General features: G+C 43.2%; 2 protein-coding genes across 2 annotated transcripts; both read right to left on the bottom strand.

Annotated features, from left to right (window-relative positions):
• Positions 1–2411: 2411 nt before the first annotated feature.
• PSMD6 (proteasome 26S subunit, non-ATPase 6) lies at positions 2412–14804 on the bottom strand. Its single transcript, XM_063122058.1, has 8 exons — positions 14588–14804; positions 9942–10147; positions 8293–8438; positions 5802–6021; positions 5595–5703; positions 4884–5052; positions 3586–3663; positions 2412–2714 (listed from the first exon to the last, which is right to left on the bottom strand). The coding sequence occupies exons 1-8, from the start codon at positions 14730–14732 to the stop codon at positions 2618–2620; spliced, it is 1170 nt and encodes a 389-aa protein (XP_062978128.1). The 5' UTR covers positions 14733–14804; the 3' UTR covers positions 2412–2617.
• Positions 14805–100142: 85338 nt separating this feature from the next.
• PRICKLE2 (prickle planar cell polarity protein 2) lies at positions 100143–236451 on the bottom strand. Its single transcript, XM_063122057.1, has 8 exons — positions 236385–236451; positions 204463–204646; positions 177286–177399; positions 161839–161976; positions 159280–159483; positions 157745–157931; positions 138900–139763; positions 100143–102881 (listed from the first exon to the last, which is right to left on the bottom strand). Exons 2-8 carry the CDS (start codon positions 204592–204594, stop codon positions 102013–102015), a joined length of 2508 nt encoding a protein of 835 aa, XP_062978127.1. The 5' UTR covers positions 204595–204646; positions 236385–236451; the 3' UTR covers positions 100143–102012.
• Between the last annotated feature and the right edge of the window lie 255 nt (positions 236452–236706).

Below are 236706 nucleotides of genomic sequence, written 5' to 3'. Positions count from 1 at the left end.
TTTACTTTCTGTAAGCATGTAAATGCCATTCCTACATGATTCTGGGGTGTGTATATAAGGGAGTTCATGGCATTAAGAGGCATAGCACAGGGAATAAATGCCTCTGCCCTCTCCCTGAGTTCTAGAGGACATGGAGGAGCTGTTAAGCCTCTCTGTGCCAGGATGGGACATATCCAGCTGTGATGAAAACATCTCAACGCGTCTGGCTGCCCACAAAACCCATCACGATTATGCCATTCATACAGGTTCTTTGAACTCAAGAAAGGGCAGTCATTTACCTACATTGCTCCATATTTTTAAAGGCATGGGAAGGAAGGAAGAGAACTTTGTGACAGTTTGCCATGAAGTAAAAGATGCCTCACCTGATTTGCAAGTTTTGGAGAAATTGTGGATGACCACTCCTGTCAAGGTGCCAAAACCTTGGCACCCATTTCTTGTGAGGCTGGGTTTTCAAAATTTTGCATTGAGACTTGCTTTAATGAACGTCACATTAAGAGAAACAATCTTTATGTGGTTGCCTACAAAAGCATGCTAGCTATACTAGCTATTTTTTGAGAATCTATGTTAATTTTTATTAGGGATACTATGAAACAGTTTGTACAAAGATCACAGCAACAGGATAGTGATCACATAAGAGCTTAGACTTGAACATTTCCACATCTTTACATATCAGAGGTATGACTTTTTGGTCCCAACGGCTGCATCGGGTTTTTGCTGGGGGGCCACAACCCTACACAAGAGTGCTTCAGAGGTTTGGCTTCTGCTTTGATCATATAAAACCAGCACTGACTACTAATCTGTTTGCAAAACCATCCAGGAATCGTGGCCGCTAGGCCCTCCTCCTTCCTCTAGTCCACTCTTGTTGAAAGATCCTGACAGCCCACACTCTTGTTACATCGTACTTTTTCAGGGGAAAAAATATTCTAGTAACCAGCTCGGGTTTCTGAAGCCCTCTTTCTAGCAAACATCCTCGAAGGAGCAGTCAGCACTTTGAAGGAGTGTTCAACTACTCTGTTTCCTGGAAAGCTTTAATAACAAGGCTTTTATGGCATGAAACATCGAGCCTGTTCCTAGAGTCTTTTCCCGTTTTTCCCCTCGAGGTGGGGAACTCCTTTTGCACCCCTGTAATAATAAAGACAGTAAAGCTTTCTCAAGCTACTTGATGAAACCTGCAGGGATGGTATCATTCATCCTGCATTGTGCAGAGGATGGAATTTGATGACTTCCATGATCCTTCCAGCTCTGATTCGAAGTGACCCAGGAAGCAGTAGTCACAGGAACATCTTATCTATCTAGTCATCCCTTAAGGACTGAGGCAGGCTAAAACACCCGAAGACTGAGAGGACTCCAAACTTTTGGGACCCATGAGCAAATATGAAAATTTGAGAAACTGCTGTAGGCACCACCACAAAATTCCTACCCAGCAGGACATCGCTTTGGCTTATCTTAAGCTGCATCTTATTTTGTTTCGTGTGTATTGGAGGCCACAATGTCTCTTAACTAAAGGATGGACTAATTCAGCTAACTCCTGTCAGTGCAATACAGCTAATGCTCGCTTTAAACATATATCCAGTAGTTGTTTCTTTGGGGTGAGGGAGAGAAGATATTACAGATAAATTTTATACTGAAACAGTCTTTAATATTCACGGACATACATGTGCTTCTAAATTATAAACCTACTTCATAGAAATTAACAAATGGTTAATGTAAATGGATTCTGTGTGCCCTTCCGACAAAACACTCACCTGCAAAGGATTGAGGACCTTACAAGGATTTCAATATTTGAATGGATGGCATATACACACATCACCTTCAAGTGGCCACTTATTTGGATAGTTGGTCTGCTTTTTGCTGAAGCATATGGTAATTGCTAGAAAGTTGTATGCATTTCATATATATTCATTGCTACAGCTATATTCAAATCCACGTAAATAGATTTTTAAAAATAGGGGAAGTTTTATGAGTGCCTACAGAGACCCCTTCACAAGCAGCACATTGGGGACTCCTGCTCTAAGAGAAAGCGGACATTATATAAACAGACATGTGAAGTCAACACCAGGTTGGGAGTAGGACTGCAGGAGAACACCTACTACACTATTCTCTGGCCACCTCATGTTAGATTCTACTGTTTAACTGAGAACTGCATTACAATCACTTTCTCAGCTTCTTTTGAGTCACTCCTTTTGAGTCACTTCAGAATGCATCCATTAACATCATATATTCAGAAGTAAGCCCTATTGAGTTCAAGTTTTATTCCCATATACAATATGGCAGCTTTAGTCATCTTATATGCTCTTTCCAAAGGAACATGCCAGTAGAAGCTCAGTCTTTGGTGACAAATTGTAGCAGGAAGATTCAAATCCATTTTATTAACCAAATTAAACAACCCAAGAAATAAATAGGACAGACAATTGTACTACACATTTAATAAATGAAGTTGATGAGAAAACACGAACGGAAGATTTATATGCTTCTGTTTACAGAGTAGCCGTAAAAACCTTAACTACATGGTGGCTGTCATTTCCTTAACAACTTATACTGTAATTATCACAATGTAGTGATAATTACTTCCAAAATGGTTGTCAAAATTATGCATCCCCCACTTTTTAAATTGAAGTTACATATTAATTACTCTAGAAAGCTTCTGCACTCTGTTTAGCAGCAAGTCTCCTTTTTTAATGGTTTCTTGGTACTGCCAGTTCTTGCTGTCGGGCCTAAAGATGAGAGGGAGAGAAAAATTAGAGATTGAAAGTCATCAATGTGGAACAAATTGACGGGATTTGCATGATCACTGCAGCGTGTGCCGGGTGACTTTTGAATATTCAAGCTTCGACCACAACTTCACGTAGTTCAACCCTGGCAAAGGTGGTGATGGTGGTTAACAAACCACCCAGAAATCATGGGCTGTTTTAGGGTTGTGAATTGTTTGTTAACCACCCAACAATCCACCCTCACCAGGTTCAGACAAAATGTCAAGCTGCAGTCGGGGCTTGAATATTCAAAATGACCGCCCTCACATGCTGCAGCTGACCGCAGCTTGATAGTATGAAACAGCCTACTGTGTTCCCAGAAACTCTAGCATTCCTGAGACACTTAACAGAAATTCCACTATAAGCAAGGCAGTAATAGCAGCCAAGCTTCCTTGAAAGGCAGCTTGTTTACCACTACGAATCCTTCCCTGCAGGAGAACATGGGCATGTTTCAGGCCACACATTTAGTTCAAGTGAGGCCCGTTAACGGAGAGCCACCCTATGCCACCAAGTCTTCGGTGGCAGATGAGCTGATGGTGAATGGGTCACTTAAAGGCAGAAATGTACTATATAATAAAAGCAATTTTGGACCAATAGAAACAGTATTTCAAGTATGAGCTGAAAAACCAGGGCTCAGATCACCACTTAGCTGCATAGCTTCAGCCAAGCTAATGTCTCAGCATCTGCTCACCATCTGTAGAGCTACTCCAACTGGTTTGGTTAGATGGCAACTCAGAGGCAGCAAAGCACTACATGTGAAGTCTAAATAGCACCACTACCAATTTCTTAATATCACAAGCGCTACCCAAAATACAGTAAGGAAATTGACTGGTACCTGTTAGTTTCTACTATTTCATTGACTTTGTCTATTTTGCAGTGTAGTCTCCCGGCAGCAATAAATCTTGAAAGTTCCCTGTTTGAAAAAAATATATATACAAGACCCTTCTTACAATTGCACCTCTGATTCCAGGACTGTATCCATCTGTATTCTATTCCACTGCAGAGCACCTGAAACTCTATGGTGGAGGAATACGAATTTTTAGCACCATTTTAAGGCCTTGGCTCAGGAAGCCGGGGGAGGGGGGGAGAGAGAAAGTGTGCAACACTTGAGGAACAAGCCTGCTATGGTTCCCTTCTGCAGCCATATTAGCATGATGCAGGCAACATTCTCTTCTTGAAAGACATGTCAAAGTACCAGCAATTGCACAATTAAATGCTGTTCTGTAGCACTATCGAACTTAAGAACTGTCATTAGCAAACCACAATGGGATAGAGATTACTTCATGGCTTTTGTAATGCAGCTCACAACCCCTATTTAGCTGCTTAGGCTTGTGAAGGTGTAGTAGTTACCTCACTCTTATTTTTGGTCCACAATAGGCTTGGATCCAACATGCCATCGCAAACCCCCAACATCCCAAAAGCATTTCTAGACTCTACTGTTGGTAACTAAAGCCCAACTCACATTTCATTGTTGGTGTGAATATGTCTCCATCACTATAGCTATTGGCACAGTGAGTATCTTTTCTGATTGACCTCCACTTAGGAAGAGGTGGTGTTTCTTGGAACCTCTCAGACATGCACCCTGTGAGAATGCATGTAGCGGAACTGCTCATTATGTGAAGGCGATGGAGGACGCAACATTTGCCCTGGCTTCAGTGGATCAACAATGGAACAGGCCTGACTCTTCCCCATAACTGACACCAGCCACAGAAGACATTTGAATGCATCAGGAAGAGGGGAAGAGTCAAACCCCAACAGCTACACAACCTGACTAAATGCCAAGTGCATTTTTATAATGTATTGCATGAAAACAGTCATAGAATGTATAGGTGTGCCAGATGTTTTGGGTTACAGTTCCCATCAGCCCCAGCAAGCATGGTCAACACGGGGATTATGGGAATTATAGTCTAAAACATCTGGAGAGCACAAGGTTGCCTACCATCTTCCTTAAATATTTCTTGCCCTAGCCTATGTAAATCTTGTGATAAATGGTCCTCCCTCTTCTATTTCATATTAGTCCTACAAACATATATATATATATATTTTAAGTTAAGTCATTTGATTGCTATCTTCTTACGTGGTGTGGAATTACTGTACACTGTAGAAATTAGGGTGTTTTTTTAAAGTACTTACTGATCTATGAACTCTACACAGACTCCAAAAGCATCTGCCATGTAACCTAGCGTAAGTGATCTATAAGATTCTAGGAGCTGGCTGTAAGCATGGATTCTCATCTCCCGAACATAATAGCGATAATGAGGCGCAAACAACCAGTCTTTCTTCATCTCTTGTTCTACGGTGGCTGAAACAGAAATAAAACATGTAATGGTGAATCTGTCTCACAGAAATAATTTCTCCCAAAACACGCTTTAACATTAGCCCTAAGGATAGACCTAGCATGGTAGGTGAACCTCTCTCAGGAGACCTGGGTAAGCTGCCAGTATCAGCAAGAGCTCCTTCACATCTGGCACCTCAGTGAAAACGTAACGCTCATCACACGCATACATATCGCCTCTCTCATCCTGGCAACATTGGAGAAGGTATTTCCCAGTTGAAAATCAAAGAAGCAATCTACAGGTATTCATGGGTGTTTTACTCCTGTCCTCATGAAGCAGATTCTGCCTTCGTTCTCATTTGTTCTGTTTGCTGCCATGTGAGGCTAAGAGTGGCCACATCCTAAACCAGCTTAGGTTCATTTTACTTGCTGGTGGGAAATTTCAGGCATATCTCTCCCATCCTCCTGTTTGCCCACATTATTTGAAAAGATGGGCGGCAAGTACTGGAGGGCTGGGTTTGTCACCCGCAGATTGTGGGCTGCCCCCCTTCAAACTAGTAACTCCTTACCCAGCGACTGGAAGAACACGGAATACCGACATTCATAGAGTGAAAAAAGATACTGCCGCACTTTTGGTAAACTGTGCAACACTTCCAGAATCTCTGCGCCTTTGATAACCTAAAAGGAGATCAGACAAAAAGCAAAAAATCAAACATGAAAGGAATATGGAAACAACCTCTCTGCAGGTTCTTTCTGCAAGCAGCTGCTTTGCCTACCTTCTCTCTAAGGTCAGGCCTGTCTAACGCAATCATGCTGACATAGACTGTATATGTTACAAAGGTTTTATAATCCATAAGTTCATAAGATGTAAAAGTTGAAACTGTGTCCAGGAAAAGCTCTGCTGCCTGCTTGAAGTCTCGGATGGCCACACAGTAAAGACCCTGGTAGACTTTAAGCCGATTCCGCCGGTCCCAGTCTCCTCCTTCCTCTATTAAACTTTTCAAAAAAGAAAACAGAGAAACATATCGTTTTACCCAGCAAGCCTTAGCAATACACCAATGCTTCATTAAGATCTGAAGTGCTGAATGAAAAGCCAGTTGGGCAAACAAAGCAATATCCTAGTAGATACTCACCTTCCCGGGAGTCTCTAACCCTTTTTGTAAAGCCCCTTTCAGTTACGCAGCGCATATGCAGCTTCTGTGCTTTGAGGTGGTTTTGCCCTGAAGCTCCAGAACCTGGAAGCCTGGAGCGCAGACCTGTGTTGACGCCACAAACAGGCGCTCAGTTCCTCCTGCCTGAACCAGACCCCTCAGTTCAAAAGCACACGCCCATAGTAGCTGGTCACTCATACTTTAAGGCAACCTTCCTCAACCTGGGCCCTCACTGGCTGGCTGTGGATGCTGGGAATTGTAGTCCAACCTATCTAGAGGGCACCAGATTGGAGAAGGGTGCTCTAAGGCAAGCAAGGTAGAATGGAAGTTTCTGCCTACATGCCAAGCAACGGATAACACTTAAGACGTAGCAGCACTAATTGTTGCATGATCTAGCCACAGTTAAATATGCAACATATTGATTTTTTAAAATTTTCCCAGAATGAGAAAATTGGGAGAATTTGATGGGTGGGCGATCTTATTATATATGTTCTCCGTTAAAAGGGTAATACAAAGGGGTATTAATAATAATATTGCTAACCCCAATTCATACTGCTGGAAATCACTTCGATTCAGAATTCAAAGGGTAGGAGTATCAGTGATAACATTAATATTATAGCACTGAACTGGAAAAAGTCCTGATGTTGGAAAGGATGTTCAAATATTGCATCACGCAGAACAACTTCCGCAATTTGGTTCAAGAGTACCATCTGGAGTCTACCAGTCATATTCATCCTAAAACACAGAGTTATACCATGTTTTGCTCTGCTCTGCCTTGGACTCCGCTATGCTTCTTCCTGCCTCCAATGGCTCTGTTTTCTGCATTGAATAAATGAACTGATGGATGCTTGAATTCAACTGAGGCGTGAAAAAACTGAAATGAAACTTGAATATTCGGAATCAAAGCTGTGGTTCTTTCAGCCACTGATTCTTAGAGAAATAAACTTCAGCTATGCTAGTTTTTAAAAAGATGTATTATTTACTCCGATGCCATAAAAATTAACAATCATGAGTTCAGGATACTTAATGTTTTTGATAGATATGATACTTCCAGCACAATCCTAGAAGCAAGACCAACTAAGATAAATGGGGTTAACTCCCATATAAGTATGCACAGGTTTACAGCCTATGTATATGATGACACACTAGTGAAAACACCAACGTCATTATGAAATTTAACTGAATACTCTTAATTTATTGCTATTCCTTAATTACACTATAAGCATATTTATTTTCTCAGCATTCTCTCTGTCAATATGAGTTTCTAGATAACTGTGAGTTCTACATACTATTTTGAAGCCCAAATATAATCTTCCAGTTCAAAAAAATATTGATAGTTTGACTACTTTCGGTATTAATTTCGTTTCCTTCCCTGTTTTCCCAACTGACAAACACTATGGGTTGGATCCAGATTTAGACAAGTACATGGATGGAAGAGTCTACCCCACTCTCTCACAGGGTCAGGAGAGCCTGCTGAATTGGGTGAGCTGTGATGTGAGCAGATCCCTTAAAATTGGGCGAGGGGACGTGCCACAATCACAGCCCTTCCTCTCACAGGACAGAGATCCGGGATCCAACCCAATACTCTTCCATATCAGAGAGTGGAGAAATTTGCAGTTCAACTGAGTATATGTCATCATTTGAATAAAAATCATTTATTATTACAAGGTTCATAAGCAGAACATAAACATGTACTCTGCTGGTGTATAATACATTTCAGGCAAATTTAGGTTTGATAAATATTGCATATATTTCATTCCACATCCCCACCCCAAAATGTCTATATTATTTCTCTCTCTCTCTCCTTTTTAAATACTCCTGTTTTTTTCTCATCGTTTCAATATTTCTGAAATGTTTTCACTCCTTGCCATAGTTCAGCACTTTTGGTCTTCAATATGCAGTACACACTGCATGCTACATAAAGAAGTCATTCACTAGCAACCAGAATGCCCTACAACTAATCTTCAAAACTAATAAATAAATAAAACTCGTCTGACCTGTTAATCAAGAAGCAGCCACTAATCCTTTATATATCAAGCTAATTTGCTCCAGATTTCTTTTATTATTTTTTTGTAAAAGAGGTTCCTTCCTTCTGTTGCAAGAATAGAAAAGGTACCTTTTTGCTTTTTCAGTGTTCCGTGTGATGAGGTCATTGTCCATATAAAATAGGCCAATTCGGAGGAGATAGAACACAATATCCAACCGATGTCCCAGAGCCACGGTTTTGTCATACGTCTTCCGAAAGGCAGTCAAAGCGGCTTCCTAACAACACAGCATTCGCTAATGTTAGATTGCACAGATAAATGTGTGACTTGATAATAGCCATACCCCAGTTCCATGCATACCATCCAACAGCCAAGGGTCATTTATGTTTGCCCACTGAATGAAGTTAGTTGAGCGGCTATGAATAAACTCCTTACAACCTGTGGAAGTGAGAACCTCAGAGAAACTCATAACTCAGCATAAAGGTCTTAAACACACACTTGGTAGACACTGATCATCACCTTCCAGAAGTTTCAAAGCAATCAGAAGAAGATTGTGCTATTCTCTAACCTTGTTTTTTTGCTTGCTATTCTGACTGAAGGTCAGGTCTCCACAAATCCACTTGCTGAGGTTGTCCTTCACAAATTGCAGAAAACTCAGGGGAAGTCCTTTATGTCTAGCTGAGCTTTGGAGTACACAGAAGCTCCAGGCAGAGGAAGGAAGCAGACTAGTTCTCTATCCCACTCAGCTCTGGAACACGTACAAGACTTCTCTTTCAAAGCTCAGCACAACATGACAGAATGCCTGTTCCACCTGTCCTCTGGCATGCGCAGACGATGAAGGAAGCACAAATGATGGCTTCCAAGTCAAAATTTGTGGACTCGTGAAGGTTTCTGCATCAGGAGCTGGCAAACTAGCTAAGCCCTGGGAACTCCAGCACACCCTTCTCCTGCACCACTGGATATATTCTCTTTGAGCTGTAGTTTCCAATTTATAGGACAGAATGGTCTCTCTTCCTTAATTCACAGGAGCACTGTGGGGATTAGTTTGCTGATTATTTTAACTACTGCATGTCGAGGGAAGAGGAAAAGTGAAGCAGTCTACACATTCCTTCCACTTACTATATTTTATTTATTACTGCCTTTCTATCCCACTTTACAGCCAAAGTCCCTTCAGCAACTTACAACACTAAAGCTCAATACAACAATTAAATTAACACAAGATCAAGACAAATAGATGAAACACTAGTTAGCTAAAGTACAAGTACCAGACTATTGACCAGGTCCCTCCCCACAGTCTAGCAAACACTATCCAGAAAAAAAAGACTTTAACATAGGGGTGGGAAACCAGTGGCCCTCCAGACATTGTTGGATTCCCTACTTCCCATCAGCCCCCAGTAGGGATGATGGGAGCTGTAGTCAAGCAATGTCTGGAGGGCTGAAGATTCCTCATCCTTGGTACATCCTTGATTCCTCATCCAGGGACATGAAGACCAGGAGAGCCACCACTGGGGAAGTCACCAGCCTCACCTGCCAAACCACAGACAGCAGGAGCCTTCTAAGCAAGGCCTTCCAAGATAAGGCACATTAGTTATTGGGTGGATAAGAAATGTAATAATATAAATTCCTTGCCCACTTGATCATCCCTCCCAAATATAGAAACAGCATCTGCAGAGAACGTCTCAGTCAAGCTTGTTCTGTATGAATGCCACTAAGAGGAGCACTAGGGTTTAATCCAGTGTAATCGCTCAGCAGCACATAGAATCAAGAGTCTTTCACCGACCTTGTCCCCAATTCGGCAGAGGTACTCTGCTTTGGTCATCATGGCATCACGGATCTCACTTTCCCCCAAGTTCTTCTCTGCATCTTCCAACTGGTCATCAAGGCGTTTCAACTCCTCCTCGTTTGCTTTCTTCATCTTACTCAACAGCTCCGTGTCTACCTGCCAGTCAAGGGATTTGCAGAGGGATTCATAGTATGGGGCCATGTCTGAAAACGGAATTGACACAGGCTTGCTTAAATAGTTAGTACTGCAAGTTCTTAAGTTCAATGAGCACAACAGCAAAATGTTTAGAAGGAAATTAAATGAACCTCGTTTCTTTAACTTAGGCTGAAGTAGTGAACTGGTGTGGAGCGGAGATTAGAAGTGCTGGACTGAGACTAGGGACACCTGGGTTCAAATCCTCTCTCAAACCCCCAAGTTAACTGGATGATCTTGGCTCAGGCACTCTTGCTCTTTCCACCTAACGTATTTCACAGGGTTGTTGAGAGGATAACGGGGAGGAATTGAGGGGGGAGGAAGCAAGGCCTATTGTGACGCTCACCAGAACTGCAAACCTTCAAAGATCACCTCATCAATGAAGAACTGCCTCATAAGGTGTACAAACATCAAAGCAAAGGCACATACCAAATATTTGGTTTTTCACCCTAGATTGGAAAGATTATTATCTAGCATATTTTCATTTTAGCATTGCCCCAGTGCAATATCACAGCTACTTACTTACCTTACTTAAAGGAGCTGTATTGTCCCAAAACAAGAACCCTGCAAAAGCAAGTTGTTGATACAGAATGAAAGACACACTGGAGGCTAAATGCTCCTGGAATTATATTTTCAGTGGCCAGTAATGTTGGAGAGATTGTGAAATACTCTCCAAAGATGACATTGATACTATAAATACTGACATTTGGGTGACTCAATCTTTGTCATGCACACACCCAACCAACCCATTTATATGTTAATGCCAGTCCTCATACACTCAACTTATCACATCCACAAAAAAACAGGCACTAAGTTCCTATAACATGAAGAAAACAGACAGAGCAATAAAAGTGATACCATGGAAGGTTTAGCTCTTCTTAAGGTAGTGAAGAAGAGCATAAGGAAACTATCAAGAAAGAAGAATACATAGATTATTTATTTATCATATTTAAATCACACCTTTCCTCCAAGGAGCCTAAGGTGGTGTACATGATTCTCTTCCTCTCGATTTTATTCTTGCAATGCCCCTGTGAGGTAGGTTGGACTGAGAGACAGCGACTGCCCCAAAGTCACCCAGTGAGCTTCATGGCCGAGTGGGGACTAGTCCCCAGAGCCAGACCCTGCGAGAAATTGTATATGGCAGCTAGCAAATTGATCATGATCTTCTCTTAGATTCCCTTCATGACCTTGGATTTTGTGGCTCTGTCTATAACTGGTTTGCCTCCTATCTAGCGGGTCGCTCTTTCAGCGTGTTGACTAATGGCAGCTCGTCTTCCTCCTTTCCCCTTTCAGTAGGGGTTCTGCAAGGCTCGGTGCTTGGCCCGTTGTTGTTTTCCTTATACACGTTGCCCTTGGACAAGCTTATTCAATCTCATGGCCTCCAATATCATCTGTACGCCGATGATACACAACTATATCTGTCATCTCCGGAACTTTCTCCTGATGTTCACGATCGTATCTCGGCATGTCTTTCAGATATCTCAGCTTGGCTGCTTCATCGTCGCTTGAAGCTTAACATGGCAAAGACTGAATTGCTTGTTTTTCCTCCTAAACCTTCTCCTCATCTCTCATTCTCTCTTACTGTCAATGATGTTACGCTTACTCCGGTCAAGGAAGCTCGTAGCCTTGGCTTTATCTTCGACTCCTCGCTCTCCTTTATTCCTCATATTGAGGCAGTAGCTAAATCTTGTCGATTTTTCCTGTATAATATTGCCAGGATTCGATCATTTTTGTCTGTCTCTTCTGCCAAGACGCTTGTTCATGCACTGGTTATTTCACGGTTGGACTACTGCAACCTTCTTCTCTCTGGCCTTCCTTCTTCTCACATCAGTCCGTTGGTTTCTGTTCACCACTCTGCCGCAAAGATCATCTTCTTAGCTCGCCGCTCCGACCATGTTACTCCGCTTCTGAAATCTCTTCATTGGCTTCCAATTCACTTCAGAATCCAATATAAACTTCTCCTGTTAACCTTCAAAGCTTTTCACGGTCTAGCTCCTTCCTATCTCTCCTCTCTCATCTCACACTATTGCCCCGCTCGTGCTCTTCGCTTCTCTGATGCCATGTTTCTCGCCTGCCCAAGGGCCTCTACTTCCCTTGCTCGGCTTCGTCCATTTTCGTCTGCTGCCCCTTACGCCTGGAACACTCTTCCAGAACATTTGAGAACTACAAGTTCAACCACAGCTTTTAAAGCTCAACTAAAAACTTTTCTTTTTCCTAAAGCTTTTAAAACTTGATGTTGTGCAGACTTCTACTGTTACTTTCTACTGTTAGTTTTTCCCTACCCTGTGCCTGCTTATCCTACCCTGTACCTGTTTGCATTCTCTTCCCCTCCTTATTGTTTTACTATGATTTTATTAGATTGTAAGCCTATGCGGCAGGGTCTTGCTATTTACTGTTTTACTCTGTACAGCACCATGTACATTGATGGTGCTATATAAATAAATAAATAATAATAATAATAATAATAACAGTGCACAAAAATTGTGTGACTGAGTCAACAGTTCCCGCCTGAGTGTCATTTCCATGGTAGAAAAGCGAAGCACAAATCAAATAAATAAACATTTGTGCAGACAGCACTGCAGTTAGTCTAATGGAATTAGCCAAAAGCTAACCAGTGGTGAGATTGGTGCTTTACAGTTACAGCTAGGAAAAGTGAGGCAGGAGAGAAACTCTTCAGCAGTCTTAACCTCATCTTAATGATTCCTCTGCTGCCATGCAGTATCCGCCCCCACCACACCCACTCCATCCTGCCCTCTCTACAGCGCTCTTGCAGAATTCTGTGGAACAATGAACACTCCAAGGTAAGTGGCTAAAGGACTGCAGCTACAGTCACCTCTTTGACTATCTAATGCTTCCCCAGCCACTGCTTTGCCACATAGCATCCTTCACAAGCCCTGTGATCAGAGCTCATGTCATTTCCTACTCCCAGAGTTTCTGACCCCACATAAATACTAAAAAGTGTAGCAGGGCACAGAAGAGCAATCAAGTGCAAGACTATTCCTGGGGGAAGAATTAATGAGATGTGAAATCACTCATCCAAGGAGCAGGACAGGCATGGGGTTCAGATTGGGAGAAGAGACATAGAGCAAAAGGAGATCTTGCATCCAACTGCGCCAGGCTCAGCTGAGGGGACTTTCAGGTGGAGGGCTCCAAGTACTACCACTCAGAAGGCATTACGTGACTATTCCACCCTTTCCTCATTAACAGAATTTCTGTGGTATGGAAAATGATGGAAGGAGCACTGGGAAAACATGGAAGGAATACAAGTGGAAGACAATGGTCTGAAAATTCCATGAACGAGGCAGAGTTACGGCGAAATAAAATCACCCCCAGATTTTGCTTTCAACAATGAACAATTCTGGAAATATATGAACATAGAGCTGATGTAGAGTAGTAGCAGTAACCCTAAGGGAGGGTCCATAGCTCAGAGTGGCAGAGCACCTGCTTTGCATGCAGAAGGTTCCAGGTCCGATCCCTGGCTTCTCCAGGTAGAAGAAGGCACCACCGCTCCCCCCAAAAAACAAACAAAAAACTTTAAAACAGGCTAGAAAGTTTGCTTGATCCAATCAGTAAATTAAATTAAATTAAAAGTGCAATATAATATTCGGGGGAAACTAGAAATACCTTGCAATTCAAGGAAAGCTGGCATAGACAACATGTTTTGCACACAGAAGGTTCCTAGTTCAATTCTCAGGATCTCCAGGTAGGGCTAGGAAAGACCCCTGCACAAAAACCCAGAGCAGCCTTCCCCAACCTGGTGCCCTCCGGACGTTAAAGCAGGGGTCCCCAACCCTCGGGCCACGCAGGTGAGCTGCTTTCACCACCCCACCCCAGCGTACCTGGGCGCTGGGCACCATCTCGCCCACCCAGCAGAAGCGAAGCCAGGACACTGGAGTGGGGGGGGGGCTTCCCAAAACCATCCCCTCAACGCCCCCCCCCCGCCCCGGTGGAAAAATTGTCTTCCACGAAACTGGTCCCTGGTGCCAAAAAGGTTGGGTGTTAGAGGACAGCTCCCAGCGTTTATGACCATTGGCCATGCTGGCCATGGCTCAGCGGCAATTTAGCCCCAAACAACTGGAGGACACTTGGCTGGGGAAGGCTGCCCTGACGAGCTGCTGCCAGTGAGACAGGGCCAAGCTAGACAGGCCAACGATCCAGGTTTGCAATTGAACATAACTACAACAGATGCTATGTATGATGATTGATATAAAGTCCTATTTCTCTGAGCATATGCAGAGTGCCTTCCCTCTGAGCAAAACCTCCCAGAGGCGGTGCTCTCTAGATGTGTGGGGCCACAACAGCTGGCTGGGGGCGCTGCGGGGTTGCACCCCCCACACACACATCTGGAGGGCGCCCGGTTGTGGGGAGGAGCGTGGCCTCTGCCCGACGCCGGGAGGATTCCAGAGAAAGGCCGCAGCGGCCGGGCCGCCTTTCGCCTCGTGGGGGCTCACCGTGCTCGCGGATGGCGGCCATGAGCTCCTGGCGCACGGCGGGGTCCGGCCGCTGAGGCTGCAGGCTGAGGAGGAAGCGGAGCTGAGCGATGCGGAGGTCGGGGTTCTTGGGCAGCCCCTCCTCCTCCAGGTTCTCCAGCGGCATCGCGGCGGCGCAGGGAGGAAGAAGAAGAAGAAGGCAGGAGCGGCACGGAGGGAGAAGGCAGGAGCAGCGACGACGGGGCCAGGGAGTGACTCAGCCCGCCACCCGGAAGCGGAAGCCGCCGTGCAGTGACGCCAATTCCTGTGCCGGCTGCGCCGCCCGCTGTCAAAGGGCTACAGTCTCCCGTGGGGCTGCAGACGCACTTCCGGATCGTGGATGCCCGGTCTGTCGGCCTCCATATGCGTGGCTAGAGGGACGGGACTCGCTTCCGGGAATGCTCTGCACGCGAGAGTCCCAGGCTCCCTTTCGCTGCGCTGCTTTGCAATAGCCTTCTTACACGCACCCCCCCCAGCCCCGCTGCTTTCCCCCAACCTGGTGCCCTCCAGATGTGTTGCGCAGCTGCAACGCCCATCCTTCCCAGCCATGCTGAGTCCAGATTTTCTCAAATCCTTCTTATGTGTCACTTCTTTATCAAACAAATTGAGCCTGCCATCCCATGAACGTTTACTTGGGAGGAAATCCAACTGAACTCAATGGGGCTTACTTCTGAGTAGATATATAGAGAATTGCGCTATAAAATGACATGTTTTGTCTTCGTCCTTTCCTTACTCAAAAATAACTCAAGCTCCTTTTTCTTTTTTAAAAAAAAAGCTATCTGGGGATACTGGGAGTTGTAGTACTTTTTTTTGTTTGAATATGCATAGGATTGTACTCCAAGAAAGCTTCTTCTCAAGCTGTTTTACGCTAGCTTAGGGTGACCATCTGGAAAGGAGGACAGGACTCCTGTATCTTTAACAGTCGTATAGGAAAGGGATTTTCAGCAAGTGTTATTTGTAAGCTTGCAGCAATTTCACCAGGTGCTGCATGCATACAAAATACATACATACCTGTAAGATCTTAAGTTGTTAAGATCTTACAGGTCCAGGGAGAATTTCTTCAGAAGTGGTCCCACCATCACCTCTTTTGGACAGCCTGGGACCACTCCATCTCAAAAGAAGGCATTAATCACCTCCCTGGCCCAGCTGGCTGTCCCTTTCCTGCCATTTTTTATAAGCTAAAGGGGCAAGGATCTAGTATGGAAGTGGTTGCCTGAACCTGTCCAAGCTTTGATTTGTTAGTAGACAGCAGAAGGGCATTGAGATCTCTTTGTAGACAGCTGTACCCAATCTGGTCCTCTCTACATGTGTTGGAATACAATTCCCATCAGGAAAACACCAGGTTGAGGAAGGATGTGCTAGGAAATAAAAGTATGTTCTGCTTGTGGGCCTTCCAGCAGCATCTGGTTGGCTATTGTGGGAGGAGAATCCTGGACAGCCCTACTTTTTGGCACCATAGCTTATCACTTAAATGCAATATTTCTTTATTTTAATCCCAGATGCTGTCTCAAGCTGCCCTGGTACACTTATTATGAAGTGTATTTACAATCTAGACAATGTTAGCATCATGGGAAGATTTCTATTTCCCCCTCTCTTTGGGCTCCTTCAGTTGGGGGGTGGGGGAAATCACTTTTTTTTTTACCGTGGCTCTGCTTCTCTTCCACATTTGCAACAAGCTGAAATTACACGAGGAAGAGAGCGACCCCACGGCCCATACAGTTCAAGGGAACAGCACCCTCTAGTGGGCATTTTATAGCACAACTTTGTCTGCACACAGCAGGAAATCCCGACAAATCCCAACTTATTTCAGAAGTCAGGTTTTCTATGGCTTAATTTATAATGCTAAAACCAGGAATTGGAGCAGGTGATGCGCAGGAGGCTGACAAAATGACCTGCGAATATCTGTGAGTGGCCAGCCACGAGCGTGCTATAAAATGCTTGTTTAAAGAAGCTATTTGAATAAAATATCACAATATTCACTGTGGCTTCCTGCACTTCATTTAATCTTATCCAAAACCACCAGATGGCACTGTCGCAATAGTCACATTCTGGTAGGTAGAACGAGGATGAGTCCTGAGTGGCTGAATTTCAGGATATAGGAATGTGTTCCGGAGAAATGTGATGGCAAGGGCCACAAAGAGCCCATGCTCCAGATTAATTTCTTTTCTAACATAACTGGAGGAGTCTGTTGCTTATTTTACTTGTTCTTATGTTTGCTTTGCTGTAGAATTTTTACAGGCACACACTTGCTTCCTAATTCCAATCAAGAATCTAACATTAAGGGGCTGTCTGTGTGCCTTATTTACTCCATGTGGGTTGTACTGTGGCGTGGCATTGGTTATACAACTCAGCTGCCCACTCACAGCCACCATAGGGCTTTTCCTCAAAGCTGCACATTTAAAAAGTCAAGGACTTCGTGCTTTGCTGCGGGGTCACTACACTATTTCCTCATCTGTCGGTCATGACCTCACTTCATCTTCAGGCTTGGGGCCTTCTGGGTGGTGGTGGTGGATTGCAACCACTGATAGGTCACCGGAAGTGCAGGAAGGCCTGGCAGGGTGCGGGCTCAGTGAGCTAAATGGCTGCCAGAAAGCCCACTCTCCTTCCTGCCGTGGGGATGAACAGTTCCCACCACGCAGCTGCGATGCTGCAAGATTTTAAGGGCACACAGGACAGAAGTGGTGCTGTGAAGACAACCCCTAAGTAATACGTGTCAAATTGATTTGTACATATATATGCATATAAAGCCTAATACATATTCTGGGGTTGTTTTCAGTGTACTTTCTCACACACACACACACACACACACACACACACACGAGAATCCAATCTCTCTGGGACTCAGGGGAACAAGTTACAGTGACTTATTTCAGTGTTGATATGATTTTTCTGAGCACGCCTATTTGCCATTGCCACAACCATTGTTCTGTGTTTACTGTTTCTTACAAGTTTCTCTTAGAGGGCTGGGTTGTTGTTTTTATATACTTGTAGGTAAAGATGCTATAGAGCAGTTCAGATACTTCTACGGCCAGCCCCACCATGAAGCAGCCTGTTGCAGGTGCATCAGGCGTCGGAATGGAAAGAATGGGCCTTGGAATTATCCCCACCTCCCATGCAGGCATCAGCAGGACCAAGAAGTGGCTGCTTGCTTACTTGCCATTGCAGCATCTTGGATAGCTCCTTTAGAGTTCTGACTGAAACCTGGAGCAGATTCACCATCCCAGTGATATAGGAGTGACCAGCCTCCACTGGAACCCAACAGCTACACAAAGCAAGCTGACCAAGCAAGAAGAACAGGCACAAACGGCTGCAACCGCCTCTTCCTTCTCCACCATCCTGTCCTCTGCTTCCAACTTCTGAAGAGAGAGCGATGTGCTGGAACCTGGGTAGGGCAGCAGCTGACTTTTTTCATTTTAGATTGAAGCAGCAGCTGCACTTCAATTCAAGATGGGGGTGGGGAAGTGAGCTGCCGCTCTAATCAGCCCTGTTGGCCATGGAGTAGCTGTTTTGGACTAAAGCTGCTGCTGCTAGGTGCATGGCTGGGAGGCTTCCCATGTTCATGATCCACCACCCCTCCCAGCCAGCCACCAGAGCACTTTGCCTCAGTCTGCCTAATGGGCGATCCTGCCCTGCTTTTGAACCCAAATAAAGGTGGTGCTGGGGGGCAGCATGCCAGCCTCCCAGTTTAAAAGACTACTTTAATTTCAAACAACCTTAAGAAATAAAATGAAAATCAGGAAGTTTGGGGAGCCAGGTGGGCACCATGTTGGAGACCGTAGAGACAGTACTGGGCTAGAAGAATCAAATGGGCCAATGATCTGCCTCCAGGTAAGGTAGCTTCATATGGACATGTGGCGTGTGTGTGTGTGTGTGTGTGTGATGTTTGTTTTGGACTTCCTGGATCAGTTGTACCAGAGATGGTTTGAGCAATTCACCACATGTTTGGAATCCAATTTCACATGCAGTGAGAGAGTGCCTTTGCATTCATATCTTTCCCAGCCTTATTACCATGTAGTTCTCTCATCTAAGAGTCCTTGTTCTGTATCCTTACTGTTTTGTCACTTCATTAGTGCATAGCTAATGGTAATTTTCCCTCCCTCTCTCTCTCTCTCTCTCTCTCTCTCTCTCACTCACACACACACACACACACACATTAATTGGTAACTCAGTATCTTTGCAAGAGTTCCTTATTAAATGCATCTTAATCACTGAGCTTGTCCTCAATTTGCTTTCCTGTTTGGTGGCTAAAGTTGGCTCTCTGAGGAGCGGAAAGACTGAACTAAAGACATCAAAGGAGGAAAATTAGTTCATTGTTCAACGATGACCTGGAGCCAGCAGAATGGCTCAAGATATGCATCAGGACAGACTGCTGTAGGACAAATTTTTATCGGCTTTCTTTTGGAGAAGCACTCCAACTGCACATAGGGACAGAGATCAACCACATATAAAATGCATCAGTGAACAAATGTTATCAATTCAATCTCAACCCTCCCACTTCTAACTGTAGAGCTGAGAGTTACAACCAAGGTGAATATTTAAGCCTCCTTGTGTTCTGTTGAAACTCACCAGGCTCTTACCCAGAGTTTAATTTATTTTATATTTATACTGTGCCCAGGCCGGTTAATGAAAAATACAATAAAACAACACAGTCAATAAAAACAACAGCACAGAAGATAAAGCCCTCCGGATGTTTCTGGCCTTCAACCCCCATCAGCGCTAGCCAGCATAGCTACTGATGAAGGTTCATGGGAGTTGTAGGCCAAAACATATGGAGTGCCGCCTGTTGCCTACCCATGATCCAGGCTTTGGCAGAGGATGCTAACTGATGGAATTCATTGGATGCTTAGCGAATGGGCAATATGGCTTCCATCTTCCTTTGAATGTATTTTACATGCTCCCCAGTTCACAGAGGAGTGAGGAGAGACTACTGGAGACTTCGAGCATTTAAAAAATATTTTGCTAATTTGTAAATATACAACTAGGTGTTTATAAACTTGGTGCCTCCACATATTTGAGATGATATTTCCCAGAGGTCCTGACCAGTGGCCGTGCTGTCTGGGGCTGATGGGAGTTGAAATCCAGCAGAGGGCGGGCAGTTGGAGAAGAGCACTTTTAGTAGACAGAGCACTTTTAGTAGACAGTCAGCCTGTTGCCCTGCATTAGGTTCCCAGAGAGAGAGAGACCCAGCACTCAAAATGCACTCAGCACCCAGATGCACCCAACACTCAAGTTCAGTCTTCAACCAGGGTGGCACAAGCCAGATGCTGCCTTTGCTGCAGCAGGAAAACACCAGGCAGGGTTCTCTGGAGGGCCTGCCCATCTGGTGCCTCAGTCTGAGGGTCCTTAGGGTGATACACAGGATGGGTGGCTGCTCCAAAGGTCTGCACTGGCTGAGCCATTTGCCACAGTGGGACAGCATCTGATGGCACTCTCCAGAGTGGCAGCTAGGGGTGTGATTTGATGCCCCTCCTGCTCCACCTTTGATGGGGGATTCAGCCTGCCTCATGGGTGGGCTAGTTCTGGCCTTCAGCTCTCTCTCTTTCTCTCTCTCTCTCTCTCTCTCCCCCCTCCCCCCCCCCCAGGCCACACTTCTACTCCTGCTGCTGCTGTGCCACCAAATCCATCAGTGGTAGTAAAAAATTGGTGATCTGCCACTAGGCAAGCCTGAAGCAATAAGATGGAATGCAAGAAGGCAAGTGAATAGGAATTAAGTTTATTTATTTATTTATTTATTTATTTATTTATTTATTTATTACATTTTTATACCGCCCAATAGCCGAAGCTCTCTGGGCGGTTCACAAAAGTTAATGATTTCAGGCCAAGGTGGAGGCCTGGTGTGGGTGGAAATCTGAGGATACCTTTCTTGCCCTCAGCCCCAAATCCTGATACTTTAGCCAAGCGAGCCCAGAAAGGATTATGCGGTGGGTGGGTGGGTGTGGTGGTGGTGGTGGGAGTCCAATCCAAACCCAATTCTCAGCCTCTCCCTTTTCTTACCCTTTCTTGCTTAATTTGTTTAACAATTTAATACTTTTTTAGCTGTGTATATTCCTCATGTTTACATTGTTCTGATTTTATCTGTACACAGCCCTGAGATTCCAGTGATATAGGGCGGGATACGAATGTTTTAATAAATAAATGAAATAATTACCCCGTCTTCCTGCAATCCAACAGCTATTGTTGACACACACACTCACACTCACTCACACACCGCCTGTCTACTGATGTTATGTTTGCAGTCTCTAAAATAAAAGACAGCACTGTAATTCTGCTCCTATGGCCGAGAAGGCTACACCAGTAGATCATGGCCACAGGACCAGGAGTTAACGATAGAGGACAAAGCCAGATTTTAGATGTTCTCAAATTATTACAATTGTACAGGGGCTGCCAATTTGCCAGGATTGATATGCTAGACTGTAGAGTATTTGGATGAACAATAATCTCAGCTCCACTCATGTGCAATATAAACTATAAAGCAGCATTACGTTGTTTTATCTTGAAATGGCCACAAGATGACAGTGTTTCAGAGCAATCCTGTCCAATAATTATACCCTTTGGCTGTCTCTATAGACCTGCATGTTCTAAGGTGAAACAGTGTCATCGCTGCTAATGTATTATTAACTATAACACTCCCAAAATATTGCTAAGCAGCGCAAGTTGACGTATGCAAGCAGTTTGAAGGCATAATTGTGAAAGGTCTTACAAGCTGATTGCCTGAGATTTCTAGAGGAGTGGTGGTCCTAATGCCTGCCTTCCCAGCCCAGTCCTGTCATAAATTCACAGAGGTTTCTCAGAAAATATAACTTATGACTTGCTTCAAATTCAAGGGAAATCAGAATCAACATTGTTCAATGACATATGGGGGAGATTTGTTCAATATGCATCACATCCGAATGTACAGCAATGTATGCCTGCTTCAACTCTGAATATATGGACATTGTAAAAAAAAAAAACAAATGAGGGAATATAGCACATTTATGATTTGGGGTTTTCGTTCTTTTTTCTTCTCTTTTACTTTTTTCTGTCTCCTTTCTTCCTTTATATTTCTCTCTCTCTCTCTTTGATTAAGCTTCCTTCCCCTAGAAGTTGTATCAATCAACTTTTATTTCCCCCCCCCTTTTTATATATTATACATATTCATATAACTGTTGGCTTAATATTAATTGTTAGGGGATTGTTTGTATTCATTCCTTATTTTTGTATCACTTTAAATACAAAATAAATTTTAAAAAATCACAGAGGTTTCTTTCACCTCAGAGGGGCTCATCTATGCTACAGGTACTACCATTTGTATATCTTCAACCCCAATCCCAATTGCATGTCCCTAAATATCATAAAAATAAATGTTTACATGGAGTTACATGTTTATATGCATTTTATGCATAGGGGAATAAATCACATAGGAGGAACTGCAACAAAATGTTGCAGTATGGAGTGCTGTTCAGGATTCAAGCCACTACATTTCATCCCTCCCCTCCCCCCCCCACATTTTCTGTTTTCCTCCAGCTCCAAACAGTTGGTCAGCTACAGAGCGCTCTCTCTTCTTATTGGGCTGATTTGGGGTTTAAGCAATGAAGCAAAGCACCTTGGATATCTCCTGTAGAGTTCTGACTGAAACCAAGAGCAGATTCACTGCTGCACTGACACTGGAGCTGCCAGCCTCCACTGGGTTTAGGGTCCCCCCCCCAAAGTTTTTTTTTTGGGGTGAGTGGGGGGGAATACTTCTGCAAACCTTGGAATTCCCTAAAAACTACTGATACCTCCCTTTTGGGCCTGGATTCTGCCATGATGGTTACATAAGCAATGACATTCCAAGCCTGAATATCAGAAACAGAAGATAATTACCCATATGAAAGTAAATGTGATCCCTGTTCAAAATTAAACAAACCATCTAAATAATGTCATTTCTGAACTCCAGTATCAGAGGCGGTAAGCCTATATACATCAGTTGCAAGGGAACATGGGTGGGAGGGTGCTGTTGCACTCCTGTCTTGCTTGTGGGTTCCCAGTCGACAGATTGGAGATAACACAATAAGGAATGTTAATCCAGTATATCGGCTGTGCGTAATGACGGAGTTGTGCTATAACCACATCGCCATCTAGTGGCTGTAAAATGAAACATACAGAACTTGCGAGAACTTGCTGAGAAAGACAGCCCCTCCTTTAAAAAAAAAAACAGCATGTGTCAGCCCATGTATGGAGCCAATCTTAATCCCGCAAAGACTCTGGAAGCAGAAGTCCCATAAATTGTGGGATAAAAAGCCTGGTATGGTGAAGCCCTAAGAAAGAATAGCCGTTTTGGCCACCTGAATTTGGATAGAAAGAAAAAAGCAGTTCCGTGTTTTTGGAGATGGGGTTGCCAAAGTGAGCACCTCTTATGTGGCACCACTTTGGGCCTAGTATGGCCTGCCTATGTTCCTCCCCTGTTCAACCTGTACACTTGCAAATACTTTATTACTAGGGTTGCAATAAAGTCTCCAATGCTCTGCTCTCTCATCTACAAGCAAATCGACCCCGTAAAGCAGTCCTGGAACTTCCTATCACTGAGGAACATGGGAAGCATGAAACAATTGATACTTGAAACCCAGTTTTCCATCACTCTTTTCTTCTTTCATTCAGTGCTCTTAAAGATCTTGACAAATAATACTGATACGTCCTGATTTATGCTTCATGTCTAATAAACATATATCTCTGCATCTTTTTTTGTAAACCCAGAGGGTGTACTACATGCTGAGATTTTCTGAGAAAGACTTCTAGAAGATTATGGTCTGTTTAAATAACTAATTATTGTTGACATTTTACAATCCACGGAAGTATTCACATCCAAAAATAATACTCTTTAATTGTCATAAACTTAGCTATGCTGAGCAAAATGCTCTGTTGTGTTGTAACTCTGTTGACTTTGGTGGAGTTAAGCCAGAAGAGAGTTTAACTACATTCTCTTAAGTAGTTGAAAATATTAAATCTAATAATCTTCAAGAGGGAAAAAGTATTTCCTTTATGATAGTTTAATTTAGCAAGGGCTGGGCAGGTATGGAAGGAGGGGTGACTATTGCAAAGCTTTCTAGTGATCTGAATAAGCCTGTGTGCACCAGTTGCTGGGGAACATGGGTGGGAGGGTACTGTTGCACAATGTCCTGCTTGTTCATCCCTGGCCGATGGCTGGTTGGCCACTGTGTGAACAGAGTGCTGGACTTGATGGACCCTTGGTCTGATCCAGCATGGCTCTTCTTATGTTCTTATGAATAGCTGTTATTTTTCTGAGAGATCCCCGTAACATTAATTCAGTTGAGTCAACTAAAGGTTTATTTTATTGCATCTTTTCTGTTCAGGTTGTCTTTTCTTTTCATTTGGGTGAAGTTTTAAAATGTAATAATTTAAGTAATTTCAGTTCAACAGACCTCCTTCATTCAACAGGTCGACTTGATTACTTCAGATAGTGAGTGGTGAAACCAGGCAGGAACGCACAGATGCTCAGCCCTTGAAAAATATTTTCAGCCACATTCATGGTTCTGCTTGCTACTATGGATCATTTAGTGGGTAGAGGAGAAGTGCACACATAGCCAGAGATGTTTTGACTAAAACCAATCATTTGGCAGGATGGACAAATGATTGGTACTTGTCTGCTTGAAACCAGCTTTGCTGATCAGGTGAGGGACCAACAGTGATAGACACTGAAAGTGTCTTCATTTCTATGCATTCTTTTCCCCTGCCTACGATTGCAGACCAATGGCAGTTCCAGGTGGGCAGGGAGAAAGCCATACAATCTACCTTTATTGCGATATCTAGAATTAACTAGCAGTACTTGTTTTACCAGTTTGTGTGAATTTCTGCAGCAAGTTAACACAAACACACAGCTGCAATTACATCACCCTTCCCCATCTTGGTGTTAAGTTAGACAAATTTTATACTCCGCTGATGCCGGGAGGGGGCATTTACATTGGCACAATCTGGCAGACCATAGGCAATCCTGTACTCCATCATCGTGATGTGGGTGGAAGAGGGGCAGTGGGCTTTCAATGGCTTTTCACTCTACATTGAGTTGTATGGGGAAATTTTGGTTATGCCTGTCCTGTAAAATCACTGCAGAGTTGCAGTGTCGTCATGTGCACTGTCGTGTTCTGAATGGGCATAGGACTTGACATAAATCCTGTCCTCTCATCTCCTACTCACATCTCTGACCCATTTTTGGCCCTTCACAGGAGGAACTGCACCAGCGGAGTTGCATCGGTGTACCTCAAGTTCCACTGACACAACTTAGTTTGGCCAACGTAATGCGTTGTTTTATCCACATCATCCTAGGGCTACTCAGCCACTGTATCTTGAATACAGGATTGCATCCAAAGAGAAGAACCATTGAGCTGAAGGTGCATGCAAGCCAATATTTCAGCACCTGATAGAGCCATTCAGCACAGAATCGTATAGTCTGAGGGGAGTCAGAAACACCTCCATTTTCTAAGTGTGGTCTTATTGTCAGAGTTGTATGAAATCAAGATGGCCGTTTTGGCTCAGTAGCTAAAAATTGAGGCCTGGAAGCTGTGTGTTCAAAACAGCCCTGGATTCAAAGGTTGCTCTAGAAGTTACTGTTGCCTCCAATTCCCCATCTGCAATGAGTGGCTTCCTCCACAGACGTGTTGTGATAGGATATGGATGCCTTCGCTGGCTAAATGGATATGATAAGATCACTGTATTTTGCTCCTTCATGATGTGACAGTGAACAATGCTTTACTCCCAGGAAAGAGGACCGAATGAAAGAGACAATGCTAAGTGCCATCATATCTGTCTGATATGCTCCATCTCTTTGGCCTTGCCTCTTCATTTTTGTTTTGACACTTCTGAATGCTTGGATAGCCATGCTTTGTTTGGAAAGTCATTCTTTGATATCAATGACTCTTGTGGGTTTTTAAAAACTATCTTTTTTTCTTTCTGGTGAGCACTTTTGCTGATGACTGATTATAGTCACATCAGTGGCATCCACAGGTTAGTTAATTCCAATCCCTTCAGTGTATAATTAGCGAGAGCTGCGTTGCTACACTCACTTTTAATTGCACACTCTTCATCTTTTCCACATCGTTCCAAAGGCCTCCAGAAGCACCACTGATTGCCCTTGCCTTTCTCATGTCCAAAGCAGAGTGGTTATTTCCCCCCCCCATGCGTGATTGCACAAATTACATCTCCCCCCCCCCTTTGCAATAGCTCTGCTGTATCCTGGATATTGATTGCACTACAAGTAAGATGCTCTTTAAACACACACACACACACACACACACACTCTCCTACCAACGTTAAACGTGCACACACCAAGCAACCAAGGATTGAAACTATTCCATGAGGTGGTAGAAGAAATGATGCTGTTGGTATGGCAATTAGAGGCGTTGACAAGTTTGCTAATTTTGTATTGTTTTCCTAAACAAGTAATCCTACTTAGCTTCATTTACATAAGCTATTAGTTCAGATCCAGTTGATGGGACGAGAAATGTAAGTATACTGGATGTCCGCTTAGGGTGGTCAAATAAGTAGACTTTTCCTTGCGAGTATCTGATGGGGTGCTACAATTCCTAACCTGTGCACATTCTGCCAAAGAAACACTACTCTTTCCAAGTCAGGATCATGGACAGACATTGGTTTGCCACCATTTTTATAGGCAGAAACTTTGCATGGCGGATTTTCAATGTGTCTGAAAAAACTTCCCTTGTTGATTTCACTCTCTTTTGTATTTTATTATGTTTTTAGTCCCCCCAATAACAAAGAGTTATCTGGGCAGATTGCGCGATGCAGCACCTGTCTCCTTAAACCTCTTCTTTCTCTCTGGCCCAGGGACTTAGACTTACTATTCCATGGTTTCCTTCCTGTCAAGTATCGAGCATTACTCCAATACACAGGCTGGAGTGCCTTCCCTGGCTTCCATAGTGAGTTCTGTCTGACAGCCTGGAGGTAGAAATGGCTCCCATCTACAGTGCCAGCTCATGGTTTTTGAGGGCCCTTAGGCAAGATGCCCTCAATGCCCTACTCCCTCAGTGGGTCTACCTTCTCACCAGCATAGTCACCAGCTGCTATTGCTCCTGATCCTCTTTCTCATCACTGCAACAATCTTCTTGCTTGACAGCCAGGGAGCAAGTAGGCCATGGAATCTACTGCTCTTCCTTCTCACCACTACCGTTGTCTGGGCCAGAGTGAGCAGCAGGTAAACAAGCAGGTTGCAGAGGAGGAGTAACTCCAAGGGTGTCTTGTCCATGGGGTCCAGGCAGGGCATGGGCCCTCAGCAAGGGGCTGTGGATGCCTACCTTTGATGCTGGCCTTGCATCAACCTACCTAGCTGGGTTTTTGGCAAGTGTTAATGGTCCAATCTCTCCCAGGTGCCTCAAAAGTAACTGAGTGCTATCATGCTGATATTGCTGTACCTGATCCGAGGATTTTCTCCTTCTCCCTGATCCCAGGTATAAAATGAAGCCCCTTTTGCCTTGATTTTGTCAACAGATGGGCCATGGTGAACTGACTCTGAAGAAAAATGTCAGGGTAAGCCCCCAACTTTGTTTAAAGTGCAGGTTCGGGGAAAAGCCCCGCAGTGGCTGCAAATCAGTGGTTGCGTCATATAACCGATGCAGCGCCAGTTCACAGCCACTGTGGGGCTTTGAAGATGTATAGACAGTCCCCTGGTGCATGACTTCAGCATTTCCCCTCATCTATTGATGTCTTTGTTCATTCTTTTTTTCATAGCTCAGCTTAACGAGCTTAAGTGCCTTTATTCTTCTGATCATTTGCACCTGCCGAGTTTTGATTTTGCCCTTTGAGTAATTCATTTTACAGTGTACAACTTGTTCTTTGGAAGGAAGAGTACCATTTGCTACCATATTTCCAATTACCTGTCATCAGATTGCCTTCCAAATTAAAGGGCTCCGGAGGTTTTCTGATGTTCTTGTTCTCTCTTTCTACAAAGAGCGACTTAAAACTCCTCCTCACCTCATGCTAGGAAGACACAAACCCCTGCAGAGAAGTGTTACATAAATTCTATTTAGGTTTAGTCTTTTATCACATTATCCAAATGTGTGTGCTAATCTCTAGAGAAACAGCTGCAGTATACAATTCTGTGATAACAAATATAATACAGGCCTTTATATTCCACACAACTTGATATGTTGTATCAGAACTCTCCACTACAATAAACTAACTTTCCTGAAGCAATAATGAATTAGACAAATGGGAAAATGTACCTGTGATGATCCTGTTTGATAAGGCTGGGGTCAACTTACAAGGTAAATATATATATATCCATTTTGAGTGCTTGCAAATCACCCAGTCTTTTCTTTTGATTAATCCTGTCTCTCCTGGATTTCTCAATTTAAATATTAATAAGTCTTCTTTTACTTAGCAGAGTTATGCATGAGAAACTGGAGCTCACTCACGACTAACCCAGGTCTAACTGGCTCAGGGCACCAGAGGTGTGGAAACATTATCTTGTTGACAAGGGTTGTTTCCGGATGGACGGGCCGTGCTGCCAACCAGGAGGCTTTGTGGAGCAACTCCGTCTTTTCTTCCTTGATGGATTTTCTTTGATGTCATCTGGGGGCCCAAACATTTCCATGAATGGGGCAAGGCGATGGCATGATGAAAGGCTTGTGTGAAAGCACCCAAGGTTTGCATTCAAAAGAGAGATGAGCAATAGATCTTACCCTTGGTGCTGAATCCTACTTGATGCACATGGAAGGCATAAATGGCTTATTTGGCCATTCATGGGGCTGATGTAGAAACTATGCATCTAAATCTGAGCCCTACCTGGTCATTCCATCTTAGCCAAGCAGTTAGCAATGGCATCCATTAAAGTAAGCATATATTATGTAGTTTTTATTCTAGGTCTTATAACAAATATTTAATAAGAGTTCTCTGTCAGATTATCAATTTGCACACATACTCTGCATAAGGGAATGCTTAGATCAGGGGCGAGCAGAAGAAAGATTGGGATCTACTGGTAATTTGCAATAGATCAGCAAGGATTTCCAACTTTTGTTAGCGATAACACAATGACCGGGTTTGCACAATCAGTGCAGCCCACCGTGGGTTATTTAAGCCATGGTGGGTTGTGGCATGTGCTGGCTGCCCTTTTGAATGTTCAAGCCACAGCTGGCCATTGTCATGGCTTGTTGTGTTGTGCGAGCCAGGCAAGGGTGGCTTATACGAGAGTTAAGCATAACTGATGGATTGTTTTAGGGTTATGTGAAAGTTGTTTGACCCTCCTTTAAGCCATCCTCACTGGGTTTGCACAACACGATAAGCCACGGTGACTGCCCACCTTATCTTGAATATTAAAAAGGCTGGCCAGCACATACCCCACCCCACCATGGCTTAAATAAGCCATGGTGGGCTCTAATGATCATGCAAACCAGCCTAATTGCTTTTCCCAATTGATGAAGAAAGCTTGGGGTAAGCAGGGGAGGACATTTGTGTGAAAGGACTGTGAGCTCAAATTCCTAGTCGCAGAATGTGCTCAGAGACACATTTTTCTTTAATTCTAAGGGTATGTCTTCTGCACCCAGCTCTTGTAGGTGAATCTTGGGGTCCTAGTAAAAAAACCAAAGAGACTGGGCAAACCTGAAATCTGCCCACCCCTGTCTTAGTTATATGTTTATATGTTTCACAAGTCATCACATTTAGCATGGGGAACCCTAAACCTTGGCTGAGACTGATATTTATTTATTTATTACATTTTTATACCACCCAATAGCCGAAGCTCTCTGGGCAGTTCACAAAAATTAAAACCATGTAAAGCACAATTAAACAACCAACAGTCTAAAAACTCAAATACAAAATACAATATAAAAAGCACAACCAGGATAAAACCACACAGCAGAAATTGATATAGATTAAAATATGGAATTAAAACAGCAAAGTTTAAGTTAAATTAGGTGTTAAAATACTGAGAAAATAAAAAGGTCTTCAGTTGGCGACGAAAGCAGTACAGTGTAGGCGCCAGGCGGACCTCTCTGGGGAGCTCATTCCACAGCCGGGGAGCCACAGCAGAGAAAGCCCTCCTCCTAGTAGCCACCCGCCTCACTTCCTTTGGCAGGGGCTCACGGCCTAAAGCATTTTTGGGGGTCACCACTTGGTGATGATGGCTTTTGAGAAATAGCCCTGCCTATCAGACAAACTTGTATGGGCTGTTTGGACTGTCTGTTTTAATTCCATGGAACCACAATGTGTAGCTGTAAGGCAGTATTTAAAAATAGAAAAGGAGGGACAAAACCCTGTGGCAGTAAAGAATTACGAAGTGCATGTATAAATCGGCAAGAAAAAAAGGATGTGAACTGCCCAGAGAGCTTCAGCAATAGGGCAGTATAGAACTGCAATAAATAAATAAATAAATTTGGAATTAAATGCAGATCTCTTTCAAAATTCATAATTCCCCCACTTTTAAAAATAAATAAATAAATAAATAAATAAATACTTTTTTTAGACATGTGACAATGAAGATATAGGTCAACTTAACAGTCTATCAGCATGTAAGAAAGCTATAAAACGGATCTCTTCCAGCAGGTCTATCCAGTGTAATTTTAGGATGTTTTTAAAATGACTTTAGGATGTTTTTAAAATGATTTTAGGGTGTTTTAACAAGGTATATTATGTTTTAATTCAGTTTTATGTATTTTATATTTACTGTTGTTCCCTGCCTCGATCAGAATGGAGAGGCGGGTAAGAATTATTATTATTATTATTATTATTATTATTATTATCATCATTATTATTATTACCGTTTTCAGTTTATTTGGTTTAGGACATGCTTTTCATCTAGTAGGTGTTTCCATGAGATCATTTCTGCTGCCCTGTTTTGTCAATACAGTGGGCAGCAATGCAATTAGTCCCCACGGCCCATTTCAATTGATGATCAGTCCTTTTTGTAACTGTCCCTCATGTTTCCTGTTTGAATCAACGATTAGCTCGGTGCACTTAAGTTTTATCTTCCTCTTTGTCACGCATGGATGGGTTTCTATTGATTGAATGTCATTGATCATCTTATTTTTGCCTTGATAGTCACCTGAAGCTTGCATTGTACTGAATTACATTTTGGATATTTTTGGCTAGGTCTTTCAAGCATATGCATTTTAATTAAATGTCAATACCTGTTATTCTGGGAGAAATGGTTCACTGCTGGAAGCTGCTCTTTTATGCAAGTGTCCAATATGAATGGAGGATTGAGCCCCCAGTTCCACTCCCAGCAAGGAATGGGCTGCTGACATCAGTCACTCTTTTTTGTTACCTGGAAGGACAGCTCAGAGGTTTTCTGGGGAGATTAGAGGAATCCTTCACTACTTGTTGGTTCAGCAACCTGGATTTCCTTCTCACCTGACTTCCCAAAAGTCAGGCCCAAAAGGACCAAAGATGCTTGAAAACAGGGAGTTTGCTTAATCAATTAGCAACTGGGGAGTTTCAGTCCGATAACACCCCTTGTGGGCTGAAGTCAATCTTATTATTTTGTTACAATATATGTATGTTGCTTTCCAAAGAGATATCAAAGTGGTGAACCTAAAATGTAATACTTTCCAAACAATAATAACGTCTAGGTCGATCCCAGCGGAAGCTGGTTTTAGGCAGCCGGCTCGGGTCAACTCAGCCTTCCATCCTCCCAAGGTCGGTAAAATGAGTACCCAGCTAGCTGTGGGAAAGGTAATAATAATGTCTAAACTGAAGGTTTTTATGCTGGTATATAGTGTGTTTGTTTTGGTGAACCGCCCAGAGAGCTCCGGCTATTGGGCGGTATAGAAATGTAATAAATAAATAAATAGATTTTGGATGTTTTATTCTCTTGTAAGCTGCCTTGAAGAGTTTTGAAATAAGTTATAAATGTTCTATCCAAAAATAAGAAATAATCCACTAAATATATTCCCCACAACTTGACTACTTTAGTTAAGCAATAATTAATATCCTGCATATTGAATTAGGTACACTGCATAGAGCTTCAGGTAAGACTTTGTATCACTCTAAGTCCAGCTGCTCTTTTACATATTAGGATTCAAAATCCTGATGCAGGTATAGGTAGCATGTCGGTCAATTGAGTGGTACAATGTTATCAACCGATCACCTGTTATTTGACCAAAGTCAAATATTCCATACAGCCAAAAATGCCACTGTGTAGGTGATAGCTTATCTTTCCTTCTAAAAAAAATCATGATAATGATACTGGTTGGCAAAGGCAGGACTAATGGCAGCTTCCTTCCTAGCCCTGCAGCAGCCAGGGTCAAATCCAGCAGCATGGCAAAACATTTCCTACTGACCACCTGCTCTATCTGCAGGCATCTCCAAACAGGAACAAGAACATCAATGGTCCTCAGTGGCAAAGGTCATTGCTTAGAGCCACCCATGAGTCCATCCATGAGTCCATCTTGTTTGCTGTCAGAACCAGGGGCAGTGCACCATCCAAAATGATCTACGCTGTGGCTTTTGTGCCAAGTACTCTAAACTCGGAGGCCTTGCAGTACATTTTTACTGAATGTGAACCATCATGTTCACTAGCACACACTGGAATATTTGCACATCCTAATGTTTCCAGAGACCCCCGTTCTTATGAGGCATTGCAGATATCTGGGTTTGAAGTACATGCCCTGGCCTAAATCTGTCAGCCTGAAGACAGGGATATTGCTTTCCATGGATTTTGAGGATGTATTTAGTAGAGGCTGGTGGCTCTAATTTTGGTGGTGCTGTGAGTCCATTCTGGGTTTCAGTCAGAACCAGCCACAATTCTAAAGAAGCTATCCAAGGTGCTGAGACTTTTCACCAACGTAAGTACAGAACCTTGGATAGATCCTTTAGAGTACTGGCTGGTTCTGACTGCAATCCAGAATGGATTTACAGCTCCACTGAAATCGGAGCCTCCAGCTCCCGCTGGATATATGGCTATTATCATAGGAAGCTGTGTTATACCAGGTCAGGCTACTTGTCCACCTAACTCAATATTGTCCATTCTAACTTGCAGCATCTCTCCAGGATCTCAGGAAGAGCTTCCCCCCGTCACCTGCTACCTGATCCTTTAAACTGGAGATGGGACCTTCTGCATACAACGCAGGTGCTCTGCCACTGAGCCTACGGTCCCTCCTGGTTGAGAGACTTAGCTGATGTGACATCATGCCTGCCTTTGACCCTCCCAAGGCATCCAACTGGCCAGAATGGGGAGAGCTGGACTAGAGGGAATCTTGGCCTGATCCAGCAAAGCCATTCTTCCATCCTTACGCAGGACGTGCAACCGGAAACAAACCGTGGTTCTGTGACATGCACCTGTGGCCATTTGCCAGCCCTTTGGAATGCAGCCTAGACACACACCACCCACACCCGCTCCCTCCTGTCCACAGGGGAGATGGCACGATCGTAGAGCACAAATGTGTTTTGTAAGCCTGTTTGTCTGCTCCAGTCTTGCGCCTGCTGATTATGACAACCTCACTACCTCGAGAGCGGAAGAGTTGGACAGAAACCCAGCTCCAGCAGTTGACAGCCTCCCCCAGGGCCTCGGTGAGCTGCTGAGGTGCTTTTGGCTGTTTGTCTGCGCTCGGGAGTTTATTGTGCGCTGCTGAGCTGACAGGTGTATGCTGCCTACAGTTGTTTGACGTCCAATTTCGTATGGGAGGCAATCAGGGAGGCAAAAGCAGCCCACGTTAGCCCGTCTGACTAAGCGGGGGGCTTTGGCGGGGTGTTTTTTTAAGTGCCTGAATGTGTTTGGCACAGATTAGCAGTGGACTAAGCCCCTGAGTGTTCAACTCATGAACAGACGAGGCAAGGCTTTCCAGCACTAATTGCAGAGTTGCTCCATATTAGCCCAATTATCATGTATAGACATTGGGCAGCATTCAATGGAACAGTGTATCTAACATAAATTACATTATGACCTCTGGTGCAACACCAATAGTGTGTTGCCCACCTAGCTCAAGGTTTTGTGGAGGAAACTGCCCTGCCAGCAAATGCTATTGGCATTGGCATTAGCACAACGTAATTTGTGTTAGTTATAGTTAGGGATGCCCATCACCAGGAAATGCAACCCTTTTCGGGCTTGCCAGTGTTCTGTGGCATACCCGACTCAGCTTGCATTTGAGAGCCAAGCCATGGGATTTCCTGAAATCCAAGAACTTTTTCATTTCCCCCACAGTGGAAATAGTTTGCACAATTTGCACAAAATGTGACTGACATTGCAGAAATTATGTGAATCATGGTGGAAATGTGTGCAAATTGCAGCTGCACCTTGTGCAAATGTCTATTTCTGCAAATACTACTCCTACTAATAACAACAACAACAACAACACCTAATCTGTTAGGTAGCCTGACTCAGGCCAGCCCCTAGTCAGGCCAACTAGCAGAAGATAAGCCAAAGTCTGGGGTGGGGAGGACAAGCCAAAGCATGCTCGTTGAGGTCCACCACCCAGCAACTGGATTCCTCCAACATCTCTAGTTATAGTGTCTCATTGGATCCTGTCCATTGCCGTCATGAAATCAGCTCTGAGCAGCATTGTGCTTAGTGACAACTTTAATATCTTAGAATAATTTTGGTGCTGTCTGCATGTTCTTGAAGTGTTTGCCCATATTGCTAGATGGCCACTTCCTTGGCCTGGAAATTGACTAAGAAAGTCCTGGCATGCCAGAGCCTTACCCTTTTAGCCTGATGTCTTTCAGGAGTGCATCAGGGCTACCTTCTCCCGTAAACATGTAGGCAGATCTCATGATTCCTCCTTCTTGCCACTATTTGGGAGTCTAAACCCAAAGATGAAGACGCCAGTAGACATTCACCATCACAGTCCTTGCACTTCCTCTTTATCCAATTTTTCATTAGGGCCTTAGCTAGACCTACCTGTTAGCCCGTGACAGAGGAGGGAAGATCTCGCAATGTGTATATCATGAGATCCCTCCTCTGTTTACATGTGACACGCGACAACCTCAGAAAGAGAGGCGTTGTACCCACCATTTTTTTTAACTTAAAGGGGCAGCAGTGCACAAATGATAAGTATTTTTTAAAATTTAAATTACTTTCCCCATTCCCCCCCACCCTACCCCTGATGGGTGCAGCTCCCAGCTCCTCATGAGGAATCACGCGGAGCCGGGTCAACTCGCAGCACCGGGCCACACATTCTGCGGTCTCAGGCTCAGCCCAGGACCATGAAAAAACTGGGGCCAAAGTGGAGGGCAAGATCCTGGGGTAAGGGAGGGATCATCCCTCCCTGATCCCGGGATCCCCTGTGCATCATGTGGATGCACAGGGATGATCCCGGAGATCACCCTGGGATAAACCCCTGTCTAGCTATGGCCTAGGTTTAATTACCTTCATCTTTGTTGTTCTTAGAAACAGGGAAATGGATTTTGGCTTTCTGATCTCACCATCTTTTTATAGTCTTCTCACCCACTCGCACAATCCTTCCTCCAGTTGTTTTGAGCCCCAGACTGCAAAAGCAGAATGCCAAGGCTTTGATATATGATCCTTCTTCATTCTGCTCTATGGCATTCCAGTCTTTTAAATTTTACAAATCTTTCAGCTTCTGCACCCGATCACCCTTTTGAGGGGGAGGGATTCTTGCACCATTTCCCCATATGTAAGGTTTTTTTTCTCTCTCTCCTTAAAACTCCACTCCTTTCCTCTACAGCTTCCTCCTCTGAATCCTCTTATGTGTAATCAAAAACATACTGTATGTAAGTAGAGGCCCAAGGAAATATTTGCTCTGGCTCTTAAAACTGCCTAGTCGTGCCAATGAACTCCAAGAAAGTGGGATCTCAAGCTTGTAGTAAAGTGAACCTTTCCCGTAAACCTTCAAAACTGGAATCCTTTTTGCCAATTGACACTAGAAGCGATTGTCTACTTCAAATAATACATTTTCATGTAATTAAAAGGCAGGCATTCAGGACAGATTTTGAATTGGAGCCATGTTGAAACACAACAAATGTAAAAGGTTGGAATTATGAATGCACTTCTAAACGCAGTAGCTATTGAAGTAGGAGTTGCAAAGTAAACCATAGGACAGAAGTTAGTGCAACTCTAAAAGAGAATATAAATTACAAAACTGATTTTTTTACACTGTATCCAGTCAGAGTTGTGCAGGTTCGATTATGATGATGATCATGGCGGCAACATAGGTATTACTCTGCCATTTTATGTATATGCACTATCTGCAAAAAGGCATCTCCAAATATTTTCACTTTAGGAATATATGAAACTGCCTTACACTAGGGATGGACAAATCTGTCAATGTCACTTCCTCTCTGTTCCTCATTTTTCCAATATAAAATCTGGAAATAGGTCATTTTCAGCTAATAGGTCATTTCCTTACAGTCTCACCATGTGTTTCTTACTTTGGAGCTCTTCAGGTGACAAACCCTATGTATATAGCCAAATGTAAAGGGTGTGGTTGGCTATTTGCAAGGTGGGTGGGCGGGCAGGGAACATGCCAGTTAAATGCAGAGACACATTTAATATTAAGTCTAGTTTGGACCCGAGGTAATGATGATATCCATGCAATCTGGGAAGAGGGCTATTGTGGCTGACAACTTAAGAACGAGGAATAAATCCCACATAAATCTTACCTAGAGTAGACCCATTGAAATGAAAGGACTTAAATTAAGCTTTTACCCAAGGTGCCTGTGTTCTTCTTCTTCTTCTTCTTCTGATGATGATGATGAGTTACTAGTGTTCACAAAAACAAACGATTAATAAGACTAGTGCTGTGCTGAAAATTTTGACCATTCCATTTTCAGCATTTCATGGGGGGTGGAGAAAAAAAATGAAAACTTGGGTAAAAGAGGCTGGGAAAGGTGAGAATTTTGGAAAATTTTCTCCTTGGGGAGGGGGACAGGTTTTTCACATAGCTTTTTAAATGTAGCCAGTTGTTGAGCTTTCTTTCTTTCTTTCATTTTTTTAAAAAACACAAAACAAAACACCCACACATTTTCAGAAGCCCAGGAGTACTTATTGGATGGCTATTGGAGACAGTGAGGTCACATGATCTCCAAAAGGTATCACTAAGATCTCCTAGGCTCCTCCAAACGCTGGAGGAAGGGGATGTTGTTGTTTTATTGAAAAACTAAACAAATAAGGGCCCTCAGCAACCGGCTACACTTAAAAAAGGGATGTGGAAACCCTGTCCCCCTCCCCAAAGAGAAAGTTCTCCAATTTTTCCCCCTCCCTGTGAAAGAGGCAGAAAAAAAACAGTGCCTCTTTCGCAGGGATAGAGGAAGTTTCTGAAAATAGGGGACAGGTTTCGGCCCAGCACTAAATAAGACGACTGTAACCTGTACTCAAATGCTGTTTCACAACTGTTACACCAAGGAACGAAAACCATATGGAAAACAGGGACAGAACTGGATGTCAGCAATGTACTGATGGGACTGAATTTAGTGCGTCGGACCCGCAACAAAAAGTTGCAGTCTGGAGATCTCCTGTTCAGGGTTCTAGCCAACCACACCCTCTACATTTGGCTGTATACATAGGGTTTGTCACCTGAAGAGCTCCAATGTAAGAAACACATGGTGAGACTGTAAGGAAATGACCTATTACCTGTATCAGAACACTAACAGTACCTTTGTGGTATACCACCTTTGTGAAGAATTAAAGATCCATTTCACAGCTGCAGTGCATCTCACAAATAAATAAGGTTCATCAATAAGGATCCCTTCCTTCTAATAATTAACAGGTGGCAAACCCAGCAGGAAGCCTCCTCTGCAAATGGAAACCTTGAATACACAGAGGTTCGCGAGGGTCTTCTCTGGTTAAGGATTCAAAGTCATTCAGGCTGAAGACCGTTGACCCTTTGCTCAGAGAGTGGGAGGTGGTTTGAAAGAAAGCTTGCTGCACTTGGTGTGGTGGGCAACTCTTCTCAGATTCACCTTGAGTAGATGGATTTTGCAGGTTTGCCTGTGTATGAGCATAGTTGGCAGTGGCAGCATCAGTAGGTTTGGGTCCCCCTGGCAAAGGGCCACACTTCATCGGGGGCCCACCAACGTGCTTCTCCTAACCTGCTGGTTCAGTCACCTCTTGCTCAGGCTAAAAGGGGTGAGAGCAAACAAGCACGCTAATAGTGGAGGTGAGAAGGAGCTGCCGCTCACCTGCTCTCGGTTTGACAAGGAAGTGGTTGGTAGAAATGATGAAGAAGAGGAGCAGCAGCAGCTGGTGACAATGGTGATGACGGAGTAGGCTCACAGAGTCAGGGCGAGCTACTGAGGCTGTTTTGCCCCAGGCCCCCTGTGATGTCTGGCTATGTAATGTGAGTTATGGTGCAGGTTGGTATGTATATTTATGGTAATATTGTTTATGTCGTTTGTGTAGAGTTAATATGGTAAGTAGGCGGGAGGGGGATGAGAGAGTGAATGGAATGTTGGTGTGCTGGTGTATGATTGGTGGAGAGCATGGAGTGAGTGGGGTTTAAATAGGGGCGAGTCAGTCAACTAACACAGTTGGGAATTAGAGAGTGTAGGGAAAACCAGTTGTTGTTTTGGGATAGATATAGAGGGAGGAGTTAGATTAGGCTAGGAATAAATGAAATGTTAATTTCAGAGCTGTTGAAGAACACACAAATACATCTTCTTTACCATCTTATGTGTAATTAATAATTCTTAAGTTCTTTTGTTCACAGCATACAGTGTGGCATCTTTAATTACAGGTAGTCGCTCAGTGAGACCAAAGGTATTAAATAAAGGTTATCTGGTGGCAGCGGTATTAAGGGTGTGGTCAAGCCTAGGGGGGTAAGCAGTGCTCCACGAACTGGGTGTGAGGGTGGATAAAGGGAAGGGTTGAAGTGTGTGTGATGAGGTATAAGAAGAAACCCCTCTTTTTCACAGAACAAATGTACCCATAGCCTCAGGGAAGGGATCCCAAGAGGAGGGGTATGGCAGCCCCTCAAAAGATGGAGCTGACCCTTGGCAGTGGGACAAAGGAAGTGTTTGTGTGTCCTATGCGAAGTAGTGTTTCTCTCAAATCACTGCCGTTTATCTCTACCTTCAGACAGGTCCAAATATACGAAGGCTAAGACTGTCTGTGTGAAACAACACACACATCTCTGAGAATTGAGGAGGGAATGTTTCGTTTGGCATAGAGATCTTGCAGTGTGTGTGTGTGTGTGTGTGTGTTAATGCTTTCAGTGTTTGCTTTAAGAGGGGAAAATAAATCCTACTTTTTTGTTCCACTTGGAGGAGAGAAAAACATCCCCAAGATATGGATATGTGTTTTTTAAACTTCATAACTAATACATGCTGTGTAAGGCATTGAGCCAATCTTTTCCATAAAAAGCCAGCCAGGATTTTCAAGAGCAAAGCTGAGAGAAGAGGGCTGAAATAATAAATGCAAAAATATTTGCTGTGCCTGTAGAGTGTGTGTGTGTGTGTGTATCCTGTCTTGTCTGAAACCCAGCAACAGATAATGATCATTTGTACAAAGGGATGTCTTCAGCTGGGGCCAACAAGAGGGAGGAGAAAGCAATCTCACTGTCTCCATAGAGCCAAAAGAAATTGCAAAGATTTCTGTTTGTCTGCAGAACAGCTGCTGAGCCTTATAGATGAATCTAATTAGGTGTATTCCTTGCCACAAACAGTCCGTTTCTGTGATCGCGAATGTTTTCCCATAACGTATCCTGGAGAATACTGCTTTCATCCAGTATGCTCCTAAGCATGTGATTGGAAAGGACGCCCCAGCCCTGCCCCCTCGGCCTGTAACAAAATTAAATTCCAGCCTCCAAACTTAGCCTACTATTGACTGATGTCTCCACATTAGTGGAAAATGTTGTAATATTAGTGACTTCTCATATACCCTTACATTGACTGGCAAAAAGAGGCAACACTTCTATATCTGATGAATGCAACTAGGAGCAGTTAGTTTTGGAACTGAGAAGAGGGAAAGCCAATGTGGTGTACATGGGCATCCACTGGAATATTTTCCAGTAGGGGTGGCAAAGCTTCACAGCAGCTTGCGGTTGTAATTTGTGCATCCAGCACACACTGCTGCAACATACCTGTGCACTTTCCTGGTGTGTGCTTAGTGTCACTTTTCCTGACATTTAGAAGGCTACACAGAGTATTAAAAGGTCCTGGGAACTGAACAGCACTAATACAGAGGAGTGTTATATCCAAGAAGCATCATGAACTCCAACAAAACTTTATTTGGAGTGAGAGATTAAAACACACACACATAGGAACATGAGGGAATAAAAAATCCAGATGCACAAACACAGTACAGCTGTCTTAAGAATATCAAAATGTATATGTTATGGCTTTTTGATAACATCGACAACTTCACATGACTCATTCTAGATTGATTTCCTTTATCTTGGGAACATCAGCGAATACTCTCCAGAACAGTCTTCCCCAACTTGGAGCCCTCCAGATGTTTTGGGCTACAAAACCAGCTTTCTGGAGCAGGGGCCATGCTATCTGGGGCTAATTGGAGTCCAAGACATCTGAAGGGCTCTTGGTACAGAAAGGCAGCCCTAAAGAGTAGCAGTGGAGTTCTGGGGGAGTGTCTTTAGCAGTGGAAGGAGATTTAATTTGTTTGATCAGGTTTTAGGATTTTAGCCTGGTCTACTCACTTTATTCTAATTGTTATCTAACACTTTTTACATTAGATAACAATACAAATTTTACATGGAATTTTACATGGCTTGAATTTTGAACTACAGCAAAAATAATAATAATGGGGAGGCGTCTGTACATTTTTTGTGTGGTTATACATTTTTTAAAGCCCTAATAACATCAAAGAACAGGTCTACCATTTCTGGTAGATCTGGTGACTAAGCAGTGATAAGGCCTGAGCACCAGGGTCTCTACATGAGAACGGAATGAGAATTGCACATCTACATGAACGGTTTGTCCCGGGGTGGCTTTGCAGTAGTGGCACGTCATCTACATGACACAGCCGCCATTACGAAGCCATCCGGGGGCAAACCCTGGAAACTCTGCTCCAAAAAAGTTGGGCACTTACCCCAACCTTTTTGGCAGCGGACCCCATGGCACCCCCTGATTGGTCACCTTGGATATCCCGGCACATCTGGAAAGAAAACAAAAACGGGGGGAGCTGTTCGGCCACTGTGTAAACAGAGCGCTGGTCTAGATGGAGCCTTGGTCTGATCCAGCAGGGCTCTTCTTATGTTCATGTAAGCTGCCTTGGGCTCCTCAGAGGAGAAAAAGGTGGGATATAAATGTAATCAATCAATCAATCCTGGACTAGTTCTGAATGAAACCTTGGATCTGGTCTATGATGTACTATTGACCCTCTCAAGAACAATGACCAAAGTGTTATCAAATTCAATATATGTAAGTACATGGGTAATTACCAAGAAAATTCAACATGTTCATAGTTACTTCAATAGAGGAATCATCAAGTATATGTAGGACTTGTTAAAAGGAAGTGAGAGTTGGGAGGGCTATATTGCTATTTAACCACTGAAAAACAACACCAGTTATGCAGCAGATTAGGAAGTGTACCAGTAAGTCCAGGTTGATGCCAGCCTGGTTAATGAGCAGAGTCATAGAAGCTATAAAGGCCAGAAATCTTCCTATAAAATGGAAATTTACTCAAATGAAGAAAATAAAAAGGAATACAAATGCTGCCCCACCCAAAGTACTTTTTCAAGAAAGAAAGCAAAAAAAAAAAAGGAATTTGAAGAGTATATTGCTAAAACATTAAAACAAACAAGCACTTTTCCGTTTAATATAACGGAAATAGAAAATCTCCCAGGGAGGAAGTTGGGCCATCCAATGAAAAGTGGTGAAAGGATCCCTATTTGCATTAGTCTTCAATGTGGAAGATTTGAACAGATACACACTCTAAATCATTTTTTTCCCCAGGAAGGGCATTGAAAGAATTAACTCAAATAAATATGATGAGAAGAAGTTCTAGATCGAATTGCCAATTTACAAATTAACCATTCCCCAGGCTCAGATGATAGACATCTGAATGTTCTTAAGAAACTTAAATATGTTTTTACAAACATATGCAATATCACTAAAGATGTAATTCTTGCCAGAGGAGTGGAAGGGAGCCAAGAGGAATAGAAGAGAGCCAATGTAACACCATTTAAAAATAGTAGTAATCTGGAGAAAAGGAGAATCTAGTCACCTGTCAATCCCAAGTAAACTGATTATTAAGGGTAGAATTATTACGTTCTTTTCCAATTATCACGTAACTGGACAACAGACATCTAGCTTACCACATCATTGTGTTGCACACCATGGTCAAGTCCCCACTTCTTCAGTGGGTTATCTGTATTCCCCCAAGTTCACCAAGTTGCATGAATTCTCAAGCGCAGTTCATGTACTTCTCCATGTATGTGGATGATATCATGCAGCAAAGAAACACATGCTGCTAGGGTTGACTCCCACGCCGTGCTTCTACATGCAGGGGAGCCTCTTAAACACCCCCTGTTGCATTTATTTAAAGTTGCACCAATGGACTCTTAACACCAGAATGCTAAAACTCAGCATTGCTTAGAGTCTCTTTGCATTCCAGTCACCAAACCAGACTCTATATACTGCATTATTTAGTACTAGAATCCAGCTTAGAATTGCATTTTTAATACCTGCCTGCCGCTCTGCTCCGGAGCATTTGCAAGCGTGTATATGTCTGTCATATTGAGTAATGCCCTTGTGATAACATCATGGTTCCTGACAGTGATTGCAATCCACAGAGCTACATGTAAGGGAAACAAACCTACAGTAGTGTGGTTTGGCGTAGATTTGCAGTCTAGTGGCCCTCCCCCAAACTGCATTTTAAACAGTAAGAAGTCTGAAATAATAATAATAATAATAATAATAATAATAATAATAATAATAATAATTTCTTACCTGCCTCTCCATTTTGATCAAGGCAGGAAACAACAGTAAATATAAAATACATAAAATGTGGTTTACCTGTTCACTGTAGAGTGAACAAAACATCCAGCTGCCCTAATGTCTTCTAATAAGAAATGTGTTGGGTCTGAAGGACCTACGTTCTTGATTAAAAGTCATTAAAAGACTGCAAGCACAGAGTAAGAGTCTGGGAAGTCTGGTGGATCTGATTTTGGCAGTCCTGGCTTCAGGTAGAACTAGTCAGAACTTTAAAAGAACTATCCCAAGTGCTGAACCCTGCCCCCAAAATAGGTTCAGCATCTCAGATAGTTCCAGAATGGAGTCATAGCTGAAACGGCAGCCACTAGCCTCCACTGGAAAGATTGCACACGCACACGCATGCACACACACATTTTCTGCCTGGAAATGTATTGCAGAGAAGTGGGGAATTATTTTTGGCCAAAGGGTTTGAATGCCAACCAGGAAACATTCCAGCAACCGCATGCCAACGTCTGTGTTCCCACCGCTCTCTCTCTCTCTCTCTCTCTCTCTCTCTCTCTCTCTCTCTCTCTCTCTCACACACACACACACACACACACACACACACACCCCTACCTACATAATTTTTGGGAATATGGGGTAGGAGATGGTTTGAGAAATTCACCACATGTGAATTCACCACATTTCTCTGACTGACAGCCAGAGAAAAAATTAAGTGGAAATCCGAAGGACTTTATCGCCTTAGGGATTTCTTCCAAAATGGGCAATTGATTAAGTTAGAACAACTGATAAATAAACTAGGAAAGGAGAAAGAACAATGGATAAAAATTGCACAAGCACGGGCCCTCCTCTCTCAACCAGAATTACAAACTGCAGCTACTAGGAATTTAACAGCGTTTGAACGAGAGATGTTGGGATACAAAGGAGTTACAAAAAGTTTGAGCTCAAAGTTATATAAGTGGATATTAACTCAGGAAATTGGTATAAAGGATCCACTTAGGATGGTCTCGGAAACTGATCTAGGAATCCGAATTGAGGGGAAAGATTGGAATACCCTGTGGGATAGATGCCCATTTAATACAATATCATATAAAAACAGGGAATCAATGTTAAAACTGATACACAGATGGTATCTGACGGCAAGAAAAATATCCATGATGAGCCCAGGGACATCCCCAGAAGGTTGGAGAGGTTGTTCAGGAGTCAGGACATATATACATACGTGGTGGTCATGCCCAAAGGTGAATATTTTCTGGAACAAAATGTTCCAGGAGATTAGCTCAATAATTGGACAATGGACACCTAGCACTGTTAAATTTATATAAAGGACTGGACAATAAACTGTTAGACAGGGATTTAATAGGCCACTTTCTACTGGCGGCAAGATGGCAGATTGCCAGGCACTGGAAGGATGGCAAAGGGCTTCACATTGATAATTGGTATAAAAGGGTTTGGCAGACTGCCCTCCTAGAAAAACTGACAGAAAAAATGAGAAAAGTGCGAAGACAATTATGCAAAAATAAATTTGTGGGGGTCTGGAAGAAGTTTATTGACTTTGTGAATAAAGAAGAAGAGGAGAGAACACGCCCGTTATTATATACAGACATTTGGAGTGGATAGGGGGACGGTAATATTAGCGGGGGGGGGGGAATCCACTCAAGGCGGAAACTTGTAATTTGTATCTGAATTGATATGGAATGTATAGATATATGTGTATATACAAATGATGTAACATTTGACCTCTGAAACCAGAACTACTAAAAATAAAATATTAAAAACACACACATAAGAAGAGCCATGTTGGATCAGACCAAGGGTCCATCTTGTCCAGCACTCTGTTCACACAGTGGCCAACTGGCTGTCAACCAGGGAGGGAGAAAAAAGTCTCCCTGTCCACATTCTCCATACCATGCCTAATTTTGTACATCTCTATCATATCTCCCCTTAGCGTCTTTTTTTCCAAGCTAAACAATTCCAGTTGTTGTAACTTTCCCTCATAGGGGAGATGCTCCAGTCCCTTGATTATTTTAGGTGCCCCCTTTCTGCACTTTTTCTAGCTCCAGCACATATCTGATCTAAGAAGAGCCTGTTTGACAGGCACTGGAGAATGATAGCAAGAATTTTTTGCCCAGGATGGTCACAGAGGGAAACCTTAGTAAGTAGTGGGAAACATTCTCAACCTCCTCAGCCTCACAAACACAAAATCTTTCATGGACTGGAGTATTATCAAATCTTCCCTCCAGAAAGGCAGAAGGCATATATTGTAAACACAATGCTGTGAGTGATTTTCTTGGGTGGGTGGGTGGAACACAGTCAGAGTTTAAAAGTAGCTCTCCAGACCAAACGACATCTTATATAATGGGTACCAATAAGAATAAGACAACTTCGAGATCATAACCAGAAACAACCATTTAGAATAGAGATCATATTTTTTCTTTAAGCATCTGTTTGACTCTATCAGAAGCAAAGAAGGAAAACACTCAGTATCAATCCCATAAGCATACAGTATAGTTCTGGTCAAGTTTACCCAAGACTTTTGGGATAAGATCCAATGTTACTTGAAAGCATTTTTTGGAAGGCAGGTGTCACTCATATGAGCCAACTTGAACCAATATAAAGCAAGTGCAACAGGGATAGACATTTTAACAGAAGTCAGTCCTACTTCAGCCCTTAGAAGTAATGCAGGTGTACCCTGGGGTAGTTAAAATTCTGGACAACCTCAAAAATAAAGGCATTCATATAACTCCATACTTCTGCCCCATATGTCAGTTGTGGAACTATATTCTTCTGGAATACCTCAACTGCAGGGGCAACCAAACTTCCCCATTGTGATTTAAAAAACTGAAGCAGGGATTGAATAGACTAAGATGATTTCAACTTAGTTGTATCTAGATGTTGTCTTCATGAAAGTTGGGCATTGAAGCTAAGGCCCAGATGTCTAGAGTTGTGCAACAAATCTGCTCAACAGATTTATTGTCCAGCTTCCATGTGTGAGTTTTCGTCTTTCCCAAAGACTATAATTTTAGTCTTAGGATAGTTAACAGACAAATGCTCTCTTGTGCACTACAATTAATGCAGTGAAGTTTATTGCGATATTGTCCGCATATAAAAGAACTGAAAGTTTAACATCCTGAACAGAAACTGGAAAGTATTTCAGATCACACAGTTATACATTGCTGTTGATATAAAATTTAAATAGGAACAGAGCCAAAAGACATCCCTGGTGTACATCTTTATCAGTTGGTATGCTTTCTGATAACAATCTAATCACCCCAAGTCTTTTGGATTAACGTTTGTGGCAAATAACTTTTGCCATACAATTTCTATCTACAAGGTCAAAGACTGAACTAAAATCCACAAAAGTAACAAATAACTCTTTTCTGTCATGCTGAGAATATTTCTGTGTTAAATGATGAAGAATAAAACACTGATCTACTGTAGATTTCCCCTTTGCAACTCCTTCCTGTTCTTTAGCGAAAACTGAATTTTCAACTGCCCCTGACTTTAATTTACCCAAGAGATATTTGGTATACAATTTTGAGACAATGTTAAGCAGGGTGATCAGTCTAAAATTATTTGGGTTTACTTTAGAGCCTTGTTTGTGAATAGAAACAACAACCCTCACTTCCCAGCCCTGGGGGATTTTCCCATGATGGTTTATATAAGTAAACATTTTAGCAAAGACTGGGCACCACCAAATGCGATTAGATCTAAACAATTCACCTGGAAGCATATCCTCTCCAGGGGACTTTTTAGAAGGCAAGGAGGCAATCAAATCATTCACTTCATCCCAGGTTACAGGTTCCCAATCAGAAAAAAGCAGGAAGAACCCCTGCCTTTTTAGTACTTTAGTACTCTTAGGGTGCAGTCCCATCGAGGTAGTTGTAACCCTCCAAACACAGAGGCTACTGACTATCCCAGCTGCCCAGGGATCTCCTTCTGCCAGACAAAAGCCAATCTCCCCTTCTGCCTAGATTCACCTCTCCCCCAGATTCATTTCCTCGTACTCTCTCAGGCCTTGTAGAACAAAAAGGCTATCCGTTCAAGAATTACAGTGTGTGCAGTGGTGGTGGGAGATCCTCAATCTCTTTTACTCAGAGACACTGAGTTGTAAGGGATTCCTGGAGGTAATTTAGACTGACTCCAAACACACAACAGTATTGTGGCTGGATCTGCCTGCAATTCCCTTCTCTAGCCAGCAGGCTCGTTGCTGTAGAGAGTAGGCAGGAATTCGTGCCTGACAAGATACAGATTAGAGTCAAGGAGGGTGTTCTTCCTTGCAAAGTCTAGGCTGCTGCTCCTTTCACCACACTTAATAACAACGGAGCAATTGTACATACTCTTTTTAGCCAATCTCACTATTTGTACACATCTGAGTGACCTTAATGCCGTTTGGAATGCACAAGATTCTAGATGTTGATTCGGTCAAGGGTCATGGAGGAAGTTGGCTTTAACAACTGCATTTGAAACTTTGTGGTTTTGTGTGTGGAGGGGGTGGGGAGCGGTGAAGAAATGTGCTCTCCATCCAACACATGATTAGTCTTCCACCCAGTTGTTATTATCATATTGCTGTACATATTCAACACTTAGCAAACGAGGGAGGATCTTCTTCTCCTACGCAAGCTGGCAGAACACACCAAGATCCTCAAGGGGGCCTTCAAAGCAGGAAGGAGCAGCCTTCGCCGTGAAGAAACGTGAATGAGCTCAGAGAATTATGATGTTCTGAGTGACAAAATTATTTTCAAAGGCATGTGTGAAATATTATATCTGAGCCAGAAAGCCAAAATCCTTCAGAGTTTACACATGGATTATGATCACTGACCCTTGAAATAAAAATCATCAGGATGAAGCTTAACTTCTTTAGTTCAATAGATGTGTAGATTAAATCCATCAGAGCTGGATCTTTTCAGCACTCTAGGTCAGATTTCTGAAATGCATCTTTAATGAAGAGTCACCATTACATTTTGGAAATAAAGCCGACATTTTTTTTTTTTAAATGCTTTTTAGGATGAGCCAAAGTTTTGCGGGAAAGGGTCAAATTTAGGGATGGGTGAGAAATTAGCGCAGTCAAGGTTTCTTTATGGACTTACCCAGGGAGGTGGGAAAAGGAGGATGTCCATGTTTATGGACTTGACAGATCTGGGCATCTAATCTAAAATAATTTTTAAGACGCCTTTAAGGGTGGAACTAACCTTTGGCCTTTATTTTTATTATGTTGGAAAGTTTCTTAGCTTTTATTATTTTACCAAAAAAACAGCTTGTAAAATAATCCCCCCTCCCACACACACGTAAAAACCCCCAAAACTTCCTTTGTACATCACACTGAATTTAAGAGAAGAGCATTACTGAAAATGTTGCGAGTGTTTTGAAGGTGAGAGTGGTGAAAAAAATAGGTTACAGTTTTTAGATCCATTCACGCAATCCATTCACATGAGAATTACTTATAACAGTGGTTACCATGCTGGCTACAGAAGCACTGCTGCCTTGAGCAGCCCTGGATTCTTATATATTTGCCTATGAGAGTACAAAAGGTCTTGTACCATGAACACAGGGCCTCTGTTCTCAGGTACAAATGAAGTTTTATACGCTTCTGGCAGCACTGTCTTCCAGGGGCAAGAAAGCTTTTAAAACTTGATTTTGTTCTGACTTTATACTGTTAGTTTTACCCTACCCAGTGCCTGTTTACCCTACCCTGTGCCTGTTTGCATTCTCTTCCCCTCCTTATTGTTTTATTATGATTTTATTAGAATGTAACCCTATGCGGCAGGGTCTTGCTATTTACTGTTTTACTCTGTACAGCACCATGTACATTGATGGTGCTATATAAATAAATAAATAAATAAATAAATAATAATAATAATAATAATAATTTGGGTCCATTGTAGAAGTCTGTCGGCCATATTCAGAACTCAAGGAAGCTGTCAAACCTTCCTCCATTTCAGTACACAGTAATGTACTGCCTGATAGGTTGTATATCAGGTAGCAAATTTGTGTAAGGGCCGTACCTCCAGCAAGCTTTCAATTGTGGACATCCTGAATATGGCCAAGTGGCTTTGGGACTCTTTGACAATATAGAAGGAAAATTTCTCATCATACTTATGAGGCAGAAGAGAAAGTATTCTCTCCCTTTCTCTTTCAATACAGCTTACAACATGTGCATAAAACTGGAGGGAATGGTCATCACAAGAAAGACTTGTATGGCCTTTTATAGCTTTCTTATGAATTGTGTCTGTTCAGAGATGACCAAGAGAGAAATTCTACTGCATAAACGCCTTGTGGGCGTACTGTGAAAAAGTGTGCTTTTTTATGAGTGTTTTTAAGTGCTGCAGCTGTTCAGGTTGCTATGGTAATGACAAATCTCATTAACTACTTCAGTGCATTGAAATATACCTCATTGGGGTGCTCATCTACACCCAGAAATGCATTCTGTTCCTCACGTTACCTCTTGATGAGAAAATGAAGGTCAGAACGGATTCTTTCTGAAAGATGTTTTTCTGAAGGATGCTTTTGTCTGCAAAAAATAATAATAAAAAAGAAGTGTTCTGATTAACCCAGGCATTTCCTTCATAACCTGGAACTCTGAGCTGGAGCAACCTTTATAGGAGGCAGGTTCTTTGGGAGGCAAGAGCACCTTTTGGTATGTTAGTGTCATAAAATATATTTAGTCAAGGCTTTTAGGCTGGAAAACAAAATAAAGTCTGTATTGTTTATTCACAGCTGTGGAAGTTTAAAAAGCATTACAGTGGCACAGCAACAAGCCCACAAGCTGTTCTAGGTACACACTTCGGTCATCACCTTGGAATGCCCAAGATCAGGTTCTCCCTGGTAACTCTGTCAGTCAGCCAAATTACAAGATTCAAGTATTCTCCAGGTCGTCCTCTCATGTGTATTTTAGACTGAGGTCAAGTTGGTGATCCAGGTGGGGAATTTGACTCACATTCCAGAGTGAACATCAGCCTATTGCTGGTAACCAAGTCAGGCCAACATTAGGAAGGCTTTACATATTCGGGGAGGCAGGGAGAGAGGGCAGGGGCAGGGCTAATTGCAGCAATATATTTATCTCTAGAAATACAGCTTGGTCTGTTTTGTTCATGCTTTGACTGTGGTGCCGCCCAATGTTTTGTGGGTTTGCGCTCTATTATATTCAGTAGTGGCATGTCCCACAATTGTCTAAGGAGTCTGGCGAACCAAGAAAAGGAGTCTGAGAGATCTGATTTATTCCCTCATTAAATTCCCACCACCCCTTTTAGTGTAGCCCTGCAATTGTACTTTTCTTGTTTTGTTGTAGTTTTTGTGTTGTTGTTTTAAACATTGTAAGTCACACTGAGCATTCCTTATTATGGCTTGGGAAGGTAGGGCAAAACTATCCTGGAATGAAACAAAGGAACCAATAATTCAAAGTAAAACTGGGCCGTTTAGAACAGCCTTCCTCAATCTGGCACCTTCCAGTTGTGTCAGACTACACCACCAGTAGCATACTGGCTGGGGAAGATGGGAGTTTATTTATTTATGTATTTATTTCATTTCATTTCATTTCTATACTGCCCAATAGCTGAAGTTCTCTGGGTGGTTCACAAAAATTAAAACCACGAAGAGCATAATAAAACAACCAACAATTTAAAAACACAAATACAAAATACAATATAAAAATCACGACCAGGATAAAACCACACAGCAAAAATTGATATAGGTTAAAATATGAGATTAAAACAGCTGAGTTTAAATTTAAGTTAAATTAGGTGTTAAAATACTTGAGAAAATAAAAAGGTCTCTGGGGAGCTCATTCCACAGCCGGGGTGCCACAGCAGAGAAAGCCCTCCTCCTAGTAACCACTTGCCTCACTTCCTTCGGCAGGGGCTCATGGAGAAGGACCACTGTGGATGATCTTAAGGTCCGGGCAGGGTTAAAGTTGATTGAAATCCAACCTATCGGAAGGGCACCAAGATAGGGAAGTGTCCTGCTCTAAACCATGTCCTGGCTCTTTACTAAGCAAATACAGGAATGCATACGATAGATAAGTCAGGCAAATGGTGGTGAAGCACAGGTCTACAAGGCAAGGTGGATTTTTTTCCAGAGATAGGTCTAAGGCACAGCCGAGTTCAAAAGCCAGGAGATCAATCAAGTACAAACACAATCCAAAAAGTAGAGTCAAGCGTCAGTAGCAGGGAGGTCCAAAACATATGGAACAGCCAAGGAGATAACAGGATACAAAGACTTAGCACTAGAGACCAGTTATTGTTTCCAACAAAGACTAAACTGATATTAGCCCTGTTCAGGAGACACCTTAAACCACAGCTTTAAGGCTTTTTGCCTTATTCGCCATGGTTAAAGCCATGGTTTAAGGTGTTTTCTGAATAGGGCCATTGCAGGCTTATATTACCAGAATCTTCTATGCCTCACCCAGCACTCAGCTGCAGTTCATTACAGGGCTTGCTCCCAAGGAGTCCCTCTTGAGGAGTCTTCTTTTGTAACTGAGCACTTCTTCTTAAAGGACCCATACCAGCCAGCCTCTTGAAGCAACAACACTGGCGGAGTCTACACCAGCTGTTTATTGCAGGACTGTATCGCAGTCATCGCTAACAGGCCACATGACGTTCACCTGCTCCCGCAGTGATCTCAGCTCCACCTCTCAGTTATACTGGAATCTCTGTGTCTGGTTTTGTCACGTTTTTTCTGGCTGTCCATTCCAAGGAATGTTTGTAGTGTGCCCCCCCCCCTTTTTGCGAGGTTGCTGCTGTTTGCCAAGAATTCTGGGCTCAGCGAACAGCCAATCAGCTGTGAAGGGCGTGTGCATGGGTATCGGAGGTGTGCGTGAGTGGAACTGTCTGCCAATTTTTGCCACAATTTGGATGGGTATTGGCGTGTTTTACTGCTGAGTGTGCTTATTAATAATAATAATAATAATAATAATAATAATACAAACATATCTCTGCGCAGGAGTGCATATTCAACTAAGTTTATATCCCCCCATGTTTTGCTACACATTTGCGGTCGTGTTTTCCTTCACGACTCATTAAAAATACCTATGCTCTGTACCCATCTCCCTAGCCCCGCCCACTTCTACTGATATACGTGCTCCCGCAACGTGCTCCCGCAACAGCACTCCTGTAATTGTTGGAAAGATTAGTTGTGTGTGCCCTGTGAGTGGCGATCACGGAAGTGGGAAAATTCAGAAGCATCCTGCTTCCATGCTGAAATGCCTGCAGGTGTAAATTAGCCCACTCTCAGGGGTTAAGTGACCACTTGGCATCCCCCTCTGCCTCAGAAGCTGAGTTCTTTGCCTCTCAAGGAGGCAGATCTGAAGGCAGCAGCCCTGAAGAGCCAGAGCCATCTTGGGTAGTCCCAGGGTCTTCTGAGGCAACCTGTTTCCTGGGGACATCTGGCTCTGAAGGTTTAAGCTCTTCCTCTGGTGAAGGATTCACTAGGAAAGTCAGGACAGGAAGGCTGCTGCTATAGAACAATGCATTTATTAGCCGCAGGCACAGAACTGATGCATACCAGGGAATATCAAACTGCAAACTGAAGCTTAATGTATGGCATCCTTGAAGCTAAGGTGACCATATGACCGGATTTGCCCGGGTTTTTGATGACAAATCCGGGAGGGGGGAGGGAAAATCCAGATTTTTTTCCAAAGAGCAGCTCTAATGGGAATTAACAAAAATGTTTATAACTCCATCATTTTTTAAAGATAAAGACATGAAACTTGGCACAATGGTAGCTCTTAGAAAGGGCTTTAGTTATACCAAATTTGAAACAGATCCGTTCATCCATTGATTTTTTAGGAATTTTTTAAAAATTGAGGTTTTAAAATTATTATTTTTAAAACTGTCATTTTTAAAGATAAAGAGCTGAAAGTTGGCACCATGATAGCTTTTAGGTAGAGCTTTAGCCATACCAAATTTGAAACAGATCTGTTCATCCATTGATTTTTAGGTTTTTTTTAAAAAATTGAGGATTTATTTTTTAAAAAATGTTATTTTTAAAGATAAAGAGATGAAACTTGTCACCTTGATTGCATTTAACCAGGACTTTAGCTATGCCAAGTTTGAAACAGATCTGCCCATCCATTGAATTTTAGGATTTTTTTTAAAGTTTGAGGTTTTAAAATTATTTTTTTAAAATGACATTTTTAAAGATAAAGGGCTGAAAGTTGGCACCATGATAGCTCTTAAGGAGAGATTTAGCCATGCCAAGTTTGAATCAGATCTGTTCATCCACTTTTTTAAAGGATTTTTGTAAAAGTTCGAAGTTTTAAAATTATTGTGTTTTAAAACTGCTGGAGCCATATCCTTCAAACTCAGGTTGCCAAACCTCCAACACACAAGCCTTGAGAAGCTAATGTATATAAGTGAGAAGTGTGAATGGGCAAAGTAGTGTTCACTGCCACAACACTCACCCTAATGTTAGAGTAGAGAAACTTGTGACAATTATACACAAGCTTTTTAAAAAAATTGAAATTAAAAAAAGCCAGCCATCTGGCCGGCCAGTAGCAAACCCTGTTAACAACAACAGCAGCTTGCAATGAGTGAAGATACAGTCAGAAAAGGTATTTGAGGGAAGGGGAGAATGTAACACACAGAGTATAGCAAAAGCTTCAAAGTACAGCAAAACCTACAAAAGTAGGAGTGAGTGAAGTTAATTTCAGATACATTGAATCTCTCACTTATTCTTTATTTCAGTGATTTTAACATTAAGATGTTATGTAGAACAGATTTGTCTTAAATGTGTGCTGTAAAATCAGACATGTGACCAAGGCTATGTTCGGGTGGGCACGCCCCCTTGGGGGCCGACCATGTTGTCCTCCTTTTTGGTTTCCAAAATATGGTCACCCTACTGAAGCCTAATGTATGGCAAGCATTTTGGAACGCATTTCAGATGTGTTCCTCCTCCCGAGAAGTTCTGTGACTACTATTCAGTAGTTCCATTGGCAATGCTTAATCCGATTCATGTTTCATCCCTTCACTAGGTATTTTGGGGGCTGTTGCTGGGTGCTCCCTTTGCCTCTCTCCTTTGCTGTTGTATTTTCATTGTGTGGTTGGCATTTTATTATTGATGGCTTGGAGAGAGGGAAAAATGGCAGGGAGTTCATGTCTATTGCCTTGCAGCAGTATGACTGATATTCGTACATGCAGTGTAAGTCACGTGAAGTCAATGTAAGTCACGTGAAGCATTGCTAACAGCATGTAAAAATGGGGAGGCACATGTGAAGAGTGAAGATTGGGGAACATGAGGGGGGTCGTAAAAATGACACACAGAGATGAAGCTGGTGACCTGGAAGTGTCTGCCTTCTGGAATCTGATTCAGTCTGCTGAAAGGTTAGGATTGGCCAGTGCATTTAACCTACAAGGGTGCAAGGAAAGCGTAGAGAGAAATCTAGCCATGTTACCATTCTAATTGTGGGCATGAAAAGGTAAGAGCATAAGAAGAACCACGTTGGATAAGACCAAGGTCCCTCTAGTCCAGCATTCTGTTCATACAGAGGCCAACCAGCTGCCCCATTGGAAGGCCACAAGTAAGATATGAGTGCAATATTTATTATTTATTTATTTTATTTATTTATTTAGAATATTTATATACTGCTCCCCACTGAAAAATTTCGGCGCGGTGTACAAGATAAAATGAAAATAAAAACAGAATAAAACAGTTAAAATAAATTTTAAAAGAAGCAAATACAGAGATTCAAGGCTGCATATTAAGGAAAGGCTTCCTGTAATAAAGATGTTTTCAAGAGGCGCCGAAAGGAGTACAAGGTTGGAGCCTGCCTGACCTCCAGAGGCAGGGAATTCCACAGGAGGGGAGCCACCACGCTGAAGGCTCTTCCCCTGGTGGACTCCAATCGGAGGATGGATCTATGTGGAACCACCAGGAGCAGGCCCTCGGGTGACCTCAGTGACCAGGCAGGTTGGCAGGGGAGAAGGCATTCTCTCAAGTATCCTCAATAGCACCCTCCCAGTCATGTTCCCCAACAACTGATGTACATGGGCATACTGGAGGTAGCACATAGCCATCAGGACTAGTACACAACGATAGCCTTCTCCAGGAATTTTTCTAACCCCTTTAAAAGCCATCCAAGTTGGTAGTTATTACTATGTCTTGTGGTAGTGAATTCCATACCTACCTATGTGCTATGCAAAGAAGTACTTCCTTTTATCTGACCTGAATCTCCCAACAATCAGTTTCATCTCCAAAATTATTGGAGATGAAGAAAAATATCTATTTCTCCACTTTCTCCACACCATGCAAAATTTTGTACACCTCTATCATGTCTCCACTTACTAGCCATTTATCTAAGCAAAACAGATGTTGGAACCTTTCCTCATAAATGAGTTGCTCCCTTGATCATTTTAATTGCCCTTTTTTTGCCCTTTTCCCAATTCTGCAATATCCTTTTTAATGCGGTAACTGGAACCATATACAATATTCCAAGTAGGGTCACACCATAGATTTGCATAAGGGTAGAATGATAGGGTTTCCCCCCCATATTCCATTCCTAATTATGCCTAACATGGAAGGTAGTGGGAGAGGTTGTTAAGAAGCAATGACTCTGCATTAAATGAACTTCAGTACACACCACTTGGCCCACCAGGGGAGGCTCAAAGAGTTAGTGGGGGTTGTGTGTTCAGCAGTTCATTATGACTTCTGCATTGGTTCTGAAATACCCGTTCCTGGTTTGAAAGATGGGGCTTAGTGCTCCTTTATTATTCCAAAATGTTAAACATTTAATTCAGCAGCAGACTAAGAAAATGAGTTGAGAACATGTTTATTTTAGTGCCTGGCAAAGACTGCCTCTCGGGAGCAGCTGGCTTTCTCTATCTAACAGACTTCCCCACACAACTTCATGAAATGAAGGGATAGAAAGCCGACCCATTTGACACATGGTTGATCTATTCTTAGACTTGGCATTTGCTTAACTGGTTTTTACCGCATTGTGCTCGATGCTTGCGCCGTTTCCACAGATGAACATATTTTCTCACATTAATCGTTGGTAAGTTTTATTTAAAGATCCAGAACTGCTGTGCATCCTTTCCACCCGGCCTTTTGCTGTGTGAAGTGGCACATATACCCAGAAAATATTCCCCCTTGCATTGTGTGTATCTCATCAGAACAATGTATTCTCTCTCTCCCCACCCCCCCCACCCCCAGAACATATATTTTGGGCCAAGGCCTTAGATTAGGGCAGTCAGCTTTGATTTCAAAAATGTTTGCCCCTTGGACATGGTCAGGGCAGGTGGAGTCAGGGCAGACACTAGGAAGTCAAGGGTGGAGCTGCAAGGAGTCTGGAGGATGGGGCAAAGCCAAGACAGAATTTGACAGAATTAGTTACAGGCTTATTTATTGATTTATATTCATTGTGTTTTACTCTATCTTCTAACAATTAGAAGAATAAAATTAAATACAAAAGAATAAAATACAATAGGAATAGGAATAGGTAAATACAAAGGAATATGTGAATATAAAGATGCACAAAAAATCAATTAAAATCTAAAAACTAAATCTCAAAAATGTCTGGGAGAAAAGAAAGGTCTTCACCTAGTTCTGAAAAGATAACCATGTAGACACCAGGCAAACCGCTTTAGGGAGAGCATTCCATAAATGGGATGCCATAATTAAGGATGATTCCAGTCTGCAAACGGGTTCAGATTTCTATGAATCTGACCTATTGATTCTGCAGGACACTGGTTTTTCCCAAGTTGCGTGGATTCCGTGGTCCTTTGGAATCAGAGGAGGTTTGGAATCAGAGGAGGGCAACCAGGATGATCAGGGGTCTGGAAACAAAGCCCTATGAAGAGAGACTGAAAGAACTGGGCATGTTTAGCCTGGAGAAGAGAAGATTGAGGGGAGACATGATAGCACTCTTCAAATACTTAAAAGGTTGTCACACAGAGGAGGGCCAGGATCTCTTCTCGATCCTCCCAGAGTGCAGGACACGGAATAACGGGCTCAAGTTAAAGGAAGCCAGATTCCAGCTGGACATCAGGAAAAACTTCCTGACTGTTAGAGCAGTGCGACAATGGAATCAGTTGCCTGGTGAGGTTGTGGTCTCTCCCATACTAGAGGCGTTCAAGAGGCAGCTGGACAACCATCTGTCAGGGATGCTTTAGGGGATTCCTGCATTGAGCAGGGGGTTGGACTCGATGGCCTTGTAGGCCCCTTCCAACTCTGCTTTTCTATGATTCTATGATATTTTTTTTTTTAATTATCGGAATTTTGCGCAAAATTAGTAATACAAAAATAGATCAAATATAAAAACATTGGCCGAAAATACACATGTCCCCATAGGAAAAAGCGTGAACATTTGGGAGAGATTTGCACATTTTTGCAAGCGCAAATTTGCGCAAATATGAATTTGCACAAATCCAGGAATTTGGATACTGGAGGTAATATATACCATCATGACTAGTAGCTGTTGATAGTCTTGTCTTCCATGGATTTGTTTAATCTCCTTTTAAAGCCATCCAAGTTCTTGGCCATCACTACTAGTATCACAACTTCTACTACCTTTAATATCCACATTGGAAAAGATATGTGTGAATGTGCCCTGAAGTATGAAAAAAGTAATGATCATTGCATTCTATTAGGCATCACATTTAACCTCTGGAGTTCACATCTGCCATTGGCTGTGATGTACAACATTAAAACTCATTCCCTGTTTCAAGTTTCTGCAGTTTAACCCATGCAAATGTCCCTAGTTCTATACTAAGGCCCTTTCTACACCTAAGGATTATCCCAGGAAAATGGAGAGATCGTCCCTGCCTGCTCCCAGGATCCCCTGTGTGTCATTTGGATGCACAGGGATGATCCTGGGGGAAAAGGCAGGTGTAGAAACGGCCTACATGTTGTTCTACCCAGTGGCTTCAGCTGGCACAATGTCTATTTGAACACTTCTCATTAACAGGTGACTTCACTTTAATGTCTTGCTTGTTCTAAATCAATGGGCCTCAGTGATTTGAAGGTAGGGTACCATGCATCTCTTTTCAGGAGATATGGAAAGAATATTATGGGAAATGGGGTCAGAAAGATGGGACAGAAACTCTGATAAAGAAGCAAGAGACCTAATTAGAGGGAGTGGAGATAAGAATAGATGGAGGTGAAAAATCCCACAGGAGCTCATGTCCTCCTTTAGTCCTATGGAAGAATTTTAAAAATCCTTACGTGCTTTCAGTTTATCCTAGATTCGTATTTAAAAAGTAATAATTGTGAGGTAGTGAAGCAATGATAATGAAATTAAACAGTAAAAGATTAGGGAATGAGGGTTTGGAAATAAACATATTAAAATAAACAAAGTTTCCCTTAAAATGGTGTTTAAAAGGCTTCATTTAAGATCTTTTCCCATTATACCAGAAATTAAGTACGTAAATTCAGGTGTAATGATGGCTGTGTCACTATGATGGTGCAAGGCGAGTGAGCACATTTCTGATGAACACAGAGGGGGAGAATAGTCTCAGGAGGATGCAGAAGATGTTATTTCAAAGGGTTGTAATAACGTCTGGAGAAAGTCGCTAGTGTTTACAACACGAGACAATTTGTAAAAAATCTTTGCAACCTTTTGAAGAGGCTTAACAATTAAAAAAGTGGCCTAAACGCGTTGGGCTTTTCATTAACAAACTTGTTTTCTGCATCCTGAGACTATTTTCTCTGTGTGTGTCACTGTGATGTCACAACTCATGACAGCAGCATCCTTTATTTAGGCTACAATTTAGGCTACACACTCCTTGGACTAAGTCCCATTGAAGACAGTGGGATTTACTTTTAGTAGACATACATAAGATTGCACTGTTCATGCTTTTTAGAAGTAAAGTGCAGAGGGCCCAATTTGGGGAAGGACCCAGGTAATCAGGATTTAACCTTTTGCCATTATGGGGCCAATCCAGATTGGATTGCCTCCTATTTGCATTTACATCTCATTTGGCCCTGAGAGCGGCTTATTTAGGAAGGGACCATATCTGCTTTGTGTGCAAAGAGGACCTAGGTTCAGTCCTTGGCATCAGCATGCAGCATCCTTGGCTAGCTGCCAACTCCCCAACAGGGCCTGCCTCTGCATTGATGCCCACCCTAGGTCCCGCACATTAGTCAGCTGGTGTAGGAGTTGCCATTTATTTTAATTTCTTATAAAGGCTCATAGGAATGGTAATTTAGGGGCACGACAGGACATATAAATGATGGTACCAAGGTAACTAACACTGATCACAGCTTTGCTGCTATCCCACCAATTAAGCCCATGGGGGAAATTTCTCAGCTTTGAAGGGGTTCTCAGGACTTTGCTGAGAACCCCTTCAAAGCTGGAGCAAGGCCTGCCTGAGATTCATCAGATGAGCATTTTATTGCACACTTGCTACTCCCCACTTACAGATGTGCACACGTCCTTTAGATAACGATGGGCCTGTTCAGAAGACACCTTAAACTATGGCTTTAACCACGGTAGGTAACCCAGAAAGCCAGGCAGTGGTCAGAAGACACCTTAAACCACGGCTTTAACCACAGTGAATAAGGCTTTTTGCTTTATTCATGGCTTAAGCTATGGTTTAAGGTGTCTTCTGAACACAGCCAATGTTCACCTCCTGTGCAGCTCCCACTCCTTCCACTTATTTTTCCATTGCAAAATAGACTTGTTTTCATCCATTAAAAAAAAGGAATGTGCTGCGATCTCCTGCTGTGTGCAGGAAAAGCAGCGCAATAAAATGGGTCATGTGGTCTTTGTTTACTTCCTCTTTCCCCTTTGGGAGAAAAGAGGAAGTAATGAAGGACAAAAGCAGGGACGGAGAAGTGATGGTAAGAAAACACAGTTTTCCCCTGTGTGTTGACGCTGTAAAATCTCGTTAAAACTTAGCATACAAAATACTCGCGGGCTGCAAATCCTATACAAGCTCTTCTGACAGTAAGTCACACTGAAAACAATGCAACTTATTTCTGAGTAAATAATGCTTAGGATTGCATTATGATTAGGATCGTTTTTAGCAGCTCGACTAGACATTGGAAACATAGAAGCCTCTGAGTTCTGAGACTTCTGTGTCACGAGGATGCAACCCATAGGATTGGGCCATTAATGTGATTTAAATGTTATATTATGTAGACATTTTTATTGGAATTCTTGTAAAAAATTAAAGCCAATAGCATGTATTTCCCGTAAATTGTTTGAATTTAAGAAAACACACACAAAAGTACTGAATACTGTTGACACACTAATTAATTTAAGCAACCCCTTCCCCCAAATATGCACAATTTGCTGACAACCACTCATCTACTTCAACAGAATTCAGCTCTTTTCCTCTAAGGTTCTTGGGGCACGTTCAGTTTTGCTGTCATTATTTATTAGCTGCATTTCACTGTGAGACTGTATATGTATTTCACTGCCATTTATATATGCTAAGGATAATCACCTGAAAAACATTAATTACAACATGGAAACTACCAAGCTTGTCTAATATTCATTTGCAATTGGCATACATTCATTCTTAGTAATGAACATATGAAACGGAAAATTTTCTACAGAAAAATAAAGCAATGGGGAAAAAAATCAGAAAATCTTCCACCTGATATCACTGAGCTTGGAAAAGTAAGAAAGACTTACTTACAAAGAGGCTTTTTGTGGCATTTTAAAGACTTACACATTTCTTGTGGCATATTGTGATTTAGTTGACTTGAGTCCCCTTTGTTAGGTGATTTTTGTTAACTGCCCAGAGAGTTCACAAAAATGAACTCCGCTATAGAAATGTAATAACTAAGGGCCTTGCTAGACCCAGTCGAAAATCCGGGGGAGAGGAGGGGAGAACTCGAGTTATGACTAACGCGAGATCTCGCCCTTATGCACACGTGAGCCGCGACGAGCTCTGGAGGAGAGCCGTCGCGGCCGCCATTTTTTTTTTAAAGTGGCAGCAGCCAGGAAAGGTAAGTAGGGGTTTTTATTTTTTAAAAAAATTATTCTTCCCCCCCCCATCTCTGATCTCGTCGCCCTGTCCCCCTTCTCCTTTCCCCCCGTCCCCGATTTCGTCGCCCTGTCCCCCTTCTCGTTCCCCCCCATCTCTCCCGCCAGGTCTGTTCTTTTCCCCCTGGCCCCCATCTCCCTCCCGTGATCCACCCCCCAGCCTGATGGGCACAGCGCTCCTATGAAGCGCTGCAGCCCGTCTGCTGCTTTTCCTGGCTACTCACGCGTAAGTGCGGTAGCCGGGAAAAGCAGCGGACCGGTCCACACGCCCGTGGTCCCGGCCTCAGCCCGACCTGAGGCCGGGACCACAGGAAGAACCGCGCTACAAGCGGTTCCGGTTAGCACGGTGCCAGGGCAGCTTGAGTCCTGGCTGAGGCCGGGATCCCCTGTGCGTCATCTGGACGCACAGGGACGAGCACGGGCCTCGCACCGCGCTAACCCGTGGTCTAGCAACGGCCTAAATGAATGAATAAATGAATAAATAAAATGTAGGTCTGACATACATGAGTTACAGAGGAAAAACAGTGGTAAACAGTGGGATCAAAAGAGCAGAAAAGGCAAGGGATAGTAGTGATATTCTGTGCTTTCCTTATGGCAGGCAGAAATTTAACAGGAGTAGTTTTTCCCAGCAGGAGAAACTAGGAAATAAAGAATTTTCCATATGGAAAGCATATTTAAACCAACACACATCAAATCCCCTTTTGATTTTTTTTTTTTAAGATGGCCTTGGTGCTAAACATTCTGAAACGTTCCCCACAGTTGCCGACAAAGGTCAGGGCTAAAGCATGTTTTTCCGTTGTACCCCTTGCTGAAAGCTATTCAGGTGTTTGGATCCTTCGCCAGCTTGAAATTCAATTACCCATGAGGCATTCCTTTAAAACTGTTCCAGCTTCTCTGCCAGCAGCCAAATGATGAATCTCCTCACCAAGGGACTGGGATGCTCCCCACATTCTTCAACATTTTGAGCTTTCTGTTCTTGAATGAAAACCCTGCTGGGGGACAAAGTTTGCTTCACAGAGGCTTCTCACAGTCGGATTTTGGGGGTGAGGTGGGGGTGTTATTGAGGCCTTTCCACCATTACCCAGTTGGATGGGTCATATGTGGTGTGTGTGTGTGTGTGTGTGTGTGTGTGTGTGTGTGAGAGAGAGAGAGAGAGAGAGAGAGAGAGAGAGAGAGAGAGAGAGAGAGATTTAATTTTAAAAAAGAAGAAATAAATGGACTTGGGTCAGCCATGAGAAAAGTGGTTTCTATGGGCAACAGACCCTGTAATGTGACCATGAACGATAACAATAAGAAACCACTGTGACTCACCAAAAGATCCCCCCCCCCCCCCACACACACACAGAGTTACCATTGTGAGGCATTTTCTCTCTTTGGCCTTGGCAAAGTTCCAGGAAGAAGTCTCAGTAAAAGGAAAGTCTTTCCTGGCTGAGCTGGTTGATGCTGGTGATGGATTCCTGCAGCCCCTGTGTGTTCTGTTTTGCCATTTGAGATCGGAGGCCTGTCTGCTTGTCCTTGCTGTCTTTCACAAATTTGATCTCTCTCTCTCTCTCTCTGTCTCTCTCTCTCTCTCTGTCCAGTGTTTTGTTTTCTCCAGTTTAACACTGCCCAACAAATCACATTTTATCATTATATTTGTTAAGTACTCTGTTTGGTCATAACTCAGTTTTTAAAGAAGATTCTCACTCTAGGGGTACATCTAAACTACCATAGTGCTTTTTATTGGTATCGATAACTGTTGGGGCAGATTACACACTCTGTATACCACTTTTCTACTGTTATTTCTGGTTTTTATTCCATATTATCCAAAATACCGCAACGGATGTCATTGTGTGTGCTAAGAGGTATATATACGCAAGAGGGATTAGCGTCACTATAATGTGATCCTATTGATATGATACTAGGTGTAGATCTAGGTTTAGTTTGGAAACATTTGAACTTTCCTGGACATTTCCACATTTGGTATTCTGCTCCCCCCCACCCCAAAGTAAGTGCCTTTTGCAATCAGCCACACTACAGGCTTGTGCAATATGTTTGCAACTTGCACACTCCCAATTTCCTTTAGTAGTGAGAAGTCCCAGGGTAGCAGGTTTAGTTTCCTTTGGATGAGAGAGCAGTGAAGACTTACAGAGTTTTTATAAGACCTGTTTATTTTACAAACATGCAAGTAGATCAAATTGTGGCCCTCTAGATGTTTGGCCTACAACTCCCATCAGTCCTAGCAAGCACAGCCAGTTGTGAGAGATCATGGTAGTTGTAAGCCAAAACATCTGGAGGGCTACAAGTTACCCATCACTGGGTTGGAGGGGGGAAAACATATTTCAATATTTTATTGCTTCTTTATACATCCGTACCCGGGTGGATCAGATGCTTCGTGTTTGTCCTATCCACATTATGGTGGGGAATCCATGGAAAAATTTGGCCCACCTTGTCATTTCCTTTGATGGACTAGAGCTAGCTTGCTTTAGTTTTTGTTGTTTGGCATATGTACTGAAGCTGTTTCTGTATAGGGATGAGTGAATCAGTTTATTTCTTATCCATATCCATTTTGCATGTGTTCACCCTTAAGTTCATGCTGTCTCATTTCCACATCAATCTGTGATTTTTTAAAAATAATAACCAACTTTTGAATAGATATTAGATCCCCTGTGCGTCATGTGAACACACAGGGACGATCCCCGGGATCACCCCAGGATTTCGCCCCATCTAGCTATGGCCTAAGTGTGTATATTTTACCCTTTTAGTAAACTTTTCTCTCTCTCTTAAAATATACATTTTTACTATTTTAATACGTTTTTTGAGCTAAGAACTGTATTGGAACATTTGGAAAGTGTGAAAGCTGATCGAGAACTAAATTCTGATCTGCACATTAGTCCGGGAAGTGTGGATCAGGTCAGTTTGTGTCCAAATTCACAAACATCATAGTCCTAAAGCATCCCTACTTCTATGTCATATATTTCATAGGATCATCAAAGCTGCCTTATACTGAGTCAGACCATTGGTCCATCTAACCCATTATTGTAGACACTGACTGGCAGCAGCTCTCCAAGGTATCAGACAGAATTTTTTCTTTGCTGTACTTGGAGAGGCTGTGGATTGGACCAGGGACCTCAAGATGTCAAAGACTGAGCCTGGAATTTAACTCTGGGGCCTTCTGCATGCAAACCAAGTACTTAACCACTGAGCTATAATAATTATAATGCTTATTACTTGAGATGTACCAGACCAATTTTGCTCATTTTTTTTTAAATTGAAGCTTGAGCAGCGTAGATATGCACACAATTTTGAAACTTTGAAAAAGTTTAAAGCTCAAGCTTTAATAGCAAAACAGTATATTTATTTGCTCTGCGCCAAACAGTCTCCTATTGCTCTATAGTTCAGTGCCAGTTTATTTACTCCATGGCAAACAGTGCCTGATCTGACATCACGTGTTTTCGACCTCCATTACCTGCATGCTTCAGCTTTCCTTTTTTCTGTTTCTGTTTGGGTTTGCTTTTATTTGTTTTGCTTCACAGACAGGCTTCACAGGGCAACGCTAGGCCTCAAGGTGGTTGCTAGGTGCAATGGCCACGCTCACCCCCCCTCAGATTGTATTGTTTTGAATGACACAAATCAGAGACTGAAAAGAGAGAGGCTGCTGCTGCTCTTTCTCCGATGATGATGCCTTGTACATGGGTGGTGTGTGTGTGTGTGTGTGTGTGAGAGAGAGAGAGAGAGAGAGAGACAGACAGACAGACAGACAGAGGGGATAGTGGGTGCGGCAAAGTGGCAGGAGTAGGCGGGGTGCAAGACCGCTGCCATATTGGATGGCTCTGGCTCAGAGCAGGTGAGAGAAAGGTATTTCTTTTTCTTCTCTCTCTCTCTCCTGTGTCTCACCATTTGTTTTTCAGGCCCAGGTGAAAGTGGGGGTGGTGTGGGGCTTCCTGGGTAGGGTCTTGCCACAGAGGAGGGGTGTATCTGTTTATGCTTTTACATAATAGGAGGGGTCTTTATTGGGAGGCTAATTGTGTGGGTGAATGAGAGGGAGGAAGGTGGGTTGGAAGACTCTGTTTGCTATGGCAGGGGTGGGGGAAGGCTTGCTTTAAAGTACTGGAAGAGGTCGTATTATTAAAGTGCTCATTGAAGGGAAGCTGATGTGGGACATAAGTAGAAAATTAAGAGAGGAAGAGGCAGGGAAAGAAGAAAATCCCCTGTGAAAGTTGTTCCAGTCACAAAGGAGACAGCCAAATATATTTTGTTCCAATTATTCTCAGACTACTAGCGCCCGTGGCGGTCCAGGCTTTACAGTAGTTCTTAAAGAGTTGTTCACTTCTCTTTTTAAGTCCCATTCGTTCATTTCAGTTTAAAGAGGCTGAAACAAGAAATAACATTTCAAATGATATTTGTGAGATGCTTTGCAAGCAGAGGAGGGTGGCGGGTGGGGTGGGGTGGGGTGGGGGAGCTTACAATAGACATAGCTTGTTAGAAATCCCATTAAATTGAATGACCTATGGTTCTGCCATTAATCCTTCCCTTCTTATTATTTGTTAATCTCTAACATGCCATACTTTGGAGGGGAGATTCTTTTGTGAATAAATTACAGCCTACAATGAATTTCTCACTTGAAGCAAAATCTTTGAACTTCAGAAATAAGTCAAATAACAGATGGTAAGCTTGATGTTAAACGTAAACTCAGAGAGACAAAGTCATCAAGAAAATTATAATGTTGGGATGAACTGGTGTAAAGGAGGATTATGAAAACACGAGGGAAGCAGCTGAATGGATTCTGACTGTGCTGAGCTCGTGTGCTCATGGGACTGGATGTTGTCTGATCAGGATCTCAGCTCTTCTAGTGAAATGGGCATCTGGCAAGCTTTTCAGATGGTCTTGATATATGTTTATTTAAATTATTTCTATATCACTCTTTATCCAATGGATTCTATAGTGGTGTACGATAGATATAAAAATATCTTTAAAAAATACAAATACAATAAAGCAATATCCTTTGCTGCTATGACAGTCTAAAAGGCAGCAAAAGACTATAAAAACAGCACACAGATAATCTTTGGATGGCTTTAAAAGGGGACTGGACAAATTCATGGAGGATAAGACTATCAAAGGCTACTAATCCTGATGGCTATGTGCTACCTCCAATAGCAGAGGCAGTAACCCTATGTACACCAGGTGCTGAAGAACATGGGTGTGAGGGTGCTGTTGCACTCATGTCCTGCTCATGAGCTGTTAGAAGAAAGCTTGACATCACTAAATGGCACTAAGGGCAAAAAGGCTCAGATGTCAAGTTTCTAGATTGGTTGCATTGGTGCAAGGTATGCCCTTGTATGCTGGATGTGGAGATGTAAAAGTGTGCAATTCTCCTATCACTATTAAGTGTTCATTAATTGCAAACATCCGAGGAAAGAGGAAGCAGGGAGTTACTACAGTCTGGGGTTTAAATAACTTCCTGCCGCTTAGTTCTTGTGTTGACTTAACTCTCGGGGGTGAAGGACCTAATGGGATGAATCCAACTTTCGCACAAGCAGAAGTCCGCTCAAGCAACAGGACTCTCCTGTTTTCTCCTTCACCCTGCACCCCCAAATTTGCTCAAAAGGATACCATAACCCACCAGAGCAGATTTGGGTGGGGAGTGGGCAGTTGCAAGGGGGAGGGGATATCCATTCTGGTAGTGGTTCCCTTCCACTGTCGGAACAACAACATTGGATGCAGCCCAATGGATTTTTGGCTCTGTTCCCACTCCTCCAGTTTTATAAACATGGAAGAACCAACTCCTGCAATCCCCTGCAGCAGACTGCACATATCTAGTTACTAGCTGAAGGCCCAACAGTGTGCTAGCTGTGAGTGTTAAATCTATCACATTCTCTCCCTCCCTCCTCCTCTGTCAATGTTCTGCTCCCCCTGCCTATCAACACCTCTCATAACAATGACATATATTCATGGAACTAACGTGAAGGTGCTTTTGTAACAAAGGGATTATTCATAAGTATTGCCTCTGTTTTATCACTCACACAGAATTTTTTGCCTTAACACACACACACACACACACACACACACACACACACGTGAGTGTGTGTGTGTGTGTGTATGTGTGTGTGTGTGTGTGTGTGTGCAAGCGCACGGAAGAAAGAAAGAAAAAGATTCTCTGTCATACACACACTTCAGTTGTTATTAATGTTGAAGATGGGTGTGTGTGTGTGTGCGAGCACCTATATATAGGGGGAGAAAGACAAATTAACAACTGCATGACAATGAATATTAAAGAAATCAATTTTACTGTGACTGGATACTGGTGCGCTCAGCAAGAAACTGAGATAAAGGTCATCAAGTTAACTCATGTGAGTTGGAAAGCAGAGTATACATCCACAAATAAATAAGTACCAAAATTGTTTCTGAAAACGTGTTCCCAAGTCTCTGATCCTACTCAAGCCAGTTGGCATCTTGCCACCAAATCCACTAACAGCCCATCTTCCCTGTAAGAAAGAGTCTGCTAACATTTTATCCCCAACTGACAAGAATATTGTCCTCCTAATGTAAATCAATAAGACAATAAACACAAGAGACATCAAAACAACAGCCCTTGTCAGTCACGGTATAAATTCTGGTACATTTCCAGAACAATGCAAATGGTAATTATTAATTGGAACGTGCCCAGATGTTTGACCTGCATTTGTCTTCCTTTATTTTCTCCACATCAATATCTGTTTTGAATTACTCGAGATGCTGAAAATGTAAATAATGAATTTGTGATGAAGAACAAGAGTGGTGCAGACACAAAAGCAAACTAATTAAACCAAGCACCAAAATAAAGCAGCTTGACTCTAATCCTGTGTCAGCCTAGAAAGAATATTAATGAGCCACATAATTTAAGATGAAACGCAGTGACTAACAGAAGGAAATCCTCATATGCAGCTGAGCGTAGGCCTTGTCCATCTTTAAAATCTTAAGTGAAGCTAATAAATTACCCAAATAAAGAAAGGAAATGAACAGGCTGGGAAGCCTGTACACAACTGGCAGGCACAGCGTCACCAATGATTGTTGGTTCTGATCTCAGTAGAATGCATTTCCAGGTGAGAGCCATTTCAGTGGAACCTACCATTTCAGATGGTTTATTCACAATTACAGGATATGTTTTTCACAGGTTAAGATTATTTCAGTGAGATTAAAATTTCATTCTTCTGCTGCATGCACTTTCAGTTCATCTTTTGTTTGTCTCTCTGCTCCAGCACCCAAAGACCTCAATAACGCTTACATGTCCTTATCTGGGGGGAAGTTGACAATGTGCTTTAAATGTTCGTTTGCTTGCTTACTTTAAGCTGCCCCTAATGGACAGTGTTGATGGGATACAAATACAGAGTTTACTAAATGGGTAAAATATACCCACTTAGGCCATAGCTAGATGGGGCGAAATCCCAGGGTGATCCCGCGGATCGTCCCTGTGTGTTCATATGACGCACAGGGGATTCTGGGATCAGGGAGGGATGATCCCTCCCTTGCCCCGGGATCTCGCCCTACCCTTCAGGCCCGGTTTTTCCGCAGTCTCATTCTGAGCCCAGGACCATGGAACATGTGGCCAGGTGCCGCGGTTTGTCCCTGCTCCTCACTGTTCCTTGCGAGGAGCTGGGACCTGCACATGGGGCCCACAGCTCCTCAGGTGTGGGGGGAGTGGGGAAAATATATATATTTTTTAAAAAACTTATCTTTTGCGCACTAGTGCTCATTCGCATCTTCTTCTTTAAGAAAAAAAATGGCGGGCGTGATACCTCTCTTTCCAAGGCCATTACATGCTGCGTGTAAACAGAGGGGGGAATCTTGCAATAAAAGCATTGTGAGATCTTCACCCCTCCGTCACACAATAACAGGTAGGTCTAGCTAAGGCTTTAGTCTTTTACCCAAATATATCCAGACTAAGGTTGCAGTCCTAAACACACTTCCCTGAATGTAAGACTCAAGGAACTGAATGGAACTTTCTGAATAGACATATATAAGATTGTGTTGCAGTTTCAGTGCACTTAGTTCCTATTGAAATCAAAGGAACTTAATTTCATGATGAACTTTTCACACTGATGTCTATGGGAACTAACTGCAACTAACATGGGGCATGGCTAGACCTACCAGAAGAGGGGGAGGATTTGGCAATATGATGATCATGAGATCCTCCCCCTCAGTCTACATGCGGCGCGCGATGTCCCGGGAGGACATAGGATGTCACAGCTGCCATTTTGTTTTTTTTAATTGAAAACGAGCGCAGGAGCATTCCTTCAAAAAGGTAATTTAAAAAAAAAAAAACCTTGCGCCCCACCCCACCCCCGATGGGCATAGAGCTCCTGAGGAGCTCTGTGCCCCATGCCCAGTTCCCGGCTCCTTGTGGGAAAAGCTGGGATTAAAGCCGTCCCGGCTATCCTGGGGAAAGGGAGGGATCATCCCTCCCTGCCCCTGGGATCCCCTGTGCATCATGTGGATGCACAGGGATGATCCCGGGGTGATCCCCAGGATATCGCCCCATCTAGCCATGCCTTTAGTCCGAATCCAACCCATACCCAATAAAATCTAAACATCACTAGTGCAATCTCTAAGCTAGAGATTTATTACATGCTTGTGATAGGCCAGTCATGAAAGTTTGCAGGTCCATTACCCAACACCGTCAACATCTAGGACGTCTCCTGTGCTTTCCCCCAGTAATTTCACTTTTAAATAAATCAGAGATAATACAGAATTTAAAGTTATCACCGGGACATAGAAGCATCTCCCCACTGTGTAAAGTTGGCATGGTGCTATAATTCTGCTACTAGATGGTGCTGTTTCATTAAACACAATGGAGTTTTGGTGAGAAGGGAAGCTTTCAATTCAAAATCATGTGGTCGTGTGTAAAGGAGCACGTCATGTCAGTGGAAAGACTGTGGAAGATGAAAGCCCCCAGTAAGGCTGCGAGATTTTTCCTATCTGTGGAGAAGCTCTCTGAGTTTCAGGTCACATGTACTCAGGCCTGTAGCCAAAGGAGAATTGGATGCCACAGTCATTTCACCCCTTCTCTAACTCTGTTCATCTTTGTAATGTCTGAAGTTCAACTTTAGTTCCTTCCCCTGCATCAAGAAGATGTGAAAGTTGAATGCTGGATTTGATAAAGATGCATGCAGAACAGGAAGCAGAAGTATTCCTCTCTCATATCACATACCATCCAAAACTGTTCTCAGTTGTTTTGTCATTATGATGTCATCATCATTTTAATGTACTTCCAACATGTACCAATACCATAGCACAAGCATATTCTTGCTCAACCTCACTTTACATTTTCCCAGGATGTGTCAGCCAAGATCATGATATATGTTAGAAACTAGTTGCCTTGGTAAACAGCGATGGTTTCACCAAATAACCCCTGGGTCAAACCTTGAGCAATCTCACTTTTATAGCATAATATCAATGTCACTTGCCTTTTGAGGGCTTTGGAGAAGGCCTCGTCAAGATATGTAGGCGAATTAGGTGGTAGCATGCCAAGGTGATAGACTGAACTGCACCATTTCAGACTGCAAATAGAGGATGAATTCTATAATGTTTAATTCCCTGTGTTAAATGTTCCTTATAAAGAGAAAAACAGCCCAATAAAGCAAAAAGCTAGGCTAGTACCTTTCTCAATGATGTGCTACTTACAAAGAGGTGTGGTGGTTTTTCAAGTACTTGAAAGGTTGTCACACAAAGGAGGGCCAGGATCTCTTTTCGATCATCCCAGAGTGCAGAACGTGGAATAATGGGCTCATAGGAAGCCAGATTCCAGCAGGACATCAGGAAAAAACTTCCCGACTGTTAGAGCAGTACAAGAGAACCAATGACTTATTGGAGGTCGTGGCCTCTCCCACACTAGAGGCTTTCAAAATGCAGCTGGACATCTATCTGTCAGGGATGCTTTAGGGTGGATTCCTGCATTCAGCAGGGGGTCGGACTTAATGGCCTTAAGGGTCCCTTCCAACTCTACTATTCTTTGATTCTATGATTCTGTTCAAAGTTGTTATCCCTGACCTGAAGTTCTTCAGTCCATTGTATCCCATTTATGTCTCCTGCAGCCTTTGTAGACTCATATGATGCATCTCCTCACCACTTGTGTGTCCTTCCTTTGTCAGCCATTGGCCAATCAACCTTGTCAGGAAACAGAAAACTGCCTAGAAATTGAAAGGATTTTCCAACAGATACACATTGTGAATGAGCAGTGCTATATTCTGGTGCCAAGATGGTCCTTGTTACGTTGGATCCTTTTCCTCCCCATAGGATTGATACACCTATTTGTCCTTGCCATGAATTATTTTAATGGCATCAAATCCTTTAACTCAGGGCTAAGTAGGAATGCTGGAAAAACCTGAGATGGACTAAAATGAATTCAGATTTTTAAGAATCTGACCTGCGGAATCTGCTGCGGATCGGCCTCCCCCAGCTGCGCGTAGTTCGAGAATTATTTATTTTTTACTTTTCCAAAATTTACCCAAATTCATTGGCAGGAAAATACACATGTTTCTGCTGAAACATGTTCCAGGCTGGAAAATGAATGCAGAGAAAAGTTGAATGGCATGAGGGACAATATGCTAAATGTTATGTACTAACATAAATTTTGTAAATTGTTGCGAATTTCCCCACATAACAGAATTATTATTAATTTTGAATCTGTCTGTGGATGGATACCAGAATGAACAACAATGCACATTCCACAAAACACATGCAGGACAGATTTCATAAAATCCAGACATTCCTAGGGGTACATATGTTTTGGACTACAAATTCCATATGGCCTAGTAAGCATGGCCAACGGGAAGGGATTCTTGGAGTTGTAGTCCAAAACATCTGAAGGGCAACAGGTTGCCTACCCCTACTTTAGCTATTGGTCCTTCTCTCCCTAGGAAATTTGAGGATCTATGAAGGAGCTGCCACTTTCCCAGGATCCAGCTGTAACAAAAGCCCTATCTGCAATCTACTTGCTTTCTCCCATACAGTTCTTAAGATCTTCTCGAGAGGTCCTTCTTTCAAGACCACCACCTTTAGAGGCGCATTTGGTGGTAACCCAAGAAGGGCCTTTTCGGTGGCTGCTCCCAGAATGTGGAACTTCCTCCCAAGTGGAGCTAGGTTCTCTCCTTCTCTGCTGTCCTTCCTCCAGCAGGGAAAGACTGCTTAATTCAAGAAAGACTTTTGCCTGTGAGCTGGTCTGTTGGGTTGAGTGCTGTTTTCATTCTGCACAGTAATTGCTGTATTTTTATTGTATTTTAACATATGGTTGTATTGTTTTAACCAGTTTTAATTGTCTCTGTAAGCCATCTTGAGTGCTATTTTATGGTAGAAAGGTGGGGTACACATTAATTAACAAACTACGCGCTGTGTGAAGTACGTCTTCAACAGTGCGTCCGGTTAAACTATGAAATTTGCTACCATAAGATGTAGTGATGGCCACCAATTTGGATGGTTTTAAAAGGGGGTTGGATAAATTCCTGGAGAAGGCTATCAATGGCTATGGCTATGTGCTACCTCCAGTAGTAGAGGCAGTAAGCCTATAAGCACCAGTTGTTAGGGAACATGGGTGGGAGGGTGCTGTTGCACCGTGTCCTGCTTGTATGTTCCTGGTCGACAGCTAATTGGCCACTGTGTGAACAGAGTGCTGGACTGGATGGACACGGTCTGATCCAGCAGGTCTATTCTTATGTTCTTAGACAAACAAATAAATAAATACTTTAGGATGTAAAGTTCAGATTTCCCAGCCCCCTCTAACCAGTTTGCAGCAGCCTTCCCCAACGTGGTGCCCTCCACAGGTTTTGGACTACAACTCCCATAATTCTTGACCATTGACTTTGCTAGCCGGAGTGGATGAGAGTTATTATCCAAAACACCTGGAGAGTACCAGATTGGGGAAAGTTGGCATAGAGCCTTTCTTTTGAAATACATCCAACTGTTTAAAAGATATCTGGGGCTATTTAAGCCGGAAAGGATTTTGCTATTCAAGATCATGTTCATGAATTAATTCATACCTGACGTGATTGACTGAAACTGCATTTGTACTGTGAGAAGCACATTTTTCAGTATGTGTCACTTATTCGGATTGAATTAGCATGTTACAGTTGACCTTGTTTGTTCATGCTTTAAAGCAAACTCAGCATTGCTTCAGAAGATTGATTGTATCCAGACATCCATTTTCTTTTGCATAGCTGATATCCTCCTGTCACTTACAATTGCTACAAGAAAGTCCTAAGGAGAAGTAGGAGGGGCTGCCATAGCACGTACATCTAAGATTTAGTGGACAATATTGTTATATGTGCCCCACTTCGAGCAGCGAGAAGTTACAGGGGTGGAATGAGGTCCTTGGAATAAGGTCAGTGGCAGCTCAGCCTCTATATTTACAAATATACAGGTTAAGCATATGTTGGGGGGACAGTATTAAATATCCTAGCAGACATCCAAAATTTACTGCTCCCAAATCAAAGCTTCAGAGGGTACCCAGCATCTCTCTCCCTCACACACACTTCCTCCACCATCCCCAGACAAGGAAGGGGGGGAGAAAGACATGTCTCCCCCTTCCTCAAAATGGCTCTCTTGTCCCAGGACAGTCTCTGTCATTTCTTAGTCATTGTGGGCCATTTACCTGCAATTTCCATGACAGTGGACAGAATTACCAGAGCTGTTAACGTCATCTCCAACAGTTCTACTTGTTCCATTCTCCTTCTCATGCTCAAACCTTTGTCTTGCAACTATAGATTCATACACTAAAAAGGCCCCTAGGAGATCATTTAGTCCATCCTCCAATTCCATAACCAGATATGCTTAAGTTTGCCCTCCTCAATGAATAGTGAGACATTTCAGGGGTGCAGCATTTACCCAGGTTTCATTTCTTCTGGAAGGATGTCAGTAGAGGCTTATTAGCATTCTGTGAGTTGATTTGCAAATGCAGATGTTGAGCATGCATGGAGGCAAACAACTTAAACATTCTGACAGCAAAATCCACACTGCCCCACCACTAGGGATGGGGGAGAAATGATTTGGGTTCACATGTTAATGAAAACTTATCTAATTTTGCTCTTTGGACCAATACGGGAACAGAAACTCAGGTATCCTTTGAAATTAACACATCTCCAAATTTTGCAATGGAGTTCTCCAGTCCAAAAATGCGTATGCAGATCTGTAAAGTTGTGAAAATAACCTTCGGAAACACGTCGTATTAGAATAATTGCTTGCAAATGTCTGTATATTTGCAGGGTGGGGAGATGTATGTATTAGGGAAAATGCACACAAACATGCACACAAAATATCATAAAACAGTTTAAAAAATCTCAGAGTTTGGGTTGGAACAAATTTCAGACTAGGAAACTGAGAAACTGAGAAAAACTGAAATTGACAGATTCATACATTCCTACCCACCCACATCAGATCTTCAGAAAGAAGAAGCCTCCAAAGACACTTTTCAGAGCTCTCTCTGGTTCTGATGAGAAGACACCTTAAACCATGGTAAAATAAGGCATTTTGTCTTATTCACCATAGCTAAAGTTGTGGTTTAAGGTGTCTTCTGAACAGCCCCCCCCCCTTTCAAATTGCAGTCTGTATCCCACGATGCTTCTATTGCTCTCTATTCACACCTTGCTTGCTCCTTCCCTCTGGCTGGAGGTGGAGAGAAATAAAGATGAGTCATCTTCTCCAACCATGCTTTTAATAATGTATTAGTTTTAAATGTTTTAATTATATGTATTTTATGGCATTTGCATTTATGTTGTACCCCGCCTCAATCTGGAGGGAGAGGCGGGTTGTTATTGTTGTTCTTGTGATGATGATGATGATGATGATGATGATGATGATGATGATGATGATGTCGATGTCGATGTCCAAGCCTTCTTGGCCATTTACCTTACTTCTAATTTGGCACCAGGTGAAGACCTTTTTATTTTTGACTTTTAGCTCTGTGGTGTTTTTTTAATCTGTTAGTGTATTTTAATCCTAGAATCATAGAATAGTAGAGTTAGAAGGGGCCTATAAGGCCATCGAGTCCAACCCCCTGCACAATGCAGGAATCCACCTTAAAGCATTCCTAACAGATGGTTGTCCAGCTGTCTCTTGAATGCCTCTAGTGTGGGAGAGACCACAACCTCCCTAGGTAACTGATTCCGTTGTCGTATGGCTCTAACAGTCAGGACGTTTTTTCCTGATGTCCAGCCGGAATCTGGCTTCCTGTAATTTGAGCCCATTATTCCATGTCCTGCACTCTGGGATGATCAAGAAGAGATCCTGACCCTCCTCTGTGTGACAACCTTTCAAGTATTTGAAAAGTGATACCATGTCTCCCCTCAATCTTGTCTACTCTAGGCTAAACATGCCCATTTCTTTCAGTCTCTCCTCATAGGGCTTTGTTTCCAGACCCCTGATCATCCTCGTTGCCCTCCATTGAACATGCTCCAGCTTGTCTGCATCCTTCTTGAAGTGTGCTTCCCAGAACTGGACACAATACTCAAGATGAGGCCTAACCAGTGCCGAATAGAGGGGAAGTCCTCATCTTGAGTATTGCGTCCAGTTCTGGGCACCACTGCATTGCTGCTAGGTTTTATTTTGGTTTGTACTTCTATACTGTAGTTTTAAACTTTTACATTTTATATTGTATTTCATGATGTATTTTGTGGTTTTAATGGTCGTGAACAGCCCAGAAAGCTTCCGCTATTGTGTGGTATAAAAATGGAATACATAAATAAATAAATCCCCAGATGTGCCTGGCTACTTAGCCACTAATTATTAAAGAGCACTTGCAGTCATTCTCGCCTCATTAACCCCCTCCTGGCAAACCCCTCCAAATTTACAACTATAACTGGGACGGATCTCAGTTACTGATTTCTTTCTGTAAACAGGGAATGCTGTAACTATGTTGCATATGTTATTAACAAAGAGTGAGTGGAGGAGGAAAAATTTGGCACTATCCGTTGCATCATTTGGTCCCACATGGCAATGTCTAGCTTTAAAGGGGGTCTAGGCATCCACCCAAATGTCCTTCCCATGAAAGGGATAATTAATTTTCCTGCTTGTGATGTGCTTCAGTTGTGTTTGCCAGTGAAGGGGTGGGCTGTAACATGGTGGGCCCAACTCACCCATTGTGGGAGGTGGGAAGCATGCATTGGGGTGGCCAGTTTGATTCAACCATAGCTTCCTGTTGTTTTATTCCAGCCCCCTAGTAAGGATTTGGAATACAGCACCAGGAGACTTCTATCCCCATGGACTCCCAAGAAGATTAAGAAGGAGGCAGCTCATGATGTCCTTACATCTTCTACCATTCAAGCAGAAGGAAATGCATTTTCCACCCCCACCCCAGCCAGGCTGCTCTAATAATTACACCACTCAGTATAAAGCCTTCAAGCCAATCAAAAAAACAAGCATGAGTCAGACTGTGCAGTGGGCAATGAAGGCAATTACATCGCATGAATACAGTTCTCCGGTTCAGTTCATTAGATCTGCCAGACCAGCTCTGTAGAAATATTACAGATTGCCAGTCCAAAGTCATTGCAGATTTGATTTACCTTGGGTAGGAAGAGGGAGGGAAGGAGAGCAGGGGTGTTGAGGAGGTGGCAGTGGCAGTAAAGCCTCTGGGATTGATTGTCAGTGTTGATGTGGTGTCATGGAATGCGTATGAACATTCTGTCTGGTGAGGGAAAGTGTTGCCAGCAAATTCACAAGTGACCTTCTCCTGGGGAGAGATCGTTGCTCTGTTGTAGAGCACTGCTTTGCATACAGAAGATCCCAGGTTCAATCCCTGCCATCTTCCAGTTAAACAGATCAAGAAGCAGGTAACGGAAAAGACCTCTACTAGAGACTCTGAAGTGCCACTGCATGTCAAAGTAGAGAATACTGGGGTACCTGGACAAATAGTCTGACCAGTTATAAAGCAGCTTGTTAGGTTGCTATGTGAGCACAGAGAAAGGTGGATGAAAAAAAATCCTCCTCTACCACCTCCTTCATGATGACAGCAACAACAGTAACCACCACCAATAGGAACAATAATGAGGAGTTCTTCCTAGGAACAGGGTGAAATGTGTGGCCAAAGGAGAGAGACTGCAGATTAGAAATCACAGTGAGCAGAGGTCCAAGGATGCAGAAAAGCTAAGGGACGAGGAACATGGAGTCTGGAGTAGGCAAAGGAAGGTAAAAAGTAGGCAGTGAGCCAAGACACAGGATTCAGAAAAGACAGAAGGCTAAAGAAAAGGTGGTTAGAGATCATAAGAAGAACCATGCTGGATCAAATCAAGGCTCCATCTAGTCCAGCATTCAGTTCAGACCGTGGCCAACCAGCTGTCGACAGGGATGTGTGCCACTGAAGAGCAGGGAGGCCAACAAAAGTGTGGCACCTGTGGGAAACCTTCACATGGCCAAAGGACAGTGGAAGTTCTATGCCATTAACTTGGAAGGAGGCTGAGGGTGCAGAACAGAAAAGGAGGCTGCCAAGAGACAAGGTGGGTAAAGCAGCAAGATGGAATAGGCAGAGGGTTGAAATGGAGGGGACCCGATGGAACTATATGCAGTGGAGGTATGGCATTGTAGAGAGCATGGGCCAAGGACAAATGGGCTGGTGTTGGTAGGACAAGTGGTAATAGGAAAGGAGGGGTCAGGCAAAGGACTTTGGAGACTGGTGCATTGTGGGCTTGAGGGAACACAGGTGCCAGATGCACCTTGGGAGTGCCCTTGCCTTGAACCTTTAAGAACTGCAGATAAGGGACTATTCTGCCAGGTGCACCTTCTTCCTTCATCAAAGCACTATGATGGGGAAAAGCCACATGGGTGAAATCCTGACAAAGAAAAGAGCAGGAAGGTGCAAAAGGCAGTAAGAGAAGGCCTGTGTGTCTGAATTTCACAAACTAGCCAAATCAGTTATGGAGGGAGGCAATGCCAGACTCACTCCAGAGTTACTCCAAGCTGCTTCTCTGAGAGGGTTTCAGGAACTCAGCATGGTTAGCACCAGTAGTGGCACTAGGGAGGTACAAGAATTTTGTTTCTGTTCACAAATTATTTAAACCCCAAATTGCGAATGGGAGGTCTTATTAATAATAATAATAATAATAATAATAATAATAATAATAATAATATGTTTACACATTCCCAAACTTGCAATTTTAAAATTGCACTTTTGAAGGCACACTGTGAAATATGCATTTTTCAAAAACCACACTCGTATTTTCGCGCTATATTCAATGGGAAGAAGGCGTGCCCTTTTGAAAAAGGTGCACAGAAATGTGCACTTTCCCCATTTGATTGAACTGAGAAACATGTTGCAAACCAAAATGGGAGTGATCCCAACCGAGATTTGAGGTCTGGAGCTTTGTATCTGGAGAATATTTGTGAGCTTGAGCATCCCTGGTTCTTCCATCCCTAAATTGGCACCAGATTTCACTTTGCCTCCTCTTCTATGGCAGTAGCACTTGTGCCTCTTTACTACTGCCACTGAGAACTCCGGTGAGGCAAGCATTGATCTTCGGTCCACTGGGACTATGGCCATTTCTACACCTGCCTTTTCCCCCAGGATCATCCTCGGATCATTCCTGTGCATCCAGATGACACACGGGGGATCCCAGGAGCAGGAAGGGACGATTTATTTATTTATTTATTTATTACATTTTTATACCGCCCAATAGCCGAAGCTCTCTGGGCAGTTCACAAAAATTAAAACCATAATAAAACAACCAACAGGTTAAAAGCACAAATACAAAATACAATATAAAAAGCACAACCAGAATAAAACCACGCAGCAAAATTGATATAAGATTTAAATACAGAGTTAAAACAGTAAGATTTAAATTTAAGTTAAAATTAAATGTTAAAATACTGAGAGAATAAAAAGGTCTTCAGCTGACGACGGAAGGAGTACAGTGTAGGCGCCAGGCGGACCTCTCTGGGGAGCTCATTCCACAACTGGGGTGCCACAGCGGAGAAAGCCCTCCTCCTAGTAGCCACGTGCCTCACTTCCTTTGGCAGGGGCTCACGGAGAAGGGCCCCTGTAGATGATCTTAAGGTCCGGGCAGGTACATATGGGAGGAGGCGTTCCTTCAAATAACCTGGCCCCAAACCGTTTAGGGCTTTAAATGTCAATACCAGCACTTTGAATCGGGCCCGTACCTGGACTGGCAGCAAATGAAGTTGTAAAAGGACTGGCGTAATGTGATCTCGCCGGCCAGATCCCTCCATTTTCTTGGGATTTAGGTTTAGAAAGGGCCTTTATCAACCTACCTACCTCTTTCCCATCCCCTATCAGGGTTGAAGTCCACAGATGGGCTGCAACGGTGGCTGTAGACCTACAGTTCTATTTTTAACTTGGCAGATGCGGTGTCATCTATGCAGCAGAAGAACGGAGGGCGCATGGGAAAAGAGAGGCAATCAACAGCATTCCCATTGTTGATAGTCTTGCTGCTTTATCTAGTACACGCAACTGCATATGTTATGACATTTCCTCATCTGTTGAACGTGCCCCCTGCCAGCCACTTGACCTAAGCCTCGCTGGGCAGGAAATCCATTAGTGAAATGGAAAATTAACTGCTCCGCTTATATCACTTCACTTTGAAGGACCAGTGCTGAATAATGAGGAGTTGTTACGTATTTAGCAAAACCACAACCAGCTCTTTTTCCCTCTTAGATTCCTCTAAAGCTTCTCACTAGGATAATCATTTTCTTAGGTTACACAAGGAGATAACAGCCTGTCTTTCTTTCTTTCTTTCTTTCTTTCTTTCTTTCTTTCTTTCTTTCTTTCTTTCTTTCTTTCCACAACAACCTTCAGAATATGAGAAGCCTGAGCATTCCAGAAGCTAGTAAGTAAAAAAAAAAATTGTCTGAAAAAACAGGGATGGGCTTCTGCCTTGGTATGTCAACCATTCCTCTTGGCAGAGGCACGGGGAACACAATAGTTGGTGCCTAGAAATTGTGTGTACTTTGTACAGTCCTTAATTTCTAGCAGAAAAGATGCTAGGCCTCAGTCCTGCTTGGAAGCCCTATCCTTGAATTTCTTCCCCCAAAAACAGACTTTGGTGGCCGGCTATGTGATAAGGAAAAGGCATTCTACAAACTCTTTGAGACACTTTCCTCTCATAGAATCATAGAATAGCAGAGTTGGAAGGGGCCTACAAGGCCATCGAGTCCAACCCCCTGCTCAATGCAGGAATCCACCCTAAAGCATCCCTGACAGATGCTTGTCCAGCTGCCTCTTGAATGCCTCTAGTGTGGGAGAGACCACAACCTCCCTAGGTAACCGATTCCATTGTCGTACTGCTCTAACAGTCAGGAAGTTTTTCCTGATGTCCAGCTGGAATCTAGTTACCTTTAACTTGAGCCCGTTATTCCGTGTCCTGCACCCTGGGAGGATCGAGAAGAGATCCTGGCCCTCCTCTGTGTGACAACCTTTGAAGTATTTGAAGAGTGCTATCATGTCTCCCCTCAATCTTCTCTTCTCCAGGCTAAACATGCCCAGTTCTTTCAGTCTCTCTTCATAGGGCTTTGTTTCCAGACCCCTGATCATCCTGGTTGCCCTCCTCTGAACACGCTCCAGCTTGTCTGCGTCCTTCTTGAATTGTGGAGCCCAGAACTGGACGCAATACTCTAGATGAGGCCTAACCAGGGCCGAATAGAGAGGAACCAGTACCTCACGTGATTTGGAAGCTATACTTCTATTAATGCAGCCCAAAATAGCATTTGCCTTTCTTGCAGCCATATCGCACTGTTGGCTCATATTCAGCTTGTGATCTACAACAATTCCAAGATTCTTCTCATTTGTAGTATTGCTGAGCCAAGTATCCCCCATCTTGTAACTGTGCATTTGGTTTCTATTTCCTAAATGTAGAACTTGGCATTTATCCCTATTAAATTTCATCCTGTTGTTTTCAGCCCAGCACTCCAGCCTATCAAGATCACTTTGAAGTTTGTTTCTGTCTTCCAGGGTATTAGCTATCCCACCCAATTTTGTGTCATCTGCAAATTTGATCAGCGTTCCCTGCACCTCCTCGTCCAAATCATTAATAAAAACGTTGAAGAGCACTGGGCCCAGGACTGAGCCCTGCAGCACCCCACTCGTTGCCTCTCCCCAGTTTGAGAAGGTTCCATTGATAAGTACTCTTTGAGTCCGATTCTGTAGCCAACTGTGAATCCACCTAATAGTTGTTCCATCTAGCCCACTTTTAGCTAGTTTGTTAATCAGAATGTCATGTGGTGCTTTGTCAAAAGCTTTGCTGAAGTCAAGATATATGACGTCCACAGCATTCCCCCGGTCCACAAGGGAGGTTACCTTATCAAAAAATGAGATCAAATTTGTCTGACAGGACTTGTTCTTGACAAATCCATGTTGGCTTCTAGTGATCACCGCATTGATTTCAAGGTGTTTACAGATTGACTTCTTTATAATCTGCTCCAGAATTTTCCCATGGATGAATGTCAGACTGACTGATCTGTAGTTCCCAGGTTCCTCGTTTTTGCCCTTTTTGAAGATAGGGACAACGTTAGCCCTCCTCCAGTCGTCCGGCACCTCACCCATCTTCCATGATTTTGCAAAGATAATAGACAAAGGTTCTGAGAGTTCTTCCGCTAGCTCCTTCATTACTCTTGGATGCAGTTCATCGGGCCCTGGAGATTTGAACTCATTCAAGGCCATTATGTGTTCTTTGACCATTTGTTTATCAATCTCAAACTGCAATCCTGCCCCCTCAACTTCTGCTTCATTTTTTCCAGGGGGGTCATAGACCCGCTTTTGGGAGAAGACTGAGGCAGAGTAGGAATTGAGCACTTCAGCCTTTTCTTTGTCATCTGTTATCAATTTGCCATCCTCATTAAGCAGTTGAACGACAATTTCTTTCCTCTGTCTTTTACTACTCACATATCTGAAGAAAGCCTTTTTATTGCTTTTAGCATCCCTCGCTAATCTCAGCTCATTCTGAGCTTTAGCCTTCCTGACACCATTTCGGCACTTCTGCGCCACCTTGTCTGTACTCTTCTTTTGTAGCCTGGCCTTCCTTCCACTTCCTATATGTATCCCTTTTTGTTTTCAGATCATCTCTAAGCTTTTTGTGGAGCCACATTAGTTTCCTCTGTTGTCTTCTATCTTTTCTCCTTGTTGGAATTGTTTGTAACTGTGCCTTTAAAATTCCCTTTTTTAAATACTCCCACCCGTCCTGCACTCCTTTTCTCATTAGGCTCACTTGCCACGGGATCTTACTTATCATAGTTCTGAGTTTATTAAAATCAGCTTTCCTAAAATCCAGAGTACGTGTATGCCTACACTCAACTTTTGTCTCCTTCATAATCAAGAATTCAAGTATAACGTGGTCACTTTCCCCCAGAGTTCCCGTAACTGCCACTTTATCCACTAAGTCATCCCTATTGGTCAATATCAAGTCAAGGATTGCCAATCCTCTAGTTCCTTCCTCCACTTTCTGTAGGAGAAAGTTATCACCCACGCATGTCAGGAATTTCTTGGAAGAGCCGCTTTTGGCAGTATTGGTCTCCCAACAGATATCAGGGTAATTGAAGTCCCCCTTCACTACTACATCACACTTCCTTGAAACACTGGCAATTTGTTTCTCAAAAGTTTCATCCTCGTCTTCTCCTTGATTGGGTGGTTGGTAGTAGACTCCGATTATCATGTTCTTTTTATTCCTTGCCCCATTTATTTTAATCCAGATGCTCTCGATGGGGCTCCCAGTCTGATCCGCCTGTATTTCTGTGCAGGGATAGGTAGTTTTAACATATAGTGCAACTCCACCTCCCTTTCTATTTCTTCTGTTCTTTTTGAACAAGTTATATCCTTCAATTGCTATATTCCAGTCATGGGAGTCATCCCACCAAGTTTCAGTTATACCTATCAAGTCGTATTTGCCTTCATGTAATAAGAGTTCAAGTTCGTTCTGTTTGTTTCCATGCTCTGGGCATTAGTATATAGACATCGAAGACCATGTGTTTTATAGTCTGGCTTTGTTCCTACATTGTTGCGGACACTATTTTGGGGCACTATTGGAGCTGTTCTCTGTACTGTGGTGCCTTGGCCTTCATCCCTTGTTGCCTCGGGGTTTACGTCTCCCGCCCCCGTAAGATTCAGTTTAAAGCCCTCCTGATCAAGTTCTTCATGCTGTGGCCGAACACAGTCTTTCCAGCTCTTGTGAGGTGCAACCCATCCCTTGCCAGCAGTCCATGTTCCAAGTAGCATAACCCGTGGTCCCAGAATCCAACACTCACGTCGGCACCACCTTCGTAGCCAGTCGTTCACCCGGAGTATTTTTCTTTCCCTTTCTAATCCTCTTCCAAGAACCGGGAGGATGGATGAGAAAACTACCTGGGCCCCAAAGTTCTTCAGTTTCCTTCCCAGAGCTTCAAAATCTGAAATGAAATGTTATTTCCTCTCAGTTATTATTCTATTGCTGGAGGATATTTCTAGACCTTTGCATCTCCTGATGTGGCCAGGTATAAGGCAGCTGTTGGTTCTCCTATTCCCTCTCTGGCCCCATGCAGGGCCAGCATCCAGGGTAGGCATGGTTGTGGACCAGGCCATCCAATCTCATGCAACCCTGTCAATAAGGAAGCCAGCTGGCATGTATCCTCATTAAATCTCCCCAGCTGCAAGAACAAGTCTATACCTTGTTTCAGCAGCACACTAGCTACCTTGTTCTGTCTCTTCCCCACCCCTCCTCCCCAACATGTGTGATGGGGAAACCAGAACTGAGGAAGGCAGGAGAAAAGACAGTAGAAAAAGCAGCTCCCTTTTATTATTAATGGTGGGTCATACCTTAATGCTCTTACTGGCACATCATGGCACATAAGGAAAAGTAAGCCCTTTAATAAAGGGTTGATGAACACGTCACATTCCTAGTTATGAATGCACAATCACTAATGCAATTTAGAATCACCCCTCCACATATGCATGGAAAGAGTGGGGCAAAGTACACTCTTCCGTCCCTTGTTATTCATCCCTTGTTATCAGTGTCTACCCAAAAGTGGCTAAAGTGGAATAAAGGGACAATAGCCTTCGGTGGATCCAGTTTGAGCCATATGTAGAATAATAATAATAATAATAATAATAATAATAATAATAATAATAATAATAAATTTCTTACCCGCCTCTCCACTTGGATCGAGGCGGGGAACAACAGCGAATAAAAAACACAAAAACTGATTTAAAACATAGTATACATGATTAAAACAACCTAAAAACATTCTAAAAGTAGGCGCATTGAAATCAAGTTGACTTAGTCACAACAGGTCACCTTTAAGTATGGCTAGATGTGTATCCAACCCCTGATCTCTACAGAAGTTCACCCCCAGTGAATACAGTTGTGTGAAGTCAAGAGGGAAGACCGTGCTCTCTGAGCCAGCCCCCAGGTCTTTGGTGGCTTTGTCCACACGTTGGGTTGGGAGGTTTGAGGAGCGTGTAAGCTTGTTTAGGGCCAAATAATACATTACTCTAATCACATCATGTGTAGCGGAGGCTTGTCTTTTGTTTCACTTTAGTTTAAGTACTCACAGCTCAGAGTTTGTAGCTTTGATTGTCTTTCAGGTGAGCAAACAAACTTGCTTGTGGCTTCTGGTTTGTTTCTCTCCTGCCCATTTTGACAGCCTTCAGAGCAGTTTTATTTTCAAACTCAACACCTCTGCTTCAGGACATGCAGCAGTACAAATATGTCAGGCATAAGCCACAGTTCTAGACTCGGATATCATGGCATGCTATGGTTGAAACAAGCAGACTTTGTAAGCCAATAACAAAACATGAGATGTATTTGTGGTTTGTAATTGGATAACAAACCATGATTTGTTTGTGGGGATAGGTTTGGACACAACAAGCCAATTTCAAGAAAGCACACCATAGTGGACTGTTATAGGTGAATCAGGCCTTTCTCCTGTGACTGCTGTTAATATGCAGGATGGCCAATAAAAGAGTGTCTTTTTATGAAATGTACATCCAGCAGCTTTTCCAATGTAGGCTTTGCAATTGTATTAGAGAGTGATGTAAGTAAAAGTGGTCTTAAGCTCAAGATGTGAAAACAACCTTGAAAATTACTCTGAAGAGAGATGTTGTCCTACCCTTTTGACACTGGAAATTTAACTTCAAGATCTCCTACATCGAGGGAGTCAAGAAAATGCCATTCGACGGCACACATCTGTCTTTACATAGGTCATCCAGAACACAGCTTGTGGAGAAAGAGGACGGCAACCGTGAGCCAGATGGCTACAAAGCAGAATGTAGCCGACCTGCGTAGTTCCATCCATCCATTGTGTCAAAAGCAGTTAATCATAGATGAACAGAAAAGCATTAATAGTTTTCTCACGTATCTGATGCTGAATGTCTCATACAGCCCTGTGAAAATCAACAATATATTTTAACCCGTTGCTTCTCTCTTTAGGGCTGGTGTTGTCAACACATGTGTCGGCTAGACAGCCTTAAGCCTTTTTGGATCCAAGCATCTTGTCTAGGGAACTAACAATTATACATCTTGCAAAGCTGGGTTTCCTTTGTTCAGCTCTAGGTTCTACGTGTGGCTGCATTTACTTCTGTAAATTTACTCAAAGCAACCCCTTCTGACCCCTGTGCACACCCCTACTTGTTTTCTTTACTAGGAAGTTAGTGACTAAAATGTTCTGAGTTCAGCAGCCATCAGTGTGTGTGTGTGTGTGTGTGTGTGTGTACGTACATGTGATTATGTGTTTCCACCACAATGTCAACATGAGGCATTGGTCATAATCTGAGATAAACCAAAATGCATATTTTAGGTCATGGGAATTATTCCAACTGATATCTTTGAGCTTTTGACCGACGCATCACTGCATTATTCCCTTGGATGTGAGAATAATTCCCACACAAAAAGAAGAAACGTGCTTCGTCGTATGAACTGGAGCATAGCTAAACATACCCCAGCATTTTTTTCCTGTGAAAGAGGGTGGGGCTCATGGGGACAGCTTTGGGTGCCAACTAATTGAAGACACCTTTTTAGTCAGTTAACAGTTTTAAAATAGATTTATTTAACCGATTAACCAATTAAATGTTTCAGCTCTTGGAAAAAAGAGTACAGTGGAAGGAGCATGATAGTGATTAGGGATGTGCTCCGCTTCTAATCGGACCGGAGAAGCAGTAGCGGAGCGGGGGGCTTCGCCTGCCCTTAAGGCGGAGGCGAAGAGGATTGGGGGGCCGGCGGAGCGTGGCGAAGAGGATCGAGGTGAAGGCGGATCCTTCGCCTCGATCCGGAGCTCCGCCGGAAAGGTAAGTGGGGTTTACCGGGCCCTGCCGCTGTCGCTGTCGCCCATGCGGCGACAGCAGCAGGGCCCGGTAACGCCCCCCGCCCTCCTCTCCCTTACCTGCCTCCGTCCGCGGTCCGTCAGCGTCTCCAATTGAGCCTGTGGTTCCAGCAGGAAGTGCGGCCCAGACTTCCTGGTGGAACCACGGGCTCAATTGAAGACGGCGACAGACCACGGACGGAGGCAGGTAAGGCCCCCCTCCTCCTTACCGGGCTCTGCCGCTGTCGCCGCATGGGTGGCGATGGCGGCAGGGCCCGGTAACCCCCCCTATGGGGGGGGAACCGGAGCTCCGATCCAGATCCGGAGCTCCGAGCGGAGTGGAGTGGGCACAGGCGGAGTGGGGGCGGGGCGGAGCGGGCCGATCCGAAAATGGCGGATCTTAAAGTGAAGCGGAGTGGGGGGGCCGTGCACACCCCTAATAGTGATAAAGTTATTCATGGTGTGGACAAAGTGGAGAGGGATGTTTTCCTCAAAATGCAGGGTCATCCCATGAAGCTGATTGGTGTGAGATTCATGACAAATAACAACAACAACAACAAGTTTTTATTTCTTACCCGCCTCTCCATTTGGATCGCATAAGCATAAAATACATAAAACTGAATTAAAAACATAGTATACATTATTAAAACATCCTAAAATTCCACTGGATAGGCCTGCCGGAATAGATCAGTCTTTATAGCTTTAAACAGCAGTACTTCTTCACACAGCTTGCAGTGACGGTCACAAACTTGGATGGTTTTAAAAGGGAATTAAACAAATTCATAGAGGAGAAGGCTACAATGGCTACTAGTCTTGATTGCTATATATTAACTCCAGTATCAGAGGCCTCTGAATACCAGTTACTATGGAACACAACCAGAAAGCTGCTATTGTGCTCATATCCTGCTTGTGGGCTTCCCACAGGCATCTGGTTGGCCACTGTGTGAACAGAATGCTGGGCTAGATAGCTGTTTTGTCTGATCCAGCATGACTCTTCTCATGTCTATAGTATTGCTGGCACCATTCTCTGCTTTAGTTTCATGGTGGTCAGCAGTGAGAAGGCCTGTGCCCCTTGGATGTTTCTCATTTCGTTGTGCGTCATTTCCTCTTTCCCTCTCCCCCGCCCACCCACCCCCAGTGGAATTTGCAGGGTAATTTATCCAAGAAGAACAAAAGTATCTGAAAAAGCAATTCCAACCTCCAAAACCATGTCCACGTTTAGCTCATGTCTTGATGTTTTTCTCTGTCTGCCGCATTATTCTCTATGAAGATAGTTTTGGTCCTTTCCATATGGTCTTCCCTGGTCTCCATTAAGGTTATTGGCATTTTTGTGGGGCCTACAACAGAAAGCTGCTGCAGTACAGAAGAAAACAAATATGTAAGGGCAACTTCCTCATGCCCATTGTATTCTAATCTCTCGGGACTGTGTGCACCCATGGCGAAGAACTACACACTCTGGTATCACGGCTGTTTGATGCTATGGCCAGAAACACTTGATTGCAATTTTAGAGGTACATGCAAGATGTTTTGCAAAATAGAATGGGTGAAATGAAGGTGCAATCTGGTTGGACTAGTCAGGTCTTTGGTCTGATCCAGCAGGACTCTTATGTTCGTAATACAGCCCTAATCACAATGGTTTGGATCCAGATTTAAGCTGGATCAGCTGCACTGTCTGGAAGTAGACTTTCCATGGCAGCCCCTCCAGTCCTCTGAAAAAGTTCCACAGAGAGTCAGAAGACTATGCAGGCTGTGTTGATCTGTGGAGAGGAGGGGGGATCCCTAAAATTTGGGCAGAAGGACCTCTCACAGAAGAAACCTCCCTCTTCTAGAAGGTAGATCCTCATTTCCATCCAATATCTATCTATCTATCTATCTATCTATCTATCTATCTATCTATCTATCTATCTATCTATGTATGCTGGTAAAATTACCAGTGAGGTTAATTAATAATTTCACCTTTTAAAATGACTGTATTGGATCATTTGGCTACATTTCTGAATCTTGGGTTCCTGAGAACATTCGAAGAGGGTTGTAAACTGGGTTGCAAAGTGGAATATTTTCATGGAGGCCACTGAACACAACACTAACCTCTAATGAGAAGTGAACTGCATTACAATCAACCATATGCAGGGTCCAGAGACTAGGTTGCAGCTTTGCATGGATCCCAAAGACATTTGTTCTTTGTAGGACCGGATTTGTGTCAATATAATTCAAGGGGTTCATCTCCAGATCTCATAAACCACTCAGTCTCCTGACCACTTAGAGTGTCTCTCTATTTCAGGTCCACCCCATTAAATTAATCTCCATTTAACTTCTCTTTATAGCCACTTTGATGCAGAGCAGCTGATAGTCAATTTTGTACATGCTGGCAACAGCCAAGCTTTCTGCACACCTAATTTAGACAGCTCCTCAATAAAAAGGGTCATCAGTCCAATTCTTAGCAGTGCTGGGAAAGAAGGGCTCCCTTTTATACTGCTAAAAAGTCATGGACAATCTGTAGCTCAGACTATCTGTAAAGGGCTGGACTCATTTGGACGCAGCAGGGTTTTCAAGCATCACATTCAGAGTCTCCCCCACAAAAAGGCTAAGAACAGGGCTTGACTTGCATGTCGGAATTTGGCATGTTGCTGCAGCATGTGCTCCGGCACTAGATTTCTTGCAGATGTTGCTCTGATGCATTCAAAATAGAAACAGCTGCCACAGATAGAAGAGGAGGAAAGGACCTTTAACTCTGGTGCCACACACAGCCTTCGTCTTGTGACTTAGCAGGGGGGTTGCTTTCATTCCAGCGGTGAATCCACAGTGGACGAGAGGCCAAGCTCAAGGAGTAAAAACAAGGATGTTTTTACGGAACACAACAATTGTCTTAGCTGCAGAACCAGGGTGTGGAACAGTTGTTGTTGGAGTGCAGTTCCCACTGGCCCTAGCGAGCATAACCAATGCTGAGAGATGATGGGACTTGGAGTCCAACATCTGGAAGCCCACACAAGCTATTTCTGTCATATTTTTAAAAAGCCCTTTTCTGCCTTCCCTAGGGTGACCATATGAAAGGGAGGACAGGGTTCCTGTATCTTTAACAGTTGCATAGAAAAGGGAATTTCAGCAGGTGTCATTTGTATATATGGAGAACCTGGTGAAATTCCCTCTTCATCACAACAGTTAAATGTGCAGGAGCTATACTAGAGTGACCAAATTTAAAAGAGGGCAGGGCACCTGCAGCTTTAACTGTTGTTATGAAGAGATTTCACCAGGTTCCCCATATATACAAATGACACCTGCTGAAATTTCCTTTTCAATACAACTGTTAAAGACACAGGAGCCCTGTCCCCCTTTTTCATATGGTCACCCTAGCCTTCCCTCAATCTCTCTCTCTCTTACTTTTACTATTGACTGTCTCCAGCTGCCATGTCCTAATTGTTGCTGTGTAGTAGTAGTTGGAATAAACTTTGCAATTGTGTTAAGATGTATACCTGCCTGGGCCCTAAGATCATCCTCTGAGGTTTCTCTCTGGTTGCCCTTGCCTAATGTTCCCTCCCCAGAAAGGTTTGCCTTATACCTACATTGTGGTCTTTTCCATGCCAGGTGAGGACCTTATTTTCCCAGGCTTTTTAGCCCTTCTGTTTTAAACATTGTTAGTGCATTTTAGGTCTTTACATTGCTGCTGGCTTTTATCTTGGTTACTACTTTGGTTTTGTTCAGTTTTAAACTTATGGTTTTATATTATACTATGTTATTGTATTTTATTTTATTAAGTTTTGTCTTTTAAACTGCCCAGAGAGCTAACCATATGAAAAGGAGGACTGCACTCCTGTATCTTTAACTGTTGTATAGAAAAGGGAATTTCAGCAGGTGTCATTTGTATACATGCAACACCTGCTGAAATTCCCTCTTCATCACAACAGTTAAAGCTGCAGGAGCCCTGACCTCTTTTGTATCTAGTCACGCTAGGCTGGACTCCTGCAGCTTTAACTGTTGTGATGAAGAGGGAATTTCACCAAGTGCTGCATATGTAAAAATGACATCTGCTGAAATTCCCTTTTCAATACAACTGTTAAAGATACATGAACCCTGTCATCCTCTCCATATGGTCACCCTAGCTAATGGGAGGTATAGAAAGGTAATAAATAACTAAATGAAAATAAATTCATTAAAATTAAATGATGCTGGTGCATCTGCCTTATTCCTGAATCTGTGGACAGACTTTCTTTCAGGGTTGAACTACATGAATACATGTGCCTTCTGAAGCCTCACATAAATGAGGATGATATAAGGACCTTCAGGCTTTCAAAATGATGGATCTATTGCACTCTCCTGATGGCAAGCTACCCCTTCTGCTACCTTTCCCTCTACATTCAATTTATTTGTTTAAAAATATTTCTGTACCACCTGTCATGTAAAACATAACCAGTTCCAGGTGGTGTACAATTCTGAACCCCTTTGCTACAACTGTTTCCTTCCTAGCTTTAGGACCCCCATCACTCCTCTGCTTAAAGCTTTGCAACCCCTTCCCCCAAATGTGTTGGATTACAACTCCCATCACTAATCATGCAGACTGAGGGGATGGCAGTTTTAGTCCAACATATTTGGAGAGCACCAGGATGGGATACCTGGGGTTGGATCCAGGATCTCCCTTCTGCGAGAAGGGAGAAGGCCCCTCCACCCAATTTGGGGTGGTGGTGGTTTCTGCTCCTTCCCAAACCACAGCTCACCCCATTCAGCAAGGAGCTCCATCCGACGAGCATTTTATTGCACGCTCATTACTGGGCACTCACAGATTTTTTGCAGGCCCCTCCCATGAGGTCATCTGCCTCTTGTGCATCCTCTGCCCCTTCTTGGCTTCCTTCCATGACAAAAAAAAACTCTCCACAAAGTCTGATATATTTTAAATCCGGAAGTTGCTGCTCTCTCCTACTGTGTGTAGAAGCAGCGCCATTAGAACAGCCAACTGAACAGGCCTCATGGTCATTGTGTACTTCCTCTTTTGAAAGAGGAAGTAACCGAGCAATGAAAACACGAGTGGAGAAGTGATGGGGAAGGAGCGTCTCTCTCCCCCCCCCCCCCCCGTTTGATGGAGCTCAAAGTCTCCTGACTCTCTGTAACATTTTCAGGGGTCTAGAGGGGCCACCACTGGGATTAGGGGGCAGCTTCCCCCAGCATACTTGCTCTGCCTTAAATCTGGATCTAACCCCTGGCACATGCCATTTCTGCACATCTCCCCCCCTCCAAAATGAGCCTTCTCCCCTAGTGGACTATATGGGGAAGCTCTTCTTGGCAAAGGTGCATTTGGGGTCATGGTGCTGCTGTTCAGGTCTCTTCTCCTCCTAACACTCTGGAATTTTCCCTGGCATTATGCCAGCTTCCCAGTGTGTTCTTTTATGTACATGTAGTGCTTTTGAATTCAGCAGCCTAAAAAACAAACAAACACCCACATAATGGAAGCAGAAGAGATTCGTGTTAGCCGGCTGCTCAGTGTAATGCAAGAACAGAGGCATCCCAAGTTTCAGCTACAGGAGCGGGTCATACAGATCTAGGGAGAGGCATCTTTGTGATTCTGTCCTATTTTGTAGCCTCCTAGTCTGCATCTTCTTTTCTGTGTGTGTGGCAAGGACTGTGTTGAAGTGGTAAATTGAAGGATGCAACAACAGCTAGGCCTGTAACTCGTGCTTTATTTAATACTGAAAGTAGAAGCCCTCATCAGGCTAAGTGGTGTTCCCTTGAATAGTTTCCCCCCTGGGAACCTATTGTCTTGACTTCAGTTCCACTAATCATGTTACAGACTGGGGCCAGGCCTCCTTTGTTTGCCTCTAGTTTCCTCTTTCTTTCTACCTCAGTAGGCCAAGTCCCCTGGAAGTTTGGCCAAGCCATGGCCCTTTCAAAAAAGGAGCAAACAAGATCATTGCAAATGAGAGTGAGTCTGTTTTGCGTGTAAGTAAGCTCCTCTCTCCCATCCCCTTTTGTTACTCTAACCATGCATCAGGACTAGCCTGAGTGCACCGCCACCACCCTTTGTTAGGACACACCTCCCCAAATCCTCTATTCTCCCTGCTAGTACAAGCTAACCCAAACCTTTCTTTTTTTCCCCCTTCCCAAGAGTGTTAGGGACTCCAATTGACTTAATCCCCCATCTTTCGACCTCTCCTCACAAGCACATCCCAGATCTGCCTGGACTGTTGCGTAACATTAAGCACCGGAGCCCTTAGATTCAGCTGCTGAGAGAATTAAGCAACTTTTCCTACAATCTGGTTCTCTCCTCGTCTGATGAGGGTTCCTTGCTTGTTTATGTATATTTTTCCTTGTTTTGATTCGTGAACACTCTGTCAAGTACCAGCAGGCTGAACACACAGGCACACAATTCTTACTCTCCTCAGCCAGGATCCCTAGGGCTCATCTTGACGACGGCACATTGGCGCCACAAGCACCCAACCCCCCATATTTGTGCTCCTTCACGTTATCCCCATGTGAAGGAGCAAGCAAAGAGGAGCGCCCGTGCCTTGTCTCCCAGTGCCTGTGCCTCCTTGCGTCCCAGTTTTTCCTTCCTTTTCATTGGAGACGCTGCGCCCGTGCACCGGGGCACCCACACCTCACATCCCGATTTTTTTTTATTTATTTTTTTAAAAATTATTGGCTCCTCCCCATGCCGGAGAAGCACGGAGGTGGGCCAGCGGTGTTTGGGCACATGCCAACCAATCAGGGTTCGCCACCTGCCCAGACAAGCCTCCAAAGAGACGGCAGATGCCGTTGTCACCTCACTCCAAGTGGAAAAAGTCAGGGTAAGTCCCTAATTTTTTAAAATCGGCGCTTCGGGGGAAAGCCCTGGGACGACTCTGCGATGGCAATTGTGTCATAAATGACCTGCCGCCATTGCGGATCCACCCTGGGGCAAACCCATCATCAAGACAGGCCCTAAATCACTGACCTGGACCCAAAGTCTTGGCACGCTACTGCAAGTTAAAGATTCCCCTGACAGTTTGGGGAAAGGGGCAGGTACAGAATCAAAGTGAAGAGTGCAACTAGCTATTTGACACTGTGCAGGCAAGCCCAACCCAGGAAAAGATGGTTGTGTGCTAGATGTTGAGATTTAGCAATGATGGCCAAAGGGTTGGACCCGGATCCAGAGGAGGATCATGCGTTGCAATGCATTTTACGTTTTTTTTCTCCCTCCTCTCTGAGAAGATCAGTGTGTTGGTGTCAAGCTCGTGGTTAAACATCTAACGAGAATGATGGTGTAAATATACATACCAAGTTTCATGGTGACAGCAGCACACAATGCATTCGCAGATCACGCGTGCTTACTTAGAATGGCTTACTTAGAATGGTGGTGTCATCTTTTCCTGTTTCATTTTCATTGTTGCACCAGATCTTATGGCGTCTGCCTTTTTACAGTGCATTAACACCCCCACTCCATTTTATTTTCTTTACTTCGGGGTATTTTAGGGGCCTCCCAGAATCTTCATTATGTGCCATTTCTCCAGTATGCACACATCCAATCCTCAGGTTTTCTTTAGTTTGTTGCTATTATTCATTTAAGAGGAGAGTGTTTACAGAAAAAGATCTCGTTGATTGTTTGCACCAATAACTCAACACACTGGCATGGCCATTGGTGTAGTTCTGCTGACCACTGGCATACCAGCAGGACCAATGGTATGGTGCTACTTATTTTAGGAGTTGAATAATTATGTCAAGTTAGATGGGATTACAGGCTTGCATTTTATGTGACAACACTTAAAACCTCATTTATTCGTAAGAGAAATTCTCTACACTGTCCTGCACCATCCAATTTCTCAGCATCCTCAATAATCCTTTCAGGGCAGGATTGTCTGATTATTGATTAACGGGCCATGCTCCTCTTGACCTTTGTCACAGTGACCCCATTCATTTCTCCCAACAGCCCTTGGCTCTGTTGTCAGTTTACTGCAGCACTCAGTATCCCCACCACCACATGAAAATCGCCCCGGCCCCTCAACATACACATTGCTCTAGTTCTCGTGTGACAATATGCATGGAGCTTTTCTTTTCTTTCACATTTCTTTCACCTATACATTTCGGAGCTCAATTCAAAGTGCTGGTTTTAACCTATAAAGCCTTACACGGCTTCGGACCACAATACCTGACGGAATGCTTCTCCCAACATGAACCTACCCGTACACTAGCTCAACATCTAAGGTCCTCCTCCTCCGAGTGCCTACTCCAAGGGAAGTTCGGAGGATGGCAACAAAGGAGAGGGCCTTTTCAGAGGTGGCCCCCCAATTATCTCCCCGATGAGGCTCACCTGGTGCCAACATTGTTATCTTTTCAGCGCCAGGTCAAGACCTTTCTCTTCTCCCAGGCAGTTAACAATGTATGCTGAGTTTTTAACTGACCCCAGAATAGTTGTTTTAAATGGATATTGTTGTTTTTATGCTTTTGTTGGTTTTAAATTTCTGTATATTTGTTTTTATTGCTCACTGTTTTTAACCTTTGTAAACCGCCCAGAAAGCTTCGCCTATGGGCAGTATATAACTATTAAATAAATAAATTTTAATGTATATCTGAACATGCCAGTAGAATTTTAAATTTTTTGGACAATGATCTGTTTATCTACAGCAGGGGTAGGCAGGCAACTTGGTGTCGTCCAGATGTTTTGGACTACAATTCCCATAATTCCTGATCACTGGCAATGCCGGCTTGGTCCTATGTGAGCTAGAGCCCAAAACAACTGGTTGCCATTCCTGAACTACAGATTAATCCAGTGAATATTTTTACTCAGATACTGAATGTATTAAAGTGGTGCAAAGCACAGGAGGGATGTCATATAAGGAAAGATTGAAAGAACGCATTAGTTTAGACTTCAGAAAACAGAACAGGGCCGGATCTACACTAGTCTTATAACGTTGCTAGTGTCCCTTTCTAACGTGGTTCTCTGTATCGGTTCTCTGAATCATGGGGCACACTAGCGTGACTTACGTTTAGCTGTCACGTTACTGCAGGGCACATTTTTCAATCCTTTCCGTTGTTCTGGGTTGCTCTGAGCTGCTGGGTTTGCTCCGCCCACTGCCTGCCTCATTCCTAGCCAGCAGAGCAGGGCAATAGTCATAAGCACACACAAACTCCCTCCCTCCCAAAACATCTTAACACAGTCCCAGGGAATTGCCTGAATGCATAGAAGCCAGCCACTTTGCTGAAGCTAAGCAGGGTTTGGATGGGAGACCAAATTGAAAAGTTTTAGCAGCAGCCCTATTTAAGCCCCACTGGTCATGAGTTTTGGACTGGGAGCAAGAGACCCTTGTTGATTTTCCTGCACGGAGCTACAGCAATCCTTTGAGCGCTCCTCAGCTCCTTTGCAAAGAGGGGGGAAATGTTAAAAAAAAAATCATAAAAAATCAACCGATGACCCAATTTGATTAAAATTTTAAGGCAGGATGCATGGGAGTACTTCACAATAAAAGCAGATTCTAAGGTGGAAAACTTCTGAGTCCTTTGCATGCAATTGTCAGTGATTGCACAGTATAACGCTGGTGTGATTTATCTGCTGTAGCAGATAAGATAGCAAATGGGGCAAAGGAAGGAGAACAGGAAGTGGGCGGAACAAACCCAGCAGCTCTGAGAAAGGGAGAGGAAAATTACCGGTAGAACGAGGCACATGAATCTGTAGCCACGCTGGAACGAAGAAATAGAACCGGTAAGTAGAACTCATTTGCAACGTTGGAGACCCAAGGTCACGTGACGCTATGCATCACAGTAACCCATTCAAAACGTTAGAATAACACCAGTGTAGATTCCCACCAGGACAATGGGAAGCACTGAAGTCAATCTGAGGCTCTGGCATTATATGCATGAAAGGGGTGTGTGTGTGTGTGTGTGTGTGTGTGTGTGTGTGTGTGTGTGTGTGTTACAGCACAATCCTACATATGTGTACTTAGAAGTAAGCCCCAAGATTTCTACCCTCTAGAAAGAATTGATGCATTTCTTTGTCTAAAAAACACTGATGGCCAAAAAAACCCGGGTGTGGTATGCTCCTGTTTTCAACTGTTTAGGATCTTGTTCGTTAAGAATGGTGATGCAGCATCTTACTTGCCGTACATCCAGAAGGCAGAGAGGCCAGGTTGTTCTCCCAAGCTAGGATCCATTTAGGAGCACTGGCCAGCTTCAGTGTGGGTGGAAAGGGATCTGTTTCCTCTTCCATTCACATCATTTCCCCTGAGCCTCATGGCTCTTAGATATGCTTAGCCCCAAGACGGCAACCACAGATTGTGCTTAGAATGAGCAGCACAAGTGGTGTGCATAAACGGACAATGTATGTATCTGATGGAAATAAATCCATTTAGAAGGAAGTTTGTTTTTAAATAAGGCTAGTCCAAATCCGACTCTCTATGTAAGAGGTGGGTGGGGAACCACTTCCAGCCTGAGGGTTGAATTCAATTTCAGAGAAGCCCTTGGGCACAATATTCCTGTGGTGGGTGGGGCAGAGATAAAGGGGGTGGAGCCGAAGGCAAACGGTGCATGACCCAATGTACAAAAAACACCAGCATATTATAGCTTAGCTCTTATTGTCAGTAACTACACTTTAAAGGAGGCATTTCAACCTATTAGAATGGGTATGGGATTTACAGCCAAACGTATCAGTGATTAGAAGAAAGGGGGACACGGCCCTCTACGGAACCCAAGAGGTCCAGGTCTGGCCCCCAGGCCTGAGGTTCCCCACCCCTGCTATGCACACTCTATTCAGCTCTGGTTAGGCCTCATCTAGAGTATTGCGTCCAGTTCTGGGCTCCACAATTCAAGAAGGACACAGACAAGCTGGAGTGTGTTCAGAGGAGGGCAACCAGGATGATCAGGGGTCTCCAAAGCCCTATGAAGAGAGACTGAAAGAACTGGGCATGTTTAGTCTGGAGAAGAGAAGATTGAAGGGAGACATGATAGCACTCTTCAAATACTTGAAAGGTTGTCACACAGAGGAGGGCCAGGATCTCTTCTCGATCCTCCCAGAGTGCAGGACACGGAATAATGGGCTGAAGTTACAGGAAGTCAGATTCCGGCTGGACATCAGAAAAAACTTCCTGACTGTTAGAGCAGTACGACAATGGAACCAGTTACCTAGGGAGGTTGTGGTCTCTCCCACACTAGAGGCCTTCAAGAGGCAGCTGGACAACCATCTGTCAGGTATGCTTTAGGGTGGATTCCTGCATTGAGCAGGGGGTTGGACTCGATGACCTTATAGGCCCCTTCCAATTCTACTATTCTATGATTCCATGAAAAGGGTAATGTGATATTGTATTTATACTGTATTTTGAATTTGTGCTTTTAACCTGTTGGTTGTTTTATTATGTTTTTAATTTTTGTGACCCGCCCAGAGAGCTTCGGCTATTGGGCGGTATAAAAATGTAATAAATAAATAAATAAATAAATAAATTTCGCCCATGGTCTGCTGTTGAACCGGCCCTTCAAAGGCAGCTGCCCTGTGGGTTTAAACTGGCTGGACCCTCCAAGTCTGGCTGTGCTTTGTACAAGAGCTACTATCCTACCAATGTCCTTGGTAGAAAGAGCGTGTCTTGGATGCAAATCTTCAAGAACCTCCATTACATCTATTCACACTTAACATTTTGGCAAAATCAGATACATGTCACAGCCAGAAATGGGCAGAGTAGTTTGCCAAGAAAAGCAGGCAGAGCCACAGAAGATTATGCAACCTGTATTGAAATGAGCTCACCAGACCCTTTATTCCCTTCACAACTGGCCATTTGCTATTCACAAATCAAAAGCAGCTACATGTATCCTCAAGAGATGCCTTTTGTATAGGTAAAGAGCCTGATGTTCCATTGACTTATTACATTAATTTAATGTATAACATTAATATAAGTAGTAGTATGGTGTACTAAAAATGTATCAAATGTTTTGGAGATGGCCTGAAGGCTTTTCTTTCTGTGTTACAGCTGGAAATTAAAAGTCACTTGCTAAATACTGTAATAACTGCATAGAGGTTCTTCATCAGTTTGTCAAGCAATTTTTGAAATTACTATGTAAACAGTGAATTTCCAAAGTACACAGAAAAGAACAGCTAGAATAAATGAACAGGCCAATGAAATGTGACTACTGCCAAGATATTTGTTTTTTTTTAAAAAAAATAACTGATAACCAATTATGTGTAATATATTGTGTAATATATCCTACAATTAGATGTCATATGTTTTCTGGCAAAGGTAGCTGTTCTCATTTACAGTGAAATCCTATGTATGTTTACTCAGAATTAAGTCCCACTGTGTTTTACTCCCTAGTAAGTGTTTACCAGGGTGATCCAGAGGGAGAGGCAGGTAAGAAATAAATTTATTAGTTGTTGTTGTTGTTGTTGTTATTATTACGATTATTATTGAACTCAATTGGACTTCTGAGTAGGCATGGCTGGAATTGTACCGTTAGTCTGGTCTGACTTTCTTTAGCATTACACTGTATGTAGCCTTAGTCCACATGGGATAGATGGTAGTGTTGAACTACTCATCAAATTTGTAAGCTCCTGTTTCCACTTGCCAGGTCTCAGTTATCCTGGGAAAATGGAGGGATCGTCCCTGCCTGCTCCTGGGATCCCCTGTGCATCATTTGGACACACAGGGATGATCCCGGGATGATCCCAGGATGATCTTGGGGGGAAAGGCAGGTGTAGAAAGGGCCTCTCACTCCTATCCTCTAGAATTACTGTAGAAACTTTTATAAAGTCAAGGATAGGCTATCAGACTTACCTGGGTACTTAGAAAATTGGGGGGTTGCAGCAGTATATCAGAGAGTCATGTTCAACATACACACACATTTCCTCTCCCTGCTGCAATGCCACAAGACTCTATAAGAGTTAGTATCTGAGTCTCCCTGGAATATGTTGATTAACACCAATTAAAGGTCTGCCCTCATGAATGTAATTTCAAGAAGTAATTATACATCATTATGGGCAATTATAGACTACCAATAAGGTATTATGCATATGTCATTCTCTGCAATATACAAGCCATTATTTTGGTTATCTGAAAAACAGGCACCAAAGCCATAGAAGGGATTTCCAGTGCAATCTGATGCATGCTTCTTCAGAAGCCAGTCCCACTGAGTTCAGCAGGGCCCCTAAGATTTCAGCCTTAGCAAACCTCAGATCATATATGGGTGAGTAGTTCTTTCACAAAATACATTTCTTAAATTGGACATTTAAGTTTCAAATGTAGAATAACTAGTCACATTGAAACCAATGGAAGAAATAAATATGCATTAGTGCTACTATCACTAAAGGTATTTTTGAATAGAGAAATGTTTCATACATAAAACTCAAAAATTGGAATATCCCATTGCTTTCCATGAGGTTAAATCACAACCAACTTTAGCTACATCGGGCCTAACACATAGATCATTTTGTTAAGTTCTTCTAAATGTCCAAGAGCTTAAAACAAGTTTAAGAACTGCATGATCTGACCATGGGATAAATTATTCTTTTTCATAAATTTAATAATCCATACGCAGTTTCTTTTTAAATTATTCCTACCATCACCAACTCCTTTAGACCGGAAGTAGTCTTTTTGGAAATGCTGGGAGTCAAAGGGCTTTTTTCTGCCTAAACATGTATAGGATTGCTCTCTTAATATCTAAGTCCAATAAGTAAGAAGACTATCCCACGTTCATTGGCTGCATTCAGATGTCACAACACACCATGAGAAGAATGTGCCACAGTGAGCCTCAGGCTCAGATTCTTCTCCTCTCTTCCCTCCACCCCTTCTTCATGCATGTGGGAAGGTTTTTTTTATATATCCAGTAACATCCAAAGATTACTTTTGCAGATAAGGCCATATTAACAACTAGCCCTGATATTTTTCAAATTCATGTCTATTAGCGGTTTAGTAAAACTACAATTTCATATTTTGTCCAAATACGAGAAATCATGGTTTGTACAGTAAACTATGTGGGATATCAAACCAAGATTTACCCAGTTTTGATATCCTGGTTTGTTAACTAACAGTGGTTTTTTTTACAAACCAGTTTCCTATATATTCAGCCGAAGTGGGAAACCATGAATGGAAGCTTCCAATTTCCTCCCCTTGTGCACAAGGGGGTGAATGTATGCCTACTGCCACAGGACTTCATTACAAAAAATCATGTCAAATTGTGATGTCTGAATGCACCTACTATGAGTGTGCATGCCTGTGTGTTTTTAATTTTTAAAAAACATCCAATAACATCCAAAAATTACTTTTGCAGATACGGCCATCTTAACAACCAGTGGTATCTTTCAAATGTGCATGGTCCTAATGGTAAATGAATGGATAATGGTAAATGAGCAGTTAACTCTGATATAAGTCATATGAGGATTGAATTTAGTGTATTTGAACTGAGATAAACGTGGAAGTTATTTTTATCATCAGGTTTGTGTGCATACCTTTTTATATGGGTTAAGCAGTCCTTGCATTAAAACGCATTGTGAGAGATGAGAATAGCCACAGATCTCTACATTGGAGGGCTGCAAGCTCATGAGCATAAAATGAGGTGAAAGGAAATTAAATATAGAACCCTTAATCAGATCATAGTGATTATGCCTTATTATATTAAAAAAAACCCAGACATTTTCTGTTTAGACAATATTTCCATTCATCCAAGTTAAGAAAGACTTTCTCTTTATACGTCACCTCGTTCTTTTCTTTTTCTTTCTTTATTTTTTTTGTGTGGAAAAAAATCATGGTTATCACATTCTCCTTATGCACAACAAAAAATTCCAAGCTGTGCTATGGATCCATCCATATCTGAGATTTCCTTCTGAGTCACTGCTTTTCAACAGGTAATTACCATCTGTTCCCGCATTGTTACAAATACATTGATCCAAGGACTTGTTTTCAGTGGAGCTGGAGCAGGGCCAAAGCTCCTGCGTCTTAGGTCCAAATGAGAAGCCAGGACCCTCACACCTGCTTTTTAAAACCCTACTCACATCAATTTGCATTTTGCCATCTATTCCAATGGACTTTTGTTCTAATAGCATCCTCAAAGTCTCCAGAGAACCATGCACATGTTGTAAGTTGGCGAGATCCTACCTAGCTGGGGACTACTGAAACCCGTTTTACAGCCCTATAATAAAAGTACTACAACAACAACAAAAAAGAATTTCCTTCTTTCCCATTGTCTCATCTGGAAACAATATAGAACACATCTTGATGTCAATCTCCCAATTGTTTAAAGCATACAGAGAGGAAAAAAAAAAACCTCACATCCACCATAGCACACAATACATTTTGAGCCCTATGTATATATCTACCATGTTGAAGCGTTTGTTGCTTTGTTCTACTTCCAAAGAATGGACTCCATTGTACCCTGAGGATAGGCTCTTCAAACTGCTTTTGTAATGGGTTTGAAGTGTTTATCTCCCACGGGTAGACTTTAAGTCTGACATGATTAGGATGTATTCATTTCATTATGAATTTCAGAAGAAGGCAGTGTTGAAGATACCACTTGGTAATGAACAGCAGTTAACAAATGCCAGGAAACTAGAGCACCAGAAAACAATTCTATACTCAAAACAAGTTCATGCTGACACCACACAACTGCACCATTTACAATTGTTTTGGTTTATCCCCCCCAAAATGGTTGAAATTTAGTGTCTTCAGCCCTCTCTAATGAGACCTGAACCTCCTCAGAGCAAAACGGTTCTTTAGCTTTTACAAATATTTGGTTATTTTTTTCTTGTATTTGAAAAAGGGAGGGGAAAAAACTTGTCTATTTTTGTTTCAGTGATAGATGCCTATATTTGTTTTACAGAGTAACATAAAATGAAGGTGTTAGTAGACTTCAAAAGCCCTCTGTAGGCCGCCTAAAGAGCAAATGAATGTTTAAAAAGGCTCTTCTTTTTGTTTTAAGCAGGTGAAGAAAGTATAATCCTGCTGATCCAGAAGACATTCAATGGCAGAAGATAAAGGGTTCTGAAGCTCTATTAGTTTAGCTCTGGCCAAAAAGCATGATGGATGTGTATGAATTTCCCAGTGACTCCTAAGGTACAGACATTCCTCTGATATTACAAAATACAAAAATATTTTCTCCGAACTCTCATTTACTTTGCATTTACAGAACAATAATGGAAATAACTTACAGTTCCTTGCAATTTGGCAGAAAAAATGTCCAAAAACAAAACACAAAACCAGGTGATGAAAATGAAAAGCAAAAAAGAGGAGAGAGAATTAACTAGTAGCTAACTGCTGGTTATAGAAAACAATGGCAACTAAAAACACATGGGTGAACTGGGTATTAAATGGGTGGCAGCTACTCGTGGGAAGGAGGTAAATTTGTAACTACTACATGCTAAAATAAATTTCATCCCTCCCTCCATCCCCAAAATAAAATGTGCAAAATATATTCACCATGCCAACAAGTATGACTATTTATAGACCTTTGTCTATGACCTTCTTCTTACAGCTCCCCGCGTGCCAGGATGTTTTGTTACAATAAAAAGCGCTTTAAGACCTACAACAGTGCAAGTTGATGAAGTAATTACATTCTCCAACACTGTGCTTGGGCAACGTGGTTATGCTATAATACAGTTTTTGCTCTTTTGCCTTTTCCGGCTGTGTAACTGTCCTCGACCACCTAGCGTGGAAGACTTAGGCATGCTGTATGAACCATATTTGTGAAGGAGCTCTTCACCGGTAACGTACTGGAGACGGCTGGGTTGTGGGATTGGTTCCCCAAGGAAGTAGCCTTCATTGTCAGATTCAGAGGACGAGGAGCATGTAGAACACCAGTCGTATTCAGCAAAGTAGGGTCCCCATCTCTCGCTAAAGTGGTTTTGCAAAGCAAGGTCTGATACAGTCCTTGGACACTGACCATAGAGATTTCTTCGTGCACCCTGCTCCACAGTCTCTCTGCAACTTCTTTGCTGCAAGAACTGATCATAATCCTCTCTGGCTCGTAGAGAGGGCCTCTCTTTCAACTTATAGCTCTGTTCACTGGCGAGGTGAAGAGCATTATCTGAGCGGGAGCGCCTTGACCGCCGGGGCCTGTGGGGGCGATAACGCCGATCATCATCTCGGAGATTAGTTCGTCTCGGGGTACGCTCACTCATGGGAGGATGTCTGGCACTCTCCTGTCCAGCCAATTTGCTTCCTGGCATGCCACCTTCATAGTCAAAGCTCTGATGCATCCTTCCGCGGGATGACGTGTCTCTATAACCAATGGGATTGGCAAGATCATGCAGGTTGGCTTCCATATCTTGGTACTGTTGAACAGAAAGTAGGCTACGGACAGACTCGGCACTTCTAAACTGGACGGAGGAATTCAGTGTTCCCATGTTACTCATTTTCTCTGAGACATTCATTCCAGAATCTTTGCTTAGATCAGGCATGGAAAACCGAGAGAGATGCTCTTGTCGCTTGGCACCACCATCTGCAGAGAGCCCTTTTGGGATGAGGGGAAAAGGAACAAAGAATTAAAAACAGTGATTGCTGTTATACTCTCAGTTCATCTCTTAAATGGTGTCTGTCTGGTGCTATATCTCTTCAATGGCTGTGCAATCGCATGTGCTGTGAATCTGTGCATGCATTGTGTATATGTGTTATTTAACAACACTGTTTGTTTGTTTATTTATTTATTTATTTGGACTACATCTCCCATCATACTTGACCATTGGGCATATTGGCTGGGACTACTGTGTTATCTGTACAGCACCATGTACATTGATGGTGCTATATAAATAAATAAATAAATAAATAAATAAATAATAATAATAATAATAACATCTGGAGGGATCCACATTGGGGAAGGCTGACTTAGAAATTCCAAACAGTAGTAGACCATAAGGTGTGGCACCAGCTTTTAAATTGTCATCATCATTTAGTTCCATTCAACAGGGGCTATATAAGCCTGCATGGCGCTAACCCAGCTTCCCACCCCCACCTCTGCTCCTCAGTCACCACTCAGCAATAGTGCAATAGCAGCTTCATTCCAGTCTCCTTCCCAACTCATTGGCTACTCTCAGAATGAGCAGCAAAAATTACACTGTCATGTCTCCTTATTCATCAGAGTGGATGTTGAGAGCTGAAACTGAATCCAACTGAAAATTACTTGATTCTTTTTCTTTCAATTGAAATACATACCAGAAAATAAATTCTCAATGTCTCTCTGTGTGTGAACACACACATACCACAAACACAGGCTTTAAATGTACAAATCCAAAGCAGTGTGAAAATTTTCATATGCAAATCTAAATGTTGAGAAATGTGAACGGAAAAAAATTCCCATTTTTGTTCTAGCTCCTTCTGGTCAGTTTTCTTGTGATACGAAATAAAGAGATTTACAGGAGGAAGAATGAAGGCGATAATAACCCTCCTTTTGATGAAGAAGATTGAGTAGTAATAGCCGTTTCTTCAGTCTGCCTGTTAGATTTGCTACATCTGAATGGTTTTATTTTAGACAGAAAACTACAGGATCCTGTAGGAATTTTAAACCATCTAATCCACTGAAAATGTGTAATCAAATCTGTCTGATGTCTGATGATTAATGATGAAAAATAGAAATAAAAAGATACTACTATAGGGGTGTGTGTGTGTGTGTGTGTGTGTGTGTGTGTGTGTGTCAGTCATATGGTCCATAGATGCATGCAATCTCTAAACCATTTCTGTAAATTACAATTTGTTTATGGTTTGCAGCTCCCATGGTTTTGAAGAAAAGCTTGAAAATATGTGTAATAATGAAGAAAGCAAAAGTAAAAAACCAAGTCCCTAAGGGCGCAATCCTATGCATGTTTAGACAGAAAAAAGTCCAACAACTCCCAGTATTCCCCAGCCAGCCATACTTGTTCTTGGCCACAGCAGCAAAGGGTGGAGCAATGTCTGCTAAGGGTGTGTGAATGAGTGTATGTATGGGCATGTAATAGACTTGGGAATGCTAATAATCAGTGCATCAGGAGTTTACCACCATCGTGTGTCACATGAAGGGAGGAAGGTCGAAGCATTAATGGAAATAATGATTAACTTGGGCCTAGAACCCAATATGTTTGGCTATATTTCATTTTCTATTCATTTCGCAGGAAAGGGATTGGTCTTTACATTTATCCCATTTTGGTCTTTTAAATAACATGCAAAATCACGGTAAACATGTATATCTAAAGTCACTAGCATATGCAAGCTACCTGAGAACTCTCAGGCTCATTATAAATCACCTGTGTGGTCCTTGGCATTGAAGAAGCTACCCACTGCTTTGAAATAAATATTGATCGAATGGAAGCATTTGCATCCCGGATGTACTCGAGGCAGCTCACAATTGATCACAACAAATAAAAGATAACAAATCAATAATAACAAAACAAAATAAAAATAAACTCAAAGCAGGGATGGCATCAACCAAATAATGGTGAGGGTAGAGATGTGAAGGCCAAGGAAAAAACCAGGAAAAAATGGGGAAAAACCATTCCCCCATTTCCCCCCAAAAAAATCTCCCCCCCCCCACCAAAAATTTGAAAAAAATGAAGAAAGTGGATTATGGAATGTTTTATTTTAGCATGATGAATAAAATGTTTAAGACAAGATGTTCATATATTTATTTCTCCAAACGATTTTTTAAAACTATGTTCAGTGTCGGATTATTACAATTTCTCTGCACCGAGAACAAGCAAGTTCCAGGTTGCAATCTGAGACTACAACTCTCAAATGCAAGAGCAAGATGCATTTCTGCCTCTAGGGGGCACTGCAATTGAAGCAGAGACTGAAACTGATAATAGTGATAGCTATAGCTCAGAAAATGAGTCTGATTAAATTGTATGCATATTCATTGAATCTTGGTCCCCCTTTCTTCATTTCTTCTTATAGGAGTGGGTGCTTTATGTCTGCTTGACACTGTGGAGGACTAGCGGAGACATAAATAATTTTCTTTGTTACTAATATTGATGGTTTCTTCTGGTTTTTTTTGTTTTTTAAAATTGTTTTTTGCCTGCTCCTCATAAACTAGCAAAACAAAAGAGGTTCCTTACAGTTAAGGTGTTCCTTACAGTTCAGGCGCTTATAGCTCCATTTGTTACCAAAAAGAAGGTAAAAAATTAAAAAAAGTAAATTGAATTTGTAATAATTGTTTGAATACACTGTACTTTTAATATACCAAATGTGATAATTTTATAACCAACCAACTTGTACATAATTACATTTTATGTTCCTAAAGTAACAAAGTGACTTTCAATCTTCAAAAAGTGCTAATATTGCATTCCCAACCCCCATTTTCCTGAAAATTTCAATTTTTTTCCTGAAAACCCCACCACCACAGGAAAAAAAAAAGTTTTCTCCCCCCCCCATGACTTCAACATTTCTGGAATTTTTACATCTCTAGGCGAGGGTCCAGGCAGGAAAAAGTTAGGAGAACGAGTCAAACACCCAACAGACTAAAGCCTGGTTGGAATAAAAAGGTCTTCAGACTGGAGGTAAATATTGGCAGGGAAGGAGCCAAGAGAGGACAGAGCATTCCAAAGTTATGGGCACAACAAGAGAGAAGACCCCATCGTAAGTTGGCTCCGTCTCAGTTGTTCTTCTGCCAGCAGCCAAAGACACTTTTATTCAAGCAGGCCTTTCCATGTAAGCTGGCCTGTTGCCGAAGGGGTGGGTGGGTGGAGTTCTAATTGGTTGGGTGCTGTTTATTTCATTTATCGTTGTGCTTTTAAACCATTTATTTTATGATTGCTTTAATTAAGTGGTTTTAACCTTAGTCTTATTATTGTTAGCTGCCTTGAGTGCCATCTTCTTGATAGAAAGGTGGGATATAAAACAAAATAAGAATTTAATTAACATTACTAGTACTACTAATGATGATGTTGCATTTTTAGCAAACGAACCTCAGCTATTAGCTGGGAGGGGGGTGTCTTCATGGCACTGGGTTGGTTCCGTGTCCCTTGGAAACCGTGCGGCTTCCCTCCCCTGGGGTGGTGTCGGGTAATCCTGATGCTGAGCTGAGAGACCGAGGTTTCTGGGCAGCCATCCGGGGACAGGAGCTGCCCTACTTCCTTCCTGGTGGAAGGCAACCAATCACAGGTTGCCTTCCACCAGGCACTGCCTGGCCAAATCTCCACTGAAACTCTGAAGTAAAGCAAAGGGCTGTCTTAACATCGTCTTGCACGTCCTTGCCTCGCTCCAGAATAAAAAGTCATGGTAAATCCCCGACATTTTTTCTCTGCAGCTTCGGTGGAAAGCCCCAGGATGGGGGCACGATTGCAGCATTTCAGAGCATTTCAGGCTTTCAGAGCATTTAAACAGCCCCTGCGACACACAACTGAGATGTTCTCTGTGACTTTAGTTATAAAGTAGACTTGTCAAAACCATGCATCACACCACTTATATAAGTTTACCACAGGCTTTGATAATTTCCAGTCTTGTAAGAAACTCAGTTTAAGATACACATTGCTATGGCATGTTTGCTAAATATATCAGCCAACTGAATTTATGGACAACAATGGTAGAACTTGAATTAGTTGGCCCTTTCCTTTCATAGCTTGCATTCTCACTTGGGCCATAGACTTGTTTACCATGTAACATTTCTTGCCCACAGGAGTGTCCCCACCTTTGTCCCAAGTCACAAAATTCATAAGATAGGAAGGATTTATGAAAGTAATCACAAGTAAGTCTTGGCATGAGACTTTAACATTCTTGTTATAATGTGTGCCTGACCTAGAAACAGACACTACTATAACTCCTCCTCATGTACTGATTTTTGCCATATGACTGAATTTCAGAAGCGGTCCTGTGACCAAGAATTATTATTTGAAAAGGGCTCATTTGTACAAAGTTTGGGTGTTACATAGAGGAACAGTTTTGTTCCTATCCAGGAGAGGGCAGTAATGCACAGACACACAATGGGCAAGGGATTACATGCTAGCATTGTTTAACAGCTGTGGAGATAACCTTGAACACGTAATGCCAACATACAGTATGGCCCATCAAATATTAATAGACTGTCATCTGAACAACATCAACCTCTGCTCAGCTATGGATCCAGCAGGTGGCCTTGGTCTTATCCAGCAGTTTTGTTTTCCATTCTCAGTCTCTTGCCTGACAACCTCCAGTTGCATAACGGGAATTCATGATTTCTAACATTTTGGGGATGGAAATTGGTTTGTGGCTGGGACAATAGGGAAAAGAAGGTGGGGATAAGGCAATCTTTGACATTTTGTTGCCCATATGGTACAATCTAAAAGGTGCTCCCTGGAATCCTTTGTGACATTGCAGAAAATATTAGGATGGCCTTGTTGGATCATGCAAAAAAAAATTATGGCGATGGATCACCCCAGTTCACGTACTGAAAATTTAGTACTGTACAAGGAAATCCCAGCCATGAGAGTGTATGGTCATTACACTGGCCTATCTAAAGCATTATTTTGGGCTGTTGTGAGGAGAAGCAACAGGAGTCAGGACTCCTTCTGACCAATGTTCTGTGCTTGCAGACTGGCATTCAAAGAATCACCCGAGTGCATATGGATGGAAGAGATACTACCTAGAGACTGCTCACACACTAATGCATTTGCAAGCTAAATCAAAGAACAGCAAATGTTATTTTACACATGCAATTTCTCCCTTTAAAAAGCCAATCCATGAATGCAAAATATTATTTCAGAAATGATCCACAGGCTATAAAAAGCTTTTTTTAACTTTAAAATAGCTGTATAAATATTAATTAGGCATTGTTTTGGTCATTAAAAAACCAGAGCTGTCAACCAAGATCTTTTAGTTGATTAACTGTTTTGCTTTTAACTGATTAAATTTACATATATTATAGTCCATAACATCACAATAAAAAAGGATCCATTTTCTGAGAATCCTGAAATAAAGAGACAGTTTTTCTTTATGCAATAATGTAAAAACAAAACCCAACCCTGATTCACTGTTTAGATCTAAACTTAAGAACATTCACTTCAACCTTTTAGGTAACTTTCACATGCAAAGCTGTTTGTTGAGAAACCCCTGCCTCTGTGTTGCACAGGATTCTGGGGTAGAGGTTCTAAGGCAAAGTTAAGGCAGACTTCAAACTTACAGGACATACGTTGTTTTGTGCTAGAACACCAAGATCCATCAACCAGACGTATACTTAAGAGTTAAGGAACAGGGTACCTTGGAACATGTGGCAAAGCCTGGAAAATAGTTTTCCGTACCGGAACCAAACTCACCCCACCCCCTGTTCCCCCCACACATTCTCTCTTCGTTTTCTTCCAAAGTTTCATTTCAGGAGCCTAATTTGGATGAGCTTTTTTGGGTTGTTGCTTGCTATCATTAAATAACTGATTCAGAAAACCTTGCCTATGTACTGCAAATCATCCAGAAGATCTATCAGTAGATCCCAATCTACCTTCCGCCCACTGCTGTTCTAAGGTTCCCTGTCAGTTCACACAGCGTGCGGGCCACTGTCCTGTCTGATCTGAGCACACACTCAAACACCTTCTCAGTCAAACATTCCCCAGAGAAGATAAAATAGTGGTGTGCAAGCTATCTCTAGGGGAAGTTTGTCCTTCATTATGGATCATTTCGTGGAGAAACTCTTGACACAGAATGGGATTGTTTAGCATGGAAAAATGGAAGCTGAGGGGAGACCTGATAGAGGTGTACAAAATTATGCACCTCTATCAGATGCATAATAGTGAGCTATTTTTTCCACTTCTCCCATAATACTAGAATCTGCGGCCATCCCATGAAGCTGATTGATGGGAGGTTCAGGACAGATAAAAGTACTTCTTCACATAGCACAACTCACTACCACAAGATAAGGTGATGCCACCAATTTTACGTGCTCCTCCAATATCAGAGGCAGTAAGCCTATACATACTTGAATGCCTCTCCCACACTAGAGGCATTCAAGAGGCAGCTGGACAGCCATCTGTCAGGCATGCTTTAAGATGAGCAGGGAGTTGGACTTGATGGCCTTATAGGCCCCTTCCAACTCTACTATTCTTTGATTGTAGTTGTTGGGCAACATGGGTGAGAGGGTGCTGTTGCACCATGTCCTGCTTGTGGTTCCCTGGTTGTCATTTGGTTGGCCATTGTGTGAACAGAGTGCTGCACTAGATGGACCCTTGGTCTGATCCAGCAGGGCTCTTCTTATGTTCTTAAGAAAATCAATGGTTTAGGCTTCAGGAAAGGAAACCATTGCCATTACTTTCACCAAATGTGTAAAGTACAATAATGCTCTGCTCAGATATTGCTCAGAACAGGACTGTGGTTCTGCTCTCTCAATTCAATTGGTATTCTTCAGTTGTGAGTTTAAACACACCAACGTGTTAATAATAGCAGAACAAAGAGCTACGTGCAGCCTATTCAATTACATCAGCTATGCTGTAACCCTTTAACAAAGCACCAATGTAGTTTTCATTGTCTATACTCTATAATCCTTGCTCATTTTGGAGCATGAACTGTCCCACAAAGCTGGTGGCTTTGTCTGACTAACTAGTATGCTTTCAAAATCCGCAATTAAAGCTTTAGTTGACTAATCCCACTGACTGACTGATTGAAGCTTGCAGCAACCCCCATATCTGTAAAGTTTACATTTTTGGATCCAGACAGAAACCATGCATGGCTTTGAAGCCATTGGGAATGCTGCAGAATGACTCTCAATGACTCTTTGCTAATCCTATGAAGGATGGAACTGTGTGGTGAGGTATTTCCTCCACAGGTTCTCCTGGGGAGTCAGATGGCCACATGGAGTGGAGGTCAATTTGAGCACTACGGTGCTATTAGACTTTGATGGAGTGGGTAAATGGCCACTAGCACAGATGGCTTTAAATCAGAGGGGTCGACCAATGGCTATTAGCCTTAACAGCTAAATGGAACCTCTGATTACAAAGGTAGTAAACCTATAGATACATGATGCAGGAAGGTGGGGGATAACAATGAAGGATCTCCCTGGCTTCTGTTGGAAACAGAATGCCAGACTTCAGTCTGCGAATTCTTACCTTCATAGGATGAACTTAGGATGTGACAAAGAACACCAGGCTGCCACAGAAAATGGCAACCCCTTGTCATCTTCCCTCCCCTCTATGTGTATAAGGGAAACTTATGAAAGGAAGAGGCCATAGCTCAGCGGTAGAACACATAATTTGTATGCCAAAAGCCCTAGGTTCAATTCCTGACACCTCCTGTTAAAAGGATTAGGTTGTGGGTGAGGTGAAAAGACCTCAGCTGTAGACACCACGTAGGGCTGCTACCAATCAGAGAAGATGCACAAATCTAGATGGGCTAGATGGACAAATAGTGTGACATTGTAGAAGGTAGCTTTCTACGTCTCACTGCAAGTGGTGAAATGGTAAATGTAGAAGTGCAGTTGCTCATCATGACAGTTTCCATAACACTCCACAAGGAGAGTCAAAATCAGTCAGCTGTGTTGATTGATAGCAACAAACCATTTCTAGTAGTTTTCATCTCCACCAGGAGCTGGTCTTTTGTAAAGCAAATGGGTCTTAATTGCCCAACTGAAGACCACCCCAAAATACTCCGTATTACAATTGGAATAATATATTATTGCTGGAAAAATTCAATCTCCCCCTCCACCCCTTCCCAGCTACTGTGAATATTGCATTTAAGCTGAGAGAGAGCAGGGTAGGTGGGGTGGGCAGATGATGTTAGCATCCCTACTAATAAGTGAGTGGCCAAGCTGTGTTCCTGCAAACCCTGGTTCCACTATGCCACCGCCCAGCACCTCTCCGTACCATTGGTTGCCACCAAGGATAGGGAAAAGCATAACACAATGTCATCACACATTGCAGGAGGAGGATCTTCACACATGGTTGCCATTTTTGGTAGGAGTCCGATGTTCTTCATCACATCTATTCCAACCTGAATCACCAACCATACTTCCTCAGGAAGAAATGCAGCCAGTCAGTCTGCTCATTCATTAGCTCTTCCCGTTTCCCCTCTCCCTTTAGTTCTGGAGGAAAATCAGTTATGTGAATACACTAGAGCACAAGTCAAACAGCACAGAGATCAATAGTGCAAGATCTTTCACAGAAGAAAGCAAAGAGCCCATCCCCAAATGTGTACTGAAATATACCCAGAATTGGGTCAACTCTTTGCTATCAGAAGCCAACTTTCTACAATTCCCACCCCCACCCCCTGAAACAGACACTAGGGATTCTCTGATTACTGGAGGGTTGGATTTGTTTCTGGCAGTGATGTGAAACGCCTAGGCTGTCAGGATGACAGAGCTCAGAAACTATTTCAATTAGAATAGAATCCCTCCTCCCCCACCCCCTGCACCTTCAAAATCAAACACAGAATGTTTATTTTGGCACTTGTTCTTTTCGGCTTTTGTCTTTTTCCAACATGCTTTCTGAAGGAACTCATTTGCAAATTCTTCATCGTTTACACTGAACTCAAGACATGCACCCAGTTGGTAATTCTGTCTACAATTCCAGTTTATGGACTCTGTGCACTTTCACAGGGCAATGGAAAGAGGGAGGGGGTGCGGGGGGATATGTTTTTAGTCAAATATGATTTTCTAGATACTGGATTTTAGCATATGACTCTGTCAGGAATATTTTATTAAGGTCAAATGCCAGTAGTCATAAGATCCCAGTATGAGAGGGCCATTTTCTGCTGTGGCACGCTGGCTTTGGAATGAGCTCCCTGGAGAGGTTCACTTGGCACCTACGTTATACTCTTTCCGATGCCAGGTGAAGACCTTTCTATTTCCCCCTGTATTTTAGCAATTTACCATCCAATTTAAAATCTGTATTTTAAATACCTGCATTGCTGCTTGGTTTTATTCTGGTTGTACTTTTTGATTGTGGTGTTGTTCTTTTTTATTATTGTGGCTTAAGTTTTATACTTTAAATTGTACTTCATAGTTTTAATTTTTGTTAACCGCCCAGAGAGCTTCAGCTATTGGGCAGAATAGAAATGCAACAAATAAATAAATAAAAAAATCTGGCTCTTCACTCTTAATAGGAAAGTTAGCTGATTGAGGAAGCTGTAAAAATGCTGGGAACACTTGCGCTTGGAGGGGTATTTCGAGTGGCCATTCCAGATGTTTTGGACAACAACTCCCAGCATTCCTGACTATTGGCCATGCTGGTTGGGGCAGATGGTTGCTGAAGTCCAAAACATCTAGGGAGCACCAGGGGAAGGCTGATACAGAGGGTGATATCTTGTTTCTAGGTACCATAAACAGAATACAGCACAAGAACTTTCTCTCTGTCTGGACAAAGAACTATGCAATCTTTGTGTTCTTTATAGCACCTAGCCCATGTTGTTGGCACTAAGTGAGTATTAAAAGAGCAGTAGCGGCACATTATAGCTCCCATCACAAAAATAAGATGAGATCCCTAAGCATAAGATGGTGGATTATACCCAATGCAAACTCTATCTTCTGAGGCCACAGCTAGACCTAAGGTTTATCCTGGGATCATCCAGGGTTCGCCCCTGCCTGAGCACTGGATCCCCTGTGTGTCACCTAGATGAACAGGTTTGACCCCTGGACGATCCAGGGATAAACCTTAGGTCTAGCTATGGCCTTAGTTTCAAAGGTGTTAGAATAGGGAAGTCATTATTCCACCCGTGTTGCCAATGGGTAGCAACTCCCCCAAATCTACACAGCAAGGCATCACAGATATCAGCTCAGGTGTGACACTGAACCTAAGCCCTGGCTCCAAGAGCCCAAGTGGGATGCTTACAAAAGTGAGGCAAAGTCTTCAGACTCCCCCGATGCTCTAAGGTGGACTAGCAGTGCTGGTTCCAAGTTTCTGAGGGTCCTTGGGCGAGACACCCTCAATGGCCCCCTTTGCTCAGTGAATCAGTCACCATTGTCACCAGCTGCCATTGCTTCTCATGCCCATTGTCACATTGCCTAACAGGCAGGGAACCAGTAATAAAGGAGAAAATGGCCCCTACAGCTGCTACATTTCACTACCACCTCTATGTGGTCCATAATGAGAGGTAGGTGATCAAGCTGGCTGCAATGGGGAAAAGGAAAAGGAAATCCAGGGGGCTCTTGTCAGTGGGGCCCTGCTAGAGTGTGGGCCCTCGGCAGGTGCCCAGTCATGTCTACCCTTGATGGGTCTACAGATGGTCCAGAGGGGAGCTGGAAATGCAAATTCACCCCTCTGCCCGCTGATTTGAGTCTTGCAAAAAATCCTTTCAGTTTGCCCAATTTGAATTGGGGCTCTTGTCCTGCAGAGCGATCATTTGCAGCTGGGGAGTGTGGTATTTGAGTAAAGGACTCCAAGGCAGAAGCAACCAATGTTCTCACAATGCAGCCAGAAATCAGCAGAATATCCAACCATATGTAATTATTACCATAGTGAATACGTACACTGACATTATGGTGGTGGTGGTAGAGATGATGATTAAAACCTTTGATTGGCCACTTCTGTTAACATCTTTCGAACTTTATCACAACTAAAATTACGTTTTGCTAAAAATTACATAAACATCATCTCTTATCAGTCTTGTTAAATTGGAAGCATGCTGAAAGAGCTGTTTTTTGTTGTTGTTTTTTGTAATATGAAGTCCCTAAAAATATCTGACAGCACAGAATTTCACTTTCTCTGAAGAAAACACACTTCTGATTTTCGCCTAGAAATTCTGGCTTGGCTTACCAACTTTACATTTATTTTGAAGTTAGCCTTGGCAATGAGAGGTGCTTTTGGCTGGTTTATGTTTGCTGATTAAGTGGATTATGCTATTAGTGCCTTCCCAGGGAGGTGAACTATGGGATAGTTGTGGGTGGACGTCTTAAAAGTGTAGGCAGCTTGGATGCATGCTTAAACCAAGAATGTCAATCAGTTATGAGACATCTAGCCAACTAAATTCTTTTCTTTAACCAATCAAGTGGTTCAGTTTAAATGAATTTGCATATGACCAAATAGATCCATGTAATTTTATATATTTAAGATAGTGTAAATCTGCAAACTTATATATACTAACTTGGGAGTAACACCCATGTATAGGATTGCGCTGTAAAACAATTAACAAAAGCAATATGCGGCAGGGTCTTGCTATTTACTGTTTTACTCTGTACAGCACCATGTACATTGATGGTGCTATATAAATAAATAATAATAATAATAATAATAATAATAATAATAATAATAATAATGTCTCTCTTCAAAGTGTAGGCCATACCTGTGGAGGTGAGTGTCCCTGCCCTCCTTCCTCTCAACATGCTATTCCCACCTGCAATGTTTTGGGACATCCACAGAGGACCATTATGTTTGAATAAATCCACTGTGCAAAGGCTGATTTCACAGTTAATTTTCTGGATACAATTCAGTAAGTGACATACAGTCTGGGCCTGCCTGCATTAGGTTTTTCAAAACGTAACGGCTTCCATACTGATATCCTGGGATATTAGAGAACACCAGTTAAATGTTGTAGCCCTGCTTGAGCTATCTGGAACTTTTCAGGTTAGCCAAATGGGTTCCATTTTTTTTGATACAGCTACCAAGGGTGCAAATCCATTAAGCACGCCTGATGCAAACCCTCCATTCGACTCACACCCTGCAGTCATAAAAAGTGAAATTTTAACTACCGGTATCAGTGCTCCAAAAACAGTTGCCAGACCAATGGAGCATGTTTCCATGAGATCTCTTCTTGCCAGCACTTAAAAGCACACTGTATCATAACAGAGCAAGCAAGAACTCAGATTTCCATTAAGGATTACCATTTAACCACACGGCACACCCCAGGACATAACTCTCTTCCAAAACAGCTGCTTAACTGTTGCGAAACCATGGCCACAGTCCCTTGCTCTGGAATCGCCCCACTGATTGCTCATGAGTTAAGTTCTATATTGCAGACTTTCATATAGTAAAATCCATACTTACTACACTTCTGAGACGTATTTGACACTAGGCACATTTCCCAGTAACTGTAGGTTGTGTTTTGATTGCAGCTCTGCCCTACTCTTTAAGTTATAACAGCCCTTGCTGGTTGCCAAAGAAAGCCAGGGACCGTAGTCATTCATCAAAAAGGGCTTTTCTCTGGTCTCTTTTCTTTCTCTCTCTCTCTTTAGCATCACAAACAAGGGGAACACTGGCTATGGCTGTATGCTGGAGTCCCAACCTTATTGGGTCAGTGGGTGCTTTTGGAATGTTGAGAGTGTTGTGGGCACTTTCACAAAATGGCTGCTGGGGGCTCGCCCAGTCACAAAATGACTGACATGGTGGGTGTGTCACAAATCACTCATTTCCAAGAAGGCAAACTTGTGAGACTAAAAGAAAAGTAACTTGCCCCCAAACCCAAATACAAGGAAGAAGTACAAAACACAAAATGCCTGTTTTGAACCCACATTTTCCTGCACCAATATGCATTTCACAGAAAGAAAACCACTGAGGATCAGAGACAAGCTAAACAATCCCAGCTGTTCTAACCTTCACTCATAGGGGAGATGCTCCAGCCCCTTGATCATTTTAGTTGCCCTTTTCTGCACTTTTCCCAGCTGTCTTTTATTATTATTTTTAGGTGTGGTGACCAGAACTGTACACAGTATTCTAAGTGTGGTCGCACCATAGGTTTGCATGAAGGCAATATGATACTGGCAGTTTTACTTTCAATTCCTTTTTTAATAATACCTAACATGGAGTTTGCCTTCTTTACAGCGGCCGCACACTGGGTGGACATTTTCATCCACCACAATCCCAAGATCTCCTTCTTGTTCGGTCGCTGCCAGCTCAGATCCCATTAGGTTATATTTGAAGTGTTTTTTTTTTTTTTTTGCCCCAACGTGCATCACTTTACACTTGCTTACATTGAACCATATCTGCCAGTTGGATGCCCACTCTCCCAGCTTGGAGAAATCCCCTTGGAGCTCCTCACAATCCGTTTTTATTTAACAACCTTAAATAATTTGGTGTTGGCAAACTTAGCCACTTCACTGATAACTCCTAATTCAAGATCCAAAAGAATTGGTCCCAATACCGATCCCTGTGGGACGCGACTATTTACTTCCCTCCATCAGGAGAATTGACCATTTATTCCTACTCTCTTTCTGTTCTCTAACCAGTTACTGATCCATAAGATGACCTCTCCTCTTATTCCATGACTATTAAGCTTGTTCAGGAGTTTTTGGTGGGGGACTTTTATTTTTAAAAGCCTTTTGGAAGTCCAAGTAAACAATGTCCACTGGATCATCCCTGTCTACAATGTTTGTTGACACTCTTAAAGAATTCCAGGAGATTAGTGAGAGCCTCAATTCTTGGCCAGTATAAAAATGTAATTAAATAAATAAATAAATAAATAAATAAATAAATAAAGGCTCTTCATCCATCAACTGTCACCACCAGTAGCCATTCCAGCAGGCTGTATGGAGAGAGAGATGAGAGGGGGAGCAGGCCCATTCCACCAGCCCTGCTGAAAGACTTCCCCGCCTCTTCCGTCCTTATTCTTTTTCCTTGTGTGTTGTGTCCTTTAGGATGTAAACCTTTGGGTAGGGACTATCTTTTTGTATTCATTATTTGTAAGCTGCTCTGGCAGCATGACTGGCTGGGGCATGCTGGGAGTTGTAGGCCTTTTTTCTGTCTAAGCATGCATAGAGTTACACCATAAATAAATAAATAAACAAACAGACGGACAGACACTTTTTAGTAGCATTCTACACCAGGCGCTGTCCTTGCTCAACAGCAGTTCTGCAGTCAGAAAGTGGGCTTTCTTTAGGAAGGCTCTTTACACCCTCCCTGTGTCTCCCCACCCCTGCTCCCCACTTCCCAAAGTGGCAGGATTCTGGCTTGCTTTACAATCCTATGTGCATCTTACAGACCCATGAAATGCGATTTATTTGAAATCCTACCCCAGGAATTTTTCTAAGTGGGTCTGCTTGTGGCTTGTTTACAACAGAGCATTGCTTCATTTCAGAGCAACCCTGGAATTTGCAGAAATAAAAAAAAGGATCTGTTACATAAATGAAAACATCTAAAAGTAAACAAGACCACAAGAGAAAGAGAAAAGGGGGGAGCAGGGAATCCTGAGAGTCAAAAGAGAGAGCCAGGGAGGCAGTTGAGTCTACTTTGTTCTTGCGTCCAGCCATCACGTTTATGACAATGCTCAAATGATTTCATGGCATAGCTTGTGTCACCTCTCCGCACTACGCTTACACGAAGTGACAGACTCTCACCATGATGCCTTTTAGGAACATAAGAAACTGCCTAATATTAAGCCGGTCCATTGATCCATCTACCTTAATAGTGTCTACTGCAATGACTGATAGCAGCTCACCAGGGTTTCAGACAGCAGTCTTTCCCAGCTTTACCTGGATATTGCTGGGATCAAAACTAGGACCCAGGGCCGAGATTTTACGCAGAGCCATGCGTCCCCATCAGTTGGGTGAGTGGGAAGAGTGGCGAATTGCCCCTCTCTTTCCTCTGCCCATGGCTGTGACCGCAGCGACCACCCACCAGCTTGCTTGGCCAGCCAGCAGCGTGGATATCTGCTTGCTCCTGCCTGGGCAACTCCCACCTTTGGCCCTAATTGCGGGGCTCCTGCGAGAGGTCGCATGTACCCCTGCCACAGACACGGAGGCGCCACACAAGTTCCATGGAAGTGCAGTCCCGGTCCCAACCCCATCCCTGCTCCCACCCAGCACATGAGAGGGCGGCGTGCTGGTGCTTCCTGCCCCAGCCACCAAGGCAGGCACACATGGGTGGCAGGGGCACTGCTACCACCTCGCTTGAGGGGGCAATGCACCTTGGGCCAGGCCTGCTGGGACCTGTTGCATTCATAGTATATCTTCTTCCACAGAGCCATGGCCCTATTTTATATACAGGCTAAAAACAGAAGGGGCCAAGCTATGGCATCTGAGCCATGTGGGGCTCTTCACCATTTCAAATAAAGCAGCCAGAAACCTTGAAAAAATGCAACTAGACTAAAAGATGCCTTTGCTGCTAACTTTCACTTCTCTCTCTCTCTTCTGCCTCTCACTGTGGCAGAGGAGTGTCTGAGCAGCAGAGCCATGTCCTGGGAGAGGGAGGGCCCCCAGGGATGGAGTTCAACCCAAGAAAGTGGGAAGACCTGCAGCCTGCCTCAGAGAGAGAAGCACAGTCTGTGGGGTTGCCTCTCAACAGGTAATTTTCAGCCACACACAACACACATTTTGCTTTCAGAAGCAGACCTGGAGTTTCTCATGTACAGACTTGTTAGGCAAATAGTGTGGAACTTATAACAGGTATGACCGACAGCAACATTCATGATCACTTGTTTTTCTTTCCAGCTGCAGGATCCCATTAACTGTTATTTTGATTATTGCCTGGATAATCATGCCTTATGGTTATATAAGTGAGACAGACAAACCATGTCCCATGGTCTGAAGATGTGTGATGCAGCCACTTTGCTAAAGCTCAGACAGTGCCTGCTTGGGTACCTGATGGATGCCACCTTGATTCCCATGTTGTTGTTGTTTTGGGGGGGAGGCAGGGTATGCCTGTAATGAATAAGTAAATGCCTAGGGAATCCACCCGCCTTGCCTGTAGGCATGGAGTGGGGCTGGCATAAAGCATGTTGTATAATACAGAAGTAAATTACTGTATGGCTCAGAGGGAAGTAACATGGGAGGAAAAATGGAAAATATGAAAAGGATCCATTTTCTCACTTCAGGAACATAAGACGTGCCATGCTGGATCAGACCAAGGGTCCAGAGAGCTTCGGCTGTGGGGCAGTATATAAAATAAATAAATAAATAAATCTAGTCCAGCACTCTGTTCACACAGTGGCCAACCAGCCACCGGCCAGGGATGAACAAGCAGGACATGGTGCAACAGCACCCTCCCACCCATGTTCCCCAACAGCTAGTATATATAGGCTTACTGCCTCTGATATTGGAGGCCTACGTGCGCAAAGAACTACACAAGCACAGAGGTACAGCAAGGTACCAATAATGGGGCTTCTGTGCTGTACTGACAGCTCTTAAGAAACGTCTGCTGTCCTTACTTTCTTCCTCCCCCTCCTTCTTCACCCTGGACTAGAACTGGGGACAAGGCAGGATGCCAAAGTGATTGGCTGGCTGGCAAAGGTCACAGCATAAACTGAGGGTTGTTGTGTGACTGGAGTAGAGGGGAGCTGTCACCATCGCTGAGTAAAAGTGAGGCAGTAGTGAACTGGAAGATGTGGACCCATCCCTGTTTATTTGTCCGGTTTTCCTTGCCCCTGCAACTCCATAACATCCCCCATCACTTGGTCACACTGAGCATGTAGATACACAGACAGATATAGGATGAATTCACTTATTTGCAATGGTTTAGATCCTCACTTTCCTCCAGTGAACAAAACAGTTCACATTGCACAGAACAGGCCTTTCCCTTCTCCTTCTGCCCTCTGTAGCCCTCTGACCCAAACTCCTCCAAAGCTGTTCCTGGGGGTTGGGAATGGCGTGGGATATGGTGCAGAGGATTGCAGATGGAGGGGGAGTTGATGGATATCAACCCCTGCCTCTATTTAAGGGAATGAAGGATCCAAGCATACATGTAACCCATCCCATTCTAAAAGTCTGGGCACATAACAATACACCAATAGATCCAGTTAAGTTAAATAAAAATGCTGAAACAATGTATCAACTTAAAATTCTCCCAGGCAGTGATTATCAGCCCAAAGGGAAGGTCCTTGAGCACTTCCTAAAAATTTAAGCTTAGACTTTGTTAAGTCTCCAAGGGGAGTTCCACAACTGTGCATTGGCCATTGTGAAAACCCTTTTACTTCCTCCTCATAATATGTGACTTGTGGCCTTCCTAGACCTGCCGGCTTACGCCGGCAGGGAGGCGGGGCCGAGGCGCGCTAACGTTAGACAGCGGAGCCGCAGGGAGGATGCAAGCCCTGCGGCATCCGCCATTTTTTTTTGGTTTGTTTAAAGGGGCTGCGGGTGGCCCGAAGACTCCGGGAAGGTAAGGGGTTTTTTTAAAACCGGGGGGGGGGAAGGATGGCAGGGTGGGTGGCAAGGGGGGCGGCGGGTGACAGAGGGAGCGCCGCGCGCTGCCGCCGCTCGCAAGCAGGCAAGCGGAGCTTGCCCGGGCACTGGGCATTGCCCGGGCAAGCGCCGCTCGCCTGCTTGCGAGTGGCGGCGGCAGCGCAGCACTCTCTCTGTCACCCGCCGCCCCCCTTGCCACCCACCCTGCCATCTTTCCCCCTCCCCTCTCTTTCCCCCCCGCCCCCGGGCCGATGGGCACAGCGCTCATATGAGCGCTGTGCCAGGCCGGGCCGTGGCTTTTTGCGGCTCCTCGCGACAGCGAGGAGCCGCGAAAAGCCGCGGAAGTCTCCACACTTCCCCCAGCCCTGGCCTGAGGCCGGAGCTGGGGAAAAAGCGCACCATAAGCGACTTTGCATATGGCGCACTAGACCAGGCCTCACTGCGGCCTGCCGCCGGATTCCCCTGTGCGTCATCTGGACGCACAGCAGGGAAACCGGGTTGGAAGGTGCGCTAAGGCCTGGTCTAGCAAGGCCCTTGGTACTTGGTACAGAAGAGGCACAGTCAAGAGATTCTGCTCTTGGTTTGACAATAAATGGATTCCCAGCACAAGTAAATGTATGCTTTACAGGTCATTAGGACTGGCCTTTGTTCATTTGTACATATGCCAAGTTCTCAAGCCGGCAGTGTCATTTTCTCTACACTTGGATCTTACGCTTTGCCTAGAGCAGTTAGGTGGGCATTACAGCTGATGGAAAGGCAAGGAACAGGAGAAATGTTGCTGAGACCAGGGAGGTTTGTGAGTTGATGGCCACATGGATATTGGACTTTTCAAAGGATGTTTTTCTACCCGGCAACAATAAAAGGCCTATGCCTTTTTAGTGTCCCAGCGTGAGGCTACTGCTGTCTCAGCAAAGACCACATCTAGCGGTGCAGTCACACATTCCTCTCCTTGCTTGTAAAAAAGGGAACAAACATCTCTCCTGCTTTTAATAGCCCTCGTTTGTGGGATGTGCTGCAGAAAGGCAGCTAATTTTGTCCGTGTGTTTCTCTTTAGCCCTTGGGCAGCGAATTGCCATTTGTGCTTCTGAAAACCAGAATTACAATTTTCTATTGCATTCAGGTACTAGATATCCCTGCAGTATCTGAGTTTTTAAAGCATTTCATGTATTCACATTGACAATGAAGTGGAACCTTGTTTGTGTCATGGCTCAGGCCCCTGCCGTCTGTTTATAATGCTTGGGCTCAAACCTCAAACATCTGAAGTTAGAACAGATTAATGTAACCCTGATCAGACTGCATTTCCCATATTGCCAAGGCAGTACACGAAGTTCACACACACCAGAAATCAAGAGGGAGAGAAGAGCCCCAATTTCTTTAAACACTGAAAAGAAGTCTCAAGTAAAGAATAGAGGGGTGCTTTCCTTCCCCATGCTTATTCCAAGCCAGTATGGTGTAGTGGTTAGACTGTTGGACTCAGGAGACCCTGGTTCTGGTCCCTACTTGACCATGAAGCTCACTGGGTGACTCTGGGCCAGCCACTGACTCTCAGTCTAACCTACTTCTCAAGGTTGTTATGAGGAAAAAACAGGAATGAGGAGGATCATGTTAGCCATCTTGAGTCCCTTGCAAGAGGGGGGGAAAGCGGGATATAAATGTAATAATAAATAGCAAATAAAATAACTAACTACATTCCTATCTTGCCATTCCACTGAAGAGCTTGCTGTTGCATAAAACATTCTGCCCCCTTTGTATACAAGAGTCTGACTCCTTTCTATACTCACAACTATCCTGTGAGGTTGTGGATTAGGCTGAGAGACTGTGGCTGGCTCAAGGGCTCACTGGACCCTCACGGCTGAGTGGAAATTTGAACCTGGGTCTTCCTACTCCTAGTGCCAACACTATAATCAGTATGACACATTAGCTAATATAACTGACTTGCCTATCCAATCTAAGGAAGAGTTGTTGCATGCTTAAATTCCACTAGAATCCTCCATGCATGTTCAATATGATGAAGTCACCCCAAGATGATTCTACAGTGAATATTTTTGTTCAAAGGCACACTCATGGAATGAGGGGTAAAAATTACCTAAGGATTGCCCTAGAAGGATAACACTGTCATAATGTGATGTGAGAATCAGGCTGCTGAAGAATAGAAGGGCTACAAGAGGAGGAGAAACAGAGAGAAGACAGCTAGGCAGATCCCAATATCACCAATGGGAAAAACCTGATGACTCTTTCAGATCAGTTGCAGCTATATTTTTAATAAAGCTTCTTCGCCCAAATTCTGCGTAATCAAATCTTAGTGTTACTTAATACTAGGGCTAAGCCAAAATGTCTGTCATCATTTTAAAATATTTTCACCAGTGCCTCCATTTTTTCTACGATTTTTTTTGGCACTCCCTGAAAAATGGTTTTCCTACTCATTTACATGGCCCTCATTGGCTCTTAGTCACAGTTGCCCTTGGTGATGTCAGCATGTCAGTTCTGACTGGCTATGTGAAACCATCCTATTCATCAAGTGACCCCCTAATCAGTTAGGACCCATGTGAGTCTTCCAGGAAGGAAAAAAAAGTAGCCAGCAAAGAGAAAATTGTGCTGAAGCAACTGCCTGAGGAAAATATCACTGTCTATTTTTTTAAAAGGCAAATATTCATACAAAGTGGGGTGTTGTTGTTGTTTTTTTGGGGGGGGGGATTCTACCCAACCAAAGAAGATATTTTGATCCAAAAATAGAAACTAGAGAATATCTGGCACAGCCCTACTTAATAGTGCCAAGCAGCCCTAGAATAAGTGGATGGGACACATGGGACAATGTTTGTGAAGTTCTTTTAAAGGCACAGTTCTTTTAAAGGAAATTGACTTTGATGGACTGTGAAGAAAAGGATCTCTTCCCCCCCCCTCCCAACCCCTGCCCCCCACCCCACCCCGGGCAAGATATTCTTAAGATCTTGGCAGTGCAGGCTTTGATCCTTGCAAAAAAAGTCCAGAAGCCTTTCAGAAGGCCGGATTTTGCTAGGACTCCATCACACACGTGCTCCCACGCACCATCTCCTCTGGTTTGCCTTGTGGCTTTGTCATTTGTACATCCGCCAGTAATGGAAAATAAGGCATTCCTGGCTTTCCAAAGAACTCAAGTGCACCAGTCTTTTTAAATTTCAACACCTCATCTGCAAAGCCCAGCAGGGAGAGTAGAAAGACAGGCACAGCATGAAACAGAAAAATGTTGCAAGCCTACTCTTTTTGGACACCGCGTCTTGGAACAGGCAGCAGAGAGAGAGTGGAATTTCTTTACAGCTGCCCACATCTGATCTTAGTGGAAGAATAGCATTTGGTTTTCCCCACTGAGAAGAGGCTGGCTCCGTCCTGCAATGGAAAATAAATGGATCTTTCCTTCCTGCCCTGTACTCTTCCCTCCCCCCCCCCACTGATTCCCTGAAATGAAGGCATTCATCATTTCCTCCATTAGTAAAGTGAGAGCCCCACACGCTGATGGTCTGGGTGCCAAAAAGGGAGTGGCTTCCTTGCTCTCCTCTGTAGTGCCTCCTCTGAGTCCAACTTGACTCCCCCAAAACACCATTTAAATGGTGAAGGCTCCGTTACAGAATCAATTTATTATTTATTAATATATTTATATCCTACCTTTTTTCCTCTGAGGAGCACAAGCTGGCTTACATGATCCTCCTCCTCTCCATTTTATCCACAAAATAACACTGTGAGGCAGGTTAGGTTGAGAGTCAGTGACTGGCCCAAAGTCACCCAGTGAGCTTGGGCCCCTAAAGATATATGCCTGCAAGGTAATTGTCTTAAAGTAGTAGGCCGTTGCTAGGCCTGTGAGTTAACTTTTAAACAAATTAAATTCATTTCTCTCTCTCTCTGTCCCTCACGACAACCCTGCAAGGTAGGCCTGTGAGGTAACTTTAAAATGAATTAAATTCATTTCTTCTCTCTTCCTCTCTCTCTCTCTCTCTCTCTTTCACCCCTGATGCTGCTGCCATGATTTTCCTTGTCCCTACAGAAAACAAAAACTACAACTCCCGGCATGCCTTTCACCGCAGTGCCCAACTTGCCCAATGGGAGTCCTGCCACTGAGGCTCATGGGAAGTGAAGTCTGGCTGAGCCAGTCCACACTGTACTGTGCAATTGGTGCCTATAGATAGACTAGGAGGGAGCCGGCTGGCCGGCTGACTGACTGATGGTTAGCTCAGTCGTTGCTGTTGGCGATGGGCCTGGAACTGCATGCTCCTTCCCTCCTGCTCTCAATTGCGCCTCGCGACCAAGACAACCAGCCCCAGGCACTCTCCCTTCAGGATGAGGATGGCGAGCCACTTCCAGATGAGGGCTGCCAAAACCCGATAAGCCTTCCCTCCCGCCCAAGGCATACTGGGAGTTGTAGGTGTAAGCCTAGGTCTCTGAATAATGTACCATATTTCTTCGATTGTAGGACGCCATCGATTGTAAGACACACACTAATTTCAGTAACACCAACAGAAAAAAAGCTTTGATTCTAAGAATAATAATCACACCCCGTTTTTGGAGAGGCTTATATGGGGGGGGGGGAGTGTGTCTTAGAATCGAAGAACACATTTGAACACTGTCTGAGGTGTGGTGGGTGACAACTGGAGAGTGGGCCTCCTTAGTTATTATTATTATTATTATTATTATTATTATTATTATTTATTTATTTATTTATTTATATAGCACCATCAGTGTACATGGTGCTGTACAGAGTAAAACAGTAAATAGCAAGACCCTGCCGCATAGGCTTACATTCTAATAAAATCATAGTAAAACAATAAGGAGGGGAAGAGAATGCAAACAGGTACAGGGTAGGGTAAGCAGGCACAGGGTAGGGTAAAACTAACAGTAGAAAGTAACAGTAGAAGTCTGCACAACATCAAGTTTTAAAAGCTTTAGGAAAAAGAAAAGTTTTTAGTTGAGCTTTAAAAGCTGCGGTTGAACTTGTAGTTCTCAAATGTTCTGGAAGAGCGTTCCAGGCGTAAGGGGCAGCAGAAGAGAATGGACGAAGCCGAGCAAGGGAAGTAGAGGCCCTTGGGCAGGCGAGGAACATGGCACTGTGCTTATGGATTTCTTTTTCCCAGGCAGGCTTCCCTAGTGACTGCATTAATTGCTTTCCAGTGCCTAGTGATTTATTTATTTTTTAATTTTCCGATGTCTTTTAACTTGATGAGATTTTTTTTATGGGCGTTTCCCCCCCTGTTATAACTAAACCACAACATTCCAAGACAGACACAGGAATTACTGAATAAAGTTTATGATTTTTATGCAAAAGTCTGACTATACCATTGAAACAGAAGAGTGAATGGAGGAATGGCTGATAGCTGAGGCTAGAATGGAATGGTGGGCGGGATGAGTGGCAGCTGGAGAAACTCAGGAAAAGGGAGGAAAGTGGGGGCTGAGTTAGGGCTGAGAAATAGTGACGTGGTTTGCACATAGTGACATGGTTTGCCAACCCATGCTTTATTTTAAATCAGTCACTCTACATGCCAGTACTACACCTCCCAGCATGACTTTGGCAGCCCACAAGTGCCTGCATCCTCTGAAAGGCACTACCTCCCTCTCATTGCTGATGCTGCTCCTCGACAGCATTGAGGAATAGTGTTTCCAAGGAGGGGAGGTAAGCAGCTGTCAGTGAAGATGCCCAGCTCTGGCCAAGTTCTGCTGGGACTGCCTCAGCCCGCACTTCTCACCCACCAAGTGCTCCATTAGGAGCCTGTACTGAAGGGCTGGGGCTGGGCACTTGTCCTGCTTCGTTTGGCCTGTTTCTGGGCATGCACAGAGTGCCTCCTCTTCCTCCCTCCCTCTTAAGGGCGAAGGCCACACACACACTCCCCCCAGATTCTGAGAAAACAGCAATATCAGGAAGGTGTGCCTTTGAGCATCTTCAGAGTTCAGCCTCTCAAAGTATCTAGTTGTATCTGTTGTATCTAGTTACAATTTTAAAACCACGCATGGTGGGTAGGAGGAGGCACCGCAAATGTACATAGCCCATTTATATGAGTTGTTTCCTTTTATGTGGAATGGGTTGACTACTTGAGATTGACCTTCGGAATCTGGGTTGTGAAAGGCGCGCAGCAGCCACCCACCTGCACATTCACAATGGCCGCCAAAAGTCGTTAAGTCTGGCCTCCCTCCCAAAGCATCCTGGGAGTTGTAGGTGTAAGCCTAGATTTTTTAATTAAATTCTTTAAAAATACCTAAACCCCAAAATTTCATGGTTTTAGATTTTTCTGGTTCATTGTACTACTGGTACATTGTACTAGATTTTTCACTGTACTATCAGCGCACCAAATTTCAAGTTTCTAACTCATCTGGAAGTGGGTAAACATTTCCAGACATATATCCCACACACATACTTTCAGCTTTATAGGTAGAGTTAATTAGATCCTCATAAGGAATTGTATAAATATGTAGCAATTATTAATATTACAAGGAATGTGTGTTTTACACAATTTGGTAAATGTGAAGGGCCAGTCATTCAAAGAGGGGAGGGGTTAACAAAAGTGTTTTAGCACAAAGTGGAAGGGTGAGTCTTTTACAGGTGATGTAACCAACCTTGGTTTGTGAAAGTTTGCTGTGGCTCAGTGGCAGAGCACCCACTTTGCATGCAGAAGGTCCCAGGTTCAATCCCTGGCCTCTCCAGGTAGGGCTGGAAAAACTTCCTGCCTGAAACCCTGGAGAGCTGCTGCCAGTGTGTGTCAACAATACTGACTAGGTGGATGCACTCAGTGAAAGACAGCTTCCTATTTTCCTAAGCAAAGTCATAAATGCCTTGGCAATTCATTGCATGCCTAACGTTAGCTATCCATGTACTTAAAACTGGGCAGTAGATCTTACACCCTCAGAAGCTAATAGTAAACAATAGGAATGGGGGGGAGTCCTGTAGTTAAGTGGCAGAGCCTCATGTATCAAGAAGCCCCATCCTGTGTATGAAGTTGTATTTTTCTGAATGGCTGTTAAGAGATGTTTTAAAAAACCTGTTCTGAAGCAAATAAGCTCTGCAGGCTGCTTCTGATTTGTGAAAATATTTGCTGCAGACATTGGGGGAGGCATTCTGTACTAAATACTTCCAATATAAAATAAAAACCCAGGCCAAGCCACCCTGAAAACGAAAAAAGAGAGGAAAGAAATGATTTTATGCTGATTCCCTGCAGTGCCATGAGACAAGAAAGAGCTTGATAAAGAACTGTCTGAAGGCTGGAAGGAAACCAAAATAATCTAAAATCCATCTGTACCAAGCTGGTGCTGAGGCAGGATCTTTCATTTATGTATTAAATTTATATCCAGCTTTTCAATACAAATTCTCAAAGTGGCTCACAATGCTATCTTGTACAGGACAAAAGAATAGAACATGTTAACAACCCCAACTGAAGAATTAATTAATGTCTGTGCAAAAGATCCCATATAATCCCAAAGAGATATTTCGGGGTTATTTGAAGGAGTTTATGCTAGAAGAGAATACAAAGTTAAAGACCAGCTTGCTGACTGCAGCTAAAATATGCATGAACATAATAAAAGCAGTGCTGGATCAGATGAATGGCCAATTTAAAATGGGCTGCTTGAAAGAAACCCACAACTAGGGCATGAATACAATAGTACCCTCCTGCCTATATTCTCCAACAACTGCTGTACATGGGCATACCATCTCTGATACTGGAGGCAGCATATAGGCATCAGAACGAGGAGTCATTGATAGCCTTATCCTCCTTGAATTTATCTAATTTGGAATCAGTAAGGAATTCACCCTTGTTGGACTCATAGAAAAGGTTGTGGGAAAATGCTCTATTGTTCAAATAAACTTATTATAAAAAAGATCAGTATAACAGGCAGCCTATATACACCAGTTGCTGGGGAACATGGGTGCGAGGGTGCTGTTGCACCATGTCCTGCTTGGGGTTCCCTGATCGACAGCTGGTTGGCCACTGCGTGAACAGAGTGCTGGAGTAGATGGACCCTTGGTCTGATCCAGCATGGCTCTTTTTACATTCTAGAAATAAAAGGATATATTGTCAAATAAATTTGTAGGACCCTGACTGGAATACAGATTTTTAAAAATCAATATGCCACCATATATATCGTTCTCGTTACTGAAAATGACTGTAGTTTTGTAGTTCTGCATATTTATAGCAATAAAAAACAAATGAAACCAATTACAAATTGACAGAATGGTATACAACAGGAGGCAGATCTTAAAGCAATCTACATCTCAAAAGCCTGGCAAAAAAGAAATTTATTCAAGGTTTCTCTCCAGGGACAAATACGATGGACCGAGGAGTTCTCTTTGGGGAAGTGTCTTCGTAATCAGGAGTCACTACTCCAAAGGCTCTATTCCATGGTAGCAGCTCAGGAAGTTGTTAGGCAAAATTGCCAGTGGCTGTGTGGCAGCTGCTTCTGAACCAGCCAAGGCCCCATAGGATCTACATCACCGTTGCCATTACCAGATACGTAAATAGTACCTATGTCTGAATTTTCCAGGAAGAGACACAGGTGGAATACCTGACTAAACTGCATGTATTTCCAACCAAGCCCCTCTCCCCTGTAATTCTGCAACCAGAATGCACATATATTAGATGCACACACGCCCATTAAGTGTAGCCATCCTATACGTTGAACATTTCCAGTGCTTCCTGAAATATCCTTGTATTTAGTTTGACAAACTTAAGATGCTTCCAGAACTCAGACATGCAAAATCCAGTAATGGAGTGATAGTCGTTCTGCTTCTCTTTCCATACTAGGAGTGATTTTAAACACATGCGGTTGTCATTAACACATGGAGAACCACAGATATGTGGTGAGAGAACTCTGCCCTAATGTGCATGTTTGTTCAGAATGAAGAAAGCCACAGGCCTTCTCTATTGCCAGAAATGCCATTCGCTATCTATATCGCCAAAAACTTCATTCAGCTTTCAGTAAACAAACAGATGAAACACCTGTCTGTCCAACTTCCAACAATAGTTAATTTACTCAATACGCTGCAAGTGCCAATAATAGCAGCTCACACACTCTAGGAGCAAACACCTGGAGAAACAGGCACAGAAGGAAAGCTGTCAATCTCAGCCACTCCCAGGGCAATGTGCTTCTTCCTTTGGTGCACATAAGTCTCATAATCCAGTTCTGTGGTCAGTAGGCATTTTAACTTTAAACCCTCGGGGATTGGAATCCTTTGCCTGCTCCTAGATAGGATTTGCAAGGATACAGAACCAAAATGTAGTACAGTGCCTCAAGATCCTTTTCTATTCCAGAGAGCCTGTCTGGTATAGTCATTAGTCAGATTAGGACTGGGGAGTTTTTTAGCCAACTCCAGAATAGTTGTTTTAAATGGTTATTGTCTGTTTTTATGCTTTTTATGCTTTTAAATTTTGTGCATTTGTTTTTAATGTTCATTGTTTTTAATTTTTGTAAACCGACCAGAGAGCTTTGGCTATGGGGCGGAATAATAATAATAATAATAATAATAATAATAATAATAATGACGTCACCTTGAACTCCACCAGAGAGGAAGATGAGGCTAAAAATGTAATGAAAAATAAATCCATATAGCCATGCTCAAGTGCATGTGGCAGAGGCATGACCTGAAGTAAAGTATGTGGCACAATGTAGAGGCAATGTAGGGGCATTACACAAGGGGAACCTTAAAGGCAGAAAGACTAGTGGGGAAATATCTTCAAGGTAGACATTTTCCTGGGTTTTTTGTCCAAACTGGGGATAAAGGATACCATACAGATGTGGGAGAGCTCCTTAAAACTGTGAGAATAGCCAAATTATGTCTAAGACTTCAATCTTACGCACATTTACATAGGAGTAAGCCCCATTGAACTCAGTGTTACTTACTTCTGGACTAGATGCGCATAGTACGGCTGAAATCCTACACACTTTGATCTGGGATTCAGTCAAGGTGGCCACTTACACATCACCCCACCACCACCAAAAACAGAGGAAATTCATCACCAAAAAAAGAAGACAAAAGAAGGTGCACATTTGCATATGCAAACATATAGGTGTACAGATGCATAATTGGAAACAATTAGTGTAATTGGAATAGAAATACAACACCTCTCACTATGGTGGGGAAGTTTGTGGCCAGGTGACCTCAGTGCCTGCTTAATGTGATGTCCAGCTGCTCAATGTGGATGGGCAGCTTCAAGGCCCCTGCTGATCTCTCTTCTTATAGTTCTTTATCTTTAAACTAGACTTGGGCCCTTTCTACACCTAAGGATTATCCCAGGAAAATGGAGGAATAATCCCTGCCTGCTCCCAGGATCCCCTGTGTGACATTTGGATGCACAGGGATGATCCCGGGACAATCCCAGGGGAAAAGGCAGGTGTAGAAACGGCCTTGGACTGGACAGCTCTTCAGAGGACTGCTCTCTGACAGCCCTTTGATTAAAGGACTGTCCTGTTAAGGCACATGACTACCCTACTTTCTTCTGGTACTGAAGAAGCCAAGTACCCTTGGGAAAAGGGGGCTGAAGTTATGTCAGTTTAAACCGGACCCTAAGGTCATCCTCAGGGGTCCTTCTCCACGAGCCCCTGCCAAAGGAAGTGAGGCATGTGGCTACCAGGAGGAGGGCCTTCTCTGCTGTGGCACCCCGGCTGTGGAATGAGCTCCCTAAGGAGGTTCGCTTGGCACCTACATTATATGCTTTTAGATGCCAGGTGAAGACGTTTTTATTCTCCCAGCATTTTAACAGTCTATAAATAAATTTTAACTTGGTGTTTTAAATTTGTAATTTTGCATTGCTGCTGTTTTTATCTGGTTGAGCTCTTATATTGTATGTTATATTATGGTTTTATACTGTTGTTTTATACTTTGAATGGTTTTAATTTTTGTGAACCGCCCAAAGAGCTCCGGCTATTGGGTGGTATAGAAATGTAATTAATAAATAATAAATAAATAAACCTGCATTCCCTTCGGTATCAGCTGATGAACTGTCTAGAATACTGCGCTCTTCGAAGCCTTCCACTTGTTCTCTTGATCCGATTCCTTCTCGGGTCTTTATTAATCTTATCCCTGCTATCCTCCATTCCTTGCTTCATATTATTAATTTTCTTTGTCCTCTGGTTCATTTCCTTCTGCTTTTAAACATGCTACAGTCTCTCCTATTCTCAAAAAACCTACTCTTGATGTGCTTTCTCTTTCTAATTACCGTCCTGTCTCTTTGTTGCCTTTTGTTTCAAAGATCCTGGAGCGTGTGGTCTACTCTCGTTGTCTTGATTTTCTTTCTAGTAACTCTGCTCTGGATCCTTTTCAATCTGGATTCCGTCCTTTGCATTCCACTGAAACAGCCCTTACTAAGATTACCAATGATCTTCTTATTGCCAAGTCTAAAGGGCTTTATTCTGTTCTTATTCTCCTGTATCTTACTGCAGCCTTTGACACGGTTGATGAAGATCTTCTTTTGGATTCCCTTCATGACCTCGGATTTTGTGGCTCTGTCTATAACTGGTTTGCCTCCTATCTAGCGGGTCGCTCTTTCAACATGTTGGCTAATGGCAGCTCGTCTTCTTCTTTTCCCCTTTCAGTAGGGGTTCCGCAAGGCTCGGTGTTTGGCCCATTGTTTTTTTTTTTATACATGTTGTCCTTGGGTAATCTTATTCAGTCTCATGGTCACAATTATATCTTTCATCTCCGGAATGTCCTTCTGATGTTCATGATCGTATCTCGGCATGTCTTTCAGATATCTCAGCTTGGTTGTTTCATCGTCGTTTGAAACTTAATATGAATTGCTTGTTTTTCCTCCTAAACCTTCTCCTCATCTTTCATTCTCTCTTACTGTCAATGATGTTACACTTACTCCAGTCAAGGAAGCTCGTAGTCTTGGCTTTATATTTGACTCCCCGCTCTCCTTTATTCCTCATATTGAGGCAGTAGCTAAATCCTGTCATTTTCCCCCTGTATAATATTGCCAGGATTCAATCATTTTTGTCTGTCTCTTCTGCTAAGACTCTTGTTCATGCATTGGTTATTTCTCAGTTGGACTACTGTAACCTTCTTCTCACTGGCCTTCCTTCTTCTCACATCAGTTCATTGGTTTCTGTTCACCACTCTGCTGCTAAGATCATCTTCTTGGCTCGCCACTCTGACCATGTTACTCCACTTCTGAAATCTCTTCATTGGCTTCCAATTCACCTCAGAATCCAATATAAACTTCTCCTGTTGACCTACAAAGCTTTTCACGGTCTAGCTCCTTCCTATCTTTCCTCTCTCATCTCATACTCTTGCCCCGCTCGTGCTCTTCGCTCCTCAGATGCCATGTTTCTTACCTGCCCAAGGGTCTCTACTTCCCTTGCTCGGCTTCGTCCATTTTCTTACGCTGCCCCTTATGCCTGGAATGCTCTTCCAGAACATTTATGAACTACAAGTTTTAAAGCACAGCTAAAAACTTTTCTTTTTTCTAAAGCTTTTAAAACTTGATTTTGATCTTACTTTTATACTGTTAGTTTTACTCTACCCTGTGCCTGTTTGGTGCATTCTCTTCCCCTTCTTATTGTTTTATTATGATTCTATTAGAACGTAAGCCTATGCAGCAGGGTTTTGCTATTTTATTGTTTTATTCTGTACAGCACCATGTACACTGATGGTGCTATATAAATAAATAAATAAATAAATAAATAAATAACTTTCAAGTGTTTGAAATGGATTTTCTGTAGCTGATATGTCCTTGGGCTTTGAGAAATATATTGGATTTTAGAGAACAAAAACAAAAGGTTTTGGTTGGGAAGGCATTAGGGAGAGGAATGTAGCAGGGAAGCCAGAAGCCAGAGAGAGAAAGGAACAAGACATACTGGGTGTTTCACCAATAAGGATTTCCAAGCAAGGGCTTTTGTCTTTATAAGGTTAGTTTGGCCATCTGATAACGTACGTGACAATAGGCTAACCCAATTCATTGGAGGTCAGGATCTAATTCTGGCACAAAGCTTATTTTGAGACAAATGTGCCATTTCTGCTAAGCTACAACTGTTTAACTGCACATCCACGATTTGTAAAGATTGTGCCATGTTTCATTCAAATTCAGTGAATCTTAAATTGGTCAGGAGCAGCCAATGCCTTCTACAGTAATGGCCATTTCAAAAAAATGTATCACAAGCTTCAACTGCATTTTACAGAGTTTCGCTGAACATAATACAATCTAGATATTGCTTTTTATGAACAAACTGGTGAATATGTTACTTTAAAAATAATAATCTGAACTCGTTACATGTCAAGTGTAAAAAAAGGACTCCTTCAATCACCTTCCCTCTGATGCCTCTACTCAGCTTCATCTGCCTTGCTGTTGTCTTTCCTTCCTGAAAACAAAACATAGATTCTTCTTTTCCTGAGCCCTATGTGAAGTTTATTTCAGATAATGCCCCTTCTCCCTTCAGCCCCCAAACCTGTTCTGGAGGGTTGGAGGTTCCTTCAGAGCAGATTCTGGAGGTGTGTGGTGGGCTGCAGAAGGGAGTGTCAATCACCCAAAATTGCCCCCTGCCTGTTCTCCCAGTGGACATTTTCCATCAGCAGAGTTACCACCAATGGCTACAACCGTATTATTAACACAGTGCCATGTACATGGTGTTTTACAAAGGATAAAAGGATACGTTCCCGCTCCAAGAGGTGGATAATGTGTGGGCAGTATTAAATGATGTCATTCGGCAAACTCAATTAGCACTAGCAGAGCGCCGCTGAATCTTTTAATTGTGCAAGCTGTTGCCTGTCACGCTTGCGCAACCAGCTGTGCAAGTTAAATGTGCAAGTGGTTGCACAGAACTATACACAACTGGTTGCACAAGCATAATGCACAACCCCTTCTGTAAACATAACTTCAGTCAAATTCTTTTCTTGTGCATAATTCAGAACCTAGTTTCTGCCAGCACATCATTTGCAGTAACAGAGCAACACAGTTGGATACTGCCCTATATATCTACAATTTGACTTCTGATTCAAGAGTTTGGAATTATTATTATTATTATTATTATTATTATTATTATAATCCATAGTTTTATTTTTATTTTTGGAGGTACATTTCAAAGGCATCTGATCTTATTCCTCATTCTTGGAACTGGGGAATATTTTAAGCAGTCGCAACACATCAAAGCAACATAAATGGACAATTGCAGCTTCTTTCAAAAGTTTTGCTTTTTTGTTAAATTGCAACAGCCTTTGGTTATGACAACTTCTCAGTCTCCTGGGAGTGGAAATCCATCCCTTTTTTGTACAGCTGGTATTGATTCATCCTCTTCTTAAAAGAAAGGATAGAGAATGCCGAAGGAATTGTTTTGAAATAAACCAAAAGTCACGCTACATAAAGGATTCTACTTGGGAGATGAATCAAAGGGAGATGTACTCTGGAATTTGCCACAGTGGGATTGTCATAGTTTGCCCACAAAAGCTGAGACACTCCGAAATGACACAAAACACAGTGTCTTTATGTTATGAGACAACTGGGCGCTCAGAAGAAGAGCTAGTCTACACAAACAGCAGACCATATAAAACTGCCTGTGGAAATTGTCTGGTTGAATGCTCTCTCAAATTAAAAATTAAACCCAGTCTGGCTATAGAAAGCTGCCTATAGAAAGCTGTGTAATTGCAGAGCTTTCTTCCCGGAATGCTAATTTCTGGCACTTTAAAGATTAACACATTTATGACAGCATAAACTTTCATGGACACTGTCTACTAAGAGGTCTTCTGCTCCTGAATTGTACAGGATTGAGGCCTGGTTTTTACTGTTGAGGGTGCCTCTGTCCATCTTACTACAGACCAGACTGGCCTTTGCACTGATCCAACAGGGCTCTTTTCATGTTCTTAATAGATGCTTTTGGCTCATATTAAGAAATCCAGTCTGTTCCAATGTAGCCATGAGAACTACAAACTTGACACTGGACCACAGGTTCAGTTTGTTTCACCCTACCCTACAAGGTGAGTTTGGGACAGGAGAAGCTGCTCTTGCCAAGGGAGATGAGGTTGGCTCCTTCTCAGTTGTTCTTCTGCCAAAAATTAGCATGCCATGTTTTTATTCAGGCAGGCCTTTGGCACCTAAGCTGGCCTGAAAGGGTACAAGAGTTAATTTGTTGAGCACTATTTCTTTATTGTTGTGCTTTTAATTTATTTGTTTTTAGGACCATTTTCATTCAGTTTTGGTTTAATCTTGGTCTGATTATTACCTGAATTTAGCGCTGTATTTTTTTGGTGGAAAGGTGGGATATAAATCCAATCAAATAATTGTGACTATATTCATCACACGTTCCGCCACTACATTCCTGGAAATCTTGTTGATTTTTTTTTAAAGGACTGCTTATTATCCAGCAAGGCTGTGAAATTGATCTCCAGTTCATGAGGACAGGCTCTGTCATGATGTAACTGCCAGAAATGTATTTATTATGCTTACATGCAACATTTCCTCCAAAGTAGCCTAAGTGGAGTGGAAGCTTCACAGCGAGCCTGCAAGGTAGGTAAAAGAAAGCAACTTGTTCTGCATCATCCATTGAGCTTCATGGCCAAACAGGAATTAGTTTGGAACCTTGGTTTCTCTTATCCATGCGGAAGACTCTAGCCACTGTACCACATGGCATTGCCACAGGGATTATGCTAAAACAATTATATGATCTGGGCCCTAAGTCAGCTACCTGCAAGATTCCTCAACAGAATTACCAGAACTATCAAATACTATTGGTTGGATTGGTTTTTTTTATTAAGCTGGATTAACTGCACTGGCAGAAATGGACTTCTCCATCCCCAGCTTCCTATGGCAGCCCATCCAGCCCCCTGAAAATGTTACAAGAGTCAAAAGACCCTGCTAACATGAGGTAAGCTGTGGTGTGGGTGGGGGAAGACCCACAAAAATTGGGCTGATAGACCTTCTATGAGCAAAGACCTTCCTCTTGCAGAAGATCCCTTCTTCTCATGGAAGACACATCCTGGATCATACTCTAGATTTATGTTGAAACTGGTTAGTAAGTCAGTCTCTTTCTCTTAACACGTATACAAACAGATTTATTTATATCCAATTACCTAGGGATGTCGTGGGCTCTCCCACACTAGAAGCATTCAAGATACAGCTGGACAGCCATCTGTCAAGGATGCTTTAAGGTGGACTCCTGCATTGAGCAGGGGGTTGGATTCAATGGCCTAATAGGCCCCTTCCTATTTTATGATGCTATGAATTCTATGATTTTATTTATTAAAACATTTGTATCCCGCCTTATATCACTGGGATCTCACAACTTCCTCTGTCATTTTCAGCAATAAACTTCTGGTTGTCCCTTATCTATTGTAATCAAAATGTTTTACTGTGTTGTTCATTTCTTTTAAGACCGCAAGCTGCTTCAAGAGGTTGCAGGGCTAGTAATGAAGTATGTACATATTTGTAATAAACGCAGGAACAAATACCTCTTCCCTGTGGCTATGAGTGGAATAGCAGATGAAATCAGCTCTCAGCTATGCAACTCCATGGCCTGTGGCTTTGCAGAGAAGGCAAGTGTGGTGTGTGTGTGTGTGAATAGATTCCTTCCTTTCACTCAAGAACAGCATGAATCTGAGCCTCACAAAAGTCAGGGATGTCTCTACAAACACCCATCTTGGTTTTAAAGAAGTTACCATGGGAGAATGGCTTCTACCGCCCTCTGATAGTAACATCTGCAGTTCTTGCGGGATGTTACAAAACAGGTATGGGGAATTGAGGTTCTTGTGGATTTAGGGCAAGGTTCCCCTCAGTATTTATTAACCCAGCCTTCCCCAACTTGGCCCCCTCCAGATGTTACCGATTACAACTCCCATCATCTCTAATAATGGACAATGCTGGCTGGGACTGATGGGAGTTTTAGTCAGAGGATACAGCAAGCCACACCAGCAAAGGTAATTAGGGAAATCCACTATGTTGAATTTGGGCTATAAGCTCACTGCAGGCAGAGTGTCTCTAATTGTCTTTGGAACTCAGTAAAGAGCCAAACAAGGTCCATATTAAGAGATGCTGAACGCTCTCCCTCTCTCTGTGTATGAGTTTTTAAAACATTTCAACAAGAGGCATCCTGAAGGCGAAGCCTCCCTCTCTCAGAGAGACAGTTCATCAGGCAATGTAGTTTCTTGTCCTTGGCCACGAAGGGGCAAGGAGATGAAAGGAAGGCAAAAGGATCAAGGCCGCGTGAAACCGTAGCTTGCTTCAAAGTCTGCATGAGAGAGAGTTCCAAGGCAATCAAAAAGCTTGCAGAAAGAGATGATTGCCACACAAACACGCAATTCCCTGAGCAGCTGCCTGCGTCACTCCAGAAAAGTACGCATCACACTTGAGAATCAGCCCCCTCAGCAGAGCCATGCCTCAAGATGGCAGAAATCCCCCTCCCCACTCCAGGATTCACGAAGACGCAGAGGCAGGCTTCTCCTCCCGACTCTACTTCACCTGACATGTGCTGCAGTGTAAACAGGAAAGCCATTCTACTCCACAGTCCGGGCAGACTGTGACTGCATTATCATCTGACAACATGGGTGTTTTGCTTCACTGTCATATAATGAGGAGGTGATGTGAAGAAGTGTTTCAAAAGGCTCACTCTGCAGCCACCTCAGATGGCAGCACTGAGCGAAAAACATCTCAGGAATCTAAGAAAGTAATACGGGTGCTCGGTCTCAGCTCTATCCAAGTGGGAGCTGGGCCCCTGTGAATGGCAATTGGGGTGCGCCAGTAGATCAGAAAAAAATGCCAGTTTCTCACTACATAAGAAATGCAGCCAGGAACGGACAAGCAGGGGAGAGGAGAAAAGAGGGGCCATGGGGGTAGCAGCATTCCGTTGTTCTGCCCCAAGGCGCAGGGGTGCGTCATGACTTTCATCCTGAGGGCTGCGTTCAATTTTGGAGAAGCTCTCAGGGGCCACTTTCCAGTGGTGGTCGGGGCTGAAGGCAAAAGGGCAGGGTCAAAAATACCGCGTATTTCAGCTTGAAGCTTTTACTGCCAGCAAGCAACCCTTAGGAGTGGCATTTCGACCTTTTAAAATGGAGGGAGTGGGGAGGAATAGGAAACCACCACACCATCGACAGTCAGGGGAAACGTTATGGGGACAGAGGAATGGTGTGTGGCCTTATGGGGAATCTCGAAGGGCCAGGTGTTCTGGATTTGGCCCGTGGGCCTAAGGTTCAACACCCATGTCCTAACAGGCATCATTCCCTCAGACTAAAGTGTGTGTTGCTCTCTGGCTCCTACGGATACAAAACAGGTTCACAGCCTCTAGGACAGGCATACTCTCCAGAGAAGGTGGTTTGTATATCATTATTCCACAAACAGTAATTCGTTTAGGCTGGGGCCTAGCTTATAGCATATCATGCAGACGGCTTAATCCAACTGAGTTGCTAAGGCCCAACCAACTAGTTTATGTTATCACAGCCACCATAATTGCAGCAATGCTTGCTCAACGCAAGGGCATTTCCTCCAATGTGGAGCAGCATCATGTTTTGCCCGTCAATGCATTTTGCCCAAGACCGGATCTGAAAGGCCCCTTTCTCTTTCACCAATGTAAAGTATTGGGCAAGTACTAGGAGCCCCATTTCTGCCTTCATCCCCGTAAAGCACCACCTTTTAAAGCACCACCTACCTGTGGTGTTGGAAAGAGCAAGGGACTCCATTGAACCCCGTGGAGTTTGCTCTGTGGGTGTCAATTCCTCAGTGAATTTCAGTGCATTGATTGGATGCCGGGTGCGACAATGCTGGGCAGACATGCTGCTGTCTTCCTCTTGGTCATACTTGGAGACCTTGTAACTCCCTCGGGTTTCGCTGAAGCTCTGGTTGGACATGTCACTGTAACTCTCCTGCGACCGTAGCCTTCCTGAGTAATAATCTTCTCGGCACTCCTGAATGAAGCTGCCACCGTGTCCTTTCATGGCCAAGGAGGAGCTTCTCTTTGGGTTGCTGAAATGTTTACCCCATAGCTCCTGCTGGGCACTTGGGGTCTGCCCTGGGTTGTAGGAAGTCCTTATGTTACATTGGCTGAGCAGCTGTAAAGGGCTCTGCGACTGACTTTGCTCCATCTTGTTCCCATAGTGGTAGAGTTCGTCTCTGCTCCTCCATACGTGGTCCCTGTTGAGGCTAGGAGTTTGGCTGGACAAGCTCAGCAAATCCATCTGCAAGGAGAGGGGGTCCACGTCCCCAGACAGCCTGCTGGAGGTCACCTGCAGTTGGCTACTCTGGCTGGCGGCGTTCTCTTCGCCTTTGTTCCTGTTCTTGCCAATCTTGGCACTCCGTCGCGATTCTTTGGCTCTGGCACTTTGGAAGGCCGAGTCTGAGGAATCGGAGCCATTAGGGTCGTCGCCCATACTGCAAGCTCTGGAACAGAAGATCTGTCCTTGCTTCGGCAGGAACGGCCGCCCAAGGAGGGATTTCTTGCACTGTGCACAACAAAAGCAGGTCTCTGTAGCGTGCCAGTGCTGACCGTCATAAGTCATCTGGCCCTGATCAATGCCTTTGAATAAGGGAGAGAAATACTGTAAATACCTATATCTGGATGAAGTTAAGAGATATTTAGGGACAAACTACATGTGACATTAAGAATGTGACTAGCCCCTGCGTGCATGCATTTATCTTAGGGGAGACACGATAGAGGTGTACAAAATTATGCATGGAGTACAGAAAGTGGATAGGGAGATATTTTCTCCCTCTCTTATAATACCACAAAGCTGACTGGTGGGAGATTCAGGATAGATAGAAGGAAGGCCTTTTCATACAGGGCATTAACAATGTAATTCGCTAGCACAAAATGTAGCAAGGGCCACCAATTTGGATGGGTTTAAAAGGGGATTAGACAAATTCATGGTAGGATAAGGCTATCAGTGGCTACTAGATATGATGGCTATATGCAACCTCCAGTATCAGATGCAGAATGCTTATGTATACCAGTTGCTGGGGAATGGGAGCAGGAGGGTGCTATTACATTCATATTCTACTTTTGGATTTTATTAAACCGCAGGCTCCACTTCTGGTGGTGCCTTTTAAAGATATCACAGACATGTTATTGCTCAATTTCGGGTGGCCAAATGCCACTTGTCCTTCTAAGAAGTTGGATGCCAACTGCTTGGGGGTTGCATAACAAGTTAGCATGCCAGAGACTTGTTCTTTACCAGAATTAACCAGACAAATTGCTCCAGCAACAAAGAACGGCCATGCACCCGCCCACCCCACGGAATCGAGAAAGAGCTATCAATCTGTCAATTCTTTCCATGTCTGGGCCAGGTGAGGTTTCCCACAGGCAACTGGTTGGCCACTTTGTTAACAGAATGCTGGACGAGATGGACTTCTGGTCTGATCCTGCATGCCTCTTATGTTCGAATATGTTTTATCCACTCCTCTAAACAGCAGCCATGGGGATTAGAAGTGGGGCACGAGCAGAGTGGATTCAACTGCTTGCTCTTGCTGTGGCCCAATCTGGATTAAGGTTCCCCTCCCACAGACACACAGCTGCTATTTGCCCTTGGAAGAAAAAATTAGAGGCAATGAGGCTGTTAACACAACACACTAACCCTCACTCAGTGGTTGAGTGTGGGTTGTTATTGAGCCATGGGTTGTTTGTTGAACAGTGGGTCTGAACCCAGAACATTTTCAGCAGTTTGGCTGGTTAAACATGCATTTCGGCTTAACTACGCTGAACAACCCAACAACAAACCATGGGTTCTCAAGGTAACTTGTTTAAGAAAAATTAGCCATACTAAGTGCTTAACAAGCCACTCTGTCAAAAATGTACTGGGTTCAGACAACATACTAACCCGCAGTTTAACAAACAACCCACAGTTCAACAATATCCCACAGTTTCAACGACTTTTCCACACTCACCCACTGAACATAGGTTAGTGTGTTGTGTGGACCCAGCCACTAACCGCTTCCTTCCCAAGGCAAATAGCAGATATGAGGAGGAAGGATCCAGACCGAGACTGTGTTGGGACAAAGGGTTAAATCCCATTTCTCATTCCCCACAGCTGCTGTTCAGTAAAACAAGTGCACAAGGACCAATCACATAAATCCTATGCAGGTTTTGCCTGTTTATATGTAGAGCAAAGGTGTATAGGAGGACATGGACGTGCATCCCTGCCTGCAATGTCCCTGTCAGTCAAACCTTCTCACATTGAGCTCTATAAGCGTGCTCAGCTGAATGCGCTTACAGAGATTCCATGACTGCAAACCCTGCACTATCAGGGTTTCCACTAACAAAACCTTTGTAAGCACATTCATCCCTATACAGACCTTCACTTCTGACTGACAGCTAATGAGATGCACCCACATCTGCATAGCGCTATGGTTAACTATATAGTTACTTTTGCAGGAATCCACAGGAAGATGGAATTAAGGGATATATTCTATACGACAGTCTTCCACTAAACTGGTGTCTTCCAGATGTGCTGGAGTAGGACTACCATAATCCCCAGCATCTGGGGATGATGGGGATTGTAGTCCAATGCCCCTGGAAGGCACCAGACTGGGAAAGGGTGATGATACATGCAAACAGCAAATGTTCTCCAAGCGCTGATCCGTATGTAGCCAAAATGGTGCCATCGACACATAAGACGGAGGTATCTGCAGACTTCAGTGAGCCCCAAGGTTTGCAAAAGTACGAAAGTCTAAAGGCGGGTGGGTGGGTGGACCAAAGCATCCCAATGTGGACTGAGCATGCTCAGTGACTAGGAGGGGGCGAGAAACAAAGAAGGAGGGAATGGAATGGCATATTCTAGAAAACAACCCTGGACAGAAATATTCCACGCTGCAGCATTTTGTTACAGGTCCCATTTGTAATGAATCCAAAATATGGTGGAGAGGGGAATTAACTGAAATTCTAACAATGTGGCAGCAGAATACTCAAGGAATACAGAACACAAAATGGCCATGGCAACAATTCAGACTTTAAAAATACATCATCCAATGCAAAATCAGGTACCACACACTATTTTTAGACTCCATGTTTTTCTTTCTTTTTTCATTTTTTTAAAGTAGGTCATTAGTCATTGTTATTGCAGAAGGGGAAAAATAATCTAAAATAATGTTGGCAGTTTCTGCTAAATTATCTTTCCTGGTAAAAGGAATAAGAATGGGTCTTCCAGTAGTAGGGGGATATTAACATTTTAATTCTAGTCCTTTATTATATCCCCCTCTGCTCATTCCAGGGCTATATGTTAAGGCTGCAATCCTATACAAATCTTCCTGGGACCAAGCCCTATTGAACACAATGGGACTTACTTGTGAGTAGACATGTACACAATTGCATTGTGAGGGTCTGATTCAGTTCGCCCCATACGCACATCATGAGGCACATGCCACTCTCCCATACATAAAACTTTCCACTTATAGGAGGACCACCAGTTGGGAAAGAAGGGTCAACATCAGGGAACTCTTGTATGCAGAGCAGCACACATGAGATGGCAGGACACAGCAGGCAAATAGATCTCTTCTTTACTATTTCCCCCATCTTCGGTATTTTGTATAGGGTGACCATATGAAAAGGAGGACAGGGCTCCTGTATGATTAATAGTTGTATAGAAAAGGGAATTTCAGCAGCTGTCATTTGTATGCAGGCAGCACCTGGTGAAATTCCCTCTTTATCACAACAGTTAAAGCTGCAGGACTATAGCTAGAGTGACCAGATACAAAAGAGGGCAGGGCTCCTGCAGCTTTAACTGTTGTGATGAAGAGGGAATTTCACCAGGTGCTGCCTGCATACAAATGACAGCTGCTGAAATTCCCTTTTCTATACAACTATTAATCATACAGGAGCCCTGTCCTCCTTTTCATATGGTCACACCAATCCATCTATCTATCTATCTATCTATCTATCTATCTATCTATCTATCTATCTATCTATATCAGAACAAGTTAATATTCTTGAAAAAACAAAAACACTCGACAAAATGTGCAAGCAAAATTGACATTTCCAGTAAAGCACAGTAATGTGAACGTGTCTCACTTGCACAACATAACTATAGAATTTGAGGGGGAAAATTAACTGCAAGATGTGGTATCTTGTCATTGTAAGACTCCAGATCTGACACCTGACTATGGCCATAGCTAGACCAGGCCTATATCCTGGGATCGTCCCGGGATCATCCCTGTGCATCCAAATGACACACAGGGGATCCCGGGAGCAGGCAAGGACGACCCCTCCATTTGCCTGGGATAATCCTTAGGTCTAGCTAAGGCCTATGTTGGATGTTGATGTCACATCATTAAATCTATCTGGGCAATATCATGTTCTAAAATTCAGAAGTGATTGTTTAAATACACCATGACCTTTCCCTGAATATGATGGCAGCAATCTGTTTCAGATAGGCAGTAAAACCTGAACTCGTCTCTAAGCATATTTGCTCAACACTCCGTTCTGTTGCAGACCCCTCAAAATTAATAATAATCCCATTTTCTCGATCACAGCTGCCTGTTCAACAGGAAGAAGGAAAACAGAATCCCCAGGGAATCACCCAGCTTGCTAGCTTTGTCATCAACTTTCCAGCATGAAACAGCAGAAAGAAAGGGGGTGGAAGGTAGGACAAAGTGTGCCTTCCTCTTGCGCTTAACTCTCCCTTGGGATTACCAAAAGAATTAAGCCCATTGTGGTCTTAACAATGAGAAACCGTGTCCCAAGCAGAAAAGGTCCTGCAGCTTACACGTCACAGGTCAGACCAGCTGCCAGTGAAATTAACACAATCACTGCCACCATATTTAGCACAGAAGAATTAGCACAGTGGTCTTGACTTTGTGTAAAAAACATAGGAAGCTGGCTTCAAGGTCATCTATTTGGCTTCCCCAGACATCTTCACTTAACCAACAGTATTTGTGTGGGTGTGTTTAAGTACAACATGGCACATCCCAAACTTCCAGAACAAGAACAGATTGGACAGGCCATCTAGACCAAGTTTCCCTAACTGGGTGCCATCTGGAAGGTGACCAGGTCGGTGCTCACAGTATACATAGGCCTTCCACAGTCTGCCCATGTACACTAGTTGATGGGGAACATGGGTGGGAGGGTGCTGTTACACTCATGTCCTGCCTGTTTCAACAGAATGCTGGATTAGATGTATCTTTGGTCTGATCCAGGATGGCTCTTCTACTGAGCTCCTTGGAGAAAAAACATAGGTAATAGAATAAAATATGATCGAAGTACTCCTTAAAACAATCCAGTAAGAGTTGGCACCAGCCACATCCATAGTGAAATAAAGGGAGGGGTGGGTGGGTGGGAAGGAGGGGCTGAGAGAGTGGTTTGCTTCAAGCCACACAATGACCCTGGGCAGACAACACACTAAGCCACGGTGGCCAAGCATTTTGAGCTCAACATTATGGCTCAGTGTCTCATGTGAACCATTCCTAACCATGGTGGCTACATAACCACAGTTTCAACACACGCACTAACCATTTGTTGTAAAAGGGTGAGCGGCCTAACGGTGGCTTAGCATGTTGTCTGAACAGGCCCAATGAGTTTATGGATGAGCTGAATTCATGCCCTTAACCACTCTACTCCACCTGCTTTCCTATCCAGCTCCGTAGGAGGGACTATAGCTTAGAAATAGAGCACACACTTTGCATGCAAAAGGACCCGGGTTCAATTCACCGCATTTCCACCTTTGCCTGAGAAGAGCATGCTGGGCTGGATGAACAAATAGAATCATAGAATCATAGAATAGTAGAGTTGGAAGGGGCCTATAAGGCCATCGAGTCCAACCCCCTGCTCAATAGTGTGACCTAGTATTGTAAGTCGGTTCCCTGTCTTTCGCCAGCACCACTGCTCTCATCTAAGCACTGATTCTAAAATCACTCCCCCATCAGAGTTATTAGGGGAACTAGAGCAGTACACGCCGGGATTATTGCACACTCACTGATTACACATAATATTGTGTCACCACAGATTTGTATGGGGAAAACCCACCCATGCCCCATCTGTCCCCATTTTCCACACAGTGTCTCTATTTTCTGGCATTAATTAAAATTACATCCTGCTTTTTCCCCTCAAAGGAACTCAAGGCAGCTTACATGATCCTCCTCCTCCTCTCCATTGGTGTTTCTCTCCCTAATTTTCCCTTTGGATGAAGTTTTGCAAGGTAGCTTTCACAAAGAGATTAGTCTGCACACACAATGCACCATAGTTGCTTGATGTTTCAACTCCTTCCTCCAAGCCTCTGGTAGTTAAATCTTGGAGTGAGAAACAGATGCATCTTGACTGTGCACACACAAGAACTCTAAACCACCATTTATCACAGACTGCAGCTTGTAAAATTCATTTTGAACTGATAAGCATGACCATATATTATGGGACAATTACGTTTTTATAGGATCACACCCCTTTGCCTTTTAAAACACATGGCCAGGCTATGGCCAAGTCAATCTTTCCTACTTGTTTGAATACGTACTGTACAGTTTTCCTACTCTCCAATGTGTAAATGCCTATCAGGATACAAAATGTTACTAAGGCCTCAGCTAGACCAGGGGTTTCTACTGGGATGATCTCACGATTTTATGATCGTGAGATCGTCACTCTGGTCTACATACGGCGTGTGACATCGCGGCTGCCATTTTTGTTTGTTTTAAAGAAGGAGCACATGAGCATTCGTGCGCAGAATGTAAGTCTTTTTTTAATAAATAAATAAATCCCCGCTCCCCCTACCCCACCCCCAATAGGCACAGAGCTCCTGAGGAGCTCTGCGCCCCATGCATGGGTCCCAGCTCATCGCGAGTAACCACAAGGAACCGGGACAAACCGCAACACCCGCACACATGTTCCACGGTCTCGGGATCAGCCCGAGACAGCGGAAAAAGTGGGCTAGAAGTAGAGGGCAAGATCCTGGGGCAAGGGAGGGATCATCCCTCCCTGCTCCCGGGATACCCCGTGCGTCATGTGAACACACAGGGATGATCCGAGAGATCGCCCCGGGATATCGCCTCATCTAGCTATGGCCTTAGTGTGTTTGAGTTGAAACTATTTTATAGTAAATACATGCCCATTCTTGGATTATAGTAAAAAACATTCTCATTCTCTCTCTCTCTCTCTTTCTAAAGGAAACTTGTCACGGATTCCAGTCCATAAAAGCTTATGCTACAATATATTTACTTGTCTTTAAGCCGATACATACAGATCTGTATTGTACATCAGCCTTCCCCAACCTAATGTCCTCCAGATGTTTTGGACAACAACTCCCACTATCCCCCAACACAGCATGGCCAATGGTCAAGCTGCCCATATTTTGTTTCCTACAGAACCTAAGCAAGATTCAGTCAATGTGCAAGAAACCTGTTTCTTACAACTTGAAAACATTGATTCTTCTCCTTACAGGTCACGTTTGGGCACTCCTTTTACATAACTAGTAAAAAGGGGTCAGAGGCCTGATCAGATTGCCTGAGACCTGCATCCAGCTTGTGGGCTGCTACTTGGCCATCCCTGTGTTAAAGTACAATCCATTGACAAAACCCGAGATTGATTATAGTATAGTTGCCTAGGTGAATGGCTTTATTTCCATTTCTAATCTGTTTTACCCCAAGGGCTAGGGGGCAGGTACTGCTAGCAACATTAAAAAGCTAATCAAAAGAAACAGGGTTATTCTGTATGTCACTACAAATGATATCATGGACCTCATTGGGGGTGGGGGAGGAGGGAGAAAGTACATACATTTGGGGATACATTAACAGAGTATTATGCAGGCTCTTGCATCTGAATTTGTAAATCTATTTAAGTTAACTGTAGTTTACTGGCATTTGAATTTCCTGGGAATTGTGAAGCTTACATTCCAAATAAGTACTTTTCAACCCTTCCCACAAGCCTTCATGGAAAGATTGTACTTTTATTTATTATTTAGTTGTGAAATGCCTGTCAAAATTGATAGGTGGGTTGGATGTGGTGATGAAGAGGTACAGATCCACTTCCATCTATGTACCAGACTGTCCACTTCCTATATTGCAGATTATATGAGACCCCCAGGAATAGATATCTAGTAAGGTATCTGGACCAAATGGCCCACAGCACAGACTGGGACAAAATTGTCCATCTTTTCACAATGAACTCTATATCGTTGAATCTAGCCTACTTTGCGGTGAATGTGGCAAAAATTAGGAAAGCCTTTTTGAATAAGGACGTACTTTAAGATCTATGATTATTCAAATGGCGCCATACCTGGAATAATACTATGTAACACAATGTAATATATGTAATATATGTATTGATGTATTAGCTGTATCTGATTTTATATTTGACTTGTAACTGGCTAAAACCCATTCAGGGTTGCCATAATAATAAAATGAAACTTGTCTAATGGGGCTGGTTGTACCACAGACAGCAGAAGGTCCTGAGATCTGCTCCATGGGGCTGCTCTTCCTCTGAAGGCCAACGCACACTGGAAGTGCAGCATGACCAAGAGACGTGTTACACCAGATACAGAGCTGGAATCAACTCCGATTAATTCCTACAGATTGCTGTTGAAGGAATGCACCGTTCTCTGATGTCGGAACTGCATGTCTTTTACAGAAGGAGCATTAATTGTAACTTGGATCCTTATGCCTGCCTTTATTTTGCAGTTGAGTTCAGGGAAGGATATGGTGGGGGAGGCAACAGCTGTTACCTTAGTAACAGGTACATGCAGCAAAGTGGTCTTTGGAATTAAGGACATCTTTAGAGAACATTATGCTACCTATCACATTTGTGCATTCCCATAGTCACGAAGAGAATACATTTGATTAAAAGGAGTCCTTCCCCCAACTAAGTAAAATATAGGAATTGTCTTACGACACTACAGAAGGTGCGAAACTGTTTCCAGCCTGAGGTCCAAATTGGCCTCTGAATGGCTCGGCAGGCCGGCAGTGGGTGGAGCTGCCACCCAAAGTGGGCGGGGCCACTGCCCAATGTCGATCAACTTTGGTATACAACCCCCCACGCACACATTTTCACATGCATGCACATGTAGCCATTCACATACACCCTTCCCAGCCCCTCCTCTTCAGTTGATCCATGCAGATCAGCTGAAGCGGGGGGGGGGGGGGGAGGCATTTTCTAGGCTGAGTGCCAAGAGAGAAAGTGTAAGGATGGGGGAAGAAGCCTGGTGGGCCAGAGGGCAGTATTTGCTCTGTGGGCCGCAGGTTCCCCATGCCTGCAATACAGTATAATGTGCACTCACAGCTTAACACAGGAACGTGTGGTTTGTCTTTAGGAGGGTAACTGTGGTGCACTGAAGCTGGGATTTGGATATGAGAAACTCAATTTTAAATTTAAATTTCCATTCAGCCATAAAACTCACAGGACAGGCCATGGAGAAGTCACTGTCATTTGTCCTAACCTGAGCTTACCCGAGTATTAAGTTCATTCATGAAGCAGCTGGACAACCATCTGTCAGGGATGCTTTAAGGTGGATTCCTGCATTGAGCAGGGGGTTGGACTCGATGGGCCCCTTCCAACTCTACTGTTCTGTGATTCTATGATTGTATGATCTTCATAAGTCCTTCTCTGAATGCTCCCGTTTGAGAAGTGAAGCAGGTGGTAAAAGGTCTTTTCAGCAAGAGAGCTCCATTTACGAAACACCCTCCCTGGAGAGGTCTGCCTGACATCTTCTTTCTCATGCTTTAGGCACAAGATTAAGAACTTTTAAAAGATATTTTATTTGCCTGAGGTTTCCTCCCACCCCACAATGAACAGTGATTTTTATTTTATCTCTTGCTTTACATACTCCAGTATTTTATTATTTTTTTACTGCTCTTGTTTTGCTTTGCGAAGTTAGGTTTTTATTTTGCCATGTTTTATTGCTTTGGAAATTTTAATTTAAAATAGAAATGCATGTTATAGACCTTTTAAATAAATAAATAAAAGTTTGTTGCAAGGCAAGGTACAAATGGAATAAATACATGAAGCCTTAAATCCAAACTCTGCCATTCCCCCGTTAGGATATCTCAGATAGCAGCACCAAGAAACCCTTTTCTGTGTTCCTGTAGAGCTAGCTTTAAGAGGTCCTACCAGGAATGGTGGCTGTTAGAGACCTAGATGGGCCATGGGTGTGATTGTGTGGTTCCTTGGAGCTAACCATGTTATTGAGAGTATCCACCATAAGAGTTTTCTTGAATCAAACCATGCAGGGACAAGAAGAGACACCTGCATTCAAAATTACCCAGTAGTGGGGCTGCAAGACAAGCCTTGTAATTTATTTTATTTATTTATTTATTTATTTATTTATTACATTTATATACCGCCCCACAGCCGAAGCTCTCTGGGCGGTTTACAACATTAACTTCTTAGCCATTTATTCTTGTTTGGTAACTGGCCAGCAGAAGTTCTTTTGGGCTAGTAAATATTTGTATTTTGTTGCAAGACTTCAGTGTTTAGTTGCCCTGTGTATAATGGCCAACAAAGCCTAATGGTTAGCAGTTCCGTCAAGGCCAATGGGGGTGGCACCTCCACTGAAGGAAACAGCGCTGGGTTGATGGGCTGATGCCAGGGAGCAAAGAGTTCCCCTGTATCTGTGCTGGGAATTGCAAGTTGCTACGGAATCCATTGCTGATGAATGCTAGAGAACAAGATCAATCCATTACAAGCCAAAACCAAGCTATTGCCTATGCATAAATGTCTATATATGTCCGCCAACTGTTGTTCAAGCGAAACACTAATTAGAGATGTTAATTTAGCTATCTAAATGATTAACTATTTCATTGTTCTTAGAAGAAGACTGAAAGAGAGCCAACTTGGCAACTTTATTGCAGTACCACAAGTACTGTCATTTCAGGAGATGAACTAAGGATCTAGAAATCTAGTTTTCATCACTTATAATAGCAATTAAAATCAAATTACTGCACTGCAGACAAAATGCAACCATGGAGAATCCAACACCAGCTGGAATAATAGCATGCATGTGCACATCAGTAATACTTTGATTTCAACAATGGAAAGTCAAATCAATGGTTCTTCAAAGTACATAATTTGGGCCATGAGCCTGAGGGGAACTATAGTTCCATGCTGTGCTGGCACACAAGGAGAAAAACACAAAGGTGGGAACAGAGGCAGGGCCTTGGGTTTTGCGAATCACGCCTGCCCTCGGAGCAGCCATGTTGGTGGCACGAATGGTGGTGGAGGCGGTGGCGAATGTTCTGAAGCGACGGTGGAGGAGGAAAAGAAGCAGCACCAGGAAAAACTGGGTTTTAAAATGTGGGGGAAGAGGGAAGGAGGTGTGCTTGAGGCCTGAGGGGAAGAAGCAAATGCCGTTGTGAGGAGAGCTGTGAGGAAGCGAGGGCCAAAAGTCCTTGGTTGGGTTGAAGGAAAGTAACCTTCACACAGCTTCCGCAGGACTGACACAGGGGGAGTCAAGGAACAGTATGTTCAAGGAATTAATATAGGGGGAGTCAAGGAGCACACTTCTTAGGGTGACCATATGAAAAGGAGGACAGGGCTCCTGTCTTTAACAGTTGCATAGAAAAGGGAATTTCAGCAGGTGTTATTTGTATGCATGCAGCACCTGGTGAAATTCCTCTTCATCACAATAGTTAAAGGTGCAGGAGCTATACTAGAGTGACCAGATTTAAAAGAGGGCAGGGCACTTGCAGCTTTAACTGTTGTGATGAAGAGGAAATTTCACCAGGTTCTCCATATATACAAAAGACACCTGCTGAAATTCCCTTTGCAATACAACTGTTAAAGATACAGGAGTCCTGTCCTTTTCATATGGCCACCCTACACTACTAGTGCCCATAGAGACATGAGCTTTACACTAGTAAATTAATATTTATCTAATGCTGTATCTCACGAACATGTGCAAGGAACAAATCCAAATAACTCTGATAGGGTTGCTTTTATGGCACATCTTTCTTTATGGGTTCTCAAACTGTGCCTTAGCCCATAGGAGTTTTCTGATGTGATCCTGAGTGGGCCGCACAAGGAGGGCCTTCCCCCCATCTCATTCCACTTTCTCTGAACTGACACCACACAGTCTCTCTTGTGTGGGCTCTTTAAGAAGCAGGCTCACCTCCTTCCCCTATATGTCATGCTTAGATTCTATTCAAATACGTACTGCATACACACACATGAAAAATAATGTATAATCAGATGGAAGCTGTTGTCGACAAAGAAGACAGGAGTTCTTTGTCTTTGATAGGATATTAGATCACCAGTCTCCCTGAGTTCTCAGATGAGCATGCCAACGTTGATTTTAATTCAGATTAAAATTCCTAACTACTGGGTTTTATAAGCATTTGAGAAACATTTTGTTAATGGACTGAAAAACCAATTCAAAGAATTGTATGGAACAAATTGGAAATTAAGAATAGCCAATTAGTCAATTCAGATATTGTCAGACTTGTCCTTTTTTAAAACCCTGTTATTGCTATACTTCAAGAGAAGCACATTAGCTACAGATGGACCTTCCCATTTATTTATTTATTTACAACAATAAAATAACACATACAGTGCATGCTCATATTCCTGAGGAAAGGGATTTATTTTTGGAACAACTTAGGGACACTGATGTTCCAGACAGGCCACATGTCATCTTAATCATATAATTGTACAGAACGAGGGTCTGTCTCACTTTGGTTAGTTGCAATGGAGATTTAATATAAGCAAGGGGAATGCCTGCCCTCACTACTAGTTTTTCCCCATGTTATATATTTTCATATATTGATAATGGCTCCATTCAGACAACATACTAAACCATGCTGCTTAACCACAAAATGGTTAATGGAATGCATTGAGGTGAATGCATTCCGTTAACCATTTTGTGGTTGAGCAGCATGTTTTAGCGTGTTGTCTGAACGGGGCCTATGTCTGCTTCTTTTTGCCTCTGGGTTTTCAATTGTTGTTATATTACAGAAGGAGAAAACCGCAACACTGCCTGTACGTGCAGGTCCCAGCGCCTTCATTACGTCAGCCGCCACAATCTTTCCCCATGATGATCACCACCTGCAGCATTAACTGACAAGCAGTTGCCATGCATTCCATGCAACAAAATCATGAAGCTGTCAGGCAACCAACTGCTCTTCACCACAGACACGGCCACTCACACATGCCCTGGCCCACTAGGTATCGGAGAGTGCATAACAGAAGCATAAAAATACATAAGTGCCAGTCCTTCTACAACTTCATTGGCTGCCAGTCCAGGTCCGATTCAAAGTGCTGGTACTAACATTCAAAGCCCTAAAAAGTTTGGGGCCAGGTTATTTGAAGGAATGCCTCCTCCCATATGTGCCTGCCCAGACCTTAAGATCATCCACACGGGTCCTTCTCCATGAGCCCCTGCCAAAGGAAGTGAGGTTAATCCGGCTACTAGGAAGAGGGCTTTCTCCGCTGTGGCACCCCGGCTGTGGAACGAGTTCCCCAGAGAGGTTCGCCTGGTGCCTACAGTGTACTCCTTCTGTCGCCAGCTGAAGACCTTTTTATTCTCTGAGTATTTTAACACCTAATTTAACTTAAATTTAAACTCTGCTGTTTTAATTCCATATTTTAACCTATATCAATTTTTGCTGTGTGGTTTTATCCTGGTTGTGCTTTTTATATTGTATTTTCTATTTGTGTTTTTAGACTGTTGGTTGTTTTAGTTTTTGTGAACCGCCCAGAGAGCTTCGGCTATTGGGAGGTATAAAAATGTAATAAATAATAATAATAATAATAATAAGAAGAAGAAGTGCAGCAAGAAATGATTGTTAATCAATATGCTGAATTGCCAGGAGAAAGGGAAGAAGAACACACAACATCCGTATTTGGGGAGGTCTTTGACAAAGGGCAGTCGGTATTATCACATGCAAGAGACAAGGAAAAATGGTTAGGAATGAACGTGAGCGCGCGGAGCAAAGCAACTACTACCTAGACCAGCCTTCCCCAACCTGGTACCCTCCAAATGTGTTAGAATAGAATTTCCATCGTCCCCAGCCAGCACAGTCTTTGGCCATGCCAGATGGGGAAGATGGGAGTTGGGAAAGGTGGTCTAAATTGTAGCTGTGCCAAGGTGAGGAACTTGGGGAACAAGGAAAACATTCTGCCAGGTTTTGGTCAATCTGCAGGGCATTTGACTCATTTATTGAAGGCCATGCATGCATACTCATTTCTGCCCTTTTCTGGGCAAGTTGCCAGAATGGTGGCACTACTGGCTCATGTTGTGTCCTGCTGTCTCCCTCCACACAGCCTCAAAAGCCACTTGTCGAAATGTATTTTCTCACATTTCAAACAGAATCAGAAACACACCCCTCAAGTGCCCCATGGTTTTCACTCTAATAGGTAAGCTGAATCAGGACTGAGGCCAAATCTACACCAAGCAAGATATAACACTATGAAAGCAGGATATAAGACGCAGGAGCCACACTACTGATTTATAGCAGTATGGAAGTGCACTGACAACTGTTGGGGCCCATTGACACATACCACATACCGCTTTCATAGTGCTATATCCTGCTCGGTGTAGATCTGGCCTGAGTGACAAGTTTTCCTCCTTCCTAGAAGATATTTCTCTCTTTGTCAGCCAAAAGAAGCCAAGCCGCGTGAAATCTACAGAAATCAATTTAAGCATCAATAAAAGAGAGCCAATTCCACATCTCAAAGGGCCAAAAGGGAAATTACTTTGAATCTGTATCTAGCCTGAAGAACGGTCTGCCTTGCTAAAGGGCAGCTTCCTATGTTTGGAACCTCAATGTGTCAAGTCAGGACAGCTAGAACATTCAGATGTGGGATCTCTGTGCTGGCCTAGACCCAACTACACCAGGAATCTCTCCATAGCGCTCTTACTGAAACCTAGCTCCCTGCCCATGATACTGCTATTACTGCTGCCCTCTCCTTTGGACGACTCTCCTTCTCTCACACTAGTCGTTCCGAGGGGCGTGGGGGCGGTGTGGGTCTTCCATTGTCCAGTTTATGCTGGTTTCAGCCTCTTTCTGCTCCTCCTTCTCATTGCTATTCCTCTCTTGAAGCTCATTTGGTGAGACTTTTCACTCCATTACGGTTGCGAGTTGCAGTTATCTATCGTCCTCCTGATCCATCGTCAAAATTTATCTCTGACTTTGACTCTTGGTTAACCTTTTTTCTTTCTGATAATTCTCCTACCCTCATCCTGGGTGATTTTAACATCCACGTCGATGATACTAATGACCCAATTGCTTTACGATTTCTTTCTTTATCTTCTTCCTTTGGTCTTAAGCTCTGGTCTGACCTTTCCACACATTCTCTTGGGCACTGTCTGGATCTCGTCTTTTCTAAGAATTGTTCTATTTCTGAATTTTCAGCTGTTGAGTTTCCATTGTTGGATCATCATTTAGTTTCTTTTGCTCTCACTCATAATCCTCCTCTCTTACCTCCTGTTCTTCGATCTTGCCGAGATCTGCAATCTATAAATCATAATGCTCTTTCTCAATCCTTGCCTTCTTCTCTTTCTTCTATTATTTCTGTCCCTTCTGTGGACTTAGCCGTGTCCTCTTTCAATTCCTCTTTATCTGCTTCCCTTGATGAGTTTGCCCCATCTGTGACACGGATGGTTCGTCCGTCACAACCACAACCGTGGCTTACTTCCTCTATTCGCTATCTCCGCTCCTGTTCGTGGGCAGCGGAACGCCTTTGGCGTAAGTCCAGGGATTGGGCAGATTTTGTTCATTATAAATTTGTTCTCTCATCCTTTTCTGCTGCTATCTCGTTGGCTAAACAACAGTATTTTTCTCTCCTTATTCAGTCTCAAGCCAAGCGCCCTCGGCAGCTTTTTACGTCATTTGACGCCCTTCTGAAACCCAGCCCACCCTCCGTTCCTCTCTCCTTGTCTGCTCAGGATTTTGCTACTTTCTTCAACAACAAAATCCAAACAATTCGCTCTGAGCTCGCTATTACTATCTCTCCCCCAACATTCACTACTCAACTTCCAGTTCCCCCTGTAATTTTCTCTGCATTTCCTCTGATTGCTGCCGATGAACTTACTAGTATAATGCATTCTTTGAAACCCTCCACCTGCTCCCTTGATCCTATCCCTTCTCGCATCTTTATCAATCCTACGTCTACCATTCTTCCCTCCCTACTCCACATTATTAACACTTCTTTGTCTTCTGGCACATGTCCTTCTGCCTTTAAGCATGCTTCAGTCTCCCCCATTCTTAAAAAATCCTCTTTCGATATGTTTTCTCTTGCCAATTATCGCCCTATTTCTCTGCTGCCATTCGTGTCAAAAGACTTGGAACGAGTGGTTTATTCCGGGTGTCTTCATTTTTTCTAGTTCCTCGGCCTTGGATCCTTTTCAGTCTGGCTTCCGTCCTCTGCATTCTACTGAGACAGCTCTTACTAAGATTACCAATGATCTTCTTATCGCCAAATCTAAAGGCCTGTTTTCAGTTCTTATTCTTTTGGATCTTACTGCGGCCTTTGATACGGTTGATCATGACCTCCTATTGGCTACCCTATGTGAACTTGGATTCCGCGAATCTGTCTATGACTGGCTTGCCTCCTATCTTGCAGGTCGCTCATTTAGCGTATGTGCTAATGGCCACTCGTCTTCTTCTTTTCCCCTTCAAGCTGAGGTGCCACAGGGCTCAGTACTTGGCCCTTTGTTGTTCTCTTTATACATGTTATCATTAGGTAATCTTATTCATTCTCATGGCCTCCAATATCATCAGTATGCAGACGATACACAATTGTATCTCTCTACTCCCGAACTTTCTTCTGACATTCAGGCTAGGATCTCAGGCTGTTTGTCTGATATCTCAGCCTGGATGCTTCAGCGTCGCTTAAAACTAAACATGGCAAAAACAGTTTTGCTTGTCTTCCCTCCCAAACCGTCCCCTCACTCTTCATTCTTTGTTACCGTTAATAATGTCACACTTTATCTGGTGGAAGAAGCTCGTATTCTTGGCTTCATTTTTGATTCTTCACTTTCTTTCTCTTCACATATCAAGGCTGTAGACAAGTCCTGCCGTTTTTTCCTATATAACATTGCTAGGATCCGTCTGTTCTTATCTGAATCTTCTGCTAAGACCCTTGTCCATGCATTGGTTATCTCCTGTTTGGACTTTTGTAATCTTCTTTTGACTGGTCTTCCTTATGCCCATTTCTCCTCTTTGGTCTCTCCTCACCATTCTGCAGCCAAGATTATTTTCTCGGCTCGTCGTTTTGACCATGTTTCTCCTTTGATGAAATCTCTTCATTGGCTTCCGATCCCATATAGAATTCAGTATAAGCTTCTTTTGCTGACATTCAAAGCGTGTCATGATCTTGCACCTTCTTATCTTTCCTCTCTCATTTCACTTTACCATCCCCCTCGTACCCTCCGTTCTTCAAATGTTATGTTACTCTCCCGCCCAAGAGTTTCTATCTCTCTTGCCCGGCTTCGCCCATTCTCTCTGGCTGCCCCGTTTGCTTGGAATGCTCATCCAGAGCAACTACGTACCACGAGTTCCATTGTAGATTTTAAAACGCGTTTGAAAACTCATTTGTTTTCAATAGCTTTTGGTATTTTAGCTTGATCTACTGTTCTTATTACTAGGATTATTCTCTTATTTCTGCTTTGTGAACCTCTTCCCCCCTTCATATGTTTTAATGTGATTTTAGATTGTAAGCCTCTAGGCAGGGTATCACTGTTTTATTTGTAAATTTTGTACAGCACCAAGTACATTGTTGGTGCTAAATAAATAAATAAATAAATAAATAATAATAATAATTTTTCATTTGGGTTGGCATTCATGAGCTGGGCATAACGTTGAAGAGGACTGGGTCTTAGCATTTCCAGATGTCTCCACTTCTTGAATCGGGTTTAGGCTGATATTGCGTAATATTTTAAAACGCTTCTGTCATCTGTCTATCTATTAAAAGCTTTCTCAATGGGGTTACCTAAACTACGAATATATAAAACGACCCGCTGAGAGAGATTCTGAATAGTTGCACAAGCTCTTATGTGCATTTGGACAGTGGAGTTGCTATGACAGTTCACAGAGATGGCATCTCTTCCATTAGCACAGAAAAATAAAAAGTAAAAGAACCACCCACCCACAATGCACATTCTCCTTGTCTCCTGCCTCACATGAATTTATTTTATTATAATTTACTACATCTTCTTCTTCTCTCTCTCTCTCTCTTTCTTTTTTTTGCAGAGCTGGAGCCTACCAGTTTTGATTTGTTTTTAACTGAGGCAACAAGGAGGCCCATCAGTGGCTGGCATTGGTGCTACCGATCTTGCTTTTCTTCTCTGCCAGCGCTAACGTTGCCTTCTAGACTGTGGGCCTAGCTAGACACTTACACCTGCCAAGTGGTTCCTGGAGGCTTGACAGAAACAGATGCCAGGGCCTGTCATGTACTTTCAAAACAAAACCATTTCAACTGCTAGCCTAGAGCACTGCTTCACCTTAAACAATAATGCAATGGTGTATTGACATGCCATATCGTGTTCATGTTTCAAAAATTAAAATAATGTATCTAAATCCACATCAAGAATGGTATGTATCATTCCCACTCCTGACCCTCCTCTTGGCAGCAAAAGATGGCAATTTTATCTCTTTCCTTACCAATGTGCTGAGCGCAGGTATCACAATACTCTGCATATAAGGATTCGAAACAGTTGCAGCAATATGGCCGCCCTTCCTTCATGATGTATCGCTGGCCGCCCAGCACCGTTTCACATTCAAAACAGCAAAAGTGCTTCATGTGCCAATGTCTTCCCTCAGCCTCTGTGCATTCATCAGCAAAAATAATCTGTGAAAAGGAAAAGGAGAAGTTAAGGCTTCATTAGTCTTTGTTATGACCTACTACAAATTGTATTCTCTTGTCTATTCTCTTTGAGTTTATTTTTAACAGCTTGGCTGTTTCAAGGACCTTACATCTAGGGCTCTTGATACCGGAGTCCTAATTTTCTGCCACAGCATAAACAAACTGAAATAGTTGTTGTGAAAATGGCCTTTATATGGTACAAGGATAAAAATTTAGTGTTGGATGACCCTCATTCCTTTTTGAGGAAAAGGGGGCCAGAAAGTGGGAAGAAACTCTCTGCAAAAAGGGTAGACATAACAAATTTCACATATCCTAAATCCTGGCTGTGGTTTATTCCGATACAGTATGGTAAGTCACCAGAGACTTGCAAACAATCATCATTCCAAAAATACCATGGCAAGTCATCAGACATGAAGGTCAATTCAGCTCCCATCATGCACTCTGGGAACCAATGAAGAGCACAGATCGGCATGGGAGAAACTATGGAGCACTCCGATCTATGTAAATGCATTCAGAGTTTAGGTGGGCCATTTTGCACCCTAGTCAAGAAACCATTTTGTTCTTTCTCTGTCTCTCTTTGTGTGGAATAAATGGTGCCTTCTCAGGCTATGGTGCTATAGCAACGGTGTATAATGTTTTAATGTTAATGGTTGTTGCAGACAAACTTTGATGATTTTCACTCCGATTCACACTCACACTGGCGCTGATGTCTTTGATGGTGTACACGTCTAGACGCATGATGCAGCTTTTGCAAGATCCTATGATCTCAACTGTCTTGAAAATCATTTGATGATAATCAGGATGCACAACTATTGTAAGAGCCCCCAGTAACAAACTGGGAACCAATTCAAAATCCATCTTTTCTTCTGAGAGTCTTTTTTATGCCCGAGAAGGATACCCCCAAACACATGTCATTCCTCCCCCTTTCTTCCACTTCCCAGATGAAGATTATCTGTCAGAGGTGGGGATAGGGGTGGGTGGGATAAAAAGAGCATGTTCAAATATTTCCTTATTCTGGTTCTTCGCTTGCCAGGAGCATGGGGCCAGGCAGAGGCCAGAAGGGCTGGGGGAGCCTTCACTCAAGGGTGTTTGTACTGGCTGTGGGTAGCAGAAGCCTCTACAGGGGCTAACATGTGAACCAGCCTTGAGAAATTTCACATCCTCCCTCATTTGTAAGCCACAAGATGCAGATGCAAAGATAAGCTGGCAAGCCCGCATGGGGAAGCCTGCAATAATTCATCACACAATACACAATGACTAGAACGGGCACGAGCCCATGCAAGGCCCCAACCCCACCCCACCCCAACTTCCAAAAATATTTGGCCGGCCTTACCTCATCACATGCCGCACACCGGGGCTTGAGGCATTCGGCGTGGTGCCGGCCACAGTAAATCTTCCCGTCTTGATAGAAATAGATAAGATCTACCAGCAGCTCGTTGCAAACGCTGCATATGAAGCAGGGTGGGTGCCAACATACGCCATGGCCTGCTCTGGATGCGAAGACGGCTATGTCCCCTCCGTTGATTTGGCCTCCGCACTATCAAGAGGTGTACAGAAGTTAAGGAGGAACCTGATTGGTTAATGCTCCATGGTGAGCAGTGCTGTTCTCGTAGCAACATTTGAAAATGATAATTTGCAAAATGATAAAACATGCAGGTTTCTTCGGCCTTAGCTAGACTGGGCGAAATCCACATGACGCACAGGGGATCCCGGAATCAGGAGGGATCATCCCTCCCTTGCCACGGGATCTCGCCCTCCCCTTTGGGCCCGCTTTTTCTGCGGTCTCGGGCTGAGCCCAAGACCGTGGAACGTGTGGCTTGTTGCCACAGTTTGACCCGGCTCCACACGATTCCTCGCGCGGAGCCGGGAGCTGCGCACGCATCGGGGGTAGGGTGGTCTAGCTGAATTTTCCGGACCATCTTTGAAGGTAGCCCCACATATAATGCATTGCAGTATTCCAAACAAAAGGTTACCAGAGCAAAGATAACTGCAGCCAGGCTATCTCTGTCCAGATAAGGGCAAAGTTGGTATATCAGCCTAGGCTAATAAAAGGTCCTCCGTACACTGAGTTCCACCATGTAATGGTTGGTGTTTGTACACACCAAATTCTGAGCAGGTTTTGAAGCAAGTGAAGAAGAGCCAGAGCACCAGATCCTGCTTCTCTTACGGTCTATCCTGTCTTCCACCATAGGGAGAGGAAAGCAAGAGACCTGGGCTCTTTTGACATTTAGTGACACAGAAGAATAAGGCTTTCCCTTCCAGATCCCATCTCTTCCCACCAGAGGGAGACAGGGGTGGGAGGGAAGGTGGGGCATTATGAATGACTTCAGAACTTCTCCCATGTAGTTGTAAATAAAACCACAATTCTTCCCATCTCACATTGTGGTTTGAGTTTAAAATATTGCATATTTGCAGGACTTGGCTTACAATAAAGTTGTGCCAGATCTTGGGAAAAGAAGGAACTAGAAACCAGATAAACATTGTTATTATTCATTCATATTAGGCTGATCATAGGAATTAACTCCAAAGAAACCCTGTGATATCCCGCCAACTCAACAGTCTTTCTGAATATAAAAAAGCAATAAAGACTAATCTCTTCCGGCAGGCCTACCCAGTCGAATTTTAAGATGTCTGGCTGTTATTTTAATAATGTATTAGTTTTATATGTTTTAATCAGTTTTATGTATTTTATAATATTTTTGTATTCTATGTGGTTCCCCGCCTCGATCCAGAGAGAGATGCAGGTAAGAAATAATAAAATTATTATTATTATTATTAATAATAATAATAATTATTATTTGCACATTTACACTGCACCATGTACATTGATGGTGCTATATAAATAATAATAATAATCTGATGATAACTTGAAATATTCAGTGATTTGAACTCTGATATCCATATTAGGATACTTAGGCCTTATCTAGACCTAAGGTTTATCCTGGGATCATCCCGGGGTCATCCCTGTTCATGTAAATGACACACAGGATATCCCGGGAGCAGGCAGGGACGACCCTAGGACGATTCTGGGATAAACCTTAGGTCTAGGTAAGGCCTTACACAACTTCAATTAATTTTTCAGATTGAGAATTAGAAAACCCATGTCAAAATCAAGGTTTGAGTGATTTGGTGACGAACTTTTTAGTGTACTGACATATACACCTTTCCAACTAAATATAAAAACACAAACCAAAGTTGAAATTCAAACTATCAGTGCTCAGTGTTGGTATTCGTACAACAAATATTTAGAAAATGCAATGCTGCATCCAAACTTTGTTTTAGGCTTTGTCTAGTAGGTACCTTTCAGTTAGCGTGTACTAAAGGCATTTCAACATATAGCAGTCTCTCTGCAAATATTAGCGCTTTCTGTTGCATATTTTGGCTTCAGAGTTTGGCCAAAGCCTTTCTGAGATTGATGCAGACATGCTGATGTATGTCCCTTGATTCTGGCTGTAAGCCCGTTTGCTTTGCTCATGATTTTGTAGCCTAGCAATGCACCACCTAGATAGAATTTTCCCTGGGGATTCTGTGAGGGAAATTGTTTTCCTGGCTGGTTATCAGCAGCCCTGAACTAACACACACACACACACACCCTAGCTAGCCAAACATTAAATTCCCAATCCCTGGGGAGAATTTAATTAACAACGATTCATACTCAACATTCTTTGCAAAGTCAAAACAAAGAACTCTTACGCAGCCTTCCCATCATCTGTTGTATGATATTTCATAACCCCAAACTATCATTGCAACAAAATGCATTAAATGCAACAAAATGCCTTCGCAAGATTGTGTGGTGTGGGCCACGGTGATAGGATGCAATAACATGGTAGCATTCTCTGTGAATCAAAGAACTATCCATCAGAAAAACAATGTGTGGTAAAGATGGGCCTACCTGCTCACAGATGGCTCCTGTCATGGTGACTGGGAATGGTCGAACATTGCCTCTACCCAAGTTCTCCCTTTTCCTCTGATTGCTGAAGAGTTTGAGTTCTCTCTTCTCTTCCTCATCCAAGGAGTTACAATATCGTACCTAGGAATAAAGCAGTAATAATTTGTGTTATGCTTCAAGCAGCAAGCCTTGACTATACTACGATTTCTTTACGCATACACATAAATATTTTTTGGCCACCTTTCAGGACAGGAAACCTTCCAAGATAGCTTAAAACAACAATAATTTAAAAAAGGCCATTACAGTTATAAAACAGCACAAATTTCCTAGAAACAACAAATACCACCAATAAAAACATCTGGCCTAGACAGTACTAGAACCTACAATAAAACATAATCAGGGGAGGGCCAGAGTAAAGAATAGGTTTTCAGGGCCTTCCTAAAAGCCTGTGATGATGGGGCTTGATGGATCCCCACTGGCAACATATTCCAGACATGTGGAGCCACTGCAGAAAAGGCCCTTTAGCATGCACTTGTCCGCCATCTGCCCTCAAAGGTAGGCACGTGAGAGGTGCTTCTGTTGCTGCGCTAGTGGGCTGGTATGGGTGAAGGCAGAACCTTTAAGTAATTTTGTCAAGGCTCTAAAGGTCAAAACTAGCATTTTCAACCGGCTTGATGACGTCTTGATTCTCGTGAATTTTTCCTGCATTGTGCAACTCTTACTAGCTAGTTCTGCTCCCACCCCGCTGACATGAATTACATGTAAAGAAAGTATCTAAACCCTTTAGATTTGGGTGTAACCTGTCATCCAATGCAGACTTTTTTCCTCACTAGATGGGCTTTTAGCCTAGTCCAAATGCTCACAAGCTTCCTTCTCTTTTCTCTCCTCTTATTGCTGTTGCCTATATCATATATGCATGTAATGGTGGGGGGAGATGTCCTGTGTCACAGAAATATGATGGCTGGGTGCTAGGGAGCTGGTAGGCACTGGCATCAGCACATATGACAGGATTAACACAACTGCTTCACACTGGAATACAGCAAAGTACAGGAAAACTTAACAGAACATTTGCTCTCACTGCTGATACAGAGATATTTCTTACTAGTATCTAAGGCCATAGCTAGACCTAAGGTTTATCCCAGGATCATCCCGGGTTCGTCCCTGCCTGAGCGCTGGATGCCCTGTATGGCACTTAGATGAACAGGGTTGACTCCAGAACAATCCTGGGATAAACCTTAGGTCTAGCTACGGCCTAAAAGGGACTCCCGGCTTAGTCTACTTCTGACGCACACTGGCCTGGTTTTCTCAGAGTCAGCTGAGTAATCCTAATTCACTTACTGCTTAACTAGGGTGACCATATAGAAAGGAGGACAGGGCTCCTGTATCTTTAACAGTTGCACAGAAAAGGGAATTTCAGCAGGGGTCATTTGTATATATGGAGAACCTGGTGAAATTCCCTCTTCATCACCACAGTTAAAACTGCAGGAGCCCTCGCTAGTGTGACCAAAAGAGGGCAGGGCTTCTGCAGCTTTAACTGTTGTGATAAAGAGGGAATTTCACCAGGTTCTGCATGCATACAGATGACACTTGCTGAAATTCCCTTTTCTATACAACTGCTAAAGATACAGGAGCCCTGTCCTCCTTTCCATATGGTCACCCTAGTTTAACTCCAAGGAGGAATGAATTGCTTTCTGATTCAGCAGGCAGGGCCCTTTCAAAGATACTCCAGGGGCACTCAAAAGAGCTTAATGAGCTTTCGAATGCATAACTTACAGCAGGTCCATAGCCATTTGCTTGCTTGCACATTGAAACTGGGCTCAGACTTAAGCCAAGGCCAACAAAGTGTTGTCAAAATGATTAAGGGGGCTTGCCTTTAAATGATTAAAATACACCACAACTTCTCGGCAGGAAACCCAAACTATTTAAGGGAGACATACAGACGAATCATTTATTCCTCAGAAAAGAGCTCAATTGACTTGCCAACAAGGCATGTGTAAAAGATAGTCTGAGCTCCTGATTTCTGTTTTGTTTTTAAATTTTAACTAGAGTAGTCTCAAGCCTCGGGATGCTTTTGAAAACATCTTGTCAGCTACTAATTTAAAAACCCCACACTAAATACGTAAATATATAAATAAAAACAGGCACATGCTGCAGATATAAAATCTTGCCTTGGCTGATGTTAATGCTTGAAGCCATTGCCTGAATGGGAATTCCAATGTGATCTCTAATCATACCAATAGTGAACTCGTGCTGTTCCTTATATAGCTAAAATAGCACCATCCACATGCAAGAGGGAGACATCACCAGACTTAGGGGAACCACAAGACTCTTGGAAGTACCCCCCAACAAAACCCTTTAGCAAAAACAAGCAAACCCTAAGGGGAGTTAAAAAAAATGAACTCCAAAAGAGCCCAATGAGTACCGAGGGTGCTCAATGCCACATAATTCTGACTGTCTGTTGGGGGAAAACTGGATGGATAGGTGGGTAATGGAATGGAGTATCCTGGGAAAGAGCATGGCTGGCTGGCTGGCATTCTGAACAGGAGGAGCACTTAACACTGTAACATCTTGTTGCAGGCTACACTTGCAGTGTTTTAAATATGGACCTGGTTTCCTATTCAGGGGCTTACTGTGTGGATCTGCATACACCAGTGGCAGCCAATATCCACCCACCGAAAGCCTGCCCAACTCCACCTCTGCCGCTGGAAGCCATTCCAGTTAGCCAGGAAAACTAAATGGAGCTTCTGTGTTAAGCAATGTACCAGTGAATTTCAGATGCTGGGGACAAAATACAGGGGAAGGCTGTTGTTTTGATGCCCTGATGGTAAACAATTCCAGAGAATGTAGTCGGTCACTGTTGTTAACAGAATGCTAGACAAAACGGAGACAGGAGACTTGTTCAACACCACAGCGTACAAAGCAGAGGTTGGGTTTGAAAGTAAAACACCAAACTACCCCTTTATGGCCACTTTTCCTGCTGCAATACAACATTCATTTTACATCCATGTAAACTACCTATGTCATGTTAGCAGCTAGAACACTGACTGGCAGCAACTTTTCAAGGTTTCAGGCAGAGTACTTTCCTAGCTCTACCTAGTGATGCCAGGGATTGAACCCGGGACTCTCTGCATACAAAGCATGGGCTCTACCACTGAGCCACAGCCCCTCCTTGAAACGCTTGTCTCTGACAACAACCAGTGTTCTTGTCAGCTGGATGGTTGCGTGGCTGTGCCTTGGCAGATGTCTAACAGCACACCCATTGACAAGCCGTTGGATGTATCCATACGTTGACCACAATGTGTGTTTGGAAACATTTCACATGTGTTTAGACGGCTGTGAAAAGAGCGGATGCTCTCCTGTTGTTAACAGCAAGGATGGTGATGCACTTGTTAAAGCACGTTGCCACTGAAGCATTAGAAGCATGTCAAGGGCAGTGCAAACACCCGAGGCTGGAGTTAGACTGAAAGATTGCAACACAGGTTGCAACATCCTAGAGAGCAGACGTGTGAAGGTAGCCTAAGGGCGTACTCCTGATGGCAGACGTGACAAGGGAGCCCCACAAAACTCAGCGGGGATCTGCTGGGCTGCCAGTTCACTTTATGGCAGTATTAAAAAAAATATCTCCGGAATCCTTCTCCACCCATTGAGAAGGGCATCCTGCAATTTGGCAAGGCCACACCTGCCCTTTTAAGAGGTGAGAAGATTGGAAGATTGTGCAAGCCAAATGGGAGCACCTTAGAATGTGCTGAGCAGAATTGCATGCCTTCCTTAAGAAGCAGAGGTGGGCAAACAGCTGAACCTGAATCGCCAATTAAGAAACGAGATTGAGGCCTTAGCTAGACCTACCTGATAGTCTGCGACGGAGGAGGGAAGATCTCACGTTGCGATTAACGCGAGATCCCTCTTATGTTTACACGTGAGGCGCAACAACCTCAGGAAGAGAGGTGTCACGCCCGCCATTTTTTATTTTTAAAGGAAGAGGAGCGCATGAACACTCGTGTGCTAAAGGTAGGTGATTTTTTAACAAATAATATCATTTCCCCACTCCCCCCACCCTACCCCCAATGGGGGCAGCGCTCCTGAGGAGCGCTGCGCCCTGTGCACGGCTCCCGGCTCCGCGTGAGGAATCGCGTGGAGCCAAGTTAAACCGCAGCAACGGGCCACATGTTCCACGGTCTTGGGCGCCCAAGACCATGGAAAAACCAGGCCCAAAGGAGAGTGCTCTATCCCGGGGGAAGGGATGATCCCTCCCTGATCCCAGGATCCCCTGTGTGTCATGTGGATGCACAGGGATGATCCTGGGGTTCGTCCCGTGATAAAGCCTGGTCTAGCTAAGGCCTGAGAGGGAATATAGAAATATACTGCAAAGGCTTTGTGGCAAAGGGAACAGAACATTGGCTGGACATCAGAAAACATTTCCAGCTCTTAGGAGGTATGTAAATTGGGCTTCCTGTCCCAAGAATAGTTGTTCTTAATTAGTTTCTAGGCAAGAATAGATAAGTTTTTAAAAACCTTATATTTATTTAATCCAGTGTCTTAAAGCTTTTAATGTAAACACAAACATCTGTAGATGCCTCAAAATTTGAAATATAGGGGTTTGACAAGCAGGGCATCTCCAAAGGGAATTGAGAATGCAACCCTATGTACGTTTAAGCAGAAGAAAAGACCTACAACTCCCAGCATTCCCCAGCCAGGCATGCTAGCTGGGTGATGCTGGGAGGTGTAGGATTTCTTTCTGTACAAACATGCATAGGATTCTACTTTTTCATCTAAAGCAGAGGTGGGTCAATCTTGGATCACATGTGGCCCCCACAGCCCCCCAGTGCTGCCTCTGCAGCCCACTGCCACTGTTTTGTCGTTGAAATTGGCAGTGGCAGAATAACAGCCAATTTGCTGCTGAAAACCTCCAGTATTAGCTCCCTGTAGTGGCTAATGTGGGTTGAAAGCAGTTTCTCTCCTTTTCTCATTAGCCACACCATGGATGGTTTCACTGCCTTCTCTTTCTTAACCTGGAAATCCACTTTTCTCATTTTTCTCAAATTGGACAAGGTGTAATAATATTGATTAAACCCAGTTAAGAGCAGTTATTGGCTGGGTTGAACTTTAAAAAAGGAAGTTGAGGTCTCCATCCCAGGACTTTACTCAAGTTAAAGGAAGCCAGATTCTGGCTGGACATCAGGAAAAACTTCCTGACTGTTAGAGCAGTACGACAATGGAACCAGTTACCTAGGGCGATTGTGAGCTCTCCCACGCTAAAGGCATTCAAGAGGCAGCTGGACAACCATCTGTCAGGTATGCTTTAGGGTGCATTGAGCAGGGGGTTGGACTTGATGGCCTTGTCGGCCCCGTCCAACTCTGCTATTCTATGATTCTAATACTACAGGGAGCTAATATCCCCATGCCAACCTTATAAGGCTGCTATACAAAGGTGTGACCACACTTACAGTAATGTGCATAGTTCTGGTCTCTGCACCTCAAAAAAGTGCAGAAAAGAGCTAGAAAAGGTGCAGGGAAAGGCAGTTCAAATTATTAAGGGGCTGGAGTGACTCCTCTGTGATGAAAGCTACAAGGTTTGAGACTGTTTAGTTTAGTGGGGACATGGCAGGGGTGCATAAAAATATGCATAGTGTGGATAGGAAGACATTTTTCTCCACCCTCACAGTACTAGAACCTGGGGTCATCCCTTCCCACAGTGCAATTTACTATGATGTAGTGATGGCCCCCTGACTCGGATGGGTTTAAAAAGGGGATTAGACAAATTCATGGCAACTTGTGTTGATGTCTATATGCTATGTTCAGTATCAGAGGCAGTATGTCTCTCAGTACCAGTTGCTGAGGAACATGAGTGGGAGGATGCTGTTGCCCTGTTCCCATAGGCGATTGGTTGGTCACTGTGCAAATAGTATGCTGGAGGATCCTGCACTCTGACAGATATTAATGTCTTCTGGATCTCTCCCACTACCATGATTTTACAATTCAGTAACAGCTTTTTGAAATGAAAACAGACATGTCTCAGCCTCAACTCCCATCAGCCTCAGCCTTCATGGACAGTTGTCAGGAATACTGAGAGTTATTATTCAAAACTGGTGTAGGGCGCCTGTGCCATCAAGAATGACATCTTCTAACCTCTTATGTTCACACTACTAGCGAACACAACAGCTATGAATAACGGAGGCAATGCTACCTTCAAAACAGTGTAATCCTATGCATGCCTACTCTGAAGTAAGTCGCATTACGTTCAGTGGGCTTACTCCCAGAAAATTGGTATAGAATTGCAGCCAGTGTTTCTAAGTTTAGGAAGAAAACCACAAACCAAGACATTTGCACAAGCAGACATTAATTCATTCGGGACGCTAATTTGTAGTTATATAAAACCCTCCTATTTTTGCAACTGGGGAATAATTGGGTATTTTTGAGTCTCTGGCACAGGAGGTTTACATTTAGTTAAGCTTAGTGAGCTTTGGTTCTAAGAGAAACCCATCTCCCCTCACCTTCCCAAGCTCTTCAGGGTCTTCACAGATGCTAAAATTAACTCCTAGCAGAAAAACAACAACCCAACAACCCAGTGTCTTGTCACTCACTAAATGTGCTACATTGTGGCCTACTTAAAATGTGTCACTTTAGTTTTCCCACATACACGTTTAGAAAAATATTGCACCTATGTGACAGAAACAACTGTGAGAATATGGCAAAGGATTCAGGGGCTAGGCTTTCCCACCTTTCTCCCCAGATGTCCAATTCTCTTGTCTGAACAGCACGTGATTTAATAATGAACTGAGAACAACTTCAGGCACCATCAGTATTCTTAATGACCTTTGGAAGATGCTTCCCATGGTACCAAGTCAGACCATTGGTCCATCTGGCCCAGTATTGTCAACATTGGCTGGCAGCGGCTCACCAGGTTTTCAGGCAGGATTTTTTCCAGCCCTACCTGGAAAAGCCGGGGACTGAACCAGGGACCTTTGGCATGTAGACCATGTACTACCATTGAATCATTTCTCCTCCCTGAATGAGGGAAGCTGAAGCAGAGGTGCTGTGGAATCCAGCAGCTGTTTGATTCCTCCCCCCCGCTTTTTTTTTTTGCCAAATCTGAACCACTTCATACTCTATGTACCCCTTAGCAAAGATGGCACTAGTTGTTTAATTTATTTTAAAAATGTAACTTAGTAACGTAACTTACCCTAAACTATCAGAAGTCTGATTTACTCCTATGAAATGAATGGGAACATTAAACTACAAAATGCCTGAGCTAATTGGGGGCCCTCCAGTGTGTGTGTGCGCGCACACACACACACACACACACACACTCCTGTGTGTAAAAAACAAACAGAAACAACCCATAACAATGCACTGCAGGGGTCTGGTGGACCCCAGGAGTAAATATTACCCTATGGCAACACTAGGCAGACTTTTTTCTTGGTCCGTCCCCCCCCCCCCCGGTTGAAAAAAATTAACACATTTTCTTACTAGCACTTGAGATCGATGTAAAACACGTTTCTATAGGTGCTGAAAACTGTGTGTTCAAAAGTGGTTTAGTGTGTTGGGGCTGAGACACTGGCCTGGTTCAGAGAACACACTAAACCATGCTGCTTAACCACAAAATGGTTAACGGAATGCATTGCCCTTAATGCATTCCATTAACCGTTTTGTGGTTAAGCAGCATGGTTTAATGCGCTGTCTGAACCAGGCCACTATCTCTAGCTTATCCTCAGTCTTTTGGGCAGGTTACAAGCTCCATCACACCTACTTTTTTTTATCTGGTTTTCATCTGCGGTTTCCCCTTCCATTTCCTTAGTAAGTGGAGCGCTGGGCACTTTCACGTCTGTGCGTTGTTGCGCTATTTCAGCTCATGTATCTTTTCACCTGGAATGCTACTATCCCAGCAAAATGTCCCTCCCCTCCCCCTAAGTTCTCCTTTCCCCTGTGGGTAATATTTTATTTTTAACATTTTTTTAAATTTCTGCCTGGAACTGTGCAATTATGGTAAAACAACACACTATACTTTCCCCTAAGATCATAATAAAGAAACTCCAAGGAAAAGAGGCCATTTTTAGGAAGTAGGAGGGAGCGCATGGGCCGAGACAGTTGCTGTCCCTTGGTTTGAGAAAGGTTTACAGGGGAGGAGGAGTGAAGTTTTGTTTTGCTTGTTTTAAAGTGTGGGCAGATGAACAATCGTTTTAACTAATTTCTTTTGTAAAGGGTGTCAGGTCCCCTCCTTTGCTCCGAGGTAACCAAAATGTTTACATCTGCATAATTTTTAAAGATAACGAGATCAAACTTGGCATGGTGACAGCTCTTAAGGAGGGCTTTAGCCATGGCAAGTTTGAAACAGATCCATTCATCCCTTGATTTTAAGGAATTTTTAAAATGGAAATTAACAAAACTGCTTACATCTGCGTAATTTTAAAGATAAAGAGATCAAACTTGGCACAGTGATAGCTCTTAAGGAGGGCTTTAGTCATGTCAAATTTGAATCAGATCGGTTTGTTGCTTGATTGTTTAAGAATTTTGTAATTTTTCTCCCTTAAACCCTTTTCCTCATAGTCCACCAATGTGGAAGTCCACCTGTTTGCATTTGTGAAGGATCTATTTTCCTCTACTGTGGTCATGCGAAGCCGTGCATCTCCAGTTCATAAAATAGAGATCTGGCTCCCTACTCAAGAGTAAATCCCATTGATTTCAACTGTATTTACATCCAAGTCATACTAAAATCCGATGCACGCCTACCTTTGAGTAAACCTATGCATAACATAAAGAATTCGAGGTTTAAGGCTCATCTTAAGTGTGTTGACTTTACCCCACAGACTCAACTTTAACGGTGCCTATCTGTCTATATCTCGTGTAATCTCACTAATCAGTTTATTTAAGTTTATTTTGATCAATTGAGATATCTCTCTTGGAATGAGTATTCCCAGACAGGTGATAAAATCAGGGCACCACCGAAATGGGCCATTAGCCAACACACTAGGAAATATACATGGTGTAATGATGCAATTGTGTATTTAAGGGATTAAGGGATTAGGGAAAGTCAACCCCTTGCATGTGCACAGACTGGTCTACCTAGCCTCATTTCAATGAAGTATTGTTGTACTGTAAAACTTAGGAGAAAGTAAGGGAGGAGAACACACAATTCTTTCCCTAGGATCCTTATAAACTGAGTTGGAGGACTGAGAGTACAATGGACCAACTCAGCAAACTACAGGGGGTGGGAAGCAAATGTGCACTGTAGCTTGGTACTGGGTGCGGCAGTACCTCGCTCCATTTCTTTAAAAAACCCAAGTCTTTAACTGCAAAGCTTCGCATTTCTAGGGTGGCATGGGGATGAACCACTACCACCCTTGTCCCGATGCATTTTCCTCATTTCTTTTAAGGTGAAAATGTACCCCTGGTCATGCTTACTCAGGAGTAAGAACAAAGAGTTAAATGGGACCTCTCTCCCTCCCCCATCATAGGTGATTGGAGAACCACCACACCATCCTCTTTTGTTAGCGAGACTGCCCTTAGATACACACGCCCCCAATAAAGAACCGGATGGTCAAATGGAACACAACAACAGCAATACACAGGAGGGAGGAGTGCATTTATTTCGCATGGAGGGAAAAAACCCAGACTTTCCCAGCTCCAAAAAGAAACGAAAAATGGAGGGGAAGAGGCAAAATGAGTGTAAGACATGGATGACGTCATGTGAGTACCAGGCTGCAAAACTGCATACCAGGCATGGTGCGTGTATAATGGTGCTCTACAGGTCCTTTGCCAGGTCTTCCATGGCAGCCATTTTGTGGTGGTTGCCAGAATAGTTTCTCAGATTGCCAAATGTGCCCAAAGCCAAAAAATAGTTGCCTACCCCTGTCCTAGAGGGTGAATTCTGTTACAAGATGGCTTTATCATGACACAGGAGTTAATACTCTCATAGTGCAAACTTGTAAATCTGATGCATTGTTTGTAATAATTTCCAGAGGGTATTCGTATTAGTCTATTAAAGTAAAAACAACAGAGAGCCTTGCGGGCCCTTAAAGTCTAATGAATTTATTCTGCCAAAGGCTTTCATGAGCTGAGTTCGGATGACATGCTAATCAACTGGGGGGGGTGGGGATAGGAACGGAATGGGAAACAACCGTTGATTAGCATGTTGTCTGAACTCAGCTTTTGTCCGAATAAATTTGTTAGTCTTTAAGGGGCTACAAGACTCTTTATTGTTTGTAATGTTCATTTTAACAACTAACCCTACTGGGTTATATTGAACCTCTTCTGTTATGTACTATGAACCCAGTATTTAATCTAGATATGTTAAGTTTCTCTTTTGCTTTCTCTTCTATTTTTCATCTCCAAGATTTCTTAATAGCCCAGTGACAATTGCCTGATTAGTGGACGGTATCTTTTCCCCAATCTCATATCACAAGGAAGTACTCAGCTATAGAGTATTAGAGACTTGCAGTTGCTCAGGAAACACGCTGCACATGTTGTTGTTTTTGCAGTTGAAATGTGGCAACAAATCAGATTATTTTAGAGCAAGTCAGAATATTTCTGATCAAAGAAAATGCAGAAGCTGAATTTGTGTGATGGCCCTAACATAGCAATAAACCAGGGTTCCAGGGGAACCCTGTGGGAGTGATTGGACAGACCATAGTTTGTTCATTATTACATGTGAACTGGGAACTCTGGCTTGTCTCTCCTCTGAAAAGCCATAGAGTAAAGTTGGCTTCTGATTCTGGCTTCTTGGAAGACACAAGTCAGAGTTTCCAGTATGAATGTAATAATAAACAAACAAGGTCCATTCCATCAGGCTGTAGAAGAGGAAGAGAAAAGAAGCAGTTCACTCCATCGGCTCAACTGAGGGACCAGTAATTTTTGGCTCCTCTTCTCTTTGTGTGATTCCATTCCAGCTGGTTGTGATAAGAAGATCAAGAACACGTGGCTGTGTTACAGCCATTTTAGCTGCATTTCATCTGGCCATTATTTTATTTCTTGATTTATTTAAAAAGCTTGTATCCTGCTGATTTCCCTCAAGGCAGAATTATAACAACCTTATAACTTGTCAAGTTTTCTTACTTGTTCCTTTTCTCTTCCCTTCTCCTTTTGTGTCATGTCTTTATAGATTTTAAGCTTCAGGGCAGGGGCTGTCTTTATTGATATGTTGGATGCTCTGGAAGCCTTTCTGACTGAAGAGAAGAATGTAGCTAATTAATTAACTGACTGATTAATTTCTAGGTGAGGAGACCCTACTCCTACATCCCTTTCACAGTTGATCCTATCTACATAACTATATTTTTGGACCTTGTAGGCTCCCATAATTTTGCAACTAAACCAACATGAAGGGACCAACTTCCAGTTCAGAAGTCAGGAGCTGTTTGTAACAGTAGACATGAGCTCCTGGGCTGGAGTAAATGTATGCCTCACTTGACAGGCCCCGTAAGAAAAATACTGGGGCAATATCCAACACTACCGCTCTGCTTATGGACTTAACATAGTGCTAGAGCAAACAACCTCTAGTGCTACACCAATAGCATAAGCTGGAGCAATGGTTTTTCTGGAGAACCTCATCCCACCAGTGCTTATGCTATCACTGTTAGATCAATGTTCTTTTCACCCAAGGACGAGATCCAAACAGCCCTTAAGCACGACTCCACCATTCCAGCGACAGAGGGTTCAAAAGCGCTTTATTGATTAGTAATCAAGGCCTGGTCTCTTCAAAGGGAGCAATCAGACAAAAGACATAGGGAATATGGTACAGTATTAAAGCTTTCAAGGGGCAGGGCCCAGTAGCAGCATTAACCAATCAGAACATAACACTGAGGCATAGCTAATTATGCTAAACAGTCCTGTAAACAATACCTTTGGCCTGACAGTAAGTTACAGAGAGTTAACTTCGACACAGACAGCTGGAGCCAGGACTCTTGTTTATATTAGTAATCAAGGATGCAAGGACGCACACAAGGAGACATTCTCATACAGGGCATTATGACATTTTGCTTGGTGTGCAATGGAGATTTTACAGTTTCCTGTTAAAAATGGAGGTGGTTCTGCTAACATCACTACTTAAGAACATAAGAAAAGCCATGCTGAATCAGACCAAGGCCTTAGCTAGACCTAAGGTTTATCCCGGGATCGTCCCGGGGCGTCCCTGCTTGCTCCTAGGATATCCTGTGTGTCCTTTACAGGAACAGGGATGACCCCAGGACAATCCCGGGATAAACCTTAGGTCTAGATAAGGCCTATGATTCCATGTAGTCCAGCACTCAGTTCACAATGCAGCCATCTAGCTGTTGATCAGGGACCTACAAGTAGGGTACAAGTGCAACAGCACTCTCCCGCTTATGTTCCCCAGCAATTGGTGAACCCAGACTTACTCCCTCTGATACTGGAGGTAGCACATAGCCATACGGACTAGAAGCCATTCATAGCCTTCTCCTCCAGGAATTATCTACCCCCACCCCACCTTTTAAAGCCATCCAAATTTGTGGCCATCACTACATCTTGTGGTAGCAAATTCCACAGTTTAACTCTGTACTATGTGTACTGCCTTTTATTTGTCCTGAATCTCCAACCAATCAGCTTCATGGGATGACCCCGGAGAGGGAGAAAAATGCATAAGCGTAATGACAGCATTGGATACTGCCCCATGTCCTGGGAAAGACTGAATTGTGGGCCTCTATGCTACACTGCCCAGTTCACACATCACAACCCACAATCGGTGGGTTGTTTTTTTGTTTAAATGTGACTTGTCTTGATGTGTGAACTAGGCCCTAATTGTTTGGGAAATAGGAAAAGGAAAACCCATGCCAGTTCATGGTTAAGTGGGCCTTAGCCAAGATGTTGAACCTCATTTCCATCTTCTCTGCCAATCAATTCTTGCTTTCTGTTTTGGGTCAAAAAGAGAGAGAGAGAGAAACCCAAAGTATTTCTCTGTCAGCCAGGATCATGCTGTGACGTTAGTCAGAGCCGCTCAGAGCTTCATCTCCTCTTCCCTCCAATTCCTTATGGCTAAGCTGTTCTACTGATTTAGCAGACAGGTGGAAGTAGCACGAAGCTGGCTGGCCCCAGAAATCCTCCCTACCTTCTCACAGGATCTCTCTCTCTCTCACTCACTCTCTCTCTCTCTCTCTCTCTCTCTCTCTCTCTCTCACACACACACACACACACACACACACACACCCTGGTTGGATAAAAATAGACAATTTTCTCATTTTAATTGGATTCTTGATATCAGGTTTCTCTTAAAGGATACCTAGGTTAATAATATGAACAACAGCATATTAATTAATGCATCTACCAGAAACAGTGAGTCAAAGGTGGTTTTCCTGCATAAATATATCTGATCATTCCTCAGATATGATTATTTACATTCTGTCTACCAAACACAGGCATGAAAATAAACTGCTCTGGTCTGCTGAGAACAATCACACCTCACTTCTACCTGTCAGTCTTGAACATTTCATTTTTGTTCATTAAGGTAGAGTGAAACAGAACTGAGAAACATGGGAAAGAAGATAAAATTGTCCACTACGCAGGTTCCTGTATTCCCATAATTAACCTCACAAATTGTTATTGCTACTGGTGATAAGAAAGACCCTATTTGCAGGAAAACCTGCCAATTGTACACAATGCAACAAAGAGATGCACAGTCTGGTTGTAAGAGAGAAACAACAGTGTAAATGATACTCTAAGCAGCAACCATATACCCACTTACCTGGAAGTAAGACCAATTGAATTAAGTGAGATCTACATGTGAGATGATATGTATAGGATTGTACTGTTGTAAATTAATATGCTTTATAGTGGAATCGTACATATGTCTATTCAGAGGTAACTCCCAATGAGTTCAATCCAGGTAGCATGGTTTCAGCTTTTGTGGCCAAAACTACACTATTATTTAGTTAATATATAAAGTGCTTTCAATTTATTTTATTTAATACCATTTTTACTGCTCAATAACTGAAACAGGAAACTGTGTCTAACAATTGTATTGAAAAGGGAATTACAGCAGGTGCCATTTGTATATATGCAGAATCTGGTGGAATTCCCTCTTCGTCACAATAGTTAAAGCTGCAGGAGCCCTGGCCTCTTTTGTATCTGGTCAATCTAGTATAGCTCCTGATGCTTTAACTGTTGTGATGAAGAAGGAATTTCACCAGGTGCTGCTGAAATTCCCTTTTTAATACAACTTTTAAAGACACAGGAGCCCTGTCCTCCTTTTCATATGGTCACCCTATTTAAATCAATAATTTCAACTGGCTTTTTTCTTGCAAATTTAAATCACTGATTTAAATAGGTTCAATTCAGGGCAACCTATCCTCTTGCTCCATACAAAAGATGCAATATAGGGACACTTAGAGACAAACTACATGTGATATTAAATGAGTCTTTGCTTCTGTTGTGCAGCTTTTTAAACAAAAAATGCAGATTGCATCACCTGACGGGGCTTATGTGATTAGAGCAAACATGGAGGAAATTTAACCCTGTCTTTTCCTGCTGCATTCCTAGGGTAAATCCCTTTTCTGGTGCTAGTATTTGCATTGCAAGGAAATACCTTATTGGCACCAACGTGAAGATGCATTTAATGTCACATGTACTTTGGCCCTTATATTTTAAGTAAAATTTGGCTCCTAATACTTGTGGCCTGCTGTAGATGTGGCACAAGCAACCTGCTTTAATGTGTCCTGAAGCTGAAATCAACTTTTAAAAACATACGTGTGCCATGTACAACATTATGAATTATATGTGTATCACATATAACATTACAGCTAGATAACATAAATCTGTACATTTTTCAGCTGTCCGATTTAATGCAAAAACAAGAAAGATGAGATTTTAGCAACCATATTAGAAAACTATGCTTTGCTATACAGTATAATTTTGGTACACATCAGCAATAGTTCTATATACTGGAAAAATACTTACTCTACTTATAGATACAGTTTAGTAAGGGGTATGACATTTACAGTATCTTGAGAGCCAAGACAGTTTATCTTTTTGAGGCCCAAAGATTTGATCATTTTTCACTAAGAAATGTCAACAGTTCTTGCTTTCATTGTAAAAGTGATTTTCCCCCCAGAAAGAACACACTAGTTTGTCCAGCTAAGAGTTGTAAATTGGAACACAGCATACTTGAAGTTAAAGTTAGAATTACTGATGGGGGAAATTCAAGAATTGAAATACCCATTCCATAAAAGTGCATCTCCAAATCAAATGTGAGGATTATCTCCCTTTCTATCCAACTAGATACAACCACAAAAAATGAGGTTTCTTCCATCTAATTCCTCAGCCAGGAGGGGAGAAAAATGAGTCCAAAAATCCACAAAGTTGTTGCAAAACAGCTTTTTAACAAACCGTTTGCCAGACACTCAGTTAACCAGCTAATTGGTACACACAGCAGCAACATCAGAAAGATGCCCCTGTCCCTCGCTATGTGCACTAAGCCAATGTTTCCCCAATTATTTCTAAATGACTCACCTCATTGTCGTGCGGTGGCAGCTGGTGTAGAAGCTGTTTGATGCGGGCTTTCTCCCCGGGGCTATTCACGTAGGGCACTTTGTCTTCTGGTAGGCAGCTGTAGTACTGATGAACCTAAATGTTAGAAAAGGGGGACTGCAGTACAATGTCTTGCTTTTTGCTTTTTGACATGTTTGCCTGGACTGAAAGACACACAAAAATCAAGCCCCTCTGAGCAGCAACACCCAAGAGTCCTAAGACGCATGGTTAAAAACAGTGACCTTTGCTCCCGAGGGAGGCAAATGCTCTTAATTGGACAGAAACCAACCCTACTTTGGGAAAGGGTCAAAGAGACGGGTGAAAAAGGAGTGGGCTGTTTTCAGTCTAAAGCTAAACCCGCCAAGGTTGTTCTTTACCGTTTTCTCTGTCAGTCTCCAGAATGTGAGCATGTTTCCCTTGGCTGGGTGGATCTGTCAGCACCTGCCTTTGTGAGCATAGGTTAAGGCACTACTCCTTGGCATCCAGTCTGTGACTGGGTAACTGAGTCCCCGCCTACACTCCAGCCCCGAAGGCCTTTTCTGTAACAATTTGTGAAAATAATCAGAAGATAGAATCTGTCAGAAGGCTGGGTTCTCTCTTTAAGTCTCAGAGTGTGTAATTAAAAACAAACATGAAAAGTGTAGAACACTGTGCAGTGCAACAAGGCCAGGTCCCAGGAGAGCCCATTTGTAACGTGGAGGTTTTATGATGCGCACACATCTCCAACTCAGCTTATCCTACTGCAGTAGCGAGCTAGGGGCCCGAACTAAACAGTCTAGCTCTGGCTGGAGCTTAGCTATTTGAACAGCGCTGTCTGTGATGCTTGAAAGTGGAGACAGTAGGTAACATTGAGTTTGAACAGTCCATGCTCTCGATCTGAGAGTACATTGTCCAGAGTAAAGAAACTGTATCTCCAGAGTACAGGAATTCGCTACGCCAGGAGCATTGAACCTCATGCCTCTTGGACATATTTGGTCTACTTGAGGTCTCATTCTGCTCTCTGAAGTTCCCCAGATGGCCACACCCCCATCCCCATGCCCCACCCCTTTCCCCCGACCACTGATCATTGGACAGTGTCTTGGCTTTTGTGTGCTCTTCCCCTACCACGTTCTAAAAGGTTGAAATGCCTCCCCTAAGACTTAGTTACTGGTGGTAAATAAGCTAAAACATGTTGCCATTTTTGGCCCTATCCCTTTAGTCTTTGCTCTGTCCACCACTGGAATGGACCCCTCTGAGAACTCATCCAAAACTGAACTTGGCCCTTGGGCTGAAAGAGGTTCAGCGCCCAGCTCTAGAATCCCCCACACTCAGAGATGCTTAATTGACATTCAAAGGCAGATACTGCCGCTCAAGCAATCAAGCTGCATATTGCAGAAAGATCCGTGTGGAATTGCAACCCTCCAAACCTAACAACCAGTTGCTAGGACACATGCATTTGATGGGAATGTGGCACCATCTTGGAGGTATACTACGCTCCTCGGAAACGCAGATGCCTCCATCATTTCTGTTGACAACATTGAAAGAATAGCAAGACTCTTTAAATTGGACCCAGTCAGCAACTTGCCGTGACTTAGCAACTTGCATTGTCATTAAGTGCCAAGGCATTAATAACCTTAACATTCTATCTGACACCGAGGTCATAGCAGATCTAGGGGCAAAGGAAAGGAAATAATGCAATAAAAAGGAGTAGCATAACTTCCACATTCTAACTATCTTTGTGTCTACGGTTTAACGGAGTGGTACATATATTATATTCCCCACAGGGATGCCACTGAAAACAGCCTTGCCAACGTGAGTGTTTTCAGGGGTGGGCAAAGCTGGTAATAGGCCCGGGCCAGATGGGAAATGTAGGCCCCATTTCAAACTGCTCATTAAGGTTTTTTTAATCAGTTCTAAATACATATGAACTAGAATGATTTATTAAAAAAAGGTAATGGCAAGCACTTTTATTCAAGATGTATATAAGACATCACTTCTTCACATTCAGAAATGCTTTATGTGCTTTTCTTTGGGCAAATTCATCATCAACAACAGAAAAATCAAGCAACTTTGCCTTGTCAATGTTAATGTTCAAAACTGCTAATACATTCAAATGTTCTTACACTATTGAGTAGGACCCCTCAAAATTGTAGGCCCATGCCAACTGGCCCCACTGACCCCCCCCCCTGCCCAGCCCTGAGTGTTTTCATCCCTAGCTAAAACATTTAGAAGTGCTTAAGAACATAAGAAATCGCCTTATACCAGATCAGACTCTTTATCCATCAAGCCCAGTACTCTTCAGGGCAGCGGCTCTTCAGGGTGTCAGGCAGAGGCCTTTCCCACCACCTGGGACCTGATCCTTCTGCATGCAAAGCATGCGCTCTACCACTGAACTATGGTCTGTCCTAGTGAGGGCATCATCTTCACCACACTGAGAGTCTCCGTCATGCACCAAGAACATCTTTCATCCCAAATATCTCCGAAAATGCTTCCCCTCCCTTGAAACTCCCTACACACTCAAGGTGTCAGATGGAGCCCTGGTCTAGGAACCGCCACTGGCCAATGTAAAGTTGGTGGACGCAAGAAGCAGGGCATTCTCAGTGGATGCCCTCCCTCCCTCCCTCCCTAAAGAGCTTTGGCAGGTTTTCAGAGGTAATACTGTTCTAGCAAGCATGTGTAAATCTATATTTTATTCCCGACTCAATTGATAGTTTACTGAAGCCTGCTACTGCTCTGAATTTGTAACTGTCATTTACCACCACCCCACTTTTTAAAAAAAGATTTTATAGTTCTATATTGATTATATGTTACTGTTTTTTAATTGTTCATCACAACAACTAAAGCTACAGGTGCCCTGCCCTCTTTTAAACCTGGTCACTGTAGTATAGCTCCAGCAGCTTTAACTGTTGTGATGAAGAAGGAATATCACCAGGTTCTCCATATATACAAATGACACCTGCTGAAATTCCCTTTTCTATGCAACTGTTAAAGATACAGGAACCCTGTCCTCCTTTTCATATGGTCACTCTAGAATAAATAATTATTAAAATTTCAAGACTGGAAATTGGTATCAATAGGATAACAACAATACCTGTGGTAAGCAGTTTTAAAGACTATGTACCAGAATGGGATGGGGCAGCAACTTTCACTGGGTGTACATTCTCAAGCTATACTCTGGGAAGCAGAAATGAGACTTCTCACAATAATCATCCCAAGACAGCAACAGGAAGGAGAGAGACCTCCTTTTACCAGATGGCCCACCATGATCTAAGCCACAACACCTTCTCACAATGATGTTGAATGGTTTGCATTTGCACGTTCCCCCTATAGATCCTTTACAGGGATCACAGAAAGAGATGTGTGACTTTACCACTCCCCCACTATGATTTTATTTCTCTTTTACTAGCAACCAATTTATTACACCAAGAAACTTCCAACTGGAAAATCTTAAGAACAACTCTCTAAATGACAGGGTTGCAAATAAAATCTCAATGCCACTTACTTTGCATTTGTAGCGCATCCTTCACCTGGTCCCTGAACAAGAGAGTTCATTAAGATGAGCACGAAGGAGGAATTGCAACCAATTTGAAGCAAACCTTGCCCATGTAGCATGTAAGGTGACTGAAATCTTAAACCAAGCCTTCTGTTATTCCCTTTCTCCGCTGCAATTGTCAGGCTGTGTCTGAATGGCTACATTTTCGGTCGAATGACCCCGTCGATCACTACTTCCTTGTTCTGCAGACCCAGCACTCATCATTTTCTGCTGCTGAGTGTCTATGCCCACTGTGCTCCTGTAACTGTGTGAATCCAGAAGTAATTTATTCTTGACTGGCTGCTAAATTATGTTACACTGGTCCCTAAGGTAATAAGCTGTAAAGGCACCAAGTACAGACAGGAGGAGATAACAAGTCTAAATGGCAATCAGGTTATCAAATGAGCATATATTTGTTTCCTGGCCATCACACAGAAAAATCTGTGCATAATGTTTTTAAGTATTTCCTCTGGGAAGTTTTCCATTTGATGTCAGGGAGACCTGCTGGAGCTATCTCCCATCAGATTCGAAAAATAGCTCTGCAGGGATGGGCAAAAGTGTTTGGAAAACTAAACACAACCCAAAACAAAGAAACAGGTCCTGACCTGCACCACATCACTTGAAACGAACCATGGACGGTTAAGGATATTGGAAGTGTTCCAAAAAAAAGAGAGAAGTAGCGTCATTCAGTTAAACCCACAAAAGTCATCACCTCACACATAATCATCTGCCCATCCTCCCTAGGTGATTTCACCTACTTGCGATGAAGGTAAATCCTTGAAATCATCATTAAGTAATTTTCTGATGTTTTTGCCTGAGATTCAACAAGTCCCCATTGTTGACTGTGAAAATGGTCACCCCAAGTCTCAACAAAAGAGAATTTCACAGCACATATAGCTTTATGATATAAAAGCACTCCCACAAGTCACAGGTCACTCCCACAGTCAGTATTATCATCCCCTGGAAAGAACGAACACATTTTACTGTCTTCCGGAGCACATATATTCTGAAAATACTTTCAAATCCTTGGGTGGCGCATGCCTCTCTCAGAGGCAGAAATGTCCACTAACCCTTTCCCTGTGACGTTCTTTTGCCATCTGTTTGTCTATTCAGACAGCTAACCTACCACAAACTGAAATGAACCCTCCCCAAGTGGGGTTACCATCAATTATAAGCAAACAGGTACAGAGAGCCTTTTAAAACAAGCTAAAGCTGGGGGGGGGGGGGAATAACCACAACCCTAAGGCTGCATACTGTTAAGTGAACTTACCTTATTGATTTAAGTGGGGCTTTTATTTATCCAGTTTATTTGAAAATTTTCTAGGCCACTTTTAAGCAGTGTTAAGATGGAACCATAAGGAACTCTGCAGATCAAAGATGAACAAGACAAACAGCAGTCCTAGTCTCTGAGCACCACCTTCTGGGATCTGCCCTCTAGGCCAGAACTGAAACTAATACAAAATAGTTTATCAAGCCAGCTAATCCAGATACCATGGATACCATGATCAATGATGTTAAAAGCTGCCGAGAAGTCCAGCAGAACCCACAGGAATGAACACCCCCGTAGGTTTCCTGGTGTGGGTCACAGGGCAATGAAGGCAACCTCAGACCAAGTCAGAAGACTGAGATAGGTCAAGGTAACCATCCAAGAGAGCTTAAATAATTTCATCCAAGAAAATCTAGCATTGGTTTTCCACCAACATTGAAGTATGTGCAACTGTACACAGGATTGCAGATTACATGCTAAAATCCCAACCTGTATTAATTTATCCTTCACTACCAAAAATATAATGCCAATAGAAGGTTACAAAGAAGAAACATCCACTATTGCAGGGCAGCCACCCACAATGCCTGTTTATGTGTGAATGCCAAAACTTGGTGAATGGATGGTCAACTCAAAAAAGCATAGCTGGTTGATCATAGGGATTGTGATGGGACGTGGGAGCTATGTCAGTCTCTTAGGCCGTAACCACAAATTATTTATCATGTCTAGTTCAACTTCTTCTGTGTCTGGCATCTTGATCATGTGCAGTTACTGTACATGATCTTCTGGATGCCACTGATGAAGCAGTGTGTACCTAAATGACATCAGAACATGGCCAAAACTTGGTGTAATAATGAGCATGGAAGAAATTTGGCATCGGACTTTCTTTTTTTGATGGCAGCTACATGGTCTTTATAAAATACAGCTCTTTTCTCTAAATATGGGGTTTAATTGTGTCCTTGCTGTAGAAGATATTACATAAAGAGGTTCTAAGGATGCAATCTTAAATGAACCTGGAAGAAAGAACTTTTGAAATCATTGGGACTTTTTTGGGGGGGGGGAATGTTTAGTACTGGGGAGCAAGAATTTCTGTACCTTTACATGATTTGTTTTTTGTAGATCATGCTTATTGACAGTGCAGCATTACAAAAAATTCATGCTGGATGAAATGCTACATTAGCACATTGTAGGTGGCTGACTAGATTGCTACAGATGCTTAGAATAAGGGTGCCAGTCTGGCAGGATCTGTCTATGGAGGCCTCACAGAGCGCAGATGGAGTTGTCTGATGTGCTTGGCTTTCCCTGCTGGGTCTGAAACTCATTCAAGCTTGTGAAAGGAGGATCTCACATCTGACAGCAATCCTCTTCCCAAGTGCAGAAAGCTCACAAGATGAAACAGGGGTGGGGAGAGAGGGGGGGGGGAGCCAGAAAATAAATGGTTTCTCAGGGCCAAACTACAAGGGACATGTGTTAAATGTGTCTTTGTATCTAATGGCGCTGTGCCAAAAAATTTGACCATGCCGTTTTCAGCATTTTGTGGGAGGCGGGAATGAAAACTTGAGCGAAAGAGGCTAGGAGAGGTGAGAATTTTGGAGAATTTTTCTCCTTGGGGAGAGGGACAGGTTTTTTGCATACCTTTTAAAATGTAGCCAGTTGTTGAGAGGTCTTCTTTCTTTCTTTCTATTTCTTTTTGAAACACCCCTGGCATTTTCAGGAGCCCAGGAATGCTTAGTGGATGCTTATTGGTGAGGGCAAGGTCACATGGTCTCCAGCTCCTCCAAATGCTGGAGGAAGCTTTTGGGGGTGGGGTTGTTGTTTTTTGGAAAAACTAAAAAAAGAGGAAGAAGTCCCCTTAGCAACCGACTACACTTAAAAAAGGTATGTGGAAACCCTGTCCCCCTCCCAGAGGAGTATATTCTCTGAATTCACCACCCCCGTGAAAGAGGCAGAAAAAACAGTGCTTCTTTCACAGGGAGAGAGAGAAAGTTTGCGAAAATAGGGGGCAGGATTCGACCCAGCACTAGTATCTAACAGGCTGATTTTTAAAATGTAAATTGAAATCCCGGTAGTATTTACTTCAGGGTAGGGCTGAACAACACATAGTCCACAGGCCACATGTGCCCCCCCCCCCCAGGTAAACCTGCTGTGCTGCCAAAATTTGCATTGGTAGTGGTAAAAGATAGGCAGCAGCAAACTGCTACGGAGAGGTTAAAAGGCCCAGTTTAGCTTGGGAACAAGCTAAATTTTACCTTTTTATCTCTCCATAGCAGTTTGCTGCTGAAATTCTGTCCCTGACTGCTAGGGCCAGAGTTTGGACATCACAGCTACCTGGGACTTGTTTAGTTGTAAACTAAAGCAAACATATTGGCTTCCAGCTGGCCACCTGCTCCTGCAGAGCTACACAACCCAGGCACACTCCATCCCTGATTTGTTTAGTGTGATATCTGGATGTGGAATTGTGGGTTGTTGGGGAAGGAACAACTAGATTCTAATGCAAGAACAAATCAGAAACAATGGTGAACTGGAAAATCCACCATTCAAATCCACTGGATCAAAGGTCCTGCATCCTGTTCGCATAGCAGCCAACCAGATGCCTCTGGGAAAGCTCCCAAGCAGTACATGAAGCTAATAGCCATCCTCCATGAATATGTCTAATCCGCTTCTAAAGGCCTTTACCAAAAGCCTGTATCAGCCTTTTACTCTTAGACAAGTCACTACCTTACAAACTCAGCTCCCCCACCTTCAGTATAGGGATGAAAATAATACTTGCCTTCTTTACAGGATCACTTTAAGGATTACTACAGAGTGTTTCAATCACCAACAAGGTCATCGTTCCAATCTAACAGCATGGGACCAGGCGCATGCACCATCCTGGAACTAAAGCAACATGGAGTGCAGGCACTACACTTGAAGCATGTGCAACGGCCTGATCTTCATGGAATCATAGCCTTATAGAGTAATTGGAAGGGAGCTCCACTCCTTTTTAGGTTATGAGGCATACAAGCCTCCATGTTACATTCTGTGCTAACTAGCCCAGTTAAGTGTCTGAACACTATATAAACTATATAGTGTTATACATACTATATCTCTACCTATAAAGCTGAAAGTATGTGTGGGATATATGTCCGGAAATGTTGACCAACTTCCAGTTGAGTTAGAAACTTGAAATTTGGCACGTGGATAGGTCTGGCGGTACAATGTACCAGAAAAATCTAAAAGCATGAAATTTGGGGGTTTAAGTATTTTAAATAATTAAATGAAAAATGCCAACAACTCTCAGCATGCCTTGGGTGATAGGCCAGATTCACTTGGCACTGGAAAGCCATCAATGCAATCACTAGGCAAGCCTGCCTAGGAAAAAGAAATCTATAAACAGGGTGCCACAACTAAGAAGGCCCACTCTCCAGTTGTCTCCCACCACACCTCAGACAGTGCTCAAAGATAAACATGTTATTTAGGGACCTAGGCTTATGCCTACAAGTCCCAGCATGCCTTGGGTAGGAGGGAATACTTACCAGGCTTTGGCAGCCATCATCTGGAAGTGGCTCGCCGTCCTGGGCCTAAAGGGAGAGCACCTTGGGCTGGCTGCCTCAGTTGCTAGGCACCATCGGGAGTGGGCGGGAATGAGAGTGCAGCTCCGGGACTGTCACTAACAGCAATGACCGAGCTGACCGTCAGTCAGTCAGCTAGCTCTCTCATGGCCTACCTGTGGGCACCATTTGTGCAGTGCAGCTCAGCCAGACTTCCCTTCCTGTGAGCCTCGGTAGCAGCACTCCCATTAGGCAAGCTAGGCACCATGGCAAAGAGCATGCCAGAAGTTGTAGTTGCAGAGGGGAAAAAGAAAAATCATAGTGGCGGCTTCAGATGGTGTTCAAAGATTAACATGGTGTTCAGGGACCTAGGCTTACACCTACAACTCCCAGCAAGTCCCAGATGGCAAACAAACCAAGAAGTCCTCCATTACTTACAGTTCCCTGTTTTATCCAAATCAGGAAATTCTGGCTAAGATCTTTCGATAATAAACCATGGTACAAAATTGGTTTAATATCCTGGTTTGTTCTGAAGCTGTTAACCATAATTTCTTTGTTCGTGTACAACTGGAAGCTATAAGTAAATGGAAGACTGTTTATTACACTCGTTCGTGCAAAGGGGCTGCATACACAGGCAAAAGGCTTGTTCATATATAGAGGCCCATCTGGTGCCAACATTGTCACCTTTTCAGATCCAGGTAAAGGTCACCTTCTACTCCCAGGCATTTAATGGTATTTGATGAGGCATCTACGTCTGCTGTTTTAGAATACATCTAGTAAGCTTCCATATTTTATATTTTACACAGTACTTTATGGTTTTAATTTTTGTGAATCGCCCAGAGAGCTTCAACAGAATAGAAATGGGGTGGTATAGAAATAATAATAATAATAATAATAATAATAATAATAATAATAATAATAATGCCAGAATTTGATAGTCTGCACTCATATATTTGTTAATGAAGCCAACATCTGATTGTCTGTAATAATTTAGGAACACAGGTAGCTGTTTTATACCAGATCAGCCTATGTGTCTATCTAGCTCAATATTGCCTACTCCAGTGGTTCCCAAACTTTTTCAGGTAACCACCCCTTTGGTTCCACAAACTCATGCCCAGTGCCCCCTACACTATAAAAATCATTATTCAAAATAGTGGTTTTCAATGACCCACAGAGGAAGTTAATAACAATAAAATTCAAAACAGTAACAATTAATTGAATATTTATTCAAAATCCAATTACATTTTTTTAGTTTATTCAATTAAACATAATTGATTAACTTGATCCAGTGATATCATCTTTTCAAAGTCATTTAGCAAGAATATTAGATATCACATTTAGTAACTAGGGTAGAGTACCTCACTTTTCTGTAAATTCTTAATGTGATGGATGGGCTTGATGAAGTGATACCAGTTTCCCAATGTCTGGTTTAAAGTCACTTAACATGAGTCTTAAATCACCACGTTTAGTAATTTGGAGTTGATTTCTTTGCTTGGACAGAAGTAGGCAGACCACACTAAAACCACATTCCACCAAATATGATGTTGGAAATGCAACCAGGAGCTTCTGAACCACTCTACATAGTGCAGGATAGTGATCAGAAATTTCCTTCTGTAACCAAAACTCCTGATACAGAAAATACCACCTCGAGCGCCCCCCTGCCTCTTAGCACCCCCGTGCTGCTCCCTTGCCTCTAAACGCCCCCCTATGCAATCCCACCACCCCCAAGGGGGCAGTACCGCCCACTTTGGGAACCACTGGCCTACTCTAACTGGCAGGAGCTCTCCAGGGTCCCAGGTGGAGGTTTTACACATCACCTGTTACCTGATCATTTTACCTAGAGATGTCAGAAATTGAAACTGGGGCATATGCTCTATCACTGAGCTATGGCTCTTTCATAACTCAGTAAGGTAGGCTAGTATATTTAAAAATTTAAAACAAATACTTATATAATTTAATTCATATCGAAGACCTCCAGACACAAATGCCTTGTTAGGTACAGCCATCGACATAATTCAAAGGTTTTGCAAGGGAGAACTTTAAAATGTTGGCAAGAATAAAGAGAATTGCTAAAGCAGGTCTAGTCTTGCATCAGATGAAATCTTGGAAAATCTTTCACAAACAACAAATTTCATAAACCAGTCACAGCGAAGCAAGAGAAAAATATATTGATCTCTCATCCTTCTTCCAAAATACTATTTTCTCATTTTCCCATAGAGGGGGGTAGTTCAAACAATGTGAATATAAATGGAGACATCACCAGCAAGAAAGTAATAAGCATGTTGGAAATTAACAGTTCCTTCAAGCATAAAGGAAAAAAAATGTTTGGGGGGGGGGCAAGCCTTGTAAAATGAAACAAGGAGAAGATTCTCTTTCAAGTTGAGCCAACTTTATTCAAAGGAATTGAGGGAAATAATTACATTAGCCCACAATGCATGTAAGTTCTCCATCAGCCTTATTTAGTATTTCTCTCTGTTGTTTTTCTCCTCCCCTCAAATTTCAAAGTTCTGGAGTTTTAAAAGTCATAGCTGCATGTTTCTTAGGGATGACTGAATTCCTGGAGGAATTTCTTCAAAGGCCCTGGGCACTCTGGAGATCCAGCCCTCTTTCTGACAAAAGACATCCACCGGCAGGGAACTGTGAATAATAAATCGACATGCAACTGCCTGGAGCTATTATGAAAGGAGAACTCGTAGCCTTTTCTCTGTCTTCCACACCAGTACTAGATATGGTGTCTGCAGAAAGACAGTGTCTACTGTTTGGTTTAGATTAGAAGATGAAAACCTTCTCCATACATCCTTCAGCATTTTGAAAATATTTGTTCTCCGGCTAGACTGATGTCTGCCTTTGGTTCCGATGAGCCAAAAATCAAGTCCTACATGGGAATCAGGCTATTGTCATACCTACGACCCAATCCCAAAAACATTTACATGGCAGTCAGGCCTGACTGACACCATTCACACCTGTTTACTCCAGATTTATTGAACTGGAATAACTGTTGTCCTTTGATTCTCCCTCCACAATCACAGTTGGGCTCTACATTGGAAAAGTAAATTGGATTGCCCTTCTGGGACTGTGTGTAGTGACGAAATGACTGAAGACTCTGCATTGACAAAAACTCTCTGGGTACAACCAAGTGTTCTGGTCCTGCCTGCTAATTGGCATACCGTTTTTCTATATGTAGTAAGTTTGTCTTCACATGAGGGAGTACTCAAACATTCATGTCTCCATTTGCATTCTGAAAGACTGTACCACCTGGCTTTTCTGAATTTAACAGCACAATCCACCACAACCATGGATTTAAAAAGGGAGAAGTTGACTGAACTACTGGAACATGACCTATGCACGGCTGCCCATGACATCCACTTGGAGACTTCCATTAGTGTAGTGGCTTGCTGCAAAATGCCGCAGCTAAAATCTTGATTAGGGCACGGTGCTGACCTCATGTAAGCCCTTTCTTGTCTGCACTGGCTATCAGTCTGTTTCTGAGCGCAATTAAAAATACTAGTTATGACTTCATATGCTTGAAGAACACGTGTTGTGCCCCTCTTGGGTGTGTTATTGACTCAGTGGGTTATTGCGTGTTAATTAACCCACAATTAGCTGCAGTGCGTGCAGGGTGCATGCAGCGACTGTTTTGAATATGCAACCTCCAATTGGGGGCATCGTGATCAGGGGTTGCTCAATGTCGTGTGAAACCAGCCATGGTGGGTTAATTGAGGATTAGACAACACACACTTAACTACTAATTGAGTGTGGGTCGTTACTTAACCCACAATAAGCCACTATGTCGTGGGAACCAGCCCCTTGTCTTCTGAGACATGGTTAGTGACAATGCATTAGAAGGCTTTCTCTGCAGCAGTTCCCTGTATTTGGAACTATCCGCCCCAAGAGGTTAGATTAGCATCCGCTGTATTTGTGTTCTGCTGGCAATTGAAGATGGTTCTCTTTAACAAAGCTTTTGGGTCTATTTTTGTTTAATTAAATTTACTGATTGTTAGTTTGGGCTTTTTGTGTTGTTTCTTTTGATGTTGCTTTCAGTCTAGTAATTGTGTTAGTCTGGTAATTGTGTTTTAATGATGGATTATCGTTATTCTTGTCTTGCTTTTCTATTTTGTAAGCCGCTTCAAGTGATTCCTTTGCAGAGGGATTTTGTCAAACAGTAAAATAATATAAAGATTCTGTTCAGATGACGTGCTAAGCCACGGTGGTTAAGCATTTTGAGCTAAACATTATGGCTTTGCGTGTCAGGTGAACCACGACTTAGCATGTCGTGTGAACCATTCCTAACCATGGTGGCTACATAACCACAGTTTAAACAGGCTCACTAACTATTTGCTTCAAAAGGGTTGGCTTACTGTGTTGTTTGAAAAGGCCCATTAAAATAAATGTGATGGTTGGGATGTGTTAAGGGGAAACTAACCCATGTTAGGAAATGTACTAGCTGTCTCGAATCAAAGCTAATCCTGGCTGTAAAAGCAGCAAGCAATGATGGTTAGAATGGCAGGTTTTTATCTTCCAGAGAATGGGAGCCTTTGCAATTCACTTTAGTTACAGTGATTATAGAAGCTGGGTGACAGTTCTTCAGAACTAGATAATTCAGTGCTGAGTGGTATGCATTCTGCATGTTCTCAGAGGCACTCATTATTACAGAGCTGAGCTCTAGCACTGACAATAGGTTCCAGGATTGAGCTCTGTTTCTGACCTAATGAACTGTATTTACCCATGTCATTCTCACAATTAAAGGGGTTTTTCTCCCCGGGAAAGTTGCCTAACACAAGTTCTCCATGTTCGAATGAGGCACTACATTTATCTCAAGCCTCACCAACAGGCTACCAAAGGTAGCATAAAGGAATGTAAATGGCATAATTATGTAAATAAATATGGAAATGCATGGTTCCATTTCCATGTTTTTCTAAACAAAGGGAAAACTAGTTTTTGCTGGGAGCTGGAACCCAGGGTGGAATGTAATGAACCTGAAACTTGCTCCCAGACGGAGCAAAGAAAATTCACCACCAATTCTTCCAATTACAGCAATAAAATCATTGCTCTTTAGTGACACATCTAGATGGCACAGTAATTGACACACATTATCCAAATCCAGACAGGACACAAGTCCAATTATCTGTAATTGCTCTCACGCATGGTTATGCATCTGACACTATATGCCATTCTCCTGTCTACTACCAGCAGAGGGTATATGTATGGGGGGAAGGGAAGGAGAAGAGGACTGATGGCTATTCCTAAGAGATTTGGCTCTGCCATCTCAGTTTGCCATTAAGTGCCTCCTAGAAGCAGGCACTTAAAAAAACCTATATAATGGGAGAATGAGGTATCAGTTTGTTCAACAGTATGGATGGGGCATTTGGCAGCTATAGTGATTGACAGCACACCATAACTTTAATTACTAGAGTGATTATTCTAGTAAACAAAAGCCATGGTTTCCACCTCACCCAATAAGCATGCATAAAGAAGAGAAAAAGCACCTCCCAGCTGTGTTAATTGGGGTTTAGCCTCAATGAACACAGTGGGTTTGGGAAGTCAATATAGAATAGCCAGGTAATTCTCTCCATCTTTAGTGTGGGGCTTAACTTGGTCTTCATACATGTGCAGAGTATGGCCCAGCAAATTTTTAGCACTTGTCTAAAAGGGCAAGTACATGCCATAATTTCTCCTCCGGTATGGTTTTATGAATTTTTGAAAAATATGTGGAATCCTGAGAATTTCCGCTTTCATTTACACGGGAAAACTCCTCTCAATTACGAAGCATGGCACTTTGCTGAAATGTTAATATTGTACACCTTAAAATTTGATCAACAGTGTCATTTTAAAATAAACACACAAAACTGCAAGTCATTTTTACTGGCAATGAAACCTCCCCAGAGCTAAACCTTCTATGCCTTTATACTGCTGACGGATTACAGCCAGGGGGAGATAATATACAGATAATCAAGGCAATAAAAACTCCCTGAGATGGTAAAAATGTGCTTCTAGAATCAGCATCAGGTTGTCATCTTGGAACATAACCATATGCCGGCACTACAAATACTAATAGACAAGCTTCATCTTGAGCACACAAGGGATCCCAGAGATATCAGAGGTCAAGTCATGAAATGTAAAGGTGACAAACTCAAAACCCTGTGTGTGGTGCAACCACCAGCCTATGAAACTATATAATATAAATGGTAATTTTGTAGGAAGAGTGCCACAGGCATCCAAAACCCAAGGAACCTTGCATTGTGCACCTGGAAGAGAATCAAGGCTGGAGAATCTATACAAACAGGCTGAATTGCCTAATGCAGGGATAGGCAACCTGGGCCCTTTCTACACCTAAGGATTATCCCAGGCAAATGGAGGGATCGTCCCTGCCAGCTCCTGGGATCCCCTGTGTGTCATTTGGATGCACAGAGATGATCCCGGGGGAAAAGGCAGGTGTAGAAACGGCCCTGGTGTTGTCTAGAGATTTGGGACTAGAAACCCCACAATTCCTGTTCACTGGCCATGCTGGCTGAGGTTGACAGGAGCTGGAAATCCATAACATCAGGAGGGCATCAGACTGCCTACCCTTGGTTCTAATGCATATATACTCTGCATATAAATTCATTAGTCAGCTAGATTTCAGGCCCAATTCAAAATGCTGGCTTTGACCTTTGAAACCTTAAGGAACACCTTGTCCCATATATACCCCACCAGACATGGAAGGTGTTGTTGGAAAGTCTTCTCCAGGTCTGAGGGGAGGTGGCTAGCAAAGAAGAGCAAGAGTTCTATGACAGTGGTTCACTCTGTCCAGTGTCCAGTCACCTACCTAGGGAGACCCATCTGGCCATCTTGGTCAGGTCATTCAGGAGTTTGGTAATGATTTCTCTGTTTACAAAGGCGGCTGCATCACTAGATTGCTCCTGATCATATTCTATTAGTGTGCTGCTCTGGAAAGGCTTGACGTCTGGTGGTTATTATTTTATACTTTTTAGATATCATCATCATCATGCTATTTTATTAGCCGCCATTACAAGAAGGCTGGTTTTTCGGTGGCAATAAGACCTTAGACTGTAGTCTTATACTTGCTTGGAAGTAAGTGCCATTGAATTCACTGGAAATTACTCCAGAGTAAACATGCATAGGATCAGACTGCACAAATGAAATTAAAAATCTGTTTCACAAATACTGCATAACATTTGCACGCATATATTGCATGACAGGTGGATGTCTTATATTTCGATGTGACACTACATAACCCATGCACCTTGAAGGGTACAATCTTGTGCATGTCTGTGAATGTGCACACTTACTGAATAAGGCTGGAAGCATGACCACAATACCAGCAAGCTGGTAGGAGTGAAAAAGAGGAGGCTGGGGCTAGTAGCAGATGCAGGTAGTGAAAAGCAGTGGGTAGACAAACGGGGGTCCTCCTAGACAACTGAGAACCAGTTTTCCATGAGCCATAGGTTCTCCTGGCACCTACACTATATTCTTTCAGATGCCTTTTTATCCTCTCAGTATTTTAACAGTTTATAAATTTAATTTTAACTTTGCTGTTTTAAATTTGTATTTTAAAATTGTATTTCTGCACTGCTGCTGATTTTATCCTGGTTGTGCTTTTATATTGTATTTTATATCATGTTTTTATACTGTTTTGTTTTATATTTTGAATGGTTTTTAATTTGTGTGAACCGCCCAGAGAGCTTCGGCTATTGGGCAATATAAAAATGAAATAAGTAGTAGAGCACATATTTTTCACAGAGAACCTGCTAAGGTCCCAGCATCATCTGGGAGGGCTGGAAAAACTCCTGCCTGAAATCCTAGAGAGCTGCTGCCAGTCAGTGTAGACAATACTGGGCTAGATGGACCAATGGTCTGACTCAGTATAACAAAGCTTCCTATGTCCTCCCCTAAGTGTGGCTATATTCTCACCAGTGACCTGTCAACAAGTATGGACCAATATCTTTCACTTGGGACCAGTGAAAGAAACGGAATAGCTTTAGCAGAGATTAGCCTAAGAATTTTGCTATTAAAGCACAGGCCTCTGTATTTCACAAGCACATCTGCGGTTGTTGAAATCTTACCCTTACTGACTGACCCCCTTTGCTGTAAATGAATGTGTTATGTCGGCATGCCTGGCTGTTTATATGATGAGATGTGTGTGTGTGAAAGCCACTTGTGACTCTGGCCTTTGATAGACCTAGCTGAAAGTCTGGGGGAGAGGAAGGGTGATCTCGCGTTGTGAATAACGTGAGATCCCGCCCTTGTTTACACATCAGGTGCAATGAGCTCAAGAGGAGAGCTATCGTGCCCGCCATTTAAAAAAAAATTCTTAAAGGGCTGGCTGCTCACGAGCGCTCGAGCGGAAAGATAAGTTGTTGGGGTTTTTTAAAGAAAAATATTTCCCCGCTCACCCCCCCAGCCCCAATGGGCGCAGAGCTGGGAAAAGCTGCGGAAATGGGCCACACGCTCATGGGCTCAGCCCGAGACCGTGGGGAAAAAGCGTGGCTAAAGGGTAGGCCTATATCCCAGGGCAAGGGAGGGTTGATCCCTGCCTGAGCCCGGGATCCCCATGTGGATGCACATGGACAATCCTGGGTATCACCTGGGAATGTAGCCTGGTCTAGCAAAAGCCTTTGTCTCATGACCCCTCTGTGAGGGAGCTTAGAAGGCCACTCTGGCTAAGGAGGAAAAGCAGCAGCAAATGCTTTAAAAGAACTCAGAGCTTCCACTGGTTCTTCTCCAGGCCATCTAGTTAGAGCTCCCATGGGCCATGGAGATGGAGTCCATAGTTCCACAGCTGACATTTTCCTTTGTCAAAGGGGTTTCATACTTCCTATTGAAGCAAAACAACCTGATTTTTTTAATGTTAATTTTATTCTACTTTATATGCTTAGGTATTTTTTTAAAAAAAAACCCGCTTTAAATAAATATCTCCTCTCAGATTTTGTTTGTGTTCACTTCACACCTCATGTGTTTCAGACACAGAATCAAAGCGAAGCCAAAATGGGTTGCCACCCTTGTGAAAATATGGTCTGTTAGAGAAATGTGTGTTCTGTTATGTAGGCAAGGCTCAAACTGGAGGATAAATCAGTCATGAGTCATGAGGATTAGACAGAATAGACTTGAGAGAAAGTGAGCATCCCCTTAATCATTCTGATAAAGGTTGACATGGCAAGTGACTTCTCAAGGACTGAATAGATCAGCTTTACCCAGCCTGGCATCTTCCAGAAGTTTTGGGTTACAATGTCCATCATTCCTGGCCACTGGTCATGCTGGCTGGAGCTGATGGGATTAATAATAATAATAATAATAATAATAATAATAATAATAATAATAATAATTAATATTAATAATAATATACCACAAAATTGGCAGATGCCCTAAATGTGGTTTACAATCATAAAAAACCATACAATCAAACAATAAAATAACAATAAAATAATGATCACAATAACAACATATTAAACAACAACCAAACATAGAGAGTATGCAGTAGAAATTGGTACATCAAGCCAGATATCACAAATTTCATGCCATGCATGAAATCTCCTCTTTTCTTAACGCATCCAGATCTTTTTGTCCAAAGGTTGCCACCATATTGGTTAGAAGGAGATCTACTTATATTAAAGTTGTCTAAAAGTTAGAAAAGAGACCATTTACACTTGCAAGGTTTTCTTCGGTAATAAAGGAAAAAACTTATATAAGGTCCTATAAGCGACTTGCTTCTCTTTCTGTGGCAATCAAGCTCAGGTCCACTGCCACAGAATGGAAGAAGAAAACGGCCCTATTTGGGCATTCCCTGTGTTGTTTAAACATGTTGCTTAAAGCTAGCCTCCGTCACTCTTGTTGTGTATGCATGGAGAGTGACTTTGTGAAGACAAGAGCTCCTGTATCCGTGGGAGTTCTGCAGGCAATTAAGAACTCTGATTTTCCAGTATTTTCAATCACATGGAGAGCCTCCCCAGATAGAGGAGGCTGTCCTCTTCAGATAGTTGTCCTCCACAAGTAGAGAAAGATGGTGTAACAACAGAAAGGGGTAGGGCTGGAGTACTATCCCTCCTGATGCATTCCATCTATACGCAAGAAGAACACCTGAATAGGGTTCATAACACCTTCAAGGTATTTTGAAAAACTACAAATGCTGGCCTCACTTGTTGACGTTGTTTGTATACATCTCAGTTCCTGTTTCAAAGCGCCATAGAATTTAGCTGCTATTCTGATGAGTGAACAGACTAAAATGAAAGCACTTATAAAAGATGGAGCATAGCTCTGGCCTCTTTTTCAGTTCTTACTATGCATAGAATGTAACACACATGACCTTTACCAAAAGACTTTCAAAAGAAAAGAAAAAGAAAAATCCCTAGTACATTCCTGCATGAGGGACTCGCTATCTAGAAATCACTGTTTACTTTTCTTTTTAGAAAGAAATCATTCATTCTCCAGACAATAAACAGAAGACCAAATAACATAGGTGATTGATCACAAACAGCCAGACTGGCTGAACTGCATTTCCAGTCAAGTGACAGAGAGATCACAGGCAGATTAAGTCAGCTTGTCTAGAAGGATAAACATCCCTCAAAAACTGCCTCTGTTTGTATGTTTGTTGCTGTTCAAAAACCACATTAATCCATATTATAATTGTGGAACATGAAGGTATGCATGTAATCCTGTGCCCCAGGTGCCGGAAACTATTCTCTCATTTGATTTTTAGCCCCAAACTACAAAACAGATGTAAGACACACTGTGGCTAAAAGTCGTAGGCTAATAGGAGAGGTTTCTGAACACACTTTAGTATTTTGAACCTGCATACTGATATACTTGGCACTGTGATTCTTTTCAGTATATAGTAAATGAATTATTGAGAAGCATATCAATAATGGTGCTTAATTCCACATAATGGAATGCTTAAACCTGTTTGAATCCATGAGACTTGAGCATATGCTAGGCTTAAAAAGCTGTATCATGCCCCATTTATTTCAATAGGCTTTAAGCATGTTTAACTTTTTCTGGCTCACCCCCAACATGTTAGAGAGAGGATCTTAACTAGCTCTATATTCATAAACATCTAGAATTTTGGGGTTCAGTTTTCCTATTCTTTTTGTGAATAGCAATTATACTAAATCCAACCCTCCCCTCAGGTTGTTTTCTTTGTCCCACAGGAGTTGCTTCATGCAGTTTATGCATGCGTAGCTTTAGGCTCACTGAATAAAAGCTGAAAATATTTTAATACCATGGACAGGCAACTTGTAGCTCTAGCGCCACTTGCAGTCCTTGGCCTAATTTCAAAAGCCTTCTGTGAGGAATCAGTTCAGCCCTCTAGTAAGGGGGATCTGTCTCTCCCTTAGGAAACCATGGCTTGAGGAAGAAGAGGTGGGGGAGGGCAGAGAAAGAAATATGAGAAAGACAAAAGGGGGTGTAAAAGAGGGAGAATGCCATGACAGAAAGAGAAAAGGGCTGCCCCCTCTCACTTTGCTTCTGCCTTCAAAATAAAACAGTTCCCCACCCCTATTTTATTCAACTATCCAATATTACATCAGTTCATACCTCATTTCTGAAATGCTACTCCATACAAAACAAAAACAAAACACTTAACACAGGAAACTAGGGCAGGGTCTACACTACTGCTTTATAAAAGTTTTGATAACTGTTCAGGCCCAGGACACACTCCATACACCGTTTTCAAAACACCGTTTTCAAAAATTTTATATTCTGCTTGGTGTAGATCTGGCCCAGGTGACAGGGTGTAGGATTCTTCCTGATATGCATGTTTCTGTCTTCAGGGAAATATTTTGTATGGGGGTGATTTCAATCACATCAGTCCTTACTATCAGCCTGAAGTGAGAAAAAGTTTATTACCTCACCCTCTGTCTCTGCTCACTAGTCCTGAACTGGTGGCCTCTTTATGATGCATGAAGTATGATGTCTCATGAAAGGGGCAATCTGTGAGCTATCTTTGGGTTCCATCATAATTCCTGCATTCAGCAGACGGTTGGACTCTATGGCCTTATAGGCCCCTTACAGCTCTACTATTCTATGGCCATACCTAGACAGGGGTTTATCTTGGGGTGATCCCCAGGATCGTCCCTGTGCATCCACATGACACACAGGGTATTCTGGGATCAGGGAGGGATCGATGGCCTTGTAGGCCCCTTCCAACTCTGCTATTCTATGATCCCTCTCTTGCCCCGGGATCTCGCCCTCCGCTTTAGCCCCAGTTTTTCTGCAGTCTTGGGCTGAGGCCGAGACCATGGAACATGTGGCCAGGCGTCGCGTGTTGACCCGGCTCCGCATGATTCCTTGTGAGGAGCCAGGAGCACTGCGCCCATTGGAGGTAGGGTGGGGGGAGCAGGGAAAGTAATTTAAATTAAAAAAATTACTCACCGTTTGCGCACAAGTATTCATGAGCTGCTGCCCCTCCAAGTTAAAAAAAATGGCAGGCACAACGCCTCTCCTTCTGAGGTCATTGCGCACCGCATGTAAACAGAGGAGGGATCTCGTGATAAACACATTGTGAGATCTTCCCTCCTTTGTCGCAAGCTAACTGGTAGGTCTAGTGAAGGCCTATGATTCTATGAATTGTCCCAACATCGAAACATCAGCCTTTGAATAGCAAAGACACAACTACAACAAAGCTTTCAGCACATCAGGCCTCTCATGATGCTGTGGATATATCCAGAAGGAAAGCTCCTGATACTACCAAACAAATGGCATTGTGAAGCTATTCCATCTTTCCCTGGAAGAAGCCTGGGAAAATGCAGGAGGGTTACAAATGGAAGACAACAACATTTTTCTCCCTCTCTCCTAATACTAGGACCCAGGATCATCCCATGAAGCTGATTGGTGGGAGATTCAAGACAGATAAAAGAAAGTACTTCTCCACATACTGTAGCACATAGTTAATTCACTTCCACAAGATGTAGTGATGGCCACCAATTTGGATGGCTTTCAAAGGGGCTGGATAAATTCCTGTAGGAAAAGGCTATCAATGGCAACTAGTCTTGATGGCTATATGCTACCTACAATATCAGAGGCAGTAAGCCTATGTACAACAGTTGTTGGGGAACATGGGTGGGAGGGTGCTGTTGCACTTGTGTCCTTAATAAATAATAAATAAACAGAGTGCTGCACTAGATGGACCCTTGATCTGATTCAGCATGGCTCCTCTTACATTCTTATGATATCTGAAAATTCCCCTGTAAAATTCCGTGAAAGAGGCAAGATGATTGCACAATAAAAGCCTCACCTGGAAGCACCTTGCCAGTCTTTGGTGTACAATTCAGGCATGCTTCATAGAATGCAACTTTGTAGCACAGAGGAATGCGTCAGTCTGGGACAGCCACACGAATGCCACTCTGTGGTAACAGTGTCAGAAATATGCCCTGTACATTGCATTCAGGGCTTCAGATTGACAACACTGTGGCACAAATCCTTCAGAGACTAGCACTGATTATTTATGCGAAAATAAGTCAGAGCTATTTATTTGTAACACTGAGATTATTGAATCCTGCAGCAAGCACCTCAGCCTTCCCATAGCCAAGATTCTCTTGCCACCTGGGCTGACAGAGAGATTGTAGTCGCATAGGTTGGTTGCTATGCTCTTCTTCATTGCTCTATCTCTAGCTTAAATAAGAATGGGTGGGGAGGGGGGGAATGTGCATACCTTACCAAAGCTGGGAAAACACAACTTCTGTAGATATCTTTAATAGACCATACAATAAATCTACATTCATTCTGGTGTGTGATTGTGGAGTTCCTACATTTGAATTTCCAACCAGCCACTTCTAGTTCCCAAACCTCAGCTGGTCACCCTTACTACGTTCTTGAGCTGCCCATATTATGCCCTTAATTCTTTTGTGTTTTATCTGCACCCTGAAATGTTTTTTTTTTTTTTTTTTTGCTTTACCATGCAGTCTTTTCCAATTATCTCCTGGGAGTTAGCTCTACCTGTCTATTCTGCTGAGCTGAAATTTAGGCTGAACTGGTTTCTGCTACATAAACCAATAAACAGGCTGGATCAATATCATGTAATTCACATTTGTTCTTGCTATAGGAAAGGAAGAAAGAGTAGAAGTCAAGACAATCAGGGTTTCAGATAATGGAGGTTCCACTCTGTGCATCTCATCTACCCTATATCGTGAGCTCTCAAGAATTCTTTACACTTTAACAGCAGAGTAACAAAGAGTTCTGTAGTGCCTGGTTATGAATTATGAACCAGATGTTCAGCTGGTATAAATCAATGCTGCTCCACCGAAGCATCAAACTAGACTTATTTACATCAGCTGGTTCTACTCATACAGTTTCCTCTTGGAGGAAATCAAAATTCTGCCATATCTCTTATGTCTTTATAACCTGTGAAATCACTCTCCCCGTCTATTTCTGCAGTTGGAATTAAACCAGGATTAAAATGTGTTGCTTGTTGCCTATGAGTTTCCCTTTGACAGTGTTTGGACTGCCATGAGGTTATGAGATATTCATGAGCAAGAGGGCGGCCCGTTATGAATCACCCCAAAAGTGGAAATACATCACCAAAGAAGGCGCAGAAAAGAAGACAGTGATTTGCATGAAATGTGCATATGCTAATTTATATGCCAATTCAGAAATAATTATTATAGTTAAATAGAAATACAGTACATCTTACCATAGTCTGGAAGACTGTGACCAGGTTACCTGTGTGCCTGCCAATTCAGCCTGCTCTCCCGTGTGCTAATTGTTGACAGGCAACAATTCTCAGCGTTTTTTATCTTTAAATTGGAATTGGACTGGAAAGCCCTTCAAATAGAGAACTGTCCTCTGCAAAAGAGGATGCGTGGCCACTCTAAGAACAATCTAACTACTATAAGGAAAGGTCAATCATTGGCTATTGACAAATGGCACAGATGTTGCAAAGAAGGTGAATGAGAGGTTAGGTTAGGCAAAGGCTTGGGAAGCTGTTTTCCAGCCTGAGAGCCGGATTTCATTTTGAAGGCGTCCTCAGGGCCTGCTTTCCAGTGCTGAGTGGGGCCAAAAGCAAAAGCTTCATGTGGGGACTAGGGGCAAGAGGGGCTGTGTGCTGTTGGAAAGAAACAGGGACATAGAAAAGGGTACCGGGTAAGCTGGACAACCATCTGTCAGGGATGCTTTAGGGTGGATTCCTGCATTGAGCAGGGGGTTGGACTCGACGGCCTTGTAGGCCCCTTCCAACTCTGCTGTTCTATGATTCTATGATTCTAAGCAGGGAGGCTGAAAGTTGTGAAACAGGCCCCAAGGCCAGGGAAATGAAGGAGTGGGATGCCCAAGAGACAGGGCAGTTAAAGAAAGTGGGATAGAATAGGCTTTAAGGAATTATGATACACACATGGAGGAGACAAAGAGGTCAAGGAAAGCAGAGGAGGCAGGACCGGAGGGGTGAATGCCAAGAAAGGCTAAAGAAAATTATAAGCTGTGGAGGCTGGTGGCTTCGATGTCAATAGGGCTGTGAATCTGCTCTGGGTTTCAGTTAGAACTACTTGGGATTCTAAAGGAGCTCTATCCATGGTGCGATACCTCCTTTACAATTCCGGCTGGTTCTGACTGAAACCCAGAGCAGATTCACCACCCCACTGACATCAGAGCCACCAACCTCCACTGAAAAGAAGTAGTTTTTCAGCAGCGCTGGTGGAATGGCCCTCCTTCCCCTTTCATCTTCCTTCATACCTCCTGATGGAATAGCTGGCCCTACCGTTCCTCCTCCTTGATTTGGCGGTCTGTTCCTGCCTTGGCCAAGCATACAAGCAGCAACAAGAGTGAGGAGATGGAGCAGCCATTGCTTCATGCTCTCCCTTCGGGGGCTTCTGCAGACTGGGCTCGGAGAGAGCGAGCAAGTGAATAGGCCGTGGTGCAACTAGCAAAGACGAGAAGGTGGGGCCCTGCATGGAGCTTCCCCCTGCCCTGAGGGAATCTTGGTCAAGGGTCCCCCCCACTACAAAAAAACCCTGGAGCTAGCGCTATTTGACACAGCCAGCTAAATCTTTGGTTTCATATCTCTAGGTAGCTATCATGTGAGTTGGATAAATACCTGTAGGTGCTTCCAATTTCATGTCACGACAAAATAAAATCATAATGTTACCTAGTATAACTAGTGGCTGTCAGGGAGAGGGAAAATGTCTTCCCTGTGGAAAGTCCATTGAAGACTCCACAGGATCAGGGTTTAAGACTCCTTGATCCTAGACAAGATGTCTCCTTTGCGTCATTTGCAGGGCTCCTCCAGCTCTTGCAGTTAGAAATTTGGAAATGGCAGGCTGTGTCTTGTTCCTCTCTACACTGCCCAATTCCTCTGCAAGCATCTGTCCAAATAACTCCTGTTAGTATGTAGGAATCTAGTGCCTGCAACTTAGGAATGAAAGATCACCTGTTGCTAAGCACCTACACACAGAGAAATGTTGCTAAGCAGCTGGTAATGCAGTTTCATTTGCTGCTCTCATGCCTTCAATTCACAGACGACACAAAAGTCCAGGGTCTTCAAATTACTTAGATACAATACGGAGAGGAGCAGAGCCATTCCATTTGTGCTTTCTTCTCCTCCTCCTCCTTCTTCTTCCATTCTCCCCATGGAAAAGCTTAGAATACCAGATCTCCACACTGCAGTTTTAACTGGGGTGTCTGAACTGCAGTTTGGAGGCTCTGAGTGGAGATGGCAGGGGTCACCTTCTGAGAAGCAACGGCTGAAGGAAACTTAAGTACATGCGTGATTCTTGAAACTGTAATCCCCTTTAAACTGTAGTCCCCTGTTTCAGTCATTCAGCAGGCACGCAGAAAACATGTTTAATTCATTAAGATTGGCACAGATTAAGGGCTCATCTACACCAAGCAGGATATTCCACTATGAAAGCGGTATATGAAAGGCAGGAGCCACACTACTGCTTTATAGCAGTATTGAAGTGCACTGACAACTGTTGGGGCCCATGACACATACCAACTACTGCTTTCATACCACTTTCATAGTGTTATATCCTGCTTGCTGTAGATGTGTCATGGGCCCCAACAGTTTTCAGTGCACTTCAGTACCTTTATAAAACAATAGTGTAGATCTTGCAGTGCACTTCAATACCGCTATAAAGCAGTAGTGTGGCTCCTGCCTTTTATATACCACTTTCATAGTGGAATATCCTGCTTGGTGTAGATGAGCCCTAAGTTTACAAGATTCAGTTTGGAATAACCATAAGGTGAGCAGCCAGCACATTATTAAGTAGCTTGCAAGAACAAACAAACAAAAGGTGGGACTTGATTTTCTCTAATAAAATACCATTTCCAATCTGTAGGAAGGAGGGAGTGGAGTGGGAGTGTGTGGATAAAACATTTTGGGATCTGCAAGACAGTTTCTGATTCAAAACCAAAGGCAAAGGATACTTGTCCCCACCCCACACCCCTGCACTCTTTTAACCCTTGTATGTTGAGGCTAATACCAGAACAGGGGTTAAGTTTTAACTACATAGATTCACATGCTTAGGGTGACCATATGAAAAGGAGGACAGGGCTCCTGTATCTTTAACAGTTGCATAGAAACGGGAATTTCAGCAGGTGTCATTTGTATATATGGAGAATCTGATGAAATTCTGGCTTCATCACAACAATTAAAACTGCAGGAGCTATACTAGAGTGACCAGATTTAAACGAGGGCAGGGCACCTGCAGCTTTAACTGATGTGATGAAGAGGAAATTTCACCAGGTTCTCCATATATACAAATGACACCTGCTGAAATTCCCTTTTCTATGCAACTGTTAAAGATACAGGAGCCTTGTCATCCTTTTCATATGGTCACCCTACACATGCTAAATAACTAAGAATTTAAAAAACCCACAGAGGAGGAGCCCTCACAAATGTTTATAACAAAAAAACAAACACAGAAGGACCTTGTAAATAAATTAGTTACCCAACTGAATATAGCTAGAGAGGCATATAATGAAAGCTAAATGCTATATATATACTTTATTTCTTGATACATGTGCCCTATGGGTTACACAATGGAATAGATGTACTTTGAATAAACAGAATAGGGCACTTGCTTTAAGTAATGAAGTATATATATAGCATTTCACTTTCATTGTATGAAGCTGTAGCTATATTCAGCTGGGTAACTAATTTTCTTACAAGGTCCTTCCCTGTTTGTTTGAAATAACTAAGAATGCCATTCCTAAGGTATTAAAATTGGAGATGTAAGCCCTCTTTATACATACCTATGTGTAAACTGAACGCGTGGGGAGCACCCCTGATGCCTGCATGTTAAGTGGGACATGTGAAAAGTTGGGCAGAGACTTGTATGCACTTTGTGCCATTAGGAACCTTCCAGGATTGGAGCAGCTACACAGAGCTGTTCCTTTTCACCTGTTCCACAGGCATTTATTCAGGATGTTGTTTTACTGATTTGTTTCAGGATTCTCTTACGCTAAGCCTCTCTCAGAGCATGAAATATTTAAAAATAAAGAACTAAATATACACACTACCCTTCACTCTTCTATCTTCTGTAGTCATAGGTGGCCCTGAAGCTGCCTCAGCCAGAACTATGATGTTTCCTGACTGACTTGGAATAAACTTGGTTCAGCTGTAGCCAACAGAGTTTAACCAAGAAATACATCTTAAAGGTTTCATCTAAATAACTACCATATGCTCAACACATTAGGCTGAAGCCCAGGACGGCTTTGCCTGGTGCTTATGAAAGTGCTTGGATGAGGAGCAACGTTTAATTGTTGTTTTTCATGTCAGTTGTGTTGTCATGACTAAGAGCGCCCCATTTCCCTCTGACCCCCTGACCTCTTCTGAGATAATTGAAAGTAAACCGTTACCATGGATGAGGGTGAGATCTTACAATTTGCATGTATCATAATGTATGCCAACTGCAAGCGACAATGAAACGTACTTGTTCCGGTTTCAGCCCGGGAGGAACCCAGGCATATTCTTCCAAGGCACAACCCGAATCATCGTCAGAAGTCGAATTCCGCTGGAAGTCAAACATCAACTTGGTTACGGTCTTCTCCATTTCCAAAGGCATCACCCTTTCAAAGTGCTCTGCCTGTGGACACTTACAGTGGCGACAAATCTTCCTGGAAAGGGAAGGGGGGAAAGCAGAGAAACAAAAGGTCATACTCCGGCGTTGCTGGTATGAGTACGATTTTACCAATCGACAGAAGCTGGATAACACTGGTGCAAACCCATTGTGTCTAGCATAAGACAACGGATTGAATGAGTTGGAGCCCTGATTACTATCCATGGGAAATGGTTACCAGTTTTGGGTGGGAGGAGGGAGGGCGCTTGCTTATTTTTTTTTGTCTTGGATAAAGCAGCTGTCTGCAATAAGCCTGAATGGGGTAAGTGGAGTACAATGTCTAAATGCAAACAGCAACCTGTCCTTGACAACATGCCAAAGCACCCCACAGCATTTTGCTAAATCCAGACATAATTTTTCAACAGGGGTGGGTGGGTGGGAACATAACGAACACCAGACCATCCATGTTGAGCCAGCCATGGGGATTGAAGGGTCAAACGCATTTGATAGACGATCTGGGATAGACCTCTTCACTTCCCTCTCCTTTGACAGCGTCCATAAATATGCACACAGCGCCAGTTCATCAGCATGTCGAAATCAGCAAACTGAAGAGCTGACACACAGAGTATGCTAAATGTCAACGTAAACAGAAAGCTTAGCATAGCAAATTCCATTACAATGACAGAACATCATAAATATGGTTGTGTAAAATTAGAGGAAGCGATGAAAGTCACACACTGGCAACAGTTGCCTTGATGTAAGATTATCACTTGCGCCTGCTTTACGAGGAGGGGGCCGTAGCTCAGAGGCAGCATGTAGACTTTGCATATGGGAGGCCACAAATTCAATCTCCAGTTAAGGTATTTCAAGGAGAAGAAAGACATTTGCCAGGGATAACAAGGGTCTCCTTTCAGCACTTGGCTCCATGGCTCACTGGAGCGACGATGTGTGTCACATATTCTGCTGTTCCTCTCTCCCCCCACCTACCCCTCACACACCTTTTTAGAAGCCCGCTTGACAGATAGGACTATTCAGCATAGTTCTTATGGAAAGAGATGTGGCGAAAGGAGACAGCAGAACACAACCTAACCAAAAAGGAGGGGAAATCGTTCCAAAAGTGTGGTGTGAACAGGCCCGGCTGAAGGAAAGGAGGGAAGCATACAGTAAGGGGGTAAAGAAAATAGATTAGGATCTACTAGCAGATCTTGGGCTGATTTGCAGGAGCTTGATGAAAATTTCTAACTTTTGATTTTTTTTTATAACAATAATAGCAACAAAATGACTCCTCCGCCCCCTCCCTAATGTATAATGTTGAAATGATAATGCTTCTAGTCCTGTACTGCCAGGGTATCCTGTAACACAACACAGAATTAAGGCTGCCTGTCATGCAGTTAAAGATACCTTGGTCCATAAATCATACCGTATTTCTTCGATTGTAAGACGCACACTAATTTCAGTACCACCAACAGAAAAAAAAAACACCTAATACACGCCCGTGATTCTAAGACGCACCCCATTTTTAGAGATGTTTATATGGGGAAAAAAGTGTGTCTGAGAATCGAAGAAACAGGGTATATGAGATTTTGCAAATTGATCAATCAATTAAACTTGCATATGAGGAAAAGCAATCATTTTGAGAGAAAAAAACCACACAAAAGTACACTTCCTTTGTTTTTAGATAACATCATAGCAAGCCACATCTCAATGTGAAGGAAAAGGGGATACTGCTCATATTAAAGCCTTAGCTAGACCTAAGGTTTATCCGGGGTCGTCCCTGCCTGCTCCCGGGATCCCCTTTGTGTCATTTACATGAACAGGGATGACCCCGGGATGATCCCGGGATAAACCTTAGGTCTAGCTAAAGCCTCTGATGGAGCTTGCCATCTGCAGTTGCTGTAAGTACTTGTAAAGCAAATAGTATTTAACAAACTATTTAAAAGATGGAAATATTTTTTTAATCTGCCGCCAGATTAGTCAGGGCACCATTTTAGTCAGTTCTTTTTTTATTTTTAGCAGTGTATTCAATGGGACTTACTCCCAAGTAAGTGTGTGTAGATTACAGTGTTAATCTCGATTAAACGTGGAATCATAGAATCGTAGAGTTGGAAGGGGCCTATAAGGCCATGGAGTCCAACCCCTGCTCAATGCGGGAGTCCACCTCAAAGCATACTATCAATTAAGGGTCAATCCTATGCATGTTGAGACAGAACAAAGTCTTACAATTCCTAGCATTCTCCAGCTATTTTCGAGATTGCCTAAATTAGGGTGACCATATGAAAAGGAGGACAGGGCTCCTGTATCTTTAACAGTTGCATAGAGAAGGGAATTTCAGCAGGTATCATTTGTATATATGGGGAACCTGGTGAAATTTCCTCCTCATCACAACAGTTAAAGTGCAGGAGCTATACTAGAGTGACCACATTTAAAAGAGGGCAGGGCACCTGTAGCTTTAACTAGTGTGATGAAGAGGGAATTTCACCAGGTTCTCCATATATACAAATGACACCTGCTGAAATTCCCTTTTCAATACAACTGTTAAAGATACAGGAGCCCTGTCCTCCTTTTCATATGGCCACCCTAGCCTAAATTCTCTGAAAATCTCTTTGAACCACATTTTAGTTTCCTACTTGTTTTTCAGCTTGTTCGAGTGGGGAAAGTGCAGGTTTTGAATGGGAAAAGGGTGCATTTATGTACATATTTTTCAAAACTGAGCACTTCTGTCCTATTGACTAAGGCTGAAAATGCATTTTTTTAAAAAAAGTATTTCAAAATGCACAATTATGAAAAATATGGTGTGTGTTTTTAACACAATCACAGATTTGGGAATTAGCTAACATTTCTTGAAAAAAGCACTCCCACTCATGTTCATATATGGGACTGCAAATAGGACATGCTTGCGTGATCTGCAAACAGAAAGAATATTCACATGCATCCCTAGTTTTGTAGGAGATAAAACCACATGTGGACTCCCTTTCCATTGACCCTTCAGCTAACAGCCAGCCAGTCCCTGTACATTTCGGATTGGGAGGGGGGCTTCCAGGTCCCCTGCTTTCATACCATATATGATTGTACCAGTTGAGTATTATTCTTCAGGAAGGTTGCAAGCATTCTTCTTCTCCTGCAAACCCCGCCATGCAAACTTTCTCAATTCATTTTATCCATCGCTTCACATGGCCCAAGAGTAAACTGAATTCGATTGCATATGAATCTAAGCTTGCCTGCAGCCCACAGAACACAAATATGCACCAAGCCAAAAGGCTTTGCTAAGTCAAACTGGGGAGCATTGCCAAGTTTCCCCATTTCCTGCTTTTCATCAGATTTAAAATACACACAGATGCAAATACAAGCTGGGTGTCTGGTTTGCATCTAGCTAGTCAAAGAGCTTCAGCACGGCCTCTGGCTGTTACCCTTGAAAAACAATCAGATCACAATTTCATATGAATACTTTAATTAATCAGCTACTGTACGACGGCCCTACACTTTTTGCTGTAGCAAGGGGTTCAACTGTAATTCCCATCTCTGTTTGTGAAATAATGTTGAGCAGCTCAACTTGCCAGGCAATTTGTTAACCTCCACATGCATCCATCAACTATCATCTGTCCTCAAGCCACCACCAACTCTGCAGCAGCCCTGTCCTAGCCACGGCCAACTACTCAAGAGATTGGTGGTTAGAGGAGCAGAGATTTAGTGTTTGAAAAATGGGTATTCTCATGGAGCTTAGTGCTATTTCACTAACCGTCATTCCCAGGATTATTAATCATATGGATCCCTGCAGAATATGTCAGTGAGCAGCAAAAATATTTAAAGCTTAGGGAAGTCATAAAATATATTGCGGTACCAGGAGGCAAAGTGGAAAAGAAAACAACAGCAATTTTTTCAGAGAAAAACCAAGCTGGATAGGGACGCAAGGTTGGTGGATTTATTGCACAGCGCAAATGCCACCCACATCAGTATAACCAGTGGTCTCCGGGCCCTTTCGTGCATTGCCCTTGTCATTTGGGAGTTACTTCAGCACAGCTACTACTTCCCGGATTCCCAGAGTAACATGAGAGGTACTCTTGGACATTTTGGAGAACTGCTGCTCCAGTTTCCAGGAGAGGCAACACCGGCATGTGGTGATGCCACTGCATGGGCTCCAGGTTTTCTCATGCTACTCTGGTGGTGCAGGAAGAAGTAATGTTGCAGCAACTTCCATGCATCAGCATCATGGAAAAAGAGACCCTTTGTGAGCAAGGAGTTCCTGGTCACAGAGCACTCCATTTTGTAGAATGCTTCAGTGATCAAATAGGATTGTCCCAGTGGAATACCTGTGTTTAAGTCTTAAGAGAACACATTTCCTGCATGAGAGAACATTGTTTTAGCTTTTCTTGCCTCCTACTGAGTCTGTCTAGCAGTCTAACTTTTGTTAAATCTATGACCCTTTTAACACAGTCTTCCTTGTTTCCATAAAGATTATCCCAGTATTATCTGTCTATCTGTCTGTCACAATAATTCACATCCCATCTTTCGATAGGATGTAAGCACTGGCTTCTGAAGAACCCAGTGCTTACTGTCATGGCAGCCATAAAATCTGGATCAATTCCAGGCAATAGAATTTTACTCCAGGCCTACTGAATGTACTGCAGACAAGCCTTGGAGTCTCTAATGCCAGTTCAGCTCAGGCAAGGAAAATGTTAGACACTCAGATGGCCAATATGCTAACAGAACCCTTATCATGTCTCTTTGGCCCAACCTGAAGCACAAAGGGCCTGTTCGAGGTGTAGAAAGTAAGACATAAGTGGGTTATTTCCTGTATACTGGTCATATTCCTGGGGGATTTGCTTAATTATCCTTGCTGGTGTAGCTTGCTGTGTCATGTAAGTCCAGTGAAGGTGGCTTGTTGTGGTGGTTAACAAGCCACCCCGGAACCCTAAAAAAGGCAATGGGTTAACCATAACAAAAGCCACCTTTGTCAGGTTCACATGACACCAGAAACTGCGCCGGTGAGGATAATTAAGCAATTCCCCTGGGAACGTGAGCAGCAGCACACACAGCAGAGGAAATAAACCACCGTGGCTTATATCCCCCATTGCGATAGTGCAAAACCGGTCAATGACTTGAAGCAATTACTTTGGTTTCTTTCCTAGAACCCTATAAGGTACCATTTTATTTATTTATTTATTTATTTATTTATTTATTTATTTATTACACTTATATACCACTCCCATAGCCAGGGCTCTCTGGGCGGTTTACAGAAATTCTAAAAATTGAGATAAAAACAAGTATACAAAGTTTAAAACTCTAAAACAAAGAACATACACACATAAAGCATTAAAAACCTATTAAAAACTAAACATGTGGGTGATTAGGATGTGCCGCCATATGCCTGGGCAAAGAGGAAAGTCTTAACCTGGTGCCGGAAAGATAGCAGCGTTGGTGCCAGGCGAGCCTCATCAGGGAGATCATTCCATAGTCTGGGGGTCACCACCGAAAAGGCCCTATCCCTCGTTGCCACACTCTGAGCGTCTCTCAGAGTAGGCACCTGGAGGAGGACCTTAGATGTTGAACGTAGTGACTGGGTATATTCACGTTGGGAGAGGCGTTCCATCAGGTATTGTGGTCCCAAGCCGTGTAAGGCTTTATAGGTCAAAACCAGCACCTTGAATTTATTTATTTATTTATTTATTTATTTATTTAAGTATTTTTATGCCGCCATTCAGCCAAAAAAGGCTCTCATGGCGGCTTACAAAAGTATTTCTTGACAGTCCCTGCCCACAGGCTTACAATCTAAAAGACATGACACAAAAGGAAAGGGGATTGGGAGGGAGGAGGAGGAGGGGGAAAAGGAAAGCAAATTCAGGCACTACAATCTTAGTTGGAAAGTTCAGCAGTTACAGGGGACAGCAGGAGGGAGGGGGCTCTCAGCTGGAGCTGGACCCAGGCACGGTGGAGAGGTGCCTGGCTGCTGCTTCCTCCCTCACTGGTGGCCTCTGCAGAGACAGTTGGTAGCAGGAGGGAGGGGGCTCTCAGCTGGAGCTGGACCCAGGCATGGTGGAGAGATGCCTGGCTGCTGCTTCCTCCCTCACTGGTGGCCTCTGCAGTGACAGTTGGTAGCAGGAGGGAGGGGGCTCTCAGCTGGAGCTGGACCCAGGCATGGTGGAGAGATGCCTGGCTGCTGCTTCCTCCCTCACTGGTGGCCTCTGCAGTGACAGTTGGTAGCAGGAGGGAGGGGGCTCTCAGCTGGAGCTGGACCCAGGCACGGTGGAGAGGTGCCTGGCTGCTGCTTCCTCCCTCACTGGTGGCCTCTGCAGTGGGCTCGGAAACATACAGGCAGCCAGTGCAAGCGGACCAGAGCAGGTGTTATATGGTCAAACCTTCTGGTTCCCGAAATCAATCTGGCCGCTGCATTTTGCACGAGCTGCACCATCATTGCTATAACCTGGTAAGTAAGCCAATATCAACATCAGCATTGTCACAGATGGAGATCTGAGACTAGGGCCGTAGCTAGACCTAAGGTTTATCCCAGGATCATCCCAGGTTCGTCCCTGCCTGAGCGCTGGATGCCCTGTGTGGCACTTAGATGAACAGGTTTGACCCCAGGACAATCCTGGGATAAACCTTAGGTCTAGCTACGGCCTAGGAGTGAATGGCCTAAGGCTACCCAGAGCAGGGGCAGACATAACATTTCTAATATCTTAACTGTCTTTAGAGACACTGTTAGGTTGTGAGACTTTTTTTCTACCTTTCTCAGATCCAACATGTAAAACGTACAAAGCAGAGGGCTGCTTTGCTTTGGGGGTTGTTAAACTTGTGCCTCCAAATCAACATAGGAGAAGACACTGACATGGGTTGGTGGATGGGTACAATGTGGCACCTAACCTAGCTGAACCATTCATTTGGGCAAGAAGATTCATCCTTGCCTCACGCAGCCTGTCTTGTTTAAGGTGAGATCACTTTGGGTTAATCTAAGGTATGGCTTCTCTTCCAGCAGTTTAACTATGAGCCAGCCAAATACCCTCCTTCCCAAAGGGGATTTTGAATTAAAAAAAAAATCTTATTAACTTTGGACCTGTTCCTGAGTCAATGAGAAATTTGAGATAACAGGATGTCCTTAATTTGCTTAAATTCCTACAATTTAACTCTCTTGCTGTAGAGATGGAATCTTGCACTGGAATGAGAAAAATGAACATGTAGGGGGCATATTCAATGTAGTGGAAAGCATATGGAACTTGGGTTGAGGTTCAAATCCTTGTGGGAATCTACACTGGTGTTATTCTAACGTTTTGAATGGGTTACTGTGACGCACAGCGTCACGTGACCCTGGGTCTCCAACGTTGTAAATGAGTTGTACTTACAGGTTCTATTTCTTAGTTCCAGCGTGGCTACAGATTCATGTGCCTCGTTCTACCGGTAATTTTCCTCTCCCAACCCAGAGCTGCTGGGTTTGCTCCGCCTACTTCCTGTTCTCCTTCCTTCGCCCCGTTTGCTATCTTATCTGCTACAGCAGATAAATCACACCAGCGTTATCCTGTGCAATCACTGACAATTGCATGCAAAGAACTCAGAAGTTTTCCACCTTAGAATCTGCTTTTATTGTGAAGTACTCCCATGCATCCTGCCTTAAAATTTGAATCAAATTGGGTCATTGGTTGATTTTTTATGATTTTTTTTTAACATTTCCCCCCTCTTTGCAAAGGAGCTGAGGAGCGCTCAAAGGATCTCTGTAGGTCCGTGCAGGAAAATTAACAAGGGTCTCTTGGTCCCAGTCCAAAACTCATGACCAGCAGGGCTTAAATGCGGCTGCTGCTAAAACTTTTTAATTTGGTCTCCCATCCAAACCCTGACCAGACCCAACCCTGCTTAGCTTCAGCAAAGTGGCTGGCTCCTATGCACTCAGGCCCTGGGACCTGCATTAAGATATTTTGGGAGGGGGGTTGTGTGTGTGCTTATGACTATTGCCCTGCACTGCTGGCTAGGAATGAGGCAGGCAGTGGGTGGAGCAAGCCCAGCAACTCTGCTATGCTCAGAGGGAGGGAGAACAACAAAAGGATTTAACAATGTGCCCTGCAGTAACGTTACAGCCTGTAGGGTGACCATATATATGAAAAGGAGGACAGGGCTCCTGTATCTTTAACAGTTGCATAGAAAAGGGAATTTCAGCAGGTGTCATTTGTATATATGGAGAACCTGGTGAAATTTCCTCTTCATCACATCAGTTAAAGCTGCAGGTGCCCTGCCCTCTTTTAAATCTGGTCACTCTAGTATAGCTCCTGCAGCTTTAACTGGTGATGAAGAGGAAATTTCACCAGGTTCTCTATACATATGAATGACACCTGCTGAAATTCCCTTTTCTCTGCAACTGTTAAAGATACAGGAGCCCTGTCCTCCTTTTCATATGGTCACCCTAGTTACAGCTAAACGTAAGTCACGCTAGTGTGCCCCGTGATACAGAGAACCGATACAGAGAACCACTTTAGAAAGGGACACTAGCAACGGTATAAGACTAGTGTAGATCCGGCCCTTGCTTAGCTATAGTGTAAAAGGGGCAACAACTTTCTCCTACCTCATATGATTATTGTTGGAGTAAATTAATGGAGAACATCCTATGGTTACTACCATGAACTCCAGGGCCGCTGAGAGCGGGTTCAGGCCTCAGCATGGCCAGTGGGCAGGAAGCTGCCATCCCAAACAGCAGGAGGGCTCCCAGAGGAAAAAGACCGCCCGAGGCCCAGGCACCACCCCACCCCACACTGTCGGAAGGCCTGCTAGTGCCACTCGCTCCCCCTGCTTTGGGCAGGCCTGCTTGGCTGCCCACTCTCCAACCCTGGCCCTTGATGAAGCCTCCCCCGGGCCACATGGCCTGGCTGGCTAGCTGGCGAGGGACACCCTCCATGGTGAGAGATGTGCTGCAAGTCCCATGGCACTCGGGCAGGGCGGGACCCTTGGCCAGCTCTTCCCCCCTCATTCCTGCTCCTGACCCCCAAGCACTTCTGGGCCCCTCCTAGCTATGCAACATAGTCGGGCCCCAGGGCCCCTTCCGGACCACTGGGCCACGGTAATTTGAACCGGCTTTCCCCCCTCTCATCGGCCCTGCCATGAGGAAGGGAAAACTATAAATGTGAAAAAAAACCCACTAATTAACATACCTTCATTAGAGCTCTCTGTGTGTGCATGTTTTAAACAAAACAAAAACAAAGAGTATGTCGCAGGGTAAAGCCCCTGTTTCGAAAATGGGAACCCAACCAGTTTGCTGGATCAAGATCTCTGCCATAAACACATTTGGAACCATATCTCCGGAACAGCTAGCAACTACTACACAGAATATCATTCACAATCATCCTTATATTTTTCATAATGGAAGGGGAAAGAGAGGGGAAAAGGGAAAGAAGAACTGACAATGCACTTACTGTTATGTTATGCAGCAAAGATAGTGTTTAGCCAATGGAACATATGATAGAAGAATGTACATGTCTGGAAAAACTCATGATTCTTGGCCAGCGTGTCAAATGCATTACCATATAAAGAATAACAGCAAAGAGCAGGTAGAGAGAGGCATGCTGTTACAAAAATACAAGAGGGTGGTGGTGATGGGGGAACCCATTAATTTGATATGCCCAGACCGAAGCACAACTTATAACAATATTTGCTCTTTGATTAATAGGTCTTTTATCTGTGGAGCTCTTTAGAAAACCTCAACTCCCATGTTCCCGCCCCCGATTGCACAGGACTCCAGGGCTATTAGTGAAAACAGTATCCATATTTTCGGTACCAACTAGAAAGCCATGCTGATCTTTCAGTTTCTCGCTGTAAAATATCTAGTGGTTGTTTCCAAGAATTCGCTTTGGGTTTGTAATTGGATTGAATTCTCCTCTTGGAGACACATTTCTCACCGAACGTGTCTCCAAGAGGCAGTAGCAGCCGAAGGTTCTTGTAAAGCTAACGTTCATTCGGCACAGTTAGAGCTTGAGAATTCAGCAAAGTCATACATTCAGAAGGGGCATTTTATAAACAAAGGGACCTCGGAGAAATTAATACCTCTGTCAATCAAACACTTCTTTTGTTTACCTGCTCAGGACATTGCTGTTACCAGATCTAGTGCAGAAAATAAAACAGTACTGGTTGTGGTGGCATTTTGTGTGTACATGAGTATGCGTGAGGCTGGAATGTTAAATTCTTCAGTAATCAATATAAATTTCAGGATTTTGAAGTGCTAGAAGGGAGCCAAACAGTGGGATCCATTTGACTTTCACCATAGGTTCTGCATCCACAAAACAGGACCCGGCTTTTGGTCTTATTCCCCCCCGCTTGCAAATTTGCCTTTGTTGCAGTAATTTATTGGGGTTTCTTTAATATTAACTCAAACTGCCCAAAGTCAGTGTTTGAACGTTTAGCCCTGATCACTGTGCAAAAGAATTAAGCCAATGACCAAAGTGCTTGACTTTGATGTAGCTTGCTCAGCTGTTCAGTAGATTATCTTAATAATATCTGAAAAATCTGAGCCACTAGATCACATCAGAGCTCTTTAAAATCCTAAGTTAGTTAGGATAAACTTCATAAAAATGGAACAGCTAGTTACCCCAGATTTATGCTATTGCAAAAAGAGAGATCTCACAGGGACCTCTCTTGATAATGTTTTTATTTATTTCTTATATTTATATCCTGCTGTTCAGTACAAAAAGACTGAGAGCAGCATACAAAAATCAAAAAATAATCAAATGCAAAGATATAATATAAGATAGCAATGATAAAACAGTTTAATGTGAATAGAAAGTATCAGCATTAATGCATTATTAAAGCTATGCATTATTAAAACTATTCTCTTCCCATATGTTCTTGCCTGTGCCCTGAGATCATCACCTGAGGCCCTACTCCAAGTGCTGCCACACACTGAAATCCGGTGAGTAGCTGCTCATGGGTGGAACTTTTTCTGTACTGGCCTCCAACTTGTGGAATGCTCTCCCTAAAGAGATCTTCCTGGTACTTAGTTTGTTGACTTTTCAGCACCAGGCAAAGATCTTTTTATTCTCCCAGGTATTTTTAAGTGCTGATTGCTTTATTTTTAATATGTTTAATGCTACATTTTAACTTCATCTTCTCTATATTTTGAGCTGCTCATTTATTTCTTTTAAATGCTGAAGTTTTGTTGCTGCTTTTAAAGCAATACTTTTTAATGTGTTTTGTAATTAGTTTTAGCATTGGTTTTATTGGTTTTGCTTTTACTATGTAATTTGCTGTGAGAATTTTGGCAATAAACTTATTTTGAAATAATAATAATAATAATAATAATAATAATAATAATAATAATACCACCACTACCACCACCACCACCACTTGGATTCCCCCCCCCCCAATCAAATTCCCCATTTTTCAGTATACAGGCCAGCTTCAGGTCTAAAAGTGATTCCAGACATTCTTAAGTATTTTTAAAAAGGTTTTTAAGACGATGGTGGCCTACACACATGTTTAGGCTGCGAAATGGGCAGGGTGATTGATATCAGGAAAGTCTGTATAGTAGGAGCCAGGTATCAACACATCCTAGAGTAAGCAAAGCCTGGCCAGCAACCAATAGTAACAAAACCTACACTAGAACACACTGTCACAGATGTGCTCGACACTTGTCCTTCCTCCCTTATAAAAATTGCTGGGGAGGTGAAGACTGGCACAGTGAGTAAAGATAGCAGTCAATGGCTCTCTATAAGTGGGTGTGGCAGTGATCTCATTGTGCCTAAAAGAGGTGGCAGTGTTCTCTGTTAGAACCCACCACCCCAAACCACACCGTATCCGATAATTTCCAGTCAGTCTCCAACATTCTTTTCTTGGGCAAGGTACTCAAACCTGGTGGGAGTATCTGAACTCCAGGTGTTCCTGGATGAGGTGGATTATCTAGATCCACTGAAACTCAGGCCTCAGCTAGACCTAAGGTTTATCCTGGGATCGTCCCAGGGTTGTCCCTGCCTGCTCCCGGGATCCCCTGTGTATCATTTACATGAAGAGGGATGACCCCGGGACAATCCCGGGATAAACCTTAGGTCTAGCTAAGGCCTCAGCTTCAGGCCTAATTGTGAGACAAACACAGTTTAGTGTCTCTGCTGCTGGAGGTAACACATAGCTATCAGAACTAGTCTCTTGCTTTCCTTTAGCCATCTTCACTAGCTGCCAATTGTTGATGGAACAGAACTCGCTGGTGAATCATGACTGACCCTTTCAGCTCCAGGGGGCCACCCTATACAGTAGAGGCATTCAAGAAGCAGCTAGACTGCTACCTGACAGATATGCTTCAATGTGGATTCCTGCATTGAGCAGGGGGTTCGACTTGACAGCCTTATAGGCCCCTTCCAACTCAACTATTCTATGATTCTATACCCCTTGTGCATCTGATGCCATAAGCCTTTGACCTCATCATGCATGGAAGAGGCTGGGCTGGCTAGCTGCTGAAATGGAACTGATGGTTCCAAGCTAACAGCATATTTGAATGCTTCCATGTGCCCGGAAAAAAAATCAAGTTTGTCATAGCACTTCATTGCCATTTCACATTTCCTGATTTATGCAAAGCTTTGTTTCTTGATGCAATGTGAGTCTTGGAGAAGCAGCTGAGTGAGCAGAACATGGTGACACAATAAAGTGGCAGGGGGTAGGGAGAACTGGGATGGAGTGGCTGGTGACTAAATTGAAGGGAATGGCAAACAGTAAGAATAAAGAGGTAAGTTCTAAATGCATGTTTGGATCAGTAGCATGCATGTGCAACCAAGATTAAAAGCCTGTGCTGAAGGCGCTTCTGGATAGCAACTTCTGCACTAATCCCTGTGCGCACCAACAGTCACACTGACATGTAGCTAAAGAGTGGGTGGTTTAATGGAGTAGGCAAAACAGGGGCACTTGCAGACAACTAGGTAGCACATAGGAACTGAATGTACTTGAGTTTGCGAGTTCAACTACAGTCTTGAAGAGGTCCAACAATATATTAAGCCAGTCATGCCCAACCAGGTGACTTCCTGTTGTCCTGGACTGCAACTTCTATGATTCCCAGCCAGCACAGTCATTGGCTGAGAATTTGGAGGGGCCCAGGTTGGGGAAAGCCTTTCTCTTCCAGCAGTTTTTGAACACAGTCAGTTTCAGTACAAACAACTCCAGTGTTACTTTGGTTTCCAACCTGCTAAAAACAATCTTCCACTGCAACTCTCAGAGTCTTCACTGGGGCTTCACAAGCCCTCACAGACCTGCTTCCGGGCAGTAGGCTTCCTCTCTCTCCCCTCTTTTTCCCAGCCTATCTTCCCTTCTTCTTGCTCAGGGAAGACAACTCCCTTTTTCTAGATTAGAGCCACAGGACACAGCAGGGTTTGCTGGGAAATGTAGTCCCTAAACTCAGCAATTCTAGGATAATAAGGTTCTAAGAAAACATATAAAGAAAGACACGGGGCATGGCTAGACGTATCTGATGTAGAGGGCGGAGAGGGGAGGATCTCGCGATATGCTGAATGTCCAGGAAGAAAGAGGACCTTGCACCCACCATTTTTTTTAAAATTGAGAAAGAGTGCAGGAGCGCTTCTACGAAAATGAAGTGTAACCCCCCCCCCACTCCTGCTCACCCCACCCCACCCCTGATGGGCACAGAGCTCCTGAGGAGCTCCACGTCCCTTGCCCGGGTCCTGGCTCCTCATGGTTACTCACAAGGAGCTGGGACAAACCGCGATGCCCGGACACACGTCCCACAGTCTTGGGACGAGCCCGGGGACCACGGGAAAAACTGGCATTAAACTGTAGGGCCATATTGTGGAGAAATGGAGGGATCATCCCTCTCTGCCCCTGGGATCCCCTGTGCGTCATGTGGACGCACAGGGATGATCCCAGGGCGATCCCCAGGATAAACCCTCGTCTAGCCATGCCCGTGGATATATTTAACTGAAAGAATGTGTGTGTGTGTGTGTGTGTGTGTGTGTGTGTGTGTGTGTGTGTGTGTAAGTTGTGGGAAGTGGGGGGGGGGAGAAGAGAAAGGAAGATACGGACAGTTTTGAAATATTTTTGAAGCCTAGGGACCAGTACCAACTAAAGCTTTTTCAGGCCCCTGGGCATGGACCTCCTCCCTCAGCCTACCTTCTCACACCATCACCAATTGTTAGTGCTCCTCATCCTCTTTCTCATCATAACTACCACTTGCTTGCTTGACCGGCAGAGACCCCATGAGCAAGTAGGCCGTGGCATTTACTGCTCCTATTTCTACAGAGAGACCATGAAAGTAACTTAATAGATAGGAACTCTGCCAGGAATGGTAAGTCTTTGGAACATTTGTAACTGACACAACACAAGGAAAGTGAAGTAACTGAAGCCAGTTAAAGACATTCCAGTGAGTCATCAATGTCATCAGAGTCATGTGACTTTGGAGGGGGGAGGAAAAATAACACTCACACACTAACACTCACCACCTTACTCGTAATTCTAATTCCACACCATTTCATTTTGCTCACACTCTAAATGTTATATTGGAATTGGATCTATTAAGGAACACGTTATTTCTGAAACCATTCCAACTTTGGAACATCGTTATTTTAACAGTTACGTTACTTAACGCCCATCCCTAGTTCTCACCATTTCCATGGTCTGGGCCGGAGCGGAGTAAGTTGGTTGCAATGCTGAAAAAAAGGAGCAATTCCAGGGGCTTTTGTCAGTGGGCCCCTGCTGGGGTGTGGGCTCTTGGCAGGTGCCCAGCCATACCTACCTTTGATACTGACCCTGGTAGGGATTACATGTCCCAACAACCCCTGCTGTGACCAGTTTCTCTGATCTAGAAAAGGGGAATTGCCCTTCCTGAGGGAGAAAAGTCATTGTTCACGACATCTACCAAGGGCAATAGGGACATTTTTGGATAATAATTCTCCCTCAAGGTTGTACATACGTAGAAATTGTGAACGGGCCTCAGGCTTGTACATTCTTTTCTGTGCTCCTCCTATGGACCTCCTCTGCTTCCCAACTGTGAGGAGATGTGCACAACTGAACTGGGTATTAGCTCACTGAAGGTGAAATCCTATGCATGTTTAGACAGCAAAAAGGCCTACAACTCCCAGCATGCCCCAGCCAGCATGCTGTCTAAACATGCATAGGATTGTCCCCTTAGGCCATTTCTACACCAGCTCCAAAATGCAGGCTGGTCACAGCCGAGTCCCTGTGCGTCCAAATGATGCACAGGGACTCCCGAGGGCAGGGAGGGACGAGTGTGGGTTTTCCCAGGGATAAATAATCCTTGGGAAATTCCGATTCTTCCCGTGGTCTCGGGATCGTCCTGAGACTGTGGGAGGTGTGGCCACCCATCCCAGCTTCCTCCCTCCTCCCTGTGAGTAGCCAAGAGCAGTAGAGGGCAGGAACTGGGCCAGAAGGAAGCGGGGTTGAGGGGGGAGTGGGGTCAGGGCTTTTTTTTTTTAAAAAAAACTCACTTTTTGTTGGAGCACATGTGCGCTCAGCTGCTTTTTTTAAAAAAAATGGCGGGTGTGACACCCTCCTTCCTCCCAGGATATCACACCTGCATGTGGACTTAGGGGAGGATCTCGCAATCAGGATCTCGTGAGATCCTACCCCCTCTCTCCCTCTACATCGGGCTGGTGTAGAAATGGCCTTAGTCAGGGAAATAATACTGAGCATGAGAAGAAAAGAGCGAGAGAACGTGCAAGATGAATACCTGTGCTTAATCTTCACCTGGGCACAATCCTGAGGGTGAAATATTGCCCCTAAAGGTCCTAGGTCAGCAAGCAATAGCTTAAGTAAATAAAAAGACGATTTAAGGTTGCAGATCATATAAATACTTGCAAACTATAAAAGCAGATGAGTGTGCAATGGGCACAGAGCTCAAGCAAATTGTGAGATTTCCTTCCTCAGGGAGCTGATGGGGAAAGACTGGACAAGCAGCCATCAGCAATGATTTAGGTATAGGATATCCTGTCCAGGAGGAGCAAAGAGTTGGACTAGATGATCTATTGGGTTCCTTCCAACTCCATTATCCTATGATTCATAGTAAGGAATAGCCTTCCTGTCCAGAGGCATTTATAAATCAGGGGCTCTGCATTATCAATAATAATAAAAAATGTGATGAGAGTAACGGGCTTGATTCAGAGACCCTACTGAAGAACCTGAATGGGAAAAAGGAAGGCAACATCAACAACAATATTAGAAATGAGGGTCATGCAGAGTTTAGGTGAAAAAGAAGAGCAAAAACGGGGAGCTCCAAGGTTTAGAGGAGATATGAAGGACACTTTTCCAAACTGGGGAGCCACAGCGTGCCAATTAAACTTCCCCCCCCGGTGGGCGAAAATGATGAGTTTCCTGAAGCAAAACTGTTAAGTGACAATGAATCACTTCTTTGGCTGTGCCAACTTTTAGCACTGTGTAGCTCACCGCAGTCTCCTCCTGGCTTGTCAGCAGAACCAACCTCCCCAGCTGCTGCTGCTGCTCCTCCTCCTCCTTCTCTCTCTCTTCCCCCTTCCATCAATAGGATTTTAATTTAATCTAATTTAGCTTTAACTTTCTAGCCAAAGTTACTTCTAAATGAATTCTCCAAGCGCCGGTGCCAGGATTGGTGTAGCGAACAGAGCACTTGGCTAAAACTTAGTAACACAAATACTTGGAAAATAAGTTCCACTGAAATCAGCAGGACTTGCTTCCAAGAAAATATGCTTAAAATTGGAGTCTTGCAATGAGAAGAATTAGGTTCAAATCCCAGCACAGTTATGAAGCACAACTGTTTGGATGATACTTTGCCCCCAGATACTTGGAGTGAACCTTAGGCTTGTGTGCTCACTCCCAAGGTCCTCTCATGCTCCTCTCTGCATGGGGAGAAAACATGGACTGGAATTTAGCTCAACGGGGTCAGGGACAAATATTGGCTTGGCTTACTACCCACCCTCTGTTTTGGGAGAGTTTTCAGGTGGTTTTCAATAAACAGAATAAATATTTGTGCATACCACTAACCCCGTCCCTCTCTCCAAAGTGTTCTGGCATTTGCAGAGGGCTTGTGGGAGAGGCATGGATTTCTGTCATTATTTGTCCTGGGCTATTGAGAAGGTAAGAAGCAGAGAGGACGCCTGCTGTTCCTTATCTTATCCAAGCCACAGCATAAGAAAGATAAGACTTTGCCTCTCTTGCTGTTGCACGCTCAGAAGGCTGGAGGCAGACACAAGGATTTCTCTCATCTGCGCTGGGATAAAGAGAAGATGAGAAAGGCTCTGGGTGTTTTGTACCTAGCCTAACTCATAGCACAAGTGAGAGGGAATGGGGGCTGCTGGACATCCTTTCTGCCACATGGACTTGCCCTTGGCAAACTGGTGGGTGGATTTGCAGGAGAAAATCTATGGTCAAATCCCAGTGCACGCATAAAGAGCAGCCATTCAGAAAATAATTCTCAACCAGGACTGCATAATACCCTGTGGTACATGGTAAGTATTATTGGTGGTGATGGGTAGTATCCAATGTTTGTCCTATGTAGAGTAGACCCATTGAAATGAATGGGGCTTAATTAAGTCCACTCTAAGGCCTTAGCTAGACCTAAGGCTTATCCCGAGATCGTCCCGGGGTCATCCCTATTCATGTAAATAACACACAGGATATCCCGGGAGCAGGCAGGGACGACCCCGCGATAAACCTTAGGTCTAGCTAAGGCCAAAATTAGTGGGACTACTCTAAGTAAAACAAAGATTGGATACTACTCAGGCCCTTTCTACACCTAAGGATTATCCCAGGAAAATGGAGGGATTGTTCCTGCCTGCTCCCAAGATCCCCTGTGTGTCATTTGCATTCACAGGGATGTTCCCGGGATGATCCCTGGAAAAAAGGCAGGTGTAGAAACGGCCTGTGTCTAATATCACCCTCTCTCTGAATTGGCTCCATTTCCCTTCAGTGACATTGGAATGCAGACAAATCTGATTGGCTGCATAGTGTCTTGTCATCGTCCCATTCACCGTGTCATTTATTATTTGCTGGGACTTTACATGTGGGATTGTGCAGAATGTAACATATTCATTAGAAGAGAAAAATGGGGCTGAAGCAAATTAGAAAAATAATAGCAGAAATGAAAAAGAGTGAATTTCACATTATAAGCAGATGGGGGGGGGATAGTTATTTTTCTAACCCCACCCCCACCCCACTATTTTCCACAAGAGAATCAAAGCAGATGGACATTTGGTACATCCCTAATAGCAATGCACCCTAAGGAACATACGTTTGGGAGCACAATTGCAGCCTACGTAGCAGTAAATGCACAAAGTATTTTCTATATAGATTCAAAAAGGGAGGGTGTGGGGCAGCACACTGCCACCTTGTGGGTGTGTTACATTACATTGCCATTTATCTCCATTCATTCGATGTCCTCACTTTTAAAAAGGTTAGGTGAAGAAGCTGATCCTCTCAATAATGACAGTTGTACAAAACCTAGACAAGGGCTTACTTTCAGGGCAATCCGTATCTTAGAATTTCTCAATCTATTAGAAGAAGCAACGAGAATGGTTCTTAGGCTATCTTATCTTTTCTCTATTACCACTGTGAGAGTGCATTTGATAAAATTGCATCGGACAGAAATGCTATTGGGCTGAAATTGCAGGGCGAAGCAAATAGAATTTTCTAACTCGCAACACAAACAAGCACCTTTCCTGAAATCTGATGAGCAGCACAACGAGGGCCAGCCCAGGCACATGATAGCAGCATGTCAGGTTGAATAAAAGATTTGCGTACATGCACACACACACCAGCATGCAAGACGTTAGTATTCCCTTCCAACATTCCACTCTGTTTGTAAACAGAATTTACAGCACAGTCCGAGTGTAATACTTGATGCTATATTTTGGAAATTTGATGGTAGGGAAAGGGTGGAAAATCTCCCCCATCTCAAAAAATAAGGGGGGGGGTTTCCAGGGAGGGGAAGGTATGGATATCACCAACTATAGGGGATTGTCAACATCCCTTTCCTGGGCAATGTGCTTGAGTGGGTGGTTGCCTGTCAACTCCCGACACTCTTGAACGAAACTGGTTATCTAGATCCATTTCATTTGGACTTCAGCCCAGGTTTTGGAACAGAAACTGCCTTGGTTGCCCTGTGAGATAACCTCTGCAGAGAGAGGGACTAGGGGAGTGTGAGTCTGTTGGTTCTCTTGGACCCCTCAGTACCTTTTGATACCATAAATCGTGTTATCTTTCTGGGTGGGCTGTCTGGGCTAGATGCTGGAAGTACCGCTTCACACTGCTTTCACTCCTACTTGGATGGCCAATTCCAGAAGGTTCTGCTAGGGTATTATTGCTGTGTGCCTTGGCGCTTATGCCATGAGGTTCTATAGAGTTCTATTTTATTCTCTACGCAGTTCATTTCTCCATGAAATCACAGCCGGAGAGAAAGGGAGATGAAAGACTAATGTGTCACCAATACACTGATGATACCCAGCTCTCTCTCTCCTTTTCTTCAAAGCCAGGTGAGGTGGTGGGTAATCTGAATCAGTGTTTTAGTACGGTAATGGACTGGATGAGATCAATAAAGTGAGACTCAATCCAAAGAAGCCAGGGGTACTGTTAGGGGTGGGCCATCTGCTTGGCTGAGTGGTATTTAACCTGTTCAGGAGAGGTTGTACTCCCCCTTAAGCATTAGGTTCAGTTTGGGGGTATGCTTGGACCCACCATTGAAGCACCATTTATCAGTTTAGGCTGATATACCAACTAAGATCCTGTCTAGACAGAGATAGCCTAGCTACAGTCATCCATGCTCAGATTATTGTATTGTGTTATACATGGTACTGCCTTTGAAAATAGTCTGGGAACCTCAGATGGTCCGAAATAGGGCAGAGAGATTATTATAAGGGACTGGTCAATGTGATCATTTTACACCAGTGCTTTGTGATCTGCACTGGCTTCTGGTCCATTTCTGGATCCAATTCAAAGTCTTGGTATTAACTTTTAAAGACTTAAATGGCTTGAGGACTGGTTACGTAAAGAATTGTCTCCTCCCATATATACCTGCCTGGACCCTAAGATCATCTTCAGAGGCGCTTCTCTGGTGTCTTCACTGAATGCGGGGAGATACAGAAATATAGCCTGTGCAGGCTTGAAACTTGACCATGAACTTAATCACAATCTGCTACTTTGAATCCAAACAGGAAGAAAAAGCATGTAGCATAAAGTGAGCTATAATAATTAACATAATAAACTGAGTCTTATTCTAATATAAAATATTTCCCTGTATCATCTTGTGTGCTTTCAGAATTAATCAGGGTTTTTTAATTCCAGTAGAACAGTTTTCAAGTTGTCTCCAAATACAGACGCAAAACATGGAATACTTCCTTTTCATGAGGCAGTGATAAAATGCTATTATCTCTGGACACTGGCTACTGAAAAGTTCAAATGGGTATCATCAGAGCATAACTTCTGGGGCTCATTTTTTTAATGTGAAAAGTGGGTTCAACACATAACACTGCCTTTGATTTTATATTGGATGTCAACATGGTGTTACATCCTGGCTGGGGCTGGCTTAGTTATCAGCTGTATAATATCCAATCATCCGTAACACAAAGCCATGAAATTCATTAAATGAAAAACCTACGGATTTCAAAACAATGTTAAGGCTCTAGAGCTTTCAAAAAAGCAGGGAAATTGGGAGTTAAGGCTCACAAGCCTTAACACCACATCCTCCCTAAAGAGGCAGAAAGTGCAAGTGAAATTCTCATTTTCCCAAAGTAGATAAACCATGAGGACAGGATGGAGAATATGATTTGCAGAGGTGACTGTGGGGTTGTGGAAAACTGATGACGAACAACTTAGGGCCACCTACTTCTCTTTTTTTAGAGCATTTCCTCATGTTGAGAGTTGCAACCCAACACCTCTGATTTTTTGTTTGTTTTTTTGTTTAATGAATTGTTCACAATCCGAGAATGCCCATCATAAAGTCTGCCTGATGACATGAAAAGTCAGCTCACCCCAAGATACTAAGCTTGAAATGATCGTATGAACAAACCTTTCATAACACGGCTGGCATTGTACAGATGGACAATGCCCACTCTCATTGAAACATGCTGTTCTGAAAGAGAAGGTTGGACAAGGGGCTGCCAGGCTTAACTAAGGGTTTGCTCACTTTAAGTAGCCCTGACATTTTTCAGTTTCTGCTTTGTCTGCGTGTTCAAGGGGTTCATCAAAGCCTGAACCAAGGTGAAAAAGAAGTGAGATCTTTATTATTTAGGGGCATACTTCTCTTTGTACTTCTCTTTTTATAGCATTATAATGTTCACAGATTAACAACAATTATGTTCTTCAGTGGAATATAACATTTGCTTCCCAACGCAATATGGAGATTGCATCTACGTAAACACCTCTTTTGTTACAGATTCTTTTTCTGCTCCATTTATAGATGTCTACAGCTTTACTCTAAGGGCTGTTCCTAATGTTAGTCCTACATAAGGCAGACTCATTGCAATGAATTGGACTTAAGTTAGACGAACACTGGATACAACTCTAATTCAGCACTTCTATGTATTCAAAGACATTTCCTATTCTGATATTTCCAGGCTCCTTAGGATCAAAAGTGAGATTCCAAAACACACTGAAATCTCAGGTGTGGTGCGCCAACTGTAGTGCTGATATTCCTCTCCTGTTCTGTACCAGGCCAGAAGCCTTAGGCATCATTGCTTCAACACTACTTATGCAAGCTCTGCTCCTAGGGACAGAACTTGGTTTTGCTGTATCAGATCCATGGACTTACTGTTTTTACATTTTGGAGGCAATTCGTTGACCTCAAGGATTCTAAATAGCTATTTCAGAAGCTCTGACAGAAGGGTGTAGAACCTCTTTTGGAGAGAGGGGCTGAATTCAATTTCAGAGAAGCTCTCGGGGGTGGAGGCATTCCAGTGCTGGGCAGAGCCAAAAGTAAGAGGGCAAAGGTCAAAAACACCAGCACATTTTTAGCTTAAAGCTCTTATTGCTGGTAACTAGGGCTGTGTCTACACCGGCTCCCCCCCACCGGAGTCCTCCCAGGGCCCTCCCTGTGTGTCCAAATGATGCACAGGGAATCCCGGGAGCAGGCAGGGACGACCCCTCCTTTTTCCCAGGATAACTGGGACCTCAGTTATCCTAGTTTTGCCTACAGACCCAGGTTCCCAAGGACCGTGGGTGGTATGGACGCCCGTCCCAGCTTCTTCCCTCCTCCCCACGAGTAGTGGGGTCATCAGAGGGGGTAGTCCAGGGACGTTGAGGAAGGGAGTGGGATCAGCACTTTTTTTAAACTCACTTTCACTGGAGCACAATTGCGCTTACGGCTCCTGCCTTTAAAAAAGAAATGGCGGGCACAATGTCCTTCCGGGATGTCACGCTTCCATTTGGATGCCCAGGGAGGATTGTGAAAGCAAGTAAGCCTGCGATCCTCCCCCCTCCCTCCCTCTGCACCCTTAGGTGTAGAAAGGGCCTAAGACTTAGGACAGCTATTTCAACCTTTTAAATTGCCCCCCACAAAAACCCAAATGCATAAAAGTGATCGGCACTCAGGGGTAAATGATCAGCAGTCAGGGGCACATAAGAACATAAGAAGAGCCCTGCTGGATCAGTCCAAGGGTCCATCTAGTCCAGCACTCTGTTCACACAGTGGCCAACCAGCCATCGGCCCGGAATGAACAAGCAGGACGTGGTGCAACAGCACCCTCCCACCCATGTTCCCTAGCAACTGGTGCACACAGGCTTACTGCCTCGAATACTGAAGATAGCACACAACCATCAGGGCTAGTAGGATGGTTAGGAATCCTAGGTGGGCTGGATTTGGCCTGTTTCAACACTCCTGCTCTGACCCTACCACTCTAGTGCATTTGATCTTTTAAGCACCCTAAATATGTTGGGTCTCCTCCCATATGTTCCCCTCCCATATGTTCCCCTCATGCATTAAGATCTTGAGGGGGGGACCTACTTTGTGTACCTTTATGATGGTGGCAGAACTCTACTCTCTCTGAAGTAGCCTCTCAGCTTGGAACCCCTGGCCTACGAGGTGCAGGGACAACTCTGTTTATAGAAAGCCTTGCTGGAAGTGCACAAAATTGGGTGTTTGCTTTCCCAGTTTTTTAAAGATTTTATATTAAACGGGCTGCTGTTTTGTTTATGTTGTTAGTGTTGCGTTTCTGCTGTATGAGCCATTAAATACATAGATCAGGGCAGGCAGACTTCAGGCTTCTAGGATTGATGTTGGGTGTTTTTTTACTAGAACTCCAAGATCCATCATGCAGAGCCTCATCCAAAGACACACACTTGGAATGATAGAATTTTGGGCCCAGAAATTTGTTCTGTGAAACCAAACTGAATGGACCTCACAGTCCTTCCACACAACTGTGTGGAAGGAATAATTCTTCATTTCATTATTATAATTTAGGGGAAGGAAGAGTTATATTGTTGCTGTTGCTACAGCTAAAAATCTGGGAGTCAGAAATCCTTGTCAATCTATTGCAATCCACCCAGAGATATACCAGTATTAATTAACACAAGGCAAAAGTAGACACAGTATAAGTCTCTTCTGTTCCTTGTCAGCATTTTCCTCGCAAGCAAGCTGTGGTTGAATTTATTTAGAAATGGGAAAGTTCCGCCCTAACGTCTTTTCCGCGTTTCCTTTAATGTTGCTTCTTCTAAAACTGGGTGGTTCTAAGCCCAGAAATGGCAGGATCAATGGTCCCCACCCCTCTTAAAAACAAACCAAAACAACAACAACCAGACTTTAAATGAACCAATCCCAGAAGGGCACAGAACGTTGGTGGAAATCAAGTCCTATACCACCAGCCCTACCTGAGTTACACGGCTTGTAAAGGTCCATAAAACCTCATCAACCAGGCTGTATAGATGTGTCTTCCCTTTGGGGAAAGTGGTTGTGTCCAGGAAGGCCTCCAAAGTTGCAAGGAAATGGCCAGTTGCATAAGAAAATATAATTTTGCAACGGTCCACACCAGCAACACTGTGTAAGATTCATAGTCAGGACCTACCAGGAGAATTGGACTCAAATAAACCTGTGTTGCTTAAAAGGATTATCATAACTAGGCTGAGGGCAGATGCCATGCTGTGATCACAAAACAGTACATACAAAGTCGCTCCTTTAGGGACCGGCATGAATGAAAGGGTCTGAGGCATCAGCAACGGGGACTACTCAGCTGCCAGGAAGTCTGTGGGATGTGGCAGACTGCCCGGTGAAAAGGCAGTGCCAAGAACTCCCAAAACAACAGCCATGTGGATTGATCTTGGGATTTCGAATTCTGTCAGACTGGGTTGTGTTATCAGACCGTTACTATTCAGGTCACAGGGGCTGAAAGCAAGTTGACCTTTGCCACCACCACCCGGACACCTCCCTCAAGAACCCCATGTCTAGCACAGAATCAACTTCAAATTCATTAAGGCACTATTACTTTGTGCAAGTGCACCATCAGGTCCATCCTTGCTGAACCCACTATGTTTTGACAGTTTCATACATTGATCCAGGTACATCAGATAAGACCCCAGAGGCAATATTTCACTTAGAACTATGGGAGGCAGGGTCATATCATATCAATGCACAGCATAATAGCGCTTACAAGCACAAATCCTTCTATACCCTTTCCCCAGGATAGTTGTTTAAACAGCACTTAATCAACTCCACACACAAAACAGTGTGCTGTTCAAAACCACTCACTGGCTTTGGAAGGAGAATATAAAGGCCCAAACAGGCATTACTTTAAATGCGTACCTAGCAGCTACATCTTTTTGTCATTTTTTGTGAACCGCCCAGAGAGCTTCGGCTATTGGGCGGTATAGAAATGTAATAAATAAATAAATAAATAAATTTTCACTCTAGAGTTAGTGGATGGCTCCTGATCTGGATTAGGACCCTAGGATGAGAGATGGAGGGGTTAAGATCCAGATCAGGACCCCTGAGACTACTCTACAGTGATTTTTATTTTTAAAAGATGTATTTTCTAGATACAGATTTAAAGCAACATATGTTTTGGCCCTAAAAGGCCAAAGTGGATCAGGCATATAACACAAGCCTAGGCAAATATGTTTTACAATATGAACCATTTCCATATTTGAACTCAGCCAGACCTGAAAGGGAGGGGTGTCATTTTAAAGGGAGTTCCAAATTCTGGAAATAGTGCTTCCTCCTGTTAAAACAAGATGCCTAGGGAAGTGAGTTAGTCCACCCATTTGAAAAGTTGGGCAAGAGTCCTGGACACCAGAGCTCTTGGTGTCATTGTGTAGCCACATATTTACACCATTCCCAAATGTGGTTGCGTTTCATCCACTGGCAGTTTTGGAGCTTCTGTAGAGGTGTAGCGAGGGAAACATTTTACAGTAGGCTGCCAACCACATTGAGTACTTTTTTATCTCTCTCTCTCCTTCTCTTGTCCTGGCTTAATGGATATCAGGGACTGAACTTGCAAAAAACATGGAAGGCTGTTTCCCCATCCCTAACTCACATATGTAAAGTGAGGAGAGGAGATTCTATGTATCAAAAGCACAAGGAGCCAGAGGCAGGCATAGAACAGGACCCATCTAGGACCTCAATACAGCCAGGACCTGCTGTGGTGCAACTGAAGGTTGCACCAAAATCATGCATGACATTCATGCAGGGATTTTCATTTTTCCTCTTCCCTTCCCATTCCTTTATCCTGGGGTGTAGAACCTCAGGCCCAAGGGCCAAATCTGGCTTTCCTGGAGTCCCAATTTCTCAGATTCCCCCTTCCCTTGGCCCCATCCTTTCTCCTGACCACCGATCATGTGGTGAATGTCAGCTTCTGTGGAGTTTTCCCCCTCAGAGTAAGAGCTTTTCTACCTAAGGCTGTTAATTTCTGTATCTACTTTTGGTTTCGTGCCAGGATTGAGATCCAAGCTCTACGCAAAGAGCTTTTCCTTTCCTCCTTTTCCACTACATAACCTCTAGTTGGCGCTGTGTCCTAGCAGAATAGCGCAAATACATACAGTAAGTAGTTCTTTCACTTTCAGAAATAATACCCCATTTCCCCTGCTCTAACAGACACAACCTGCTGGAAAGTGCTCTTAAACAGCAGAAGCTAAACTGGAGGATCATGACTAAAGAACCCATAAACAACCATGAGTAAGGAGTCATGAGCACACAATAAATACCTCATGTAGAAAAGTTCTAAAAAGTTAAAATGGTTCTCCTAAGGCTTAATTACTGGCAGTAAGGGCTTTATGCTAAAATAAACTAGTATTTTTTAGCATTTTGGCCCCACCCATTTTCCTTCAGCCCCACCAGCTACTAGTCCCCAGCAGATGTGTTGAACCTCTTTCCACCCAAGGGCTGAATTGTAATTCAGCCCTTAGGTGGAAAGAGGTTCAACACATCTGCTTTATCCTTTTTTACGTTGTTATATAGAGCCTGCAATTAGGAGCTGTCTTATTTTTTCATCACTATACAGCACTCGTGGGGGGGGGGGGGGAAGTGTTACATATAAGATTATTAGATACTGATATTATTATAATAAATAATAACAATGCATAAATTTACTAAAAGGTTACCGAGTAGACATGTCTACGGTTGCACTACTCATCACTTCTGCTGTCTTCTTCACGCCCTTGTGATTATCAGAATTTAATTGCCCGTTACTTTTGCGGCAGTGCAGGTAGATTTAGGGCAGCGCCAAGATAATGGTGGCAGGGACTTTAGTTCTAACACTGAAAGGTTTTCTGGAGGTAGTAATAATAAAGCCACAACATTTCTAATTGAGTTCCTCTGTGCTTGGTCTTTAGCCATGAGCTAAAGGGATTTGAAAGCAGACTCTCTTCCAACTGTAAAATTGGAATTGTTAAAAAGAAAAAAAGAAAAAAAACCTACTGCCATTTGAAAGTCAATTTGGATATACAGCATTATTGGACTCACAACTGAGTAGCTGGCAACAGGAGAGGAATGCTCACCTTCTTCTTGACACAGGTGGTTTCAAGCAGAAGTGGCATAAATAGAGGCGCATGCCACCACAACTAAGACTACCTTCTGTCACAACACAGGCCTCACACACCAGGCCTTGTCGCGCACAAACCCTCCTCAAGCCAAGCGCCACCACTTGAACAACCTGAGGGTAGGGTCAAACACAACCTTTCCCTCATATGAGAGGGTAAAGGCTAGCATCTGAAAAGGTTTTACTATGTATGTAATAAGCTGAAGGTTATATATAAGGTGTTTATGATAGTAACTGCAGAGCAGGTGAAAAAGCCAAGCAGACACGTGGTTGGAGGTAACAAAACAAAATAAAATGTTTATTTTTGTCTAACAGATCTTAGTTATTTCAAAATCAAGTTAACCTGCTTAATCTACTAGTTTTAATAAAAACAGTAATCTTCAGTCTCTTAAAATCTTATCTCCTTTCACCTCCACACCAGTGACAATCCTAACTGACACTCCCAACTCCCAACCAACTAACCAATCAACCCCACTCTATACTCTCCCATTTATACTCCTCTCCCCTTCCCACAGTATCATCAGCCACACCCACTCAGTCCAACATTCCGCACTCACTAGACATACAAAGGCCAGACATACCTAAGGGAACAGAACTGTGGGGTAATGCCACAGCCTCCTATGGAAGGCTGGCAGTGGTGTCCAACTTTGCCCTATTGGTGCCTCCTAAGCCCTCATGTTTGTTTGCTTGTTAACAAGCCACCATGTTGTAAGGTGATGGTGGTATGACACCATCACAGGAGAGCTTAAAGGTATTCTACTAAGCCTGCTTTAACTTACTTTCCACAGTTAGGCAACAGTGCCAATTCCACTGAGGGAACTGGCACTGGTGAGGGTCCTTGGGCAAGACACCCTTAATGAGTCCCCTCCTGTGGTAAGCCTACTTTCTCACCCCCATTGTTACCAGATGTTCTTGCTCCTCCTCCTCTTATCCATCATTGCTTTTATTTGCTTGCTTGACAGGCAGAGAGCCAGTGAGCCAGTAAGCCATGGCATCTCCTGCTCCTCCTTCTCACCATCACCACTGTCTGGGCCACTGTAAGAATCAGGTGAGCAAGCACGTTGCAATGGTGAAGAGGAGGAGCAAGTGTAGGGGGGGGGGGCTCCTGTCAGTGAGGCCCTGCTAGGGTAAAGGCCCTCAGCAGCTGCCCAACCAGGCCTACCCTTGATGCCGGCCCTGGTGGCGGGCAAGAAGGGTAAACGCAAGAAGGATAAGCTGCCAGTCCAGATCCGGGCCTGATTCAAAGTGCTGGTATTATTTATTTATTTATTACATTTTTATACCGCCCAATAGCCGAAGCTCTCTGGGCGGTTCACAAAAATTAAAACCATGAAAAGCATAAAAACAACCAACAATTTAAAAATATGAATATTAACATTCAAGGCCCTAAATGGCTTGGGGCCAGGCTATCTGAAGGAACGCCTCCTCCCATATGTACCTGCCCGGACCCTAAGGTCGTCCTCAGAAGTCCTTTTCCGTGAGCCTCTGCCAAAGGAAGTGAGGCAGGTGGCTAGCAGGAGCAGGGCCTTCTCTGCTGTGGCACCCCAGCTGTGGAATGAGCTCCCTAAGGAGGTTTGCCTGGCACCTACACTATATTCTTTCAGATGCCAAGTGAAGACCTTTTTATTCTCTCAGTATTTTAATGGTCTATAAATTAATTTTAACTTTGCTGTTTTAAATTTGTATTTTAAATTTGTATTTCTGCACCGCTGCTGATTTTATCCTGGTTGTGCTTTTATACTGTATTGTATATCATGCTTTTATACTGTTCTTTTATACTTTGAATGGTTTTAATTTTTGTGAACCGCCCAGGGAGCGTCGGCTATTGGGCGGTATAAAAATGCAATAAATAAATAAATAAATAAACTTTGCGAATTTTCCAAGCATCCCTATAGTTCAGCCTGCTCCCCCACCCCCCCACCCGACCATCCATTTCAAAACTCCAACTCTGGAAAGGATGTATGATTGTGAAGCTCTTTAATGCACGTTCAAATGTCGTGAACGGTCCAATATTTGGCTATTGAGTGAAATGTAATAAATAGATAAATAAAACTAAGTCCTAACAGCTTGTAAACAATAAACATTTTTTTAAGTCTCAAAAGCTTTTTCTTCCCCCCCCCCCAAAAAAAAGTCTCCAAGGCGCCTATACATCCCCTGATCTTAAAGCTGTTCTCATGACACTGTGGCCCTCCTGGCTTTGAATGCTCAGCTTTGGAAGTGCCATGAAAGGTTCCCATATGGCAGGGCTTCAGACGCATCAGCCCAAACAGCTTGCAAACTTAGCAGGCACTGTCAGATACCTAATGGCAACTCAAAACACACCACTGCGTGCACATGGCACATGCCAGCATTTCAAGTGCACTTTTTCTGGGGACAGGGAGGGAAGCCTAGAGAATGACAGATCTCTAAGCACACCTTGTGATTTTTAATGCTGTAGCAGTTTGTATAGCGTGAGCGTGCTTTCAAAAGGGTTGCACTGCTCCGTGGGTTATCTCGTGCAGTTTTTAATTATGCTACTCAATTGCTTTCCAGCTCAGCAAGATAGCATGCAGTCATCCCAACTCAATGGTTTCCTTATAGCACTTGAATAAACAGAAGAGTGTGCCTCAAGAAGAAGGCACGATTCTATCTTTTGCAATCACATTATATTTTTGAACCGTCTACTCGATGGCAGATAGCTGGATGCAGCCTACCTACATTTTAAAGCTGACACCCTGATAGCACTGCAACTGAATGGCATCGTTTTAATAACAACATACAAGACAACCCATGGTGCAGCGCATGCCTTTGAAATACATTTGTGCTAAATGGAATTAAAAGAGCCTTCTTTTCTGTACCAGTCTAGCAGACGATGAGGGTAGATACTTGCATTGCACACGGTACAAGTGACGTCCCATTGCAAGAGCACAACAGAAGCAACCGTGAAGTCTTCATAGCAACACAGATCCTCCATCACCAGTCCAGCACCTATCCTGGCACATGAAAGCAAGAAGCTGGGGAGGTTATGAGTTAGCTTTGGACATTGTGCAAAAGTCTTCTTTGGAAGCAAGGAGTTACTACAATTCTGAGCTGTAGGAACCACTTTATCTCCCTGGCCTCAAAGCCCCTAGCTCCAAGCCTCTTTCCAAGTGCAAAGTGATCGTTACACCATTGCTCCTCTTCCTCAAAGCTATTTTACCATCTTATGCGTTCCACTGTGCATGTTTGCTTTGGCAATTCTTTTGGAAATTATTTTACAAGAACCCCCCCCCTCCCCGTTCACTACAATGTGGACCGTCTTGATTTGCAAACAAGAGGAAGTCCATATGTCTGAGCTCTCCTGGAACTGAAGAAGAAAATCTGAAAAAGTGTGTGTGTGTGTGTGTCTAACATATTATAAGGCTTCAGAGTCTTTTAAATATGGTAATTATTTCAAAGTTCAGCATCCCTTGAGATGAGCTGGACCTACCCATCTGTGAAAGCAATCAAGAAGAAGAAAGGATGGTGTGTGTATGTGTGCAGTTTTGTACAGATACAACCGACAAACTGCACCCGAAGCAAGCTAAACGGATTCATTTTGTTTAGTATAATAAAAATGGCTCAAAGCTCATTACATGAAGAGGAAGCAGAAGCCCCCTGCGAAAAAGAAGCTTGTGAATTATGCAAACACTTGGGGGGGGCAGTGGAAATGCTATAATAAGCCTTTGCCAGATATTCAGATCAGCCTTCTAAACCACAGTGTGAGAATATGTCTTTAAGCTGAAGCTATGTGCAAGTAAAGAGGGTAAGTTAAGGAAAGAAAAGTGACACAAAACTCTAGGGCTAATGCCGTATCTGGTGGGGATCATTTGTCTTGCTGTATTCTGTCTAGTAAAAGTCCTTGGTGGTTCATAAGGGTGGGCTAGCCCACGTCTTGGCACAGCCCCGTGATTGTTAGTACAAAAGCAAGGAGAACTGGATCACACCCTCGACGTGCCCACAGGGTGTGTTGATGTGGCCTGTGTAGCTGCTTTCCAAGGAAGCCTTAAGCCAACCTGGCTTCCCCAACCTGGTGCCTTCCAAATGCGATGGACTACAGTTCCCATCAGCCCCATCCAGCAGGGCCAATGGCTGGGAAATAAGCAACAGCACATGGGGAAGGGAGCGTAATCTTCCAGGTCCTGGAATTAAAAGGATCTCTGACCGTTGCTAAAGAAAGCAAAGATGTGAGACGTCAACTCTGTGTCAACAGCCTTTTGAATATCCTCTAAGGGCTGCAAGACAAAAACAGTCCCCCTAAAAATATCATCCTCTAGAAAACCGAGTCATCACAGATTTGCTTTAAAAGCCCCCAAAGGTTCCAAACAGTCTAGGGCACAAGTAGACCAAGCAGGAAAATTAATCCTGACAGATGTTTTAAAAGCTGGTGTATTTTTGTGCGTGGCAGTTATTTAAAGAAAAGAAATACCAAGTCGCTTAAGTATTCCTTCTTGACTTCCCGATGGTTTTAAATACCTAGACTGGCAATTAACTATTTCAGTGGACAGCAGCAACACTACTAGGAAAGAAACAGAGAGAGAGAGAGAGAGCGCCGATACTGTAAAGTGCATTTCATCATACTTATAACATGACCACATACTTTGAAAAGAAAGAAAGAAAAAAGCATTGCCATCCCGTGTCTCATATCTCGTTTTTAGCTAGCTACGAAAGATCTCCGGAAGAAAAAACCCTACTCGGCGGAAGCATCTATCCTTGGCCATCACCGCCTTGGGAATCAAGGGGACTCGCTCGCTCGTTCGCCGGGCGACGCGTGCTCCAACCCAGGTAACGGGCATGAGAGCGAAGTACATTTCAACTTGTCACGTGACACTCTCCTTAGCTATTCGGCTAGCTAAAGCGACAAGACAACGAGAGATATAAACCATCACCTCTTACCTGTTCCAACCGAGTCCAAGTCCAGATTTCGGGGAAATGTTTTTTGTGGGTGTTTTAATCCACTCGGCTCCCCCCGCCCACTTTCTTCCTCTGTCTTAAGTCTCTCTCCCCCCCGCCCCAAGTTTTCGTTTACTTTCCTTCCTTGCGTGCTCGTTTGCAAACCCCCAGGCAAGTCTGCCGCATGATCAAGTCTCTTGCGTTGTGGCTTTATTTATTTATTTTGCAAAGGACCGTGGAACGCTAGTGGGAGATTTCTCGAAATGAGCAGCGGCGGCGGCGGCAGTCGCCTTTCTGTCCAAGCTGTTTCCAGAAGAGAGACACG

This window comes from Elgaria multicarinata, chromosome 3, assembly GCF_023053635.1.
Source record: "Elgaria multicarinata webbii isolate HBS135686 ecotype San Diego chromosome 3, rElgMul1.1.pri, whole genome shotgun sequence".
NCBI classification, from domain to species: Eukaryota; Metazoa; Chordata; class Lepidosauria; order Squamata; family Anguidae; genus Elgaria; species Elgaria multicarinata.
Note: the sequence above shows the minus strand (reverse complement) of the source record. Positions and strands in the feature narration are given on the sequence as shown.

Excerpts from the sequence above, each read along its gene's own strand:
- PSMD6 (XM_063122058.1), bottom strand. The coding sequence starts at position 14,732 with ATGCCGCTGGAGAACCTGGAGGAGGAGGGGCTGCCCAAGAACCCCGAC. Across the intron at positions 6,022-8,292 it reads AACACTGAAAAAGCAAAAAG|TTTAATAGAGGAAGGAGGAG; the intron begins GTACCTTTTCTA and ends TTTTTTGAAAAG. Across the intron at positions 5,704-5,801 it reads GGCCTGACCTTAGAGAGAAG|GTTATCAAAGGCGCAGAGAT; the intron begins GTAGGCAAAGCA and ends ATCTCCTTTTAG.
- PRICKLE2 (XM_063122057.1), bottom strand. The coding sequence starts at position 204,594 with ATGCCTTTGGAAATGGAGAAGACCGTAACCAAGTTGATGTTTGACTTC. Across the intron at positions 157,932-159,279 it reads GGTGTGCGGCATGTGATGAG|ATTATTTTTGCTGATGAATG; the intron begins GTAAGGCCGGCC and ends TCCTTTTCACAG. Across the intron at positions 102,882-138,899 it reads TGCTCTTTCCAACACCACAG|GGCTCTCTGCAGATGGTGGT; the intron begins GTAGGTGGTGCT and ends TCATCCCAAAAG.